General features: G+C 44.4%; 6 protein-coding genes, 3 long non-coding RNA genes and 2 other non-coding genes across 69 annotated transcripts in view; 5 read left to right on the top strand and 6 right to left on the bottom strand.

Annotated features, from left to right (window-relative positions):
- Window positions 1-319: 319 nt before the first annotated feature.
- On the bottom strand, window positions 320-125,186 carry DAPK2 (death associated protein kinase 2). 7 transcript variants are annotated; one of them, XM_072809048.1, is made up of 12 exons: window positions 125,054-125,144; window positions 118,250-118,347; window positions 53,544-53,765; window positions 44,057-44,195; window positions 26,897-27,026; window positions 21,152-21,200; window positions 20,332-20,358; window positions 17,292-17,444; window positions 16,203-16,248; window positions 4,047-4,136; window positions 3,853-3,936; window positions 320-943 (listed from the first exon to the last, which is right to left on the bottom strand). In XM_072809048.1, exons 2-12 carry the CDS (start codon window positions 118,339-118,341, stop codon window positions 863-865), a joined length of 1,113 nt encoding a protein of 370 aa, XP_072665149.1. In that variant the 5' UTR covers window positions 118,342-118,347; window positions 125,054-125,144; the 3' UTR covers window positions 320-862. The 7 variants fall into 7 exon arrangements, with proteins under 7 accessions (XP_072665149.1, XP_072665148.1, XP_072665146.1 ...); XM_072809047.1 differs by lacking the exon at window positions 125,054-125,144 and adding an exon at window positions 124,908-124,940; XM_072809045.1 differs by lacking the exons at window positions 320-943; window positions 3,853-3,936 and adding an exon at window positions 14,116-14,737 and having other exon boundaries at window positions 125,054-125,186.
- LOC140623387 (U6 spliceosomal RNA) lies at window positions 73,617-73,721 on the bottom strand. The gene has a single exon (XR_012023010.1). It is a non-coding gene; the product is annotated as a U6 spliceosomal RNA (small nuclear RNA).
- A 16,767-nt stretch (window positions 125,187-141,953) lies between the features above and the next one.
- CIAO2A (cytosolic iron-sulfur assembly component 2A) lies at window positions 141,954-157,788 on the bottom strand. The gene is made up of 5 exons (XM_072809060.1): window positions 157,465-157,788; window positions 152,342-152,506; window positions 146,267-146,316; window positions 143,863-143,908; window positions 141,954-143,246 (listed from the first exon to the last, which is right to left on the bottom strand). The coding sequence occupies exons 1-5, from the start codon at window positions 157,592-157,594 to the stop codon at window positions 143,149-143,151; spliced, it is 489 nt and encodes a 162-aa protein (XP_072665161.1). The 5' UTR covers window positions 157,595-157,788; the 3' UTR covers window positions 141,954-143,148.
- A 45-nt stretch (window positions 157,789-157,833) lies between these two features.
- On the top strand, window positions 157,834-198,197 carry SNX1 (sorting nexin 1). Of its 3 annotated transcripts, none has more exons than XM_072809052.1 (15): window positions 157,834-157,987; window positions 173,123-173,231; window positions 179,367-179,494; window positions 180,412-180,478; window positions 186,206-186,249; window positions 187,969-188,110; window positions 189,183-189,261; window positions 189,734-189,809; window positions 191,784-191,897; window positions 192,118-192,211; window positions 193,230-193,435; window positions 195,825-195,968; window positions 196,551-196,631; window positions 197,128-197,199; window positions 197,769-198,197. In XM_072809052.1, exons 1-15 carry the CDS (start codon window positions 157,973-157,975, stop codon window positions 197,817-197,819), a joined length of 1,422 nt encoding a protein of 473 aa, XP_072665153.1. In that variant the 5' UTR covers window positions 157,834-157,972; the 3' UTR covers window positions 197,820-198,197. The 3 variants fall into 3 exon arrangements, with proteins under 3 accessions (XP_072665153.1, XP_072665152.1, XP_072665151.1); XM_072809051.1 differs by lacking the exon at window positions 157,834-157,987 and adding an exon at window positions 158,360-158,392; XM_072809050.1 differs by lacking the exon at window positions 157,834-157,987 and adding an exon at window positions 159,527-159,736.
- Window positions 198,198-205,021: 6,824 nt separating this feature from the next.
- LOC140623085 (uncharacterized) lies at window positions 205,022-210,015 on the top strand. Of its 5 annotated transcripts, none has more exons than XR_012022754.1 (4): window positions 205,022-205,535; window positions 207,460-207,749; window positions 209,453-209,570; window positions 209,821-210,015. It is a non-coding gene; the product is annotated as an uncharacterized lncRNA (long non-coding RNA). The 5 variants fall into 5 exon arrangements; XR_012022757.1 differs by having other exon boundaries at window positions 205,026-205,535; window positions 207,496-207,749; XR_012022756.1 differs by lacking the exon at window positions 205,022-205,535 and adding an exon at window positions 206,836-207,289.
- An 85-nt stretch (window positions 210,016-210,100) lies between these two features.
- Window positions 210,101-215,024, top strand: SNX22 (sorting nexin 22). Of its 6 annotated transcripts, none has more exons than XM_072809054.1 (7): window positions 210,106-210,263; window positions 210,589-210,672; window positions 211,056-211,160; window positions 211,652-211,746; window positions 212,122-212,154; window positions 212,387-212,454; window positions 212,876-215,024. In XM_072809054.1, the coding sequence occupies exons 1-7, from the start codon at window positions 210,189-210,191 to the stop codon at window positions 213,028-213,030; spliced, it is 615 nt and encodes a 204-aa protein (XP_072665155.1). In that variant the 5' UTR covers window positions 210,106-210,188; the 3' UTR covers window positions 213,031-215,024. The 6 variants fall into 6 exon arrangements, with proteins under 6 accessions (XP_072665156.1, XP_072665155.1, XP_072665158.1 ...); XM_072809056.1 differs by having other exon boundaries at window positions 210,108-210,263; window positions 212,918-215,024; XM_072809055.1 differs by lacking the exon at window positions 212,122-212,154 and having other exon boundaries at window positions 210,101-210,263.
- PPIB (peptidylprolyl isomerase B) lies at window positions 213,432-219,425 on the bottom strand. Its single transcript, XM_072809053.1, has 5 exons — window positions 219,196-219,425; window positions 218,387-218,500; window positions 216,800-216,893; window positions 214,339-214,523; window positions 213,432-213,784 (listed from the first exon to the last, which is right to left on the bottom strand). Exons 1-5 carry the CDS (start codon window positions 219,328-219,330, stop codon window positions 213,662-213,664), a joined length of 651 nt encoding a protein of 216 aa, XP_072665154.1. The 5' UTR covers window positions 219,331-219,425; the 3' UTR covers window positions 213,432-213,661.
- Window positions 219,426-219,720: 295 nt separating this feature from the next.
- LOC140623095 (uncharacterized) lies at window positions 219,721-224,687 on the top strand. The gene is made up of 2 exons (XR_012022771.1): window positions 219,721-219,809; window positions 220,075-224,687. It is a non-coding gene; the product is annotated as an uncharacterized lncRNA (long non-coding RNA).
- Window positions 221,301-287,177, bottom strand: part of CSNK1G1 (casein kinase 1 gamma 1) — a 168,813-nt gene continuing 102,936 nt past the window's right edge. For 11 of the 40 annotated variants that reach the window (XM_072809080.1, XM_072809081.1, XM_072809073.1 and 8 more), the window contains 10 exons: window positions 269,525-269,608; window positions 267,673-267,824; window positions 265,770-266,004; window positions 260,618-260,703; window positions 258,713-258,797; window positions 258,309-258,457; window positions 257,570-257,677; window positions 245,842-245,952; window positions 234,807-234,913; window positions 221,305-221,479 (listed from right to left, as the gene is read on the bottom strand). In XM_072809080.1, the coding sequence (XP_072665181.1) occupies window positions 221,326-221,479; window positions 234,807-234,913; window positions 245,842-245,952; window positions 257,570-257,677; window positions 258,309-258,457; window positions 258,713-258,797; window positions 260,618-260,703; window positions 265,770-266,004; window positions 267,673-267,824; window positions 269,525-269,608 (1,271 nt within the window). In that variant the 3' untranslated portion in view covers window positions 221,305-221,325. Of the gene's footprint in view, window positions 221,480-221,641; window positions 227,486-227,638; window positions 227,898-231,485; window positions 231,510-234,806; window positions 234,914-235,481; window positions 235,724-245,841; window positions 245,953-246,783; window positions 246,927-257,569; window positions 257,678-258,308; window positions 258,458-258,712; window positions 258,798-260,617; window positions 260,704-265,769; window positions 266,005-267,672; window positions 267,825-269,524; window positions 269,609-287,177 lie in introns of those variants that run through there. The other 29 variants (XM_072809088.1, XM_072809087.1, XM_072809108.1 and 26 more) reach the window with 27 other exon arrangements.
- LOC140623094 (uncharacterized) lies at window positions 234,425-247,229 on the top strand. 3 transcript variants are annotated; one of them, XR_012022770.1, is made up of 5 exons: window positions 234,425-235,082; window positions 235,506-235,783; window positions 240,092-240,250; window positions 245,006-245,120; window positions 246,842-247,229. It is a non-coding gene; the product is annotated as an uncharacterized lncRNA (long non-coding RNA). The 3 variants fall into 3 exon arrangements; XR_012022769.1 differs by having other exon boundaries at window positions 234,425-235,783; window positions 246,842-247,228; XR_012022768.1 differs by lacking the exons at window positions 234,425-235,082; window positions 235,506-235,783 and adding an exon at window positions 237,843-237,962 and having other exon boundaries at window positions 246,842-247,225.
- On the bottom strand, window positions 267,556-267,663 carry LOC140623394 (U6 spliceosomal RNA). The gene has a single exon (XR_012023015.1). It is a non-coding gene; the product is annotated as a U6 spliceosomal RNA (small nuclear RNA).

Here is a 287,177-nt window from a genome sequence, read left to right on the forward strand (position 1 = left end):
AGACCCTATCTCCAAATATAGTCATATTCTGTGGTACTGGGGGTTGAGAGACACAACTGAGCCCCTGCTACCAATGGTGAGGGTAGTAGTAGTGGAGGGGGCACAGGCATTTAATACCACATCTGTGCTGATGTGAAGGGGCTGAAAACCCTTAGGGAAGGACCTAGAATGCAGGTACCCTAAAGTCCAGAGGGGATGGTTCACTGTGACCTTCTGAGGCCCTGTCCACTCAGCACCCCAACCCTGGGTGCTCCTCCTGAGTCAAAGGCACCCAAGCTAAAGAAAACCAGATGGGGATAACCCTAAAAGAAGCCACACATCAGGTAAATCAGAAGTTTAATAAAAAATGAAAAAAAATTACAATACAGTGAGCTGCTTTTAGAAGGTCTACTGTGTTGGTCAGCCCAACATGCAGACTGCATGTGAGTTCTGGGAGGTCACAGAATTGATCCCTCACATTCTAAGATTCACTTCATTCATTCTTCTTGTTCCCACATGGGAGGCTTCTGTCTTTGACCACGCTAGGTCCGAACTCCCTCATCCTGTGAGGTAACCTGCCCAGTCTGGCCTTCCCCCATGATGATAATGTTCATTTACATTGTTTTCTCCAGTCCGCACCTCCACTGCAGGTTTTGAGGTTGGCAGACAGGTGAAAGTCCGTTTTATGGAGAATAAGAGCTTTGGGAAGGTAGAGGCCTCCTCCATAGGAGATGACCAGAGCTCCCGGGGGCTCTTTGCTCCTCTGTAAATTCTTCTGAATCCTACAGGCCCATCTGTCTTGCAAAGTGTTCAGGGATGCAGAAATGCCTGGGTGCTGGTGATGAGTGGGGACCTGGAGTCTTCACAGAGAGATCCAGGCCCACTAGGAGGTACTGCTCCTCCTCCGGGAGTGGAGAGCTTTCCTCTTGGCAATGTCCTCCTCTGTGTCACTCTCACAATTCCTCTGGAAAAAAAAAAAAAGGAAAAAGAGGCCCAGGGCAAGTGGGTCATGAGTAGCCAGGGATGGGGTTGTGCTGGGCAGCCTGGCTGATACGCCTGGGTCAGGGGCCTGCAAGCCAGGGGGGTGGAGAGATGCCTGGGTGGCTCAGTGGTTGAGAGTCTGCCTTCAGCTCAGGGCATGATCCTGGAGTCCTGGGATGGAGTCCTGCATCAGGCTCCCCTCAGGGAGCCTGCTTCTCCTTCTGCCTGTGTCTCTGCCTCTCTCTCTGTGTCACTCATGAATAAATAAATAAAATCTTTAAAACAACAGAAAAAAAGCCAGGGAGGTGGATGTTGAGGCAAAGCGTGTTGTTCTGTCCAGAATCTGGGAGTGGATTGGGTGGGGGTGGGAAGGGACCCAAAATGGGGCCAGACCAACTGCCTTGAGGCCTCTTTCCCAGGAGGAAGGAAAGTAGGCAGTGCATCTAGGAGAAACCAGACCCCGGGAGAAACCAAATTGTAATAATAGTGAAGATGACAGGTGGTGTTCTTTGTAGCTGTCACATAACCAAGACCACTTAGATAAGTGCTCTCTGGGTTGACAGGTCTCCTGAACTAAGCCTAGAGAGAGAATGGGAGACAGGGGTGAGCCACAGGGTCCTCCCCAGGCTCTGACGGCCACTGTGCCACACCCCCTCTGCTCTGACTGGCTTAGGCTGTATCTCTGGCAAGCCTTGTCAGTTTTCCAGGGACATGGCTCGTGTGCTCCATCTTTATGAAAAAGGAAGAGTAAAGTGCATTCCATGGCTAAACCAGGGTCAAGGCAGCTGTCAGGGAGGTCATAGGCCCTTTTTTTTTTTTTTTAATTATTTTTTTTTCATAGGCCCTTTTTTATTCAAACCACATCAGTCTAATCACACTATTAAAATTTATTTAAAAAGGTACTAATTCAGAAAGACTCCTGTGTGTCATAAAAAATCTGTTTTTGGATGTTCAGTTTTAAGGCTGCCTGAACAAAAGGACCTATTATTACTATTAACAACAATAACAATATCATCATTATTATTATTGAAAGGAAATATTCTTTCTAATTATTCTCTGGTCCTGTCTCCCCACGGCCTCCATTCAATCAGAGCAACTTATGTGCCATGTACCCTCCCAGAGCCTTCTCTCTCTCTCTCTCCTTCCCCTGTTCTGAGCCTGTTGGAAATCCAAGGTCAAGATTAACTTTAGCCAAATACATCCTGGACCAAGCCCGGCTATCACAATAAAAATAACTCAGGCTCTGCTGAATAGCAACTTTTTAGCATGAGTCAGAGCCAAACAATGAAAAAGTAAGCTGGGGGAAAGTCTGCCTGTCATTAACAGGGATTTTCAGAGGGAAAGTCCAGTCCCCTTGAATAGCAGATGAGAGCAGTCAGAGAAGGGACATGGCTTTGCCAAAGCCACACAGTTGGTTTGGGCCTCTGGAGCCATAAATCCTCAAAACAAGAGCAAGAATCAACAAGAACTTCTGCTGAAGAAAGAGGATCCCAGGATGTGGGGGCGAGAGAGGAGCTGTGCCAGGTCCTGGAATGCAGCCCGAGCGCTGGGTGTCCTGAGATTGTTCTGGGTTGACTATCCCATCCGTCTCAGGTAGCTGCCCTTCTTGAACAGGAGCCACTTCTGTCCCTACCTCTGCCATCCCATACACTTCTGGGGCCTCACCACATTTGATGAGTGGCGGGGAGCATCTATCCGGGGCACCTCTATGAGCCGAAATACTAACGCTGCATTCTGAAGCACTGGCACTGCATTTTAAAGTCTACAAGGAGATTTTACACAATAATAACTGATATTACACAGTGAGCACTTAAAATGTCAGGCTCTAAGAATATGTCATTTAATCCTCATATCTACCCTATGAGATAGGACCTGTTGTTAACCCCATTTTATACATGACAGCATTTTGGCACAGAGAAGTTAAGTAATTTCCTCAAGGTCACATAACTAGCAAGTGGCTGATATGAATTCTGAAAATCTGGTTCCAGAGTCCACTCTCTTGACCAGTGTGAGTTCCTCATTTTAAATGTATATATGGGGCACCTGGGTGGCTCAGTGGTTGAGTGTCTGCCTTTGGCTCAGGGGGTGATCCTGTGGTCCTGGGATCAAGTCTTTCACTGGGCTCCTTGCATAGAGCCTGCTTCTTCCTCTATGTCTCTGCCTCTCTCTGGGTCTCTCATGAATAAATAAATAAAATCTTAAAAAAAAAAAACTTTTGGAACACCTGGGTGGCTCAGTTGTTGAGCATCTGCCTTTGGCTCAGCTTGTGATCCGAGGGTCCTAGGATTGAGTCCCACATCAGGCTTTCCACAGGGAGCCTGCTTCTCCCTCTGTCCATATCTCTGCCTCTCTCGGTGTTTCTCATGAATAAATAAGTAAAATCTTTAAAAAAATAAATGTACATAAACATTAACAAGCTAGTCAAATATCATCTAAGTATTATTATTGTTGTTGTTATTGATGGCAATCGAAAGCAAAGCAAATGGAAAAACTGAAAAACGAATATTACGCTCTGATTCTACAGTAGATCTTTGGATTGTCAGGAATACATTTTGGATGGATTGTGGTGGTCTCGTTACTCAGAGTCTTCAAGGCAGGCTACAAGTCCTCAGGGACTGGGGCAGTGAAGCGGCAGCAGCGGTCCCTCTGAAGGCCCTCCAGGAATGGATTCAGGATCCTCCAGAAGCCCATGCTGCCCCATTGGACTGCTCCCCTCCTGGCACCACCCCAGGTGTCCCCCTGAACAAGCAGCCTCTGCTGATCGCACGGCACAGAGGAGAACAGGACGAGCAGAACAGCGGGAAATAGTTAGGACCCACCTGCTCCCCTCCATCCCCGGGCTCCAGGCCACCCCAGAATGCTGCCCAAGAAGCGAGCACTGCATGTACCTACCAGGTCCCCATCTGGCCTCAGGTGCACCTTCTTCATCAGGGAGCGGGTGAGGTGGTTACACAGGGAGACGATGCTGAAGGAGAGCTGGGGGAGAGAGCAAACGGGCTGCCAGGTGAGAAGGTGCACAGCAACCCTGGAGGGAACTAGGAACCCGCCAGGGCCCCCTGCTTCCCCGTCCCTCCACCCTGACACACCTTCCATCGCCTGCGGACATACTGCTTCTTGAAATTCTCCAGGTTGACCACAGACTCCCTGCGGACCAGGGCTTGCTGGTTGTCCACCGGCTGGGAGACAAAGCAGAGCGTGGTGGCTGACAGTGGGCTTGGGTCGGCAGCCACCCCCCAAGCCCCCCACCGCATGCCATCCTTAGCCCGAATCTGGCACCTCCTCAGAGGGCAGGGCATACGCAGAGGGACATCGCATTGAGGGCAGTGGTTACCGATGGCTCAGCTGTTGAGAAGATGCCCCTGGTTCCCCTGAGCTCCTGTGCCTACAGCCAGACACACTCTGGCTGGGCTGGAGAATCGTGGGAAGAATGGAGGTGGGGCCTTCAGTCCTGGCTCACTTTGGGGAAGGGTCAGGGACAGCAGTCTAGGACGCCCACTGTGTGCTGGGCTGGTTCTGGGGCTTAGCAAAACAGATGGCAAATAGAACATTAGGACTCTGTTCAAGAGGAAATTGAAGGAAATCGGGGATTCAGATGAAGTGAAGAGGAATTTAGATGTAAAGTTGCTTTTCACAGCCTGGCAGCCAAAGCTCAGCATAAAGCCTGACTTCTCCACCAAGCCTGGCCTGGCTTCTCTAAGCCTCAGTTTTCTCATCTGTATTATGGGGATAATAGCTTTATTAAGGTATAGTTGATGTATAAAAAACTGGACATATTTAATGTAAATAATTTGATGGGTTCATTGCTTCTTGAATTCCTCCCTTTCTGTAAAACAAGGTTTTACTAGATCAAGAGATGGGTTTCAGAGGTTCAATGAACCTCCGGAAATGGTTGGCAAATTTTGGTGTATGAACTTGTCTATGAATGCTCGAGCAGCATTATTCTCATAGCCAAGAAATAGAAACAGCTGAAAAGTATATTGCCTGATAAGTGAATAAATAGAATTCCATACAATGGAATATAATTCAGAAATATTATTCATAATACAATTGACCCTTGAACGATGCAGGGGTTAGGGCACTGAACCCCTACACAGCCAAAACTTTTGACTTCCCAAAAACTTAACTACTAATAGCCTATTGTCGATCAGAAGACTTACTGATAATATTCACAGTTGATTGACACATATTTTGTATGTTAACTGTTTTACATACTGTATTCTTACAATAAAGTAAGCTAGAGAAAAGGAAGTGTTACAAAAATTGTAAGGATGAGAAAATACATTTACAGTGCTGTTCTGTATTTGTAAAAAAATATTCTACATATAAAAAAAATCCACATACATCCACATATGCAGTTCAAACCTAGGTTGTTCACGGGTCCACTGTACCAACGTGTGCTACGATGTGGATGAACCTTGAAAATATTATATTGAGTCAAGGAAGCCAGACACAAAAGGCCACATGTTGTATGATTCTATTTACATAAAATGCCCAGAACAGGCAAATTGATAGGGACAGAAATTAGACTGGTACTTGCCAGGGCTGGAGAGACGGGAGGGTGGAAGATGACTTTGAGAGGGTAGGAGGTTTCTTTTTAGAGTGACAAAAGTGTCCTGGAGTTAGAGGGTGGTGATTGTTGTACAACCTTGGGAGGATACTAAAGACTACTGAATTATATTCTTTTAAATGGTCACTTTTATGGCATGTGAATAACATCTCAATAAAAAAATTTAATTCAATGGGTGTGTATAGATACACATTTCTTCCAAGGAGAGTTGATAGATTTCATCCATTCTCAGAGACCTCTGTGATCTCAAGGAAATGAACCGCCCAGGAGAATCCATATGGTCTTATCCAGCTCGATTTTTCTCTCTGCTCTGACAGCCTCCTCACAGCAATGCCTCACGTGGCTCCTCAGTGAATGCTGAGTGACAGAGCTCGTGGATTCCTGAGTGCTTGTCTTGTCTCCCATCCACGCTTGGTGCACACTCCTCCTGTCTTGTCTATTTTTCATCATGGCACTGGGCACCAGGGAAACCAGTGCATGGGGCTGGCCCACACTGCTCAAGACTTAAAATCTTCTGGCGGGAGGCACACTTTCCATGTCCACCCAACGCCCCGTGCTCTGGGAAGGCCTCTGCGTGTTTCAAAGCCCGGTTCAAGCGTGACCTCCAAGGCAGCTTCTGAAAAGCAATGTCTCCCTCCCTGCCATGACTGAAACACAGGTGAGCTCTCTCAGTTTTTCTCACCAACCTTAGCACTAGTGAAAAACTACTTGAGGGAACAGAAGGAATTTTCTTCATGGTTTTGTCAATGTTCTCTGCCCTACCTCCTCCCTACCCAGAGCATACACCAGTGGGTGCGTAATAGTTGCATAGTTAGTTTCCTTGAGTTGCTGAAGAGACACCCTGGCATGAATTCCTAGGACCCAGGACCTGCTCACTCTTGCCAGTGAGAGGCCCAGGCACCCGGATCAGCAGCCATGACACTGTGACTCCCTGCAGCTCTGCCTGGGAGTCAACAGAGCTCTGGGGGGGGGGGGGGGGGGCAGGGAGCAGGTTGGAAAGTACGCACACCCCTGACATGGAGGGGGGATGAGAGAGCCAGGGGCTGTTCACCCTCTCAAACTAAAACACTCTTTGGGCCAAAGAATGAGGGGGCGTGAGGGGAGAAGTAAGACAGAAAGGGAAGAGAAGAGGGTGAGGTTGCTGAGGGGACCATCAGGCTAAGCTCCCCCAGCTCTTTCCTTAACTGCCTCTTACCTTCTCTGCTGCACCTGCAAGCTCAGCCCCAGGTCTAGGTCTCACTCGAGGGGAGACACAAAGAGCACATAGCTTGACTTTTCTTGGTATCAGCCTTCCAACAGCTTCCTGGCACTATTGATGGAACCCAACAAGCTCACCAAGACCCCCAAGGCCTGTACTATCTGGATCCTTCTCTAACCCAATTTCCTCCGTCTCTCCTGTCACTGTGGTTCCCATCACATAGTCTGCTTTCTGGCCCAGGAACCCAAAATCTCAGGGTCTTTGTCCTTGCTCCTTCATATATTCACTTCGTCACTTTGTTCAGTCTTTGCTCAAATGTAACCTCCTCAGGGAGGCCTTCCCTGATGACTCTATATAAAATAGCACCCCAATTGCCCCATACAATTCACTGGGCCTGCACCCTACTTCCTCCTAGCATGTGTTACTACTTGACATTTTATTCTGTATTTATTTGTTTTTTTGGTACTCTGCACCCTCCCCTGCACCTCCCAGGGTGATTTCCTCCCTCCCCAGCCCACAGAATATTTCTACCTCTAACTTCACTAATGTCTGCATTCACTTTTGAGCCTAACCCTTGTAGGGGATGTTTGCACTGTACTTGGAAAAGTCTGATGAAGTGGGATCAGTAGACTTGGGAGGGAAGGGGCCTCTTTTTATTCACTTACTGATTGGCGCTCTTGCCAGAAAAGAGATGTTGAACCCCATGGCTGGAAGGTCAACATGAAATTAGGGGCATCCCATTAGTAAGAATCCTACCTTCCAACTGGTCCAGCACTACCAGCCACGGAGCAGAGAGCCCAGCTAAAATACGAGGGAGAGCCATTCCCAGGGGCCATTAATGGGAGGTGATGCAATTGCTTCTAGGGCTCTGTCTATGTGCTACACAGAAGAGCATGAACTCTCAGCATAAACTGAGAAGGAGGCCACCCAGGCATAAATCTGTCAGGCTGGCCTTTCCTAATCAATGGGTCTCCTTGGTTGCTAAGAGGTTCACCACATGCCGACACTACCATGCAATTCTTGAAAGTCAGAGACCTATAAATTCTGCAGTGAAATCTGTTCCCAGAAGGAATGTGGCACCAAGACTTTTGATTAAATAGGGGTGTCCGGGGGATGGGGCTGTGCCCTGCCTTCTCCTGGCCCTCCCCTCTCTGTGAACAGATAGTACCCACCTTCTGGCTTATGGTCCCTTGGCCAGAGAGTAAGCGCAATTACAAACAAGGCTCCTAGGAGCACGTTTAGCATCTTGGAAAAATGTCAGGAGGGAAGGCAAGAAGACAGAAGGCTGTGGCTGAAGTCTAGTTTTGTTTATGGAGATTCAAATGGCTTTGAAAAAGTCCAGCAGGGTGTGCTAGGTCAGCACCGTCGTCCACAGAGCAGGGAGACAGAACAGCAAGTGTCTAGCCCCCTGGGCACAAAAAGAGAACTCTGGCTTTCCAGAAGAGGCACTCTGATTTTCTCTCACTACCCGGCCTCCCCCAGAAACTGCAAACAGATTGCAACTTTCCAAACTTCCATCTGTGCCACTTCTCCAGCCCCATCCTCCACTGAGAGTCAGGGACACCTGAGTACCCACTGCCCTCTCCAGCCTAGGTCCGAATGTCTCCAACTCCACTAATCTCCATTAATTGAGTCTCTCTGTAGGTGGCATCTCCAATCCTCCGTTTTGCTGGCTGGAGCCTGGGCCCTGGGGCCTCATCTCCCAGTCTTCCCAGGGAAGGAGCACAAGAGACTTATGGGGCCCTGAGTGTCTCCCTCCTTATAAAAGGGTGGGGAGGGATCCCTGGGTGGCGCAGTGGTTTGGCGCCTGCCTTTGGCCCAGGGTGCGATCCTGGAGACCCAGGATCGAATCCCACGTCAGGTTCCCGGTGCATGGAGCCTGTTTCTCCGTCTGCCTGTGTCTCTGCCTCTCTCTCTCTCTCTGTGTGACTATCACAAAAAGAAAAAAAGAAGGGTGGGGAGAACTGTGGCAAGACTGCATACAGGTTGTCCTGTACATAGATTCTTCTAGAAGCTAATGGAAAGAAGTGGGAATGCCCCTTTCCTTGCCTGACCTGGTCTCATTTTTTTTTCTTTTTTTCTTTTTCTTTTTCTTTTTCTTTCTTTTTTTTTTTTTTTTTTTTTTTTTTTGTGGTCTCACTTTTTTGAGCTAGGTCTCTCAGCACTTTTAATCCTCTTCCCAGGACCTTCAGTCTTCTGAGCAATTTTTCGGTCCCCAGGAAATGCCTCAAGAGCTCTCCCTCCGGTATGGTTACAGGAGACGGGGGACCTGAGAGATGTTAACAACCAAATGCCAGGTTGCCAAACAACCAAATGTTTAGATCCTGATTTGAACACACCAACCACAGGACATCCTTGGGAAAAGTGGGGATGGGGGAGTATGGACTATGTATCCACATGATATTAAGGAATTATTCTTGGTTTTGTCAGGTGTGATAATGACAGTAGTCACAGGAAAGAGAAGGTGCTTAGTAATTAATGCCGAAGAATGTATGAGTTAAATAGGTTAAAGTAAAATAAATAAATAAATAAATAAATAAAAATAAATAGGTTAAAGTTTGCTTTAAAATACTCCAGAAAAAGCAGTGGTGCATTTGAATGGAAGAGCACTGGCCGTGACTTGCTCACTCTTGAAGCTGGGAAATAGTATGTGGAATTCACTCTACCATTTTGGATACTTGTGTGAAGATTTCCCATATCACAAAGTTCAAAACAAAAACTCCCCTCCTGTTAAATCTCTAAATCTCCTCTTTAATCTCCATTCAACAGGTTCAGGGTCCTGACCCCAATCTGGGCTCATCCCCACTCCTCCAAGTTCCACACCGCACCTTCTCCATAGGCTACAGGTTGGGAAGGAGGTGTTGGAAGCGGGACTCACCCTGAAAATGTTTCTGCCCCCTGCCGCCCCTCTTACCCTTTCTCAGTCCAAATTCATCTCTCTCCCGTTTTCTGGAATATTGGGTACCTCTACTTTTTCACTCAGCATGGCCTTTCCCAACTCCCAGTTGGGGGGGGGGGCTCCCCATCTGTCCCAGACACTGAGTCTTTTATTCAAGGATTGTCTTGTCCTTCTCTGTCACCTCCCTCCAGAGCCAGAGCACAATCAGTGTTTGTCCAAATGAACTGGTCCCTTCGGCTCCTCAAAATATGCCCGCTGCTGGGTCTCCTCTACAGGGCAAAGAATCTTCTCCACAGGCCAAGAGTTTCACAGACAAAGGAGAAGAGGCCATTCAGTTCCACAGACATTTACAGAGGCTGACAGTGAGGGCTGGTAGCCGGGGGCATGCAGCCACCTCCCACACGGGCCCACTGTGCTGCGTGTCACAGTGAGGTGGGAAGCGGCCATCTCCATAATCACCTGAGGGGGAGGGTGGGCGGTGCGGGGAGAGGGCTGGAGGGGGAGACCGGCTTCTCCTGTCATTATCACTGCCCCGCCCCCTCACTGGCAGCCTCCTGCCTGCCGGAGAATCACCTTTCCCAACGCAAAGCTGAGCTATCATGTACCATGTGCATCTGCATCAGAGCGGGGACAGGCTGCTGCCTTCCCCAGGTGCCCACTCTCCAGCTTCCTGGGGAATCTGTAACTGGGAAGATGTGACAACACTGAGCCTCCTCTCCCCAACAGCCCAGGGTGGCATTTGCACAGAGCACAGAGGCCAACCTCTCACTGCCTGGTGAATGAAAACTCTTCCTTTATGGCTAATATGGCCAAGTAGCCCCCCCCCCCCCGCCCCCAGGCCTTCCTCCTTCTAGGTACTAGTGAAACAGTCCCCTCCCAACACCCCATCCGGCCACTGACTCCACTGACTTCCCCGCCCTTGACTCCACTGTTAAAATGCCAGCTATGGGTAGCCTGGGTGGCCCAGCGGTATGGCGCTGCCTTCAGTCCAGGGCCTGATCCTGGGGACCCGGGATCAAGTCCCACATCGGGCTCCCTGCATGGAGCCTGCTTCTCCCTCTGCCTGTGTCTCTGCCTCTCTCTCTCTCTGCGTCTGTCATGAATAAACAAAATCTTTAAAAAATAAAATGCCAGCTATGGGCACATGGCGGGGAACCCGACAAATCCTCCGGTGGGGCATTCCATGGGCCTCCTGGGGCTCTCCCCTTTGGCATCAGGTTCTCATGCCAAAGGGTGATAGGAGTTGGACCAGCCAACTAGAAGGTCGCAGTCTCCTCTAATTTCCTTGAAAGACTGGGGCGGGGGGGGGGGGGGCATTTGTCAGTTCATTTCAATTTGTGCTCAGAAGTTCTTAGGTACAGAAAAGGGTCTGCTCATAAAACATCTCAGTAATCAATAGTTACCAATGACCAGACATGAACACAGAGAGGATGATTCCATGACTGTGAGGAAAACCACTTACGGTTCTAACCCCAACTCTGGGGATGACCAGTGGGGTGACTTCAGACAGGTCTTGTCCTGTCAAATGCTGTAAAACAAGGGTGTCTGGTGGCTCCCCTCTCAGTAGCTCCCCACACGAACAATGAGTGGCTGATGCCACAATTCTAAACTAACTGCTTTTCCCTCCCTGTTCCCAGTCTCCTTAATTCAAATCATCATCAACCTCTTACTCCTTTAATGCATTTTATTTCAACCTTCACAAGAAAGTCTAACCGGAGTCACTCAACTGGGGGCTTCCTTTCCTTAGGAAATCTGGCTAAATGAGGTAAAGATCTACTGACATGGCGAGAGGGACCTTTGATACTTGCAGTGTCTTAAGCCAGATGAGTACATCACATCTCACGACAGGACAAGTAAGTTCTTGGAGAGTCTTGTACCCAGTCTCCCAGGCAGGGCACAGGAGACAGGGCTTTGCTATCTTCCACTGACTCCAAATGCACATTTTTGGATCTCTGAAATCAGGACTTACCTAATTAATGGCATCATATCATTATTGTCGGTTTGAAGAGAAGGTGGGTGTCCCAGGAGATGGCCACACTGCTTCTATTAGACATTGGGAGGCACTCAACCTCAGACTGTGTGATGTTAGATTCTCTGCCTCAGGTTCTTTTGGATCCCACTGATTGTGCAAATTCAGAAAGCAACCCTGCATGAGTTTTCACCCCTCCGTCTAGCATTAAGGATGAAACACTCATGTTTCCTTGCTTTCTCCTTTTGCATGACGGCTTGATTTCTCATTTGCCATCTCAGTGAGAGTGTCCCAGCTTTGGGGGGAGGGGAGGCAGTCTCCTATGGCACTTGGCTTTTTTCTTTCTTATTTTTGGTACATAAAATAACAATGCATCTTATGTCTGATGAAAATATGGTTTCTTACATCTGATGGAAAAAGTTTCTGTCACAAATATTATATATAATATTTGGAATGATCTAGCATGATCATGGAAAAAGAGCAGACAGGACTCTGAAGAAATGGTTGCATGGGGGCAAAATCTCATGTCTTGTCTTAAACCATTTGCCATCTGTGCTGCTCCCTGGCCATTCCCCCACCCCACACCACCCAGGACCTCAGGCCGTTAACCAGTTTGGCACTCATCATGGCTCCCCATGACTCTTGGGATAAAAGCTCTTTAATATGGCAAAGTACCACTAGGCATGCTTCCTCTCCAGCCACATCTACACCATACACACACCTTATCCTCTCCCTTCTAGCATTCTTTCCGTCCATGTAGTTTCAGCTTCCATGCCCCATCTACCACAGAGCCCTGGCATGACAACTCTGTCAGGAACACTTCTTTCTCCTTGATTTGCTCAGCTGACCTCACCTCCAGCATCACCACCTCAGGGAGGCCTTCCCTGATTAGATCAAATGCGCATGGCTGCTAGTGCAGTACTACACACTTCTCTTTCTTAGCATGTGATCCACCTGCAGTTCTATACTTATAGAATGTTCTTGACTAATGTTGGAATTCTTTACCTGACTATGAACTCCATGAAGGCAGGAAATGTGCCTGTTTTCACTCAACACTGTATCCCCAGTGTCAACCTGAGCACCTGGCAGTTGGCAGGCGCTCAAAAATTATTTGTCAATAGATGGATGGCTGACTCTGAGTATCACTGCCCTCTAAGCAGAGAGCCGGGGGGCAGTTAGAGGAAGCAGAAAGAGCAACAGACGTATCATCAGAAGACTTTCACTTTTCCCACTACTGTGGCTTTGGGCAAATCACATCCTCTCCATTTCCTCATCTCCAGATTGGGAATAACACACACCCTGCCTATCTGACAAGGGTGTTATGTGAGTCTGTGAAGTCACTTTGAAATGATACAATCTGGTTCCCCACCTCCAAGCTTCTAGCACAGTGCCAGGCCCACACTCCACCACGCTTTGCCCATATGAGCTGGCTGACTGGCCCCTCCAGGGACATGACCTCATGCAGTCCTTAGGGAGGTGTCAAGAGGGGACCACTGAGCCTGTGCTTCCCAATTTTAAGCTCTCATGTAGTTTCTCAACTTTCAGGGCCCAATGCCCTAGGTTCATAAGAAAAGGGACCTTCTTATCGAGTTCCTTTTGGTCTTCATTTCTAACACAAGGTTGGGGCCTTTAGCCAGAAAGGGGGGAAGGGGAAGATGCTGCCCCTTGCCTCCTGCCTGTAGGCTGATCTTCACATGGAGACAGGGCTGGAGAGAACAGTGAACGGCACCCCCTCAGGACCCACTTCTCAGGACAATCGTCTAAAGGTATGAGGCATTCTACCAATACTTGGCAGAACACAGAACTACATGAAGTTGCTAACTTTACCTCTGGAGCTGAACTTTAATGTGAAGGTGGATATTTAGAGCAAAGTCTCAATATTTCTTCCCATAGACCTCAGCTGAGGCTCGGGCTTCTTGCCTTTCTGTTTCAGCCAGCGACCAAAGACTTGAGTAAGTCATTTTTCAGCTCTGCGTCAATTTCCTCAACAGTTACATGGAAATAATAGTAACAATAATAATACCACCCACCTTCCAGCTCACAGAGTTCTTTTAAAGACGGAAGACATGAGTGCAAATGAAAGATAATATTTTCTCCATGCATTTTTAAATCCTCCTTCTGTAGCAGGAAAGCACCACACTGGCTTATTGTCATCCCTAGTTAACTCAAAGATTACCCAAGATCTGCATCCCATAAGGCATAGAGGTGGGAAGTGAGATGTGAACAAACCCATTATCATGAATCAATTATTGAGCATCTCCCCCGGGCCAGCCATCCTCCCTCTGGAGAAGGGTAAGAGGAAGGGTATTCATTTGCAATTGTTTTAACAGCCTGGCTACCCTGCCAGTCAGCCTCCCAGAAAACCAGGTTGGTGAGAGGAGGTGCAGAATGAATAAGTAGCTAGCACCTTCCTGATTCTGGATTCTGCTACAGATATAGACCCTGCAGGATAATTCTAGCTGATGCCCAGGCAGGGCACTTAGAATCATGCTTCTGCAAATCATCCAGGATGCAGTACTGACTGGATTCTGGTACTCAGAGCTTCAAGCCGGCCAAGACTTCCTTGCTGGATGATGTGTCGAGCAGCTCCACCAGGGACTCCCTGGCATCCCTGTGGAACACAGAGCCTAGGCCATCTGTGTTCCTACTCTCCTGCTGGAAGCTGCCCACCAGTTCCTGGATCCACTGTAGGTCTGCTGAGAGCTCCTGCCTTAAAGCTTCAAACTGTGCCTGCAGATGCTCCAATTTCCTGCCCATGCTTCCGAGGCTGGACCCTGTGGCCTGGATATCTTCTCGCAGGACCTTCTTCATGGACTCCACTTTGCGGAATTCATACTTGAGCTGAGATAGGTCATGCCGGGCGCTCTCATTCTCTTCTCGGTACCACGCTTCTTTCTCATTGTATATGGAGATCAGGGTCTCCACGTCATCCTGGATGGTGTCATGGGTCCCTGCCAGGGCACGGCATCCCTGGTCTACCAGAGCTACATCCTCTACTACACGGGCAAAACGTTCAAAGTTGACGTAGGTGTTATTGGGGGGCATGCTTGAGTGGCATTTGAGGGTGTATTCTCTCAGGCGCTTGGTCTTCAGCTGGGCAGGCTCTGTCTTCTGCTGTTCTGGGGCTCTGACTTCTCCTTTGGACTGGTGGGTATTTAGATAGAACAGCCAGGATTAAGCTGAGTTCTGATCCAAAGGGCAGTTCGAAGTGCAGTCAGAAGGCACATAAGCAGCCTCTTAGGCATTCACTGCATGCATCAGGCCATGGGGAGGACCATGATGGGATGAACATTTCCACAGATGATGAAAAAGATCAAAGAGTACAGGGGTGTTGCCTGCATGCTCACTTAAGGGTAGGGGGGCAGGGTCCATGGCCATTAGAGGTCTCCACATGCATAGCATTTAGGGGGCTCACACAGGCAAGCAGGCCATAGCCAGGACTCTGCAGGCATCCACTCAAAGGCAGGAGCAGGCAAGGCCATGGCTGACAGAAGGAGGCTGAGGGGCTTCTCTCCTTTAGGGCTAGTTGGCATCCTGGGTCTTGGCAACTCAGCACAGTAAGCCCAAGAGCCTCCCTAGCTCCCTAGCTCTGTGATCTGGGCCTGCTCCAAACCTAGGGGGCCCTTGGCCTTCCCCATCCTTTAACGAGCAGATGAACCTGACCTTTTCCAAAGCATTCCAGCCCTCCTGGCTCTCCATCCTTCATAAGCCCTACCCTTGCTCATCTGCATACTCAGATCACCCTAGCCTCTTCTTTAATGATCCAGGTGCATGGGAAATCTGGTGATGCCTGGGGAGTACACATCTCATTAGTCAGCAGAAGTAGGGCCAGAATCCCCATCTCCTGGTTTCTATCCCACCAAAGTGTTTTGTTCTGTTTTGTTTTCTTCAAGTAATCCCTGTGCCCTATGTGGGGCTTGAAAGCTTGAACTCCCAGCCCCAAAGAGTCAGTAAGACATCCCTGGCCAAAGTGCTTCTAAGTTGTGACTAGACAGCAAGACCCTTCCCAAAGCAGCAGCTGGAAGCCCAATTACAAAGCAAGTTAGGCAGAGAGTTCAGCTTTGTGCCTCTACCTCCCCAGAGGGAACAGCATTGCCCTGAGGAAAGAGGCTTCCATCTCTAAACCCTGTTCCCTGAGGTCTCAAGGTGCCTGAGGAAGCTAGCTGACTGGACAGTGTCATCCTTTCTCAGAGCCCCAAAAGTCAGAAAGAAGGAGCCTTGGTTACAGAGTTGAGGTTTTTAATTGTCATTGCTTTCTCTCTACAACTCAGGAGTTGATTTCTGCTTTGAGAATGAGAGTGACATGTCCTCTGACAAAGTATACTTTGTAAGATGGCCCCAAAGATAAAGGACTTCAATGGAGGTTTGTGAGGGTTTCATTTCATAATTCACCTGAGCCCATGAAATATAATCTTAAACCTATAAACCTCTTTGAACAAACCCAGACCACTTGGCACTTAGCATCCCTGCCTGGCTTTCATCTGTGCCCAAGAGTGGGTATTTCTAGCAAAGGCCTCTCCATGGGCCCTCTGCATCTGCCCGCTGCACACAGCCCTGGCGACAGATCAGGGATGTGCTTACTCACTGGCACTCAACACCATGCCCTTACCGTGATCCAGGGGTGTCTGAGAGCCTCTTGGATTGTGAGCCGTTTCCTGCAACGAGGATCAGAAAACAGTGATGATCCATGAGGACAGAAGCTGAGAACAACAGTCCCCATTCTTACTCTTGTCAGACCTGCATTTTGGCATTCTTTGACCACTGCCATCACACCAGAACAATGGGGGATGCAGAGATGGATGGGAACTGACTGAACTGCCTGCACTCCAGGGAAAGTGGTCCAGGCAGAGTGACATCACATAAACCCTCATCTTTGGTACCAACGTTGAAGGGCCTTGTGCTATACTCTACGAGAGTCCTAAGTGCTCTTGTGAGCTTTAGCTCTCCACAACTAAACCTTTGGTCTGTGTTTTTCTTTTGCTTCCCAGATCACTTCTCTGCCTGTCCCTGCTCCAGTACAGATCTGACTTAGCACTGCCCTTAGATGGGGAAGCCAGGTCCCTATACTTTAGAGGACCCTACTTTGGCTTTCTCTGAAGTCTGTGGGATCAAGAGGATATGGCCTTCTAGAATCTGTGGATCTCATTCCTGTTCCATCTAGTCCATGCTCTGGGCACCCAGCACCTTACAATTCCCTGCTTAAAATCTCCTGCTTTGACTTTATAGCTATGGGGCTCACCATGGGCCTGAGGAAGGGGTAGGATTAGCATGTGTCCTATTCTTCCACTTGCTTGACACCTCTGAGTCCACCTCTCCCCAACCCCCCCACCTGAATTGGTTTGATAAACTCTGCCACTTTCCTCTTCAAATCCTAGTTCTGGATGCCTTTGGGACAGGCTGGAAAAGATAATGTGCCCTAGAGAAACCCAGGCTGACTTCCAAGCATGCGCACAAGTGCACACACACACATACACACAGTTATTTATATGTTGGCAGGAAAGAAAGCAGAAAGACTTGAGCAAACAAGACAAATGCCAAGTCTCAGCTAATCCACACATCTCAGCACCTGCCCAGATTAGACCACAATGGTGCAGATGGCAGTGCATGGCAAAGTAGGGACAGACTGATACGTCTGTTGGTAGAGGGAACAGGAGAAGGTCAGTACCTCAGAGGCCCATGCCTTTCTCTGTCATCTTACCGAGTCTCTTTAACCAGAAGCTTCCGAATAAAGTCCTTGGCCAGCTCACTGGTCTGGCTGAAGAATTCTTCATCAAAGTCGTAACTCACTGCTGTGATATTTGCTAGCGTTTCCTGCTTCGTGTCTCCCAGGAAAGGGGATGCTCCACTTAGGCTGAGCACACAGAGAGGGAACATGTGACTATAGGAAAGTAGATGGAGTTGGGGGTGATGGAGTCAGGGAACCCTGATTCATACTGTTGCATGGGGGATGGGAGGCTCCCAGCAACACCCTCTGCCCCCTCTGGGCAGCCAGTCAGCAGCCTTTTCTACTAACTGAGTCCAATTCAATCTACTTTGTGGAACTCCTACTAAGTACCTGATAGGGAGAAACTGTCTTCAAGGGACTTGACAGAGGACAGGTGGAAACACAGAGACATGGTTCTTCATAATCCCAAGCAGAATATAATGGATGACCAGACAAAGGACTGGGGGAACACATGACGGTGGGGAGACCCAGTGCTCTCCATGGGAGAGCTGACATTTGTATCAGTTGCGTCTTGAAGAATGAAAAAGTTGTCAGCAGTCAGAGGAGATGAAAGGTCTTCTAGATTAAGGGAGCAGTTTGAGCCTGAGAGGTGTGGAAATAGATGGGCCATTAGGGCCTGGAAGGGGATGTGAGGTTCCCCCGCAGGGTTTGTCAAGAATATGTATTCAAATAATGACTCCCAAATCTACTGTTTTCTGACTCATATTCCAGCTGATGGGACATGTGTCCCTATATGTGCCATTGACACTGTGCCCTAACCTCCCTCTATAAGCTCCTTGCCTTGATTAATGATGTCACTTCACAAATGCACCCAAGCTAGAACAAAGGGGCTGCCTCTGACTCTTCCATCCATTCCCTCATCACATCTAACCGGCCCAAAACTCTTGTTGGTTTTATTTACTAAATCTCTTGACATTCATCTCCAACCCCACTGCCACTTTCTTAGCATAGTGGCAGTATGGCACACTGGGAAATTTTTATAGTTTAGTCCTGGATTTGAATACCAGCTCTGCTACTCAGTAGCTGTGCAAACCTAGGTAAGTTACTCAACCTCTGAGCTGTTGTTTCCTTCTCTATAAAATGAAGAAAATAAAAGTGTCCACCTCACAAGATTGTCATAAAGAATAAACACATTTTCAATGCTCTATGAAATCTTGCCCAGGCTAAGAGCTCTGGAATGAGTGGCCATTATTTTTGTCTTTGAACACAAAGAACCTTCTATGGCTTCCATTTTCTATAGGGTGACCTCTAAACTCCTGAGCAAGACATCACAAGTTAGTCCCTACCACTTCCTCAGCACATTTCACCACACTTAATCGGCTCACCGTTTCCCTCCTCATCAGACAGTCCTTCCCTCCCTTTTTACCTGGAGAATTAATCTCATTCTGTACAGCCCAATTCAGATTAACATCAATCTCTCTCTCGTCAAATCTTCCTCAGCCCAGCAAACCAGTGCCTCTCCCAGGAAGGTGTGTTCATATATCCAGCATAACCTTAGTCCCACTGTGTGAGACTTAGCTGTGTGGGGTCTCCCCCCGACACAGGGAACTCCAGGCAAGCAGGGCAAACATCCTTCATGTCAGCATCCTGAGTGCCTGGCCCGGTGCCCACCATGGAGCAGGCACTTAGTAAACTGTGTGGCACTCAAATGAGCTTCAAGAAGACTATGTGCCTTGTACACACTGAAATCCCTTAATATTTCAGTATGGAAATTAGAGTTCTGAAAAAAAATCAAGGTTTCAAGAGCCAACACAGAATTTGGAACCATCAAGCAATGCATCAAATTCTTTCTGTGCATCCAATTCCTCTGGGGCTTTTAAAAAATGCTGATGCCCAGGTGTACCTGGATGGCTCAGTCAGTTAAATGTCTGACTCTTGATTTCGGCTCAGGTCATGATCAGGGTCCTGGGATCAAGGCCTACATTGGACTCCGTGCTCAGCACAGAGTCTGCTTGAGGACTCTCTCTCCCTTCTCTCTCTGCTCCTCCCTCCACTCCTGCTCTCTTTATAAAAATAAATACATAAATCTTTTTTAAAAAACTGATTAAAAAATACTGATGCCCAGATTCCATCCCTAGCAATTCCGATGTAATATATCTGCAGTGGGCCTGGGCAGTGGTAGGTATTAAAAGGTCTAACGCGCAGCCAGGATGGAGACCCTCCGCTGCAGCTCAGGGGGGTCCACCACACCGTACAGAGCTCGGGTCGATGGGCTGTTGGAAGAGTCAGAGACCGGGTATGACACACCAGAGCCTCCATGTCGCCTCTGGCTCTGATTCTTACCCAGTGTACCCTAGAAATAGCACGCACCAGGTGTACAGAGAGGAGACAACAGTTGGGAAGCACTGTTGGAATTAACATGCACTAATCAACCACCTATTATGCACCAGAGCAGCGCTGGGAAGTCTGTACACGGTAGCTTATGTGACCCACAAAACATACCCGCGGCTGGAAGTTAGTGATTCTTATTCTCCTGATGAGGAAAACAGGCCCAGAGGTTAAGTATCTGCCCAAGGCCACAGAGATCGAAAGTGACAGATCCACTGCACATGGAGCTACACAGGAAACGTCTGCTTAAGCGACCTAATACTACAAGAATGGGAAAGAGACTCTGGGGAGAGACAACAGAGCCTGTGAGAGCTGAGGAAGGGGGCAAGGGGACAGAAAGATGTGGATCAGGGAAGTTGTGGTGGCCTGAGGGCTGTCCCCAGGCTTCTGGGTGAAAACTGACTTTCTCCCAGGACATGCAGCCTGGGTGAAGTTGAGTGGTGGATGCCTGGTCACAGGGATGCGGACAAGCCTCAACCTCCCCCCTAGGGCCAAACATCTGAAACGGAGCTCAGAGAACAGACCCTCAGGTGTGCTATGTGGATCAAACACATCTGGCTCGTGGTGAACGAGTAAATGAGTAAAATCAGTAAATTCAGTCTGCCCGTTTGCCTGGCCCTCTTTCATTTCTCCCAGGTCCCCTCCGTTCAAGCTAGGGGGGCGCCCCGGCATCAGGGATACTCACAGGATGTAGGTGATGACGCCTATGCTCCTGCAAAACAAAAAACAGGCCAGTCAGAGCCACCTGGCTCTGATCCCAGCCCTGCAAGGGACTCCCTGCACGGTCCTCCAGGGATGTGGTCACTTGGCCCCCCACAGCAGCCTAAAGATGCCATCTCAAGTCCACGGCCCTCTCTGTCCTACACCCTTCAGCAGCAGTCGGGGATGTGTCTGAGTCATTGAGCTCTGGATAGTCAGTTGGAAGAGCCGAGTTCAAGATCAGACTCCCACACTTGCAGGCCGGGACTGGGGCCCAGTCCCTTATGATCTCTGAACCCCGTTCTCCGCATAAAATGAAGTTAATGATAACTACCTAACAAAGCTGCTGGGAGCATTTTAGAAAACCAGGCAATCAAGGTACTCAGCCAACTCTAAAGCATTGTTCAAATGAAATGAGTCCTGTCTGTGTAGAAAATCAATCACTAAAGTATCCCTGGGGCCCCACACAGCACTTAGAGCCTAAGAGGCTCTCAGTGATCACTTGGTTGATTAACTGAACAAGCTGTTGTTACTGTTTCTTCATCACGGCTGTGGCAGGCCTGAGGGTTGAGCCTGCACCTGCAGCCTTGCCTCTCTTGTCTCTGCCTTGGCCATGTTCTAACTGGCCTCAAGTCCAGGCCTGGCTGCCTCCAGCTGCCTGGGCCTTGGGTCCAGCACACCTGGAGCAGCCAGAGGCTCTGAAGAGGGGTTTTCATGGTCAGGGGAATGTCAGCTGGAGCCAGAGTCTGAGGCCTTCTGCCCTTGAAAGGATTCCCTAGGTCACCTTGGTGGCCTATACAACTTACCACATGTCAGCCTCCAGTCCCAGGGGCTCGTAGTTCACAATTTCTGGAGCTGAAAGAAGCCGTATTGAAGAATCAGCAGGAGAATGAAAATGAGAAGACATGGCTATAGGGAATTTTAGAGCATTTGGTGACAAATGTCCCCCTCCTGATTCCTCACTAAGGAAAAATCAGAGCAACAGATGGAGATAATCTGGGCCTAAGAATTTTGAGAAATGAAGTTGCCTGTTATTTTGGTAGAAACCTTTTACAGAGAGGCCTTGAGAGTGAGGAAGAGGGAAAGTACAGAGGAACAATTGGAAGAGGAAGAAGAGAGTGCAACAGGGAAGATGTAAGAAGGAGAAATGGGGCCTAACACAACAAGCCTACTTGAGAACTTTCTGGTGGAAACCAGTCAAGTCAGCACTGGAAGGTAATAACGAAGAAAGGAAGGCAGAGAGGGAATGCACACTCCTGAGTCTGTCTGGAAGAGGGGCCCCATTCTGGGGCAGATGATGAGCCTGAGGTGCCTGAGGTGCATCCAGGCAAAGATGTCCTGGGAATGGGCGAGTTGAGTCAGAGCCGTCAAATCTGGAGTCATCGTACAGGTAGCAACAGAAGCTGTGTGGATGATGTGGTGAACAGGAGTGGGTGCAGAGTCTAGGAAAGAAGATTCTACCCAGGACAGAAGAGGACCAAACGCTGCCCAAAGATCAAGCAGGCAAGCTCTTAGAAAGTAAGTAATGTCCAGAGAGTGCCCTGCCTGTGGGATGTAGAGAAGTAGAGATATGAGTGTAGATGATGCCATAAAAAAGCTTGACCATGAAATGGAGAAAGAGAGGTGAGTAGCCAGAGAAGAGAGAAGGGCTGAGCCTGTTTGATCACAACAGGAAAAGGGAGAGAACGGGGAAGACTATGCTTGTTCATCAAGAACAATATCAAAACCACTGCATCTATAAGGTGTGGCCACCATCCCACCTGCTTTGACACAAGGAACCACTTTTCTGGTTTTGATTATTTTTTAGCTTCATAAAAATGATGTCACAGTGGTATGATGTGGTCACTTGATCCTCCCTCCCCCACCTTAACATTATACTTCCGGGGTTCATTCAGTGTTCATGCATGGTCTTTCCTTCTCACTGCTATTTAATAGTCCACTGCACTAACATATAGCATATTTCAGTTATGGTCCTCTCAGTTATCATTTGGATGGTTTCCACTTCTCTTCTTACTGGAATGACACTGCTATGAACTTTTTTGCACACGTCTCCTCACAAACACACAAACATGACTTTCCCTAGGACAGTGATGCAAAGTGTGGTCTTGAAGACAAATAATCACTGTTCCAGACATAATAGGTAGAGTAATTGGGAGTATGCCTTTAGAAACTCCCCCCCCCCTTTTTTTTTTGCCTTTACAAACTCTTATAGCAACTTGACATTGCCATGACATTCAAGTTGTGATAATTTTTCTAGGGATTTATTTTTCTCGTATCTTCCTAAAGAAGCAGTCCAGGGCAGATTGAAGAAAAAAAATTTTAAAGTCTTTCACCACAGAGAGTTTGAAAAGCACAACTCATTTTCCAGGCTTATCTGCTTAATACACATAAACAATCACTTCTGTCCTCTGTGTGCTTTTGCTTGTCCATTTTCTTCTGTGCTTTTCTTCTTATCTCTTGTTTTGTTTTGTTGTTGTTTGGATAGTTTTTTAAAAAAATTCTTGTTCTTATTATCCGCCCCCCCCCACTTACATTTTTGTAATGGCCACCCTTGAGACTTTAGGATGGTTATTCTAATATAAAGCAATGTTTTGACTCTCGTCTAACAATACAGGCACCTTAGAACACTCATTTCAAGCACTTTGTTCTACCTAACATTATTTTCTTCAATTTTTAGTTCATTTTTTAACCCTGCAATTAAAACATCATCATCGTTATTTTAAACAGAAAACGTTTACATTTGCCTAATGTTTACTGATTTCTTTGCTCCTGTTACTTCTTGCATTGAGACCTCCCCTCAAAAGTCATTTAATCCAGAAGCAAATCTTTGGAAGTCCTATTAACAAATGTTTGTTGGTGTTTATCTTTTTTGTTGTTCATTTCTGACTTTTTTTTTTTGCTTTGTTTTGTCTGAATTGTTTACCCTCATTCTTAAAATATAAATATTCCTCAGTGTGCAGCACTGAGCTACCCAGGTGCCCCTGGGGATGCACATTTTTACAACAGTTCTGAAAATTCCCAGCCATTTTCCTCAAACGTTGTTCCTCTATTATCTCCAATCCTTCCTCTGGGATTCCAAACAGACCTAGGGTAAGTTTTCAATTTTTACCCTCTTCCACTCGTCCTCTATTTCATATTCCTGTGTCTTTGTCCTTCTGTGGTATTCTATTTTTTTTTTCAGCTCTGCCTTTTAATTCTTCAATTTTCTCTTCAGTATGTAAAACCTGCTGTTTAACTCATTCACTGAATTTTAAATTTCTAGGAGTATATATTTAATCTCTCAAAATTCTATCTGGTTCTTTCTAGAATTGCCTGGTCATTTCTTAAAAAAATATTTATTTATTTATTCATGACAGAGAGAGAGAGACACAGGCAGAGGGAGAAGTAGGCAGGGAGCCCGACGTGGGACTCGATCCCAGGTCTCCAGGATCACAGCCCGGGACTGAAGGCGGCACTAAACCACTGGGCCACCAGGGCTGCCCAAGCTTGGTCTTTTTTTTTTTCTTTTTTTTTCTTTTGCCTGGTCATTTTTGACAGCCTCTAGTTGCTTGCTAATTCTTGTGTTTCTACCTTTTTTTCTATATACACTCCATTTATTTTATAGTTAACATCTGAAAATTTCATTATCTTATGTCCTCGGATGTCTAAGTTTTACTGGTCTCTCACTGAAATGCTGATACATACCCTTGTCTTTGGGAGAGATCCTCCTACTGAATTCTTTTGCTGCTCGTAGCCGAAGCTCTAAGTTCATTTCACTGGCTTTGGTGGTGGAGCCGGTGATGCTGAAGGAGTTACTACCCTTAAAGATTTCTCTTTTTTCCTATGAGTCCAGAATTTCCATTAAAAATTTCATTTCATTTCATTAAAAAGCATATTTTTCTCAGAACACCAGGGCAGCTCAGAGATTGAGTGTCTGCCTTCAGCTCAGGGCATGATCCCAGGATCCTAGGATCGAGTGCCACATCGGGCTTCCCAGGGGGAGCCTGCTTCTCCCTCTGCCTACGTCTCTGCCTCTCTCTGTGTGTGTGTGTGCCTCTCATGAATAAATAAAATTATTTTTAAAAACAGTATTTTTCTCAAGAATCCAGTTTTGTAGCAGGAGGGCTTTTGGAAGACCGGGTCTACCACACTCCTAGAAGCTGACAGTAGTAAGTTTTCAACACTGTGCCTCAGGTTCAAATTTCAAAGGAATGGTGGGAGTAGGACAAGTGATTATAACACTGTTTCTCAGGAGTCCTAGGTAAAGAAAGTCATCATAATTTGGGCAGAGGCCTAGAGAAGTCACCTTATATACATGTAAGGTGCAAACAAAACCAGTTCTGGGCTGGAGTTAGGTCAAACTGGCTCACAAGAGTCAACTATGTGCATCTCTTCCCAACTCTGAATTCAGTGGCAAGTTGGTAGCTTAAAATTGACAAATGCTATAAATTAGGGTTGTGTTTTGTTTTGTTTTTAGCCCCAGTTGTTAGACATTTAATACCATACCACCAGAAAAAAAACTTCTACAGTCTGGTCTACTCATCAATATCTCACTCACATGGCCTGTCTGATGGGAACTCTCTGCTCAGTCCAGTCCCAGTAAATTCACTAATTCTGTCCTTACCCCCTGCTATAAATGATTGAACCTGGATGTGCTACTCCTCTACCCTGGCTCTGTCCCCATCCCTCTTCAGACACTTCTCCCACCCACGACACCAGCCCTTTGTCTCTGATTGACTCAAGGGCATGACTGGTCCCATTGACTTTGCCAGAGTGGACATTTTGTTTGAACAGTCTTTCAGATAGTGAAAGGGACCATAAGGGAAGGGGGGAACTGAGTGGGGAAAAATTAGAGAGGAAGACAAATCATGAGAGACTCTAAACTCTGGGAAACAAACTAAGGACTGCAGAAGGGGAGGTTGGTAGGGGCATAGGATAACTGGGTGGTGGGCATTAAGGATGAGCACTAGATGTTATATGTTGGCAAACTGAATTTAAATAATTTTTTTTAAAAAATGCACAGTCTTTCAGAGATATCTTTATCATGCATGTATAATTAATCATATGCTGTGTTGTGACACTTCTTCCACTATTGCCCTGAATTTCCGGCTGAACCATTTGCTGTTGATTAACACTTGGTATGAACTTACCTGACTAAATAAATATATGCATTTTACCATGTATATGAATAGTGGACAGCAACTGCTATCTTGGACAAAGTTCAAGAATAGATGTCTTGTGTCCTAGGTTCAAGGTGGTTCTGTCACCAATTAATTATGTGACCTTGAATATGTCATTCTGAGTGTGGCTTCTTCCCATCACTGTGTCCCCAGTACCTCTCTAATATCTGTCATACAGTAGATGAAGAATAACCATTGGTTGACCTTAACTAAAATCCCCTAGCCTTCCAATTCCACATTTGTTAAACTAGACCCGGAGACCTAAAAAGATCCTTCTAGCACTCTTCCTTGGTGTTTGATGTCTCATTTCCACAACTAAATTGTAAGTCCCCTGGGGCCAAGGTCTTTTTTAAGAGACAATCCAGTGTAACCACAAGAACACAGGCTTTGATGCTGGATGTATCTACATTTGAATCTTAGCTCTACCACCTACTGGTTGTTTTGCCTTGAATAAAGCACTTGACAGAGAAATATAATTAAATCTCCTTTATGAGGTTGTTTGAAGATTAACTGACATGCCTGTGGAGTACCCTCATAGTGCCTGGCATACAGCAAGGTGCCCCACCTGGGGTCTGTGGGGCCTTGACATCACCATTCCGTAACAGCTGTGGAGCTGGTATGTGCGACCTGAAAAATCCATCAGAACGGATGATCTTACACATTCTATTTTCCTTTTGACTGTGGTCAGAAGTTTCTGCCTCCAGGTTTTGGGTAGATCTCGCCCTCCCTCCATTTCTAAGACTACTCCAACCCCCAAAGCTGAGAGACGGTAGTCCTCACTCAATTCTCATTCCTCTCCCCTCTGCAAAGCTCTAACTCTAAGACCCCCAAACCTGTAGCCCCAGTACCATGTGGGGGCTTCTGGGGCCTGAGCCAAGGCTGAGGGAAGCAGAGGGAAGAGAGAACTGCCAGGGCCCCGCACCAGCAGGGCCCCCTGTGCATGAATAAAGGCCAGGCACACAGGCGAGGTGAGTGGGTGGATCTGGCATCTAGCAGATGATTTCCCTTTTCCTTTTCAGGAAATCAGAAGCTGCTCCAGAGAAACGTGAGTTTATGGGAATGCCAGAGGGTGGGGTAATTTTACATCTTCACAATAAATTCAGCAAGGGGTGGGGCCAGCTCTGGGAGGGTTTGACTCTGCAAAAGTCTGTAAGCCTCACCTGGGGAATTTACTTTTGTCCTACTGGGTGCTCAGCCAGCACCTGGACCCTTACCCAGAAGACCAGCAGGACATTTTCTACCCACTCATTAGATTTCTAAGGTGGGGGGGGTGTCTCCAAGGTACCATCTTGGCCCAGAGGCCACAGCCCCAGACACAGGGTTTGTTTCCAGAACTTCTCTATCTTTTGATCCCAGATGCTTAGGTGGGAAAGAAACAGGCCTAAAACTTACCAACAAATTCTGGAGTCCCAAAAATGTTCTTAAATTCAACTCCATCTTCTATTTCATGAGCCAGGCCAAAGTCAATCAGCTTGATGTGTGGAATGGGAATATTCTTGTCTAACAACATAATGTTTTCTGGCTGGAGAACAAAAAACAAAACAACAACAACAAAAAAACAACAACTATAAAAAACAGAAAGAGAAAGTAAGTAAAGAAGGAAAAGAAGAAAAGATGGTAATTAAAGCCCTGTTTTGTATTTTCACTTTGGGGTTAGGGTGGAGTTTGGTATTCTTTTTTAAGAGACTAAAATTCTTTCTGGTTTTTGTGTCCTGTCTTCTCCTGTGAACTCAAAAACAGGCACAGCGCTGAGGGCAAGGTCCATGTTTTCCAAACCTGCTGCTCACAGCAGAACTGGGGAGACCTTAGCTTTAGCTCCCTTTCTGTCTCTGAATGGCAGATCCCTTTAATGCACTGCCTCTATTTCCAGATCTGTTAAATGGGGCCATTGAGAAACTGGCAGCATTTCCTGTAAACAAAACCCCTGCCCTCTGAGTGAGCATGGGAGGGGTGGGAGCCTAGCAGCCTAGCTTCGGTTTACACATGGTTTATTAACAATCTTCTTCCTGGGGACCCCTGGGTGGCTCAGCAGTTTAGCGCCTGCCTTCGGCCCAGGGTGTGATCCGGGAGTCCTGGGATTGAGTCCCGCATCGGGCTCTCTGCATAGAGCCTGCTTCTCCCTCTGCCTGTGTCTCTGCCTTTCTCTCTCTCTCTCTGTCTCTCATGAAAAAATAAATAAAATCTAAAAAAAAAAACAAAAACAAAAACAAAAAAAACAATCGTCTTCCTGACCACCTCCTTCCCCTAGCTGGCCAGCTTCCTGTTGACAAACTCTCCTCTCCTGGACTAACTGTGTAGTTTACACTAATTTTGGCCTCAGCAGGACCAGGAAAAAATGCACCTGATTTCCAGGGAAAATACCAGCTGCCCAGGCTATCCTCCAGTGCTGCAAATAGCTGCCAGATCTGACACAACTGTGCAGGTGTGTGTGGGTGGCAGGACGGCCCTGCCCTGGCCTCATAATCCACAGGCTGTTAGTGAGGCCAGAACAGGAGCCTACCCTTCTCACTCCCACCCAACCGCTCATAGTTCACAGTGGGTGAGCATGTTGCTCTGCTTCACCCTGTCCCTTCCCACTCTCTACCATGACAAACCCAGACTCCATTCAAAGTGGAATGTCCTGAAAATATCATCCACATAAAAACATCAAATGTCACAGCTGCATATTCATAATAGTCTCAAAGTGAAAACAAGACAAATTTCTATCAAGTGGTGAATATGGTATAACCATGTAGTAGAATACTATTCAGCCATTAAGAGGAAAGAAGGCAAAGAAAAATAAAAAGGAATGAAATACTGATATTTCAGCATGGATGAACCTTGAAAACATACCTGGGTGGCTCAGTTGGTTAAGCATCTGCCTTTGGCTTAGATCATGATCCCAGGATTGTGCAATCCAGCAGGGAGCCTGCTTCTCCTCCTTCTGCCCCTCCCCCTGCTTATGCTCTCTCCCTCTCAAATAAATAAATATTTTAAAAAGGATTTTATTTATTTATTTGAGAGAGAGAGAGAGGGAGGGGGAGAGAGACAGCATAAGCAGGGGTAGAGGCAGAGCGAGAAGCAGACTCCTCGCTGGGCAGGAAGCCCGATGTGGGGCTTGATCCTGGAACTCCAGGATCATGACCTGAGCCAAAGGCAGATGCTTAACCGACTGATCCACTCAGGTGCCCCAATAAAATCTTTATAAAAAAAGAGAAAGAAAATATTATGCCAAGTGACAGAATCAGTCCCAAAAGACCACGCATTATAGGATTCCATTTATACGAACTATCCGAAGAAGTGAATCCAGAGAAACAGAAAGTAGATTAGTAGTTGCCCAGGACTGGGGGAATGGGGAGTGACTGTTAATGGGTACCGGGCTTTATTGTTTGGAGTGACAAAGATTTTTTACAATTGATTGTGGGGTCAGTTGCACAACTTTGCAAACTGTACACTTGAAATGGGTGACCTGTATAGTAGGTGACTTATTATCTCAAGAAAGCAGTTTTAAATAAAGATAAATACGTGTTTAAGAAAATCAAACATCCCTATTTTCAAAGTCCTGAAGAATTTCCCACCTTGTACCTTTGCTCGAATTATTTGTTCTACCTAGAAAACCTTCTGCTTTATCTGCCCATTAAAATCCTAGCTGGGGGCAGCCCCGGTGGCTCAGTGGTTTAGCGCTGCCTTCAGCTCAGGGCATGATCCTGGAGACCCTGGATCGAGTCCCACATCTGGCTCCTTGCGTGGAGCCTGCTTCTCCCTTTGCCTGTGTCTCTGCCTCTCTCTCTCTGTCTCTCATGAATAAATAAATAAAATCTTAAAAAAATAAAAATAAAAAAAAATAAAATCCTAGCTGGGCTTCAAAGTCTACCTCAACTCAGCTAGTCCTTGAAAGCTTTCCTCCCTGAGTACCCCCCACACACCACAAATGAATCCTACCCCTCAGTCCCCGTGGTGATTATTTGAACCATTATGTTATGACATTTGTCACACTCTCCCTTGCCCAACAGTCCTTGCTGGCTCTGTCCTCACTCCTCTACCGGACCCTCAGCTGGAGGGAGGATTGAGGTCTTTGCATGTCCACCCCCATAGTGCAGAGCACAGAGGCTGGTAGGCTGAGGGGGGCCCTAAGGATCAGTTAGCTGAACCGCTCCTGAATCTGGCCTGAGGACACTCCAGGTGCCGTATCCCAAACTTCCTGGCTCCCTGAAGTCTCTGTGACCTCATGTCAGAGTGGCTGGAAACTTTCACTTGAGTGAGCCGGCCAGCTGAGGCCTTCCCCCGGCTTCAAAAATAAATAAATAAGACATTTCCTTTTGCAATTTTTTATGCTTGTTTATCCTTCTTCCCCTCTGGAGATTTCTCTCAACTTTATTTTTAAAATGTGTCAAAGTCCTCTCCCAAGGCAAAGCAGAGTCTTAGGCCCTGCAGAAAGGAGAGTAGGGACAGGGGAGGTCAGGAAATGGGACCCAGACAGATGGCCCCGCTGCAGTACCCCCAGTCCAGCCCTCCAGTGGCTGCCCACAGACCCCAAGTATCCTGGCACCCCATGCAGGAAGCTGTGCACCATCTCCCCAGTGGGGTGGGGTGAGGGTGAGGCTTCTCCTCTATTCCACCACATTGGAATTGAGTCACCTTATTGGGACCTTCCCCTCTCCTCTGGGGACTGGTCCTGAAGCTTGTCTCTGGAGCTCAGGGTCAGGGCCCAGGGCTTCCCGATGACCAGTGTGCTCAGAGCACAGCACATGCTGAAGGGGGATGGGAGCCTCCATGGACAAAAGCAGTCACATCGGACCTGGTGACTCCCAGGGTTATGGGGCAGTAGGAGCTGGGTAGGGAACATCAGAAAAGAAGGAAGAATGATGGGAGGCTGGATCTGGCAGCACTGCTCTGAGAGGTGAGAAGCATCCTGGCCGCACACCCCCTCACCTCTGTGTCCCACCGTCCAGGAGCAGTAGCCTCTCCACTGGCTTAGGAAAACCTCAGGGCCAGGCCACGTTTTCTTACCCAGTACTGCCTGTCTGCACAAGATCTTGTCCACCCCAAGAACCTAACACACACAGCAGGTGACTTCTCCCCCACTTGGAACATTCTTCCTGCACGGCCCCTATCACAAAGCTGGCTAATTTCCTATTCACATTTCAGTAAAAATAGTATCTCCTCCAGAAGGCCTACACGTGCATGCGCGTGAGCGCACACACACACACATGCTGCCATTTAGCTGCACTGTGCTAACCAAGCACGTGACAAACCTTATACCTCACTGAACCCTCCTATCTTATACAGTGGATGTTATCATTCCTCTGTTTCAGAAAGAGAAATCAAGATTGAAATACTGGTTTGTGGACACAGGGCTTTCAACTTTTATCTGTTGGACTCCAGAGCTTATGCTCCTAACAACTAGAGTAAATGATCTCCCTTCCCTGTGGCTCAAGCATCCTGGGAATCTACTCCAGGGAGAAGTGGAGATGCTGCTTGGGCCTGGCAACCTAGGGCAGGCTTGCACCCTGGCACAGCAGGAATGTTCTGCTGGGTGGGCAGGCCTCAGATTCTTGTCCTGCCCTCACCACTCACACACTGGGCCTTTGGACCAAATGGACCTTCAGGCTCAGACCTGCCCTAACTGGGAGTGAACCAGAATATAATAAAACAGGAAAACAGTCCTCAGTCTACAGTTCCTCTTGCTTTCAGAAGGGCTTTCTTCTGGCTAGCCCAGCCTCCACTAACCCAGTCTGATGTTACCCAGGAAGCAAGGTGGGGGCTGAGATTTTCTGAACATTTAGCAAGGCAAGCAGCTCACTGGTGCTCTAGGTCATCCTTGCAATCACTCTGAGGAGTAGGTGCTGTTATCACCCCCACTTCACAGCTGAGAAAACAGAGGCTCAGAGAGCAAAGGGCATTGGCCCAAGGTCCAACAGCTCATAATGGCAGAGTCAGGGGGGTTTTCCAGGTAGTCTGGCTCCTACTCACCACATCACCCAGTTTGGTTAAATATCTTCAGTGGTCCCACTGACCATGAGAGAAAGCTCAAATGCCCTGCATGATACTTGAGGCGTGGAGGCTCTGCTCCAACAGGCCCCATGCTACCTTCCTAGCCTCACTGCCCATCACTTGCTTGTACCTGCCCATATCCCTTCAAGGTGGCTATTTCCCACACCCAGAACGACACCGCTCCCAAGCTCCAGCTGGCCCCCTTACTTAGAATGCCTTCCCTACTTCATCTTTCAGAGACCATGCCGCATGCCTGCCTCCTTCTCCCATCTCACTTTTCAATGAAGTGGTCCCTGACCTCGTGTATAACCCCCTCAGGGCTGATGATGCTTATGAGCAAGTGGTCCTAAGCTACAGGCTGTCTCCCATATTGTGACACTGCTCTCCTGGGTGGTGGCCTCCCGGGGAAACTCAGATCAGTGCTAAGTTTCCTGGCCTCCCTGATGATGTCTTGCATCCTGCACATGCCATTGAAATATGCTGACATGAACTGAAAGAACTGGGAGTTGGTGGTCCTTCCCCTTCTGCCCTGTGGAGGTCCTCCACCAGCCCGAGGGGGGCGCCTTGTGCACTCCTCCCCACAGGGCTGCTGTAGGGCTAGGTCAGGAGGAGAAATCTGAGGGAGGATCCCCAAGGGCAGCCTGAGGGCCAGCAAAGCAGCAGTTCCCCCAAGGGCTCTTTCTCAACTTCTTTGCTTCCCCCATCCCAGGCACTAGCATAGGGCACTAGAAAAGATCCAGGCCAAGTACAGGGAAATTGCAGTTTCACCTCCACCATACAAGGCCATGGGAACTGAAGCATGCCATTTCCTCTCCCTGGGCATGAGCACCCCCAACTCTAAAATAGATACTGGATTAGACCCAGAGCCCCTTCGAGCTCTAGCCTCTGCAACTGCAACTGCAAGATGGCATAACAACCTTCCAAGCTGGTTGGGCAAATTCTCCCCTTCTGGGGCCCAAGGCGAGACATACAAAAGGCTCAGGTCTCCTGGCTCCCATCAGGAAAGAAGAATAGGCCACTATGACCACAGAGTGCTGGGCCCAAGCCAGGCTGCCCTCTGGGGTAGCATGAGCCTATCCATCTGTCCTCCTCTAGCTTTATTTACTTCGACAAATTCTATCCACATACTTGACCTCACCTCCAAAGCACGGCTAAAAGGAGGGATCACATTCCCATAGATGCCACCACTGCCCAGCAGAGGGCTTGTGGAGTTGCTACCAGGAGGTGAAACTGTCCTCACCTGTCTAAACAAATCTATCCATTTCAGCCCATGAGGCAGGCCCCTGCGGGAGAGGCCAACATGCTCCACCGTGTCCCAGGGGATTTGGTCAGAGATACCTGCTTTGGTGCTAAACCAGAAGCTGGTCCTCTGGGCAGGACCCATGTCAGTGGGTGATCCCCATCAGTTCAGTACAGCATGTCCAAGAGCGTCTGCAGGATGAAGGCCGCCTTGCGGTGAGGGTGGGGGTGGGGGGCTATATAGTAAGGTACAAAAGGCTTGAGCTTAGAGGCAGGCAGGTCAAATCCCAGTGCTGTCACTCACAGCAAAACCTGGCCAAAGTCATTGGACCTCTTGCAGCCTTGGTTTCCCATCTGTAAAATGGGACAACACCTACCATGGCATAGGGTTGTTCTGAAGATCCAGAGAGATGGAGATGGTCCATGGAAGGATCAATGCCCAGCAAGGTTTCAAATAGTGGTGGCTATGTCTGTCCGTTCCTCTCTGAGAGTAGCAATGACTACAGTCATCCCTGGGAACCTTACTGAATCTCTGCTGAATCACCTGTGCACAACTACAGAGCATGCCCTTTCCTTGACCTGCCTGCCTCCTTTCCCACTCATCCTCACCCCCATGTCACTCCTACAGTGCTCACAGAGTTGAGGCTGCAGGGGACCTCAGAGATCATTTAGTCCCTTCATTTTGAAGAGCAGCTCCAAGAGGTCAAGAAACTGCCAAGGTCACTGAGCAAGGAGTGGAGCCCACGTCTGCTAACCCTCTGCCCAGTGTCCTCTCCAGGGGCCTGTGTAGCCTATCACTGGGCAAGGCTGCTTCACTCAGCAGAGCAGGGGCCCAGCCAGTCTGTGCTATGGGGACAAGGAAGCTCTTACGAACCTTCACTGCAAATATCGACCACAGCCCCAGATTATTCAGGAAGTGCTGGCAACCTGAGAAAGCAACACTGCCTGCTGCCAGGCCCCTATGGGCAGCTTTCCACGGTGCTGCAGCAAACACTCCCCCCCGGCACACCATAGATGAGACCATAGGCAGCCACCTCCCCCAACCACCAGTGTGGTCATGCCCAAGGTCCTCGTCTATGTGGCATTCAGGGCCCTGCTACCTCTGGACACACACCCCTCTGCTACATCCCAACCGACCTCCTTATCACCCTTACCCCAACCTGCAGTTAACTCCGCTGGAATGGCCTTCCTCATAAGCTTCTTCTCCACCATCCCCCACAGCTCCAACACATTCATGCCGGAACATGTTCTGTAACCCCTTCCCCTCCAACATATGCAGCTAGGTGTTTCCCCCAGGGCCCGCATGGTACCTCGACATGCTTCTGCCAGAGCATTAACTGCACTCTCATTCCATATGTGTCCTCTCCCCATTCTCCTGAAGCTCTGGGAGGAGGACAGGGGCCCTGCTGCTCATTTCCACCCCTAGCACCCACGGGTGGATGGCATTGCAATTCCCAGGTGCTCAGGAATTGTTTCCTGGACAAATGAACCACCAGTGCAGTCACATACGCATCTCTTGCATATTCTGCTCTCAGGGAATCAAGACAGATAATGGCTAAGCGCCTTAGAGCCTGGGTTCCAATCCCCAGTTTTGCCATTTACCAGTCCAACACTGAGCAAGTCACTTGGCCTGTCAGCTGCAGGTTTCTCACCTAGAAATTAGTAATGATGATCAAACCTGTCTCACGAGGGTTATCAAGAAGATCAAACGGGGCTTATAAAGTGACCTGTAGCTGTCAGCATCACCTCTGAGATTATTTCCTTGATCATGTGTCTCCTTCCCAGAATGAGAGTCTTTATCATCTGCCTACTGAACTCCTACCCATCCTTCCAGGCCCAGCCAAAACTCTTTCTCCCCCAGGAAGTATCATCTAAACACCCAGTCCAGCTCTCCTTCCTTCTCCCAGCTCCACACTTGTGAGCAGCCTCACCCCGCAGCCTCAACCACCACCGAGAGCCCTGAGTGTTAGTCCTGCCTCCCTAAACAGATTGCACACTTGCAAAGAGCAGGCTACTTCTCATGCTCTTTCTGTGTTTCTAAAATCACTCACCCTGGGGATTCAGTATAGCACAATCTATAGCATTGAGTTTACAAAGCATCCATATTCATGTAATTCTCATTCTCTGAGGCAGGCACCATCATCACCCCCATTTTACAGATGAAGAAACTGAGGCTCAGAGAAGTTAAGCACTTGCCCAGGGTGTCTCAGTAATAAGTAGGGCAGATAAGGTTCAAGCTCTGGCTGACTCCAAATCCTGTGTGCTCTCCTCTCTCCCCTGTCTCCTCTAGTTGATGCAAGGGTGCCTGCTGGGGTTGCCCTTGCCTGCTGGCAAAGTGGGGGTGTCCATCTCGACTCTGATGCCTCTGCAGCTTCCTGCCCCAGCTCCATGTTTTTCCCAGAAAACCCACAGCTGTGGCTTAGGGGAGGGCCCTAACTCGGTGCATTTGGATTTGTTAAACTACAGCTACTGGCCACTCACTCATGGCCTCCTCCACCGGGGAAGGCTGCTCCATGGTTCTGACCTCCCATTGTCCTGTATGGTAAAGCAGAAGGGAAAACCTACTCTACCTACCTACTCTGTCTCTAGGCTCCTGTGGCATGGAGAGAAATAAAAATTCACTTTTAAGGACATCCAGGACCACTGGCTTTCAGCCTTGGGCCAATCAGCAACATTGGCTCTATGGTCTGTGTTAAACTAGCACTTGTGGTGGGCTTTCCCCACTTATCATCTCATTAGATCCTCAGAGCCACTAAGCTGTGGATGGGTTGGTGCCCCCACCTAACCAGTGAGGAACCTGGGCCTGAGTCAAGACATTCTGAGTCCCCAAGCTATGCTTTAGGGGTTCGTTTCTGAGCTAGTTGCCCACTGGAATCCCCTGGGGACTGTTAAAAATGCCAAACTGGGGGCACCTAGGTGGCTCAGTCAGTTAAGAGTCTGCCTTTGGCTCAGGTCATGGTCTAAGAGTCCTGGGATTGAGCCCCGCATTGGGCTTCACGTTCAGCAGGGAGTCTGCTTCTCCCTCTGCTCCTATCCTCGCTTGTATGTTCTCTCTCTCTCTCTCAAATACATAAATAAATAAATAATCTTTAAAAAAAATACCAAACTGACAGAATCAACTCACCAGGAGTGAGGCTCCAGTATTGCTTTTGTAAAGCAAGCTCTCCAAGGAAGTCAGAAGCACACTGGGCCATATTTGGGAAACCAGTGCTGAAGAGGATCCTCTCAGGCATCTGACAGACACAGGTTTGAATCCACTCTGCCCTGCACTAGCTGTGTGGCTCTTGGCAAGTGACTCACCTCTCTGAGCCTTGGCCCCTCATCCACAAAATGGCAATATTAGTACGGTAAGGGGTTCTGAGGAGACACAATGAAGCCCTAGGAGCCCTCAAGTAACCTCCTCTTTCTATAAAATGGGTATGACCGCAGAACTTCCCTCACAGGGTGGTTGCATGTATTAAATGGGTAAACATACATACAGCATTGAGACAAGAGCCTGCTCGCTTAAGAGGTGCTCAATAACCGTTGGCTGCCATTGTTATTACGACACTGTTGACAGCAGCCTGCATATAACACTATCCTGGTTACAAAACGCTCTTGTTTTGTGTGCAAAGTCTCTGAGAGCCAGGGAGGTACTGGAGCTTGGTGCCTACTGGTTCATGACAGACCAGGAATTTTGTGAGCTGGTTTTTAAGGGAGCTACATAATTATATTATTTTAATATTAATATTAATATTAAATTATATAAACTGATATTGAAATAAGTTATATTAAAAACAATCCTTAAAACTCATTGCTGGGACGCCTGGGTGGCTCAGCAGTTTAGCGCCTGCCTTCAGCACAGGGCCTGATCCTGGAGTTCTGGGATCGAGTCCCACATTGGACTCCCTGCATGGAGCCTACTTCTCCCTCTGCCTGTGTGTCTCTCCCTCTCTCTCTTTCTGTGTCTCTCATGAATAAATAAATAAAATCTTAAAAAAAAAAACAAATAAATAAAATAAAACTCATTGCTTCCTCATTTATTAAATCATATTTTATACTCTTGAGGTGATTTCTGCCCCTTATCTCTGTATTGGAGAAATATTAAATAATGGTGTGCTACTGCACTCCTCTTCTTTTTTTTTATTTTTATTTTTTATTTATTTATGATAGTCACAGAGAGAGAGAGGCAGAGACACAGGCAGAGGGAGAAGCAGGCTCCATGCAGGGAGCCTCCCGGGTCTCCAGGATCACGCCCTGGGCCAAAGGCAGGCGCCAAACCACTGCGCCACCCAGGGATCCCTGCACTCCTCTTCTAAACTCTGGTCAGTGGCATGTTGGTACCTTGAAATTGGCCATGGTGGCTGTATTGACACCATGGAAACTGGCAGATGCTACAGATCGGGACCTGATTTATTATCTTCTTGATTCTAGACTTGAAAAGTGCTGGAGAAGATCACTTAATAATGCAGATTAAATGTAAAAGGGTGCTGTATATGTAGCCATTGTTGTGTGATTAGCACAGAAATGAAGGACATATTTTTTCAGTATACAGAAACTATTATCCAACTCAGCAAAGAAGTCATTCTGTCATTGACAAATGAGCAAAGTTCTAACACACGTCTTCATTGTATCATTTTCACCTTACTTGTTAATGTAGACAAAAATATCAACCAATATTTTTGTCAGAACTACAGTCAGGTGTCAACCACATCCATAGGTTGGCTATTGATACAAGGGTTTGGCAAAAACCAAAGAAAATGTTGTATGAGAAACAATTGGCTCTCTGGAATTTACAATAAAAAGGATAACAGTTTTTTTGTTTTTTTATTGTTTATAAGTTGTGTTACAAATCTTTATATCATAAAATTCATGGTAAATTTGTGTGTGTGTGTGTGTGTGTGTGTGTGTGTACATACACTTGTTTCCTGGCGATCTGGCTGTTACCAGAATACTACTGCACAGAACCTCAGGCAAGCAGGTTATTACTTTTTATAATAGCATAAAAGACTATCCTCACTTAAAAAATGCTAAGGGGAGGGATCCGTGGGTGGCTCAGCAGTTTAGTGCCTGCCTTCGGCCCAGGGGGTGATCCTGGAGTCCCAGGATCGAGTCCCATATCAGACTCCTTGCATGAAGCCTGCTTCTCCTTCTGCCTGTGTTTCTGCTTCTCTCCCTCTTTCTGTGTCTCTCATGAATAAATAAATAAAAATCTTTTTAAAAAATGCTAAGGGGAGCCATTGGGTCATCTCTTTCCCAAGTTCTTATCATTTCCTCCAACTATTCTACTCTCTCCTATCTATCATCTCTGCCTACCAGAATTTTCTTTCAAAGTCAGAAATGGAATCATGTGTATTCATTTATTAAAGGTCTTCCACCAATTATTGTTAATTTCCTTAAGTGTGATAATGGTGGTAGGTCGGTAGGAGACTGACCTTAATCTTGGGAGATGCCTACAGAAGTGCTGAGAGTGAAGTGTCAGGAGGCTACAATTTTCTTTCAATGCATAGGTATATATGTATATAAAAATACTTTTATAGAAATATAAATATATTTTTTTCTTTTTTAAAAAGAGAAAGAGGTAAAGCAATGAGCTTACATGTTGAATCTAGGCAGAAGGTCTAATGGCGTCCATTGTATTCCTCCAATTTCTTTAAATGTTCTGAAATGTTTTCATAATAAATAATTTTGAGGGGAAAAGTCTTCCATGGTTGTGACTACCTATGCAGACTCTTTGGTCTGCCCTGGACCTTCACAATCTCACCCCATCCTATCCTGGCAGTTAAATCTCTCCCCTGTCTTACCTTTGCTTCATGCTGCCAGGTTTTAGTCTGGAAACAGTCTTATTCTTATAAATTCTACTTTCAAATACATGCACATTTTATAGCAACCGATTAAATATACATTAAAAAAATAAGGAATAACTTATGAGAAAGAAAAAACAATGTAACCAGATGAGAAATTAACTGTGTGAAGGAGACGTGCATGGCACAGCACAGATCTTTGGATTAACTATGTGTCAGAGGCACGGCCCAAGGAAGTAAGAAATCTACACTGTCAGAACCTGGGGAAAGAAAAGCTGGTAGCACACAACTTGACTTTGTGTTTCCTCATTGGCTAAGTTGAAGGCCCAGCTCTGTCATTTAATACCTGTGTGATCTTGGACAAGTTATTTAACCTCTCTGAATCTCAGTTGCCTTGTGTGCAAGAAAAAGGACAATATCTTATACCTCAATGGGTGACCATAAGGATCAAATGAGACAACAACTGTATAAGCATGCTGTATTACAAAAAGTGCCATAAACATTTAAAGTATAAGGGCATTATTCCTATGAAAGCTTGACAAACAGACCCCATCATGTCATGAACATAAAAATAATTGAAAGGATGATCAGGGCATAGAGGAATTTGGATTTTCGAGGTACTTTGTTCAGAAATTCACTTTGTAATACTATTTATATAAACCAAAAAACCTCATGAGAGTTCTGGGTTCCTAGCTTGCATATAATTTCAATCTTCATGGCTTGTTCTCTTTGCTGAAAATACCAGTCAGACCTGAGGATGACCTTCCATTTTTGATTTCTCAAATTGCAGCTCAGAAATAATACTCAGAAGGGAAATTCTCAAATGCAAAATAAACACAAAACCGCCCTCTACAAGGCCTTTATTTGTGTGTTGGGATGGCATACCAGGGTGTGGTCCCTGGGTGGTACTGAAGCCCACATTGGGTGCTACCTAGTACGGAGAGGCAGTCAGCCCCAGTGTTCCTTCCATCCATGTAATACGCAGCAACATCATCTACCCACATCAATGGCCTTTCTGTGATGTATTTACAACACACTGGCATGGTATTCCCTCTGCTGAGGGAGAAGGCTTACTCCCTGGAAGTGAGCATTTGTTGGTGAGGGTCATGCTTCGCTTTCATTTCATTTTCAGTTTCATTTCAGGTGGCCTCCCTACCGCGTCTTACCATGGCCATCTCCTAGTAGACAGTGGGCCCTTGGAAGCCAGTACCATATCACACTGATATTTGACACTCTACTTCTGGGCATACAAGAGTCCCTCAATAAATGTTCACATCACAGGATGCAAACCTGCCTGTAACCTCTTTTGCATTTACCAGATGATATGAAAGGGCTTTGCCATCCATGCACGCATTTGGTCTTACCAAAGCATTCATTCACTCATTTACTCATTCATTCAATTGAGCCTCTGCTTTCGGCTCAGGTCTTGATCCCGGGGTCCTGGGATCAAATCTCACATCAGACTCCTCTCAGGGACCCTGCTTCTCCCTCTGCCTATGTCTCTGCCTCTCTCTGTGTGTCTCTCATGAATAAATACATAACATCTTAGAAAAAAAAGTGATTGATGGTGATAGATATTCTCAGCAGAAGACTGTACAAAGAGCAACATAAGCAGAAAGGCAGGTTCATTCTTAGTTATGCTTTGGGAGGTAGCAGGGATAGGAAAGGCTTCCCAGAGGAAATGGTGTTTCTGCTGGGCCTAGAAGGAGGGGCGAGAAGGAACCCCTGGACAGAGAAAGGGAAGAACAGCAGTTTCCTGGATGGGAATAGCATGAACAGAAGAGGAAAGAGGCCAGAACATGTATCTGTCATCTGATTGCCTGGAGCTAGCATTTTGGAGTAGGGAAAGGTGGATGAGGTCAGAATCAGGGCTAAGGTAGTGTATGAAAAGCCTGAACGCCATGCTGACAATGGGTTCGTTTATCCTACAGATGACAAGGACCCATCCTAGATATCTGGGCTGCAGCATACCACGATCTGTTTTACCAAGATTGCTTATTATACATTAATTTGTCCATTTATCTGCCCTATGCCACAAGCTAGGAGCATGTCAAAGGCAGGGATGGGGGGGGCACATGGGTGGCTCAGTTGGTGAAGTGTCTGCCTTTGGCTCGGGTCATGATCCTGGGGTCCTGGGGTGGAGCCCTGCATTGGGCTCCCTGCTCAGCTGGGGGCCTGCTTCTCCCTCTCCTCTGCCTGCTGTGTGCTCTCACTCTTGCTCTCTCTCTCTGTCAAATAAATGAATAAAATCTTAAAAAAAAAAAAAAAAAAAAAAAAAAGCAGGGACAGGGCCTCACCTCTCTAGCAGAGTGACTGAACATAGGAAGAGCTTAACAGGTAGTGTCCCAGGAGAAGTCGTTCATATTCAGAGGCAGGTGAGCGCTGCCCCTCCTCCATCACCTGCTCCTTCAAGCTGGAAGATGAGCATGGAGAACAGGTAGGGGCATGGAGACAACAGGGTGGCTGTGTCCCTGGGACAGCAAGGCTAGCCTGACTCACTTGGTGACGGGTAACAGAATACAAGAATTGAGGAAAGCAGAGGCACCTCATAGAGAATGAAAATCGGGAAGAAAAAATATATTCATGTAAAATGATTTTTATATGGTGGGAAACATGGAACCAAGAACTCCTCCCACCCCAAGCTACCAGCTGGACTTTCTATATCATCCCCTCCAGCTGGTGGAAAGTTCCAGCCAGGGGCATGCATATCCACATTCTGGCTCCAGGAAGTATCTACCCAATCATGAGGTAATGCAGCTACTCATCACTTCCTGAAGTTGCTCAGCAGGGCCTGGGCCAAGAGACCACAGATGGGTGGGCAGGCAGAGGTCTGCACAACTCTAAGGATAGGAGGCCAAGATGGGGGTTAGCAGCATCCTCCCCCTACACACATCCGGGGAAAACCCAGACTATCTCCAGGTCGTGGAAAGCAACCAGACTGAGCCCAGGAGCCGGACATGCCCCAGCAGCAAGCAATCTCAGCTCTCTGCTGGGCAACTGAGAACTGCACTAGCAGGACTGTTATCCTAGTCTAATGGGCCCAAAATACTGTAACAAGAGTTGTGTTTGCTTTTCCTCTATTCTGGGAGGGGAAATAACAATAGCAGGTACTATCACAGAGCACTATCTTGTATTTGGCATGTAATGCTGCTTCTCTTTAACCAAGTAGCTATTATTATTTGCATTAAAGCTGAAAGGCTGAGGTTCATTTGTATCCTGGGATATAGCAGGATGAAGATCAAACCTCGACGTGGCCACCTCCAAGCCAGCATTCCCCACAACCACAGTGGCCATACAAGCAAACTAAACAGCATGAACCTGCTGCCATCATAGCATCTATGGGATTACAACTCCTCCTACCTCTACCAGACTTCGTAGAGAAAAGACAAAGGAGCCTATTTTGAAGCCAGTCTCCTGGAGCCAGTAAAGACACTGAAAATGACAAGTTAACTTTCAATTGTACTGTCAGGAAGGAGACACAAGTGCAATCCAGGTAGACCACTTTCTGCTTGGTGCACTACCACTCCGAGGTCCAAAGGTCAGCTCAGGCCACCTCCTCCTCAATGACTCCCAAGTTTTACCCCTGATTCCTGTGTGAAATGCTACAAGGTGTCTTCTGTTGGAGGAATTCAAAATACTGTGACAATCAGCATAAGGAGGAAGGACCTCTCTGAGGGGAATCACAGCAAGTCACCCCATGGGGCAGAGTAAGAGCTGGGGCGGGGTCCATGGCAAGAACTGAGCCTACATTGGGATGCCTGGGTGGCTCAGTGGTTGTGCGTCTGCCTTTGGCTCAGGGCGTGATCCTGGAGTCCCAGGATCAAATCTCACATCAGGCTCCCCACAGGGAGCCTGCTTCTCCCTCTGTTTCTCCCTCTGCCTATGTCTCTGCCTCTCTCTCTGTCTCTCATCAATAAATAAATAAAATATTTTTTAAAAAAAAGAACTGAGCCCACTGCCTGATGCCTTTGCTGTAAGACCACGGGCATGCCATGCCCTCTCTGGGCTGGTGCCCCCAAGTCATAACTTGCCTGTCATCTTGGACTCTGCCCTCTTCCTCATCCTTCACCACTAATTAGGCACCTAATCAAAACCTCAGATCAACCCTGTAGTAGATCCTCAATCTGTCCCCTCTTTAGTTTGGCACTTTCCATGTCTCATCCTCATTACTGCACTGGCCTCCCAGCTGGGCCCCAGCCTCCAGGTGTCCCCGCTCTATCCATCCTTCCAGCCAGAAGGATCCTTCTGAAACACACATCTGCTTGCCTCACCTCCCTGATCACTTGACATGCCCCCCCCACACACACACACCCAGCCCTTATCCCTTAGGGTAAAGTTCAACCTCTTTGGTTTAGCTCTCACGCCCTTGTATCTGCCTTCTGCTCTCCTCCTGGCTTGCTCTCCAGCCATTCAGAACATTGCCACTTTGCCTGTACTTCCCTGAATACATTGTGCAATTTTGGGACCATGTACACTGCTAGCCTCTGTCCCTTAGAAGATCCTTCCCCTTTGATAACTTCTACCAGTCGTTTGAAACTCAACTCAAAGATCATCTCTTCCAGGAAGCCCCCTCAGATACTGCAGTCTGACTTAGATGCCCCCTCCTCTGAGCTCCCCAGCTCCCCTATACTTCCTTCTACTGCAGCACTTAGAGTTGTTGATCATTCTTTTCTGTCCCCTGTGTTAGGTTTCCTAGAAAAGAGGAACTGAGCCCAGACAGAGCCTCAGTTGATTTTTGTATCTGTAGTGATACCTGGCACAATGCTTGAAACACAACAGGAATTTCTAGATAGAAAAATGTGTGGGTCTTCACCCCAATAAATAGGTCCCTCCGATCACCAGTTAGAGGATCTTTATACTTCGGGTATCTGGAAAGGCTCATCAGTCTACTAAACTGAGCTCAGTTACCATGGGAACTTATCCTTCCACTTTGACCACACTCTTGCTTTATGAGGTCCTACGTGGTCACAGTGAACTTTCTTGACACTGAATACCAGTTACCACAAATGATCAGTGGCCCTTAGAAGCAGTTTTGTGGCCACAGTAGGGGATGGGAACAGAGAGGACAGCCAGCGGTTCCTGCGATCCAAGACTGATGACCTCTGGGCCAGGGGTGCCAGAGGCTGTGTGGGGCCTGGAGAGCCAGCCAACCTCAGCAGTCCTCACCCCAACACTTCCACTTCTGCCCCCTGACAAGTTAGTTCTTGGTTACTGAAGAGTCCAGTCTTGTGAAATGTGTTTGGTTTCAAGTTTCCTGTCACTGGTCTACTATTTAAAAATTACACCCCACCTGCTGCCTGAAAGAGATAAGGTATCTGTGGTCTGAGTGAGAAGCTTCTTGCAGTCAGCTCCTGTGTGAAGAAAGCCTGATGTGTGAAATGAAACTGAGGAGAGGGATGCTTTCTGTGGCCTCATTTCTTTCCCAGGAGCTCAGAGTTTTCCATGGCAAGACAAGGGAAGACGGCCAAATGGGCACCGAGCCCTTCCTGGCAGCGATGTCAGAAGGGATTGGTCCAGTCTTCCTAAAATGATTCTTCTCCCTCATTCCTTCACTGACCTTGAGATCAAAGTGAGCAATTTTCTTGGCATGAAGGTAGTTCACCCCGTCCAGGATCTGCTTGATGAAGCTGGTGGCCTCCTCCTCACTCAGAGACTCCTTCTGGGCCAGGAAGTCGAAGAGCTCTCCTCCTGACACCCTGCAAGACACCAGTGTGGGGTGGGGGCCAGGCACCGTCAGCTCCGTGTGTTAGGAGGCCAGGAGGCCAGGTCATGGGTGGCAGCTCCTGAACCTGATCCCCCACCATCTGGGCATATGGCAGGATATCCTTCCCCATCTCTGGGGGCCCCTGTCCAGTCAGCACCAGGAACCGACTTTGCCACTGATCTCGGACAACTCACTCCCCAACTCCCCCCCTCACCCCACCCCCATTCCCAGGCAGACCTTAGTTTCCCTACCTGCAAAATGAACAGATTGAGTAAAATGGCTCCTAAAGCCCTTTCATTTTACAAAAGATGGCCTTCCAAGCTCAAGAGAATCTAGGCATGGATTCTAGACCCATCTAAAAAACCTGAAAATGCTACTTTTGTCCTCACACTTCACACTTAAACCTTATGGTAGATATGGCAGGAATAGAGGCCCACAGAGCAAAAAACCACCTCCCCTGTAAATACTAGTTTACATTTGTAACTGAATTAGGGATCTGGGATTGCCAGATAAAATAGGGGATTTTTATTTGCTGAATCTGGCAACCTTACTGGGCTTGTTTGTCCTCTGATGGACACTGGGGTATCCCGCCAGGATGTGCTTCTTTGGGGCTGAGATAGAGCCAAGGGTCACCCCAGGGAAAGACATTGGGAAGGGATGTGGGCCAGGAGGTTCCAAGAACTTAGGATCACCTGGAGAACTTGTTTAAAATGCAGATCCCAGGTCCTACCACAGACCCTAACCAATTAGATCCTCTAACCCCCAAACCTTGGAACCTATAATTTTACAACAATAAATAATACTAGTAATTCATACCATTGAATATTTACTCTGTGCATTATGTGTGCCTTAGGCACATTATCTCATTTAACCATTGCAATACCTTATAAGCTAAGTACTAGCATTTTCCTATTTCACAGTTGAAAAAACAGAGGCTCACGGACACCTAGGTGGCTCAGTGGTTGAGCGTTTGCCTTTGGCTCATGTGATCCTGGGGTTTGGGGACTGACTCCCACATTGGGTTCCCTGCAGGAGACCTGCTCTTCCCTCTGCTTATGTCTCTGCCTACTCTCATGAATAAATACATGAATAAGAAAGAAAGAAAAAAAGAGAAAGAAAGAAGAAAGAAAGAAAGAAAGAAAGAAAGAAAGAAAGAAAGAAAGAAAGAAAAGAGAAAAAGAAAAAAAAGACAACCCAGAGGCTCAGTGAGGTTAACTGACTTGCCCAAGGTCATGGAGCTAGTAAGTGGCAGTCAGGATTCAAATCCAGGCAGAATGACTTTCAACCACTATATCAGACTGAGTGTCCTCAGATGATTCTTTATATGGCCAGAATGGCTTCTGTCCCAGTTTGGGGAATCACTCATTTCCTGCCACCTAGTTCATTCTAAACAAAGAGCACTGAAATTTCCTTTTCTCCTTTCTTTAAAAATATCCAAAAGCACCCATGGACCCACTAATCAATCCCAGCACCATGAAAAACACAACAACTGGACATGATGGGATACAACAGGAAAATATACAGCAACACCTATGAGGTATTTCATACCTACATCTGCTGAAGCCTCTTCAGTGCTATCCAACAGAATTTTCTGTAGTGATGGAAATGTCCGCTAGGAACATTCTCCAATATAGTAGTCAATAGTCACACATGGCTACTAAGCATCTGAAATATGGCTAATGCAACCCAGGAACTGAATTTAAATTTTTATTTCATTTGAAGTCATTTTAGTTCAAAAACTGAAGTGGTGTAAAAAGTTTTCCTGTAAACACAACTTTATTGTTTTGATAGGATTGTATTTCATGCTAACCATTACATTGAGAATGAAGTCAATGTGCTGTAAGTGTAAAATACACACTGGGCAGGACACCTGGGTGGCTCAGTGGTTGAGTGTCTGCCTTTGGCTCAGGTCATGATCTTGGGGTCCTGGGAGCAAGTCCCACATCAGGCTCCCCACAGGGAGCCTGTTTCTCCCTCTGTTCTCCCTCTGCCTATGTCTCTGCCTCTCTGTGTGTCTCTCATGAATAAATAAACAAAATCTTTAAAAAATGCACACTGGGCTTTGAAGATGGAATATGGAAAAAAGAATGTAAAATGTCTCATTAATGATTTTTTATCGATTACATGTTAAAATGATAATATTTTGTATATATTGGATTAAATAAAAAATATTACAAAATTGATTTACCTCTTTCTTTTTACTTCTTATTCACTGTGGCTACTAGAAAATGTAAAATCACATATGTGGTTCATATTATATTTCTATTGAACAGAGCCAATATGGAGAGTATCTCATTTAGATCTATTAGTTTAGAGGAAATAAGAGACATAGAGGAACAAGTTAACTAACAAGCATGAGGAAGGAATAAGCCAAATCCAGGCTGTGAGACAATCAATGGAACAAATGACCTAGTTTTTCCAACAAATCAATGGCACCAAAGAAGAAGGGGAAGGAGAACTGCTATAGGAAATGAGATAGAAGAGGCCAAAGAACCAGATGCAGTATGTAGACCTCATTTGGAAGCTAATTCAAATAAAACAACCATAAGAAGGTATCTCTGGGTCTATCAGAAAAACATATGGACTGGAGTGGACACACCCTCGGTGGTCCCGAGGCCTTGGCTGGATATTTCCGCCAGGTGTAATACATACACAATGGGCATGTTTTTAAAAACTGTCATCAGTTAGAGATGCACACTACAGTATTTATGTGTAAAGTGACAGGATATCTGAGATTTGCTCTAAAATATTCCAGCAAACAAACAGTTGGAGTGGGGGCAGGTGTGGGCATAGGAATTTTACATAAAACAAGACTGGCATAATGGTGATCATTTGAAGCTGGGTGATGGACATATGAGGGTTCCTTATGTTATTCTTTCTGCTTCTGTATATATTCCATCATAATAAGAAATTACCAGTAAATTTCCATGGGGGCAGGGGGAGACTCCACAATCTCCCTCAGCCGCCCTCCCTCATAATGACCATCATCACCTGGCAGTTCTTCCATAACAGATGAGGAAACCAAGGCCCACAGGAGGGGAAGTGGCCATGCAAGATCTCCGAGTAGGGGGGTGTGCAGTGAAGGACATGTCCAGGCCCTGGTCACAGTCCAACATTGTCTTCTCAGGTGAATGTGTAGACTGGAGATGAGCTGCACTAACTCTGTCAGGGACTGGGGGTCATGAGAATGTCTACGTGCTCACCTCGTTCCGAAGAGCAAATGAGTCGGTGCAATAAGGAAGGCACTCAGCCCAGTGACCCAGCAAGGCCAGCACTCCACCAGCAGGGGCTCCCGCCATGATGTTATTGTTTGTCACATGTGGTTAGTGTGGGCTGACACAGTGGGAGAAGGTGCTGGGAATGCAGTGAGGCTTGGGGAGGGTCTGGATGGAGGCAGCAAGGAAAACAGCGCCAGCAAAGGCACAGGGATGAGGAGGAGCACAAGGTGTGTCTGTGGCAGTAAGTCCCTGTGCGGTGGCCGGCCTCAGGGCTGAGGTGCACACCTGCCAGCATGCTGGTTCTGTCACTGACTAGCGCAACACTCTCCACCTCAGTCATCAGTCATCTGCCAAATAGGTTAAAAATGTCTACCTGTGGCAGACAGATGCATGTCAGAAGCCTCTGTTCCCGCTGGGGTGTGAGTTTCTCAAGGGCAGGAGCCATGAATCAGGTCCTCATCTTTATGTCTAGTGTCTACCACATAATAGACGCTGAGTAACTATTTAGAGAAGGTGGGGGACGTGGCAAATGGGTGAAGAGAGAGCGAAGTGAGGTGGCGCCTGTGAACATGCCATCCGTTAGCGCCTCGCTGTCCCCTACTCAGTCAGCTGGGTGCAGCCTGCAGTGGCTGCCTTGGTGTTTGAGATGAGGCTGGGGCACTACTTTTCCATGTGTCTCATGGGTGAAGTCATCTTCCCCCTGAGCAGGTGCTAGAAACTAGAGCCCCCTCTCAGCTGCTGAAGGAGTAACCCTGAGTTTGCTCTGTGGGCCTTGATCAAAGGGCCAGACGGTGGTGGTCCCAATCCTTCCCTGACACAGACCCAAACTTCCCCTTGGGGCGCTGCACGTGAGAGTTCCAGGACCTGGCTTTTCTTCTTGCAAAACAGGAATGAGGATGGGGAACCTCAGTGGCTCAGTTGGTTAAGTGTCCAACTTGATTTCTCCTCAGGTCAGGATCTTGGGGTGGTAGGATTGAACCCTGCATTGGGCTCTGAACTCAGCAGGGAGCCTGCTTCTCTCTCTCCCTCTGTCCCTCCCCCTGCTCATGCGTGCTCTTTCTTTCTCTCAAATAACTAAACACATCTTTTTTTAAAAAAGAGTTTAAAAAAAATAGGAATGAGGAGAAAACCGAGCCTATTGCCCCCTGGGAAGGTGGGGGGGCGGTTCTTGCTGTAGATTTGGACAAGTGCTAGGAGACCCTTGATAAAGTCCTGGAAGTAAATGTCACACACCATATCATTGTTAGGCGTGACAGTGCTAGAAGGGCATTCGATTCCAAGTTTATTCTACATTTGTCACCTGTGCACTGTGCTTCCCCAAGCATTCTCTCACTCAAGACTCCTATCTACCCCAGTGGGTGGATGGAACTTCTGTCCTGATTTTCCAGATGAGAAACTGAGGCCCCCTAGAGAGCAAGTGACTTGCCCAAGGTCACACAGTAAGTCATAGAACCAGGATTTGGAGCCAGATCTTCTCAGCCCCCATCCACCATGTGTATTTCTCCCCGCTGTGTCCACATTATAAAGGCCAAGTTGGTGTGAAAAGGAAAAGCTCAAAGCCACCCCGAGCATTGCGCAGTCCTCTGACATCCCTGTTCAGCCACATTCAAGCCCTCATCACACCACACTATTGTTACCTGTCCTTCTCTCTCCCTAGCTAGGTTATCTTTGCTTCCACAGCACCTTGTGTAACAAAGGCATTCAATAGAAGGTAGGCGGATAAAGGAACAAAGGGAGAAAAGCATTAAAAATATCAGCATAATATAGAATAGTCTGTATCATAGAGAAATGACGCCTTGGCATCTGCAAGGGACCTGTCTGGAGGCTGGTGCAAATGTTTAAATCCCCACCCCCACCTCCCCACCCCGCCCCCTCTGCAACACAGAACCCTGCCTGGCCCTTGTTTCCTGTACTTCCTGCTGGGTCCTGTTAGGTTGTGGCCTCAGGCACATCCTACCCTTCCTACCTTAAATAGAAGGCTACATAAGTATTAAAGAATCTCATGAGATTCTAATACATCTGGATGTGTCCTGTCACTCAAAGACACTGACATGAAGGCCCAGGCTGGGTGAGGACTTTGGGAGGCAATAATCAGCCACTCTGTTTGAAGGCGTGATCTGGGCAGGAGAGTGGGTAAGACATGGTCTCCTCTGGATAAAGAAGGGAATAATAGCTACAGTGGTCCTCAGAATCTCCCCCAGAGCCCTGGAAAGGGGGGAGGCCCACAGGGGTAAATGTCCAAGTCTGGACATCCAGGCTGGGGACACCCACATAGCTCTCCTCAAGGTTTTGTTCATTTTTCTCCCCCATAGTTTTTCCCCAGGATTTCTCAGCCCCAAAGCCTCTTCCCTGGAGCACCCTGTTTCCTCCCAAATTTCTCTCCTCTCATATCCCAAACCTCTTCAGCTTAAAGGTCAAAAGCAAATTCTAAGAGTTGGAGCCTCTTCTGCTCTCCTCTCAGCATCCCCAGGACCAGTCCCCTTCCTGCTAAGCTGATCTTCCTCCTCCCCGGTTGCTCTGCCTGCTGGAAACGCTTTTCAGACTCACTGTGCACCCATACTGAAACGATCTGCGTAGGCAGTGATTTGGGAAGGATCCTGCTGGAGCTGCTCGGGCCCAGGGAGCTGCACTCAATCTGGGGTGCTAGGAAGCCCTGCTGATCCCTTGGGGCATCCTGCCAGGCCATTCTGTGGTATATGCAATTGCCTGGGGATTGCTTCCCATTATCCTGGAGTCCAGGAGGCCCCAGGGCCATCAGGAGCCTGGATGGGAGGCCTGTCCAACCCTTCTGAGGCTAACTTAACATTTTTCAGAGCAAGCTCCACATATGACATGAGTTGATGTACTGAGACTTTGAAAATATTCTTTATGCTATACAGAAGTCAACTTATATGGAAAAACCAAATCCTTTCCATCCTTGCCTTCAACAGCCCTGACCAGAGGCAGCTGCCACTAAGGTCATGGATGGAGTAACAATAGCTAAAGGGGGCTTAAGCAAGAGCATGCCCTGCACCAGACAACAGTTGCTGAGAGGGGCAGTGGGATTGGGGTGAACCCATCCACAAAACCTGCAATTTCAACTGAATAGGCAGGCACCAATACTCATGCTTAAGCATTGGGCAGACCCATTAACCTATTAGGGCACCATGAAGACTGGGGGCCCAAAGGCTGCTGATCAGCCCAATAGGGATCACCAAGTTCAAACACAGAAACCCATGAAAAGCCCTTCTCTCTCAGGAGTCCTCCCTCTTGGGGAGGACCCTCCTGGCACATATGGCTTCAGTACAGCCTTAGCAGTTGCTAGTATTGCATAGACAAGCACCTTGAGAACAATGAGACAGCTTTAAAGAAAAGGAAACAAAGAAACTATGAATAGATAGAACCGAACAAGCATGGCAGCTCATGCAAGTCACACTGGTGGCATGGATGGTGACAGCTCACTAGAAGAGGTCACGTAACTGTTGCTGACCATGGGCCTTGCTGGGAGGAACAGGAACATCTCAAGACCATCCCAGATCCTGACCCCTAGGGTTTACAAACAGGGAGAAGCAGACAATTTCCCCAGCAATTAAAGAACAAAATTCTTTAATTTTATCAAAATAAAAATGACAACAAAGAATCATTTTATGACTATAAAGGTCAATAAATACTGAATCTTACTTTAAAACAAATGACCCAGAGGGACGCCTGGGTGGCTCAGTGGTTGAGCATCTGCCTTCAGCTCAGGTTGTGATCCTGGGGTCCTGGGATTAAGTCCTGCATCAGGTTCCCCACAGGGAGCCCGCTTTTCCCTCTGTCTATGTCTCTGCCCCTCTCTTTGTGTCTCTCATGAATAAATAAATCAAATCTTAAAAAAAAAAAAAAAATGACCCAGGGCTGACAACACTACAGGCAAATAGGAATGTTCCTATGTTATAGGTCATACTGGTTGATTAACACCGTCCCATGAAAGTGAGGCTGTCAAGAAGATACCTACAAATGTCAGCCTAGTCATCCCCTTCCTGGGAATTGATCTGAAAGGATCAATTCAAAAGAAAGTGGGATATTATGGGAAGAAATTTGTTTTATGGCAATAAATTTGTAATGGTTTAAAAGCTGGGAAAAAAACCCAAATGCCCAACAATAGGGATATATGAGTACGCAATTCAATGAAACATGACATCCTCAGTTAAAAGAAAAAAAATTTTTGGTGATATTATGCTGAGGGAAAAAATAGAGCAAGAAATTGTACAAGTACAATGATTGTATACAAATAGATAAAGACTGAGAGGAACCACAGAAAAACATAAATAGCTATGTTTGGGTGGTAGGATTATGAATGTAATTTCTTTTCAGTTGCTGGGAAGTTTTTTAAAGCAGTGGCCTCGCCTTCCCAGTGGAGGTGGGCTTGTCACTCTGCTGGGAACCAGAGTGCATGGTTCCCTGAGCCCTGCCGCATGCCACACCTTGGGCTGTCCACGTGCCTGAACACACCTGTGGGACGCCCCCAGGCTTGCTGAGTCAGGCAGCAGCATACGCCAACTAGTCCAACTGGCTGGGAGGTTCATGGGAGAGACATGAAGGATGCTGGAGTAAGAAAGGAATAGCACAGGCAACCCTATGAATTTAAACAGTGAGATGGATAATTTAAGCATCAAATGCAAGAGTATGCAAATGGCCATCTGCTACATAAATCTATATCCTGGTAATACAAGGGCTTAGCTCTCAAATTAGAATTCTTTCAAAAGTCAGGTGGTCCACCCAACCTGTAGGCAGGTTAAGGATAGCTGCCACATTTATAGATGAGAGCTGAAGCTCAAAGGAGGGAGGGGACTTGCCCGAGGTCACAAAGTCAGGGATTACCAAAGCAAATTCCACCAGTCCTCTGTTAACTGGCAGATGCATACATGTCTATGAGGCTCAGAACATTCCCAACACCAGTCTCTTTTTTTTATATTTTTAAGATTTTGTTCATTTATTTGAGAGAGGGGGAGGTGAGAGAGAGCATGAGGAGGGGGGAAGGAGAAGCAGACTCCCCTCTGAGCAGGGAGGCCCCATGCAGGACTCCGTCCCAGGACCCCAAGATCATGACCTGAGCCAAAGGCAGATGCTTAACTGACTGAGCCACCCAGGCACCACACCCCAACACCAGTCTTGCTGCTTGACTGAACACAGCCATTGTGACTTGTGCCACAGTCCAACTCAAACTCTGTTGCCTGCCAGAGCCCCATCTCCGCATTCCATGGAGACACCTCCAGGAGGGACACCAGGTTGCCAGTCCCCGGAGCCTTGGTATCACCAGACTGTGACATCTTCCCCAGCTAAGCCAGCATAAGGCCCTCCCAGCTCATGCTCATTGCTATAGATTCAAGTTCTGGCCCCACCTCTTCCTGGCTATAGGGTCTATAAGTGACCTGGCCTCTCAGTGTTCTTGTCTGCAAAATGAGCAGAATAAGAGTCTCTGTGAGAATGTTAGGAAGATTAAGTAAGGTAATAGAAGTGCTCAGTACAGTGAACACAGAGTAGCCCCTCCATGCTAGTAGGACACTTCCCTCGATAGTCTTTGGGAGGACTGAACAAGATAGCAAACACGAAGCATCTGACAAATGATTGGCTTACAGTAGGGCTTTCTAAATAATGGCTATTATTACGATAATGAAGGCATCAAACAGCATAAATGTGGGGAGGTTGGGGTTGGGGGTTCCCACGAAAGGGCTGGAGAAGGGCTTTGCAGAGCCTGGAAGATGTTTGTCCCTCTCCTCCTCATAGAGAAGACCGTTCCTGGACAGGCTTTCCTTCTCTCCTACCACCTTCTTACACCCCGCCCCCCACCATCCTCCCAGGTGCTCTCCAGCCAGGAAATGACCCCAGAGCCAGCACTGCTTCCCTTTTATTCCCAGGGTCCAATAAAAAGCCAGACGTAGACCTAGTCCTTTGTCCCTGTTGCTCAGCAAACCCACTGACCTTTGACCCAGGTTCAGAAAGAGGGGGTGGGGATAACCACGGGAAACCACCCACCGCTGACTTCACCTCCTCTGGACAGAACTTAGGACTGCTTGCTGCTGCCCTCTGGGGCCCGTGGCTGGAGCACCCACCACCCTACCTGTCCTCATGCCCACCATGGGTCCCGGGCACCCACTCACAGTTCAAGGATGAGCACCACGTCGGTGCGGTTCTCGAAGACATCGTGCAGTGTGATGACGTTCGGGTGAAGCACCTGCCGCAGGATGCTCACCTCCCGCTCGATCTCCTCCCGGCACACGCCCCGCCGGCTGGCCCGACTCTGACGCTTTTTGATGAACTTGGCCGCGTACTCCAGCCCCGTGCTCTTCTCTCGGCACTTCTTCACAATGGCAAACTGGCCGCTGTGGGGACACAGACCGGCACAGTCGGGGTGTTACTGTGTCCATGGAGGAAGTGACCCAGTTATCAGCCCCCAGGCCACACTAATTTAGAGTCATTCTGCGGGTAGGACAAGTCATGCCACCAGCCAGCATCCTCACCTGCCCATTAACCAGTGGCTGAGATGGGGCAGGTACTGAGCTTCCCTTTTGTTCATATGAACCCTTTCCTTTACTAGGAACGAATGTTAGTATTGTCATTCCCAGTGTACAGATGTGACCACTGAGGCCCTGAAAGGTTATTGATTTGATCAGGATAATACAGCCTCATCATTCCTAAATCTGTTAGATTAGAACCCAAGTTCAGTATCCACTAGATAAAATCACAATGTCCAAAGGCTTATACTATATAATGTAAAGACTAAAAAGGAAAAACACAAAGATCAGATTGGCATGGTCAAAATACTAACAGTTACTTGTTTGGGTGTGCCTTATCTGGATACAAGCATGAATTCATCCATTTATAATTATAATATCTCTATATTCTTATGTTGGTACCTTTGCTCCTAACCTCCTCCCAACAAATAAAATCTTAATGACCTGAGCAAAGCAGGTCCTCAGTTGGGTAACAGAGCAAATATGAGGGTGATGCATTTAATGTAAAGACAAGGCCAGAGGATATGCTGGCTGGGTTGGTGGGATACTGGCAGAGGCAGGGTGGGTAGAGGTAGCCTAACACTGTTAATAACCCTAAGTGGGAGTTCGTCATGGTGAGAGGGCTGATGGGACCACAGAGTTGTAAAGTGTTAGAAAACTGAGGCATAGAGGAGGTCAAGTGACAAGTGTGAAGTCATCACAGAGTTAATGGCCAAGCCAGGTACCCAGCCCTGTCCACAAAGCCACTAAGTAGTTATAGAAGTCAAGACTCTGCTTAGTGCCCTTCAGGTCTGGGTCTGGAAATGCTTCACTGGGGACCAATACAACCACCATGAAATGGCGTCCATGCCAGTGACAGGTGTCCCTGAGCCAGCTGCTCTGAGTGCTCCAAGGATAGCCCAATCTACAGGGAAGGGCAGTAGCCTTCTGTTCACGATCTCAGTTTAGGTGGGCAGGGTGGGTAAGCAGCTCTAGGTCTCTGGAGACTGCCCCTTTTTGGGGTCCTCCCACTCTTCTTCCACCATTTTCCACAACTGCCCCACGTTTTCTCACCCACAATACCCACTGCTTAAGACAGATCACCGAAAATTTTCAGGTCCAGCTTAATAAGGGAGCAGCACACCCCACACACAGGATGTACTCTCTTAGTGGCTCTGGGGTAAGAGTTACACACAATGAAATTCTCCAGATATTTGCCTCAACCTCAGAAAATAGCATCACATCTGAACCACTCCATTCCTAGAATAATCCTCAGTGAGACAGCCTTCAAAATAAACCTAAGTGGAAAAAAAAAAAGTCAAGTAGAGGAAGCAATGGATAGATATGCCAATACTTAAATAGCATTCTATGGCAACCACCTTAGAGATGTCACCCGACACATATTTCTGTATCTCTCCATGCTCTCATCCTCCATTCACTCAGTGCTGCCAACAGGTACAGAGGGAGCGCTGGGAAATGATAAGGTCCTGGGGACTGGGTTAGGATGGACAGAGATGGTTTTGTGGAACCAAACTTATACTACATTGCCTACCTACTCTAAAGTTTCAGCTATTTATGCCCTGAATATAGGCTCCTGGCTGTCTACACACCAGGGGCTGACACAGGTGGAGTGAAGCCAGGCCTCCCAAAACCAGAGTGAATACATTCAGTGAGATCTCTAACATAGCTGGTCCCTTGGAACTACTTTGGGCCTCAGAGACATTGGGTCCCTTAGTGAGTGTCAGCAAACACCTGACATAGCTTCCAGTCCCAGGCAATTGTGAGTCTTAATGTCAGGATGGCCAGTTTTTTCTTTTCTCTGACATCTTAGGGGCCTGGCATCAGGAGGCCTAGGGGCACACAGGGCTCACACTCTTTCTAGCTGACTGATAGGGAAACCAAAGCTTAAGGATTTTAAGCTTTTTGTTTAAGCTTATAGAACACAGATGTGAAGGTGCAGGGTTTTTATAAAGCAGAGAGAAATATTTTAAGTCACCTTGAGATACACTACCCCTCTCCCCACCTTGTCTTATGAGGGAAACGGAGACATTTTTTTATCACATGACTTAAAAATTCCTCAAAGTCTCAAAAAAGTAAATGAGTGTTTGCTTTTTCCTGGTTGAGTTTTCTCCTCTGAAAGCACCTTTAGCAATGCGAAGTCACTAAGAGTCAGTCCTAATATGCAGGTGACTTCCTCCTACCAAAAAGAGGTATTTTGAGAGTGGGTGAATAATGGAGCCAAATATCAAGCCACACCACTCCTCTCCCCTCTCTTCCTAGAGGAAGGATCCCTGCCCAACCTGCCCCAAGGAGCCTAATGGGAGCCCAAGGAGAGTGTAAGCTACTTATGGGTTTGCCCCTCTTGTTGGGCCATTACTGAGAAAAGGGGAGAAGATGTTCCATGAGGGCCGGGCCCAGGCCATGAGACTTTAGGAGCAAAAGCAGCCTTCCAGGAAAAGCAGGCCAGGACTCAGGGAACTCACACTGTCACCTGGGGCAAGTGGCTGCCTACTCTGAGCATCAGTTTTCTCATCCATAGAATGGGAATCATGACTCCCTACTAGGGAATCGTGATGACTGGAATATCTACTGTGCTGGGCCATGGTCAGCTCTAATGAATGATAGCTATTCTGTTACTAGTTTATTGCTCATATGAAGGCCAAGCAAGAGGCACCACAGAAGTCACTGATTTAAATGGTGTACAATATATGGCCGGGGAATCAGTGTCATTTTAAAAGTCCTCCTGATGATTCTAGTGCTCAGCCAGATATAGGAATAACATTGTTGTAAGCACTTAGCCAACTTAGCCCTTGGAGCAGTGGTTCTCAACTGGCTGTGCATCATAATCACCCAGGCAATTTAAAATCTGGCTGCCTGGGTCTCATCCCCAGAGATTCCAACCTCCTGAGTCTGGGTGGGCTGCAGTCTGGGAACTGAAATATTCAAAAACTTCCCAGGTGACTGATGTACAGCCAGGGCTGAGAAATACCAACTTACAACTGTCCTCTGATTCTCTCCATTTTACAGATGAAGAAACTATACTTCTGTTACTCACTTTATTCCTTGTCCTTTTCAGCATTCATATACTGAACTGCCATTGAAGTGTGTCAAATTAAGACTGAAGATTACCCTAGGCTTTTGGCGTAACAAGAGGGGAAGTTTACATTCAGGCATGCTCTGGTCACTGTGCCCACAGTGAATGCAAAAATCAGAGCTGAAGTAGAAAAAATATCAGAGCTGAGATGACTCTCTATTATGCACTGTTGATCCATAGATGGGCAGGTAAAAGCAGTGATGGTGATGTGCTCTCATCTGCCCATTAGGATGCTCCAAAGCCAGGGGTTCAGGTCACACAGTGCAGAAGCTGCCCAGCTAGGCTGTGGGGACAAAGGGTAGGCAGTGAGGGCCCCTCTAGGTTAGGAAAGAGCCACCCAGAGTGCCATCCAGAGAGGGAACAGAGAGGACCCACCCAATCTCTAATGAAAGTCATTGCCAATACTAAATCTAAATTATGGGAATGCTGAAACACTGACGCACATGTGCAAAGCATGCATATTCCAATCCTCCCTCCCTACCTCCCCACATTGCAAACAGTCAATACCCAACCCATGGTCTACTACAAAGGACTGGCTGGCGGTCAGGAGGCCCAATTCTTGGTCCTGCCATCAGAGCCTCATGGGCTGGCACAAGGCCCTGCCTTTCTGGTTTGTGTTTCTCCACCTGCCACCTGAGGTCTCACCTCAGAAAGCTTCTGTCAGAAAGCTTCAAAAAGCTGGTGACAAACTGAACAGACATAAGGGCTTTCCCTTCATTCTCCATGTGGGTTCTAGGCAGAGCCCCACCTTGACCTGGAGCAGCCTGTTCAAATCCTTGGGCTTCAATCTCCTTCCCTGTCAAACAGGGGTGAGAACACCTGGCCTGGCCACATGACAGGGGAAATCATAAATGATGCCTGAGAAAGGGTTTTCCCATCTAGTGCTATAGAAGGGAAGGAGGCATGGAGGGGCGGGGTGGAACTCTGCTCCTGAGGGTGTCTTGCAAAAGTCACGTAGCATGGTTTAGTGACAGATGGGCAATCCCTAGACACAAGTAAGCCTCCCTACTTCCGCCAGCACACTCTCCTGAGATGAAGTCAAGAGCACACCCCTCTTCTCAGGCACAAGGCTCAGCTCCTCACTCACTCCAAACCCCAGGAAGATGGAGAGCAGCCTGCACAGAGTGAGGCAGATAGGCCTCATTCAGAAACTCAGTAGTGCCCAAGGTGGCACCCCATGAGGGTGTCCTATTGTCTGCCCAGAAATCAAATAAAAAGGTGTAAACCTAGAAAGGTTTCTTGGTGCCAAAAACGGTGTTATGTCTCCAACACCAGCTCCTCAACTCTATGGAAGAGCCTGGCTCAGTCACCTCCAAGAAAGGAGGTGGTTTTTCACTGCCAAAAAAGAATAACCCGAACATAAACCAGATCTCACACCATTTAGATTTTGCATAGCACTGGGATACTACAACACTGATATCCAGCTTTTCTCTTTATAAGCTAATTGTCTATTTATTCTCTTTTTTAATATTTGCAGGTATCCTTCATAGTTCCATTTCACAGAAAAGAAAACAGAGGCCTAAGGAGGTGACTTGGTAGTTGGGCCAGCTAGCTGGCCCTGAGGTCAGGGCTAGGACACAAAACCACATCTACTGATTCTAGATTCAGTAGTGTACCAAACAGTGGGGAGAGAAGCCCACCCTAGAAGAGAGGAGTATTTTATCATTAATATTATTTAGAATTGCATATGGACAGTGAAAATAAAAGGCAGACTTATTTTTACTTGATTTTGTTGCTGGTGCTAATTTTCAAAAGAAAATGCACCCATCATGGCCTGCATGGAGGCGACCAAATCCTATCTTCCATGGTAAGCAGCAGCCAACCAGACTTGCTCTGACAACCACCAGGGGTGGGCTGCTAAAGGTGTTCTGTAAGGCTTAGGAATAGAGCAGACCTAACTCATTTCCTTTCTCAATCAACTTTAAAGTGTCCGTGACTTTAGTAACCCAACCCAAAGCCACCCGTTAATAAAGGTAAAGATCAAGCAAACCCAGGGATGAGATGCCATGTGAACCAAGTGATAGCAAATGGGAAGTGTTCCAAGGCACAGGGATGTGGAGACCAGGTTCCTCCTCCTGTTTGCCCCACACGGTCACTGTCGTTCCTCTTTCTACACTGCAGAACAATGAGCCACGAGTCCTCTGGAATTACCCTGCAAGTTTTCATGGCCACAGGGCAGGGAAAATACTTAGATGCTTCCAATCAAGGCCATCTCAAATGCAGCCCACCAGGTCGAGGAATGGGACCTTCAGCTAACATGTCTCAAATGCATGGGCCATGGGGACTTTGGTTAAGCTTCCAACTCTTGAGTTTGGCTCAGGTCATGATCTCAGTGTCGTTAGACTGAGCCCTGAGTCAGGCACTGTGCTCAGCATACAGCTGCTTGCGAAATCTGCTTGAGATTCTCTCTCTCCCACTGCCCTTCCCCCAGTGCACACACTCTCTCTCTTTCTCCCTCTCTCAAAATAAAGAAATAGAATCTTAAAAAATAAAAATTAAAAGACATGGGCCAGGAACATTTCAAATCTATAGTCTGTAGGAACCAGACCAGCCTGATCCCACAGGACTCACTCCTGATTCCATGGCAACAGCCTATCTGGGGATGGTGCCATGGAGCCCCCTCCTCACCCCTCTGCCAGCCCACCTTTGACTATGGAGCCTCTGTGGCTGACCCTGCCTCTTATCTCCCTCCCATGACCAATACATCCAAGCCCTAGTCAGGCCATTCCTAATTCCCATGAACAAGATCCTTCTCTTCATTGCCTTAGCACTGAGCCTGTTCTTATCTCCTACACCCCAGTCCAGGACTTAAGAGTCAAAAGACCCAGGTTCTACTTCCAGTTCTACCTTCAGTAAATCATATCCCTTGTGTGTAAGAGAGACATAAAAACATCGCAATCTCACTAGATTGTAATGAGAATGAAATGAGACACATGTATGAAAGTACTACGTGAAGTATAACTTCACCGTGGATGTAAATTATTTTTTCTTTCCATCTAGTAGGTCGCCACATCCGGATCCTGGTCCCCATTTTCCAGTCCCAGCATATTATTGAACTCGATTCAGCTGCCAATGAACCGTATCCCCAGAGCTCAGCTTAAAACCAGATAGTGCTGGGGAGGACCACAGTAGATGACAAGCAGGTCCCCGTTTGATGCCAGGATCCAGGAAGGCAGAGGACACCTAGGACACAGTTTCTCAAGGACAAGGCAAGAAATCAGATAGCCAGGAAGTCAAAATAGGGTGAAGAAATAGAAAGTTACCAGAAGTCAGAGCAGAAAGCAGGTCAGAATTCCAGGCCACAGAGATAAGGGTAAGGAGCAAGAATTTACCAAAAGCCAGGCAGGCAGCACATCAGGAGCTAGGTGGGCAAGCAAGGAGTGCGAGGCACACAGGAGCAGCATCCACGCCAGCCTGAGGTGAGTAGAGACTCAGAAGCAGACAGAAACATCAGCACCAGACCTGTAACACAAGAGTGCCCACAGCCGTTCATATGGCCTTTTCTCCCAGCTACTGAGCCAGACCTGCTGTCCAATGAACCCGTTTCTCCTCCCTGACCATGTTGCCAATAACTTCATAGTCTTCTCATGTCGGTTTTTAAATTTGAGGTGTGGAACCCTCTCTCCCATAAATCTTGCACAGAAGCCCAATATTGACAAAAGATAAAAAGCAGTGCTTCTTTTAGCGGAGGGGCCCTGGGAACCCACCCACTCAGAGCCCACCCCCTGATGGCTAATAGGCTTCATGGTACTCCAAGAGCTCCAGGAAAGACAATTTGAGAAGTACACTGTACAATGTGGCAACATGCTCTTTGCTGATCCCCAAAATAGTTTCAAACTGTAAATGGAAAGAGAGAGAGAGACAGAGAGAGAACACCTATGCTTCTCCAAATTAATGGGGCGCCTGGGTGGTTGAGTCGGCTAAGCATCTGCCTTTGACTCAGGTCATGATCTCCAGATCCTGGGATTGAGCCCCACATCAGGCTCCCTGCTCAGTGGGTGAGTCTGCTTCTCCTCCTCCATCTACTGTTCCCCTAGCTTGTGCTTGTGCTCTCCCCTCTCCCTCTCAAATAAAATCTTAAAAAAATTATTATCTAGCCTTTTAAGAAGTCACCCCCAGTAAGCCAAGCTCAGAGTCAACAGTAAGGAATACATGGAGGACAAGAATCAGGGACTACCAGTCTCCAGGGAGCTGAACCCTGACCTATGAATGGCCCCATCCACAGAGTCACAGGTGTCTGCTCCTGCTGGCCTATGGCAGTTGCACTCACAGGTTAGCTCACTTGATTCTCTGCCCCTGCAAAATAACTTCCTTCCTCTGACCTTTTTTTCTTCTTTCGTCAGAAAAAACTCCTAAAGCATAGAAAGGAAGGAATTGTTGAGCATAGCTAAGTTGGGCTGAGGTATGATTACTTTTGGATTCTATTTTTAAGCATAAGCACATTTTGATGCTGCTGTCAAGTGAACATGAGCCCACACGTCCAAGACCTGAATAAGTTAGGCCTGATTTAAGCTGGACTTGGCTCTATAGAGAATGGTTTTTGCTGAAAATACAGCTCAGTGTCCTCTGGTGTATCCTTAAGTCTAGAGTCTGGATCCTAGACATCGACATGATACAGGTTACATAATATAGTGTTGGGCATGGCGCCTTCCACCCACTCAACCTGCCTCTCTCCCTACCCACCCACTCCCTCCACCATCCACCTACGTGCCTGTTCACCAATCCATCCATTCACTAATTCATTCCTCCATTCCTCGTTTATTGATCTGTGTCCTAAGTGCTGTGAGCATGACGCACCCCACAACTTGAAGGGCTCACCATCAAATGGGGAGAGGAGACACACACTAATGGGAAAAGAAAGAGTACATGGGCATGTAAGAGATATTTGGCTCAGGGTCAGGTGAATGGGCAAACAGACAATGCTGCAGCAAGTTAGCAGAGAAAGACAAGTACAAGCTGACGGGGGCAGGGGGGGAGGTCAGTGGAAGCCTCATGGAGCTGGTGGAATTTGAACCAGGCCTGGAAGAAAAAGCTGGATTCAGACAGGCAAAAGGGAAACAGCTCAATAAAGAGAAGCAGAGAGTTATATACGAATACTTTATTCAGCAGAGGCCCCCATTACCACCTCTCTACCTCACTTCCTTGCTGACAAGTGGCCACTTTCTCAAGAAAATACATCAGAAAGCTACACTTGCCCCTTCCTCTCCTTTTTGTGGGGGCAGTGGGATGGGGGGAGCAAGTGGTTAGCCCACAGTAATGTTCTGTTGGGGTGGGCCCCTCTTCTCACTATCTAGTTCCTAGCAATCAGATGTACATTTGATCAGTGGAAGAACTTCAACAGAACTAGCTAGCTCGAGCCTAGAAACCTCAGCCTGGGTGGCTCAGTGGTTGAGCGCCTGCCTTCGGCCAGGGCGTGATCCCAGAGTCCCGGAATCGAGTCCCGCATCAGGCTCCCTGCATGGAGCCAGCTTTTCTCTCTGCCTATGTCTCTGCCTCTCTCTCTCCTTCTGTGTGTGTGTGTGTGTGTGTGTGTGTGTGTGTGTGTCTCATGAGTAAATAAAAATATTTTTTAAAAAAACCAGATGAGATCTTAAACATGAGCTCATGGTGCAGAGTAAGACAGAACTGCAAAGGAAAACAGAACAGTCCATGATGGTTGAGGTTCTGCTATTCCTCTGGGGGTACAGGGCCATCCTCAGGAAATGGTGAGATGAGCAGTTTATCTTCTATAATCCCTCCCTCCCAACTTGCCCGACCCCCTCCCCTCCAGCACAGGCTATTTCCTGTCAACTTTTACCTCCTTGTGGCCCCCATTGCTCTGGGATCCTTTCTAGAACTCACGTAAAGTGACAAAGGATTCCAAAGGATTCACCTGACCTCACGCCAAAGCAACATATTCACATTTTAATAGCATCCTTGGCCAAGAGGGGCTTCAAGGTGGCAAATTGAGGCCCATACCGGGCAAGTTGAGAAATTCTTTGGAGATAAAATGGTCTCTCCACTTTCCTAAAATTCACATCAAATAGGTGGCTCTGCAGAGAACAGACTATGTATGTCTCTGTATGTAAATGTGAGTATATGAACAAGTCATGACCAATTATTTCTTCTTGATTTTCTTCTGTATCCCTAGATCTTAATATCCTAGGAATTCTTGTTGCAACTTCTTCATTGATACACTCAGTTGTTTGCCATCCTCTGTTTATCAGAATTTTTGTGAATTTTTCATCTCAAAGTTTGCTTCCTTGCCATTACTTGACGGTGTCCCAGATGACATCTCTCAAACACTCAGCTGTGAATGTGGGGAGATCACAAGGTTAGGAATCCTGGCTCTGTCACCAACTACCAACTTCTCTTCTCTCTTGGGGCCTCAGTTTCTTCATCTGAAAAATTAAGGGTTGGACCAGATGTCTTATTCACATCCCAGCTCAACCCCTTAGGATTGTCTGATGCAGGCCAGTATGTCACTATCTATCAGTTTGAGATACAGAGGGTGACTTCTGGGTTTTCCACTGCACAAGGCCCAGCTATAGGGTGAGGCTACTTAGACTTATCAGTCACATGTTAACCAACTACATTTCCAAACAAGGAGGGGGATTAGGGGCTTCTGGCAGGAAAGCAGATCTCAGGCACTCTCAGCAAGATACCCGTAGACCATCTTTATATCCAGCAAAATGCTGAACACACCAAAGGCCAAAGGTTATTTCTATAACAAATGACCTGGGCATTTACCTTAGCCCTTTACCACTAACCAGCCCCAAAGAGCCTGGAGAGTAAGAACTCTCACAGACCCCACTCAGCACTGAGCACACAGCAGGGAGGCAGCCAGTGCTTGCAGACAGCAAAATTTCTTCTCTTTTAAAAACTTTTTTTACTTAAATTCTATTTAGTTAATATAAACGGTGTTATTAGCTTTTGGGGTAGAACTTGGTGATTTATCAGTTGTATATAACACCCAGTGCTAATAATATCAAATGCCCTCTTTAATGCCCATCACTCATTTAGCCCATCTTCCATCCACCTCCCCTCTAGCAACCAGGTTTGTTCCTATAGTTAAGATTCTTAGGTTTGCCTCTCCTCTGTTTTTATCTGATTTTATTTTTCCTTCCCTTCCCCTTTGCTCATCTGTTTTGTTTCTTAAATTCCACAAAGGAGTAAAATCATATGGTATTTGTCTTTCTCTGATTGACTCATTTCACTTAGCATAAGTGAAATACCCTCTAGTTCCATCCACATAATTGCAAATCACTATTTTTGATGGCTGAGTAATATTCCCTGGTAGAAATATACCCCATCTTCTTTTTCTGTTCATCTGTCAACAGACATCTAGGCTCCTTCCTTATTTTGGCTATTGTGGACATTGCTGCTATAAACATTGGGGTGCATATGCCCCTTCAAATCACTGTGTTTGTATCCTTTGGATAAATACCTAGTAGTGCAATTACTGGGTCATAGGGTAGTTCTATCTTTAACTTTTTGAGGACGCTCCATACTGTTTTCCAGAGTGGCTGCACCAGCTTGCATTCCTACCAACAGTGTAAGAGGGTTCCCTTTTCTCCGCATCCACATGGTTAACAGACACATGAAAAAAAGTTCAACATCACTTGGCATCAGGGAAATATAAACCAAAACCACAATGATATGCCACCTCACACAGGTCAGAATGGTTAAAATTAACCACTCAGGAAACAACAGATCTGGCAAGGATGCAGAGATTGGAGAAAAGAAGATTTAAACTGAGGCAGCAGAAAGAATGGTGAAAAGGATCACCCACAGCCAGCCTCAATGCAGCAGGAGCTCTTACTGGCAGATTCACTTAAAAAGGAATAGGTTCCTTGTAGTTTTTTTTTAATTACAAAAGCAGCATGTTCATTATCTAAGAGAAAAAGGAAACACAGAAAAGCACAAGGAGGAGGCTAAAAATTGTCCTTAATCACACTTTCTGAGATAAGCATTGTTATCATTTGGTCTGCTCTCTTGGATTTTTTTCAGCGCATAATATAGTCTTTTCTATTTGTTTCTTAATTTTTTTAAAAATGTAACTACCCAATAAAAAATAATAAAAAATAAAAAATAAAAAATAAATGTAACTGGAATGACACCATAAGTACTGTTTTGGAAATTGTTTTTTTGCTCCACTTAACAATATATCCACTTCACATTTTCCTAAATAATTAGACATTCTTTTACTGCCTGATTTTAAATGGCTACATAATATCCCATCGTACAAATAAACCATGGTTTTATTTTATTTTATTTTTAAAGATTTTATTTATTTATTCACAACAGACACAGAGAGAGAGAGAGGCAGAGACACAGGCAGAGGGAGAAGCAGACTCCATGCAGGGAGCCCAATGTGGGACTCGATCCTGGGTCTCCAGGATCAGGCCCTGGGCCAAAGGCAGCGCCAAACCCCTGGGCCACCAGGGCTGCCCTAAACCATGGTTTTAAAAGAAAATTCTTAATTTTGACATTTTGACATTTTACTTTGACATCACCTCCAATTTTTTTTTAAAGATTTTATTTATTTATTCATGGGAGACACAGAGAGAGAGAGAGAGAGAGGCGAAGACACAGGCAGAGGGAGAAGCAGGCTCTATGCAGGGAGCCTGATATGGGACTCGATCCTGGGTCTCCAGGATCACGCCCTGGCCCAAAGGCGGCGCTAAACCGCTGAGCCACTGGGGCTGCCCCACCCCCAATTTTTAATATAATTAATAACGCTGTTAGAAATAACTATATATATTTATTTATATATCTTTGTATACACGCCCTATGATTCTCTTTCCATTTATTTATTTATTTATTTATTTATTTATTTATTTATTTATTTATTTATTTTTTATTCTCTTTCCTTAAGATAAAGTCCAGAAAATGGAATCCTTAGCCAAAGGGTATATATATTTCTTAAGGTTTTTTATGCTGACAAATTATCCTCCAGAGAGACTGTCCTATTAATACTCCTAACTGCCATAAATATTGTCAGCCCCTATATTCCCTACTCTATATGCATCTTGCCAAATACTGGCTCATTACTTTTTTCAGCTTTACTATTTTGATATTCAAAAGATGATATCTCATTATTGTTTTAACTTGAATTAAATTAATTAACTTGTAAAAAAGAGGTAATTGACTTGTCATAGATTATTAGTGAGAATGAACAACTTTTCCTATGTTTATGGGTGATTTGAACTGCATACTCATATCTGCTTTGCTAATTTTTCTATCGGGGTGTTTGCCTTTTTGTTAGTATTTATGACAGCTCTTTATATATTTGTAATATTATCTATTTGTCACATATGTGCAAATATTTTACCCACCTGATTGTATTGTCTACAAAGGAGCTTCGGGTCCTCTTAGTAGCAGATGGTGTTAACCAGTTTTTCCCCTTTATCTCTTTCTACTCCTTCCTGTCGCTTCAATCACCCAGATGCTGTGCTTGAAGCACAGTGAGGGAGGTAACTTGTGGCTTGGGGTGAAACTCTTGACTTGGTTGGTCACCTAGGCACTCAAATCAGGTTATATACCTTCAAACTTACTGCATAGGCCCAGGAGAACCACCGCCATTTCTCATCCTCCACACCTGCTCCCTTCCTCAAAGTAACCTCACTTTTCCTCCTGGTGATGTCCCTCCTCCTGGTTGATAGCAGGAAGGGATAGCATCTGAGGGTGCGCAAGTCCTGCTGCAGAGGGGGCCTGGTGACCCCTGAAGGGGCTGCAGCTGCATGGGGTGATCAGCTCAACAGACCCTTGAGGGATGAAAAACATCTCTCTTGCCCCTGGATTATCCATTATATTGTTTAGTGTCCTTTGTAACAGGATACACATGATGGTTTTCTTTCAGAAATCAGCACCACGAAGAAGTCTGTCTACCCTGAAAAACTGATACTCTTCCTCATTTCAGAAAATGAAAATGACATAATCTATCTTATTTCTTTTTTGTTATCTTGGTGGTCAGTAGCAACTATGATGGCCTAGATCCTGGGTATATTTTCTTCCTCCTTCCTTCATGCCAGTGGTTCTCAAACTTTGGGGTATTTTGGAATCATCTGGGGGAACTTCATTAAAATAGATGCCCACTCATGTTCTCTCTGTCTCAGAATAAGTTAACAATATCTTTTTAAAAATGGAGTGCCTGGATGGCATAGTCAGTTGAGTGCCCAACTCTTGGTTTTGGGTCAGGTCATGATCTCCTAGGTTATGAGAATTGAGCCCCATGTGGGTCTCTGTGCTCAGCATGGAGCCTGCCTGGGATTCTCTCTCTCTCCTTCTGTCTCTGCTCCTCCCCCTGTTCGCTCTCTCTCTCTCTAAAAATACATACATAAGATCTTTAAAATGCAGATTCCAGGCCTTGCCACCTATTTGATAAATCATACTCTTTGGAGGGCACGTGGCTTTTGATCTTCTACTTTTATTTTCCAATTCTATGTGCTTCTTATTCTATGTTGTCTCCAATCCTCAACACACATAAATAGGAAGAACTAACTATAAGTGGTTCTGTGTTCCCATCACCGTAGCACAGAGAAAGACAGCTGTGGAGCACACCTGCAAAGACAGAACTCGGCCTATTTCACAGACGGCTGAAGAAGCCTCCAAACCATAAAAGATCCAAGACAGAACCACCCAAATACTCACTTGATCCCAAAAGGTGATTGATCTCAGAGCAGAAGGCATTTCCCATAGAATTAAAATGATGACACCCCATCCCCCTCCCCAGCTCACAGGTGGCCCATCCCTTCATCCCCACCCTCAGAGGGATTTGACTTCAGATCCACACCCAGTCTCCCACAAGCCTGGAGGTGGGGTGGGTGGAAGGGAACAGGTCCAAGTCTTCTTGGAATCAGATTCCTGTCCAAAGCCTCCTCCCATCCCTCCCCTGCTCCCAGAAGCCAGAAACTCTGTTGGGCAAGTGGCTCAGAGTTGCAGCTTTGCCACCTCCTCTCTCATCACCACCCCCAATTAGAAGCTACCAGGCACTCTTGGGGCTGCCACTCCCCAATTCCTCTAACTCTGCTGCTCTAAGTCATTACAGGATTTGCCACTGCCTGGCATGTTGCCTTTGAGCCTAATTGTCAGAATGCAGGAAGGGTATGTGTCACATCCAATGTGATTTATTTTTTCCTCTGTCTACCCAAATTGCAATCTAGAATAGACCCAGCCCATGGCCTCTTTGCTCTAGAAACCCACTCACAGGGCCTTCCTCACTAGCTGCCTCAGTGTGCCCCTGTCCTTGCACACATGACCCATGTAAGAGTCACAGAAGGGTAGAAATTAACCAGCCGCACTCTGAGGGCATAGGGAGCTCTGATCTGGGAAGGACCCTAGGATAACCCAGTCCAGTTCCATTACTAGCTGGCTCTGGTAACTTGAGTGAGTTTCTTAACTTTTCTTTGCCTCTGTTTCTTCATCAGTAAGATGAGGATGACAACCACCTCATAGGCTGTGATGGGATTTAAATGTATTGACAGATCTAAGGGCTCAGAACAGAATGTGCCATATGATAAACACTTGTAAGTATGATCTTAGTTCTAGCTCTCTGGGGTTCAGTTTCCATGCCTGTAAAATGGAAATAATACACTTAAACTCGCAGGAATGTTAGGGAATTTTAATTAGAGAAATACAAGGACACTTAGCACAGAGCCTGGCATATCCTCCCTGCTCAGTGAATGGTTTCTAAATGTGAAAGATAAATAAATGAGACAATGAATATCCTGATTCAGAGGAGATGTTTTCACCCAAGGTTGCAGGCTGCTCTTTCCTTCTCCTCAATATCTCAGAAAATCACTTCTACCCTTAGACAAACAGGCCAAGAGAGCAGTCACTGGCTCCCACATGGGCCCCACATGGGCCCCAGACTGGCCGGACAGGCACATTCTTGCCTTATCTTGAGAGCTGGCAGGTTCCAGCTTTCCCTTCAGAGCTGAATGAGAAGCTGAGCCACATCTCGACAGATCAAGGCTCAGGACAGCCAGGGGACAGACTATCTCCCTTGGATCTCCTGCCACTATACCATTTCCTGCAGGTCAAGGACTCTGCAGGATCCCCTGCCAGACACTGGGTCTGGCTGGTGAGCTTCATTTACACACAGAAAAGGGTCCCCAGATAATCAGAGCTCTTTACCTGGGTCTCTGGGTCTCTTTTGGGTGGGCCCACTCCCAGGGCCAGACCCTGGGAAATTGCCAGAAAGCACAGGTAGGAGGGCTGAGATTGTCAGGACCAGGGCGACAGATGCCCTGTGTATACAACTCAGCATTCATCACAATTCTTACTGCCCTGAGCTATTCTGATTGTCTACTTGCCTGAATCCCACAGCCATGCCTTCCTCCCATCCTGCAGAGCTAAAAACTCCTATAAGGCAGGGACAGTGCTGTCTTGTTCACTATTGTGCTTTTGGCATTTATCAGGGCTCAGGGCCTGTGAGTTGTATAAATGAGTCTTGAGTGCAGCCACTGGAGACACAAAGATGAACAAATGAAGTTCCTCATTCATATATGAATCACCAAGGATTTGAAGAAGGTACGTTTGCCAATGTCTTCTCTGAACTAAACATTCTGCGTGTTTTCTTTCTCACGCTCTCTGAAGGCAGCACTGTTCTGTGGAACTTCACTTTACCTCTAGGACACCTAAGCTCACACAGGGTACACAGTAGGTGCCTCTTTGACACAGACTAAACTCAGCTCAGAAGCACCACATGTATACTCCGCTGGCCACCCGCCCAGTCCCTCTCTGTTTTGCAAGGAACTTTCTCATGATCCCAGTGGAGAGGAAGATGCAAAGTTATTTGGTCAAAGTTCCCCTTCCTTTCCAGCTGAGGAATTATCTGACCAGGCTGGGATTGAGAGTGAGAATGGTCCACAGGCCAGGTGTGAGAGCCAAGTCTGTCCAGGGCACAGCCAGGGGAGTGGGAGGGACAGTCCTGCTCCCACAGCTGCCAACAGCTGCTTGTCACGGAACTGTAGGGTAAAACCACAGGGGAGAGGAAGGACCCCTCTGACAGTTGAGGAAACACTCAGGGCTTGCCCAAGGTCACAGAGCAATTCACAGCTGGGCAGCCTGAGATCCCAGGTCTCTCAGCACCTGTTCTGTGTCTTTCTTCTTTCTTTCCTTCTTCTTTCTTTCTTTCTTTCTTTCTTTCTTTCTTTCTTTCTTTCTTCCTTCCTTCCTTCCTTCCTTCCTTTCTTTCTTTCTTTCTTTCTTTCTTCTTTCTTTCTTTCCTTCTCTCTTTTTCTTTTCTTTCTCTTAAGATTTTATTTATTCATGAGAGACACAGAGAGAAAGGCATAGACACAGGCAGAGGGAGAAGCAGGCTCCCTATCCCAGGACCCCGGGATCACAACCTGAGCCAATGGCAGATACTCAACCACTGAGGCACCCAGGCGCCCCTATTCCATGTCTTTCTAGGATGGCAAGGATTTCCAAACTTTTTCTGGTAGCAGAGCTCTTTCTCTTTTCACTTTTTCTTTCTTAAATTTTTAGCAAAGTAATGCCCATGACCGTGGCTAAATAAAAATGAAATTGCACAGAAGGCGGTAGAGTGGAATCACACACAGAGGAAAGCCCCTAAGTCTGCACCAGAAGACTCAGTGTGAAACCACTATAACAAATGTCCCCTTACATCACAGCCTCCTGCTTTTACTTGGTGCCTGCTATGGAGGCAGAGGAAACCTTGCTCCCTGCACAGACACCCCCGCAACCAGGTCTACCTGCATTTTATCCCCACAGCTCCTGCCATACCCAGACTCCTGAGGTATCACCATCTGTAACAAAAGAGACCTCTACAAAGCACCAGGCTTTCCTGTGGCTCGGGCTCTGATGAGACAGCAGTAGGGAGGAACCCACCTGTGTCACAGCTGTAACAACATAAATAACTAACAGCTACTTAGATTAGCGTCATGCAGGCCTAAATTAGTTGAATCCGATTACTTTCCTACCAATTGGCATAATTCAGCTATGCTGCAGAAGAGAAAGGAAATTTTGATGCAAAAGGAGAAGGGATAAGTTGGAAGTGGGGAGCACTGAGGCACCTAGGAGAAAGCAGAGAAAGATGGGCCCTGCAGCGGAGGTCTTTGGGGGTGCTAGAGGTCAGCATGAGGGCACCCAGAGTTGGAAACTGGGACGAGAAGGTGATAAAATGTGTCAGAAGGATGCAAAAAGAAAGGGTGGGAGCACCTCAATTGCTTATTCCTCAGCCGTTCCCTTTTGCAAAACACTTGAAGTCAACATTCTTCAGCCACCTCCAGTACTGACAAAGAAAAGAGTTCTGGTCTGCACCGGATTCAGCTGTGCTGCCCACTGGATGCTGAAGGCAGGAACTGGCTCATTCTGCTCTCTCTAGATCACTGTCCAGCCATGAGGAAATGCAGCTTGTCACCTAGATAGGACGGTTACCATACATGATGGTGCAATCTCCTTCCTTCCTCCTCCTTCCCCTAAGCTCTCACAATGTGCTTTTCTTCCTCCAAAATGCAGAGCAAAGGGGTGCCTGGGTGGTTCTGTCTTTTAAGCATCTGCCTTCGGCTCCAGTCATGATCCCCAGAATCCTGGGAACAAGTCCCACATCAGGCTCCTGGCTCAGCAGGGACTCTGCTTCTCCCAATTCCCTCTGCCTGCCGCTCTCCCTGCTTGTGCTTGCTCTCTCTCTCTCTGTCAAATGAATAAATAAATCTAAAAAAAAAAAAAAACTAAAATGCAGAGCAAAGACACAGTCCAGGAAGATAACAGCCTCTTTCAGATGAGGATGGGAAGGAAGTAGGGGCAAAGAATTCCAATCACAGCTCCCACCACGATCTTCCTGGAAATCTCCCTCCCAGGGCCCTGGGCTGCACTTCCTCTCCTTTCCTCACCACTGAACATTGCACCCCCAAGAAGATCATTCCTCAAAGTGATATATTTGCACCAGTGGCATTGACTTCACCTGGGGAGTGGTTAGTAAAGCAGAATTTCAGACCCCATGCTAGCACTACTGAATCAGAATCTGCATGTTACCGTGACCCCCATGTGAGTCATGTACATATTAAAGTTTGAGAAGCACTTTGTTAAAAAAACTTATATCAAGCCCCCAATCTACTACTTAATAGAACTCTGAGTATCCAAAAATTCACTCCACATTCTCTTTGGTTCTGGCACTTCTTGCTGGAAATCTGGACCTATGAGACTGTTTACATACTTTGGTAAAGGACAGAATAATGAGCAAACACATATTAATAAATATCTGTTGAACGATTCCTCTCTTGAATAATAATAATAATAATAATAATAATAATAATTGACTCTTACAAGGTAGCATTATGATTTACAAAGTGGTTTTATAAAAAAACAAAACAAAAAACAAAGTGGTTTTATGTGAGCTCTCTTATTTCATATTTACCAAATCCCTAGGAAGCCCTTGGGGACAGGTATTTTTACCAATTCCCATTACAGAGGAGGAGCCAAGCGTGGGGGTCTTGAAGAGAATGGCATAAACAGCCTTAAAGGTGGCACCTTGGAGCCACAGCTGGTGGAAATGTAGCAGCTCAACACGGATTAACCATTCATAGAGTTTGGAGGAAAGGGTGACCTGATTCTAAAAAATGTTTTAGTAACAAAGTTCATCAGAAATTCCTTCCTTATTTGGGTGTTCTTGTTGGGAACATGAATCAGCTTTACCTGCCTTAGTAATGAATAAGATTCTATATATGTGCTTTGATCAAATATGGCTTTGAAGATTAACAGATCTTGAAATGTCTTCAAGTGCTCCTCTTATCAAGTCTTCCATAGCATCTATTATGGTAATTTGCATGTAACTGTCAATAAATATTTTTGAATGAATGAATGAACTGATAGATAGATGTGGCAAATTTGTCAGAACATATCTTTTCATCTGTCATTGGAGAGGGCTGTAAACTGAGCTATGGGTGTGAGAAACTGGGGCCTTACCCCTAAAATATAAACTAGATTCCTGATACCATCTTGTTTTCTTTTGATCTGCCTATTTAAAGGGTCACACATATACACATGCACACAATTCCATTTGGCAGAGGATTATAGTTAACTGAAGTTTCATAGAATGAGACCATAATGTGTCTGATTGTCTCATATGGTTTGCAATCTGGCACAGAAGGCAATTCCCAGGAAAGAATTTCAGGACTATTTTCAGAATTGACAGCATCCTTGGAAGGTTCTCCAGTTTATTTAAAAACAACAACAACTGATCACTCATTATTTTGTAGTTATATCTTGCTCTATTTTACGAAGACTTTTTACTCGTTTTTAAAAATGAGAGCTACCATTTATTTCTTGTTATATTCTAGGCACCATTTTAGAATGTATTAACTCACTTGGTCCTCTTAGTGATCTGATAAGAGAGGTATCCTGATTGCCCCATTTACAGATGAGGCTCCTGGAGCTCAGAGAGGGTGAGTAATTTTCCCCAATCACACAGCTAGGAAGGGGCAAAGCTGGAATCTAAACCCAAAAGAACTGGCTCCAGAGCCTTACTCCTGACCTTGCTTGGCTCATCTAGAGTTGATGGGAAATTGGTAAAAAACAGACTCAGCAGCCTGGGGAGAGACAATGAGAAAGGAGGTCAGGATTCAGATCACTTTGACAGCCAAGCAGGACCGAGTTTGATCCATCCTTGAACATCACCAGAATGTGTTGGGAACTTGGCCATGAGAGAGCAATCAATTCAAGTTTCGTGTCATCCTTGCGCAGGGGCCATGCTAATCTTCTCTGTATCGTTCCAATTTTAGTATATGTGCTGCTGAAGCGAGCACTCAATTCAAGTTTCTACAATCAATCCAAGTTTCTACAATCAAGTTCTTTTTTTTTTAAGATTATTTATTCATGAGAGACACAGGCAGAGACATTGGCAGAGGGAGAAGCAGGCTCCCTGTGAGGAGCCTGATGTGGGACCCAATCCCAGAACCCCAGGATCATGACCTGAGCCCAAGGCAGACACTCAACCACTAAGCCACCTACGCATCTCACCAATCAAGTTCTGACCGAAACAAAAATCACCAACTGACCCCTGAACCCGAATGTTCCTTTCTACCTCAGTCACAAGTAATTGTAGACTTTTAGGATAGGCCTGCAGAGGCAGAGCACCCATCCTCAGAACCTACAGCCACTTGTCTACAGATGCGATAGGTGATCCCAGGACTCAGGTGGCCTGGGATCTGGTACCAGCTTCCTCGAGAGAGCTGTCATACTTGGGTAAGTCATAAAGTCTCTCAGCCTCTTCCTACTCTTCTATAAAATGAGGGTACTCCCTGCCTATGGAAGGCTGCTGTGAGGCCCACCCATGACAATGGAAGTGAGCACACTTTGTAAACTGCAGAAGGTCACACAAACACATGGACAAGCTTCATGGGTCTCATGCACAGACACAGTGGGCAGCTACTGGTAAGATCTGGGGGGCCTCTGACCCCATACCACGTTTCTTTAAAGTAGTATTCCTTATAGTACTGGAGCTTTTTAACAGAGAATCATCAAGCTAATGAAACTGGCAACAGAGAGAGAGAGAGAGAGAGAGAGTGTGTGTGTGTGTGTGTGTGTGTGTTGCTGGAGGTGGGGGGGTAGGGTTGTGGGCAAATCCTTTATCAACTCATTCAAAGCAGGAATGAGTAGGAATGGGCCCTAGGCTGGGAGGCTGAAGAGGGCAGGGGCGGGATGCAGGGAGGTGAGGAGGGGAGGAACTGACCTTGGGAGCAAGGACAGGGCCTGCCTGCTTTGGCTCTTCTCTGCTCCCTGCAGGCCACATATCCAGATCCCATCCCTCTTCAGTGACTGAAAAAGTCAGAACCCAGAAGGCCAACACAGCCTAGGGTGTGAAACTGACCTATATTCATGGGAAGATTTAGTGACCGTGCTTCATCATAGCCAGTCCCATTGCTGGCAGAGACCTAGACACATGCTGTAGACTGCAAGATAAGGTCCTTACGGGGTATCTAATGCTTCCAGCATCACCAGGATTCTTGTTTCTTTACTTATCCCTAATAAAGTTCAACAACCCAGGTTTAATCTGCCACGTGATGGAGAGTAAATCAGTCACCCTATCTGGACCTTAGTTGCCTCATTTTGGGGGAAATATTTTTATTTATTTATTTATTCATGAGAGACAGAGAGAGAGAGAGAGAGAGGCAGAGACATAGGCAGAGGGAGAGGCAGGCTCTCTGCAGGGAGCCCGAAATGGGACTCGATCCTAGGGCCCCAAGATCATACCCTGAGCCAAAGGGAGATGCTCAACCGCTGAGCCACTCAGGCATCCCTTAGTTGCCTCATTTTTTAAAAAAAAGATTTACTTGTTGGGGTGCCTGAGTGGCTCAGTCAGTTAAGGATCTGCTTTCATCTCAGGGTCCTGGGATCGAGCCTTGAGTCAGATTCCTCTGCTCATGCTCTCTCTCTTGCTCTACTCACTCTCTCCTCAAATAAATAAACAAAATCATTTAAAAAAAAAAAGATTGATTGATTAATTTGAGAGGGAGAGTAAGAAAGAATAAGCACAGGTGGGAGGGGCAGAGGGAGAGAGAGACAATTTTGAACAGACTCCCTGCTGAGCACAGAGCCCGAGGTGGGGCTTGATCCCATGACCCTGAGATCATGACCTAAGCCAAAATTAAGAGTCAGATGATTAACTGACTGAACCACCCAGATGTCCCTAGTTGCCTCATTTTAAATGAGATGACTGATGTAATCCAGTCTTCAAACTTCTTAACTAGAAAAGCCCAACATGTAAAACAAATGAAAAGAGAAATGCAGGGATGGAGAAGCCACATGCTCAATCCCCATTCCCCTTTCTCCTGTGTTGGCCCCCAGAGCGGGGGCTGTGGCTCCAAGGAACACAGCTTGAATATCACGAGGTCAGATGGACTCTATGTTCCCGTCTATCTCTAGCTGATGGGACTCCATGGTTCATTCTGGGAGCTGGTGATGAATGTCAAGGTGAACTGGGAGCCAAAGTGATTCTTACAGCCAAGTCCAGCAACCAGGCTACACGGGAAATTGGCCAAGCTTGGAGTTGGGGGGGATTCACAAAGTTAAGCAGACACAGCTTGCAGCTGCCCATGGAGAATTCATCCCTTGACTGAATTCGTTTGCCATATTTAAGATGAGGTTATTAAATCTTCCTTACAGAAGAACTCCAAATATATATATATATATATATATATAAAATTATACCCCCCTCTCCATGAGGCAGAGCTGAGTTCCTCTCCCCTTGAGTGTGGGCCAGACTCAGTGACTCACTAATAGAGCATGGAAAGGGAAAAACAGTAACCTTCCAGTGAAGAAACCTGGTTGACACCTTAATCAAGTCATCAAAATTAACATCACCAGTAATGAGTCATGTTGATGTCAGCTACCCCCTCCTAGCAGGGAATGAGAAGGGTACTTCACCTTGGTGGTATTCTTGCCCCAAGTTCAGAATCTCATGAGGAAAACATCAGACGAACCGAAACAGAGGGACGTTCTACAAATACCTGATCAGGACTCCTCAAACTCCTCAAGATCGTGAAAAACAAAGAAAGACAGAAATAGTCACAGACCAGAGTTCCTTTGTCCCCTGTATTTCCTGCACATTAGTACTTGGACCTAGAGGTTTGCTCAGATTCAGGTTTGAATTTCTGACAAAACTCTATAGGTGATTCCGTGCCTAAGGAGACATGACAACTAAATACAAGGTGGTATCCTAGATGAGATCCTGGAATGGAAAAAAGGACATTAATGTCAAGACTGGTGAGAGCCAGAGAGAGTCTGGAGTATAGTTAACAGTAATGTACTAATGCTGGTTTCTTAGTTCTGAAAAATATGGGTATGTAAGATGTCATTAGAATTAGATGGACTTGGGTAAGGGGTATCCAGGAACTCTGTGTGCTTATCTTTGTAACTTTTCTGTAAATCTCAAATAATCCTGCACATCTGAAAAATTCCAAAATAATAGTATCTACCTTACAGAGTTGTGATGATCAAATGGATACAAAGAGCAAAGAACAGCATCCAATGCACAGTAGATTTTCTATAGATATTAATTACTCTTATTATTACTACTACTTTGTGCCAACCCAGAAAATAGAAAATCATCCTATTCTATTTCATGTTCTATTGTACTGGAGTTCATATGGTCCGCAAATATTTCAGTGATGCTTGTGACACCGAGACTTGGTACATGTCTTCTGAATAAGGTTTCTGAATCAACTTGGAGGTCACGCAGTCCCATAAAAGTTTTTGTCCAATCTCATTAAAAACAATTTTTTTCAACTTCCACAATTATCAGTTCCTAGCCTTCTCATTTCGTCTGCCTACTGACTCCCCACTCTGCTCGATTATCTTAAAGCAAATCCCAGACATAATAGTATGTCATCTGTAAATATTTAAGGATGTGTGTCTCAAAGGTAAGAGCTCCTTTTTAAAAACTATAGCCACAGTACCTATCATACTTCTAAAAATAAAAATAATTCCTTAATATCAATACCCTGTTGGTGCCAATATTTCCCCTATGGTGTCATAAAGGTTTTTCACAGTTTGTTTCATTGAATCAAAATCCTATTAAGGTCCCTCTGTTGTAACTGATTGAGAATGTCTCTTAAGTCTCTCTTTTTTTTTTCTTAAGTCTCTTTTAATCTACAGATCTCCTTCTCCCCTCTCTTCTCTTTTCCCTGCTTTTTTCTCTTCCCTCACTCTTTTCTCTTTCTCTCTTTCCCTCTTTCCATCTCTCTCTTTTTCTTAAAATTCATTTGGTGAAAATACTCAGTCTTTTGCCCTGCAGTTTTCTTTTCCAGTTCTGGCTGACCCATTGTGTTGTTGAACATGTTTCTCTGTCCCCTGTATTTCCTATGGATTAGAAATTGGGTCTAGAAGTTTGATCAGATTGAAGTTTGAGTTTCTGATAGAACTCCATAGGTGCTTCATTAGGAGCATACACAGCTGTCTCTCTGTATTATTAGCAGCTTTTGATGATCAGTATCTAGAGTCATTCATTCAATGTGGGGGATGGGAGTAAAAATCATCATCACTGGGGCACCTAGGTGGCTCAGTTGGTTAAGAGTCTGACTCTTGATTTCAGCTCAGGTCAAGATCTCAGGGTTGTGAGATCGAGCCCCATGTTGGGCTCTGTGCTGGGCATGGAACCTGCTTAAGATTCTTTCTCCCTCTCCTTCGGCCCCTCCCCCCTCAAAAAAAATCATTATCATCATCCCATGACTTGCCCCATGCTGATACCTTTACTTGGAAGGGACAGCTTCTTTTAGACCAGTAGAATGTCCTGAGGGTTTGGAGCTCCTTAGCAGGATGCAGACTTTCAAAGTTGTTACTGCCCCGTTGGCATGGTGTGGAAGTGGGGGTCTCTACTGATTGGTTTGGTGGGGCCTTCCCCTCAGCTTTGATCAAAGCAATCACATGGTAGGCCCCAGGGTTTGGCACAGGCTCTGGGATGCACACAGGCTCTTTTTCATGGGCTCTCACAAATGCACTGGGCATGGGCAGAACTGCCTCCTGCATCAGCCAAGACACAACCCAAGACATAACTCTAAAAGCCACACCCTCCCTTTCAGCAGCCACAAGTTGTTTTTTGACCTAACATTCTTGGCTTCAGGGCCAAAATAGTGACGACTTCTCTTTCTTTCCTTTGCAACATTAATTCCTTCTATTCTATAACTCCTTTCAGGTGAGGGTTTCAAGAGCTTTCAAAAACACTCTCTTACCTAATCCTCCCAGCACTTAAGTGAGTAGGGAAGGTGACTAGCAGAGAGCTCCACTCCCCAGGCAGGGAAACTGAGCCCAAAGAGCTCAGCTGGACTACTTGCTCTCCTGCTCTGGCCTAAGGCCTATGCTTCAGATCTTGCCTATACGAAGACAAAGACTGTCTTGTAAGTCCAATACCTTCCCCTGGGGAATCTTCCTACCTGTGATATTGGAGGAGCTAAGAAGCTCTCAGCAAGACAGGTTCCAGTCAGCTTGTAGCAAATTATCCTGCCTAGATTTTCCACAAAAGCAGCAATTTTAAGCATTCTGTTCTACTCTCAGGCTGTGTGTGATGCCATGTGTTTTGATCAGGGATTTAGTAAACAGTCACCATACATATTGGAAACAAGAACAGAAACATTATCCTCCCTTGACCCAAATCCCAGCTGCCAGTCCAGAAATACCACATGCAGCTCAGGAAAGATGTGCAGGTGCTGGAGAAGACATAGAAAAGGATGTCCAAAACAGCCCAGGAGGTGGGAGGACAGCCATGTACCCTCCCAAGATGGGAATGGGCTTGTACCAATCTGCCTAGAGTCCCTCATGCTTGAGGCCAACAGCCAACACTGGGAGACAGATGGCCAAGGTGGAGGCGGGAGTGGGGAAGAAACAAGAAACTATGTTGCCCACAAAGGAGGGAAAGTGAACACAAGGACTGGATCCAGGAGTAGAACCAGACCCATCCCACATAAATCTCTGCAACATGGGCAAAACCAACCTGCCCAGCATTGCTCTGCCTATGCCATCTCCTGGCACCCCAACAAGAGGGCTTCAGCACCAACCAACACCAAATGGTTCCAGCCCACCATACCGGTCCACCTGGCTCCCCCATGCCAGCCCTGACTCCTCTGGTACCATAGCAACACCTACCACCAAGGTCTATACCAACCTGAATCAGACACATATAGCTTTTGCCAGTTTACCAAAAAAAGGCCAGAGTCAGAGAATCAGCTCTTAGCATCAGAGGCCACAGGCTTCAGGGTGACCGATCAGAAGCAGGAGACACTAAAGTAACTTCTCTCCTCATATTATGTTCTGGTTTATATGATACATATTGGCTCCTGACACTCCCCAGCTAAGGATGTACAGAAGGGTCTTATGTCAGGACCCTCAAGAAACAAACTCCCCACAAATTGCCAAAGCAGACAGAGCCAAACAAGGAAAGTTGTCTGAGATCTCCCAGTGCACAATAAAACTTGGCAAACCTCATAGAACCATGGAAATAAAGGGAACTTCTCACCATCACCCTCACTTCCTAGATGGGACAACAGAGACCCAGCAAAGGGAATGGCCCTGCCCAAGTTCCCTGTTCTCCCAGGCAGCAACAAATCCAGGACCAGACAGGTCTCCTGACGGGCAGCCCAGTTCTCTCTCCTCTCCTCTCCAGTGTGCCTCAAGTTTCAGACAGCTTAGACCTGGCGCCTAAGGGGAAGGCCTGGCAGCTAGGGGAGGAGGAGGCCAAGTCCAGATTACATCAGTCTCACAGGGAGCCAAGCAGGAAGTGGAGACTACTCTTCCTTCCCACCCACAGGTAGCCTGGCTCCAACAAGTGGCCCAGCTCCAAGTAGCCACTGATAATGCAAGGAAAGCTCAAAGACAGGGGTGGGCCCATCCTCACTTCATCACGCTCATCATCACACAACCCTTTCTCATGTACCCCCAAATGATGGGAAGGCATAAGATCCCCTCAGCTCATAATCTAGCCAACCCAGTGCCCCCCAATTTTCCCTCTGCTCTCCTATCACGGCAACCTGTCTTCTGCTCACACCTGTCCAAGATGTCCACCTCCTCTTAGCTCCAGCCAGAGCTTTCTATCCTTGAAGAGCTAGTTGGAAGGCCCCTCCTCCAGATAGCCTTCTTTGCCTCCTGAAGTCCTCCCTCTGATCTCCCAGCCCTGAACAGTTAGTGCTAAGAAGGAAGGCAGAGGCATCCTCCTAGAAGGCATGTGCTTACTCTGCCCTGGGATTCTTCCTAACTCACTGGGACAGTTCTCTGATGGGTCTACTAATTTCTGTGGTTTAACTCTTATGTTTTTTTTTTAATAATAAATTTATTTTTTATTGGTGTTCAATTTGTCAACAAACAGAATAACACCCAGTGGTTTAACTCTTATGTTGGAAAAGTACCCAAGAGTAAGACCAAGAGACCTCCTTTCTAGCACATCAAACAGCTTGGGACACACAGCAGTGTTTGATAAATGCCATTTAGCACTACAGTGCTATCATATCAAGAATGATACAATCTAAATGACCATCAACTGACACATGGATAAGTGAAAATTTGCTATATCCATACAAAGGAATATTATTTGGCAATTAAAAGGAATGAAGTTTTTGATGCATGCTGAACATGGATGAGTCGTAAAAAACATTATGATAAGTGAAAGAAACCAGTCATAAACACCACATATTGTATGATTCCACTTATATAAAATGACCAGCATAGGCAAATCCACAGAGATAAAATTAGATTCATGGTTGTATAGGGCTAGAGGGATTGGGGGACATGGGGAATGACTGTTAACGGGTATAAGGTTTCTATTTCAGGGTGATAAAATGTTCTAAAATTGATTGTAATGATGATGTGCAAATCTGAATATACTAAAAGCCATTAAATTGTGTAACTATAAAGGGTAGGTGAATTATTTTACTTAAAGAGATTTTTTTTAAAAAAAGAAGGAAATAAAAAAAAATAAAATAAAATAAAAAAAGAAGGAGATATAAAAATACTCACATCCTTTTACTGAGTGATGTCAACTGTGCCTAAAGAGGTATAAAACCCTTCCACGTACATCCATCCTGGGTCTCATCTCAAAATCCTGTACAGTCACTATTATCTCCCTTTTTATAGACCAGGAAGTTGAAGCTTAAAGAGATAGCTAACTAGCCACAGACCTGGAACCCAAAATCAGATGATCTGAGTCCAAGTACAGTGCCCTTTGGGAATGACCTATGGAGAGACTTCAAAAGAAGAAACAACTCCATACACAAGGAAAAGCTGGAAATAAAACATCTTCAGCTAAGGAACTGCCGTAGAGTACAGCAACATGAATGTGATAAATAGGATCACCGCGTATTATAAAAATGTTAAGTAAACATGTGCAAATGGTATGTACAGTTTGATTTCCGTTTTTGTTTTGTTTTAAATACACTTGTGTGACCAAAACATAGTAGAGAACATGGGTGCAAAAATGTGCTGGGATGATGAATAGCCAAATGAAAACTTTCCTTTAAAAATTTCCTGTGTTGTTTTAACAGTAAAAAAAAAAGAGAGAGAGAGAGAGAGAGAGAGAGGGAGGGAGAGAAAGAGAGAAACTAAACACTTGAATGAACACCCCCCACCAAGCAGCACAGCAGAGCACTATAATTATCCAGTCAGGGGTGAATTCCCTGGGGAATCAGCACAGGCCACTGAGCCGCAAGGTCACCAACAGCCTTACAGGCAACAAGGGGAAAAGGCAGGACCCCGTTTGTAGTCTGCAAACATAAGATCAAAAGGGGCACAGGAGAGTCAGCCAGAATTTATTCAGTCACTACTGATCTTTCCTTCAAAATGTTCCTTGTGTCCCTCTCATGGCATTCAGCACATTTTACTGGAATTCTCTTTTTATATATTCTTCTTCCTCAGGAGACTGAAGTCCTCAGGCAGAGCCAGGAATCACTCATCCTTGTATCCACAGGCACCCGATACAGTGCTGGACACACAGTAGGTCTATGGTACATGTTTTCTGAATGGAATTGACTAATCTCTCTTCATACCTGCCACTATCTTGAGCGAGACTGTTGCACACAGATACACTTTGTGCCACCTCCTGATCAGCATTCCTGCCCACAATCCTCCACCCACACACCCTCCATGTCCATCTTCCTGAAATGCTGATATCATTTCATTCTCCTCTGCTCTACCTGTTTACCCCTTCCCATCAAGCCTGAATGCCTTGGCCAGGCCCCAGGGCCCTTTCATCACCTGGCCCCATTCGACCCACCCAATTATCCTCTAGCTTCCCAGCAGGCGCAGCCCAACACACTCATTCCCACCTCCAGGCTCCAACTAGCCCTGTTTGCCTATCCTGAGATATCTCCTACCTACTCAACTCCCACCTTTGTTTAAAATCAAGTTCCAACTCCTCCTGAGGCCTTCCTGACCATGCCCACCCCCAGGGATCCTCGCCTCTGGATGTGTCAGCTCCAAAGCTGAGTATACCTAATAATCTTTTTGTACCCCTTTCTTTCCGTGTTTGTCTTTTTCCCACTCTCAAACTAGATTAATCTTCTTAAGGGCAGGGCAGGGTTACACTTCATCAGTGTGACCCACCACACCCACTGTTAAGACAGGCACATTGTAGAAGCGCAATACATCTGCAAACCATATTGGTGGTTACATCTCAAAATCTGCAATATAGCTGTGGTTAGTAATGAAAATAGGTTTTTTTGTTTGGTTGTTTGTTTGTTTTGTTTTGTTTTCCGGGTGGTACAGAGACTGGTTCTAGGCAGCTGCACAACTGGAGCATGAGTAGGAGGATTTCTCAAAAGGGGCTTAGAAACTTAAATCTATACCATTAAAACAGCAGAGTCCTCTCTAGCTCCTGATGGTGCCCAGTAGCTTCCGCACCACCTAGAAATTTGTTAGAAATGCAAATTCTCAAGCCCTACCCCAGACCTCCTGAATCAGGAATTCTGGGAGTCAGGCCTAGCATCTGTGGTTTAACAAGCCCCCCAGGGGATTCCAACATCCACCAACGTTTGAGAACCACTAGTGCAAACACTTAAGAGGAATATCCTGGTATATCTGAAAGAGCACTTCCTCCTGTCTCTAAAAACTGTGTATGGATGTGATTTTTAGCTCCTATCTTCCTGTTTCCTATTATCTCTACTGCCACTAAAATTGAAAACTGCAGTTGGGAAAATTAGCAGAGAGTACTGAGCTATTAATAATAACTATTATTAATAGTTAGTACTAATACCCAGCCCTAGTAGTAACAGCAGTACTACTACTTGCTACTAGTACCAGCAATAACAATTATCAGCTTCTCAGTACTCTCTGCCAATTTTCCCAACTAAACGGTAGTTTCCAGGAGCAGTAGTAGAGAATAAAATTTATGAGGCACTGGGTATATGCATTCATGACCCTTCCAGGGTGACCATGTTCCCCATTTGTCTCTCAGGTGGGTTTTTTTGTTTTGTTTCCTTTTTAAAGATTTTATTTATTTATTTATTTGAGAGAGAGTGAGAGGGAGAGGAAGAGAAAATCCGAAGCAGACTCCACTCTGAGCGCAGAGCTCAATACAGGGCTCCATCCCACGACCCTGAGATCATGACCTGAGCCAAAACTAAGAGTCCAACACCTAAATGGCTGTACCACCCAGGTACCCCAGCTTCTCAGTTTTGACCAGTGATTTCTCATCATTCCCTAACTCCAGAGGACAACTGGAGACAAAGGCTACACTAGCTGCCTTCTCAATCATCTTGATTTGCAGTTTGCACTTGAATCATTCTAAGCCCCTACCAAAGGCTGTGGTCTCTACTTTGGATACCCGCCCCCACCTCTGAAAACACTGGGTCAGTCTCCTGGCATCTCCAGTTATATTCCATCCATGAAGACAAGCTTTACATGCTCTCATTCTTCAGCACCTGTCCAAGGGCAGATCACTGGGAGGCATGGGGTTGTGTGCACAGCAGCATCCCAGCTTCCTGCAATCTTGTTCATAAACTGTGGATGCTTGTCCTGACCCCATCCATCAGAAGAGGGTTCAAGAGGAGACTGCAGTTTTGGGGAAGAATATACAAGGCATAGCATCACCTTGTAGAGGTGGCTGACTTGCTCTGTGGTCTCCTGGTCTTGGGAACAGAGCGAGAACAGATACCCAGGGCTACTTGGCAGAGGGCACCTGATCTGGGCCCTTAGGCTCAGCAAGTAATCAGGGCAAGGGAAAATATGAAGCCATAAAGTGAAGGGGTCCTCAGTAAAAATGGAGCATATTGGAGAGGAGGAAACACAGGAGGAGGGCTGGCTCAATCAGTAGCTTTGCACCCTCAGCAGTGTGACTGTGGGTAGCTAATTGCTTCCCATCTGTGAGTCTCCTTTTCCCTATACAGCTGGAAAGTGAAGATGATCTCAAAAACTCCCACAAACAGCCAAGTGTTCAAAAGAAAAATGATGCTCCAGCCTTACTGACACTCTATGCCAGGGCTGCGGATGATGGAAATGTTCTGTAAGTGCGCTGTCCAACGTGGTAGCTCCTAGCCACACGGGCCTACTGAGCACCTGAAATGTGGCCACTATGCCTGAGGAATTTGTTTGTAATTTTATTTAATTTTAATTACTTTACATTTGAATTTAAATAGTCACACATGGCTGCTGGCTACTGCACTGTAACAGCACAGCTCTAAGTAAATTCATGAAATGCAAGTCGTTTAAAACCCTATCTCCACATAGTAAATGAAAAGTAAAAACTAACTTAATCTTCCAGTTTTAAAATGATTTAATTGATTTTTTTAAAGTATTTTATTTTCAAGTAATTTCTACACCCAACTTGGGATTCGAACTCACAACCCCAAGATCAAGAGTCATGGGGTCCACTGACTAAGCCTGCCAGGTACCCCTAACATGCTTTAAAGAGCAGAAACTCAGGACCCCTTAAGAGGCCCAGGATGCAGAGCCCCTATTCCTGGGTCCTCATCCCAGCCTTGTTCCCAGCCAGCTTCGTGGGGAGCCAAGAGCCCCATCACCAACTTTAGCTCCACCTTATCTCTCTGTGCCCCAGTTCCTTCTGTAAAGTGCACACCTGTCACTCTGACTTTCCTACATAGTTGTGAGGACACACTGCAAAGCTGTACCCTAAGGAACCTTAAAAGTACTAACAAACACATTATAGTCACCACTCACACCCCACATGAATGCTGTTAATGACCTTTCTGAAGCCTCACTAAATGGCCCTTTAGCCACTCAGAGCTGGGGAGAGGATGATGATAATGTGGCCAGGAGCAAGGGCAGGTGGAGAAAGTTTCAGGCTGCCACTGATTTATCATTCAACAAAATACAGGCACACCTCAGGGATATTGCAGATTCAATTCTAAAACCACTGCAGTAAAGCAAATATCACAATAAGGCAAATCAAATGAATTTTTCAATTTCCCAATGCGTATAAAAGTTATGTTCACACCAGGGACGCCTGGGCGGCTCAGTCAGTTTAGCTTCTGCCTTTGGCTCTGGTCATTATCTCAGGGTCCTAAGATCAAGTCCTGCATCAGGCTCCCTGCTGAGGAGCCTGCTCTCTCTTTCTCTCTCTCTCTCTCTCTCTCTCTCTCTCTCTCTCGTTCTCACACATGCACTCTCACTCTATCAAATAAATAAATAAATAAAATCTTTTTTTAAGTTATGTTTATAATATACTGTAGTCTATTAACTATGCAATACCATTATACCTTAAAAAACAATATATAGGGGATCCCTGGGTGGCTTAGCGGTTTAGCGCCTGCCTTTGGCCTTGGGCATGATCCTGGAGTCCTGGGATCGAGTCCCACGTCAGGCTCCCTGCATGGAGCCTGCTTCTCCCTCTGCCTGTGTCTCTGCCTTTCTTGCTCTCTCTATGTCTATCATGAATGAATAAATAAAATCTTTAAAGTATATATATATATATATATATATATATATATATATATATATATATATACCTCAATGAAAAATGCTTAATTGCTAAAAACTGCTAACCACCACTTGACCTTTCAGTGAGTCATAATCACTGACCACATAGATCACCATAACAAATATAATAATGAAAAAGTTTGAAATAATGCAAGAGTTACCAAAATGTGACAGAGCCACAAAATGATCAAATGGTGTTAGAAAAATGGTGCCAAAAGACTTGTTCAGTGCAGGGTTGCTACAGACCTTCAATTTGTAAAAACAAAACGTAATAAAGCAAAGCAGGATAAAATGAGGTATGCCTATATTCTATGTGGCTTAGATGCATTCAATAAATGTAATAAATCAATCTGCCAAAAATTCTGCTTTGAATTTATCTTACAATTATACCAGTACAAACATGGCACAAGAGTTTGTCTTATTTACTGCAGAATCCACAGTGCCTGAAATCATGCTTGGTAGTTAGAAGGTGAGTAAATGCTACATGCAGATACGCAGATGTACAAGGATGCTCATTGCGGTAACAATTCAAATGTCTACCAACAAGGGCACTAATTAAATTCATTATGGTCCATCTATAACAGGTGGTACAAGTAGCTGTGAAAAAGAACCTTTCTATCTCACACATACACACAGATCTGGGGAAAAGCACAAAATTTAAAAATCAAATTGCAGAACAACATTCTGATCCCATCTATATGTCCCTCTCATCCCACCTACATTCTAAAAACTACAGATTATGCATATATATGGTTGTATATGCATAGATCATTTCTGGAAGGATACATAGAAACTTAACAATGGTCACCTCTAAGGAGAGGCCAGAGAGGTTCAGGAGGATGGGGCAGGAAATATCCAATGCATTATTTGATTTTCTTTTTTATTGACTAGTTTTCTTTTTTCAACTATAAAAGTTAAACATGATCATGTTAGAAATTATATCTGGAATGTCACGTGGGCCTATATATATAACTGAGGGAATGACAAAAAAAATGTTTACATTGTAATGCAACTGGGGAAAATGGGATATAAATTGTACCTTCGGTGTGATCATACCGTGAAATAGACAAAAAAAGAACAACGTACAGATGCAAAACCCTGACACAGCCCCTGACAGTCTAGTCCCTGAAGACCTGAGGCCCCTGCCATCCTCACCCTGAGCCAATCCACAAGGTGGCAACCAAATCATTAAGGAGCCTCTCATTTCCACAGCCAGAGCACAGGAGGCAATCATAGTAACACTGCAAATGTCCTGAAAAGTGAGACCAGGTCCAGCTCCCTCACTCTGAGGGAATATGGAGGTGGAGTAAGCCTGATTTAACTCTCCCCACGGGCTGAGACTTTGTTCTTTGTTACTGAGATATTTTGGGCTGGAAGCTGCAAGCTGGAGGACCTAAAGTGAATCTGTGCAATCTTAAAAGACCAGAAACTAGCAGCTTAAATTCCACTAGGTGCCTTTGAGATTTAGTAATTAGAAAAAAAAAAAAAAAATGAAGGCAGGCACAAGGTTTCCAAGCCGCTGAGAGGTCTCTGATTACCTTCAATAGCCCTATGGACACAAATACCTCAGGAAAACAGAAGTGTTCGCTTCAGGAAGGGGCAAGAATTTAAAAGCAAAGAACCTAAGGGGTGGAAGGCCCTGAGATACTATCTAGCCCAACCCCTACATTGCCAGAAAAGGACTGAGCCCCAGATAAGAATGCATTCCTTCTAAAATAAGTGCAGACCCAGGAAAGAGGGTGTTATTAAGTGACCAATTGAGGCTTCCTGGCAGCGACTGGGAAAGCAGGCTAGATTAGAGAAATTATCCCTTCTGGAAAAATACAGTTGGCTGCACATCACATGGAAACCACAGGAAGCAAGGGCCCAATCCCTTACAAGAGTTCCAGCCTCACATGAATAAATCATGATGCCATTGCAAGCATGCATGTTCCAGATAGAAATCTCCTGCTTCTGGACTAATTAGTCATTTCATTTAGTAAATCCCAACCTCCTTTGGGTGTGGCTGGCAGCTTCACCAGAAAGAAACACCTTCCAGGTAGGGTTCTGGGCTGGGCGGCTCTGTGGCCTAAGTCCTTGTGACGTGGCAGTGACACAAGTCAAGTGTGTTTATTCACCTCATTTTCCTCTAACTGGGCTCCATGATAGCCTTCCCGGGTCCCAGAGAACATGACCCTAGGGAAGTGGGGTTCTCTCAAAGACTCCTTACAGAGAAAAGCATGCATGGCCCCACCTGCCGTTTGGTTCCCTGAGGAGAAGCCCTGCTGTGGGTGGCGGTGGAGGACTGGGTGTCTCTGACCTACCTCAGGCACAAGGAGAACTTTCATGTTGGCCAGAGCCTGCCATTATCAGACGTGATCCTTCAGAGACCTGAGGGCTGTTGGGATATCATACAATGTTCAACCTGAAGAGGACCTTACAGAATATCTAACAGCTCAACACTCTGGTTTTCCACAGGAAGAAGGAGGACTGAGGAAGTGAGTGACTTGTTCACAGCCACCCAATATTTACGAATAAATCATCCAATTCCTGGGCTTTCATTTCTCCCTACAGCCCTCAGGTCTCTGAAGGAGAGACCTCAGGTCCTAGATGAAACCCACAGTCCACATCTTCCGATGCCAGATGAGCAGCTAATGGGCCACCAACAGTTATTTATCAGACACTGCATGCAAAGTATAATGGGAGCGTACATCTAATGGAAAAAATAGACCTGATTCCCCAGAAAAGTTAACGCCATTAAATAAAAACATGACTCACCACCAGTAGGGGAGGAAAAAGAAATTACCAGACAAGCAAGAGGCATGGAATAAGGAAAAATCCCAAGAAGAGGCAGCCAGAAAGTATAAGGAGATCTAGCCAGAGAAGGAGAGCAGATCTTTGCAGGGTAGTCAGTCAGGGTGAGGCGGCAGGAGAGGGCACTGCATGGTGACCTCTGGGGCCCTGCCATGCCAAGAATATCCCCTCTCCTTCCTATGCCATACACCAGGAGGACAGCATGTTCCAGGTGGGAATTACTGCTCTGAAATTCAAAAGCAACTAATGCCAGTGCTCTATGTGCATTTTATACAAAAGCCTCCCATTGCCAGTCTTTGGGGGCCAAGACCCACTCGACCATTGCTTCAAGGGGCTGCTTGGGGAGAAGAGGCAATGCATGAGCACAAGGCCCAGCCTGCAATGAGAGCATTGACCCCAAAGGTCTCAGGCAACTCCAAGAGGAAAAGGGGGTAGCAGGTATAGTGAGTTTAATAGTAGTCCCTAAAAAGATATTCTATGTCCTAACTTCCAAAATATATGATTGTGGCCCTATTTGGAAAGAAGGTCTTTGAGGATGTAATGAATTTAAGGATCTTGAGATGAGATCACCCTGGGTTACCAGGGTGGGTCCTAAATCCAATGACAGTTGTCCTGATAAGAATGAGGCAGAGGGAGACCAGACAAAAGAGGAGGACACATGGAGGCACACAGGGGAGAAGGCCATGTGAAGACAGAGGCAGGGAGATGCAGCCACAAGGCAAGGAATGCCAAGGCTTACTGACAGCCGCCAGAAGCTAGGTGAGGGGCAGGGAAGCCATTCTCCCTGAGAACCTCCAGAAGGAAGCAACCCTATCAGCACTTTGATTTTGGACTTCTGGTCTCCATAACTGTGAGAAAATAAATACCTGTTGTTTTAAACCACCTAGTTTGTGGCAATTTGTTATGGTGGCTCCAGAAAACTAATACAGCAGGGCAGGGGGTGGGGAAACAGGCTGGGGAGTCTCGGGAGTTCTAGGAGATGATGTCACTCGTGTTTGTGTAACAGAGGTCACAAGACAAGGCAGCCTCTGGCTCCTGAGGACTTCAGGCCAGCTGGATACAGGGGCCATGAACAGGAGCTTGCGTGTTCCCATCAGGTATGGCTATGACAGTGGGGCTCCCTGCCTCTTGGTTCTCTGTCCAGTGCTGTGGTCTTGTCCATCCAGCCCAGGCCCTCCACAATGGATTCTCTTTATCAGTGAGTCCCCCAAAAGTAAGTGGCAGCATCCAGTGATTTTTTCAGAGTCCATTATCATCGGCAGTGTGGTTCAGTGGAAAGTATTCTGGCTTTGGAGTCAAACACACTTGGGTTTTGTGTTTTTTTATTATAATTATTTTTAGTAATCTCTACACCCAATGTGGGCTCAAACTCACAACCCCAAGATCAAGAGTTGTGTGCTTTTCCGAGTGAGCCAGCCAGGTGCCCCAAACAGACCTGGGTTTAATCCCAGGATGAGTTGGGATTAGAGTGACTGACCTCTCTGAGCCTCAGTTTTCTCATCTGTAAAGTGGGGCAAGCATCTGCTACCTCACAGAGCTACTCTGGCCATTAGAAATAGCACCGGTAAACCGCCCAGCCCATGGTCTGCTTGATAACAGGAGTGCAATAGGTGGTAACAATTATCACCATTATTCACATGAATAATGAAGTGGAACACTGGCCTGAGCCCACCTTGTTCTCATTGCTGTGGTGAATACAAAGACAGCCTCAACCCGGGGGCTGCCCTCAAGGGCTCTCACTGAGCAGAGAGTTGCTGAGCATCTACTGTGTTCCTTCTGTTTAGTCCCTCCTTCCCCAGGCACTGGCTGTGACCACAGCCCCCAATGTAGCTCCAAGAGACACCCAACACACACTCGTTTTATGAATAACTAAAAAAAAAAAAAAAAAAAAAAAGTGACACCGACTGAGTCACCCACCTCTTAAAACATTGTTTTTCGCATCTGCAAAATGGGACTAATAGCATCTACCTATTCTGCTGCCTCACAGGGTGAATGTGAAGACCCAACAGAGACAGTAGCCACAGAAGCCATAGAGGCAAAGCCCCAAACTGTACCTCAAGGCCTAAGGAGATTGGCTGTGCTGGGCCTATTTCAGGACAATGGCAGGTCCACATCTTAACTGGGTACAAACCTCCCTGCCTCCCCTGGTCTGGAGTCAGGAAACCTTGACTCGACTTCTGACACTGCCTCTTCCTAGCTATGTGACCAGGTCACTTAACCCAGCCTGAGCCTCAGTTTTCTGTAAAAGAGAGAGCTCATTGCTTTTGCTGATCTAGAAATATAGCTATGAGAACTAAACGCGGTATATGTGAGTATGCTTTGCAAACTGTAAAGCTCTATACAAACATAGGAAATTACCATGATTATCATGTCAAAAACAGGTACTCAACACTGGTGTGAACCTCAGAGGAACAAAGACTCCTAGGCCAGAGAGAGGAAAGCACAAATACCCCTGCTCCTTTCAATCTGGGCAGCTTTGAACCCTTCTCCATCAAATTTCAAAGTTCTCTATGGCTTTGCCAGGAAACCAAAAATATTCTACCCACAACTCTGGAGAACCACAAGATAAGCCATTTCTATAATGGGTGCTGCTGGGCTTCAAACAACTCGGCTGCTTGGGACAAAAAGAAATAGTTTTTAAAAAAAACACCACATACCACAATTCAGCCACTCCTCTAGAACACATATCTTTTCTCCTAAGAAAACTAAAAAAAAAAAAAAAAAAAAGGAAACCAACTTTAACAGATTAAGTCCAACTCTGAGATATTCATTCTTGGAAGGCAGGCCTTCCTGGATGATGGGGCATACAGAGCATTCTCCAGTTACAGTGCTCAGGCAGAGAGATTTCCAGGGGAAGTGGGCGAGGAAGTGGGGCACCAGTCCCAAGGGCTGTGAGGACTGGATCTAGGAGCCCAAAGAGGCAATCGCTGCCTCAGATTCAGAAATTAAAGCTACTAATCCAGTTAAAGAGCTAAACAACCATAAGATTCCTTTAGTGGTTGTTTTCATTCACCAGGCATAAAGAAGGTCCAGAGACCACTTTCTCCTCACTCATAGGCCTTGATGCCAATACCTCAAGCTCCAATTCCTTTCTCCTCAGCAAATGCATCCCCCCTCCCCTCCCCACCAATCTCATAAGCAGTTAGCAGATAAAAGGCCCTCTGGACTGGCCAGAACTATCCTCAAAGGAGGTCTACCTATCTCATGGTTCTCTTGGCTCTACCAGCTCCTTTGGGTCACCCCGGGGCCAAGGAGGCAGACACACCCAGTCCTGGGATCAGGGCTGACTCACAAGGAGCCTCCCTGTAGCTATTCACCCATGTTTTACACTTGGGGCTGCCTCTTTCTCCAAAGACCCTCAGTCCTGGGTGAAGGCTGCATGCACCTTGTTTCTTAGCTCATGCTCTCTTTGGAAGTTTCTGTTCTCTAGTGCTAGACCCTAAATCACTTGATAGGCAGCCTGGCATTGTGGGAAGAACACATGTTATGCAGTCAGGCAGATGTGGGTTTGACTCCAGGCCTGCTGCTGACTGGCTCTGGAGCTTTGGAAAGGTGACTGTCCTGGCCCTGGTTTCCTCATCCCTAAGAAGTAACTAATTCCTATCACACAGTTTTGTAAGAATTAGTAATAATACATGGAAGGCTCCTATTATATGGTTGGTGCTTAATTAGCAATAGTTATTATAATAATGGCACTGCCACCCCCATGCTCCAAAGTCTAAGGCCTAGTCCCTCCATACCTGGCTCCTGTCACCTTCAGCTCCCATATAACCACTCATCAGAGTGTCCTGTTCTTAGACCTGTCAGTTCTGGGCCAACCCAGGCCTCACCACTGGGGTGTATAGAGCTGGCAAACAGAAAGCATTCAAAGCAGTGTTTGTTTACTTAGGAAAAAAATATCCTGTTATTTCACAACAGGTTTGCCACCAGAACACAGGTGTCATGAAAACCACCACTAAACCTAAACCAAAATGGGAAAGGAAAAGACTCACATCATCGTCATTGGATATATGCCTCAAGGATGCAAGTATCCACTTATTTAAGATTTGGGCAAGTCTACCACTACTGGCCATCTGATCTACAAAAGTGGTGGAATCGACAAAAGAACTATCGAAAAATTTGCGAAGGAGGCTGATGAAATGGGAAAAGGCTCCTTCAAATATGCCTGGGTCTTGGATAAACTGAAAGCTGAATGTGAACATGGTATCACCACTGATATCTCCCTGTGGAAATTCGAGGCCAGCAAGTATTATGTGACCATCATTGATGCCCCAGGACACAGTCTTTATCAAAAACATGATTACAGGCACATCTCAGGCTGACTGTGCTGTCCTCATTGTTGCTGCTGGTGTTGGTGAATTTAAAGCAGGTATCTCCAGGAATGGGCAGACCCGTGAGCATGCCCTTCTGGCTTACACACTGGGTGTAAAACAACTAATTGTTGGTATTAATAAAATGGATTCCACTGAGCCACCCTACAGCCAGAAAGAGATATGAGGAAATTGTTAGCAAGTCAACATCTACATTAAGAAAATTGGCTACAACCCCGACACAGTAGCATTTGTGCCTATTTCTGGTTGGAATGGTGACAACATGCTGGAGCCAAGTGCTTAACATGCCTTGGTTCAAGGGATGGAAGGTCACTGGTAAAGATGGAAATGCCAGTGGAACCACACTGCTTGAAGCTCTGGATTGCCACCAACTCATCCAACTGATAAAGCCCTTGCATCTGCCTCTCCAGGACATCTACAAAATTGGTCATATTGGTTCTATCCCAGTGGGCCAAGTGGAGACTGATATTCCTAAGCCTGGCATGGTGGTCACCTCTGCTCTGGTCAATGTTACAACTGAAGTCAAGTCTGTTGAAATGCACCATGAAGCTCTGAGTGAGGCTCTTCCTGGGGACAATGTGGGCTTCAATGTCAATAATGTATCTGTCAAAGATGTTCGTCATGGCAATGTGGCTGGTGACAGCAAAAATGACCCACCAATGGAAGCAGCTAGCTTCACAGCTCAGGTGATTATCCTGAGCCATCAAGGCCAAATCAGTGCTGGATATGCACCTGTGCTGGATCATCACACAGTTCACATTGCTTGCAAATTTGCTGAGCTGAAGGAGAAGATAGATCGTCGTTCTGGAAAAAAGCTGGAAGATGGTCCCAAGTTCTTGAAATCTGAGGACGCTGCCATTGTTGATATGGTTCCTGGCAAACCTATGTGTGTTGAGGGCTTCTCTGACTATCCACCTCTGGGCCATTTTGCTGTTCGTGGCATGAGACAGATGGTTGCTGTGGGTGTCATCAAAGCAGTGGACAAGAAGGCAGCTGGAGCTGGCCAGGTCTCCAAGTCTGCCCAGAAGAAGGCTCAGAAGGCTAAATGAATATTATCCGCAATACCTGCCACCCCTCCCCACTCTTAATCAGTGGTGGAAGAACCATCTCAGAACTGTTTGTTTCAATTGGCCATTTAAGTTTAATAGTAAAAGACTGGTTAATGATAACAATGCATCGTAAAACCTTCAGAAGGAAAGGAGAATGTTTTGTGGACCATTTGTTTCTTTGTGTGTGTGTGTGTGTGTGTGTGTGTGTGTGTGTGTCAGTTCTAAGTTATTAGTTTTTAAAATCAGCACTTTTTAATGGAAACAACTTGACCAAAAATCTGTCACAGGATATTATTCAGTAGGCAAAACACAAAGGTCTGAGGTACTTGGGAGATTCGGAAATTTCCTTCAGACTCTTCAAAGAAAAATATGTCATTTCTAACACATCGCCCTTTTGTAATTATAAAAGTAATATGTGATCATTGCAGACACTATGGAAAGTAGGAAAAGTATATGAAAAATCCAAATGAGTGACAATTTCACCATCTTTAGAGAATATTGTGGAGGATGTTTTGGTGTATTTCCTTGCATTCTTTTCTCTATATGCCTCAAGGATGCAAGTATCCACTCATTTAAAATTGAACAGATGAATACACAGGCCAGCCAGTGTCTACAAGAAAGCAGCAGTTGATTGCCCACGAAGGCTTCCTTGTCCTGTTTTCCATTCTCCCCAACCCTAAACAACTTGTTAGTGACATACTCCCACATTGCAAAACTACATCTCAGCTTATCAGCACTTGGTGAACTCTTACCTCTGAGTGAGTTAACATAGTCATCTCTGCTTTCCACTTTCATGTCACAGGGTCAATATTTACTAGCTGTGTTGCTAAAACAGGCTCTGGGCATGGACTCAGAGCCAAATGTCCCTGTCTAATCTCAGCAGCAGCAGTCCCAGTGGCACTGGGTGCTTTCCTGTGCCACAGGCCACAGCATCAGGTGAGTGACTCCTGCCCTAACTAAGCAGGTGGCCTCCAGCCTGGCAAGGATGCTTCATATAATCATCAAGTACAGGAGACTAGTGTCAGGAGACACTTAAATATTAGAGATAGTGTGTGGGAGGGTGGCCTGGGTAGCATAGTGGATTGAGTGTCTGACTCTTGGTTTTGGCTCAGGTCATGATCTCAGGGTCATGGGATTGAGCCCCTCATTGGGCTCTACACTCTATGCTCCTTCCCTATCTCTCTACCTCTCACCTTGTGCACTCTCACTCTCTCTCAAATAAATAAACAAATCTTTAAAAATATATATTAGAGGGATCCCTGGGTGGCGCAGCGGTTTAGCGCCTGCCTTTGGCCCAGGGCGCGATCCTGGAGACCCGGGATCGAATCCCACGTCGGGCTCCCGGTGCATGGAGCCTGCTTCTCCCTCTGCCTATGTCTCTGCCTCTCTCTCTCTCTCTCTGTGACTATCATAAATAAAAAAAAATAAAAATAAAAAAAATAATAAAAATAAAAATATATATTAGAGATGGGAAATTGAGGCCGTATGGGGGAAAGGACTTGCCTAAGCACATGCAGCTCCAGAACCAAAGCCTGGACACACACACACACACACACACACACATACACCCTGCCACTGCCTACCCCACATCAGCACTCTCTCTCACTGCCCTCTCATTGAATGCCTGGACACAGAGAAAGAGCAGAGATGGCAGGTGGGCACAGGTCCCATTTTATCAGGCCTTTCATTGCCAAGTGGGCAGGTGCTGCTCTGAGATGGTCCATTTCACAGGGTGGTCTTCCCAAGAGTGGCCTGATCTCTTACAGTGATGATTAAGGTAATATCGTGGCATCATCAATTCTCCTGTTTCTTGTTGTTATTCATTCATTGCTGCATTCGTTCATCCATTCATATGACAAACAGTTATTGAGCCCAGCTGTGGGAGGGCATCCCTTGCTGCACTCAAGCATTTCCACTTTACCCTCCTCCTCTGGGAAGGATCTCCCTGCAGCTGTCGAAGGAGACAGACTGTCTGGTAGCCCCCAAGGGAGTCTGAGGCTTAAAGAGAAATGCCTATAGAGGGGCGTCTGGGTGGCTCAGTGGTTGAGCGGCTGCCTTTGCCTCAGGGCATGATCCTGGAGTCCAGGGATCAAGTTCCGCATCAGACTCCCCTGTGGGGAGCCTGCTTCTCCCTCTGCCTATGTCTCTGCCTCTCTCTCTCTGTGTCTCTCATGAATAAATAAATTTAAAAAAATACCTATAGGAAGGAAATGTGGGAGAATTGTGGTTTGGGGGTAGACCCTTGACAGCACACCTGTGGAAGAAAGCCCCTATTCCTAAAATCACCTCAGGTACTGAAAGGAATATGTGTTTCTGTGCAACAGTATAAAGAGCCAAGGACCTGGAGTGAAGAGACCTGCATTCAGGTTCCTGTCACACCACCAAAATGCTACATGGCCCAGCGGGGAATAGTGCCTTGCCCAAGGCACAACATATTAGTGGCCAAAGTGGAACTTGAATCAGGTTCCTTTTTTTTTTTAAGATTTTTATTTTATTTATTCATGAAAGACACAGGGAGGGGGGCGGTCAGAGACATAGGCAGAGGGAGAAGCAGGCTCCATGCAGGGACCCCGATGTGGGACTCGATCCCGGGACTCCAGGATCACGCCCTGGGCTGAAGGTAGGCATTAAACTGCTGAGCCACCCAGGGATCCCACTGAATCAGGTTCTTTACTCCAAAGTCCACGTGTGGACTATTGGCCTGGATGCCCCAAACGAGGCTTTCTATGTCTCTTATCCTCAGGCAACCCCAAGAATGCCACAACCCTGATCTGGACCTTCTAGGGCAATAGGACTCCTCTTCATCTTCTCAGCTGAGATTGGTACCTGTGCACAGGGTGAAGAGCTCCCTGGACTTAGTCACTCCGCTTGGGTTCACAGAACCAGGCTCAGCCACTTCCGGAGATGCAGGAGCAGGAAGGCCACCAGGAGGCTACCAGGCTAACCCCAAGGGAGGAAGAAACTGTGAGGTGGGGCAGTTGTGGCACACGAGAGGGAGAACAAGCGGGCATTCTGTCCAGCTGCTGAGATGTCAAAGGGCTCTGCACACTTGGCCTGTTCCCGGCTCCACCCCCCTCCAGGCAAGAAAACAAAGAAGGTCGTGTGAGCAGGGCTGTGAGGAAAATGATGCTGCATTTCTACCTTCTTCTGGGCTGGTCAACACAAACTCAAGCCCTTGGGGCTCAGCGCTAGCTGAGCACAGGTTATGGTCTCACCAGCCCTGGCATCTGCTGACTGCCTGCTGTGGGCCAGCCCCATGCCAGAGGTGGCGGCAACACTAAGGAAGATAAATCTCGGCCCCTGTGCTCCAGGGGTTCCCAGTCTGGCACAGGAAACAGAATGAACCTCCACGAAGCCTTCTACCTCAGAGCAATTACGTCTGAGACACAGACTCTAAGGGCTCTATGGCTCCTCGAAGCTGGAGAGATGGATGAAGCCAGGGCAAGTCCCAGGGAAGGCTGCAGAGAAATAGGAGGTATTTTCAATGAACTCGAGGACTGAGGAACACTAGAGGAGGAGAGGAAGAGAGATGAGAGAGAAGGGCCTCCAAAGGAAAAAAAGAACATCTTATTAAAAGGCTTGGACACGAGAGGGGTACCTCAGTGGCTCAGTCGGTTAAGCATCCAACTCTTGGTTTCGGCTTAGCTTGTGATCTCAGGGTCATAGGATTGAGCCTGGAGTCAGGTTCCATGCTCAGTGGAGTTGGCTTGAGATTCTCTCTCTGGCCCTCCCCCTGTTTTCTTTCTCTCCCTAAAATAAATCAATTCTTAAAATTTTTTTTTAAATTAAAAAAAAAAAAAGGCTTGGACCCAAGAAACAACAAGTGTTGGCAAGGATGTGGAGAAAAAGGAACCTTCATGCACTCTTGGTGGGAGTGCAAACTGGTGCAGCCACCCTGGAAAACAGTACAGAGGTTCCTCAAAAAGTTAAAAATAGAATTACCCTAGGATCCACCAATCACAGTCCTGGATATTTACCCCCCAAAATACAAAAACACTAATTCAAAGGGATACATACATCCCGATGCTTATAGCAGCATAATCTACAATAGCCAAGATATGGAAGCAGTCCAAATGTACATCGATTGATGAATAGAAAAGGAGAAAATACTCCACACACAATGGAGCATTTTTCATCCATTAAAAAAAGAATGAAATCTTGCCATTTGCAAGGACATGGATGGAGCTAAAGAATATAATGCTAAGTGAAATAAGTCTATCAGACAAAGACAAATACCATATGATTTCACTCATGTGGAATTAAAAAACAAAATGGGATCCCTGGGTGGCTCAGTGGTTTAGTGCTTGCCTTCGGCCCAGGGTGTGATGCTGGAGTCCCGGGATCGAGTCCCACATCAGGCTTCCTACATGGAGCCTGCTTCTCCGTCTGCCTGTGTATCTGCCCCTTTCTCTCTCTCTCTCTCTCTCTCTCTCTCCCTATCATGAATAAATAAATAAAAATCTTTAAAAAAAATAAAAAAATAAAAATAAAAAACAAAACAAGCAAAGGGGAAAAGAGAGAGAGAGAAATAAAGAAATAGGCTCTTATTTATAGAGAACACACTGATGGATACCAGAGAGGAGGCCGGTAGGGAAGTGGGTGAAATAGGTGATGGGGATTAAGGACGGAACTTGTTGCGATGAGCACTGGGCGATGTATGGAATTGCTGAACCACAATACTGTACACCTGAAACCAATATAACACTGTATGTTAACTAACTGGAATTAAAACTTTTTAAAAATCTAAAAATATAAGACTTGGACAGAGGGGCATAGCAGCTAGGGTAGAGAAAGTCTGGGAGGTACGGAGAGGTAAGTAAAGTAAGCAAAACAATAGAGCTAAGTAAGTCAGCCACGTCCCTCAGTTTAATCAGCCAGTCACTTCTTCCTGACTCTGTGTTTTTTTTTTTTTTTTTCTGACTCTGTGTTTGACAAAATATAGGGAAGATGTGGCTTCGACATGGTCCTGAATCACCCTCCCTGCAAAGAGGAAACTAAGGCAGATAAGTCAGAGCCATATACCTGTGGGCATAGAGTGCAGCTGTACACGACTAGCCACGCCAGTGCCAGGTAATCTCTGGCTATCCAGCAATCTCACAGAGACAGCAGGAAATGCACAATACTGTCATCACTAAACGGGCACCTGTTGCTATTAACAGTTTAAGTTCTATTCTCAGTTAATGGTCATGTTCAAAGTCCTAGGCAAAGGCTTTCCAGGCTTATTTTGGGAGGCTCTCGTTTAGGAACAGCTTCCTAAAGCCAGCTTCACTGGAATTAGGACTTGAGCTAGAGTATATAAAAATACGTGGCACTTCACCTAACAGACAAGATCCCAAAGAGTGAACTTTTTGAGAGTGAAGTCACTTTTTTTTTTTAATACTCACAGAAGAAAGTCTTGTGCATGGTGAACACTTCTATGAAGAGCAGACTACTTAAAATTTTTAAATTACTCTAGGGGTGCCTGGGTGTCTCAGTAGTTCAATGTCTTGCCTTCAGCTCAGGTGGTGATCCTGGGGTCCTGGGATCAAGTCCCACATCAGGCTCCCCACAGGGAGCCTGCTTCTCCTTCTGCCTGTGTCCCTGCTTCTCTCTCTGTGTCTCTCAAGAATAAATAAATCTTTTTTAAAAAATATATTAAATAAAAATTACTCTAAAGAGCTTATGGTACATTGAAGGGGTTAGACATATGGTATCTGGGGCCCTTCTGGGCTAAATTCTGATGGTGTGATGACAAATGACTCTTTCCAAACCCCCTGATGTATCTGCCAGAATTTTTCTGATGAGAGAGCCAGGAGACTCATAGTAGGTACCAGGATGGATCTGTCACCACTTCGTTACCTTCCCTGGTAGCTGCTGCCGTACTGACTCACTAATCCTTCAGCAAGTGTTTCCCGAATCTTTTCCTTGTCAAGGACATAAGGCAGTAAAGCCACATCCCTCCCCTGAGATCCCCTCCAGATCCTCATCACCTCATATTCTCTAAAGCAGTTCACTCCTCTTTAGCCTGACTCCCATGTCCCTTTCTGCATGCGGTCCCATTAACCTTTCCTCCAGCTTAAAACCAGCAAAAAGTCCAAAACTTCAAGCATGAGATACTTAAAAAGTAGTATGTTCTCTATAACATAAATATATATTAAATGTTTTTTAGAAGATACAGAGAAGTATAAATAAAAAACCGTTGGGTGCCTGTGTGGCTCAGTAGTTGAGCATCTGCCTTTGGCTCAGGTCATGATCCCAGAGTCCTGGGATCAAGTCCCACAACGGGCTCCCCGCAGAAAGCCTGCTTCTCCCTCTGCCTGTGTCTCTGCCTCTCTCTGTGTGTCTCTCATGAATAAATAAATAAAATCTTAAAAAAAAAAAAACAACTGTTAAATCATCCCTAGTCCTACCTTCCCCTCCATCTCTGCCCCACCCACCCCTGTAACCAATACCATTAAATCTTTAACAGCTAGCTAAGATTTTTGTCCATCTTCTGTTTGCTACTCTGGGCTTGCCCACTGCTCTCTGACCAGAGTTGGTCACCTAGTTTCCAAGGGACCCACCCCCTGCAAACATACCTTGCATGTTCCTGCTCATTTGGGAGGCTCAGGTATATCTGGAATGCCCACCCTCCCCAACTCAGCCTCAGGTCTCAATTCCAACCACTCCTCAGTGCCCCACTTAGCTCCTATCTCCCAAAGCCTTCTCCAGCTGTGCCACGCCATGGAGGTGGCCATATTCTAAACTGGAAAAGAGGGACTGAGGACCAGAGAAGAGGAGAAACATGACTGAGGTCATGGTGCAAAGCCAGAATAGAGACTACAGAATGGAGCCAACTGAAACCAGAACTCATCTGAACATTTATTATGTACCCACCATATGCCGATCACTATGTAAGGCACTAGGAAATAAAACAGAATGGCCTCCAGATCCTGTGATCAGAAAACTTGCTGGACTGTGAGCTGATTTAGGGCAGCTGTTTGTCAAGAGGTAGTGTAAAACACAGTGCAAGCAGACTCATGAGCAAATAATGACAGGGGTATCCACATATATTGTAGGACTGTAGACACTCCCAACCCAGCCTGCAGTCAACATGCCTGCATTAGTTTGGGCAGGCTTCCAGGAGGAAGCAGCCATGCATGGCTCCATGCATGGGTGAGAGTAGAGAACACTGGAGAAGCCTGCTATTCGAGCTCTTTAAGGGAACGGTAGTCACTGGGAGAAACATGCAGGAATGGGAAGTGAACCTAGAGGCCATAAAGGAATCAGATTGTAGAATCAGTGGCTGCTCCATGCCCTCCTCACACTCTGAGTCAAGTCTCAGAGAGAAGCCGGTTAATTGGCTTTTAGCTAAGTATCATAGCTCCTAGTGGGCAGAGCTGTTTTAGCTCAGCCATCTCATAGGATATCAGCGAGCCAATGAATGGGTCACTTTGAGGTCAATCAGGGGCTCCCCCTGCACAAGAACCAGCCCAGCCCCACTCTACTAGGGTAGGCGAGTGGGAAGAGAATAGTTCTAGCAAGAAAGGAATGTTGAGGATAGTAGACACCATGCAAAAGCAGGGGATTGCCGGGGAGGGCAGAGGAGGCAGGGAGGGTGGCATCTCAGCAGGGGTGGCTGTGAGCAAAGACAAAGAGGTAAAATTAACAGAGGATAATACAGAGACTTGCTCCATCAGGGGAAGAAAGGAAGAAACCGATATCTCTGAGAGCCTGCTAGGTGGTGTGTCTCAAGAGCTATTTTGAAGAAGTGATCTCAGATCCAGTTGTATATTCTACACAAATTGGGACAACTTACAAAAATACAGAGCCCCACACCAGGCCTTCTAGAGCTCAATTCCCTGGCATGTAGGCATGTTTGTTTATAAGATTTTATTTTTAAATAATCTCTCTACCCAATGTGGGGCTTGAAGCTACACCTTCAAGATTTAAGAGTCACATCCTCTATCAACTGAGTCAGCAGGTGCCCCAGGTTTCTTTCTAGGTTTTAAACCTCCTGTGTGATTCAGATGTACTGCCTAGGATCACAACCATGGTGGTGCATGTTTCACTCTTTTTTTAAGTAGCCCAACATGGGGCTTGAACTCATAACCCTGAGATCAAGACCTGAGCTGAAGCCAAGAGCCAGACGCTAACCAACTGAGCCACCCAGGCACTCCTACATGTTTCTGTCTTAATCTCTTTCAGTTCTCTAGAATCAAGAGAGCTATCGATTCACATCCTGGCTTGATAAGGCACATGGTATGTCTCCCATTTCACAGATGAGAAAACCAAGGCTCAGAGAGGTGAAGTAACTTGCTCAAGGTCACAGTCATACAGGCAGTCAGTAGTAGTCGGTTTTTTATAAGTTTGACCCCCAACTCTGAGGGACACATTCTTGGCTGTGTCCTGAAGAGGAGTGGTTCAGCTGTCCCATTAGAGCAGCCCAGCCACAGACCTTCCTGAAAGATAGCAGCACTGGGAACCACAGGATGTGGAGAGGTGGGAGTGGAACCAGCCAGCCTAGCCAGCACCTGGCAGCGCTCCCTGACCAGCAGGGATCTAACATCTTCTCAGACGTGTGTGGCCTCCAGGAATGATCCTACATCAGAATTGCTCTGATGAGACATCAGAAAGAATTTCAAGACCCCAATCTCTAAAAATGCTACAGAGTTAGCTAGCTCTGAGAGTGCTTTATAAAATCTCTTTCTCTAAGAAATATTTTCAAGATTGCTACATGGACCTGTGTTTATAAACCTCTGTGGACACACAGCCTTAACTCCACTCAGTCTGGCCCTTCTGCTCTCCAGGGTAGGGACTGGATCTTGTGCCTCTGTTTTCTAATCTGTAAAATGGGGACAGTGACTTCCCACCTGTTTGCTTACGCTAATCAGGAGTCTCCCCATCAAATGAGGTAACAGAGAAGCTGCCCAACCCAGCTCCTCTCCATAAGCTCTCCAGAACAAATGACAGCCAGGCTTTCAGCACAATGATGTCCATATCTGTAACCATTTGGTAGGTGGATGCCTGGCTATGCCCCTCACATCTATGGCAGGAATGGGAAAAGTGGCATTTTTTTTTTAATTATTTATGATAGTCACACAGAGAGATAGAGAGAGACAGAGACACAGGCAGAGAAAGAAGCAGGCTCCATGCACTGGGAGCCCGACGTGGGATCCGATCCTGGGTCTCCAGGATCGCGCCCTGGGCCAAATGCAGGCGCCAAACCGCTGCGCCACCCAGGGATCCCAAAAGTGGCATTTTGAAAGTTGCTGAGAGCTGTTACCATGTACTAAGGGAGACAGAAGACTCCATCATGGGGGCAAAGTGGGTATAGGTCAAAGATGGCTTTTGTTTGGGAAAAAAAAATTTTTTAAGAGTTTATTTATTCATGAGAGACACAGAGAGAGACAGAGACAGAGAGGCAGAGACACAGGCAGAGGGAGAAGCAGGCTCCATGCAGGGAGCCCAATGTGGGACTCAATCCCTGGTCTCCAGGATCACACCCTGGGCTGAAGGCAGCGCTAAACTGCCGAGCCACCCAGGCTGCCCTCTTTGGGAAAAATATTAAAGGGCCTTTGATTCAGGGTCCATTCAGGGACAGGTTGCAACAAGGAGCTAACCTGGTGCTATCTGAAGGATAGGGGGTCTCCCCTGGGTAGTAAGTATAAAGAATGGTAGCAGATTTGGGGCCTTGGGTGGGGTCCTGGAAGCCCCAGCATCATGACACAGGTCAGGAGTCAAAGGAGCAGAGGGTTCTGCTACCATACTTTAAGCCATCTCTGTGCAGAAATTCCTTTCATTACCCTCAAGCTTTAGGAGAAACTCAGCATACCCTGCAACCAGTCTTGGTGGTGAGAGAAGGCACTCAGAAATGGGCCTGAGTCCATGCCTGAGCCAAGGTCACAGAGGGAGCCCAGCTTTGTCTCACAGGAGGAAGAAGCCCCCAAGCCCAAGGCCTTGAGACTCAGAGAAGGATATGAGTACTCCCCAGGGAGAGCCAGAAAGGCTGGATTAGGAAGAGGACTTCCTGTTGCCCTGGAATGGAATGCTCATTATTCTTATTTGGACATTAAAGAATGGGACCCCAGAAGGCTGGAAAACATGAAGAGACTCAGATTCCACATGTGGTATTTCAACAATCCTGTGAGATGGGGACCATCTTAGGATGAAGAAACAGAGCCTGTGAGAGTGAAGCTTCTGGAGGTCTAAAAGCTCCCAGGAGCAGAGTCAAAATCAAAACCGGGCCTTGTGGCTCCTGCACCCAGAATAGTCACTGCCAGGCTAGGGCTCGTCAGTCTCCTGCCCTGAGTCCCTCAGCTGCTCTTTTCCCCTCTGCCCTGTCTTCTCAGCTGGGAAGGGAGGACAGAGGAGAGAGAAGCAAGGCTCTCCTCCCTAAGCCTGGTAGGAATGCTTTTTTTCCCTCCCAGAACCACCCTTCAGCTAACTTACCCCCGTTAGCTTAGAGGTCCTTCCCCAGGGTGCCAAATTAACCTCACCCCAAGGAGGGAAGCTTATTTCATCCTCCCCCAGGCCTGGTGGCCAGGACGCCAGGGGGCCAGCAGCTCAGAATTCAAGATTAGGGTCCTGAGGCCTCAGGATTAGATGCTGGCCACCAAGGGCAAAGGGTGAGCAGGGAGCCAGCCTTGGAGGTACACCAGATTCAGGACAACTAGGCTCTCACCAGACCTCCTTCAATAGCCTACCAGGGGGATCCCTGGGTGGCTCAGCAGTTTAGCACCTGCCTTTGGCCCAGGGTGTGATCTTGGAGTCCTGGAATCAAGTCCTACATCAGGCTCCCTGCATGGAGCCTGCTTCTCTCTCTGCCTGTGTCTCTGCCTTCTCTCCCTGTGTTTCTCATGAATAAATAAATAAAATATTAAAAAAAAAAAAGCCCACCAAGAGCAGGAAACAATTGTATCAACCTCCTTCTTTGTTCTCTGGAGGAGACCTGAAGGTCTGAGGCAAAAAGAAAATTCAGGACATCTGGGTATCTCCAAGGAAGTGCTGGACTAGGAGTCAGAGTCATGGGCTTAAATCCTCACTGACACCTACCATGGCAAGTCAGCCAAGCTAACTAAACTCCAGCTTCATCTGCAAAATGGGAGAAAGACCTATCATCACATAGGCTGCACGAGGATTAAACCAGGTAATGAACTCCTGTGGCTAGTGCAGGACCAGATTTAGAGAAGACACCCAATCCCTAACACCCAGCGCTCCTTTCCCTTCTTCTTAGCCCAGCACTCTCTGAAGAGGACAGGATTTTTTTTTTTTTTTTTTAGATTTTATTTATTTATTCATGAGAGATACAGAGAGAGAGGCAGAAACATAGGCAGAGGGAGAAGCAGGCTCCCTTTGTAAAGCCTGATGTGGGAATTTAATCCTGGAACCCCGAGATCACGTCCTGAGCCAAAGGCAGATGCTCAACCACTGAGCCACCCAGGCATCCTGAGAGGACAGGATCAACCTAGGTAGACAGTGGCTCTGAAACCGCCTTCTTGGAGGTTCCTTGCAGACTACGAGAGGGAGGGCAAGGAAGAGAGCCAGGTAGACCTCTGCTCATCCCTTCTTTTGCCTTTTCTATAATGGCACCTTCACTTTGATCGCTTTATATCCTGTCCCCCAGCCCATAATAATCCCCTTTTGAAAGTTTTATTGCTTAAGTAACAAACTCTACTGAAGGAAATCAGGAGTAGTCACCTTTTTCCACAAAGAGCCAGATAGTAAATAATTTCTGCATTGTGGACCAAGAAGCAAAATCAAGGTAATCTATATAAGGAAGAAGAAAACAAAATCTCCATAAATATTTAGTTGATGAAATTCAAAATATAATACGGAGTTTTATTTTATTTTTGTTTGTTTTTGTTTTTGTAATACAGATCTTCCAATGAGAAGAATAGAACATTTTTGGTGGGAGAGGGATAACATTTTGCTTAACCGGGGTCCAAAGTCAGTGTTCCCTATCATCAAATCCGTTGGAACTGTTCATCTCTAAAATCTGTTCATAGCCCCAGGGCCACTCAGACAAGTGGCAGAACAGATGTGGGGGGTTATAGGTTTCTACCCCCAAGACTAGACAGGGTAGGGTAGGACTCCTTGCAGATTAAAGTTCTTGGGCTCTAAAGCCTGGTGAAGGCTGCTTTGAGTCTGGGCCAATATCCCAGAGGGACACTGAAAGCCACAGCCATCACCTCTGTGGGAAGACTGGAAGCATCAAGGTCTCCTCCAACCTCCTACCTGCATGGCCAGAGCCTGAGCTGCTTGACTGCCACTAAAGTGATGGGTACCTAAGGCCCAAACTCCTACCACTAGCCTCAGCTCTTACCCCTCATGTGGATTTCCTCAGCAAGAAGTACAGGGTAACCATGTTCTCTCCTTTGCCCTCAGAAGCAGGCCCTTCCCCAGGCAGCCCTTCCCCCAGAGCTCTCAAAAACCTGGAGACCCTTCCAGCCAGCTTCTAAAAGTACGGACAAAGAAGCAGAAGCTTCTGCTGGAGTTCTGTGGTCTCCTACAGACCTTGGATCCCCTCCGCCTCTGAGGGGAGGGAGGCCACCCCATCTCTGCCTCTGGTCCTGGCACGGCTGGGTCACAGACATATCCCGAACCTCATCTGCATCATTTATAAAATGGGAGTGATTACATTTGCCTTACCCACCTTGTCTTGCTTTCAAAACTTCAAATTATCCAATGATTGAAAATGTCATGACATGTAAACACCACGAAAGAGGGCAAAGTCAGAGAGAGGAAAAAAGGTTGGAACAAAGGGAGAAGCACAGAAGAACTCGACCGCTTTAAACGTTCCCGCCGTGAAAACTGGAAGGCATCTTTACAAAACTCTCAAAGTCCCCAAAACACACAAGATCGATGAAAGCGTTTCGGCAAAGCCACATGGAAATGAGCATCTACTGGTGACCCAGTAAACCCATTCGGTCTCCAGTTTCAACTATGACACAAATCAGTCATGACCTTTGACCCAGTATTCCACCTCGGTGAATACGCCCAGCAGAAATAACGCAGAGAGGAAATTAAACAAATATGTCCACAGAAACATTTATTTTTAGTAGTGAGAAACAACAGGGGGAGCTTAAGTAAACCGGCAATGTCTGTATGGCAGACTGTGATCCTGGGGTCCTGGGATCGAATCCCACATGGGGCTCCCTGCATGGAACCTGCTTCTCCCTCTGCCTGTGTCTCTGCCTCTGTGTGTCTCTCATGAATAAATAAATACAATCTTAAAAAAAAAAAAAAGAACACTCATGGAGGGGCACTTGGGTGGCTCAGTAGTTGAGTGTCTGCCTTTGGCTCAGGTCGTGATCCTGGGGTCCTGGGATCGAGTCCCACATCGGGCTCCCCACAGGGAGCTTGTTTCTCCCCTCTATGTCTCTGCCTCTCTCTCTCTGTCTCTCATGAATAAATAAATACAATCTTTAAAAAAAAAAATTGACAAAATTGCAATGAGGGTGATAGCATTGATAAAAATATTTTATCAGAGTTAGATGTCCTGAAGTTGAAAACTGTTCTCTAGATGTGAAAGAGAATAGTCAAGCCCTTCAGAGATGCATAATCAAGTATTAAGGGATAAAGAAGCATAATGTCTGCAACCTATTTTCAAATGGTTCAGAAGCAATAAGAGACAGTCAGACAGACAGACAGAAAGGAAGGAGAAAGAAGGGAGAGGGGCAGGGGGAGGAGGAGGAAAGAGGGGAGGGAAAGAGAGAGAAGGTTAAAAAAAATATTCAAAATTGGTGTATTTGAATAAAGGATCTATGAGGGGCACCTGGGTGGCTCAGCTGGTTGAGTGTCTGCCTTCAGCTCAGGTCATGATCCCAGGGTCCTGGAATTGAGTCTCACGTCAAGCTCCCTCCTGAGCAAGGAGCCTGCTTCTCCCTCTCCCTCGGCCTGCCGCTCTGCCTGCTTGGTATCTGCTCTCTCTCTCTCTCTCTCTCTTAATAAATAAATAAAATTAAAAAAAAAATAAAGGCTATATGGGAGTTCTGTTATTCTGAAAACTTTTTAAATTAAATTTGCAATTATATTGAAACAAAAAATGTTTAAGTCATATGGATTCAGGATACATGGAACGGTATAAATAAAACAATGTCAAGTCGAAAACAACACAACACAGACATAGATACTGGTGATGAAGTAGAAAAGAGAGTGTACACTATAGATATAGGTATCTAATTATTTCAGTGACCCACCACCACACCTAAGTGCCTCCCTCCTACTCTTAGAGTTTTCATAATGCAAACAGAGCTCAGTAAGACATACCCCTCAGGGCAAACGATTTGCCCCGTGTGCCAGCTTCTGACGGAAGGGTGGCAATGCAGCCACTTTGTTTGAGTGGCTTTGTGCTTTGTTTTCCTAACAATGAGTGATGAAAGCGCCTCCCTCCTTCTTCCATTGCCTCTATCATCCAGGGCCCTTGGCGGTCGCCTGTCCTCCTGCCAGCCCCATCCCTTCAACCCCCACCATGTGTTCTCTTGCCCAAGCCTAGGCCTGCTGTTCCTCAATTCCTGGCAGAGCCCTAACCTTGGGGTGGTTACCTGCCATCTCCTGCATTAGACTGTGAGGTGCTGTCCTACCCAGGGTGAGGAGTTCCTCCTCTGAACAGCTGGCACATGTTTTTGGTGTCCCCCTATTAGATTGTGATCTGTTCCATCTCATTTCATTTGAGGAGAGCACTCCTGTGCCCTAAACGATCTTAAGTGCTTCTGGGGCCAGGCCCAAGCCCTAAATGTCTTACATCCATCATAGTGCCCATTGTACAGTGGGTGCCTAGGAAGGATCATTTGACATGTGATAATGACCTAGAGTATAGACGTGAACATAGGCATCCGCATACATACCACTCATCTTTCAGAAACCACTGGCTTGCCCAGGGCACAGTATGGCCCAAAAGCTACCTTGCCACTAACACCAAGCTGAGAGCTTCCTGGGCCTGAAGAAGACAAGCTTAGTGTTAATGGCAAGGAAGCCTTTTGGTACGAGGGACAAGAGTACACTGTAAAACTTCTCTGAGTCTCAGTTTCCTCATCTGTGAAGTAGGAATGTGACCCAGCTCATATTATTCTGGAAGGATGGGAAGTACTTGGTACAGACACTGATGTGAATGCAGAAGATTCTTTTTTTTTGTTTTTAATAAATATTTTATCCATTCATTCATAAGAGACACAGAGAGAGAGCCAGAGACATAGGCATAAGGAGATGCAGTCTCCCTGTGGGGAGCCTAATACGGGACTTGATCCCAGGACCCCAGGATCATGCCCTGAGCCAAAGGCAGATGCTCAACCACTGAACCACCCAGCATCCCAGCACAGAAGATTCTTAACACATGTCAGCCACATTCACCTTCCCAGCAACAGGAAATATAAGCATGTATGTGATCAAAGAGGCACAAAAATCCCAGGCCAGGGCAGCAGGCAGTGCTTTGTCCAGTAAAGTTTCTGGCTTTTATTTCTTTCTCTGGGATTGGCTGTGTGGCACAGAGGTGGAATCCCAGTTGGCTTCTCCTTGATAAAGGAAATCTGAATTTCTTGAGCCAGCTGCCTACCATTTTGAAGACTGAATTTCTTCATCTGTGAAGTGGGAGTGATAAATGCTTCCTGGGATATTACAAGGATTAAATATAATAATGTGTGCCCAGAAAATGAAGGTAATTACTGCATTTTGTTTCCCACTTTGTGTTTGTAAAGTCCTGGCCGATCATGGACTTTGAGGCGTGCTGGGGGCTTGGCTGAGGTTTTCTGCCTCAGATTTAAGCCAAGGTGGGTTCCAGACAGCGCTGCGGTTTACTGATGGGTATCTGTGGGGGCTGAGCACTTATCAAGTGTAAAAGGCCTGCTCTGGACCCTACAGAAGGGAGCCCAGCTTGGAGGAATCTTCGTGCAGAGATGACCAGGTGAACCCTTTCAGGTAACATGAAGTATGATGACCTGAGCACTTAATATGGATATGCGTCTAGAATAAGAGGTATTTAAACACACGGAATGGGGTGGAATAGGTAAGGTAGGTCAGGCTTTGCCAGGGAAACAGCATTTGACCTGGACCTTGAAGGAAAAGTTTCATTTTTCCAAGAGTAAGGGAAAACAGCAAGAGCAAGGAGAAATCAAAGAGGTTGTTAGGACTTCTGGCTTTTGTCTCAGTTCTATAGTGATGCTCAAAATAAGAACCTAGGGGGATGGGTGCTCGGGTGGCTCAGGTCATGATCCCGGAGTCCTGGGATCAAGTGCCTACACAGGGCTCTCTGCTCAGCGGGGAGTCTGCTTCTCCTTCTGCCCTTCCCCCCTGCTCGTGCTCTCTCTCTCTCTCTCTCAAATAAATAGATAAAATCTTAAAAAAAAAAAAAAAAAAGGACCTAGGGGAGGGGGTAGAAAAGTGGGAGGGGAGGAGTGGGGAGAGAGGGAGATAGATGATGGGGATTGAGGAGTACATTTGTTGTGATGAGCACTGGTGCTGCATGGAAGTGCTGAGTCACTGTACTGTACACCTGAAACTAATATTACACTGTTAACTAACTGGAATTTAAATAAAAACTTAAACAAACAAACAAAATAAGAGAACCTGCCTTCGAAGGGCTGACAGCCTGGTACAAACGAACTTGAGATAGGCCTCATTTCATCACTGGGTGATCCCAGAGCCATAAGCACTGCTCCAGTAGCACAGGACTTGGGAGGAATGTTAACTCTGAGCATATGTGCCTCAAGCAAACACAAAAGAGGAGGGCATGTGTGGGTGTGAGAAATAGCCCTGGATAAATGAGAAGGTAGGACTGAGAAATAAAAATAGTTGCTGAGTTAAGGCTGTTAATCTCTCATTGGCTTAACTTCCCTTCTTAAGTTTTTTATTTAAGAAAAAAAAAATTTCATCCAAAATAAGACTCACAGATCTTTATATATTGCTGTAAAAAGATATTCAATGTATTTCATTAAGTGAAAAAAGTAAGTTGTAGGTTTTTATGGTTATGTGATCCCCATACACACACCTACTTTACTTAAAACTTCTGAAAGGTGACACAAGAAAAGTATCACCAAAGTCCAGCTGTGGGCATGAGACAAGGTGGAGGGAGTTGACTTTTTACTTGAACTCTTCAGAGCTTTATGACATTTGCCATGCATTACTTCTACAACTTTTTTTAAAAAGCGTTTTCTTTTTAAAGATTTTATGTATTTATTCATGAGAGACACACAGAGAGAGGCAGAGACTTAGGCAGAGGGAGAAGCAGGCTCTCTGTGGGGAACCCAATGTGGGACTCCATCTCAGGACCCCGGGATCACGTCCTGAGCCAAAGGCAGATGCTCAGCCACTGAGCCACCCAGGTGATTCCCTCCCAAAAAAGTTTCTAATTTAAAAAGAATAAAAGCAGGCAGCCCCGATGGCCCAGCAGTTTGGCACTACCTTTGGCCCGGGATGTGATCCTGGAGGCCCGGGATCGAGTCCCACATCGGGTTCCCTGCAGTGGGCCTGCTTCTCCCTCTGCCTGTGTCTCTGCCTCTGTGTGTGTGTGTGTGTGTGTGTGTCTGTCATGAATAAATAAATAAAATTTTTAAAAAAAGAATTTAAAAAGAATAAAAGCCCCTTTGCTTTAGAGTTCACCTTGGAAACTCTTTTCCCAAGGACTGAGATGGGGCAATCCAAACACCTGCTGTTGCAGTTTTCTCTATAGTGCTTTGTGGCTAGACTGGGCTGTAGAACCCAGCCTGGGTAAATCTGAGCTCTACACATTCCTGAAGGTTTTGTTTCTATCCCCAAAAGAGGTTGCCCTGACTAAGCTGAGTGTGTAATCTTAACCACAGAGGACCCCATAGGGTGACTCAGGTCTGGCAGGCAGCCCTATCAATATGGATGTCGCAGGGAATTCCTCAGTTCTGTTTAGGAAGGGTGAGGTTCAAGAACAGTGGCTCCTTCCCTGGCCCAAGGCTCCTGCCCTTACAGAAGGGGATTTTGCAGGTGTCATGCTTAGCAGGGTGCCTTGTACACAGCGCCTCCTTTAAGTGGCAGGGCATTCGGCTGGTGTCTCCACCAGGGGAGAGGGGAGGGAGAGAGGGCATGTGTGGGGTCATGATGAGGTAGGCTCCTCGGCAGAGCCAGAGCTGTAGATAAAAGGTGAATGAACATACAGATAAACATTTATCTGTCGGTTTAAACCAACACAGTGTGGTTCAAAAGCTTCTTTGAGTTTCACTTTCTGTATTGCTTATTCTGCAACCTTGGACAAATCACTTGCCCTCCCTCAGCCTCCCTTTCCTTGTCTATAAAATCAAGACTTGGGATCCCCGGGTGGTGCAGCAGTTTAGCGCCTGCCTTTGGCCCAGGGCGCGATCCGAGACCCGGGATCGAATCCCACGTCGGGCTCCTGATGCATGGAGCCTGTTTCTCTCTCCCTCTGCCTGTGTCTCTGCCTGTCTCTCTCTCTCTCTCTCTCTCTCTCTCTGTTTGTGACTATCATAAATAAATAAAAATTTAAAAAAAACCTTTAAAAAATCAAGACTTTAGCTTCTTGTTGAGATTGGTTTGGCATAACATTTTATCACTTCATGTTAATGCAATAATCTAAGTAAAGGAAAGTACTATAAGTATAGGAAAGGAGAAAGCGCTGATCATTATATGATATAGATCATATACATTAAATTACCTCATATTTTTGGGCGTACATCCCTCTGGGGAACATCACTCCTTCCCAAATGCTCACACTCCTGATTCTGACTCTCAGAGTTGCTACCCTAATCTCAAGGTCAAAGGGAAAAAACCACCCTGCCACATATTTTCCCCAACTCCCCAGAAACATTCGAATGAGAGCAAAAATGAATTTGTGCTTCATGAGTTCTGATGGTGTGATAGCCAGAGCTCTAGACTAAGAGTCAGACCACCAGTCCCTACCCCTGAGTGACCTCAGACAAGTTACTTCCTCTTTCTGATCCTGGTCTTGTCTAAAAAGGAGGAGTTGGATAGGTTTTTATTTTTATTAAGATTTTATTTATTCATGAGAGACAGAGAGAGAAAGAGGCAGAGACACAAGCAGAGGGAGAAGCAGGCTCCATGCAGGAAGCCTGACGTGGGACTCGATCCCGGGTCTCCAAGATCAGGCCCTGGGCTGAAGGCAGCACTAAACCGCTGAGCCACCTGGGCTGCCCTAGATAGGTTTTTCCTTTTTTTTTTTTTTTTTTTATGATAGTCACACAGAGAGAGAGAGAGAGGCAGAGACACAGGCAGAGGGAGAAGCAGGCTCCATGCACCAGGAGCCCGACGTGGGATTCGATCCTGGGTCTCCAGGATCGTGCCCTGGGCCAAAGGCAGGCGCCAAACCGCTGCGCCACCCAGGGATCCCAGGTTTTTCTTTATAAGTCCTGCTCTGATAGTCCCCTGCTCTACCCAGCCCCAGCTACCAAGGCTGAGAGAAGCCAGAATCGACAGGCCAGCATTTCTCCATTCCCAGAAAAAGACAATCTCCAGCATCCCCAGCAGGCTGGTGCCAAAATGGGAGCACAGCCAAGCGCCTGTACTCGATGCTGGGAGCCAGAAATCAGGCAAGATGCACAGGGTCACAGCCGAGGACCCCCTAGCCAGGGCATGCTGTCCTGATGCAAAGGTGGATCCTGCAGCTTTTCTCACAGATGTCCTCTCACTTATAGGATAAAGACATAGAAGGCCTCCAAAGGAATCAAAAACATGTGTTTTGGGGGCCAGACCAGGACGAGAGTGAGAGAGTCCCTGTTTGTCAATGTACAGTTTTAGTTAAGGTATAACATGCCTACCGAAGATGTACATAAACATGTATGGCTTGATATATTTTCATGAAAAGAATGCATCCGTGAAACAAGAACCTAGATCAAGAAACAGAACAATACCCATCTCCCAGGCACCTCCCTCGTGCCCCTTCCAGTCCCTAGTTCTTCAAGAATAACCACTATTCTGGCTTTTAGCACCACTGATTCATTTTGCCTGTTTGGAATGCCACGCAAATGGAATTATACAGTATGGACTCATTTGAGTCTGGCTTCCTTTGCTCAGTGTTATGTTTGTGAGCTTCATCTAGCAGCATAGGTAAAAATGAAAAACTGGGGTGCCTGGGTGGTTCAGTGGTTGAGCGTCTGCCTTTGGCTCAGGGCGTGATCTCAGGGTCCTGGTAAAGAGTCCTGCACTGGGTTCCCCGCAGGGAGCCTGCTTCTCCCTCTGCCTATGTCTCTGCCTCTCTCTGTCTCTCATGAATAAATAAATAAAATATGTTTTAAAATGAAAAACAGTACTACTCATTTTCATTTTTGTATAGTAAGGATTTAACAAGGAGCTAAAATCAGGAAAACATTCCCTGAGTCTAACCTAGGGTACTCACTGACAGCAGAGGAAGCCAGATTTACATGTAGCTCTCCCCAAAATAAGAATGACCCAACCCTGTTCTTCCTGCAGAGTCCCTCCTAGGTGGCTCCAGAGGTGGGAGACAGGGCCTTGGTACCCCAAACTTACTTCAAAAGTTGGAAGCCCTTGTTCACTGAACATTTACCTTGTGCCTGGCTCTGGGAAGGGTACCATAGACTCAGCATCTCACTTAATCCCCGCAACTATGAGCTAGGTATTGTTATTATTCCTATCTTATGGGTAAGAGAACAGAGGCCCAGAGAGGTTGAATAAGTTGTCCTAAGGTTGCACAGCTAGGAAGGGGACACAAATTCTAATCTGTGTTGACTCCTAGGGCCGAATCTCTCCACTACTCTGTGTTGACAGGGAGCTCACTGGCTGGCTCTGGCCCCCACCTATGTCTCCAACCAATTCTAGTGCTGCTTACCCACATTTCAGCAGCTCAGTCCTCAGGCTCTACCCCGCGCTGGGCCTGTGTCCCTGCTCTTGCCTTCACCTACATATTTACCCTCAGTTTTTAAATGAAGAGTCACTTCCTCAGAGCAGCATTCCCTGATCAGTTGGTCTCAACTGTGCACCTTATTCTCTCTCAACACATCCTGGTCTCTCCTTGCACAGCCCTTAACACAATGTCATAAGGTATTATCCTTTGGGTTCTCCTGTTCATGGGCTTAGTACCTTTCTCCACCAATGTATCAGAAGCTGCAAAGGGACAGGAGTGTGTCCCTTGGGCAGTGGCTGGTACACGATAGCTCCTCAACAGCCAGTGAAGAAAAGGAGGAGAAGGGAGAAAAAAATAAGACTGCCTCTTCTGAATCTGAACACTCGTCTGCAGAAGCTCTAGCTCTAGCATGTTTATGGCCCCCGGCAAGACCACCCCACCACAAGCCTCAGTCTCCTCAGTTTTCAAAAAAATTTTTTTAAAAATTTTATTTATTTATGATAGTCACAGAGAGAGAGAGAGAGAGGCAGAGACACAGGCAGAGGGAGAAGCAGGCTCCATGCACCGGGAGCCTGATGTGGGATTCGATCCCGGGTCTCCAGGATCGCGCCCTGGGCCAAAGGCAGGCGCCAAACCGCTGCACCACCCAGGGATCCCTCCTCAGTTTTCAGATGAAGAGTATGGAAGAAAGGATCTCTAAAGGCCTTCGAGCTCATCTGGACTCTAGACCACAAACCACAGGAGGTCAAGATATTCCAAAGGCCTCAGGACTCTGCAGCCTCTTACCCACCCTATGTCCAGTTAGCACTTTAGAAATGTAAGGGGGTGGGTGATCCAAGGTTCCCAGTCTATGAGGACCAAAGAACAAGAGGCTTCTTCCAGCTCTAATAGCCCTGATGCATGAAGTTGAAGAGAGACAGGACTAAAAAGGAATAATAGATGAATTCCCCAGGAATCTGGCTCTACTTTCTTCTGCAGAGCCCCCCACCCCGACAAGGTCCCTTCCAACTCTGCCCTTGGCAGGTGCCTGGCTGCTCCACAGCCAGGTAAGAGCTGGATCCAGGAGGGCAGAAACTGTCCATGTCTTGCTCATCTCTATGCCTGGAGGACTTAGCACAGACCCCTACAGCTAAGATGTGACTAAGGTGAGGCTACCAAATCAGATGCCATTGGCAGGGCCTGCCAGGGCCTGCTGCTGAACTTTCCACTTTCCTCTTGGTATCATCACCTCAAGAGAATCCCCTGGCTACCCATTCAGAGGCAGACTCCAACTGACCACCATCTAGCCTCTGGCCCTCCATCTTCTTCCCACCCCTTCCCCTAGTCCCTGGGTTGCCAGTGGCAGTCAGCTCAGACATAAGGCTGAGGACTCATGTTCCCCCTGGGTTTCTGCAGTCTTTTGCTCCCCCACCCAGCCAGCCAGTCAGGAAGGACAAGCACTTCCTGGACTTGAAATAATTGCACCTTCTTCTTGAAATAAGGCTCTTCTGGCTTTGAAGCTCTTTCTATTTTGTCTTTTAAAAAAAAGGGGGGGGGGGAAGATGGAGGTGCCTGGGTGGCTCAGTTGGTTGAGCATCCAACTTTTGATTTCAGCTCAGGTCATGATCTCAGGGTCCTGGGATCAAGCCTTGCATCAGGCTCCACACTCAGGGGGAGTGTGCCTGAGGATTCTCTCTCCCTCTCCCTCGGCCCCTTCCCCCACTCGTATTCTCTCTTTCTCTCTCTCTCTCAAATAAATAAATCTTTTAAAAATAATAAAATTAAGGGATCCCTGGGTGGCGCAGCGGTTTGGCGCCTGCCTTTGGCCCAGGGCGCGATCCTGGAGACCTGGGATCGAATCCCACATCAGGCTCCCGGTGCATGGAGCCTGCTTCTCCCTCTGCCTGTGTCTCTGCCTCTCTCTCTCTCTCTGTGACTATCATAAATAAATAAAAAAATTAAAAAAAAAATAAAAATAAAAATAAAAATAAAAATAATAAAATTAAAAATAAAATTGAAGTAAGAGAATTAGACCTGAACCCAGGAGCTCTATAAAAAGGGGAAAGACCTCCTGTCTTGCATCCTGGATACAGCAAAAGCCTTAAACCCCCAAGTTTTTACTCTTGGGGGTGTGAAGGGGTGAGGCTGTACTGATAAGCACAGGTAAGTGTGCAAGTGCTGTACTTATTGGAAAAGGAATGACAGGTGTGCAGGTATAAACTGGACTGGCCAGACCTTGGCTACATCGCTCTCTGGTTAAGCAACTTCGAGCAACTTGCCTAATCTATTTGGACCAGTTTCCTCACATGAAAAATGTGAGTGAAATGAATTTCCATCTCAGGCATCATGGTGAAAATCAAACCCTTGGGCTGGTGTTCTGTAATCACTGAAAAACCATCTAAATATTAGCAGATTCTAGAAATGGAAGGCAAGAAGAGAACTTCAGGAAAAAAATCTTCATTCCTTTCCAAACAATAACTACTTTCAGATCTCAGAATTCATCCCTGGCTACATTCTGGATTTAGCAAACCCGAAAATGCACCCAATCGCTCAGATCCTAGGAACCTTCATGACTGGGCTCCTGTGGCCTGTTACCCAATGCAAATCCATTTTCAGGAGGATTACTTCACCTCCCATTCAGGCGCTGAGCTTATGAAACAAAATCCTGGGAGCCATGGAGAATCCCAAGTGGGGCTCAGAGAAGAAAACCAACAGGCCAGGTCTCAGGCCAGAGTCTGGGGAGGGCTTTGTGAGAAAATGAAACAAGAATCATTTAGACTCCCCATAACTGTCAGACAGGCTATACTGAAAACACAGGGCTCAAGAACTCTAGTCCCTTCCCCGGCAGGTCGTTATTTCCACAGAAATGACTACTTGTGGAGCCACACATGAAGATGAATTCCTCAGGATTGTTTTTAAGGCTTCCCACGAGTCCCGTGACAAGCTCATGCCTACATGATCAAGCAATAAGCACACCAGGAGAGGCGCCCCCTCCACCTCTCCCAGGCTCTTACCTCCCCAGCTCCTCTCCAATGTCGTAAAAGTCCTCCACCTTCTGTTGCTTGAATGTCTCCATGATTGAGCTCCTCATTGAGGCCTGGAGCATACAGCCCTGAAACCAAAAGAAACCCAAGGTCAGGCCAGCCAGGAACACTGGTGCAAGCCTGAGTCCAGGCTTAAAAGTTATCAGCTGCATGGGAGTTTTTTTTTTTTTTTTTAAAGATTTCATTTGTTTATTCATGAGAGGCACAGAGAGAGAGACAGAGACAGAGACAGAGGGGAAGTAGGCTCCTTGCAGGGAGCCTGATGCGAGACTCAATCCCAGGACCCCGGGATCATTCCCAGAGTTGAAGGCAGACACTCAACCGCTGAGCCACCCAGGCCGTCCCTATCTGGAGTTTATAATTTAACGATAATCCACAGCCCTAGTTCCTCAAGAACTACCCTCCTCAAGCCTATTCTCACTAGTGACTGATGATGTCTGGTTTTTATTTGATTTATATCAATTTGAACCTGTTAAGGAGACAGAAAAGGAGTCCTCATCACTTCTTCAGATCTGCTCTGAACAAGTTCAGAGAAACAGCACCATGGCCAACTTTGGCCATTTGTTCTCATGAAATTCAGATCTACTGTGAAAAAGAGGCTGCCGTGAAGCAGGGAAAAGCATTCATCTTTGAGTCGGAAGTTCTGGGTTCAAGTCCCACTTGCCTGGGCAAGTCATTTAAACTGCCAGACTTAGCTTCCCCATCTGCTAAAGAGGTTAATACTGTAAAACCACTGCAAATCATGAAATTATTTTGTAAATTATAAAATGCAGTGGAAAGGTAAGGGATTGGGTGGCTCGGGTGGCTCAGCGGTTTGGCATGAGCCTGCTTCTCCCTCTGCCTGTGTCTCTGCCTCTCTCTCTCTCCTCTCTGTGTATTCTCATGAATAAATAAATAAATCTAAAAAAAAAAAAAGGAAAGGTAAGAGATTACCATGACCTCAGCTTCCTTGGGGGCTTATACCACCCAACTGCAAGTCTGAACTGATTTGTAAACCCTTTCACTCATCACCTCAAGGGAAAGAGGGACAGGAGTGGTGTGACAAATTATAGTAGGCACCAGGAGTTAGGAGCTGGAGGTTCTGTTGCCAACTTTGCCACAACTAGCTCTGTGACCTCATCTCTTGTCAGAGGAGCCTCAGATGCCTCACCTATAAAACGGACCTAACTGCCTGCCCAGAGCACCTCAGTGAGAGCCAGAGGGCAACTCTGAGCCATGGGGAGTGTTTACCACTCCACCAGAAGAAGACTGTTTACATCCTACCTGGGATCTCCCTGCCCCAAGAAGCTCACCCATTCCTGGGACAACCACATGCCACCCTGGACAGCACCCCAAGGGCGGGACCCAGGGCACAGTCTGCAAATGACAAAGATAAACCAGTTGCCTGGGGATGTGTCTCTCAAGAGTCATTAGCAAAGGCTTCTCAGAGCTCATTTTAGCTAGCATTGACAACTTTGCTCCTGACTGCCGATCAGATATCAACTACGCCTGGGGCCCCATGAGCCCCAAAAGACTGTTTTCACCAGACTGGGTGGAGGCTCCATTACATAAGGGTGTGTCTCATCAATGCCAAGTGGCTGGAGCTGTTACAACTCTCAAAGAATATATATATATATATATATATATATATATATATATATATATATATATATATATATATATAGACACACACACACACACACACATTTCACCCTCTTTTCTCCAACGCTGTCCCTTGCTCTGTTACCAAGATGCCGCCTGCCTCTCTCCCTTCCATGGGACACACATTCTTGAGGTCCCCCAGGCAAGGCTAGCCTGGATCCTGGGCCATACTCTCATGATCACTTGCTGAACTCCTGCCTGTTGATGCACATGGTCCATCACGCATCCTTCTCCCTGCCCAGTCTTCACCCTGTGCTTGACCTGAGCCCAGCAAGCATGGAATATGAAAAAGAGCAGGCTCCCAGGAGCCCCAGTTCTAGACTGGCCTGGGTGTGTATTAGCTGTGTAACCCACACAGGTTGGCACCCTCTGGGCCTCAGTCCCCTCCTCTGTAAACAAGGTTGATGGATGACATCTCTATCATCTACTTCACACAGCCATGTGGGGATCCATTTGTGATAAGGGCATAAACTCTTAGGCAAATAAGAAAGGTGATTATTACTGTTAATATCTGGCTTATTGCAGGCCACTATTTGTGTTTCTGCTTCCTACAGGAATTCCCTTCTAGGGAAAAGGTTTTGGGATCCTCCTGGAAAGTTTGGCTTGACCAAAATCAGAAGCTAGAACTCCTCATTCATCAGCACCCCCCAACCCCTATCCTGGCAAATTTCCTGAGACTAGCCCAGAGGGTGGTAGGACTGCTATCTACCATCTTCTTTTGGATCAGGTAAGTCCTGAGGCATCCTGAGAGGTTACTCACTTCACACACCTAGAGGGAAGCAGAAAACTTTTAAAAATTCTGTTGAGAATAGTCCCTAAAACAGCTAAGATCCTCCATTTGGCAACAGGCCAGCTTCATTTGCTAATCAAGAGCTGAACTGGATTTGAAGCAGCCCCAGCTCCCTAGCAAAATGATGAGTCCCTACCTTGAGCTCCAGAAGTAGCCAGGGGGTAGGGGGCAAGGAAGCCTCCCCAAGGACAAACTAGGACCATCAGTCTGGCCCCAACTAAACTCTCTGGCCTTAGCCCTCTCCCCCTACATATCCTATATTATAGCCGAAGTAGACCTTTCCCATTCCCCCCAAACTTTCACCCTTGCCATTCCTCAGCTCAAGCTGTGCCCTTTCCATAGAAGGCCCACCTGGAGAGCCCTCCTAACAAAACCACTCCCTTCCCATAAGGCCTGACTCAAATGCCACCAACTCTGTGAGGCTCCATGACTCTTTTTCAAAACAGCTTAAAATCCCCCTCCCCCCTTAAATTCCCAGAGAAGTCTCTTCATACATTTTTAGGGTTAGGGCTTTTCATATTTTGGCTCATAACTGTCTATGTCTAACATAGAAGGAGGAAGCACAGATTCTACAGTCACACAGGACTGAGCTGGAACCCCAACTCTATTACCTCGGCACACACTGAACATGGTACAACTTTTCTGAGCTTCAAATTACTTACAAAGAAAATGAGTCTGGACAATGCCTAGTGTTGGTGACTACATGGAGCAATCAGAACTCTCAAACACCCTCAAGGAGAAGTATACTCTGGGACTACCACTTTGGAAATCTGTTGGGCAGTTTCTACGGACATACCTAAGAGAAGTGGCCTGTAGATGTTTTCCAAAGTGGCCCATGTTAGAATGTTCACAACAGCTATAGTGATAACTAAAAATCAGAAACAACCAAAGGGCTATCAGTAGAAGAACAGATAAGTAAATTGAGTTACACCCATACAATGGAATTATACACAATAAAAATAAACTATTGCTATGTGCAACCCCAGAGATAAAACTCATAAGCATAATGTTGAATGAAAGAAGCCAGACGCAAAAGATCACATACCATGTGATTCCACTTAGGCAAAACTCATCGATGGTACTAAAAGTCAGAATAGTGGTTACCCCTGGATAGGGGGTTATGTCTGGGACACAAGGGAAGTTTCTGGGTGCTGGCAATGCTGCTTCTTGCTCTGGGTAATGGTTACATGGATATGTGATATGTACACTTATTTTGTATCCACTCAAAATTTTACATAATAAAAATGAGACTAAGATCTGCTTTTTGACAGATGAGATAAACATAGGTAAAATGACTTATGTAGTGTTTGGAAGGTTCCAACAAATGTGAATTCCTTCTCTCCTACCTACTGTCTTGGAGCCCCATGAGGACAGTGGTTGTGACAATCTCACATCTGTCCCCTTGTAGCAGCTGGTATACAACAGGCACTCCCTAAATGTTCTGCTGACTTAAATGTAGTAGCCCTGTTTCCCTTCTCAAGGTTGCTGCTCAGCTGCCTCATCAGATAAAAACAACCAGTAATAACTTAAAAGTCTTTTCCTAATATCTCTCCCCAAGAGGAATTTGCATTTTATCAATTTTTATCAATTTAGAGACATAAAACTAAAGGGAAAAAATTCTGAGGTGGAATTATAGTTACCAGTGAGGGTCCAGAGAAGGCCACAGGGCACAGGTACCTTTCTGGCCTTGAAAAGATGAAACCACACAGCAGAGGGGAAGGATACAGCTACAATTTTTGGTCAGAGGCACAGGATATCTGCTCCAGACATTCCAAGGACGAAGCCCACCTTAATGCTTACATTTCTCTTAATGGAATCATTAGGACTCACACTCCAGCCCTCAACGCTCATAGTAGGCAACCCTTCTGAGGTTTAACAGATTTCCTAGAAGCTCACAAAAAAGGACCTCAAAGATCACCCAGGGGATTTCCAGACTCTGCTTCAGGAGCCACCAGCATGAGGAAGAGGAGCCAGAGCATTTCCACTTTATCTATACCATAGGTTGGGGTTCTGTGTAAGAATTCATTGTGAGCGGCCAAGTTTAAAAACCCACTGCTGTCTGGTTTAACCCACTTGTCTGACAAAAGAAGGAAACTGAGGTCCAAACAGGGCTTGAAAGTCACCCAGCTAGCCCAGTACAGCTGTTCTGGCCTGGGCTTCTGATAACAGCATCCTCAACCCTCCAATGTAGCACCAGGGTTGGGGAAATCACTGGCCTCCTGAGGGATAACTTGGGAGAAGCCCTCCAGGACTACAGGATCACCCCCACAGGAAACCCTCAAACCCTACGAAGTCCTCTCACTCACTGGTCCCGGCTCACTCTGTGGGACATTCAGAGATCCTCACCCAGTGTCAGCCAGCAAAATGGGACCACTGCAAGGAGGCAGGCATGATTGTCCTCTTATACCTCCCCCCATATTAGGAATCATCACACTCAGGCTCTGAGGAGACTGTCCACAGAGCCCCTCCATGCATTCGAGCCTTTGACCAGGCTCAGAGAGGCTACCTCTGATGAGGAAGCTCAGGCTCAGAGATCAGCAATTTGCCTAAATTGACACAAGAAAACCCCATTTTTCTAGTGAAGGTCCAGCTCCACTGGACAGCCTGCTTGTTCCTGTTCGCTCTCACATCCAATAAGGAGGGAAACCCTGGGGAGATGGTCAGGATCAGTTCAGGTCTCATTCCCGTTAACCGGAAACTTGCTCTAGGCCAGCACACCCCCACCTTCATTCAACACACCCCTGTACCCCCCGCCCCAGCCTCTCTCAAAGCAGCTGAATCATCAGTAGGGCCACTTTACATGTTAAAAACACATCTTAGGAGATGGGTGGTTTGAGGAAGAACAGGACTCTGAAAGTATTTCTGAAGAGACCCAAGCACCAGATCCCCTTAGTCACCAGGACTGTCCCAGAAACACCTTACATGGAGGCAGCTGGGCAACAGAGTCAGAAACCATAGAGGCAGCCCCCAGCTGCCCTCCACTGGATTCTAGAATACAAGGTGTCAGAGGCTGTGTTCTCTCCACCAGCCTCCAGGGACCTTCCCACCTGCTTCTGAGGCAACCAACGAGGACTCCCTGTCTTCCAGGGTGCACCCCTAATCATGCACTACCTGCATGGCCTCAACGCCCACCTCGCTGGGACTCACTTTCTCCTCCCTAGAGTGAGGATACGACCTTCCACCTCGCAAAGCTGCAGTGAGGACTAGCCAGACGCACACATGCCCTGAGACATCCACAATGCCCGGCCCAGAGTCAGGGTCAACTGCTGACAACCCTTCCTACCCACCCCAGCCTGCTGCAGACCTCCCGGCCACCCACATTCCCACATTCCCACCCCAGCTCTGGCCCCGGCCCGGCCCCTGACGGCGGGGACCACCGCTTCATTGGGCCACAAGCAGGCTGACTGTGAGCGGGGCAGCCTTCTGGAATCGCGTCCTCGCCGAGCGGGAGAGGAGGTGCGCGAGGCCAGGCGGCTGATGGTGAGAAGAGGAGGTGCGCGAGGCGGCTGCAGCCCCCCCCCCCGCCCCCAGGAACCTGTAGTGCCCTAACCATCCCGGGGCGCTAAGTTGATGAAAGTCTGTTTCCTATCTCCTCCCGGGGTGCCAGGCCTGGGCCCGCCGCCCCCACCCGGGTCTTCGGGTCAAAGTGCCGGGCTTCGGGGCGCGCCCCCGGGGCGCGGTGGGCAGGTCCGGGGCGGCCCAAACCCCGGGAGGTGGCGTCAGGGACCGGGGCTGCGGGCCAGGGGGCCGCGACAGGGCGCGGGGGAGCCACCTGCCCGCCGGCCCCGGCCCCGGCCCCGGCCCCGCGCGCCCTGGCCCGCCCGTCCGGCCCGCACGCGGGCGCTACTCACGGCGGGAGGCTGCGCTGGGCGGGCGCGGCGGGGTGCGCGGCGGCCACGGCGGGGTGCGCGGCGCTCGGCTCTGCTCTCCTCCCCGCCCGCAGCCCGCCGCCCGCCGAGCCGCCGAGGAGCCGAGGGGGCGGAGCGGCCGGCCCCGTCCCAGGCGCCGGCTGGAGGCGCGCCCGGCGGCCCGGGCCCGGGGCTCGCGGCGCCCCCTGCTGGGGCCCCCTGTGCGCGGCCCGGAGGGGAGGCCCGAGAGCCTCCTGCAGTCGCGGCGAGAGCCCGAGGCCGGACCCCCCTGGCGTCCGTAGGGGCTCCTGTGCGCACAGGCCGAGCGGCCCTGGGCAAGTCCACTGACCTCGCCAAGCCTCATCTGCGAAACTGATGTGAATGAGCCGACGATAATGTGATAGAGCCTGGCACAATCGCTCGGAAAAGGGTATTTCCTTGCCTTCCCCCCCACACACACACACACAACCCCCACGCCACCCCCAGCGCACACACCGTGAGAGAGGAAGTCCCACCAGGGAACAGGCCGTTTCCTCCCTCCCAGCCAGGATGCTCCCTGATGGATTCTTCTGGGAACCTCACCACCGACGTCTCACAGCTGGGTGGAGGCTGAGATGCAGAGGGACACTCCCCTCGCCGTCCCCAACCCCCAGCTTGGGAGTGGTTTAACCTCGTTTGCCCTCTTTGCCCCCTCCCCCCAGCCTCTGCAAGGTTGGTGAGTGAAGGCCCACATCACCATCAAGCCTTCCTTAATAAAGGACTTGGCAGTGGATTCCTCCTCTTTTCCTTCTGCCAAAAATCCCAGGAGGAAGAAAAAAAGGAATGAGAGTGGAGAGGGTGATGGGAAGAAGGAAGCAGCAACAGAATCACCGCCAAGATAGAACTTACTTGAAGAGAAGAGACTGTTTAAGCGCAAGGAAATGGAGGCCCCCTCCCAGAGTTGCCCATCCCTAAGTCAGCCACAGGGCGCCTCAAGGGAGGAAAAGGTGTTAGATGCAGAGTTTTGCCCTTTGGTTCAAAGCCCTGCTCTGCCATTTCCCATGTATAGTCTTGGGCATGGCACCTGAGCTGCTCCTTCATGTGTCTAACGGAGCTATTATGGGGCTGAAATGAAAGCACATGGAAGATGCACCCGGACGACCTCCACCAGTGTGAGCAACTTCCCCCACACAGACTGGGGTGCTGACAAGTACAGATAAGCCCCGCTCTCCACCCCACCCCTACCGCCAGCTGACCACTGCCTGGACAGCCAGGAGAAAGACCAAAGAGCTTCCTTGTTTATAAACTTTATTACATCCCAGGACAGTGCAGGCTCTGAGCCTCCTTCCCAAAAGCACCATGCTACCTAGAGTAACACCCAAGACCAGAGATATCTTCCAAAATCAGTGACAGAGGAGGACAGTCACTGAGGTTTCACCAGTGTAGGGAGACCCTTCATCCTCAGATGACCCTCAAAACACATACCTCCCCAATTCCAGTATCTATTGCTTTGGAACAAGCCACCTCAGCCTTGGTGGCTTGAAACAGCGATCTTGTCAGGCTTACAAATCCTGAGGGTCAGGAATTCAGATGGTGCACAGGATGGCTTATCTCTGCTCCACAATGTCCAGGGCTTCAAATGGGAAGAACCGAGTGGTTGGAATGATTTGAAAGGCTGGGAGTTGGAATATTCTGGAGGCTTCTTCATTCACGTCATAGCCTGGGCTATGATGAATCCAAGCTGGACTTAGCTGACACTGCCAGAACTCCTATATGTTGCCTCTCCATCCCTTCCCCTATGAGCCTCATGCTGAACACCTAACTTGCAACAACAGCATCCCTTGCATGAGGCAAAACAGACATTCTTAGGTTTGATACTCGGCAAATTACTCAAAGAACATCACAGCTGGAAGAGTTGTTGTCAATCATGCCATCCAGCCTGTGATTCTTCAGATGAGGAAACAGAGGCTCAGAAAAGAAAAAGTGACTTGCCTGAGGTCACACAGGGATGAGAGGCAGAGCTAGGATTGGAACCAGGCCTGTCCAGATTCTGTTTGGTGCTCCTTGCACTGCACTTGCCAAATGCAATTGCCTAGGGAGGTACCATCTGGAAATGCATTTTATGCTTAAGGTTGAGGAAGTTGATCAGACCCTCACCTGTGGCAGCAAGGGTACCTATTTCAGAATGAAACCAGAGGAAGGGCCAGGTATGAAGAGCTAAGAATCAAGCAGTTCTGCTCCAGCTCCTGCATGCTTCCCGCACCTGGCAAAAGAGTACAAATGCCTCAGTCTGGCAGCAAAGGCTTCAGCCTGCATTTCCCAGGCCCACACACGCAACCTCTCCCCTCTTGTGTATGCACAGCCAGCTCTTTTGGCAGGTTGGATTATTGGCTAGTTCCTGCCTCCATGCTTTTAAGCCACTCCACCCCCATCCCCAATCCCATCCTACAAAATCATATCCATTCTCAAGGGCCCTGTCAGGTATCTTCCATGGATATGATCTTCCCTCCAGATGGCTTTCTCCACTGAACCCTGCCGCTCTTGATTTGTATCTAAAAGGCATTCTCTTGAATAAAATCTTTAAAAAAAAAAAAAAAAAAAAAAGGCAGCCCAGTGGCTCAGCGGTTTAGCGCCACCTTCAGCCCAGAGCCTGATCCTGGAGACCCTGAATCGAGTCCCACGTCGGGCTTCCTGCATGGAGCCTGCTTCTCCCTCTGCCTGTTTGTGTCTCTGCCTCTTTCTCTCTTCTGTGTATTCTCATGAATGAATGAATAAAATCTTTAAAAAATAAAATACATAAAAGGCATTCTCCTTCCGCTGTTTTATTTTTTTTTCCTTCCCCTGTTTTAGTTGTCATTAGTGCCCACTTCTCTTTTCCTTTAGGGCAAGGACTAAGTCTTGTTCATCTGTGCACCCAGGTGATGCCTGATATCCGAAACCCAATCAAGTTTGTTAAGTTGGGTTGCTAGAATATAAATGGCGCAAGACTGCAACTGTCTTGTTTTGATTGTCCCCCAAGGATACCGATGTACCTGGCACTTAGTAATTGTATGTTGGATGAAGAGATGTAAAACCCACTTTAATAGCTATGTATTGCAGTTCTTTCAACGTGTGCCTTCTCAGTGCCAGGAACTTTACTCAAGGTGGATGCAATTATCCCTTCTTACAGATGAGGTAGCTGAGGTTTGGGAAAGTTGACTTGTCCAAACTCACCCAACTTGTAAGTGGCTGAGCTACACTGTGAATCTGACCTACCCATCTCCAAAGTCCAGGCTCTTTCTGCTCCCCTGCCCCTTCCACACACTGTCTGCCCTCAATGGAAATTTCCAAGTATTCTAAAATGTTGTCAATACAGGGGTTCTCAGCCCTGGCTGCACATATGAACTTCCTGAGAGTGTTTAATGATCCCCATGTTCAGACTACACCCCTCAACAATGACATCGCAACCTCTGGGAGCGGTGTCTGGGCATCAGTAGTAGTTAAAACACCCCCAAGTGATTCCAGTGTGCAAGTTGAGAGCCACTTTGTTCATGTCACAGAGACCTGGGGAAATGAAAGTAGCCTCCACAACCCACCAAACTGCAAACACATCTGAACACCTGCTTTGTGCAAGACACTCCAAGAGACCATGAGATGGGGGGGGGGGGGGCTGTCACGGGAGCTTGAAGCTTCCACAGGGAGCAAGCCCACGGGGAAAGAGGTAACTGTGGCAGGCAGCAAAGGGCAATGAAAGTGGTGATATTGTAAAGCACTCTTTGGTGCCTGGCAAGTGTACAGAGCCTAACAAGCTGCTGGCAAGGAGACAGGGCAGGGATTAAGAAGCTGCATGTGTTGGCTGGGGCAGCTGGCCCTGGGGTCGCATAGAGGCTGCATAGTGTGAGGACAAATAATGCCAGATGCCTGCATGCAGTTTACTTACTGTGTAATCTAGGGCAAGCTTCTTGATCTCTCTGTGCCTCATTATCCCCAATGGTCAAGTGGAGCTAAGAATAGCGTTTGTCTCATAGTTTGTTGTGAATGTTCAATTCATTGTGGATACACGTGAAGGACTTAGATCAGTCTCTGGCACATGGCAAAGTGCTCAATGAGTATTAGCTCTTTTAATTTTTCCTTAAATGTCTGGTGTGAGTTTCCCTAGAAGATGAAATGGATCTTAGCCATTTTTTGCACCCCACCCACCGCCAGTCTGGCCCAGAGCAGGTTCTTAGCAAGTGTCAAATGAAATCTGGAACACAGGCTTCTTGACAATGGGCCCAGCACTGACTCTTTTTCAGGCTATCAGAGCAGGCCAGGAGAGGGCACAGGTGGTTCCTCCCTGGCTGGCTTGTCAGGCAGGCAGGAAGCCTCCTCCTCCCCAAGGTGGCCTGGTGACCTGGCTTCTCAGCCCTTCCCAGCCCTGCCCACCCTGCCCTGTGCCCTCTGTTCTCCCACACCCAGCCAGGGAGGCCCTGGGGGTGTGGAGCGGTCCTGGAAGCCTTCCTGTTTCCTCCCTCAGGAGGTCCATTGGATCCTACAGCCAGAGGTGGCTGCTTCAACCTCTAGCCTTGCTGGACTCAGCAAGCCTTTGACCCCACCAAGAAAGGGGCTGGGACATGGAAGGCCTTGCCTTTTCCTGGAAGCCTGAAGGATGGGGATTTCCTGGGCGTGTATGCACACCCATTCAGTCTGCAAACATTCAAGGACACCTCCCGGGACTGGGTGCTGTTAGGGACAAGTATAGACTCAATGCCCAGAAGTGTCAAGCCTACTCCAGCAGGCATCATGAGGGGCATGAGGGGAAGGAGAGGCTTGATTCAAACTTGAAAGAAGAGGATTTGGTGAGTAGGGAGGTGGCAGGGAGAAAAGCACATTAGGTGGGAGCAGCCGTGTGCACCATGGACTGGGGATGAAACCACCTGCCATTTACTGCCCCAACTCCTACCTGAGCCAGCATGAGGATCATGTCACACCGTAGGATCATGACCCAGGCATTTGCCATCACCTTCGGTTTGGGACAAAGGTTGGTGTCACAGGCACGGAGTTCTTAGAGAGGGCCCCCAAACGATGCCTACCTTTAGAGCTACCAATTTCCCCTACCTACGTCTCTAGATTGAGCAGTCAGGTAGGCCTATTTATACTCCTGTCCAGCCAATTTTTCAGGAAGTCACTTTTCCTTTCCTGAGCTTCAGTAGCCTCATCTGCAAAATGGGAATATTACGTCTTTCCCTCAGGGTTGATGTGAGGACTGGACACAATATTTGAGAAAGCACTGGTATGAATGCCACCTTCCCTCACAAAACTGATGTGTCCCTCTCTCAAGATGGTCTGTCATTTGTGCCGTATCTCTCCAACCATGTTGTTATTATGACTGTCCCTGAAATACTTTCTTCCTTTCACCTTCTTTTATCCAAGACTCAGCTCAATTCTAGCCCTGTTTACTTTTCAGACATTGCCTGGTGCCCCTCATGGGCCAGACCCTAAGCTGGACACCGAGAGAAATGAGACACAGGCTCTGCTCTTCAGGAGCTCCAAGCCACATGGAGAAGCAATCCTGGGGACAAAGATCCAGAGCCCCATGCTCTGGGGCCAGGCCAGAAGCTGGGCAGAGACCCAGAAAAGCCCAGAGGTGGGAGGGATGGTCCCTGAGTGCCGTGGGCAGTGGCAAGAAGGCTCTTTTGAGGAGAGAGCTCTTCCTCGATGTCACAATCATATGTGCTGAGCTGAAGATAAGATTGCACCTTCCCCTTTTTGTCAATGGGTCCTTTGAGTCACTCCTGCCATCCTTCCCACACTTTGCTGGTGGTGTGGTTAGACCCATCAGAGGCCTTTAGTGGATCTGTGAAGGAAAGATGGGGATGACAGCATTTCTTCCTAATCCTCCACCAAAGAAATTTCAGGGCCAGAATTGGTCAGTCTGCAGCTACTCCTTCCACACCCCTAGCTGATCCCTGACCTCTGTGGCTAGCCCTCCAACTCAGGGCTCCTGCCCTGGCCTCCCTGGTCTGTATCTCCCTCTCAGCTGAGGCCAGGTTGCCAATCCATTTATAAGCAGCTGCATCTGGGAAAAACAAAGGCACAAAAGGCCAAGTCCAGCTATCTACAGTGTCTCTGCCCCAAACACAACTGGGCCTCCTTCCTCGCCAGAACTGCTCTCCTCAGTAAGGGATCCCCAGGCCACTCCCCTCTCCCAGCTCTTTCCTTGTAGGTCTTCCAGCCTCTCAGTCTTGGTTTCTGTCACTGCATCCACATAGAATACGTTCATCTTCTACTCAGATCAAACAAACATTTATAGAGAATCTATTATGAGCCAGGTACTATACTAAGCATTTTCCTATTATTTCATGTAAACTCCAAGGTGAATACTTCTATTGACTAATACTATTTTTATTATGCAGATGGGGAAACTGAAACTCAAAGAACGTAGCGGACATCCACATGTGTTTTGGCTGTCCAGCGGCCAATGCCTCCGTCTTATTTGAGAGGAAACGACAATGATGGTGGTTAGAGTGTAAGCAGAGGCAGAGGCAATGCACCACCTTGCCCCAGGCAGCAGGGAGAAAATCCTCCCTCCTCCAATCCTTCTCTGGTGAGAGCAGGCCTGGCCCATCACATACTTCTGCTCAGCACTTTGAATCTCAAGTAAGTACTGCCAAGATGTTCACAGTGGGCAGCGGCAGCAGCAGGACATGCTGGATGGATTGTTCTAGCTCTAGAGCCTCTTTGGTTCCTTCTAGTCCAGCCTCTCATTGATTCTGAGACTCTCTAGCCTTCCAGCAAATCCCTTTGTGCTGAGTTGGCAACAAACTGACTAGTACTGGGAGAGACAGGAATGTGAAGGGCCAGGAACCAAATGAAGACACCTTCTTCTACTCCAGCCCAGAACTTCCAGCACAAGAGAGAAGTGGCTGGAGTTCCCAGGATGACCTTGAAGGGGAGGGTTGACAGCGTGCAGCAGGCCTAGGGGACAACCATTTGAGACTGGAATGGAGGAATCTGCAGGGAGCGAGGGTTCCAGAAGTGATGGTCCCAAGAAAGAAGTGGAAGTGATACATCAGGCAATGTGTTTTAACCTGTTGAAGGGGTGCCCTTTGAGAGGAAAGTTTGGGCTTGCATTTATTATAGGTACACAAAAAATTACATGAATAGAAATGATGAAGTGGGATGCCTGGGTGGCTCAGCAGTGGAGCACCTGCCTTTGATTCAGGGAGTGATCCCAGAGTCCTGGAATCGAGTCCTGCATTGGGCTCCCCACATGGAGCCTGCTTCTCCCTCTGCCTGTGTCTCTGCTCCCTCTCTCTCTCTCTATGTCTCTCATGAATAAATAAATAAAATATTTTTTAAAAAATTACAAAGTGATAATTAATTCCAAAAAATAACAAAAAGGTGTATAAGGGAGGAAGTGTTCACAATACACTACAGCTCAGCTTTGAGCTGTGAATAATATTTACATGTCATAACAATGTGAATGGTAAATATTTATCTTCTCTCATTAGAGAGGAGGTTGGAGAATGGGGAAAAAGTATGAGCATTTAACTCTCATCTTTCTTTTTATACTATATGTTGGCAAATTGAATTTAAATATTTTAAAAAATAAACCCTCATCTTTCACAGTAGGAAAGCAATAGATTGTGCTTCTATATTACTCTTGTGATTAAAGAAAACTAGTAATTAATTAATAAAATATATACAATAGAGGTTGCTCTGAAGATGTAAGCTTATATCCATGGAGGCCTCTTCATTCCAGAAAAGAATTAATAAATATCATGTTTAGTGCCCATTAATGCTCATCAAGCTTATAGACCTATTAATGTGCACTCATTAATGTTCTTAGAACTCAGTCTGGCTTCCTCAGCCTCGTTTCTGCTCAACAACAACTCGTTAAAGGGTTTGCATTCTTTACTAAACCTTGCTAAGAGGAAAAAATACTGCTAAGAACATTGAATATCACAAATGTGAAGACCCATCAAGATATAAATATCCTGGGTGGCTCAGGCCCTGTGGTTAAGCATCTGCCTGCAGCTTAGGCCATGATCCTGGGGTCCTGGGATTGGGCTTCCTGCTCAGCAGGAAGCCTGCTTCTCCCTTTCCACCTGCCCATCTCCCCATTTGTGCTCTCTCGAATAAGTAAATAAAATATTTTTTAAATGTAAATATCTCCAGAAATTGATGAAAAGGACAGACTGAGTAGAATCATGTCTTGATTTTTATGTCCTATTATGTCCTGTTTGTTTTGTTTTGTTTTTTCCCATCATGGGGTTCTTTGTCAATTTACTGTTTTTTGTCGGTCTACAAAATAATTAAATAATCTGGAAAGTTTCATATTTTACTCTTTTAATTCACTTTAATCAGCTCAGAGAAATGATTTGCCTGAATCATGCTGATTATTAGCAAATGCTCCATTGGAATCCAGACCTCTTTCCATATAACGTAACCCGATAGTCTTGGTTCTGATTTTTCCATGCTGGGTGAATGTAGACAGGTCACTCAACATCTGTCCACCATTTTATTACCTATAAAATCATGTAGGATTAGATTAACATAAAATCAGCCACCATGGTCCCCGATGGTAGCCTTGTGTTTCACTTGGGGAAATGAAGATCCAACAATACTCTGTGACTTGCTAAGTTTCACCCTGCAAGCCAACCTTGGGCTTGGCATATGTATTCATTTTATATTCTGACTCATCTGAATGGACCTCACCTTAATGTAGCCACAGAACACTGATAGGACAGCCCCCAGGAATCCAGTAACCAAGAAACTCAGCTGATGTGACCCAGTTTAGCTTAATTAACTTACTTCAAACAGCAATAACATCATCAACCACCATCACCATCTATGAAGCATACATTACTTAAAAAACAGCAACAACTAATAAGCTTTGCCACTGGGTAATAAATTCTTCTAAATTCTGCATAAATCAACAGATTAACAAACCGTGGCCCAGGCTCAATATTATCACTCTTGTGGCATTAATGATGTTAATGGATCCTTGGAAGCCCAGGAAAGCCAGAATCCATTGTAGCTTCTAATAGGCAGAAATTTGAAATTGGAAGGAACCTTAGAGATTATCTAACACCTTCATTTTATAGAAGGAAGAAGGAAACCCAAAGCAAGGGAATTGACTTTTACTCAAGTTCGTACTTGTTTGGGCAGAGCCAGGATTAAAGGTCAGGTCTGACCCATCATCTAGTGGACATTCCTTATATGAAATGCCAAAGGCTGAAGCCCTGTGTAAAGCTGAATCGCTTCATTTTAACCAAGGTGAGCTTGAAGTAATTCACCAAGAAAACACTGTACCATGAGCTGTGGGGCGAATTAGGGAGCACCTAAGAAGATGGGAAATAAAAAACCAACTCAAGATAACCAAGAATCTGAGCAGTGTGATACAATACTAGCCCCAGGAGTTTGGATAGAATCAAAGGAAACTTCCACAAGGGGGGAAATAACATTTTACTTTAGTTGTCTCCCACCTGAAATATCTACTTTATACGATGGCTTTATGAAGGAGACATGTGCCATAAGATGTCTGCATGCGTGTTTAGTAACATTTGTTAGGGGTTATCATAGAAAACATATTCATTGCAAATAAACTTTTTCTAAAGCAGAGATAAGGGGCAGCCCCAGTGGCGCAGTAGTTTAGCGCCGCCTGCAGCCCAGGGTGTGATCCTAGAGACCAGGGATCAAGTCCCATGTCAGGCTCCCTGAATGGAGCCTGCTTCTCTCTCTGCTTCTCTCTCTGCCTCTCCCTCTGCCTGTGTCTCTGCCCCCTATTTATTCTCAAGAATAAATAAATAAATATTTTAAAAATAAATAAATAAAGCAGAGATAACTACTCTTAAATTTTTAATATATTTGCTGCTAGCCACTTTTATATGTAATGCACTTTCGTTTTTAATTGGGATAGTTTGGCATAATTATTTTATATTTTGCTTTTATCTCTTGAGAATTCTCCCATGGAATTAATGAGTCTTTGAAAACATTGAGTCCATTAAATGAATGTAGTATTAATTATTTAACACTTTATCTTTTGTTAGACTTTAGGTTTTACATTTTTCATTATAAAAAATAATGTGACCAGGGTGCCTGAGTGATTCAATCGGTTAAGCATTTGCCTTCTGCTCAGGTCATGATTCCAGGGTGCTGGGATCAAGCCCCACATCAAGCTCCACATCAGGCTCCCTGCACCCTCTCCCTCTGCCCCATCCCGGTTCATGCTCTGAATCTCTTTCTATCAAATAAATAGATAAAATCTTTTAAAAAAATAATGTGACCGTTTGATTCATAAAGTAAGATCTGAAAATAATGGCCATGGATAAGATGGACCATTCAACAAAGGGTATCAAGACAATAATTAGCCATATGGGTAAAAACAGAGTTGGGTCTATTCCTTGTGTATAGCAGTATAAATTCCAAATGGGGGGGATCCCTGGGTGGCGCAGCAGTTTGGCGCCTGCCTTTGGCCCAGGGCGCGATCCTGGAGACCCAGGATCGAATCCCACATCAGGCTCCTGGTGCATGGAGCCTGCTTCTCCCTCTGCCTGTGTCTCTGCTTCTCTCTCTCTCTCTCTCTGTGACTATCATAAATAAATAAAAATTTAAAAAATATATTTAAAAAACTCCAAATGGCTCAAAGATTGAAATATTAAAAATAAAATCATTAAAGTGTTAAAAAGGAACATATGATAAATGTTTTATAACCTTGGAGAGGAGACAATATTTCTAATTATGACAAAAAAAATCCAGGATACATAAAATTAAAGATCGATAAATTCAATCACATAACAACAAAACAAAAAAACACACACACACACAAAAAGAAAACATTTAAAAAAAGAAAAATATTTATGGCAATAAAAAATGAGAAAAATAAAAAACTAAGTGACAAACTGGAAAAAAACTTGCAACACATATCACTATGACTCTCTTATATATAAAGATATCCTACAAATCATTAAGAAAAAGACTAACCAAAAAAAGAAAAAAAGAAAAAGACTAGCCAGAAAAATGGACAAATTATATAAATGGTTCACATTAAAGAAAATATACATCTCTAACTCATGTAAAAATGATGTTTAAAAAAAATGATGTTTAACCTCACTTGTGCTGCGGAAAATACTAATTAAACTTCCACTGAAATAAAGTTTTTCACCTAGCAGCTTAACAAAAATCTAAAAGTTTGATTATGCCCTATTTGGCTGCAATGCAATGGACACATCCATCCATTGATGATAGGAGTGCAAATTGGCATAATCGCTACCGAGGGCAATTTGTCAGTATCTATATAGTGTAAATGGATCCTTTATCCAACAATCCCATTTTCAAAAATTTATTCTGAAGATCCACTTGTAAATGTTTGTTTTGAGATGAGGTTGCTTATTATAGCCTGGTCTGTAATAGAAAAATAACAGAAATAATCCAAATGTTTATCAATAGGAGGCTTGTTAAATAAAATAGGATACATACAATGGAACACTGTAACATGGAAAAAATGAGGAAGTTCTTCAAAGATTGTTATGGGAATATATCAAAGATACACTGTTAAATAGGAAAAAAATAAAGCAAGGCATAGAACAGCATGGCCTGGCACAACGTATGCTAAAAATTGTGCCAAAAATGGCATAGATATTTGTATATTGGCTGTTAGAGGCATAAAAACTCTCTGGAGCTATACAAAATTATTAATCATGAAACCTGTTGGGGAAGGGTGAAAACCGGGTAGACAGGGTTGGGAAGGAATCTCTTCATTGTATACTTTATACTATGCTTTTCTGATGTTTAAACCACCTGAAGGTATTACTCATTCAAAAATTGAATAATTCATGTTATTTATTAACATGTTAACTTAGTTTACATTAGTTAGTAGACATTAATTAAACATGCCTCTGCAACCAAAAAATTGGAAAATATATTTGAAGTATATATGCAGAAAATGCTAAAACCCATACTGTATACATATAAAGTGAGCATCTCGGGGCACCTGGGTGGCTCATTTGGTTAAGCATCTGCCTTTGGCTCAGGTCATGATCTCAGGGTCCTGGAATCAAGCCCCACAATGGGCTCCCTGCTCTGTGGGGAGTCAGTTTCTCTCCCTGCTCCTGCCCTATCTCTCTCTCTCTCAAATAAATAAAATCTTTAAGAATAAAAATAAATAGAAAGTGAAGGTGGGCATCCCGGGAGGCTCAGCAGTTTAGCACCGCCTTCAGCCCAGGGTGTGATCCTGGGGACCCGGGATCGAGCCCCACATTGGGCTCCCTGCGTGGAGCCTGCTTCTCCCTCTGCCTGTGTCTCTGCCTCTCTCTCTCTCTCTGTGTCTCTCATGAATAAATAAAATCTTTTTTTTTTAAGTGAAGGCATATAAACAGGTGATTTTTTAAAATCCCAATAGAAATATTTTCCAATGTTTAATCTTAGCAAATAATGTGAATGAAAAAAAAAGGTAGCATTTTATTTTTATTTTTTATTTTTTATTTTTTACTTTTTTAAGGTAGCATTTTAAAATCTTCCGCCTAGGGCAAAGATTTTTTTTTTTTTTTAAATAATAATATCCTGCCCAAAATAAATGAAGTAACAATACCCAGTATTAGTATGGGTCAGAGACACAAACTCCCATTCTTGGTAGGATGTCAATCAGTACAATTTCTTCAGAGAGCAATTCAGCAAAATATATCAAAAACCTTAAAATTATTCATAACCTTTATCAAAGTAATTCTACATCTAAGAAAGTCAGGATAATGACCCCAGTCAGAACAAAGGCAAAGCACACAGTGTGGGGTGGCATTTAGTGTAGCTGGGTTAGAGTGGTGGCGAGGGTGCTCTGGGGAGTCCCTCAGCAGGTGCTCTCGCAGGTGCTGAGAACACCTGGGGCAGGAGACCCTCAGCAGTCATCGGGCTGACCAGCTGAAAACCCGAAAGCTGGCACTAAGGAATCATGCTTTGCTGCCACCTAGTGTTCCTCAGGTAATTGCACACAGCTGGGGAGGAAGACTGTCCCTCCATCAAGTAACTTAGCACCAAGGGGCCCTCTCCTATATTTTTACTTTACAAACACTAAAATAAAGCATTTACTATGTCCCAGGCATTGTGTTCAGCATTCCCTCTTAATCTTCTTAACAGCCCTATTAAATACCTCACTTTACAGATGAGGGAACTAAGGCACAGAGAGGTTAGGTAACTTGCCCAAGGTCACACAGATACCCAAGTGGCTAAAACAGGATTAGAGGAAGGTGGCATGTTGGCACCAGGGTCTGTCTCTGAATCACCTCCTCTGCGAGGGGCAATGGTCTGTGTGATAATAATAGTACTCGAAGAGAACCTCACAGCCCGTACAGCAACTGCTACCCCTTCCCCTAGCACATCTGCCTCAAATAAGTTCATGCAGGGACTGAGTCCGCCTCTGCCAGATAGGCAGTCTAAGTGGAGTCAGGAACAACCTATGGCCCAGGTTAAATCCAGATGGACTTTAAAAAATATATTATTTGGAAAATATTTCATATATACAAAAATATATATAAGGAATAACATAACGAATATTCAGGACCCACCAGCAGCTTTTAAAAATCGTGTTTCCAGTAGTAAGTGGTGAGTTTCGATCCCTAGTTCACAGACTTGTTTTCTACCACTGTATTAGCACACAAGAGACACCAACTGGGCTCTCAATGCAATGCAGCTTTTATAGCAGTCCTTCTCTTTCCTAAAAAACAGCCCTCCCCCAATTACAGTTAATTGTATCCTGCTGGAGACATCTGCAGTTTGGGTAACAAAGCGGTTACTTCATGCTGAAGCTGAGAAAGCTGCTCAATTATTTGTTATGATCTAAGAAGGTAGTGGCTCCCAACCAAAGCTGTGAAGCCTGGGGCTCTGAGGAGTTATCGAAAGAACAGGAAGCCAAAATGCTCAGTGCATTATTTGCAGCCCAGATTATAAATACCCCTTAGCAAATCCATGAAAGTCCTGCAGTCACATGCAAAGTGACTTTTCCTTTCAGAAAAGGAAAAGGATCCACTCCCTACCTTTCATCAGATTTTCAAAGAGGTCTGAGACCTTCCAAAAAAGTTATGAATCATTGCTACAGATCAGGGGTTGGTAAATGGCCCAAAGGCCAAATTTTTCCTAATACTTGCTTTCATACAACCCTCAAGCCAAAAGGGGTTGATTTTTTTTTTTTTTTTTTTTGGTTTTGGCATTTGAGAATAGTTTTTATATTTTTTAATGGTAGGACAAATTCTAAAGAATATTTCATGACGCATAAAATTAAATGACATTCAAATTTGTGTCTATAAAAAAAGTCTTATCGGAACACAACCACACTCATTCATTTCCTCTTGCTCTGGCTGCCTTTGTGCTACAAGAGCAGAACCGAATAGCTCAGAAACACAAAACCTGAACCTTTACTATCTGGACCTTTTCCGAAGACGTTTGCTGACCCAGCCAGAGATGGGACTAGATAATATATTTTATAAGTATATGTGCCCCTACTTTTCATTTATGTATGATTTTTTTTCATTTATGTATGATTAAGAACAAGTTCATCTCAGTGTATTACTAATGTAGTGGACATTAGGCACCGAAACCCTCTTAACAAATCTGGGGAGTTCCCACCACATGAGTCTTGCTGAGAGAGAGTAGGTGCCCCATACAGAAGACCAGATTCTCCTTTCTCCCACCTCCCTGGCACTCAGGGCATGGACACAGCACTTGAGATCAGAGACCCCATCTAGGGCTCTTAAGCTAGAGTGAGTCACATGACACAACAGGGAGAGGAGAGATCATTCTGGCAGTAGCAGAGACACTACAGTCACATCTAACTTCCAAGAGCAGCACCACCAGCATCCCACCAGGATGGGAAAGCCTGCAGCAAGGACTCGTTGCTGGCTGCATGTCAGTGGTCTCCTCACTCAACAGTCCCTAAGGAATGGTTTTTGTCTTTGCTTCTAATTGTCTAGCCTCTGTGTTTACCTGGCCAAGCCAAGCTCAGGCACTAGAAGGGATGGCCTGCATCATTCATTGCCTGCAGCAGAGGGGCGGAAGGCAGGGGTTGGTTAAGTATGAAATCCAAGAGGACAGAGTGGTCCATCCGTCTCTATTCTCAGCACCTGATAGTGCCAGGTACTCAGAGTGCTTGCTAAAATATGTTGATGAGAGCACCGGTGAGTAAGTTTGAGTTGGTGAGAGCATACACTGGGGATCTCTGACTTTATTAGATTCCAGCCACCCGAAACTATCAATGAGCATTTCATGTATCAGGGTCTCATAAGAAGGAAATATAAAGACAGCCCTACTCCTTAACCCTAGCTATGGCTTCCTGGGTTTCCCAGACCAGCAAGACTCTAGTGATAAGAAATGGTCAGAACTTGAGGACTGATATGAATATGACCCTGGGCTATTCATCTCAGAGGCCCTCTGATAGTATCTGCCCGATCTCGTAGAAGCAGAGAGCTGGTCCAAGAGCATGTGTGTATGCACATGTGTGCGCTGGCTGGGAGAACATGAAACAGGGTCTATAGCCTCAGTACACTCAGCTCTTGCCCTGGCCCTACACTGCAAACTGCCAAGAAGCAAGTGACTCAGCGTTGACACTAAACACCTTATCTGGTGGATCTGTAATTTAGAACAGTGATTACAGTGATGACTGAAAATTCAAAACACTTTATTATTTATGGACCTGTTTATATATGCTGGGTGACAGATTTCTAATTACCTGGAAAAAAGAGAGGAGCCGATGAGAACTTTGGTAGCAAGAGATCAAGAACCAATAGTGACATTTCCACAAAGCTAGTGCTCCAATGCCACACCGTCTGATTTTTCTGGACAACAACATTTTTAGTAATCTTGAGAGAGAGGGAGAACAGAGGGCTAAAGCTGTGCTGAGACAGTGAGGACTTAGAAGCCAATTTCCACAGGACGTCTAGAACCAGTATGTTATATAAGAATTCATTCTATTTTTGTCTGCTGCTACCTTTGACACTTTGTTAAGAAGGCATGATCTTCCTCTGTCCAGTGGTGAAGATTTGGGAAGAGAGACGATTCCCGTCAGATGGACTCTTCCCTTCAATTTTAATCATAAAATCTTACTGTAATTAAGAATCTAGTCACATCTCACAGTCAAAACTACAAACTTGGCATTAACTCTTCGAAGGGACGCCCGGGTGGCTCAGCGGTTGAGTGTCTGCCTTCAGCTCAAGGCATGATCCTGGGACCTGGGATCTAGTCCCGTATCAGGCTGCATGTGAGGAGCCTGCTTCTCCCTCTGCCTATGTCTCTGTCTCTTTCTGTCTCTTGTGAATAAATAAATCTTAAAAAAAAAAAATTCACTAATTTGGGTCTGTTTCGGGCTTCAAACCTACAGCTGAGCAGCTGAGCAATGGGATGCTGTCCTTTCCTTCTCTCCAACCCTCCTGCATCCTACTTGTTCTACCACTGCCCTAGAAGCTTAGGAGGGAGGAGCACTAGAGATAGAACAGTTCATACTTAGCTGGTTGGCTTTGTGCTCTCTGGGCCTGCCTGGTTATTAGGGCTGGCTCTCTCTCTTGGGTTGGTACTCTCATGAGCTAACCAGAGGTTCCTGCTGTGCCCCTTGACCCTGGTAGATGCATCTCCCCCATTGCTGTCCTCTCTCCTCACTCCCTGGCACCAGGCAGGGACATGTTGAGACCCTTTCTGCAGAGGTCTCCTTGGCCCTGCAGCTGGCCTATTGGACAACATCAAATAAGACCCCATACCAGTCCATGTGAAACAGATATGCATACCTTGCCGAGGGCTGTCATCAAAGTCATTGGCCTTGCCGTTCTCTTGCCCTCTAGACTTCTTTGTTGTTGTTTTTTTAAGATTTTATTTATTTATTTATTCATGAGAGACACACAGAGAGGCAGAGACACAGGCTGAGGGAGAAGCAGGCTCCATGCAGGGAGCCTGACACAGGACTCGATCCCAGGTCTCCAGGATCAGGCCCTGGGCTGAAGGGGACACTAAACCACTGAGCCACCTGGGCTGCCCACCCTCTAGACTTCTTAGGCAGGAATCAGCCTGCCTTTGACCCAGCCTTAAGTCCACTTCCACTTTCTTTCTCAGGCCTGAGTCAAGTAAGTTGCTGAATCTCCCAACTACAGGAAATACATTTATAAACTCTCCGAGCTGTCACCTTTGAACTCCCCTCAGCAGATAGTGTTCCTTCCCTAACCTTCTTCCACCAAAACAGGGGCTGGAACTCAACACAGCAACAGCTTTATAAAAAAAAAAAAATTTCATCAATAATCTTCTTACCAAATTCTCTCTGTTCTTTCAAAACTTACATTCTCGAAGTGGATAAAAGGATTCAAGAAGCATGGACTCTCCTGTTTTCCCCCTTTGTAGCCTCAATTAAATTGGAGGCATAAGAGTCCCACTCTTATAACCTGTATATTGTTACTTACTGCTATAGTATAACAAATTACCCCAAAACTTAGTGGCATAAACAATAAACATTTATTATTGCTCACAGCTTCTCTGGGTCAGGAATTTGGGTGGCTTAGCTAGACAGTTCTGGCTCAGGGTCTCATGAGGTTCCAGTTAAGTTATCAGCTTGACTGAGGCTGGAGGATCACTTCTAACATGGTTCACTCCCATGGTGTGCAAATTGGTGCTGGTTGTTCATGCAAGGCCTCAATTCCTCTCCTTATGGAATTCTCCACAGGGCTGCTCAAGTGTTCTGATGACACAGTGGCTGGAGTCCCACGGAGTGAGCAATTCAAGAAATCAAGACGAATGCAACAACACTTGTTATGATCTAGCCTCAGAAGTCACACACTGTCACCTCTGATTCTTGATTAGCCATACCTACCAGCTCTGTTTCAACATGGAAGGGAACTATACAAGGGCATGAACACCAGGAATCAAGGATCATTAGCGAATATCTGGGAGGCTGCCTTCTACACCCTGTTACACTTGCAATGATCATTATCTCCTAAAACAAACTGAACAAAGTTCAAGTAAAGGAGAAACCATAAATTTAGATTGCTTTAAACAAAACTTCTTTGGGGATTTCTCAATTTTCAAAATTATGTATGTTATCTGGCCCTCTCTACATTTGATCCTCATCTACAAATGGGTCGAGGACTCTTCTTAAAGGAAGGCAGAGCCTATGCCTCATTTTCAGGGTTCTTTCTGGTTCTTGAATTTCTGATTTTACATAATAATCAGAAAATAAGGGTTTGTAAATATCTTTTAGAGTTGATATTTACACTAAGATTTATAATTCAACAAAAACATTCTAAGGTACATCATTATAAGAATCATCTCTGTTTTATTTATTCTACAGAATAATGATTTAAATTGAATACATTTGGGCACAGTAAATATTTGACATGAAAAGTAGTTGCATCAGAAGAGGCGTCAGAAAAATACCAACCCATCTGACACATAGTAACTAGAAAATATTTTTCTGTCTCATCATTTAAGTGTTACAAATCCTGAGAATGTTATACACTGAACAAACTAGGTACTACTACTTATAATTAAATCTTGCTTGCAAATCATCTGTTAAAAAAATGCTTTGAGGTACAAATCACCTATGTATTAAACATGAGTCTTTTACATTTTACAAAGAATTTAAACAAATATATCAAACAACTAAAGTTAAGTGGCTCTTAAAACAGCTATTAGTCAGGTTCAAGGACACACTGTTCCACAATTTCCCGTAGATTGGGGTTTTCCATTGCAGCTGCCACTCGCTCTTTGTCATTTATCTGCTTGTTGACTGCAAAACACAGATAAAAGTTAGCAGAGGAATTATGGCAATATATAGGGACAGACAAAAATCTTATGAGCCCATTAAAACAGAATTTAACCCCTTCATAGCTTAAAGCTGATTTTGGCTCATTTTTCGTAAGTTCTAGAAGGAAGGGAGACTTAGAGAAAAATCCATGGATCTTCATATAATAAAGGTATTGGCCTATATCTTCTGTCTATAATTTGCTAAAAGTGTTCTTAATGTAAGTGTTCAAAAGAGCAATGTCCATATTCTTTTCTAGACCTTCAATTTCAGTTTCAAGTACATAGCTTTCTGTCCTGCACCAAAGAAAAAAATCAAGCCTTCTTTAGAGTCAGGGTCCCTAGAGATGGATGTTCTTTAGAGATGTGCAGATTGGCTGATTGCTAAATCAGCCAATATTCACAAGGCCTGCTTCTGGTTCACCTGGAGTCCTACTGAAAAATTACTTTCTTGAAAAACCTAGATTTCCCCTCAAGGAAGAGCTAATAACTAATTTTGCAGTTTTTTGCAAATGACCTGTAGATACTTGGATAGTACAATAATGGTATCCAAGATGAAGTACTAGCTAAAGTTGTTTTTTAGTGAGTCAAGATTGACTTACTGTCTTCCTCTGTTGAGTGGGTTCCTTCAGAAATGTAGATTTCCAACTAGGAAAAAAAAATTAAAACCAAACATTTAGAATGCTCTGAGGTAACAAGTGAAATGGAATGCACAGTGGACTCAAGAGTCTAGGATGAAAGTCCAAATTCTATTCTTAGTTAGCATCAATGACTTAACTTAAAGACAAATCCTCTCAAAACAGAGAATGAAATTAGTAGGATTTTTAATTTTTAAATTTGCAGAAGGCCTGCAGGGGGTATCCCCATTAATTACTTTTTAAAATGAATACACACAAATAAAATTTCACACAAATGAGATCTCATATATATTTTACTCATGGATCTCTCTACCCTACTACACTCTATCTCTTCCTCCCAAATCAGTACCTAAAGTATCTAAACTTCCTCTCTGCCCCAAGCCCCAAGAAAACCATATTAATAAACCCAGTGTAGTTTCTTCCATATTTTTCTCCATACCTACATAATGGAATGTGGATTTTATACATACAGGTGCACACACACATGCCAAAGTTGGAAGTTTCTTTGCTTATTTTACAAAAATGGGATCACAAAATATAGTGTTCAGTATCCTCCTTTTCTCATTCACTATTATTTTGCTAAATTTACTCTCAAGTATCATATCGGTTAAACTAAACCTCTTGGCCCTGCTGCATGCCCTCAGATTAGCTAACCTCCAAGAACCAGAGCTTCTGAAACAAACACATAAAATTACTCCAAATTCTATGGCAAATAAAGCATGCTATATGATAAAGACATGCTTACTCTCCAGAAAATACTGGAGTGTATGAACCATTTCCTATAGTTATTTTATTACTAAGATAAATGTTTTTTAAGAGTGAAAAAAATCACTTTATTAGGGCTAAAAGAGACCCTAGAGATCATCTAGAACAGTTTTTTTTTTAAAAAACAAAACAATTTGGGGCACCTACGGGCTCAGTCGGTTAAGCATCTGACTCTTGACCTGAACTCAGATCATGACCTCAGGATTGTGAGATTGAGCCCAGTGCCGGGCTTGGGCGTGGAGCCTGCTTAAGAGTCTCTCTCCCTCTGCCCTTCCCCCCCCACCAAAAAAATACCATATGAATTCTGCTAGTGGCATAATACCAACTCTTGTTCCAGACAACAAAGCAACAGTTTAAAATCATTCTATACTCATTTACCTTGTTTTAAAATTATGCGTGACTCAAAAAACAAAACAAACAAAAAAAAATTATGCATGACTCAACTCTGAAAAATAGTTAAGTAAAAGGGAAAAGTCAAGCATTTACCCTGCTATTCCTGTATGAACTATACCTCAGGGAAACCACATAGTAAGTTTGGCACATTGAAGCCACAAAGACTTAAATTTGAGAGGTTACTTGTGGCCCTCTCTAAGTGGTTCTTCCTGTGTTTTAAATTTTTGCTCATGAAAATATGCTCAACATTATTAGCCATCAGAGAAACGGAAGTCAAAACCACAACTGAGTTATCACTTCAAATCCACTAGGATGGCTATAATGAAAAAAAATAGATAATATTAATAGAGAAATGCAAGTGAAGATGTGGAAAATTAGAACCCTCATATACTGCTGGTGGGAATGTAAAATGATAAAGCAGCTATGGAAAACAGTGTAGCAGTGCCTCAAAAAGCTAAATATAGTTAGCAAAAGATCTAGCAATCCCCCTCCTGGGTGGAGAAAAGATGAAAACAAACGAAAGCCTGTATGCTAATGTTCATAACAGCATTACTTATAATAGACAAAAAGTGGAAACAACCCAGATGTCCACCCAGTAATCAAAGGATAAATAAACTATGGTACATCCATACAGTGGAATCATATAAGGCAGCAAAAAGGAAGGAAATACTGGCACATGGTACAACATGGATGAATTCTGAAAATAATATTTTAATTGAAAGAGGCCAGTCTAAAAGACCACAAACTGTATGATTTCATTTAAATTAAACATTCAGAATAAGCAAATCTATAGAGATCAAAAGGAGACCTGTGGTTGCCTGGGGATAGGATAAGGCTTGGGGAAATGGATATGGGATTTCTTTCTGAGGTGATGAAAACGTTTTAAAACTGACAGTAGTCGGGCACCTACGTGGCTTAGTGAATTAAGCATCTGCCTTCAGCTCAGGTCAAGATCCCAGGATTCTGGGATCAAGCTCCACATCAGGGAGCAGGGAGCCTGCTTCTCCCTTTCTCTCTCCTGCATGCTTTCTCTCTCTCTCAAATAAATAAACAAAATCTTAAAAAAAAAAATAAAAAACTGATAGTGATGGTGGCACAACTCAGTGACTATACGAAAAACTATTAAATTGTACATTTTAAACAGGTGAATTGTATGAAATGTGAATTAAATCTCAATAAAGCTGTTAGAAAACAACAAAAACTTCCTTACCTTATGTTTAAATGGTAAACACCGCTGAAGTTTTACTCTTAAGCACAGCCCTGTAGAGGAAAAAAAATAAAAGGCCCCAATTACCTCTCTTCTTATTAGTTCTTGAAAAAGCATACAGCTGCGTGTAGGTGTCTCCTGCAATACAGTAGCTGGAAACAGCTTTGGCTCAGTCCAGCGTAGGTCTCCTTTGAACCAGGCACCATGCTAGCAACTTTAATACATTTAGTCTTACATATTCTTCACGATAATCCAGTGAGCCATGTATTACCAAACCCATTCTACAAACTATGAAACTAAGGTCATAATGTAACTTGCCCAAGGTCATTGAGCTAGTAAAGTGGCAGTTGGACCTAAAACCCAAGACCACTGCAAAGCCTAGGTCCTTTCTACTACATCAATTTACCTTAAAGCAAAAGTCAATTCACTCATTAAACTTCATGGAACACTCACAACAGGCCAGATCATGCAAAAATTGAAAACCAAGTAAGAGCCACTTAAAAAGGACCACAAGAAACTTCGCAAATTTGGAATCTTCTATGCCTGTGATATACAAGTAGAGTTGTTTCCCTAAAACAAGCTCCTCTAAAGCTCAGTTTACCCCAATGCCACATCACAGTTCAATATATAGATCTTTTTTCCCAGTTGAGACTTACAAGAGAAATTAAAACTGGGCTGGGAACAGATCCTCAGTGTGCCCATCTTTCATTTCTCCCCCACCTCAAAACAAGGAATGGATTTTTAACTAAATCTACACCCCTAGACACAGAAGATAATCAGACTGTTCTTATTATGCACACAAAGTGTTTCAGAGTACTTAGAGTCTAGAACACAGTAATTCCATAGTAAATGTTAGAGAACTCTGAAAACAATGTATAGTTTCTTTAAGAAGGCCTCCCATGGGATGCCTGGGTGGCTCAGTCAGTTAAATGTCTGCCTTTGACTCAGGTCATGATCTCAGGGTCCGGGGGTTGAGCCCTGTGTAGGGCTCTCTGCTCAGCAGGGAGTCTATTTCTCCCTCTCCCTCTGGCACGCCTTCTGCTTGTGCTTCCTCTCTCTCTCTCTCTCTCTGTATGTCAAATAAATAAAATCTTAAACACACACACACACACACACAAACACACACACAAGAGGGTCTCCCTGTAGATCTGTCCTAAAGCATATCTGGAGGGTTCTTCTCTTCCCTCTGCCTCCCACACTGCCTCTTTAATTTGTTACCTATGTATCATCTCAGCATCCTCATGTATTCTGCTCACTGTTGGTGTTTCACCCACATGGTAAATAATAACTGTTTCACAATTCACAAAGCACTTTTTTGAGCATCAATATCCTCAAGATAGGCAGTACAGCATTACTAAGACTACAATACTTTGGGTTCAAAAATGGCTCCACTACATACTAGCTATGGGATCCTGGGCAAGTTATTTAACCTCTCTTAAGCTTCAGTTTCCTTATGTGTAAAGCAAGTATTATAATATACCACTCAATATAGGATTGTTACAAGTAGTAAATAAATTGTTATGCAATGCGCGTAAAATAGTATTTGGTACATAAAAAGCATCTAATAAATATTAGCTATTACTATTGTATCATTTTCATTTTACAGCCAGGAACCAAGATAAGCGATCTGTTTGACATCACATAGCTAACAAGTGGACAGCTAGGAGTTAAACATAGACTCCAAATCCTATGCCCTTCATATTGGACCACACCTGCCTTCAGCTATTCTTATCAGAACTAAGTCAACACAGATAGCTACTAGCTGGTTTCCCTACCTTACCCACTCCCAGGGAAGACCCCTGGGAGTCTTCCTCATCTTTGCAATTACTTACCAGGATAACTATAACCAAGTGATGACCTAACCAGTCGGGGTGGAACGTATACTCAGGTTCCTTCCCCTGCTTCACACTACCTGCTCACAGGAAATGCCTCCCAGATCCCAGAAAGAGGGGTCTCTCTCTTTTTTAAAAAAAATATTTTATTTATTTATTCATGAGAGATACAGAGAGACAGGCAGAGATATGGGCAGAGGGAGAAGCAGGTTCCCTGCGGGGAGCCCAAAGCGGGACCCGATCCTAGAACCCCAGGATCACGCTCCAAGCCGAAGGAAGACATTCAACTGCTGAGCCACCCAGGTGTCCCAAGAGGGCTCTCTTTATTTAGTTTTCCACTCATGTTGATTGAACATGGTTACTACACTACTATACTAACTTCTAAATAGCCAAGGGTCTTAACCGAAACTATTAAAAGGACCTGACGAAACTTTGTTCAGGGAGTGGACAGATGTGAAGCAGCTACCATAACCAGATCTGGGCACCTCTTTTTTTTTTTTTTTTTTTTAAAGATTTTATTTATTTATTCATGAGAGACAGAGAGAGAGAGAGAGAGAAAGAGAGAGAGAAGGCAGAGACACAAGCAGATGGAGAAGCAGGCTCCCCTCAGGGAGCCCAATGTGGGACTCTATCCCAGGACTCCAGGATCACGCCCTAGGCCGAAGGCAGGCACTCAACTGCTGAGCCACCCAGGGATCCCCAGATCTGGGCGCCTTTAGAGTTACTTTTATTTCATGGGCTTTCTCAATCTTTGTCCACACACAGTTTTTCAATAATTACAATCATAATGCAAATGCAATTTAGCATTTCAATTTTTTTGATTACTTGACATTTTCAATAGAAATAAGAAATCCCATTTTACTGGTAGCATTTCCTTACTAATAGGTACTATAGTTTTTTCCAGGTTTCACTATTATAAATTTACTATAAATGTTTGTACATGTTACTGTTTTCTTCAATAGAATTATTTTAATTCCTATGTCAAAGAGTAGAAACCTCTTAATAAGGATTTGCCAATATGTACCCAGAGGCTTAAAACTACTTACACCATATGACCCAATAATTCCCATTAAAGGAATTTATCCTGAGGCAATAACTAGAGATATATGAAAATATTTATGTAGCCCCAGCCGAAGGCAGATGATCAACCACTGAGCCCTGCGTCCCAAAAAAGTTAATATTTAATGAAGAATAAAAACTATTCCTAAAAAAAAAAAAAACTATTCCTTATCAATTTTATTACCTAATCCTTATAACTGTGTTGATACTCTTATCTCTACTTTACAGATAAGGAAACTTGAGGCTCAGAAAGTCTAAGTAATTTGCCTAAAGCCACAAAGTGGCAGACCTGATAGAGATAGAATTTTAGCCCAAAGCACACATTCTTTTATGATAATTGATTTTTATTTTCTTCTTTACACTTTTGTGGAGTTTCCAGATTATTTTGTAATTTAAAAAAAACACAGGCTAAGTGTTACTTTTTGAAAAATCAAAAGAGCCTTTGCTAAAAGCTCTTAGAGTAATAGATCCCCTACTTAAGAACTCTTACATATCAAAGTATTTTAAGACACCCCCCTTCACATTAAGAGAGTAGCAGCACTTCCAATATCTAATGATTCAGAAACTGTCCAATAACAAAAAATAAGTATGCATTCAAAAATGCTTTCTCCCAGGACTCCTGGGTGGCTCAGTAGTTGAGTATCTGCCTTTGACTCAGGGTGTGATCCTGGAGTCCCTGCATGGAGCCTGCTTCTCCTTCTGCCTCTGTCTCTCTGTGTCTTTCGTGAATAAATAAAAAAGTCTTTAAAAAAAAAAAAAAATATGCGGGGCAACACCGGGTGGCTCAGCGGTTTAGCGCCACCTTCAGCCCAGGGCCTGATGCTGAAGACCTGGAATCGAGTCCCACATCGGGCTCCCTGCATGGAGCCTGCTTCTTCCTCTGCCTGTGTCTCTGCCTCTCTCTCTCTCTCTCTCTGTGTCTCTCATGAATAAATAAAATATTTTTAAAATAATAATAAATAAATAATAAATTTTTTAAAAATGCTTTTTTGGGATGCCTGGGTGGTTGAACGTCTGCCTTGGGATTGGGGTCCTGGGATCAAGTCCCACATTGAGCTCCCTGCGAGGAGCCTGCTTCTCCCCTCTGCCTATGTCTCTGCCTCTCTCTCTGTGTCTCTCATGAATAAATAAATAAATCTTTAAAAAACTGCTTTTTTTAGTATGGAGTATTAATATCCACAATATTATTGGGGCTCCTGATTGGCTCACTCAGTTAAGTGGCCAACTCTTGATTTCAGTTCAGGTCATGATCTCAGGGTCCTAGGATCAAGCCCTATGTCGGGCTCTGTGCTCAGTGGGGAGTCAATTTGAGATTCTCTCCCTCTGTCCCTCCCCCAGCTCGTGTTCTCTCTCTCTCTCTCTCTCTCAAATAAATAAATAAATAAATAAATAAATAAATCTTAAAGAAAAAAATAACTACAAGATGATGTATGGATTCATGGACCCTCTAGTGCCTCAATATATGGCCTCTATGCTGGAAATCACTAATGGGGATCCCAGAGCAACAAGTGAGAAGAGAAAGACAGAAATTGTTGTAACAATGGAAGCAATAATAAAACATTAATCTTTTCAGTCCATTTTATAAACTTATCTATTTTTTTAAAGATTTTATTTACTTATTCATGAGAGACATAGAAAGAGAGGCAGAGACATGGGCAGAGGGAGAAACAGGCTCCCTATAGGGTGCCCGATGCAGAACTCGATCCCAGGACCCTAGACTCACAACCTGAGCCAAAGGCAGATGCTCAACTACTGAGTCACTCAGGTGCCCCTAAACTTATCTATTTTTAAATAGATAATATATTCCCATGGTTCCAAAACTTAAAAATATAAAAAGGTATATAGTAAAGCCTTCCTCCCACCCTGTCCCCAACCTGCCCAGTTGCTACTACCACTCCTATCTACTCCCATCACAGTTATTCATTTCTTAGGTATTCTTTACACATATACAATCAAAATACAAATTTGCTTTTGCCTTTTTTTATACAAATGTAGTAATATTACACTTGCTTTTATCTATTTTATTTATTTTTCTTTCTTAACAGTATGTCATAAATATCTCTCCATACCAGTACATGGAGAGCTTCATTTTTCATAGCTATGTAGTATTCCACTGTTAATATATATCATCCTTGATTATTTCAGCAATCCTCTACTGATGAACATTTGGTTTGAAATACACTTCATCTTCTTTATTTTTATTTATTTATTTTTTTAGAGGAGGGAAGAGGGGTAGAAGGAGGGGAAGAGAGAGAATCTTAAGGAAGTTCTATACCCACCACAGAGCCCAAGCAGGGCTCAATCCTATGACCCTGAGATCACAACCTGAGCCGAAATTAAGTTGGATGCTTAACTGACTGAGCCACGCTGGTGCTCCTCCTTTATCTTCTTTATAACAAAGTATATATTCAAAGACATCTCTTGCATATCTTACTGCTAACTACTCCAAAATATTGGGAATGCAGCCTCTCAATAGAAAACTACCTCAAAAATACGCTCTCAAATAAAAAACTTAAAAAAAAAAAAACAAAATACTCTCCCACTAGGACTTATGCCCATACTGCACTGAAGCCAATACAGCAGCGAAAGGTGATGGCAGTAGTGCTAGTCTGACAGCATCCACTCCAATCTCCAGAACAGGAGGAGAGGACTGGTCCACACCCACTCTCTTAATTGTAGGCATGTACAGGGAAGAGAAACAGAATGTATAACTAAAGAAGATAACACATTTGGAGTCAGGAAACCTGCGCTTGAGCCTCAGCTACATCATTTCCTGCCTATATGATTCTGAGCAAGTCACTTAAACTCTCTCAGTCTCAGTTTCCTCATCTGGAAAATTCTCTCATAGGCTGTGAGGGCTACAAAAGATATACATCTGAAAAGACTCTGTGAACTATAAAGTATAAACATGATGCTAATTGTTATTTTGGGTCAAAATCAGTAAAATAATTTAGAATTAAAATATATTTATAGGGATCCCTGGGTGGCGCAGCGGTTTGGCGCCTGCCTTTGGCCCAGGGCGCGATCCTGGAGACCCGGGATCGAATCCCACGTCGGGCTCCCGGTGCATGGAGCCTGCTTCTCCCTCTGCCTGTGTCTCTGTGCCTCTCTCTCTCTCTGTGACTATCATAAATAAATAAAAATTAAAAATATATATATATATATATATTTATATATAAAACCTTACCAATAAGGGTTGCCAAAGAGCAGTGAGGTACTGTTGGTGTGAACCTGATAATAACCAAATAGTCTTCTTCATTTATTTCCTGAACCTCCACACTACTTTCCGTCACCACTTCCAGTTCTTCTAAAGTATTGGGCTTCTCTGGGTCCCGGATAGTTCGAATCAAATCTAAAGAATCATTGGAGACAAGGTATTATGTTAAAACATGAATATTCTAAATAAGGATGACTTTGCTAGTCCTAATCCAAACATTGACTTCTTCTTTTTAACCAAAGATTACAGTAACTCCCCGTATTTCTGACAGAAATTTCCATGACCAGTTTCCTTTTGAGAAAAATGTTTTCTTGGTTTATTATTAGATCATGACCAGTTTCTTGGATCCAACATTGCAGAGAGAATATAAGAATGAGGAAAGTGTCACAGAAGCTCAAGGAGAAGAAATAACCTTTAGCTTGGGAGAATATGGTACACAGAATTTATGAAAGTGGAATCTGAATCAAGCCTTTAAAAATGGGTGACATTTCAATATTTGATATTTAAGGTAAAGGAAATTAAAGGAAAAGAAGTTTAGGAGTGCCTGGCTGGCTCAGTTGGTAGGGTATGCAACTCTTGATCTTGGGGTCATGAGTTTGATTCCCACATTGGGCATAGGGAGTACTTAAAACATTTTTAATTAAAAAAAAAAAAAGTTTAGTCTCCTAGGAACCCAGCATAAATGAGGATATAAGAGTTTGGGCCAGACCATCAAGGATTTTTTACAGTCAGCCACAGGCAATAGGGAATCCTCAAGAGGCTACTCTGAACAAGGGAGTAATGTGGACAGCATTGCACTGTCAGCTGGTAACTCATCCACTAGCTGGTAAACTCAGAACTAAAAGCAGAGCCAGAGATACCAGCTGAAAATGCTAGGCCCAAAATAGGCACATGATAATAGTAATGGAGAGGAGGGGACAGATGGAGAAGTAATTTCAGCAGCAGAATCAACAGAATTTGACAGTTCTTTGGATGTAGAAGACGAGGAAAGGGAAAAAGGAGGATGATAGATTTTTTCTGTTTGGGAGAACACTGACAGAATGGAAAAAAAAAAAAAAACCTGAAGAACACAAGAAAGTTGGATGGGGGCTGGGGAAACTGGGTTCAATTTTATACATAATGATTTGGAGGTGCTTAAGGCGCAACCCAATGGGATATTCCAGCAAATACTGAACAGTGATGTAAAGTTTAAGAGAGCACCAAAGCTAGACACATGAAAAGATGCTCAACATCACTCACCATTAGGGAAATGCAAATCAAAACTACAATGAGTAACATCTCACACCTGTCAGAATGGCTAAAGTCAAAAAACACAAGAAACAAGGCAAGGACGGAGTGTTGGCAAGGATGTGGAGGAAAAGAAACCCTGTGCATGGTTGGTGGGAAAGCAAACTGATGCAGCCACTCTGGAAAACAGTACAGAGGTCTTCAAAAAGTTAAAAATAGAGCTACTCTATGATCCAGTAATCACACTACTGGGTATTTACCCAAAAAATACAAAAACACGAATTCAAAGGGATATATCCATGACTTTTAGCAGTAGCAGTATTATTTGTAGCAGTATTATTTACAATAGCCAAGAGATGGAAGCAGCCCAAGTAGCCATCGATTGATGAATGAATATAGCTGATATATATATATGAATATTATTCAGCCAAAAAAGAAAGAATGAGGTCTTGCCACTTGCAAGGACATGAACAGAACCAGACAGCATAATGCTAAGTGAAATAAGTCAGTCAAAGACAAATACCATATCCAAATATCACTTGTACAAGTTCACCTGTAGGTGGAATTTAAGAAACAAAACAAATGAACAAAGGGAAAAAAGAGACAGACAAACCAACAAATGAATTTTAACTATAGAGAACAAACTGATGGTTATCACAGGAGAGGCGGATGGGGGAATAGGTGAACTAGATGAAGGGTTTTAAGTGTACACTTACCATAATGAGCACTAAGTAATGTATAGAATTGTTAAATCATTATATTGGACACCTGAAACTAAACTGAAACTTTAACGGAATTAAAATTTTAAAAAATAGATAAAAAGAGAGAGTACCAAAGCTAGAGTGGTTGTTGAATCCCTGAGATTTGTAAAGAATGAGCAAAACAGTAGTTTTCGACCTTGGGTGAACAATGGAATCATCAGGACTGCTTTAAAAACTGATGTCTAGGGGTCCCTGGGTGGCGCAGCGGTTTGGCGCCTGCCTTTGGCCCAGGGCGTGATCCTGGAGACCAGGGATCGAATCCCACGTCGGGCTCCCGGTGCATGGAGCCTGCTTCTCCCTCTGCCTGTGTCTCTGCCCCTCTCTCTCTCTCTCTCTCTCTCTCTCTCTCTGTGACTATCATAAATAAATAAAAATTAAAAAAAAAAACTGATGTCTAAACCCAACCCCCAAAGATCTTGATTTAATTGATTCCTAGTAGGGACTGGGCATTGAGCTTTTTAAAAAATTCTTCAGGTTGCTCTTATGGGCAGCTCAATCTCAGAACCACTAATGTAAAAGGAGAGACCCAAGGATAGATTGATGGAAAGCACCTAACTTAGGGATCAGAAGGAGAAAGAAAAGCCAGAAGCAGAGATGGAGGTGTGGGGATATTAATAACATTAAATGCAGCAGAAAAATCCAAGTTGATGAGAGCTGAAATGAGTCTTTGGATTTGTCACCCAGAAAATTACCTGTAAGAAAGCAGTTTCAGTAGAGAGATGAAGGCAGAAGCCAGCTTGCAAATGCGGAAGTAAGCAGGAACTGAAAATGCAGTCCTAGGCTCTGGCAAGGAAGGGAGAGGGCAAAGGATGGATAACGGATTTAGACAAAGCTAGAACAATGATGACAAGGGTAAGGGAAACTGAAACATGTTTTAGAGCCCAAAGGGAAAGATCAAATAGAGGAAGTAAGAGTGAAAATATAGGAGGGAGGATGGGGGACTGGCAAAATAAGCAGAAGGGAATGAGACCAAGGATGTGGGAGCCTGGGTCGTCCCCCTTAGAGAGGACAAGATTTCCTTCCTCCTCTGAGGTTGTAGAAAAAGATGGGAAAGGGGAAACAACAGAGAAATGGGGAGGTAGAAAGGAGAGCACAGGGAGTTCACACAGGATGGGCATGATGTCTTAAGCCTAAGGTTTTGTTCTATTACCGATAGCACCCCTGTAAACAGAAATGCTACTAGGAGAAACAAGTCAAGCTCCACCTTCTCCTCCAACAACTAACTCCTAGGCTTATCACTTGATTAGCCACAGAATTTGAAAATGAAGACAGGAAAAAAAAAAAAAAAAGACAAAGCTGCTTCTTCACAAGGCTCTGTCACCCACGAGGCTCAGAGAAACACAGCTTTTAAAAAAGAAATGTGTTGCCCCTCATTTTAGGCATTTTCTCTTTAAGGCTCATTCACACAAGCTGCATTATACACTTTATATGCTACCTAAAGCTGAAATTAAGTCTCATCCCTTATTAAACTTCTCTGGTTTTCTATTGATTTGAGAGATCTGGATTTATTTCTTTAGAAAGAAAGCAATGTTGCTCTTCTCACATTACTCCCCTGATGAAAATTCTCCTATAGCTCTGCACTGACATACTTTATACATTTACACCTTCAGTATCCAATCCTGACCTGGTATCTAAAACATTTTTTTTTTAATCACATTTCCACTCTTTAACCACAAACTCTATCCTGGGGCCCCGCCATTCCCTAACACGTTGTCATCTCCATACTTTTGCTTCCTTCTCTCTGCTTAGTACACTTTCTACCCCCCTTATATCCAGAGCCTACTTACGCTTCAAGGCCTAACTCAAGTGACTCCTCCATAAAGTCTTTCCAGATCCCCGACTCAGAGATTACTATCTCACCTTCCTCTGAATTTCCGGATTTCTTTTTCAGGTTGATGGACTTCTACTACATAAAATTGTTTTAAAAAGTACATTTCTGCATGTATAGGTCTCCACCGGTATTAAACTTTAGGACAAGAATCATCCCCCTTCCAAAGCTGTATCCCCCAAGTGCCCTTCTGTCCTGAGGTGCTATAGACAGAAGTCTGATAGGACAGGAATATGTCAGTTTTGTAGAGATCATTACACTCATAATCATCTAGCTGGGGTTAGGTCCCGCCTCTAGCAAGAGAGGAGTAAGTTAGATTGGCTCCAAAGGTCTTTTCTAACCCTGGCCTCCTTCTACTGGCCCATAATCCTTCCCCACATTTTATTTGTATTCTTATAGTTAGATCTTTCACCCTCAGTCAGCAGGAATCACTGAACATTAGTTAGAGCCAGTCTTTTTAGCCTTCAAAAACAGTACTACACAAGTCCAAAAACAAGGAGTCATAAGGCAATTGTGAAATGGTGTAAAGTGCACGAAATTTGGAATCAGAAGACACGGGCTTTGGTTTTTGCTTTTTCTTTACTGGCAGAGTGACCTCTGGGTGGTTGCTTGGCCATTCTAACCTTCTGTTTCCTCATGTGTACAATGAAGATGGTCCCAGGGGTTTAAAAAAAAATACGTGACTCTGTGTGTGTGTGTGTGTGTGTGTGTGTGTGTATTCGTTTATGCACTCCAGGCTTGGCAGTGATAAGAAACTATAAAGTCTAGGCCGGGGTACGGGAAACCCATTTTGTCCTCTTCTCTCGGGGGCTTTTGGAGGGGGAGAATCCTCTTTTTTTTTTTTTTTCCCAAGAGAGCGGCTGTGACCTTAGGCCAGTCCCCAGCAGTGCTCTCGGTGGTGGCAGAAGGAATGCGAGTCTAGGGGCTAGGGACCACAAGGGAGGAGACAAGCAGTGCCATCAGGCCAGCTCTGCTTCCTAACCAAGCACCCTAACCGCCTGCTCTGCCCAGAAGTCCTGACAAGGTCAGAAGGGCGTAAGGCCGTCAAGGGAAATGAAGTGATTAAGACCTCCAGCCTCGGCTAACGCCAGGTTTAGGAAGAGCCCAGGTCTTAGATCCACATTCCTGCGTGACTCAGGACCCCGGAGAAAAGGCTTCCCAGGCTTCGGACGAGACCCAGCAAAAACCGGTCTCCACCCCCAGCCCTCTGGTGAGGCTCCCGTTACCCCCCATCTCCACGTACAACGCCAAACGCTGCCCTGGGTAAAATTAATTACCATAAACCTCTAGCGCTTTCTCTTCCATGATCCGGGGCTGCCGGGCAGCTCCCCGCTCAAAGAGGCCGGAGAGCCACAGTACTCTGCTCAGCGTCCAGGAGAGCAGCCCGGACACCCGCTCCATCCTCATGCTCCGCCATCCCTGGCGACTGTCCCACCCGAGCCACCGTCTCTCAGCAGCGGGCCTCGCAATTTATCAACTTCCTGGTCTTCAAAAGGGCCGAGACAAGCCTAAAGATCCCGGGGAGCAGAAGATAGGCGGGACCTGACGGAGCAGCGCGGAGGACCTAGGGAAGGGCCCCGCAAAGACTACAAGCCCCAGCATGCTTTGCTCAGTTTTGGCGGGACAAGGCGGGGAGAATTCCTTTCAGCACGTGAGGTGCATTGCGTGCTGGGACGTATGGGACAGAGATGTATTCTGGGATTTGTAGTCTAGGTCGGGGAAGAGGCGATAGGTAACTGTTACCTGCCACTGTTTGCCTCATTCAGCGCCCCCGATGAGCTGAAAATGAATCCTCAAGAGGTAGGGGAAAGGAGATCTTGATTTCTTTTGCTGGAGGAGCGTGTACAAAGAGTCTACGGTTACTTCTCTGAGGGAGCCGCTTCTTACTTCCTAGTCACGCCGGAAGTGAGTTTCCGTTGCCGTGAAACGGAAGGTGTTGGGAGTCCAATGATGTTGATTAGGTGATTAGGTGCCGGGCCGGGGAGGGCTTTTTGATTTTTCCCGTTTCAGAGGAACGGAGGTCGGCACAATTCCCCAACGGCCACCTGAAGATCCTGCCATTCGCCTTCAGAGACAACTTAGAATGAAAGAGCTCTCCCTGGGCCCAGCATATCCAGTAGTGACATACTGCAAATAGATCATCATCCTAAAAAGAATGTCTTAAGTCCTCTGGTGGTCGTGGCTGTGATGAATGCCAGGAACAAGGTGGATGATGTTAGTTTTACCTACCCCTCCCTCCGAGTCTCAAACGTTTATTGGGCACTTACTTTCCCAGACGTGGTGTATTTATAGACGCCGAGAATACAAAGATAGGAGGCGGCCTCTGCCCTCCAACAGTTCATAGACCTGGGAGGGAGCCAATCCCTGAAGTTGAGTGATTTGCGATTAGAAACAAACCAGACTTTGCTACCAAATGCCATCTCTATTGAGAAGGATCATTTTGCAGAATTACCCCCATGCTAACATATCCCGTTTATCTTTATAAAGTTTTGTTTATTGTCTGGCTGATTTAGACTTTAGGCTCACCAGGTTAACAAGGGAATAGTTTACGCCCCAGGGAAATTGTGTTCAGGGTTTTAAGAATTTCCCTGCCATCTGTCCCACTCCACTCCACGGCAACTAAGAGGATATAACACCGACTTACTTGTAGCCAAATTTAGGACGCCGAGATGTCCCCTGCTCTGAGGCCTCCCTGCATCTCCAAGCGTAACTGATACCCTCTTTCACTGCGCCCAGAGCAGATTACAGCACCGAACACCGTTGCATTTGTTCATTTAACGTGTGTGTCTCCATCAAGTGCCTCGTGGGTCAGGAGCTTCTTTATTTCTGTATTTCCAACGCAAACAGTAGGTGCTTAATATATGTTTCTTGAATGAACTAATAACTAGATGTTGTCCAAAGAATAAAGTGAATGAAACTTTACCGCCGCCTTTTGGAAAGACCTCAATCAAAACCACTTACTGAATCTCAATGAGAGAGCACCGTGCGTGGCATAGGTAGGGGGCACGTAGAGGAGCTTTCAGACTCCTTATTCGAACGACATCTTAAGAAGGCTGTTGGCAAACGCTCTCCGGAACACAAAGGGCCCTAGGAATCTGAGCCGCCGCTACCTCGCTGGCTCCTCCTTTTGTGCCCCCCTCCCCGCCCCGGCCCTCGCGCAGTTGGTTAAGATCTCAACGTCACGATGCGGGGCGGGGGATTGGATGGGTAGGAGCGTTGGGCCGGCCGGCCCCGCCCGCCGCGGCCAGGCCCCGCCCCCCTAAGCCCCGCCCCGTGCGTCCCGCGGGGTTGGTCACGACCATCCCGCTCCTCGTTCCTCTGGAACGTTTTGCTCGCGGCGCTGTCTGTCTATAAAGTTGTTGTTGCGGCTTCCGCCGCGGGTGGAGGAAGATGGCGTCGGGTGGTGGTGGCTGTAGCGCTTCGGAGAGGCTCCCTCCGCCTTTCCCCGGCCTGGAGCCGGAGTCCGAAGGGGCGGCCGGGGGGTCAGAACCCGAGGCGGGGGACAGCGACACCGAGGGGGAGGATATTTTCACCGGCGCCGCGGCGGCCGTGAGTTCGCACCCTTCGGGGCAGCCGGTGGGCGGGCGGGCGCCCCAAAAGGGAAGAGGCTAAGCGGGGGTCGAGGAAGCTGGGCAGAGTGGGCCCGCCGAGACCCTGCGATGGTAACGGTAGTCGTGGCTTGGGGCCCTTAATGAGTGCCAAGACGCTAGGGGCCTGACTTCCAGATCCCGGAGGCGGACAGCGAGGAGCGAGGAGGGGTGTGGTGGCTTCTCCACCGAGGTCCCTGACAGCGAAGAGACGTCCAGGCCCAGGCCGGCACTTGGCCCTGCCGTGTGGTGACCCTAAGGACCCACGAGGCTGTTTTGTGGTCGTTTCCCGCCGGCCTGATTTAATAGGTCAAGATAAGGGGATGGGGTGCAGACTTTTCTTTCCCTAACCTTACTGCTCCGAGGATGAAATAGTGTTATCTGGAGTGGCTCAGGACAGACCCGCCCACAAATCCTTTCATTAGCTCAGAACTTCCCGTTAATTACCAAGGGCCCATTCTGGATCTAGTTTATAGGGGCTAAATGGACTCCTCTGATCTCTAAGGAAAATCCTGACAAGTCAGTTGGAAAAAAAAAAAAAAGGCCCTGCCAGATAAGTCACTGCATAGACAGCAAGCTTTGTCCCTTTTAAAGGGATATATTAAAGGGCCTGAGTACCTCCGTGGGATTCAGTCTCTCCATGTGAGGAGGCAGTGGTGCTTCCCTTAGTAATATCCAGTTTTCTAAGAAGAGGTGTTGGGAAAAACTGATCTTTATGTGTGGAATGTGGAGATCAGTTATCAGTTCTGGAACCATTGGAGACGTTTGGGTCTGTTTTATAAGAATACTGACTCATACCACTTGGTACACTTCGTTCCAGGTTGAAAACTTCAGTGCTAGGTCTGGGAATTTATGTACTATCTTGGATAATACTTCTCTTTGTAGTAGCTATTCAGTGTATAAGTGACTAAATAAAACAGCTTTAAATTCTTTATGCAGCATGTGTCTGAAAAAGTTTGAGGCTTGCTTCATTTATGTCAGAGTTTAAGTGTCTAGGAAATCTCTTGAGTGACATCTTTAGAATTTTCCCTCTACTGTATCAGGGAACTGAATTGGTAATCCCAGCTCAAAAAGTACTTGTTGATGCTAATATAACCGCTTAAACTGTCTAATGAAGTCTCTGTCATTCTAAGAAATAACTCTTGCTGCAAATTTAGTTTTTCCATATCATTTACAACAAATTCTTGGTCTTTTCCTTTGGTAATTCTCCCATAAGCCATGGAGAGAGGAGGTACTGTTAATAACTACCGAGGTGGTAGATATTTCAGACCAAATATCTGAAAACAGAAACTCTGACATTGAAAGTGACTGGTCAAGTAAGCAAATGATGATTTATTTTCCAAAAAGGGCCCTGAAAGGGTGAGGAGTTGTTTTCTAAAAGAAGTTGAAGAGGCTGTGACTTGACTGATCCTAGATTATTTACAAAGGCATCAATACTTTTCTCTTACAAGACTGTGTGAAAGTACTTTGCCTCATTTCCAACCAAAGAGAGGAGGAAGCAGTCAGGATGAGCTTGTTCTACCACAGAAAGCATAATGATTTTGAGTTAGATTTTGATCCAGGAAAATTGAGTTGCTGCCAAAATTAAAATGCCACCTGTAAGCCATTTCTTGAGCTGCCTGTTTTGATGTTAATCTTCAGGAAGACAAGACTCCAAGATTTTTCACTAGTTACACTGTGAGTTTCTTGTTAAAAAGCCATTAAATAAAAAAAATAAAAATAAAAAAGCCATTAAATACATTACATCCCCATAAACGTTTTAGTTGTGAGTCAACGTGAGAAGATAGGGGATTGCAGTGCTTCTCTATCTTAAGGAATAACATTGAAGAATAAAACAAAAGTGGGCTTTGAAGGCTGAGTTAAATCCATCCAGGTTCTGTTACTTGGGCAAGGTACTTAATTATTCTTTTTTTTTTTAATTTTTTTTTGGTACTTAATTATTCTGTATGATTTCCTCATCTGTAAAATGTGAATAAAAATAGAATTTACACCTACCATTATTGTGCTCATTAAATTCGAGTATCTGTGAAATACTTGTGAAACAAGTGTTGTAAACTGTAATCACTCTAAGAATCAAAAAAAAAAAAAAAAAAAAAAACTGAGAGAATCTAATAATGGGCCAGAAAAGTTATATTTGTTAACTCTAGAAATGGATAATATATCAAAATCAAGCTAGTGATAAGATTGATTTGATTAATTGAAAATCATCAAAGTAGGCACTTAATGACTTCAGTAGCATCTTATTGAACCTTCATATTGTGTTTTGTTGGGGGTTGGAGACGGAGGGGTATTAAAAATTGGGAAGCTGAGGCCTGTAAAATTTAAAATAATTTATGGTATGCATGTAATTTCCTGGACATTGATGTAACAGCTGCTGTTCTTAATCATCCCATCTGTTCTCTTTTAGGGCCCAAGAGGCTTTGTTAATAATAAAAAGTCTGATTTATAATTTTAAAAAAGCAATCCATAATAAACATTTCAGAATCAAGTACATGAATGGGATAAATGGGAGTTAAAAGTTATTAAAACAAATCTGAAAGCATTGCCTTAAGATTGAAAACCAGCTGAGAAATATCTTAAGATGATTCTCAAGATACTTAAGACCTTATCTTCTTTCTGCTTCTTACTTTGTGGGCCTATATATAAAAAAGTCTAAAATTCTAAATGTATTATCTGAATCTTTGATTGGACCTAAATCTAGATATATATCTTTTTAGTTAAAACTCTCTTAATTCTGGGATAGGATTCATTTTTCCCCTTAATAAAATGAGAGAGCCATTTTTTTGGTCCTCCTAAAACTTAAAATTATGTTAAAAAGACTTTCTTTTTAGCAGTATGCACACATATTTTTGCATCTCATTTGACTTCAGTGGTCTTACTTGCATATTTCTAAAACTGAATAGTAGAGTTGAAGCAAGTTCTTTATTTGCCTTCCCAGGAATTCTTATATGCCCATCTCTTTTTAGCAGTATGCCAGGACCACAATTAGATATGCCCTCTAAATGAAAGAGAACTGCAGATGCTACAAGGAAGGAGGAAAACATAGATAAATGATAACCTCACTTCAGATTTTGGCCAATTCTGGTAACTACTACTTCCAGTAATCTGTCAGACCAATTAGAATTGTTTCTCATTGCTCTTAATCTTGAATTGAAACTGTAGTAATTACAGAAATGGCTAGAAAAAATAAAATAGGGGGGCACCTAGGTAGCACAGTTGGTTAAGTGTCCAACTCTTGATCTCAAGGTTGTAAGTTCAGGCCCCATTTCGGGTTCCATACCTAGCCTGGAGATGACTTAAATTTTTAAAAAAATAAATAAGTAATAAAATAGGGTAAAGAAGAAATAGGAGACTTGAAAAGTCATAGATTGAAAAATTAGTTCTTGATTAATCAAGTCTTATTTACATATCATCACTGGTGTTTAAGACAAAAGAATAGTAAACTTTTATTGGTATTCCGAAGTCATGGATATCAAGTGGCTTCTGATTGACAGTGATCTATAAACTATATAGTTTAACTATATAAACTATAAACAGGGAATTATATAAATGTAAGTTATGTTTAACATTTAGACAGGAAAGGACATGTTATTTTTAGACTACAGCCTACATCCTGATCAATATAACATGTATCCTGAGGAAGAATAAATCAGGGTTTTTTTTTTATTGTGGTATAAAACATGTAAGAAAATTTACCATCATTAACCTTTTTAATTGTACTGTTCAGTAGTGTTAAGTATACTCACATTTTTTTTTAAAGATTTTATTTATTTATTCATAGAAACAGAGAGAAAGGCAGAGACACAGGCAGTGGGAGAAGCAGGCACCACACAGAGAGCCCGACGTGGGACTCGATCCCGGGTCTCCAGGATCACGCCCCGGGCTGCGGGCGGCGCTAAACCGCTGCGCCACCGTGGCTGCCCAGTATACTCACATTTTTATGCAACAGATCTCCAGAACTTTTTCATCTTGCAATTCTGAAACTCAATACCCAATAAATAACAGCCCCCTTTTTTCCCCTCCCCCAAATTCCTGGTTCATTCTGCTTCCTGTTTCTGCGAATTTAACTGCTTTAGATGACCTCATATAAGTGGGATCATGCAGTATTTGTCCTTTTGTATCTGGCACAATGTCCTCAAAGTTCTTCCATGTTCTAGTATTCATCAGAATTTCCTTCCCTTTTAGAGCTGCATAATATTTCATTGTATGTATATACCATATTTTGTTTATCCATTCATTCCTCAGTGGACGTTTGGGTTGCTTCTACCTCTTGGCTCTTATGAATAGTGCTGCCATGAACACAGGTGTGTAAATATCTTTTCAAGACCCTTCTTTCAGTTCTTTTAGATATATACCCAGAAGTGGGATTGCTGGATCATGTTATCGTTCTATTTTTAATTTTTTGAGGAATCTCCCTACTGTTTTTTTGCAATATTTTACAGTCCTAAGACCAGTTTATTTCCTCTGTGTGTTTATAGGATAACTTCTTTAGATCTATACAGAATTTGGTAATTTTATTGAAAGCCTTCAGGAGATTGATAGTTTAGCTAGCTAATGTTTTAGTTCTGTACTGCAAATGCATGGTGGCTGTTCCCAAAGATACAGCATGTCCTCAGTAAGATTTTTGATAACATCCCTTCTCTATCCTTAATCAGACTTACAAAAGTTTATCTATGTAACTATTTTTAAATTATTTACTGCTTAGTTTTTTTAGTTAATGATATATAGGTATACATGTTCCTTTAGTGTGTGGTATTTTCTATAGGCACTTGTCTCAAGGACTTGTTTTTGGAGCTAATGTCACATCAGGTGGTCTGATCTGATCTTACAAGATTAGTAGTTTGGCACCTGAGTGGCTCGGTCAGTTAAGTGTCTTTGGCTCAGGTCATAATCTCAGGGTCCTAGGATCAAGCCCTGCTTTGTGTTGGGCTCCCTGCTCAGCAGGGAGTCTGCTTTACCTTCTCCCTCAGTTCTCCTCATGTGTGCACTCTCTCTCAAACAAATAAAATCTTAAAAAAAAAAAAAGACCAGTAGTTGAAATTCCACATTTTTCACACAGGTCTGATACATATGTTCTTGAAAAAGCAACTGGTGTTATACTCCAGGATTGATTTTAATGCTCAGTTCAGATTGTAAACAAGTTTGATTTCTAATAAGTGTAGATTTTCCTGAAGTTATATAATCATTAATTTCTCGATCATAGAATTATACTAGCACATAACCTAGCTTTTAAGGTTAGGCGGGAATTGCTAACAAATGTAGTTATAAAGCACTTTTGGAGGTAGAGGCATGAGAGAAGACTTTTAAAGATGATTAATAAGAATTCAGCTTAAAATTTTATTTAATATTAGAGTTTGGGGCTAATGGTCAAAGCAATAAAGGTTGCAGTCAGACTTCTGGTTTCCGTAGGAGTTGCTACTCTTTGCTTATTCAGGTGTTAGGGTAGTTCTGATGACTTGATCATTTGTGATTTGCTTGCTTGGGAGGGAGAGGAAAAAGAACACTCCAGTTTCTCTCTTGGTCCTCAAAGCTTCTCAGCACTCTTGAGTAACTGTTGGCATAAATAAATCATGAGTAGTTGATAGTTACTAGAGCAAGTAGCCAGCCATAAGTATCTCATCTCCAGGAAAAGCCTGTTGCACAACTTTTTTTCTGGCTTCTCTTGCTTAGTCAAATGGACAGCTGGGGCTTCTTTCTGCTTTCAGAGCAGATTTAAACTGGGTTTGCTTTTTCAAAAATAGAAATTAATGAACTAAAAAAAAAAAGAAATTAATGAACTCATTAGAACTCTGATCCTTTTGCAGTTTTCTGGGCCCTTCTAAATTTTATTAGTTTGAAACCATAAAGATTAGGGAAATTACACCAGAGAATTCAGTATATTGTAGCTAAATTTTGGTAAACCATGGTATGCCCTTTAACTTTAAGGTCTCTCATTTTCCCCACCCTTCCAACTTCCTCTTTTCTAGTTTCATTAGGCTTAGAGGGACTAGCTCAGAGGTTCTTTACCTTTTTTGTGTCACAGACTAATCCATTAGCAGTCCAGTGAACCCTATGGATCCATTCTCAAGAATATTTTTATGTGTATGAAATAAGATTACAAAGGAAACCAATTACACAGAAATGCAGTTAAAAAAACATTAAAACAATTTTATGTTTGTAATGTACTTTTTAATGCTTTACATAGTAAGATCTAGGGATAGATATGACTACCATAATTTTTTTTTAAATAGAGATAAGCATCAATGATATTTTGATAACTAACAATTATAATGTCAAATAAAAATATCTTATTTCTATTAGTTATAGTCTCAAGTACTGCTATGACTGTTGTGGTTTGTTGCCTATCTTTGTAATTGAAGAAAATGCTAAATTTCAGTTAGAGATTAGTGAAAATGAAATCTTAATTTTATTACCATCTAAGTTCCTAGACACCCTGAATTCTGTGGCTCATGGTTCCCACGATAAGAACTCCTACTTCAACTTAAGTTGTGAAGGGGGTTAAAATTGGGAAGTCATTTGGGTTAGTTGAATATTTAACCAATTCATAGAGTAAGTTGCACCCTGTTCCCAAATCCAGTGGACACTAAATTCCATTCTCCCAAGCACAGAAGCTTTTAGTCCATCTGTGCCATTTTTGAAACGTGGTATGGGAGAGGAGTCACTATCTGTGGTAAGTAAAATAATTGCCCCTCCCTAAGATGTCCACATCCTAACCCCAGAGGCTGTGAATGCATTAGGTTACAAAGCAAAGGGGGATTAAGATTGAAGATGGAATTAAGCTTGGTAATCAGCTGACTTTAAGGTAGAGAAATTAGCCTGGGTTATCTGAGTGAGCCCAGTGTAATCACAAGGATCCTTTAAAAATGTAAGAGTGTCAGAGAGTGACTGTGGAAGATGAGATCCACAGAAGAAAGGCGCAGAGTGTTGGATGTTGTTGGCTTTGAAGATGGAGGAAGTAGGCCATGAGCTAAGAAATGTGGATCACTTTTCAAAGCAAAGATCAAAGATCAAAGCAACAGATTCTTCCCTGGAACCGCCACAAAGGAACATAACCATGGTGACACCTTGATTTTAGCCCACTGAGACCTATATTAACTTAAACAGAACTATAATAAATTTGCATTGTTAATCTGTTAAATTTGTGATGATTTTGTGTTGCAGTAGCAATAGAAAATGAATACACAATCCCACTTACCTTATTTTTCTGTGGAAGTAAAAGTGGCAAATAAAGCAGTATTTCATGCCAAGGTCTTCCACGGTGATTTTTAAAGACTTTGTGACTGCCCTGTTATCCAGGTATAACTTCTGGGCATGACTTTTTCCTAATTGTGTTTGCCTTGTTACATTAGTATGATCACACAGTTCTGTAGCTGTCTTGCCATACTAAATTATATTAATTTTTCACCAGAAGGTTAGTACTCTAGTTCTTCAGAAGTACAGTTTTACCTTAGCTTTTAATTTGGATTCATCCTGTAAATGCAGTTGAGAATTCAACAGTACTACCCTTTTGAGGTCCCTTGAATAATGCAAGGATTCTGCAGAGAGCACAGAGCAATTGAGCAACATAAGGAAGAATCACAGCTCAGTAACTTAAAGGGAAGTTATGCAGAATCACAATAGTACTTTTCAGGACTGAATGGATATGCAGCTATGAGGCGCAGCAAACTCAGGCCTTTCCCTGAGCTAAGAACATTGTGTTAGTGGCCTGGCCTCGAGGTTTGAGGCTGGTAATTGGTGAGGAATACCTGTTTACTCTTTACACAAATACTCTCTCACTGTAGTTCTTTCTAGTGCCTCTCTGAGAGTTAGATTAGGCTGTGCGCCTTGGAATTATAAACAGAAATACTTGAACTTTTAAATAGGCTTATCACTGGAACCACCTGCTAGAATTAATAGCCAAAAGGAGTCAGAAAGGGTAGATATCCTAACCTAGGATTCTGTCACTGAGGAAAGCATGCCTCCTTTATTTCAGAGGAGGGGGCAGGGGAAGGTGGAGGGACAGGGGAAGTAGGCAGGGTGTTGTTTTGCTTTACTAACTATATCACAAACATACTGTTTTCATCATAGAAAATATTTTTATCTGTTGCCTAGAAATTTAGCTCCATTTAAATAGATGGATAGTTTGTGATTTGCGGACAATTCAGAGATTTTAAAAATATGAATTATAAGCAAATGTTATTTTTAGTATTTTGCAATTCAGTGTAATCAGTATGCCTCTTCACTTCTTCCCCCAAAATGAGTCCTCCCTGAAATTTTATTTTTTTAAGATTTTATTTGTTTGTTTGTTTGTTTGTTTATGAGAAAGAGTCAGCAAGCGAGCATGCACATGCATGTGCGCAGGAGCAGGGGGAGGAACAGAGGCAAAGGCAGATGCAGACTCCCTGCCTGCTGAGCAGAGAGCACGAAGCAGGGCTCAATCTTGGGACTCTGAGATCATGATCTGAGCTGAAGACAGATGCTTAACCAACTGAGCCACCCAGGCACCTCTGAAATTTTAACTGTTGATTCAAAATTAGCTTTTTCTTTATTATTTACTTTTTAAAGTAGCCTCCACCCTTAGCATGGAACCCATGGTGGGGCTTGAAATCATAGCCCTAAGACCCAAGGTGAGATCAAGAGTCAGATGCTTAACCAGCAGAGCTGCCCAGATGCCCCAAAATAGCTTTTTTGTCGTTGTTGTTAGTTGTTTATCAATCAAGAGAAACTATTCCGTTACCCAGTATTCGTGTTTCATAGTTAAGGAACACAGGTCAGTGACAAACTTCAGTGGAACTCAGCCCAAAGAAATTCTTTCTATTCCAGAATCACCTTGTACTCTTGAGGATACCAGCCTTCTTCATCTCCTCAAAATCTTTCATGGAATCATAATTCCTGTAGAAGAAGGCATATGCCTTCTTCCTGGTTCAGCTACAGCAAATGTATAGAAAGCTGCAACCCCCATGGATACAGCAAACATTCCAACAATATGAAATTGCAGACGCTTGGCCCAGAAGGCCTCGCATCTGAGGTTTCATCAAAGCACTTGAAGTCCTGGTAGTTATTCTCCTCAACACCAGCCTCAAACCCAACATCCTTCCTAACAGAAATGGACCCAAAATTGGCTTTTTAATATAAATTAATAAGACTGTTTAAAAATTAGATTATTAAACTTGGCCCAATCATTTGAAATGTGTTATAATGCCCAGGTATTTATTTTGATGACTCTAGTCTCATGGAAGACTTATTTTCTATTAACAGTTCTGTCTTGGGATGCCTGGGTAGCTCAGTGGTTGAGCGTCTGCCTTTTGCTCAGGTCGTGATCCCAGGGTCCTGGGATCGAGTCTCACCTGGGCTCCCTGTGGGGAGCCTGCTTCTCCCTCTGCCTGTGTCTCTGCCCCTCTCTCTGTGTGTCTCATGAATAAATAAAATCTTAAAAAAAAACAAACAGTTCTGTGTGAATGTAGGATACTTTGTCCATTTCTCATACTTAAAAATAGTTCTCAGCTTTTATGGAATCTGATTTTAAGTAAAACTTGAGAATATAGGGATCCCTGGGTGGCGCAGTGGTTTGGCGCCTGCCTTTGGCCCAGGGCGCGATCCTGGAGACCCGGGATCGAATCCCACATCGGGCTCCCGGTGCATGGAGCCTGCTTCTCCCTCTGCCTATGTCTCTGCCTCTCTCTCTGTCTCTCTCTCTCTCTCTCTCTCTCTCTGACTATCATAAATAAATAAATAAAAAATTAAAAAAATAAAAAAAACTTGAGAATATTATGCCTCAAAGACCAGTTTTGTGTTGGGTACTCCCCAGCCTAAAGAAGTAAGCTTAGCTTGTCCAGTGCAATTATTCAACTGAAAATAAATTTGGTAATGCCCAAAATAAAACAGACATGAAAAGAGATAAAGTAAGGGAGGAGTACTATACAATATGCCTGAGAGAGGGTTATATAAGAAACTTAGGTATACTTATGTAAGAAAAGTGTACATCTGAGTGCTGACTCAGCATAGAAAATGAGCAAAGGACATCTAGACAAGTCACAGGGGCTCAAATGGCCAGTAAACATGCGGAAACAAGACTTTTCACCAGTCAACCTGGCAAAGATTTTTTAAAAGAAAAAAAAAAAGAGAGACTTCGGGGTACCTGGCTTGCTCAGTCAGTAGAGCATGTGATTCTCAATCATAGGGTTGTAAATTCAAGCCCCATATTGGGTGTAGAGATTACTTTAAAATCTTGGAGATGGGCAGCCCAAGTGGCTCAGCGGTTTAGCGCCGCTTTTGGCCCAGGGCCTGATCCTGGAGACCTGGGATCGAGTCCCATCTGGGGCTCCCTGCATGGAGCCTGCTTCTCCCTCTGCCTGTGTCTCTGCCTCTCTCTGTGTGTATCTCTCAAGAATTAATAAATAAATAAAATATAAAATCTTGGAGATAAAAAGACTGTTTAGTGTTGCTGTGGGTGCAACACTCTTAGGCATTAGGAGTGGAATGTATAAATTGATGGTCTTTCTGGAAGTCAGCAGAGGCTCTGAAAAATTTATGTCCAATAATTCTACTTAGGAATCTATCCCAAGAGTGCCTGGGTGGCTGTCAGTTAAGAATCTGCCTTTGGCTCAGGTCATCATCCCAAGGTCCTGGGATTGTGTCCCGCATCAGGCTCTCTGCTGAGCAGGAGGTCAGCTTCTCCCTGTCCCTCTCCCTCCTGCTCGTGTTCATGTTCTCTCAAATAAATAAAATCTTTAAAAAAAATATCCCAAAGAAATATTCAGATGTGGACTTATATATAGGGATGAACATCATAGCATTATTTGTGCTAATAAAAACCTGGGAACTGAAAGTGTGATTTTTGTCCAACTCTTGATGACATGAAAAAAAGATTCAGATGGTGGAGGTGGTGGGGAACAGACTACAAAGCTTATATACATAGCAGATTAATTTTATAAAAGAACTACAGAGGAGAGAAAAGAGGAAGAATAAATATAGTAACCAGTCTATCTTCAGCTTTCTATGAACACAGCCATGAATACTTTGATTTGGGGGATGAAATCCCAGAGTATATCTGAGGTGCAGTTTTTTGTTCTCACAGGTAGTTATTCCCTAGCATACCGAGGGAGCATATGTCTTTGTTTTCATCACAGTTCTAGTCTAGGGAATAATCTAGAAAAGATTAAAACCCAAGACACATTAAGGATATATATGTATATAATTCATGGTTTGGGCTTGAAGAGAGTCTGGTAGAGAAAGAGAGACAGGTGGCTATTCTCTAGTAGTCTTTGGAGTGTCTTGTCCATCTCAGTCTGTCTCTTCTGATTATTATAAGAAAAGGCAAGCTGCTGTTATCTGTAGTCTTTAAACTTCCAAGTTTAGGGACTCCTGGGTAGCTCAGTGATTGAACGTCTGCCTTCTGCTCAGGGTGTGATGCTGGAGTCCTGGGATTGAGTCCCGCATCAGACTCCCTGCATGGAGCCTGCATCAACTCCCTCTGCCTCTCTCTCATGAATAAATAAATAAAATCTTAAAAAATAAATAAACTTCCAAGTTTAGATGATGAATCAGAAATGGAAAGCTGGCTGTATTCATCTCTGTATCACAAGAATGGGTTCTTCCAGCGGTTTTTTTCTTTTTAATGGCTAAATTCTAACGTGTGCTTTTCCTGTTGCTTTAGTCTCCGTGGGCTACTCTTAAATTACATTTAATTATATATATGATATATACAATGTTATTATATAATTTTATTATATAATATATACTTTTATATAACATACTTTTATATATTATAATATTACATTTAATTTCCATATAGTTATAATAAAATATAAATATATTATGAAATAATTGTATTAGAAAATACAAATTTTTTATATATATATCTTTATGTATTTTTTTTAATGGCTAAATTCTAATGTGTGCCTTTCCTGTTGCTTTAGTCTCCCTGGTGGGCTACTAGTAAATTACATATAATTATATATATAATATATATATATATATATATATATTACTATGATTACTATGATTTTATTATATAATACAATTTCATTTAATTATATATATAAAATCATATTTTAGAATTATATTTCATTTTATATATATATATATCTCCTTATGTCTTGAGTTTTAATCTCTCCTAGATCTCCATTTAGAAATGACTGGTATCAGTGAGAATGAATTAAATCAAACCGCTTTTGGTGAGGTCCCCATACTGTCCAAGAGCACAAGAGTAAAGAAATGTGTATGTAGGAAGGTAGTTGGCAACGTATGAGGCAAAAGGGAGCTGTGGATTTTGCCTTATTATTTATTTGTTGTCTTTTTCTCTGCAGTAATTTTGTTGTTGTTGTTGAAGATTGGGTAGGAATTTCTTTCCCTTAGGTTGGCCCCAGTACTGGGATGAAGCTGTTTGCATGGCAAATTCAGAATACCTAATACATCATTTGTCATTTTACTTTGTTAGGTTGGGTCAGAAAAGGCCTGTTTCTAAGGAACAAACTCCCTCAGATTTGTTAAGGAAATGTTTCATAAAAGATTCCTTAAGTCAGGTCTTTTAACTGATTTGGCCTTGGGGTCTGATTTCAAAAACCCTGCAATACCACACCATGGCTTTTGAAGCCAGATTCCCAGCATTCTGTTCATGTTCTGCACAATCCAGCTTTGTTCACTCTGGTACCGGTCTGGGCCCCACCCAACCCTTGTTTGTGAGTGATCACTGAGCTTTTTGATAAAAGCCATCAACTGACTTTATTTTTACCATGTGCCCACTAGGCGAAGCATGACTGGTTTTTATTTTGCTAGCCTGGCATGGGTGTGGTTGAAAATTGTGTCTGGGAAGTTAGGGATAGAAATATAACTTATATTTATGAAGAGCATTAGATAGAAATTGTTATACCTTCCTTTGCCTGTCAGGGGGTCAGTAATACCTACACAGCTGGGTTTCTGTGAACAGTTTAGCCAAGGCCACACAGTAAGCCAGGATCAGAGCTTGAATTCTGCACTCCAGTGTGGTGTCATAGTCACTGGAATGTGCCCCTTCAGCATGTGAAAGAATAAAGGTCATCAAGTGAGAAGGAGAAATGCATATGGACAGGTTCTTTTGAAAATTATCTGTGTGTACACATGTCAATATCATGTGCTTTGGGGTTAGGGCATTTCATCAAGGTTATGGTGTTAGAAATTAACTCCGAAATGTGTGAGTTTATTTTAGCTCTGTGATTACTTGTGCAGCACTTACATCACTAATGTTGATTTGCTGCTTATTGAACTGGCTGAATCGTGAGCCTGTCTTCCACTAAACACCTATGGATGCAACTGAGGGATGCATTAAAAGTCAGTTTCTAGGTTTGTTTTTAATAGTACTGTTTTATTCAGAATATCTCTTCGTTTTCAGAGTAAGCCCCAGTCTCCAAAGAGAATTGCTTCCCTTCCTATCAACAATGGCTCCAAAGAAAATGGGATCCACGAGGAACAAGACCAAGAGCCCCAGGATCTCTTTGCAGGCAAGTATGGACTCAAAACATACTAGGAGTCTTCTCAGTCTCTGAGTTAAACACACAAGATGTATACTGGAAACATAACTCAGGACTCCTGCGTGGCTCAGTGGTTAAGCGCCTCCCTTCGGCCCAGGGTGTGATCCTGGAGTCCTGGGATCGAGTCCCACATCGGGTTCCCTGCATGGAGCCTACTTCTCCCTCTGCCTGTGTCTCTGCCTCTCTCTGTGTCTCTCATGAATAAATAAATAAAATCTTAAGAAAAAAAAAAAAAGGAAACACAACTCTATGTAAGGATATGCTTGTGGAGGATTCCAAATCATGTAGAATGTAGCCCCTGCTGTCAAGATTCTGACAAGTTTAGGGAGTAAAACCTAAACATACAGATAGTTAGGCTACTACTAAGCAATGTAATTGTGGCAGGAAGAATGCTATAAATACTAAGTGTCTGATCTTCGTTTGAGATCAGACTAAAGTAGTATTTTTAGACTTATGACCAAGATACATAGTAAGAATTACATTTTGTGTCATAATCCAAAATGTATACGTACTTATAAAGCTGACATAAAAATTTTATTAGGTGACTTGCCTTTGCTACTTTCAGTAAAATCTGAAATATCCTGTTGTTTCTCCTTTCTTTTTTTTTTTTTATTTTATTTATTTATTCATGAGAGACAGAGAGAAAGAGAGAGAGAGAGAGAGAGAAGCAGAGACACAGGCAGAGACACAGGCAGAGGGAGAAGCAGGCTCCATGCAGGAAGCCCGACATAGGACTCGATCCCGGGTCTCCAGGATCACGCCCTGGGCCAAAAGTGGCGCTAAACCACTGAGCCACCCGGGCTGCCCTCTCCTTTCTTTTTTTAATGCTATTTGCAACCCATTGAATTGATTTCACAGTTTACCAATGAGCCGCATCCTGCAATTTGAAAAACACTAATATGGAATAAGGTTTCTTTTTTTTTTTTTTTTTTTGGAATAAGGTTTCTTAACCTTGGCACGATTAACATTTTGGGCCCAATAATTTTTTGTTGAGAGAGGCTCCGTGTTCCCAACAGAGGGTGATTCCTCTCCCCCCGACCCCTGGAAGACACTTGGCAATGGTGAGATATTTTTGGTTGTCCCATCTGAGAGGGCTATTGGCATCTGGTGGATAGAGGCTATAAATGCTGCTAAACACCCTACAGTGGACAAGACAGCCCGCCCAAAAAAGAATTATCTGGCTAGGGACTGACGCCTGGGTGGCTCAGTGGTTGAGCATCTGCCTTAGGCTCAGGGCGTGATCCTGAGTCTGGGGATCGAGTCCCACATCAGGCTCCTTGCAAGGAGCCTGCTTCTCCCTCTGCCTGTGTCTCTGCCTCTTTCTCTGTGTCTCTCACAAATAAAATCTTAAAAAAAAAAAAAAAAGAATTACCCCGCTCAAAATGTCAGTAGTGCCCATACTGAGTAATTGATCTAGAATATCCTTGGAAGACTTCCTGGAAGAACGATTTATGTAGGAGAAAAGGAAAAGGATACAAATGGTTGGGCAGAGAATATAAAAGTACATTTGAAGGCCAGTAAAATAAACTTGGTGGGCCAGAGCAGGGAGTTCGTAGAAAAGCCATGGAAGATAAGGCTTTAAATGTAGTTTAGGAGGATTTTAGACATCAGTAATAATTAGTTTGAATTTTATCCTACTGTCAGTTAAGAGCCATTGGCAGTTTTGAATAAAAAAAACTGATTTTTTTTTTTGTTGTTTTGTTTTTTTTAAGATTTTATTTATTTATTCATGAGAGACAAAGAGAGAGAGAGGCAGAGACACAGGCAGAGGGAGATGCAGGCTCCATGCACGGAGCCCAACGTGGGACTCGATCCCAGGTCTCCAGGATCAGGCCCTGGGCTGAAGGCAGTGCTAAACCGCTGCGCCATCCATGCTGCCCAAGAAAGTGATATGGATAATGTTTTAAGAAGACGGATCTAGGGATCCCTGGGTGGCGCAGCGGTTTGGCGCCTGCCTTTGGCCCAGGGCGCGATCCTGGAGACCCGGGATCGAATCCCACATCAGGCTCCCAGTACATGGAGCCTGCTTCTCCCTCTGCCTGTGTCTCTGCCTCTCTCTCTCTCACTGTGTGCTTATCATAAATAAAATAATAAAATAAAATAAAAAAAAAGAAGACTGATCTAGTGGGATTATATAAAATGTATTGCAGTAGAGAAAAACTGGATACTTCAGAAAGCAATCACAAATTTGTTCAAGAATGAAATGGCAGGGCAGCCTGGGTGGCTCAGCGGTTTAGCACCGCCTTCAGCCTAGGGTATGATCCTGGAGACCTGGGATCAAGTCCCACGTCGGGCTTCCTGCATGGAGCCTGCTTCTCCCTCTGCCTGTGTCTGTCTGTTCCTCTCTCTCTGTGTCTCTCATGAATAGATAAAGTCTTTTAAAAAAAAAAAAAGAATGAAATGGGAAAGACCAAAAATGAGATGATGTAAGTGGGAAGGGAAAAGTGAAAACTTTTCAAAAGAAAAATCAGCAAAATTTGGTGTTTATGTTTAGATATAATGGACGTCCAAAATTGAGGGTTGAAAACAGAGTCAGGGGCGCCCCCGGTGGCACAGCAGTTTAGCGCTGCCTGCAGCCAAGGGCGTGATCCTAGAGACCCAGGATCGAGTCCCAAGTCGGGCTCTCTGTATGGTGCCTGCTTCTCCCTCTGCCTGTGTCTCTGCCTCTCTCTCTCTGTCTCTGTGAATAAATAAAAAATATATTTTTAAAAAATATTTAAAAAAAAAAGAAAATAGAGTCAAAGGTTTTAAGTACAAGGGTTAAGAAGAAAATGGTACCATTGTGAGAACTACTTTCTAAAAGAAGAAACTGGGGGCACCTGGGTGGCTCAGTTGGTTGACTATCTGACTCTTGATCTCAGCTAAGGTCTTGATCTCAGAGTCCTGAGTACCATGCTGGGGGTGAGGTGTCAGGGGGCCTACTTAATAAATAAAGGGGTGCCTGGGAGGCTCAGTTGGTTAAGCATCTGCCTTTGACTCAGGTCATGATCTCCAGGTCCTGGGATTGAGCCACATATAGGGCTCCCTCCTCAGCGGGGTGTCTGCTTCTCCCTCTGCCTCAGCCCCTCCCCACCTTATGCTTGCATACTCTCTCTTAAATAAATAAATAAATAAAATCTTTAAAAGGGGGGTGGCCACTTGGGTGGCTAGTGGTTGAGTGTCTGCCTTTGGCTCAGGTTGTGATCCCGGGGTCCTGGGATTGAGTCCCACATCACGTTCCCCACAGGGAGCCTGATTCTCCCTCTGCCTATGTCTGTGCCTCTCTCTCTGTCGCTCATGAATAAATAAAATCATCAAAAAAAAATATTTGGGGGAGGGGGGCACCTGGGTGGCTCAGTTAAGCAACTGGCTCTTGATTTCGGCTTAGGTCATTCCTGGGTTTGTGAGATCCAGCCTGGCCTTGGCCTCCGCACTCTTTTTTTCTTTTTTTTTTAAGATTTTATTTATTTATTTATTTATTTATTCATTCATTCATTCATTCATTCATTCATGAGAGACAAAGAGAGAGAGAGAGAGAGAAGCAGAGACACAGGCAGAGGGAGAAGCAGGCTCCATGCAGGGAGCCTGATGTGGGACTCAATCCCTGGACTCCAGGATCACACCCTGAACCAAAGGCAGATGCTCAACCGCTGAGCCACCCAGGCATCCCGGCCTCCGCATTCTACACCAAGTCTGCCTGTCCCTCCCCTTCTGCTCCTCTCCCCACTTGTGCCTACAATCTCCCTCTCTCTCTCTCTCTCTCTCTGTTTCTCTCTGTCTCTCTCTCAGAGAAATAAAATCTTTTTTTTTTTTTTTTTAAGATTTTGTTTTTATTTATTCATGAGAGACACAGAGAGAGGCAGAGACACAGGCAGAGGGAGAAGCAGGCTTCATGCAGGGAGCCTGATGTGGGACTTGATCCCGGGTCTCCAGGATTAGGCCTTGGGCCAAAGGCAGTGCTAAACTGCTAAGCCACCTGGGCTGCCCAATAAAATCTTGTAAAAAAAGGGAGATTCTTTCTCACTTTCCCTCTGTCTGTCCCCTCTGCTCCCCCATGTGTGCTTCCTCTCTCTCTCTCTCAAAATACTAAATCTTAAAAAGGAATACCTAAGATAAGACATTTAGTTTAGGACTTGAGTAGCTTCTCAGAATTTTTAGATATTGATTGTGGTAATTTAAATGTTCTAGTTTTATTTGCCACATAATTAGTTCCATGATGGAGCCCAAAGGCTTTTCTATCACTCTTTTCAAGTTTTGGCATCTTTGTCCCATGAATGTCAGTAGAAAATGCACAGTTCTTCAAAGGACTTTCAGTAGCACTTAATAAGCCAAAGATTTTAAATGAGAAGTACCTCCTGTTTCATTTCCAAACTCATTTATTAACTTATTATTTACTTGGGACCTGCATGGTCTGAATATCTTCAACATCTTTCTGCTGGTTACTTGCTCCAAAGAATACTACCATCCTGAGGTATTTATTATGTGTACTTTGTTTTGTTTTGTACTCCCATACCATGGTCAGATTATATTACCATCTCTCTTCTTTTCCTGATAAGAGACCAAGTTCCAAGAGTGTGGCAATCATGTTTGTACATGATTCACATTTAATGATTAGAACATTCATCTAGGACTTAGTCATGCCTTATAGTCCCCCATCTTGTTTCATTTTAGTTCCAAATGAAAGTCTAGAAAAGAAAAGAAATAGGGGCACCTGGGTGGCTTAGTTGGTTAAGCATCTGACTTCGGCTCAGGTCATGATTTTGGGGTCCTGAGATTGAGCCCCACATCTGGCTCCCTGCTCAGTGGGGAGTCTGCTTGTTCCTCTCCTTCCTCCTCTGTCCCTCCCCCCATCATCTCTCTGTCTCTCTCTCAAGTAAATAAATAAGATCTTTTAAAAAATAAGAAAGAGGGGATCCCTGGGCGGTGCAGCGGTTTAGCGCCTGCCTTTGGCCCAGGGCGCGATCCTGGAGACCCGGGATCGAATCCCACATCAGGCTCCCGGTGCATGGAGCCTGCTTCTCCCTCTGCCTGTGTCTCTGCCTCTCTCTCTCTCTCTCTGTGACTATCATAAATAAATTTAAAAAAAAAAAAATAAAATAAAATAAAAAAATAAAAAATAAGAAAGAGAAATAGCTTCTTTGAATTCCCTAGAACTAAAATTGCATACCTACTGATTAGGCCAAACTCAAATAGATACTATGTTTTTCTTTACTAAAGAAGAAAAAAATCTTTGGTTTTAGGTTTTGAATTTCTAATGCTATTGCTCTAAGTTGAAAGTGTGTCCTTTTTATTAGTCAAAAAAAATTTGTCTAAAAATGGTGCCTTCTGCTCTTCTAAAGTCCATCTCTAGAACACTTAGAGAATGAGTTGTTTTGCTCAACTGAGATGTTCTCAGATAGACAAAGGTGGCTTTTAAGCACCATTTTTCACAACTATTCTTATTAGAAGGATTTTCAGATATTACATCTTTTTATCCCCCTTGGACAAAATGTATCAAACATAAGTTTGCAAGATGATCTAAAAACTGTTATTGTAAAGAGTTATTAAACTGCTAAAACAACATTGCCATTCTCAGGTGTAGCAAATAGTACCTTTTCCCAAGTGTTACTGTCTTAGTATATTGGGTCTATTTTTTCTAGCTTACCAGTTTTCCTTTCTTTGATGTCATTTTTTGCTGTCAATACACCCACATTTAGCTGAACTTACTCCTCTTTTCCAAAGTTATAGCAGGAATAAGTAGAGTTTATATAAGATTTTAAAGGAATATTCCTCAGAGTAAAATAAGTTGGTACGCTGACTTTGTAGTCTTTTGCTTAATATCTGGTTCTTGCCTAAATCTTAGGGAGGAGAGGGTAGCCAAGTAGCTATAGAAAGTGGGAGAGATTCTTCCATCAGGCCTGTGCTAGAGTACTTCCCTTGCTGTCTTCCCCTTTTATCCACGTAAATTCTTACTTTTTCTTGTTCTGTTTACCTGGACCAGATTTCACAACTCTTGTTCTCAGTTTGAAAATGTGTAAGTATTGAGAGTGGTTGCTATTGTTTGTGTCTCTTAGCTTATAGAACTGAAATTTAGCCATCAAAAACCCATTATTGATCTTCATTATAGAATATCAACTTTTGTTTTAGATGCCACAGTGGAGCTCTCTCTGGACAGCTCACAAAATAATCAGAAGAAGGTGCCAGCCAAAACGCTCATTTCTCTTCCTCCACAGGAAGCCACAAATTCTTCTAAGCCCCAGCCAAGCTATGAAGAGGTGAGAATTTGTGCTCTTGGTCTTGTTTCTTTTGGATTTTTAGGACTGTGCTGCCAGTCTGAAGTTCAGTTGAATATGAACCTTGAGAAAATATTTATGATTCTTGAAGAATGAAGAAGGCCTTTTTCATTAATGGACAGCGAGAATCCCATGAAGAACTCTTTCTTGGGGCACCTGGGTGGCTCGGTCAGTTAAGTACCTGCCTTCAACTTGGGTCGCAATCCCGGGGTCCGGTGATAGAGCCTTGCATTGGGCTCCCTGCTCAGTGGGGAACCTGCTTCTCCTGCTCCCTCTGCTGTTCCCCCAGCTTGTGTTCTCTGATTCTCTCTCTCTCAAATAAATCTTAAAACAAAACAGAACACCTCTTGGGTAGAATATCACCCAAAGGATGGCACGGAGGCTTTCGATGAACACTAATGATAATTAGTGTTTGAAGCTTCCATATTCAAGAGTATAGGCTTTCCTTATTGCCTCCGTAGCCCAACAGAGGCAAATCTTACAAAATCTAGTAATTATGCATTATGATCAAAATAACATTGTTGTTTTTTTAAAGATTTTATTTATTTATTCATGAGAGAGAGAGAGAGGCAGAGGGAGAAGCAGGCTCCTAGCAGGGAGCCTGATGTGGGACTCGATCCCGGGTCTCCAGGGTCACGCCCTGGGCTGAAGGTGGCGATAAACCACTGAGCCACCTGGGCTGCCCCAAAATAAAGTTTTAAGAGAATAGATGTAACAGACTTATAAGCAGACTTCAAAGTGTGAAAGTTGATTCCTTGGGATTTGGGAAATGGACAGAACTAAACTGATGTATAGAAGGTTATAGCTTGATGATGTTATTTTGATACATAATAATTGCAGGGTAAAATTCATAGCCTTTTTGGTGTATTAATTTTCATGGTTTGTCTTCTCTTTAAAAGCTAGAGGAAGAAGAACAGGAAGACCAATTTGATTTGACAGTTGGTATAACTGATCCTGAAAAGATAGGTAAGTATACTTGGGACTCCTTCTGATATTAGGATGTGGCCAAGGAGAGCATAGCTAGCTAATTTCTACACAGTTACCTCTAGAGCGAATTAGCTAACATGAAGTGTTTCATCATTATCTTTCCTGTAAAATTATACCCCTTGCTATGCTTCTAAGGCCAGAAATAGCAGTTACCTAGTACTTTATTAGGCTTTTCTTTGCTTTTGGGGAAAAAAAATCAGAGACATTAAATACCACTAGAATCCCCTTTTTTTTTTTTTATAAATTTTTTTAAATTTTTATTTATTTATGATAGTCACACAGAGAGAGAGAGAGAGAGAGAGAGAGACAGGCAGAGACACAGGCAGAGGGAGAGAGAAGCAGGCTCCATGCACCGGGAGCCCGATGTGGGATTCGATCCCGGGTCTCCAGGATCACACCCTGGGCCAAAGACAGGCGCTAAACCGCTGCGCCACCCAGGGATCCCCTAGAATCCCTTTTAAAAGTTTTTTATTTCTTTTTAGAGAGAGCACACATGAGCAGGGAGGAGGTGACAGGGCAGTGGGAGAGGGAGAGGGAATCTTAAGCAGGCTCCACACCCAGCACCGAGCCCAACACGGGGCTCAGTCTCACTGAGATCATGACCTGAGCTGAAGTCAAGAGTCCGTCTCGGGAATCCTGGGTGGCTCAGCAGTTGGGTGCCTGCCTTTGGCTCAGGTCTTGATCCCGGGATTAGGGATCGAGTCCAGCATTAGGCTCCCTCTGCCTGTGTTCTCTGCCTCTCTCTCTCTCTCTGTGTCTCTCATGAGTAAATAAATAAATCTTTAAAAAAAAAAAAAAAAAAGAAAAGTCCATTTCTTAACTGACTGACCCAACCAGGGGCCCCCCAAATTTTATTTTTAAGTAATCTCTACACCTAATGTGGTGCTTACAACCTACAACTCTGAGATCAAGAGTCACATGTTCCACTGACTGAGCCAGCCAGGCACCTCAGAATCTTTTCTTAAGAACCCAAATGTTAAAAAAAAAAAAAAAAAAAGGGACCCAAATGTTGCTTTCTCCCACAGAATTGATGAGACCATTTTACTCTTTTTTTTGAAGCCATACATTCCATTTAAGTATCCTAAAAGAGGAGCATCACATTAATGTGATATAATCCAATCACATTTGAATTCCATGTGAGCCTGGGTGGCTCAGCGGTTTAGTGCCTGCCTTCGGCCCAGGGCATGATCCTGGAGTCCTGGGATAGAGTCCCATATTGCTTCTCCCTCTGCCTTTGTCTCTGCCTCTCTCTCTCTCTGTCTCTCTCTCTCTCTCTGTCTCTCATGAATAAATAAATCTTTAAAAAAAAGAAAAAAGATAAGTATCCTAAAAGACATGTACTGAATTGTTTTTCCTCCAAGAAGTTTGGAATTCTTGTTATTTATCATGCACTCTTGATAGCCTAAAGAAGTATGTAAATCTGGGATCCCTGGGTGGCGCAGCGGTTTGGTGCGCCTGCCTTTGGCCCGGGGCGCGATTCTGGAGACTCGGGATCGAATCCCACATCGGGCTCCCGGTGCATGGAGCCTTGCTTCTCCCTCTGCCTGTGTCTCTGCCTCTCTCTCTCTCTCTGTGACTATCATAAATACATAAAAAAAAAAAAAAGAAGTATGTAAATCTGCATCTCTCTTTGATCGATAAAAACTAAAGGACTTAGGTTGAATTTTGGTCGTATTTGGGGAACGTTAGATTTTCAGAAAGCACAGTGCTTAACTTTAGCTAGAACTTAGATTTACTGGATAGCCTTCCCATGTTCTAGGGTTGTAAAAGCTATTAATGAGTAGAGAGCAACAGGCCTCAACTTTCCTTGTTCTGTACTTACTCCCTGAGAGAAGAGACTTTACAAAGCTTTTCCTCCTAAACAGGGATGATGTTTATATGGTTAAGAGGAAAATGTAATTTCCAACCCCATATAAAGTGTAATTAGACTTTATGCCAAAATGGTTTGTCGTTGAACTGTTGAGTTTGACTTTTCCTAGACTGTTGCCCTGGTAGGATGTTTATGAGTATCTTATACAGTTTCCTCATCCAATAATAGAGGAAACTGAGGACAGTAGGTGAAATGCAGCTTTCTTTTCAGGTCTCAGTGTGGTCCATGGTAGAGCCTGGACCAGTACTTTGGATTACATGTGCAGGATTATTTTTTGCCTCTAATATTTTAAGTATTCTATATAAGCAGATTGATTTTATTTATTTATTCATGAGAGACACACAGAGAGAGAGAGAGAGAGGCAGAGACACAGGCAGAGGGAGAAGCAGGCTCCTAGCAGGGAGCCCGATGTGGGACTTGATCCCGGGTCTCCAGGATCAGGCCCTGGGCTGAATGCGGCGCTAAACCACTGAGCCACCAGGGCTGCCCAAGCACATTGATTTTTAAGCTAGTTATTATCTGCTTTAAATCCTTGGTAGAGTAAGAAAAATTGTAAGTCAATAATATTAATTGTTTTAATATTTAAAAATCATTATATTTAAAAAAATTAATAAAAGTCATGATGCTTAATAAACCAGGAGAGGGGGATCCCTGGGTGGCGCAGCGGTTTAGCGCCTGCCTTTGGCCCAGGGCGTGATCCTGGAGACCCGGGATCGAATCCCACGTCAGGCTCCCGGTGCATGGAGCCTGCTTCTCCCTCTGCCTATGTCTCTGCCTCTCTCTCTCACTGTGTGCCTATCATAAATAAATAAAATAAATTAAAAAAAAATAGAAAATTTAAAAAAAAAAAAAAAAACAAACCAGGAGAGGGAGAAAGTATATTAGTTTCCTAGGACTTCTATAACAAAATACTAGTAACAGGGTGGGTTAAAACAACAGGAATATATTTGCTCAGAATTCTGAGGGCCAGAATTCTGAAATCATGGTGTCAGCAAGGCCATCCTCCCTCTGAAGGCATTAGGGAAGGTTGTTCCATGCCTCTCCTGGCTTCTGGGAGCCTCAGGTATTCCTTGGCCTATAGATGTATCACCCCAGTCTGTGCCTTCACTGTCACATGGCATTCTCCCTAAGTTTCTTCACGTTGTCTTCTCTCTTTATGTGTCTCTCTGTGTCCACATTTTTCTTTATAAGGACACCAATCAAATTGAATTAGGGCCCACACCCTCTGACCTCATTTTCACTTTACTTCTATAAAGACCCTGTTTCCAAATAGTTTCTGAGATACTGGGGCATTAAGTCTTTCTTTCTTTCTTTCTTTCTTTCTTTCTTTCTTTTTCTTTTTCTTTTTCTTTTTCTTTTTCTTTTTCTTTTTCTTTTTCTTTTCCTTTCTCCTTTTCTTTTCTTTTCTTTTCTTTTCTTTTCTTTTCTTTTCTTTTCTTTTCTTTTCTTTTCTTTTCTTTTTCTTTTATTCATGAGAGACACAGAGAGAGAGAGGCAGAGACATAGGCAGAGGGAGAATCAGGCTCCATGCAGGAAGCCCGACATGGGACTCGATCCCAATGCCCTGAGCCAAAGGCAGATGCTCAACCGCTGAGCCACCCAGGCATCCCCACATTAGGACTTTCAACATATCTTTTTAAGAGGACAGAATTCTACCCATGACAGTAATTTAAACATCCCGTGGATCAGATTTATTTAAACACATATTACCTTGGTGAATAGCTTTCATTCTCTGGTGCTACCGTCTAGATTCTTAGTCATGTTGATGCCAAAAAAACAGCTATTTAAAGCATATTCATATTCAAGACCTGATCTTGGGGCACCTGGCTGGCTCAGTCAGTAGTGCATGCAACTCTTGATCTCCAAGTCATGTTCATTCCTACACATATCTAAATAAGAAACCAGGGTTCCTGGATGACTCAGATGGTAGAGCATGCACCTGTTGATCTTGGGGGTCATAAGTTAGAACCCCACATTGGGTGTAGAGATTACTTAAAACCTTAAAAAAATTAAAAAAAAAAAAAACCTTAAAAAAATTAATTAATTGGGACACCTGATGCTGCAGTTGGTTAAGCAGGCAGCTCTTGGTTTGGGCTCAGGTGGTGATCTCAAGATTGTGAGATCAAGCCCTGCGCCAACACAGAGTTTGCTTCAGATTCTCTCTCCCTCTGCCCCCCATATGTGCACATGTGCACACACGCTTGCACGCACTCTCTCCCTCTCTAAAATAAGTAAATAAATCCTTTTAAAAATAAATTAAAAATAAGTAAATAAATAAATAAATAAATGCCACTTCTACCGCTTTTTAGACTCTTGGTAATTTATATATGTCATCTTCAACTTTCTGAAATTATTTAGGAAATAAGCATAAATTTAAAACTGCTATATTATTACCCCATTTCCATATTTTATGAACTCTGTATATACATGCAGGTATGTTTTTTCTAACTCATTAGCTCAGTAAAAGCAGGTAATATGCTGGCAAACTGAAGATCCTGCTTTGCTGTCATGTTTTATGTATGTTTGCACTTAGGCTTTCCTTAATTGTAGGCACTAAATTATGGGATTGACCTTTGGAAATTTGACTATGCCTTGTGAATGAAATTTTGAATACTTTTTCTATGAAGTAAATTTAGATTTTTTTTCCTTTTAACAGTGATAAATATTCTTAGCAGTGTTAAGCAATGTAGTATAAGTGGTTTAGAAGAGAACTAACAGTGGTAATTGATATGCAGTAATTTCTAAGCTTTAGCTTATGATTTCTGTTTCATACACACCCTTTTGGTAGGATTAGAGAGGTAGGAAACACAAGCTCTCTATTCCCATATAATTTCCAACTTCTCTGTGTACTTTTTAAAAAAGCAGGCATTCCTAGCCATGTCATTGAAACCAAGTTGCAGTATGTAACCCTGTTGATCCGATACTTCACCACATTCCCCTGTGCCCTCTCTCTCTCAGGACCAGTTCAGGAGCTTAAGCAGCTAGTAATGGTTGACCTAGGTTTTCCTGTTTGGTGTAGGGAAAGAATTGAGGGGTTGGGAAGAAGGGAACAAAACCAACCCAAAACACCAGATTCTAGTACTAGAGCTTTGTTTGAGTCCAGTGTGTCTTTTCACTGCTCAGGGAGTCAATGGTGCCTTTATGTCCCTAAGTGGTCTAGGTCAAGACACTACCACGGAGAAAAACAATTGCTTGAATCCCAAATTATTTAACAGTCAAAGACTTTTTCAGAAAAATAATTCCTCCAGGAAAGAGATTTGTGTGACATCAGGCAGCCGGAGCGTCTTCCTGCCAGGCCCTTTGCTTGGGTGAACATGCTAGATGAGAGAGGTTAGTGTCCCCCAGCACCAATGGAGGGATCCGTGACAGTATTTCTGAAAGAGCAAACCGAGCCCAGAGCTAGCTTAGGGTAGAACTGCTTGTTTCCTTTTACATCAGTTGCTTCCTTCTCCTCCTCCTGCTTTATACAGCAAGAGAATTGTTTGGTTTTAGACAGATGTGTATAACCAGCCCAAATATTGGCATGGCAACAACCGATGGATTGTGAGTATCCAGTGCTGCTTTGTGGAGGATATGAATGGAGCCTACCCTTGGAACAGGGGGATGACTCTCTTGTCTAATTCATCCTGGGGCCCTGCCAGCATCTGTGGGGGCATAATATGTAACACAGAGACCCTAAGGCAAGATTATAGGATAGTATATAAAGCTTGGAGATGAAAGAAGTATCCCTTCTTATGTAGGACTTCTGTGGTTTACGATTCCTGGTGAAATGTGAGCAAGATCAGCACTGCTTTGGTTTATAAAATAATCCTCTTGTGCTCTGTTGTTCTCCACAGGAGATGGTATGAATGCTTATGTAGCCTACAAAGTTACAACACAGGTGAGTCCAAGTGACCCTACGGTGACTGACTTAATAGACGTGGGTGTTTATACCAAGAAGGTCATTATTCAGATTATTTCTGGGTATTTCTTTAGTTTCTTTGCCAACATCCTCCTTCAAGTTTACTCAAGATGGAGCAAGCCTGCATCCCTTTGGTAATCTCATCTGAGCCTTTCCACTTTTCTTCCAGAGAGCTAACACTTCAGTTTGAAACTTTGTAAGTTTTATTAAGACATGTGGTATATCTGATATATCCCCATCCCTCTTAGGAACTTTGTGGTTTAGAACTAGTTTGGTGGATTGCCCCAGACTATATCACCTGTTTAAAAATCATCACTTCTTGTGAGGTTCCCTATGTGGAGCTTCTTTTAATACTTTCCCTACCCTTTTACCCCTAGAGTCTGGTCTTCCTTTTTTATATAACATTAATGCATACAAAACTTACACAATGTTGTATGCAGGTTATGAAGCATAAAAAATGAAGCCCCGAACCTACCACCAGTCTTAAGATGAGTACCATTGAACCTACCTGCGTGTTTCTCCCTGTCATATCCCCTCCCTCACACCTTAAGGGCAGCCACTCTCCTGAGTCTCTCATTTCCTTTATAAAGAGTCTTCACATATGTATCTTTAAACAAAATACTGTTTTGCTTTGTTCTTAAGTTTCATAAAAACGGCATCGTGCTGAAAATAGTGCTTTCTTTACTAGCATTGTTTCTCAGACCCATCCATGTTGTGTGTAGCTGTAGTTAGTCCATTGTGTGATTATAGCATAATATATTTCTCCGTTTTCCTGTTGTGAATATTTGGCATGTTTCCAGTTTTTGTAATTATGAACCATGACCTTTCTTGCACATGTCTCCTAGTATACATATAGAAGAGTATCTCTAGAGTATATACCCAGAAGTAGTCCCCTGGGTCATAGATAGGGCAAATGTTGAGGAAAGGGAATACGAACTTTTGTTTTTATTTGTGGAATACAAATTTTTTCAAAGCCCTTGTACCAATTTATACTCCCATTGGCATATAAAAATTCTCCTTTGATATACTTCTTTGCCAATAATGGGCAAGGACAGCCTCCTTAAATTTTGCCTGCCTGGTGAGTATTAAATGGTCTGTCATCATGATGTAGGCCTAATCTTTTTTTACTAGAAGTCTCCTTCAAGTTTATTGTCTCACTGCTATTTGTTGGCCTGCCACCTGTGAGTTCCAGATTCAGTGACACCTTAGAAGCTAAAATGTCTACATTGTGGACATTTCACTTAATCCTCCCCCTTTAGTCTGTCTTTAGTTTCCACTGCTTTAATTCCAGGAACCAATACCCTTAATTAAGCAGTGCAAGATGAAATAGTTACAGGTAACCATAGATTTCCATTTTAAACTAGATTTCAACATCAGTTTCCTTTTAGAGGAAGAGTTCCTAACCTGGATGTGGAACTGGATTTCAATTTAGTTACTTGCCTTTATAATCCTATACATTTTATGTTATGCATTTAAAATCCTTATTCTGAGAAGGGCTCTGTAAACTTCCAGACAGCCAGAGGGGGACTGTAGTTCAGAAGGTTTAAGAATCTCAGCTTTGAAGAAAGTTGTTTGCTGGGTAGCTAAAGGACAGGGATCTAGGAAGTAGATTCCTTTCACTTAAGCCAGATGACTTTAAAGATCTGTACTCATCTTCTATTTGAAATGAAATTGCCTTGTGTTTTTTCTGTCCCCAAGACGAGCTTACCAATGTTCAGGAGTAAACAGTTTGCAGTGAAAAGAAGATTTAGTGACTTTCTGGGTCTTTATGAGAAGCTTTCGGAGAAACATTCTCAGAATGGCTTTATTGTCCCTCCTCCACCTGAGAAAAGCCTAATAGGTAAGCTATGTGGTCTTTAATTCTTCTTGGATTTTTTTCCTTTGCATTCCTTCTGTAGTATAGTTTCTAATTAGTATAAGAGACTACTTTTTTTAAAAACATTTTTGTTTAGGTATCCCTGGGTGGCTCAGCGGTTTGGCGCATGCCTTTGGCCCAGGATGCGATCCTGGAGTCCCGGGATGGATTCCCACGTTGGGCTGCCGGCATGGAGCCTGCTTCTCCCTCTGCCTGTGTCTCTGCCTCTCTCTTTCTCTATCATGAATAAATAAAATCTTAAAAAAAAAAAAATATTTTTGTTTAAACCAGATTTTATTTATTTATTCACGAGAGAGAGAGAGAGAGAGAGAAGCAGAGACACAGGCAGAGGGAGAAGCAGGTTCCATGCAGGGAGCCTGATGTGGGGACTCAATCCCGCATCCCAGGATCACGCGCTGAGCCAAAGACAGATGCTCAACCGCTGAGCCACCCAGATGTCCCAAGAGACTACTATTAAAAGCGTGGAATCTTATGGTCAGGAAAGATAGTTCCAGCATTTTCCTATAAATCACATAAGGTCTACAGAAATAGCGTGTTTTGACATGTATTCTTCCTTCAGGTGCAGTAGGAAGCTCTGCTTTGAGCTTTCACAGCTGTGTGTATGGGTGTGTGTGTGTGTTGTGTTGTGTTTATGTTTGTATTGGTATCAGGAGTCTTAAATGATTCCTGTTTCCTCCAGACTGAAATGTTCTAAGTAAGATGGGGGCCCGAGGGAGCCAAGGAACATTCCCATTGCCATCAATTGATGTTTGTTAATCTATACTCAGAGTCCTGTGGCCCTCTTTTGGAAAATGTATAATGTTCTGCAAGTCTCAGAGTTTAGAACCTTCAACACTTTGCGTCTAGTTCAAAATATGACTCTCGTGTGAAGAACCTTTTGTTCATGCACCTCATAACATGAAAGTGTAGAAGTGGCCTTTGGTTATTTTTTGTAATGCTGTTCTCATTGCCTTTCCTTCTGTGGGCTTTTCTACAGGTGTTTGTTTTTAATTCACAATGATTTAAAGTTATTTTTACTTTTTAAATTCCACTCCAGGAATGACAAAAGTAAAAGTTGGGAAGGAAGATTCTTCTTCTGCAGAATTTCTTGAAAAACGGAGGGCTGCTCTAGAAAGGTAAGTGCCATACAACCATTTTCCTGAATGATATAAGAACAGGAAAACAGGTAGGAACCTGAAATTGAGACTTAATTATGAACAATTCACTGGAGTTAGTAGAGATGAGAGTCAACTGAATTAAAGACTCACACTTCTGTAAGCTCTCCAACATTTCCTAAGTCTCTGATCTTCCCACCTTAAGAACAGACCATCTTTTCTTTCCTCATCCCGAGTGAGCAGTTAAGGATATTCCCTTTGACAATCATCTATGACTGGCTCTGAGGTCTCTTTCTGAGCAGTTATGTTTCTTCCCTTTTTAGAAATATGTGAAGAGTATGAATTTCAATGTGTTTAAAAGCAGAGTCACATTCAAGTGCCTTATCTGAGGACATCTTAAAGTAATGAAAGATGTACCTTTGCCAACACTGTATAACACCCCAAACCTTGTGAGGCCAGGTTGACTAACCAGATAACTGTTAATACCCTGTAGGTACCTTCAAAGGATTGTGAATCATCCTACCATGTTACAGGACCCTGATGTCCGGGAGTTCTTGGAAAAAGAAGAGGTTAGTATTATACAAACTGAATTGCATAATTTATATCTGCCTCTAGTGAAATGAAACTAGTTCATTCAACAAACATTTGAGCACTTTACATGCATTTGGCTTAATATAAGACTATATTCTAATTTGTAAGCCCTCAAGAATGACAGGTATTTTTCAGCCTTTGAAATAAAAAGTTCTGCCTATAATTGAAAGCAACTGGTTTTAAAGGTCAAACTGCAGCCTAGTTTTGTCTTACTGGAACAACACAATGATCTACTTGGCAAGTCCTTTGCATGTCTTTCATAGGTTACTATTAGGCTCAAATTGAATGCTTATTTTGTGCCAGGAGCTGAGAGGCGTTGGTTCAAAACCACTTACCACAGACCACAGAACTGCCATGTAGTGAAAGTGTTGATTCAAATAGACCATCTTTTTTACAGGCTATGCATAGTCTTTTCATAATTGTGAAAAGTTGGAGATGGCCCAGTTGCTAAAAATTGAAGAAGTAAGTGAAATATATCAATACAACATATACTTTATTCTCATCATTAACAGAAAGTATACAGAAATGTTTATATATATTCATTGAAAATATATATTAAAAAAATTACGTGGAGTGCCTGGCTGGCTTAGTTGGTGAAGCATGTGACTCTTGATCTCAGGATCTTGAGTTCTAGTGTGAGTTCGAGCTCTACATTGTGTGTAGAGCTTACTTTAAAAGAAATTATAAAAAGTGAAACTTGAAACAGCATGTATATAGAGCTATGGGAACATGTTAGTCATTAAGGATGGAAAACAAACACTGGAATGAAATAATGTATCTCATATGAAAGAAAACTAGAAATAAGTTAGTGACAAGGTGGGGCTATCATTGTGTATTTGTTTTTTCATTTTGTTTTTACTTTTAAATTTTTATTTAATTTGCATATGATATGCATTACTCTAATGAAGAAAATGGTACTAAGTATATCGAATTCCCCCCACCAAATGAAATTTTTTTAATTAAAATTTCTTTGCTTAATGCAAAAATCTTTTCATTCCTCCTCTGGGATTTCTATATATATTTTTCCTTTTTTTGGCCCCTCATCCCCATGTTATAACCCCTAAAAAAGAATTTGTCTACAACAGCACTGTTGATACTTTGGGCTGGATCATTCTTCGTTCTAGAGAGCTGCCCTGTGCATTATAGGTGTAGCAGCATCCCTGGCCTCTATTCACTAGACTCCAATAGCATCCCCTCCCCAGTTTTAATGACCAAAATTATCCGCAGCAATGGCCAAATGTCCCCTGGGGGGCAAATGTGCCCCAAGTGAAAACTATTGCCCTAACAGCCCTGAGCACTAAAATCTAATTTTTCAACATGGTATATACTATATTTACTATAGGTTCTTTCGGATCCCTTCCATGCCCTAGGAAAGTTGTGGTAGGGCTGAACCAACTAAATTGTTCTTAAATGTTTGACATGCTTGGCTTAATAAGGTCATCCCTAAAAATACCCTCAATCTGAATAAATAACACTCCTGTCCTTAGTCCTTTGTTCACTGAGAAAAATCCAAATGGAATCACAGCACAGCTTCAAAGCTTCTCAAGACCTTTCATCCAGTTTTGTCCAGAGTATACTAATCCAAAGGATCTTTTAACAAAAGCATGTTTGATATTTAAGCAGTTTGTGCCTGGGATGGCAGACAGTCTCAACACAAGGTCATCAGACCACATAACAATCTTACTCTCCTGTCTTTCTGCATACTGTATCAAAAGCTGAACATTTTCCTAATTCTGTAGGTAACATAGAATTATGTGTAACATAGCCCTTTTAATTTTTTTTTTTCTGTGTGTGCTAGTTACAGATGTGTCTAACTCCTTTGAAAACAACAATCTCCAGTTCAAATAATTTGTTTGGCAAGTTTTGGGCATGCCATCTGATGGATACTAATTCTTCTGAACCTAAAATAGGGGCAGCAGATAACATGCCATCCCGCCTTCTTGGTCTTATAGCTGCCACGCGCCGTTGGTACCCAGACATTGAGTGGCGCTGGTCTCCTCAAGATGTTCAACAAAGCCACAGATGCAGTCAGTAAAATGACCATCAAGATGAATGAATCAGACATTGTGAGTAGCCCAATTCCTCTCACCTTCCCCTGCCCCATCCCTCCCACCTTCCCCTGCCCCATCAATCTTATGGGTGAGAAGCCCTGAGGAGTCCTGAATTTCTCAGAGACTTTCCTTTAAAGATAATTCGGTCCCTTTTTGAAAAAACTGCTAAGGAATATGCTGTGCTGTATACCTACATGAGTCCCCTCCATTAAAGATCTGGGCTTGTGTGTTTCAGTGGTTTGAGGAGAAGCTCCAGGAAGTAGAGTGTGAAGAGCAGCGCTTACGAAAACTGCATGCTGTTGTAGAAACTCTAGTCAACCATAGGAAAGGTAACAACATCGGAAATACACTTGGAGCTGGGGGAAATTGATGTCTCCATTGAGCTGGAGATGGGAGGGCATCCTGTTCCTAAGTTTATCAGCCATTCAAGTTGAAATTCTCAGCCCACCTAGTCCTTGATGTTCTCATCAAAAAAGTGTGCCCTGCACCTCCTGCCTCAGTCACTGTAAGCATTGACTTTTTCTACCTGGAACATGGACTTAAGAGCTGATGTGGTTTGAATTGGTGGCTTATATCTGAAGTGATGTCACACATTTTAGCTACATGGTCAAATTGGCAATACATAAATTCAGGGAAACCATGTATGTCTCCTCACCTTGGCCTAAGAGCTAGTAAAATTTGCCAAGTTTGAATGCTCTGCCTTAAACATGGCAATAAACAGAAATCCGAACAGGCAGAGAACAGTTAGAATGAAGGCAATGTAAGACTTGGCAAGATATGGCCTAGTCCATGAGCCACATCAGGCCCTGACCTACTGCTACAAGCTAGGAATGGTTTTTACATTTTTAAAGGGATGAGTGAAAAAAGAGAAAATGAGACCAGATGTGGTCCTCAAAGCTTAAATCATCTGGCCCTTCACAGAAAAAACTTGTCCTGCTCTGGAAGATGTAAGAGTAGGCAGTGTGCACAGACTCTTAACAATGAGCTTTAAAAAAAATAAAAATTAAAAATAAATAAATAAACAAACAAACTAATGAGCTTTAACATGAAAATTAAAATCATTTGGCCTGTTGGTATCAACTGGCCCCTAGTTCTCAGGAATATTGGAACTGCTTCCTCCAGGTAGTCCTCAACCTAGTGAAACTTAGGCCAGCAGGTGCCTCTCCCTGCTCGTGTGACCACACTGCACTCCCCTCACTCTTTACGTACAGCCATGGTATAAGTGACTGGGTTGCAGAGTCCCCTGTTGTTAGATACACAGAGGCAGGTTTGCTAAGGCATGCCATGTGGTGCCAGCTGACTTGTCCCTTTTCCTTGAGATCAGAGGCCTCTGCTGTCTTCTTCCAGAGCTAGCGCTGAACACAGCCCAGTTTGCAAAGAGTCTAGCCATGCTTGGGAGCTCTGAGGACAACACAGCATTGTCACGGGCACTCTCCCAGCTGGCTGAGGTGGAAGAAAAAATTGAGCAGCTCCACCAGGAACAGGCCAACAATGACTTCTTCCTCCTTGCTGAGCTCCTCAGTGACTACATTCGTCTCCTGGCCATAGTCCGTGTAAGCCTCTGTTTCCTTTCCTCTTTCTCCCCCCGTCCTTGATTTAATTTGTCTTTCTTTTGCTTTTCCCCTCTCCAAGAAGCTTCCATCCATTATAGCTGAAAATAGGTGTAACTTTCTTCTACTCTCAAGAGAGACGGTATCTTATGAACCAAAAAATCCATTTAACTGTTAGCTAGTTATCACTGAGTCATTTTGAGGCCGACAGTCAGTTTTTCAAATGCGTTTAGAGAAAAGACTATTCTTGAATTTCCAAGTAGGCCCCTCATTATTATTGAAGCTGGACAGTGCTCCTTTCATCAAACAAGGTTTATGATAGGCCTGCTGTCTCGGCTCCCTGGAGCAGTGACTTCCTCAGTCCTTTGGTCTTTGCCTCCTTAACAGTAAGCAGCAGCTTTGCCCAGGTACTGGCTTCACTTGTCCCTCTGTTGTGGGCAGTCAGGTAATTACACGGAACGGCTTGGCATTGCATGGAGGAGTGTGGCCAGGGGGTAGAGAGAGCTTGTCACCAGAGTCCTTTGTGTGCTGTGCTGACCACTGGTAACACCGCAGCCTACCTCTTCTCCTGGTAACCAGGGCAGCCTGGTTTCCCATGACCTTTTAGAGCAGCCAGGGAAGCTCCTTTGGGCAGTGGTATTAGCTCTTACATGGCCTCCCCGAGATAGAGAAAGAGCCAGGAGAGATCCTGGCACCTGTCTTATAAGGGCCTTACACGGAACCAGCTTGGGACCAGAATGAGCCCCTGAGTTAGAACAGAGCCACCCTCACTCCTCGCCTCCAGCATCTCCCCCACTAGGGAGCTCCCATGTTGTCAAGAACCTAGCTGCTCCCAGGGCTCTCGTTTCCTCCATGGTAGAGTTGCTCAATATAGCCTGTGAGGTTGTTCATTGCCCTCTCCTGCTCACCCCAGAGTGATAAGAGGCTGGAAAAATAACCTGCTTTGGAATTCCTAGATCTGGTCAGACTACAAAGACTGGAGCGCCACCTCAGGGCCCTCTCTGGGGAGCTTCCAGAGGGGGCATTGTGTGGAGTCTCAGGAGAGCACAGCTCTAGGATGTGACCTCCTAGGCTGGGTGAGCCCCTGTGGACAGTGGGGAGAGAGGCCCAGCCTAGAGCTCCATGCAGAGGCTGGGGCAGCATGTCTGTGCAGAACTTCAAGCTGGGATTTTTCTCAGACTCTTCAACTGCCCTCCTCATAATCATGAGCTGGCAGTGGTATAGAGGAGATGAACAAATATTTCTCTTTTGCTTTTCCCTGAACCTGGAGCTGCACTGCTCTTAGCCCAGAGGTTTAGGCTTGAGTCTTACATGGATATGAAGTTACCCTTTACCCATCCTTTGACATTGAGCTGCTAAGAAATTACAAGTGAGCACAAGTGACAGTGCCAGGAAAGGTGAATTTAGTGGCATTCACTCCTCAAGTTTCAAACTTTGGCACTATGGAGACCTAGGAAACATCCAGGGAACTTCCCGTAGTGAAGGAGAGCAAATGGAACAGGGCTAGGAGTCTGGCCCCACACACAGACCTCTCATCCAGGCTGCCTCTTGAAGTCTATTAAGCCAGTGGAGGTGGTACATGGTGTGGATAGGCCAACAACTATCCTCTGGAAATGTGATCAAGGGACTGGAAACAGGGAAAACAAGCAGTGGGCCTGTGAACCTAAATAGCCTGCAACAGTTGAGTGTATAAATGAGATGGAAGCTGTGTGTCCCCTGGTAGCTTCAAGCATTCATTTAAAGATCTGTTAAACTAACCTGTATACTATTGGGCATATATAATAATAGGGTTGCTTCCTTAGATTGACCTTAGCTTGTATATCCCCCCGGGCTGAGGTAGGTCTCCAATTATGTTACTATGTTATAGGTCCCCTGCTTGTTTTCTCTGTATTCTGCGTATGTCTAATTATTAATTGATAATTATTAATATAATGTCAGTGGTTTCTATTAGATTATAAGCTCCATTAAAAAGCAGAACCACGTGTTTCATACCTCAGTATATCCTTAGTTCCTGGCATATGGCAGGAGTTCAGGAAAAGTGTGTAGACCCATGGACTCATCTCAGAGAGGCAGTTTGGGAGCCATAGTGCTGGGCATTGGCATCAGGCCACCTACTGTGCTCCCAGCCATCCAGCCTTGGGAGTCGCATGAAGCAGCATGGCCCTGGCCTTCTGGAGGCTTGGAAAGGAGTCTTACCCAAGCTTGTGCTGTTTGATGTTAAGCTTCCAGCTGGGCACTAACATGTGGCTGCAGAACCTGTCCTTGCTCGGTCCTTCTCTAGCACAGCTATTGGAAGAGCCAGCCCTTCTACCCTTACCCCCTCCTTCAGGCTGGAGCCAGTGGAGCTCCTGAAGGGCTGGTTGTGCTCTTCCCCAACCCCCCACCCTTACAGGCTGCCTTCGATCAGCGCATGAAGACATGGCAGCGCTGGCAGGATGCTCAAGCTACACTGCAGAAGAAGCGGGAGGCTGAGGCTCGGCTGCTTTGGGCCAATAAGCCTGACAAACTGCAGCAGGCCAAGGACGAGATCTTAGAGGTGAGGCCCCCCAAGGCAGATGAGTGGGGGTATTCTACTGTCTCCCCAGTGAGCCTAGGTCCCATCCCACCCAGATGCTTGAAACCCCACAGCAGACAAGAGAGCTATTTGAGCCTAAAGGATGGTGGCTGCTGAGGAAGCCTCAGAAGAGTCCAGGCTTGCCTGAAGGCCTGACACTTTTTCCCTTTTCCCATTCCACCCAGACTTGTCAGATAAGAATCTCTTTAAGAGGGGTCCTGGGTGGGTCTTAGAAAAACTCCAAGGTGACTCAGATATGCCCCTCTGGTGAGAACTAAATTCAGTTCTCTGGAACTCCCAGCTCTGCTGGTGGGTACCTAAACCAGAGGCTTTGGAGTGCCAGAACTTCCTTAGAGACCAGGCCTGGCCTGGGGCACACAGCATCTCTTTTCCAGCCAGATGGCCTTACACACTGAATCCCATATGGTTTCTAATCTTACCCAGAGAGAGAAACAGACATAATGACCAATTGAGGTCTCATGTGTAGAATTGCTGTCCAGAGGGAACGACTCAGTAATGATACTATAGTATTAAGTGATCCTGTCTTTCCCCTTTTCTTCCCAGTGGGAGTCTCGGGTAACTCAGTATGAAAGGGACTTTGAAAGGATTTCAACTGTGGTCCGAAAAGAAGTGATACGGTTTGAGGTGAGATAGAACATCCTATTTCTCACAAGTGTGCAGTGCCTGGTTTAGTGGTGGTGTTGGTTTTGTTCAAGTCTATTGAGTCAGGAGACAGACGGAAGTGCTGGTGACTTGGTAGTTGTTGTGAACCAATACCACCTTCTATGTGTGTTCACGTTTGTGTTCTGAGGCAAGGTAGCTGTCCTGTACGTGTTGCTAGACCAGAGCAGCTAGACACAGAACAAAGCTTGCAGCTGTCCTTTGTCTGTCCTCTGGTCCTCTTTCCTCTCTCTTCTCTTCCTCCACCCGCCTTCCCCCCTCTGACCCCCCGCCACCCACCATGAAGAAAGCTTTGCAGGGCCTTGCAGAAGCTGTTTGGCTGGAAGTTATAGCTATTCCAACTACTGGCTGTAGTTTCTGGGGCTGTGTTTGGCCTCAGTCAGCAATAAACACCACCATCTGATCAAGAGGGGTAGGAGTAACTGTCTGGATGATCACTCTAGAATCCTGTCTCCTATAGAAAGAGAAATCCAAGGACTTCAAAAACCATGTGATCAAGTACCTTGAGATACTCCTGTATTCACAGCAGCAGGTATGTAAGTTATACATGACTTTCATCCTCTGTGCCTGATCCAGAGGCCTGCTGCCTACTTTGGGCTTTGGTAATGGGATGGGCTAGGCTGGCCCTGTTGCTCTAACATGGAACATCTAGTAGGGTCTTTTGCTAAGCAGGATTGCCCGAATCCTATAAGAAATTAGTTTTAAAGGAAAAACTCCACTTAACCCTCTAAAGGCTGAGGCACCAGGCAGTGTGGTGAACAGTGGGCCCCATTGTGAGGAGCTAACTGAGCTGGGCAAAGCTGTGTCCCCCACAGGGGTACTCCCTCCAGGGCAGAACCAGGAGTATCTTTAGTGATTTCCCTTGAACTTGATGCTTCCTCTTAGTCTAGAGACAGGTCAGGGCAGTGTGGCTTGCTGGCCAGTCTGTCCCAAGGTCCACTCAGCCTAACCATTTCCTCAGCTTGCCTCAGCTCCAGCCTCCCTTGAGGTGGCTCAGGCATCTGAGGGAGTGCCATGCATGGCACTGTGCTTGCTCCCCTCCCAGGCTCAGGCTCTGCCACTAGGTGGGGGCACTTGCTTACTGTCCCCACTTCTTTGCAGCTGGCAAAGTACTGGGAAGCCTTCCTTCCTGAGGCAAAGGCCATCTCCTAATGGACCAAGGACACCAGAATCCACCTGCCTGACGCTGCCTTTTTATACACTGTCCTCCACCTCTGCTGGACTCCAGTGATGCATCCTGCCTAGCCTGGACTTTACCCCTTCCTCCCTGCCCCCACGACCCCTGTCCCTATTCTAACCATTACTTCATTTAGCTTCCATATATATTTTCTTACCTGAGAGAATAGTTTCTTGCTTTAAGCAAAAGACCTACACTAGGTGGTGGAGTTAGGGGATAGGGGTGGAGTACTGATATAAATATATAAATACAAATGTATATTTTTCAGGATGTGGTTAGGAACTGGGAATAACGTTTTCTGTTACTCCTGATGGTGCCATGAAAAGATTATGTAATAAAATATTTTAAAATCAGGTCACATGCCTCAGAATGGTCTTGCTTTTTGCTTTAGGCTGGGAAACTGTTGGGAAGCAGGTCTGGAATACTCTGAACCAAGAAATTGCCCAAGTTGAGGAAGTTTCTCTCTACAGGAGTTTACAAGCTTTTGCTGCTGTTTCCCTATGGAACTAGAATTTCTTTTTTTCTATCTACCTCAGCTACCTGCTCGGAGGGTCTCTTAATCTGTTTAATTCTTATTCCTACTTTTTTAGGGAAGGAGTTGTAAAGACATCTCTTACAGTAAGAGGGTCAAAATGGATTCTCCTGCAAAGGAGGCCGACTCTCTTTTATTCCTACTCTGTTTCCCTTGGCTGCCCAGGGCTCTCTGAATCTTGCCCTCTGAGAGCAGTCATGTGTTCTGAACTTCTTTTTGCCCATGTCTTCAGTAGACTGATGTTAAAAGTGTGAAGGGGCTGATATGGACTTAACACTTTATCCGCACTGCAGCAGAGCCAAGCACTCCGCTTTAGATAAGGCCACCCAGGAGTTCCTAAACTGTTTGAGGTTCCAGGAAGCTTTACTGCCTATGCCCAGGACATAGCATGCTAAACGAGGCCCCAAGTGTTGTCCACACAGTCCAAGGACATTCAAAGGGGTCTCTGTCCCGGCCTGGCCAGGGAGGCTCAAGTCTCAGATGCGCTGTTGCTGGGCTTCCCCTCAGCTGTGTCCACAGCTGCTGAAACTGGCTGGTCAGAGTGGACTGTGAAAGCTGCTCTGTGGCGTGGGGTTGGCAGACTGCCTGCCATGGAACCTTGCCACTCCTGCCTCCCCTCCTCCAGCCCGAGACTCCCTTTTCTGAGGGTGCTTCATACCTACTCTGTTAGTTCTCTTTGGTGGGTGGTTAAGGTTTGGGAGGGGTGAAGCTTGAGGCAAGAGAATGCAGTAAACAACACTGATTTCCAGTACACCAGCCTGGTGGGGGCAGGGATGTGGGGGGTGCAGTGCTGGCAAGTATCTTTTTCAACGGGTTGATTTTTGGGGAAAAAAATCTGGCTCTTCCTACCCTCCAGTGTCCTCATTACCACCTTTGATTTAACCTTCCGGTCCTTACGTGTTTGTTTTTGCATATTTGTCATAATATACACAAAATACTTTGTATCCTGCTTTTATCATTCAGCACTATGTATTTTATGAGCATTTCTTCTATATTGTTGTATATCTTCACATACTTTTATTTATTTATAAGGCTATGTAATTTTAAAGCTTCCACAGAGTGACTGTTCCATAATTCTGACTCATCCCTTGTTGTTGGATTCTTGGTTGTTTGGTAAATTTTAAATTTTAATAGAATTTCAATCCTATAGAAAAGTTACAGGAGGGATCCCTGGGTGGCGCAGCGGTTTAGCGCCTGCCTTTGGCCCAGGGCGCGATCCTGGAGACCCGGGATCGAATCCCACGTCAGGCTCCCGGCATGGAGCCTGCTTCTCCCTCTGCTTATGTCTCTGCCTCTCTCTCTCTCTCTCTCTGTGTGACTATCATAAATTAAAAAAAAAAAAAAAAAAAAAGTTACAGGATATCACAAAGAACTTCCATAGGAACGCCTGGGTGGCTCAGCGGTTGAGTGTCTGCCTTCCGCTCAGGGCGGATCCCAGGTCCGAGGATCAAGTGTCGTCCCCCCCCCCCCCCCCCAGCATCGTGCTCCCTGCAGGGAGCCTGCTTCTCTCTCTGCCTATGTCTCTGCCTCTCTCTCTCTCTCTGGTCTCTCATCAATAAATAAATAAAATCTTTATAAAAAAAAACAAAACAACTCCCATATATCCTTTACCCAAATTCACCAAGTTTTACATTTTACCTTATTTGCTTTTTGACTTATTATCTATGCTTACATATTGTATTTTCTGAAGCATTTGAGAAAAGTTGCAGACATTGTGCCCTTTTATCCCAAAATCTGTAGTATACATTTCCTTAAGTACGAGGACACTCTCTCATAACTTAAAACCATAAGTACGGTTATTGAAATCAAGTTTGACACTGAAATAATACTGTTATATAACTCACGTCCATATTTAAATTTTGTCAGTTGTCCCAGTAATTTCCTTTATAGCAATTCTCTTTCCTGGTGCAAGATCATGTGTTACATTTAGTTACACAGGATTACAGGGTCTCTGTTGATCCAGAACTTTGGTTGGTTGCCATTCATTACCTTTGCATTTTTGAAGAATATTTGTAGAATATTCCTCAATTTGGATTGGTCTGATGACTAGATTAGGGTTTTGCAATTGGGAACATCACAGAAGTAACATCCTCCATGCATTTTATTTTTTTTCCTCAGTGCATTTTAAGTTGGCATATCATGGCAGTTGGTCCTGCTAATGCTGCAGTCAACTCTGATCACTGTTACTATTTTCCCCTTTGTAATTAACAAGGAATTTGTGAGTTGATACTTTGAGATCATGTAAATATCTTGTTCTCTTCCATTGTTCTTTTCTAACCCCATAATCTGCATTTACTGGTTGGCACCCTACCGAAGAAAGGCATCCTTTCTCCCTTACTTAATAATATACTTGTTTATCAGTATGGATGAATGGATTCCTATTTTACTTCAAATTGCAAGCCACTGCTTTGATTTACTTTGATTCTCAAATCATCCCAGATTGCTGGGAGAGTCCTGTATCTTTTTAACCTGTCTCCATTTTTGAACACTTTTGTTATTTTTCTGGCATAATGTTTCGAGCTTCTCTTGTGTCTTCCTTGCCCCAGCCCTGGAATCGGCCATTTCTCCATGGAGTCTTGATTTCTTGTAGTAGAGAATTGTATTTAGAAACCAAGATCTGAAAAAAAAAAAAAAAGAAAGAAAAAGAAAAAAGAAAAGAAAGAAAGAAACTAAGATCTGGGCACCTGTGTAGCTCAATGGTTGAGCGTCTGCCTTTGGCATCAGGGAGTGATCCCGGGGTCCTGGGATCGAGTCCTGTATCAGGCTCCCTGCAGGGACTGTTTCTCCCTCTACTTATGTCTCTGCCTCTCTGTGTCTCTCATGAATAAATAATATATTTTTAAAAAAGAAAAGAGGACATACCCCGTGGGCTCAGCAGTTTAGCGCTGCCTTCAGCCCAGGGTGTGATCCAATCCTGGAGAACCAGGATCGAGTCCCACGTCGGGCTCCCTGCATGGAGCCTCCTTCTCCCTCTGCCTGTGTCTCTGCCTCTCCCTCTCTCTGTCTCTCATAAATAAATAAATAAAATCTTTTAAAAAAAGAAAGAAAATAAAAAGAAACCCAAGATCTGGGTCCGGAGAATGCTCATTTCTCCTGCAGCGTCATTGCTTCTAGGCTCTTGGCAGCCAGACAAGAAAATAAGGAAGGATAAAGATCTATATAGCAACAGAGAGAAAGAGAGATGACATAAAGAATTAGATATTAGAAATCATGAATTCACACGGATACTTCCACTCTAGTCCAATTGGGTTTATCCTAGTCTCCCTTTTCCGTATCTGTCTCTTCTCCAGAGAAACTTAATTTTAAAAAAACTTTCTCCTTGCTTTGTTATGTTCCATACAATGATCATCTTGATGCAAGTTTTTTTTTTTTTTTTTTTTTTTTTTTTTAATTTTTTCCTTGGGATGGACTCTTCTGGTTTCAGAACTTCCTCCTCAGCCTCCAGCATCCGAGGCTGACCGGGCCTGTGCATTTCTGTACAGAGCTTGCAGATGTGGAAATTCAGGAGGCCAGCACAGGCGACGAATGCTGAGCCGAAGGCCTGCACAGTGGTACGAAAGAAGGAGTCCTACTGGGGACTCAAGAAGAAGAAATATGTAGAGAAGAGGATGCTTGCCCTGGGTCTTAAAGGTGAAGAGGTATTTGCCCCTTCTGGGGCCATTCTGCTTTGCTGCCTCCCAACAGTGGGAGGTAGGCACATCTAGGGAAATGCAAGTGGCTCCGTGTGGCCAGAGTCAAGTCAGTGGGCAGCCTGCAGAGTGATGAGCAGGAGGCAGATCCTACCATCTGTACAACTTGTGAGGCACATAGAACATCATCCAGAAGTGTGGAGAGCCAGGGAAGGGACCTCAGCAGGAAGTAACATGGTCACTTTTGTGATTTAGATCCATTCGAAGGTGTGAGACAGGCAAAGTGAGCAGCCAGGCCCTTCCCAGCCAGCCGGAGGGGGCTGAGGGGGGCAGAAGGAATGGTCCTGGAGCTCCCAGGAGAGGCTGGGAGGTGCACATGCAACCACAGGCATCTGGTCATTGAGGTGATGAGAGGCCTTAGGGAAGGGCAGTAGCTAGCCTGGCCTGCAGGTTTCTGGCTCGGGTTCTGGGGTAGACAGTGAAGCCCTCCTGACACAGGTAACACAGGCCGAGTAGGTGAGGAGCAGATGGGAGTGGACAGTGAGTTTAAAAGGTGCTGCCCATGTCCTGTTGTGTCAGAGGCTCCTCTGGGAAGGGAAGCCCGTGCTGAAAGGTGGGAGAGAAACAGAGTGAAAGGAGCCTTTATTTTATTAAAATGTGGGTCAGTGGGGGATCCCTGGGTGGCTCAGCGGTTTGGTGCCTGCCTTCGGCCCAGGGCTCAATTCTGGAGTCCCAGGATCGAGTACCGCATCAGGCTCCCTGCATGGAGTCTGCTTCTCCCTCTGCCTGTGTCTCTGCCTCTCTCTCTCTCTCTCTCTCTCTCTCTCTCTCTCTCTTTCTCTATCTCTCTCATAAATAAAATCTTTAAAAAATAAAAAGACTTGCATTCTGAATGCACATGTAGCTGGGAACCCTAAAGAAAATAAAGAATGCCTTTGCAGCTCAAAGTGTAAAAATGGGGAGTTGATAAATCTGCTGAGGGTGGGACTGGGAACTGGTTGAGGAGAGAGCATGGTGATGGAGAGAGTGTCCACTGCTGAGCATGGCTAGGGCCCATATGGGACTGGAAACTGTGGATTTGAGGGGCATCAGGCCCAAGGTGGTGGGATTTTCCCCACAGCAGCCTACGGACACGGGAGGGAAGGGGAAGATACTGATCCCTCCTGCAGCAAAGAAGGATAGACTTTGCTGCAGTTGGCATACATTTGGATGAACATTTTATCTTTGGAGACTCTGGCTGAGATTTTCTGCTCCATGCTTGGGGAGAGTTGGGCCTGAGCTGAGAGCTAGAAATGGGTAAGAGCTCATCCGTGTCTTCTGGCTGTGGGGCTGGTACGTACTCCATCTGCCAGTGCCTGGTGACACCAGATGTGTGGCTGACGATGGCATTCTCTGCCAAATAGTCAACTCTCTGAAGTGGTACATCTTTGTGACTCTATGGTCCCATCAAAGATTTGGGCTCAAAATAGGTCCTGAACAGATAAATGTGCAATGATCTCCAACTGCAGGTTGTACCACTGGCATTCACAGCCTCCTGCAAGAGGCTCCATCCAGTTCACCTTTCCTGTTTATCTCCTAGTGTTTCACACAACAGTGCCAACACCTCACAGAAGCTGCCTCCAGACATGCTCTTTCCTTTGTCACTTCTGTGTGGCCCAAGGAGCCTTTTATTAATGTTGGGCTGTGTACCTCATGCACCCTGTCTCTGCTCCCATCCCTCTTTTCAGTCTCAGAATTACACCTATCTGAATGGGAGCGGAAGTAGGTAGAGATGGAGGGCACTGGCCAACGTGTCAGAACATTCACTGGGGATACCCATAGACATATCTAGAAACCAAGTCCGTGAAGATGACTGTGTAGAGGTGCCCATCTTAGCATTGTTTACAGTTGTAAAAATTGAAATCAATCTCAGTGTACAGCAGGAAGAGATTAAATGAATTGTGGTACGTAATACAATTGGATATTATACAGTCATTGGAGATGATACATAGCTATATTCATTGACAAGGAAAACATTTTTAAGTGAAAAAAGTAGGTTATAGAATTACATATATGGTCTACATTTATACAAAATTATATGGGAAGGATGTTGATTGAATTGATATCCATGATTGCCTAGAGGGATGGAATTTGCATTATTTAAAAATTTTATGCCATTTTCTGTTGCTTGGAATTTCTGTGTATTGTCATTATAATCATAAAAATTAAAGTGTCTTCATTATGGGAAAACAAGCCAGTGCACCCTTTGAGGCCGACTTTATATGTACATTCTCTGGGAAGCTTTTCTTGATGCACTTTCCATTCCACTCCCAGACTAAAAGGGTAGCCCTACCTCCTGTTAGCTCTTTGTAGCTCATCCTCTTAAACCTCTGGTCTTTCTCACTCTTCTGTGCATTGTTATCTCTGAGATGATCTAATTAGCCTCTGGGGCTCTGAACTCCTTGAGATCACAGACTGTGTTGTTCCTACCGGTCTCCATGTTCTCCACCCACAAAGGCAGCCTCCGGGGTCAATGGCTGCCATTCAGCTCTGGCAGTTATTGTTTTATGAGCCTGTGGGCCCAGATCTTGGGGTTTTTGAAGATATCCAGAAATCAGGCCTGATTTGGGTTTTGATAGGCCTTGCTGCAGTTGGCAGGAATAGTGCTTGAGGTGGGTATCTGCAGGCTGGGAAGTGATAGCCACTTGTCCCATGCTCACTCCAGACAGGACTCCTCCCCTTTCCCCTTGTCTGTTGTGGAAATGCCCCTCTGGCTGTGATGACCAGATCTCTGGAGCAGAAAGCACCCCTTACCCCAAGGCTGCTCAGCCTCCATAGGATGCACTTCGGATCCAGAAAAACCACAGAAAAACTATTCAATCTGAGGACTGTTCCTTCTAGGGATGTGACCATCGTTTCCAAATGACTGCCCCCTCCTAGCTTCAGAGCTCTCAGCTTCCTCTTCCATTCTGAATGGCGGCAGTGATGACCACAGGAGCCCAGCCAGCAGGTCACCAGAAATAATGATAAGGCCCCGGCAGGCCAGGAACCTGTGTGGGGGCAGGGTAATCCCTTCCCACCCCGGAGCCTAAAGATAAGAGCTGTCATGTATTAAACACCTACTCTGTGCCTGTGGGCTTAGAAACATCTCTAATCTAGCATCGGGAACCTCAGGCCTATGTTAAGAGACTGAGGCTTTGAGCCCTAAAGCAGCTCACTCAGGCTCACACCCAGAGCTCAGAGCTAAGACTTGAACCCAATCTGCTTGACCCAGCTTGTCTACCACACCATGTCCCACATGTTCTAGACAGGGATGGACAAGAGGAACCTAGATATTAACCCACGAAGTTGTTCCTAAAGACGTGAATAAAAAAAAAAAAAAAGACCTGAATAAAGCCCCTGGTAGACCTGTTGAGGACATGTTACCCACCTGAGCTTAGAGGCACATGAGCTGCTCTGACCTCTGTGAGATACTCTGTCCCCAGACAAGCATCGTGTGTGGCCCAGTTGGGTGGCAGGAGCAGAAGTTGGAAAACAGGAAAGAAGCTTGGGTGAGTACTGGGGGACCATTGGTGGCAGAGACTAAAACCTCCACTTGTTGACAGACCACAGGCCGCGCTCAGAATTCGGGGGTGGGGGGCGGGAGCAACTCCATTCCAGACGTCAGGGTCTGGGGCCTGGCTTTCCTCTCGGCCTCAGTTCTTGGACTCACAACTCTTCATGACAAACTGCTGTGATCTGAGGGCTCCTGAGCACATCTCCGTTCCCTGAACCCCAGTGCTGAGCAACCCCAGAGGGGCTGATTGTTTGGTCCACTGACATAATCATTCTAAGTAAGGGGTGTTGGGAGTTGTGGCACCAGAAAAAAAATCTCCCTGGGAAGCTGTGCTAAGCCTCTGCTAACTCCCTCCACTCCAGCCATGAGTCACGTCTGAAGCCACCAAGCTGTCCTTGTCACCTGGACAGGGGCGACGGGGATTCCTAGTAGTGGCACTGCTGGCTGGAGCCCCAGTGCTAGAGCCTGCAGGTCCCCTGAGAAGCAGCCCTACCCGGAGGCAAACTTTGTTCTGGGGGGTGTGGCAGGACACACGCAGCAAAGGTGCTCTCCTAACCCAACCAGCTCCAGGGCTCGCTTCCCCTTCTGCGCACCTCCGTTTCCCCATCTGTAAAATGAAGACTGTAGACTCTAAAGTCCAATCTTCAAGACCTAAAGGGATGGTGTTTTTTGGGGGAGGGGTGTTTTATTAATCAAAATTCATAAGCTGTACCTATTAGAGAGGCACTCAGTCATAACTGGGAGGTTGTTAGAATGAACAGGATAGTTGCTGGTTTACACCAAACGCCGCTCCCAGTCATATTACCATTTTTTGGTTGCATAGTATCGACAAAGGAAAATTCTGGTCACCAAGTTAGTGGTTAAAATAGTTCATTTCTAACGCTAACCTTGCAATCTCAGGATACCGAGAGGGGAAGGATAAAGCTTGTGTTGTTTCAAAATTGAATCAACAATGTGTTAGGATGAACCATATGTAATTGCCAATGTCCTACCGTTTTGACCTACAAAAACAGCAAATTCGTATAATTCAGCAAATAATAAGAGCTAACATTTATTTACTGTGTGCCAGGCCCCCGCTGAACACTTTGCAAGCATGAGGTCTCTCAATCCACACCCACCGCTCCGCTGTGTAGATAAGGACCCCGAGCGCGGGGAGCTGTCGGAGCCTGTCCAGTGACCAGGGCCTCCAGGTGGCCGGGTCCCCTGGGGCTCGCCCGCCTCCCCCACGCCTCGCTGCGACCAGGTGCTCCAGGGACAGGAAGAGTCCAGCCTCTGTGCCAGGCCAGCCCCACAGCCCAGGAGCTGTTGGTTTTCTTAGAGGGATTTGCCACCTCGAGGGCAGCCAGTCACCAAGGGCTGCGGGGAGCCAGGGCCCAGCTGGGCCGGGGAGGGGACACCCCCACCCCACGCCCTCGCTGCCCTCTGCTTGGCGGTGACCCTCATCTCGAGGGGCCAGTGTGGGAGTCAAGAGACTGGCCCCCAACCAGGAGCAGCAGCGGCAGCAGCAGGGGAAGTTATGAAAACCACCCTCGCCCTCAGAAAACTGGGGTCAGAGCCCTATTTGCAATTCAGCAGGTCTCTTGGGTGATGCTGATGCCTGTGGAGGCGGGAGAACCACCGCTCCACAATCTGATCTGGAAATACTCCGGCCCAGGCAGTGTGACCAACCAGTGCTTTTAAGCTCCCTTCACTCAGAAACTTGGAAATGAAACTCGTGTGTTAGAGAGTGCTGGAGAAAAGGCTTGTATAGTAAGACTCATTCTAAAACCAGAAGTCACTTTGATGGTCTACACAGACATCATATAGTGTGTGGAACTTAGCTCTGGGTTTATATACTGAGCTGGCCAGTGCTTAAGGGAAACAGAAAATAAGATTTTCCTTTGACCATCGTAAGCGCTATCCTGTATTCCTCTTTACAGGAAAATGTTCTCCAGAACTTGTTTTATCTTCCCCAGAGACATCCAAAAATGTCTCCAGGCCAAGGATCTTGTTTTTCTTCATTTGGATCTTCACTCATATACCATGGAACACTGTGGAATCAGGAGCTGCCGGTTTACTACCAGATGTTTGACAAGCCAGGTGCATCAAATCTACCTGTGTAACTGATGAAAATCCATTGATTTGAGGCTTCTCAGAAACACCTGAAAGTTAAGCAGATAAGATGGACAACGATCTGCAGAGAGGGAGAGAGAGATGTCCAACTCTGAAGGTGGGCAGAGGATCCCCTTTATCCCCTTACCCCCACAGGCCTTCCTCTAACTCCTCTCTCCTGCCTCTCTCTCAGGCCTTCACTCTGTTCCCCAGCCCTTTCCCAACATCCCCTCCATCCAGTCACAGAGGCTTTCAAACAACAAATGTTTTTTGAGTGTCTCTTACATTCTTGGCACCATGGCAGCAACCTCTGACAAGACCAGATCCCTGGCCTGATGGCACTGTGAGAGTCGAGGGCAAAGTTGGAAAAAACAGAGAGACACACAATAAACAGTAACTATGTATTGGAAGACAGGGTGATATGATAGGGTAAGTGGTCAGGAAGGAAGATCTCTTTGAGGAGGGTTTTTTTTTTTTTTTTCCCCTAAAGATTTTATTTATTTATTCATGAAAGACAGAGAGAGAGGCAGAGACACAGGCAGAGGGAGAGGCAGGCTCCCTGCAGGGAGCCCAATGCAGGACTCTATCCCAGGACCCTGAGATCACAACCTGAGCCGAAGGCAGATACTCAACTACTGAGGCACCCAGGCGTCCCATTTTTGAGGAGGTTTTAGGCTACAAATTGGAAATTTTAGGCTAAGCCCACCGGGTAAAGAGGGAAGAGTGTTCCAGAAAGAGAAAACAGCAAGCACAGAGGCCCTGAGGCAGGAGAATGCTTGTGGGGTTTGAAGAACTAGAAGGTCACTGCGGCTGGAGCCTGGTACAGAAGGGGAAGGAGAGGAAATGAGATGAGAGGTGGTAGCCAGGCTGGGTCACTTAGAGCTCTTCAGATTGTGGTGGGGAGAGTGGGTTTTGTTCTCAGGGCAACGGGAAGCCTTCTGAAGTTTTAAAGCAATGCCTTTATGGTGGTCTGTGCTATAGTTAGAGAATGGACCTTGTATGAGAGAGAGAGGCAAGGAAAGACAAGATCCATTCAGAGATGTAGCAGTTTTCTGGGTGGTAGGAACAGGGACAGAGGGGAGTCCTTAGGGTAGATGACCAAGAAGTTTGGAGGCCTGAGGGTCCTGGGAGAGGACTACGTGGTCAGTAGATAAGGAGAACAGGGTTTCTGAGCAACGGGGCTTTAAAGTGCAAGGGAAGAAATGAAACCCCAGCACTTCTGTTCATAGTGGGTCGTTTCCCTTGTGGGAAATTTCAGCTTCCTGATTCTGGGGCTCTTGTGAGATGGATTTTGGGGGAAGAAAGTGTGGGACATAGTATTGGTGAGACCTGCTTGCCCTCTTTGGGTTCATCTTCTCAGCTTCTCTCTGGGAGCAGAGTGGGGTAGGGGATGGAGGGGTGGGGAGAGTTTCTGCTCCAGTTCAGAAGCACCTCTGCACTAGCAGGGGAGGAGGTGAGTCAGTGGTCCTCCAATCAGCAGCTGCTACCCCTAGACAGGTGCTCTGCTGGATGGGACAGCTCCCTTACGGCTGAAGTGCAGGGGCTCACTGGGAGAGCAGAGGGGCGAGAGGGTTCTGGATGAAACCCCGCCCCCATACCCAGAAAGGCCCTGCCCGGAGGGGTGGGCAAGAACAGCCCAGTTCCATCTCCCACAGTCTCTCTTCCCCTGCTCTTGCCCTGTACGCGGCCCCCGCCCACCTCTGGCTCCAGGACAAGCCCACAAGCTGCCATCTTCTAACACCTGCTCTGCCGAGGGCTCACCAGGCATCATCTCAATTTTCAGACGCTCTCCTGAGGGAACCTGTTATCCCAATTCTGCAGGTGCGAACAGGTCTACATGGTTCAGGAAATCCAAGCTATCTGACCCCCAACGCAGAGCCCAGGTCCCTAAACTGCTTCTTCCCGCCAAACTGGACCTGAAGCAGGTTGGAGCTGAAAGGTAAATGAAGGGATGGAAAAAAAAAAAAAGAAAGAAAGAAATGAAGGGGCTTGTGGATGCTGGGCGAGGCGGCCTCAGAGCCAGATGGCCACGCCCTCCCCAGGCGTGGCCGCGCTCCCAGGGTCCAGGTGAAAGGTGGAGGGAAGGGGATGGGGGCAGCCTGTCCCCGGGAAGGCTGAGCGAACGCAAAGAACATCCTTGGTGGTCCCCAGGGCGGGCGCTGAGGTCTGGCCCCCCCCTTCCTGCCCAGCGCCCACCGACCCTAGTCCTCCCTGGGAGCTCGAGAGTGGCCGAGATTTGGGCTCATCTGCGTTCTCAGTAAGTGTCGACGAACGGACGGCGGTCGGCCCAAGGGTCCCCCGGCGGCCCACGAGGCTCCAGGGGCGGAGCTCCACCCCGCCCCCCGCGCGCGGCCTAATCTGCCCCCCGCAGGCCCCGGCGGCGCGAGGGCACGCCCGGGACCCGGCCGGCTGGGGGCGGGGCCCGGGGGCGGGGCCGGCTGGGGGCGGGGCCGGCCGGGGGCGGGGCTGCGGGCCCGCCGGGGTCTGCGGTCCCAGCTGGGAGAGGTCCTGCTGGGAGCCTCGCTCGGAGGGCTTGGGGGCTGGAGCCGGGGTGCGGATGCTGGAGGTTCACATCCCGTCGGTGGGACCCGAGGCCGAGGATCCCAGGCCGAGCCCAGAGAAAGGCCACATGGTGAGCGGGGACACCGGATGGGAAGGGGTGCGGGACCCGCGGGACTGCCCCCGCCAGGCGCAGAGGGGATCCCGCTCCCGGGCTGGGGCCTGTGGGCGCGGCGGGTCAGGCAGCCCTGAGACCGCCCGCCGGGATTGCCGGCTCCGTGCACGGCCGTCGGGCTCACGAGGGGCCGGAGCAGAGGGGCGGGGCCGTCCTCGCGGGGTCGCGAGCGTGCGGGGAGCGTGGGAGGGTGCCCCGAGGTTGGCCTCCGACTGCGGGAGGGCGGGCGCGGGGCCTCCCGCGGGGCCTCACGCGCACCCGGCCGCCCGCCCGCGCCCGCCAGGTGTTCCGGGTGGAGGTGCTGTGCCGCGGGCGCAGGCACACCGTGCAGAGGCGCTACAGCGAGTTCCACGCGCTGCACAAGCGGGTGAGGCTGCGCCGCCGACCGACCGCCCGGCCCCCGCCCGGCCCCCGGGAGACGGACAGACTGGGCCCAGCCTCATCCATTGCCGCCGCAGCCCCGGGAGGGCTCCGGGCCTGGGCACAGACCTCCCTGCGGGCTGCAGGGGCACGCAGAGGAGCAGGGCCAGCCGGTACTGTCGATGCCAGCGCGTGGCCCGCCGGCCCCCGGGCGCCTGGGGGTGGAAGTGGGGGCTGCGGTCTCCTTCGCGGGTCCCAACCGTCACTCACTAGGGTCCGCCCCAGGGTAGAGCCTGCGGGGGGGGGGGGGGCTGGGAGAGACTCTAGGGTGCAGGGAGCTTGAGGGCTCTGTGAGGAGGCTGTGACGGCACCGCCGCAACCTCCCGGCAGATCAAGAAACTGTACAAGGTGCCCGACTTCCCCTCAAAACGCCTGCCTAACTGGAGGGCCAGAGGATTGGAGCAGCGGCGCCAGGGCCTGGAGGCCTATATCCAGGTGTGTGTGGGGCTCAGTCTGTTGCCGCCCAGCCTGCTGGACCAGAGGTGTGGGCCAGGCAGAGGGGTGTGGGGGCAGGGAGTGAAGGGGACCCACATTTTGAACATGCTCTTTACTACCCCAAGCCTCAACTTTCTGAACAGTAATGGGTCCAGAGGCCAACTCTGTGTATGTAGGACGAGAGGAGGGAACACGGAGGCAGGCGGTTCTCATTCCTCAAGGGTGGGAGCCTGTGCTACCCTCAGTGATGAGGATTTAGGTGGGGATCCTCCCCCCCTTCTCCACCCAGCGCTGCCCCATTGCAGAGCAGGTTGGCGTCCTGGGCTTACAACCCACGCAGTCATCCAGGGCCCAGTGCTCAGAAGGCCGCCAGGCTTGGTTCAGTGCTCTCTCTTGAAATTCTTAATCCTTTTGGGAGGGCCTCACATTTCCATTTTGCACTGTACGCTACCCAGCTGGGTCTGATTACAGGTTCCCTCTGATCTCTCCAGGGCGTCGTGTACCTGAACCAGGATGTCCCCAAGGAGTTTCTAGAATTCCTGAATCTTCGGCACTTCCCCACGGACCCTAAGGCCAGCAGCTGGGGGTGAGCTCCTTTGGGGGTCATGGCGAGGCAAGAGAGAGGGGCCCCAGTCTTGGGGAGCAGGAGGTCTCTACAGCAAGCGGGTAAGGAAAGGTTTTAGAGGCCAAGCCCGTTTTCTTCCGTTGGCCAGGCACTAGCCTGGTTCTTCTTTGTGACCTCCCTCATTAGACTTCTTGGCTGGGGTTGAGGGGCTCTTTTCTGGACAGTCTTGGTTTCCCCAGCCACCTCCGGAACTGAGCTGGTTACAAATAGAAGCAGTGGTCCCCTGGGAGGTGAAGCGCTGGGTTTGCCTGTCTCCACCTCTTCCTCGCTCGCGTGCCTCCCCTCACCCCACCCCCCACCCGGACCACAGCTCACAGCGGGTCTCCTCTTTTTCAGAGCCCTGGGGGAGTTCCTGCCAAACGACAGCAGGCAAGTCCAAGCCCCCGCCCCCCTCCTGCTGCCCCCTAGTGGCCAGGTGCCAGGAGGCGGGCCTGCTGCTGCCTGGCATCCCCACCGGCTCAGTTTCTGTTGGTGCCTCCTGAACCCAGTTCCCACTCATTTTCCCCCTTTTGGATGCTTAGTGAGCCCAATCCCTAGTCTCTACCAGACAGGAGACTCCTGGCCCACCTCACCCTCACTGTTCTGGACTCTTCCCTTTTAGCTCGCAGCTGCACCACCAGCCTGTCATCAGCTTCCGCATGGATCCCTACATTTGCAGTCCATCCCCAGGTGAGGGGGTGCCTCTGACCTATAACCCATCTATAGGGCCTAGGTATTAGGGTGGGAGTTGGAGGTGAATGTGCCATTTTCAGTTCAGGACTTGCAGGCAGCATCTCATGCCCACTGCCAGCCTTTGCAGCCACACCTGTCCTGTTGCTCCTGTAGCCTGCTTTGTATTCTCCTTCAAGAAGCAGGCATGAAAAAAAAAAAAAAGCAGCAGCGGGCATGGTCTTCCCTGGTTTCCGCTCCTCACCAGCCTGGCTTTACCAAGCTAATGTGAGCAATGTGACTGGGGAATGCCAAAGCCTCATTTAGGGTGGCCTTAGCAGGGGCTTCTGTTCCTGAGGAGAGGGCTGAGCTTATGGGCTCCGGAGCTCAAGGAACTGCAGACCAGAGGCTAGCGCCCCCTACCTCTTGTCTTCCTTTCCAGTACCCTACCCCTTCCTCCTGTTTTTTCTTCCCTGTCCTACAGAGCCTCTGCCCAACGTGGTGGTGAATGGCGTGCTCCAGGGTCTCTATGGCTTCACCAACAGGCCAGCTAAAGCTCAGCCAGAGGTTCCTTTTCAAACTGCTCCTTTGCCCTGATGCCCTGACCAGCCAAGAGGCCTATGGGTTGCCTGTCAGGACAGGCACGTGCTTCATTCTATGTGCCTCCCGGTCAGAAGAAGCTGCATCCCCCTTGGCCCAGACCCAGGACTTAGGCACCCCAGGTGCCAGGGCACGGACAATGGGGAATAAGGAATAAAGGGAGAAGTCAATTTAGAGGTAGGCTGTGAAAGGTGGAGGCAGATTTTTTCACCTTCACCAGAAGTGGGCGGGGGACACTCAAAGGTTGAGGCTCTGTGTTGGCAAGGGTTAGAAGCTAGAGCAGAGTTGGTATCTGGGGAAAACGAGGACAGCTACCCACCCCTCCACCCCAGGAGTCCCAGAGGCTGGGACAAACTAGAGCAGGTGTTGCAGGCCCAAGAACCCAGCCCACACACTGGTTATAAAAAACCCACCGTTTTTTTTTTTTAATTGGTCAGCATTGGTAGGAGTTTGAGTTTGTTACAAAACCAGACCGCTGGCCTATGGAATGTGAGGGGAGGGGTCCGCTCCGTCAGATGCCAGCACCAGGGCCCCGCAGCACGGTGCCCTGTGGCGGGCCGTCCTCACCCATGGGAAGGCGACAGGGACTCGCAGATGGTGGCTCAAAGGGAAAGCGGTCCCTGGGGCCCTACTCCTTGGCAATGGCGAAGGGCTTCTCCACCTCAATCTTGCCACAGTCTGCGATCGTCACATCCTTCAGGGGCTTGTCCCGGCTGTCTGTTTTCGTGCTCTCCACCTTCCGTACTACCTCCTGGGAAGGGAGGCAGCGGGGTACAGCAAAGTGAGGCAGGAGGGCCACCCCTCAAGGGAGAAAGGCCCCGGAATATGGCTGGGAAGGCTGAGAACCCCATGTGACCAACAGCATGCAACTGTGAGGCAAGCAAAACCCTCATGGAATCCTAGCCAGGGAGAGCCCAGCTCTGAAGGGAGGATGCAAAAGTTTTGATCCTCTGAGCTAAGGCCCAGGGGAAGAGGGTGGCTGGGGACTGGGTACCAAGTATCTTCTCAGGGACGTCATGTTTGGCTGTGTCCTGCTCAACTGGGGGGGGGGGGGGGAGCTGCCAGCAGAGCACCAAGTTGTGACATGGAGGCTCCTGCACCTGCGCAGCCTCAACAGGCCTTGGGGCCGGAAGAATCAAGAACTTGGGGGCAGAGAAATTGGGTAGTTCTGAATATGTACCAGGTCTGTACATATGAACACTGGTGGGAATCTGTGGGTTCCCTTTTGGGAAAGGGGTAAAATATGTGGCATCCTTGCTGTGGGGTGAAAGTTGCCCAGGTTTAGCCCTTGCCCCCCAAACTCACCATGCCTTCCAAAACTTTGCCGAACACCACGTGCTTGCCATCTAGCCAGGCAGTCTTAACTGTCGTGATAAAGAACTGGGAGCCGTTGGTGTCTTTGCCTGCATTGGCCATGCTCACCCAGCCAGGCCCATAGTGTTTCAGCTTGAAGTTCTCATCAGGGAAGCGTTCACCATAGATGCTCTTTCCTGGGAAGAAAGAGTAGGTCAGGGAGCTGGGTTGGCCCAAACCAAGCAGATCTTTGGGGTGAGGATTCCAGGGACTGAACCTGTCTTCGATGCCAGGCTACAGCAGCTTATAAAGACAAAAGCTGTCCCCTTCCTACCCTCTGGTCTAGGAGCCAAACTGTGCTGACAGACCCAGCCTGGCCTTATGCCCCGCTGATTTAGTGAACAGCTCACCTGATTACTTTGAGAATACAGTTTAGTGGATTTTAAATAAGGCGTAGATCAACAGTTACCCTTGGCTATGGCCTGAAAGTTCTGCCACAGAAACTGAGATACTTTGGTATCTGCAGACGCAGACACACAGAGGAGGTAGGAACTCTCCAGAAAAGGAGGACAGCTATAGTTGACCAGTTTTTCTTCGTAACAGCACAGAAGACAGATGAGTAGGGAGAGGCTGCCATTTGGGTTCTGGATAATTAAGAGCCTTTTACCAAAGAACATAAAATAAAAGCTAGTTGTTGATGTGTGTGGTGTGTCTATCTGCGAGGGGTCTGAGTCATTTCAGAGATCCTCACCCTAAGTCTCCAGAGCTGCTTCCAGGAGAAATCCTGCCCCCTTCTTTTTCCCTGTCCCCTCTCGGGAGATTCACACCATGCACATTAGCTACTACGGGCCCCGGAGAAACCCAGTAACAAGTCTCATTTTGTCTTACGCAACACCTTTAGAACTTATTTGTGTATGAAACCCCTTTTCTTCCCCAGTGTACCTATTTTCAGCCTGTGGTTCCAGAGAATGGACCCAGCTTGGGAAGCTGTCCTGGATGGCTGCTCATCAGGGAGGCATTTCTGACTATGCAGCAGGTGGGGAAGGCTAAACCCAAGAATTGCTAGACGCTGGTGGGGGCATCTCAGGGCCAGGCCAGGGAGCAACCCGACCCTCTGCAGAGACTCCTGGCTTGAGTGCTGGCTAAGAGTGTCTCCGAGGAGAGAGACCTCTTTGTAAATCTCCAATGACAGCAGGATTTCAGTTACTGCCACTCTCCAGAAGACCCCACATCTCCATCTTGGGTCCGATCACCTTCCCAACACACATAAGGAGTTCCAAACTCAAATGGAGAACTCTTCATTTTAAGTTCAGTGTATTTCATCATCTTTCCCTCCAGACTTCAGTTAGTCTTTTGGCCTTTCCCTTGCACACTGTCCACGTGGTTCCCACTGCATTATCTATCTAGGTATCTAGAGAGCATCTGCCACTCTCACTGCAGAAACAACTAATGCTCAGAGTAGGAACAGTGCCTGCCAGACAACCGTCACGAGCATTTTATACATACGAAAACTGCCACATGATCTTCCCTCAGACCCCTCTGCGCCTGGGTCTTCCTCCCATTCCAGTCCTCCGTGGATCCTCCCTCCACATAGGACAAAGCCCAGGTTCCCAGGTCTAGCCAGAGCCTACCTCTCTCGGCCCGCAGTGTGGTGGGTGCTCTCCCTCCACCTACAGACCCCACCTTCAGCCACGCTCCTGCCACAGAACAGAGCTGTGTTCACCTTAGTCCTGCCTCTTTGCCCAAATTCTCCTGGGCCAGAACCTTGCTCAAATCTTCCCTCACATTCACAAGGCCACTTCCTGATCAGCTTGGCCCGAAAGGACTCTTCTGCTTGCTGGCACCTCCACAGTGGCAGACGTACCATATGCCAGGCACCTACCATGCAGCACCCCAACTCCTCCCACTCTTACTCTATACAGGGGGAAACAGATACTGAGAGGACTCACTTGCCTGAGGTCACAAAGCACAGAGATGGCAGGTTTGCCCACTGTGTCTGACCCCGTGCACACAGTGCTAGTTCTATTATGTCTGCTCTGTCTCTCTCGGGTATTACTGCCAAAGGCCATCACCTATGTTCTGTACTGCTCTATAGCTTTCATGTGGTCTTCCTCTGGTTCCTCCCACCCTCAGGGTAAACAACCCAAGGACAGCCTGACCCAGAATCGTGACCCAGGTGTTTCACTTAGCCTCCCCATCCCCCAGGGGGTACCTCAAGAAAAGTCACCAAGGCTGTAGGCCCTGAGCAGGAGGCCTGCCAGCTGGGTGAGAGCCACATGACCCCTCACCACTCTCCTCTCCTTTGTCCTGGGGTCCCTATACAAGGAAAGATGCAGCCAGTCCGCATGTGGGTGCCAGTCCTGACCCCAGTGGAACTGGGTGAGCAGGAAGCCCGGTCTGCCCAACACGGCCCACACCTCCCAGCCTGGAGGCTGCACTAACAGACCCTTCTGCCCAGGGGACCTGAGGTTACCTCCAGTGCCATCTCCTCGGGTAAAGTCTCCACCCTGGATCATGAAGTCCTTGATCACACGATGGAATTTGCTGTCTTTGTAGCCAAATCCTTTCTAGAAAAGAGAATGAGAAGGTGAGAGGTGGCATGAGGCACCATGCAGATATTATGTATCTGCAGATATAAGCTCCCTGCAGGAGCCCAGTCCCTAGCTCCTGCTCACAGAAGAGACACTACTGCTGACCAGATCTCTCATTCCACATGCTACTGAGTGAGCAGTTACTGCAGGCCAGGCAGGGAGCCCACAGGCCCAGGAAAGGCTAAGACTGCACATTATCTTTATACAATTCTACTTCACATGCCTCCACCTTTCCCCACTTATGCTTTTCTCGTTTTCTCTTCATAAGAACAGATGTTGGGGAGCCCGGGTGGCTCAGCGGTTTAGCGCCGTCTTCAGCCCAGGGCCTGATCCTGGAGACCTGGGATCAAGTCCCACGTCAGGCTCCCTGCATGGAGCCTGCTTCTCCCTCTGCCTCTCTCTCTCTCTCATGAGAAAATAAATAACAATCTAAAAACAAAAAACAAAAAAAAACCCAGATGTTGGGGCGCCTGGGTGCATCTGCCTTTGGCTCAGGTCACCATCTCAGGGTCCTGGGATTGATCCCCTGCTCAGTGGGAGCCTGCTTCTCCCCTGCCTCTGTGTGCTCGCTTGCTCTCTCAAATAAAATCTTAAAAAAAACTAAACAAAGGAATGCAAGAAAGCAGACCAAAAACCAATAAAAAGTTACCTGCTGAGTCACTGCAAAGTTGGAATACAGGGTTATTTTTTTCTTTGATAATTTTTTATTCTAATTCCAGTGCAGTTAACATACAGTGTTATATTAGTTTCACAATATAGTGATTCAACAATTCTAACGTTACCCAGTGCTCCTCATGGTAAGTGTGCTCTTAATCCCCTTCACCTGTTCACCCCATCCCCAGCCCTCCCCTCTGGCAACCACCAGTTTGTTCTCTAGAGTTAAGAGGAATACAAAGTTTCTTAAGCAGGGCACTCCTGTTTCTTTAAAGTCTGCGGAGCTCTGGGCCCCTTAGCTTTAAGAGAAAGTTCTGGTGCATAGGCCACAAACTAGTTTGCTAGTAATCAAGTTTCCTTGATTACTGCAATGTCTTAAAGATGAAAAATTTTCTCCAAAAAAACCTCACCACACATATTTCTGGATTTTGTTTAAAAACCCTCAAAGAGGGCAGCCCGGGTGGCTCAGTGGTTTAGCGCTGCCTTTCGCCCAGGGCGTGATCCTGGCGTCCCGGGATCAAGTCCCGCGTCAGGCTCCCTGCATGGAGCCTGCTTTTTCCTCTGCCTGTGTCTCTGCCTCTCTCTCTCTCTGTGTCTCTCATGAATAAATAAATAAAACCTTAAAAAAAAAAAAAAAAAGAAACACCTCGAAGAAATGGTGATAGCAGGTTCTCAGAGCTGCGGGTCGGCGGGGGGCTGGTACTCTGCGAGCGCCAAGCTAGAGATGGGCCACGCTCTGCACTTGAGTTTGCTGCCAGCCCTGCTCGCCAGCTTCACTTCAGGGGCCTCCGAATACCTCTGCCCTCGCCACTTACCTCCCCGGTGGCTAAGGCCACAAAATTATCCACTGTTTTTGGAACAGTCTTTCCAAAGAGACCGATGACCACCCGGCCTATATCTTCATCTCCAATTCGAAGGTCGAAGTACACCTGAGGAAGAAGACCATTTCAAACTCTGCCTTTTTTACAGGGGTCCTGCCAGGGAAGGGAGGGCCCGGGAAGGTGCCAAGACGGCAGAGAGCTGGGCCCTGTTTTGAGAGCAAAGGTTCCGAAGCTGCTTTCGGTGGTGACCAGAGAAACCCTACGAGAATCTAATGAAGGCTCCAGACCCTCTTCCCAGAAAACGTTTGTCTGCACTTCCTTTAGACTACAGGGTAGCAAACGACCTTTAGTCTAAATAAATCATGAGCGCAGATTCTAGAAGTGGGCACCCCCAAACCGTAAGGAGGGCAGTCTAAACCCGTCATGCAAGTTCCAAGGGGACAGCTGTGCTTTGTAATTAGTTGGAAGCGGGTAAAATCTGGCCCAAGTGAAGATGCACAGTTTGCCACACGTGAGGCTTCGCCGCCTCCCCAGAGGCTGGACGGCGTCGGCGACAGAGACCGCCCCGAGGCGGACAGTGTCAGCCCGCTCCGGCTCACGGCGGGGGGGCCGGGCATTCTCCGGGCGGACGGAGAGGGCTGCCCGGACGCCGCGAGGCCGCCGCGGGGAGCCGGGGACGAGCCGAGCCCCGGGGCCTAAGTGCCTCGCACCCCGGCGCCCAGCGGCGCCCAGCGGCGCCCAGGCCCGAGCGCGGGCAACGGGGGGTGGGCCTCGCCGGGCAGGTCGGGGAGGGGAGCGCGGACCTTGACGGTGACTTTGGGCCCCTTCTTCTTCTCGTCGGCCGTGGAGGGGCCTGGCAACAGCAAGAAGAAGACGGAGCCCACGACGAGGGCGGCGGCGAAGAGAACCTTCATGTTCCGCTCGGAGAGGCGCAGCATCCACCGGCCGACGAGAGCGCGGCCCCGGCAGCCGAGCGCCGGAAGAGGGTGGGGCCGCGTCGGCGTGGGTCCCGGCGGCACCACCGAGCGCGGCTGCGGGGGGGGCCGGGGCTCCTGCGCGCCTCCTGGCGGGCGGCGGCCCCCGCGTCCCCCCTCCGGGTCGGCGCCGGGTGGTAGGTCCCCGCGGGGGGCGGGGCTCGGCCTGCCGTCCGGGCCGGCGGCGACGCGGGCTCGCGGGGGGCTGCCACGTTACGGCGGCCTCATTGGCTCCCCGGCTCGCCCACGGCCCCCGCCAGGCGGCGGCTCACGCACGGCGGCGCCGCCCGCAGAGCGCGCGGATTGGGTCCCCGCCGGGACTCCAAAGCCCAGCGTGCAGAGCGGCCTGTCCCTCGGCCCGCCTGCCGCTGGGGCGGAGCGGGGGGAGGCGCTCGTCGCTTCCCGCCTTGGGCCCGCCAGGCCGGAGCTGCACCAGCTCGGGTGTAAGTGGTGGCGTCCCACGTGGGGCCGCTTCTGCTCACCCAGATGACCTTACTGCTCCTTCTGCTTGTCTTGCTAAGCTTCCTTCAAAGCCTTTTGTTTTCCACTTTGTCCCTGTCCGTTTACTACCTGTTTTTCTCTGGCCTTCCTGCGCTTACTGCTCTATGTAGGAGTCAATGCACACTTTATTCTTGTGTACTCTGGTTCTTAACTTCCTTTCTTTACCTCTTTTCCCAACTAACATTATTATTACTATTATTTTTAAAGTAGGCTCCACACCCAGCATAGAGCCCAACACTGGGCTTGGACTGACGACCCTGAGATCAGGACCTGAGCTGAAATCAAGAGTCGGAATCTGAACTGAGCGAGCCACCCAGGCGCTGCCAAGTAACCACTTTTTTTGTGAGCAACGGACTGTGTTGCAGGTGTTGCACTTATTTTGTGTACATCTCCCCCAGAACTGTTGCAGACTGAAGTGTCCAACAAATATTGATTGCAATAGCATCATGTTAACACTGAGGTGGGAAATAATTTACATATATATATGTGTGTGTATATATGCCATGGAAATGGCCTGAAGTTCAGTCTCTCTCCTCTAGAAACCTTCGGCAAGGTCGACGATAGTCGTCAGATGCTTTCACACTTGTTCTGGTCTACAACATATATACTTCGGTGCTGGGTCTTACCCAGAAAAATTAAATTACACCCATCTTTCAAAAATTTCCACCTATGATGTCATTAAATGTCTTTAAGACCAATATTCAAAGATTAATATAGAAAACTTTGGTCTTCACAACCCAAATTGTAGGTAGGCATGGCTCTGTTTCAATTAGTTGAACCCTGCAATTTGTTCTCTGAGATGTGGACCTAAGTTTGAGGTTATGCATTGTCCCTGGCATCAACTTGTCCTTGCTTACACTGAGGTCAGTGGAGCTAGGCTGCAAAGCTTCCACAGGTCTCTCACATAAACACAAATAACACTGGCTGTTTCTAATCCTCACACCTCATCCAGACCACTTCAATCTGGCAGAGGTTCTTCCTAGGTAAAACTGTTGGATTGACGAAGTTCATCTTCCAATCTCCCCACTCCCACTATTTTTTTGGTCAGGCTTCTTTCCCCCATGAACTGGTCTCATGCTGTCCAGAGCCATTGAGAAAAATGTTTACTGCTATGGTTTCAGAGTAGCCTGTTCCACATGAGGAGCTAATGCCAAGATGTCCTAAAAGCAGCCTGCTCTGTATGTCCTCTACCACTTTTGAAAGGAAAAAAAAAAAAAAAAGCTTGATGGATAACATGTTCTAAGTGTGAAGTTTTTCTCTCATGATCTTAAAACAGGTCTTCTGCTTACTTACCTACCAGTGAAAAAACCAAATCATTAAGTAGTGATCGAGTAGTAACAAAAAAATGGGAAACGGCCAATCATGCCAATTGAGAGTTTTGTGGCCATATGTATATATACACTTACGATGTTATAATTGCACATCATAGTTTTATTCTCCATCTGCACAGATGTTCAGTTAGTGGAGCAGAATTTTTAAAGCTATTCCAAAGCTGCTCCACAGAGTAGATCTCAAGAACCACAGGAATTTAGGGACCAGTATGTGAGTGATCAGTGTCCAGGTTCTGCCAGGAATATTTAAAGTGACAGACAAGAGAGAGCGGTGTTCAACCCTAAAGAATGAAGCAAGAATACCACAGAATCAGGCATCATTTTCATTCATTGGAGCCCTGAGTCATATCTGAGTTCATCCTAGCTGGATTGGATTCTTAGTTACAAAGGAACCAGGGAAAATTAAAACCAGACCAACCAACCAACCAACCAACCAACGAAAATTAGTCAAGAAAGGTAAGACATTTTATTTTACATACAAAAAGGGTGCAAACTGAGTTCTTTCTTCCCCAAATTGGGGAAGAGGTATACTTAAAGATCACATTTGTGTTTTCCATGGTGCCCTAGGAAATGGGCTACTCTGAGATAACATATCAAGACCCATTTTCCATTTTCTCCAAAGAAGGCTACTTCCTCTGCAGAGGAGTTTCCTAATGGTGTACAAATCTCTCTCCTGGAGGAACCGTTTCAAATACACTCGAAATTGACATTCATGTTTAAAAATACTACAAGTTTCATTTTCACAGCTGAGCTTTGCGACCAGTGCCAGGGTTTATGAAACAACATCACATATCTAAAATAAAAAAGTTAAAAAAAAAGGCATTTAACAATAATCAGACACATTCACACAGCAATTAAAACTGATTTCCACAGCTGATTTTTACATCATCTAGTCTTTAAAAAATTGCAATCAACATCCCAACATCTTTTTCAAAGTACAATGGGCAAAGATTAAAGAAACAGACAAAATAATATAATAAATTAGAGGATGTAATATATCCAATGGGAATTGATGAATCAACATTACTTTCCATTGGGGGGGTGGGTTATATTTTTGGTTTCATCTCTTTTCTGCTGTTTACTCTTCTGCTCAATAAATGGGGCTCATTCCCAGAGCCAGTTTGCTGTGACACTAATTTGAGAAGCTCACTTGTTATTTCTTTACTTCTGAGAATACTCAGTAACACATGGTCCCAGCAGCCTGGGCTGTGAGTCTTTATGGAAGTGAAACGCACAGATGAGAATGCACGCGTGCGTGCACACACACACAGGCATACAAGTGCAACCACACACACCCATCTGTAAATATATTTCCCCCCAAAGAAATGGCTCATCTCTCCTGACACATTCCTAACAGATTGACAAGCCTCTTAAAAAAGCTTTCGGTGCAAGGGCTGGCCTGGGATTTGGTCTGGAGCTCATGCAGAGGAAACTGACCATGTCTCGCCTGCCCGAAGGGGTTTGCAGGGAAGAGGCAGTCAGGACAGCCGTCCTCTGTGTATTACTGGGATGGGTGCACTGCACCCCCACTTATTATCATGGATAACCCTCTGGTCAGACTTTGAGGGTGATGGCACTGGAAATGATTGTGAGGAGAAAGAGGAGGAAAGTAACAAAAATTCTGTCCACAGAACTGAGGTTTCTTGATTACATCAAGTTTGGTAATGAAACTAGAAATATATGGAGTACACATTCACTTTTTCCTTTGTAAGCTGATCTACAAATACTGGAGTGGACTTCCTGGTTGCTTTTTGAGGAACTCTGTCAACTACTATTGTCTATATCCAGGGAACCTACTTACTATTTTGAATACAATGGAGAAATCTATTCTTTTGCATTTACTCACCTGCAAAAGGAGTTATAACATGTTTTTAAGACTGCTTAATTGATCGAAGACTTCCAAGATTCCTTACTTGTGGCTAAACTCTGCAAACCCTCAAAAGGGCCATGGTTTCCTTTTCTTTGTATTCAGAAACAAAGCCACCCCTCTCCCTCCCCCCTCCCCCCACCCAACAAGATAACAAAACTGTAAGAATCTTATTTCGATTCCTGCTGACCCATCAGAGGGAAGACTGGGAGTCACTGGCCACCTGTCTCTAGACAGGGCTTTCCTGGAGGCCTGGAGTTGGCAAAAGCAAGAACCCCAGAAACAAGTGCCTGTTGCTCATACAGCCAATCCAGATGTGGATTGTTCCAGCCAATCCAGAGCCTCGTTACCCCGGCTCCTTCATCTGCACACCTTGGGGGCAATGGCAGGGACGGTGGCAGTGGACTGGCAAAGGCAACATAGCCCAGACAGCGCTGCAAGTTCCCAGTCTGAGTGACTCTAGCTTTAATGTGGCCGACCCTGGAGACGACAGTATCAGGGCAATTCACTGGGGATGGAGACTTGGTTTAAATATGAAAATGGAAGAGGTGACTGGGACACACAGGAGGCATATGGAATTGGGAGAGATGCATCAGAAGATCAAGTTCCTTTGAGATGCTTTCTAGGCCGCCATGAAAGTACTTATTTTTTATAAATGCAGGCCGTGCTTGCTCACTTAGATGGGGAATAAACTGTATCTTTTGCATACAAAAAAGTTAAGGCTATGATCTTTAGTAACCACTCTGACATACATTATTACCATCACTGCATATTCCTGACATTAAAGATGGTTACTAACAGTGAATATGCACCATCAGGGGAGACTTCCAGTGAACTAAGTTGGGAGATAAAGGTGACGGACCCTCTTCTGGCTAATGGCAGGGGCTGCTTCTTTGTACCTGGAGTTCACAGAGATAAACAGGCAAATCAGCACTTCTACTGAAAACCCCAGGATTCTGCTGCCTCCTGTTGCCCCTGCGTTCCAGAGTGAAGTGGAGCTTTAACTGGAGGTCAACCAGTGTACTCTTCTTAGACCCTGTTTACTCCTAGACAGACTCAATATACCAGAATGTTCATCAAGGCCGTCGTGAAAGCACACTGGCTACTGGCACACCACCCCCACTCTTGCAGAGTAATCTAGAGTGAGATCACTGGGAAATGCCAGGGTGTGTGCAGCAAGTGATCAACCCTTACAATGCCTGACTGTACAGACACAGGTCATTCTCTGGTCATACAAGAAGGACCATTTATGCCTGGGTGGATGCCTGGCCTGCTTGCTTCAATCTGCTCAAGATGCGATGCCAGAAGGACCACAGGGCTCGGGAGAACTCCTAATAGCATATAGTAAGGGTTTTTTTAATGAACAAATGCTGTTAGTACTTACTGCTAGGTCAGAAGCAACTGCATCAGTCCCAAAGAAAAAGATCCCTAGGCACCATGTTGTGAAATGGAGAAAGCTGGAAAAACTGCAGTGAGTGGATTGGGGTGTTGGTGGGTGGAGGGAGTGCCCAGCCTCAGGCGACTGGCTGAGGTACAGTGCTAAGCAACTAGAGCAAGAGGGCTGAGGAAGGGAGCCCTGATGCGCTGCTGGGGATGGGACTGATGGCCCAATTATTCCTTAGGTAGTCTTTTTATTTACTTCTTAATTTTCAGGAAGATCACAATAGAATCCAAGGGGTCTGGGACCACCTTGGAGTGCTAATGGCCTTAGAAGAATCACCATTACCCTTTGTTATGAAAATCAAATACCTAGTAAGAGATTTGTGGGGAGCAGAGAAAGAACAGTGCATTAGGAAGGACCCCCCCCCCATAACTGCTTAGGTTTAAACCCCTCAAGAGCTAGCTGTTAAAAACATTTTAAGACCAAAAAAAAAAAAAAAAGTCACAAACCCAGCTGCAGGGGGCTTGCCCTGAGCCAAGCTGGTCACTGCCTTTGCTTTTTTGTGGAAGCAGAGGTGGGGAGGCACTTAGTGGGTATGGAGTGCCAGGATGCTAGAGGCTTTGTCACCATTTCCCCTTGCCCTCCTTTGAGAGGCAAGGCTTTTTCTATACAAGGGATAAGGAATTAAAGTTTCTATATGGGAAGTTTGAGTTGTCCAAATGCCAGTTGTGAAACTCTAAGTTTCTGAGATGGTGCCTTAACCACTAGGTAATATCAAAGAAGCAATATTCAAAAATCCTTGTGGAAAAGGGCTGTGACGCTGTGTCTCCCAGCCACTGTTTTGTATATAGGAAAATTTCTTTTAAAGAAAGGAAAGACTACAATCTTTACATGAGCTAAGCAGGTCTGAAGCCAGTAAAGTGATACTTCCTAGCCAAGGCCCAGTAGGACAGGGAAAGCCCAGTAACTCTCATCGATGTGACTGCTGCTATTTCTGCTCCATGTGAAATACATCAAGGGACTTGTCAGGAAATGCCAATTACCAGAAAGTAGCCTCAGATCCTCCAGTCCAAAAGATGGCCCTCCACCTCAAGTCAGAGGCAATGATTTCTGTGTTCCCAAAACCACCAGACTCAGTCACCAGCCACTGTCCTCCATGGTCAGCTCTCTCTACTCCCAGATACAAGGCCTTGTTCCCTGATGTGATTCTTCTCTATCACATCTGGAATGAGGTCACTGTTGGCATAAGCCACTGAACTCAAATGAAAATTGAGCACAATAAGATGAACTCCATACATTAATGACTTTCCAAGCAGTACATGAAGAACCAAGACCCTTCATCGTAGTAGATTAGGTGGACTGGGTAAAACCAGACAGTGGACTGGGTAAAACGTGCTCTAGATCCATGGCCATCTTACTTGGAAGGAGTCTATATCCAATTAAGAAGATAATTTCAGACCTTTCATTTCAGTATCCTTTCCCCTGGAATTTTCTGGCACCAACCAATCTTACCCTCCTGTTCACTACAGCCCCATGTGCTCAGTCCTGAACCTGCTGCAGGTGCCTGGTTTCTGATAAGGCAGGCCAGCCCAAACGCTACCCCTCAGCTACTGGGGCAGACAGTACATACTGATTTTATTTCATGGCCCTATGATGCCAAATCCTGAGGTTCTTCTGGCAGCCGGAAGAAAGGCTCACTTTCCTCCTCTTCTTGTCCACTAGTGGCAAGATGGTGGTGGCTCTTTTATCATTAATTTTGTCCCCCAAATCACTAAGGAAGTCACATGGCTATCTAGTTGGAAGTCCCTGGCAGTGGAGGAAACCGGTATTTCCAATTTTTTTGTCAAGCATCTCTTTCTCCTGGTCACAGTCTGGCTTGGCTGGCTCATCCAAGTGCTGGAGAGCTAGGCTGTCCAAACTGTAGGCTGATGAGGTCAAGAGGCTCTGGTAGGGACATTCTTCAGCAGCTGAGAAGATGAATGAAAATTCAAGTATGTTTCCTTGCCAACCTGAGCGCTTACTCAGAATGACAGAGTTTGGCTTCTTCTCTTCTGGGTGCTGCAGACCCAACTTTTTTCCACTGAGAATGTCCTCTGGACCCATGTTCTCTCTGAATGGCTTGGCTGGCCCCATCCCCCTCAAAACAGAAAAAAAGTAAAACTCTCGATATAACCAGACACAATATGCATCTGCCATGTTTTTTGTTTAAAAAAAAAAACAACTAAAAGTGCAATAAAGTCAGTTTTTGTTTCCTTTGCGCAGAACAATTTGCATTGTCCTACTACCGTCTGGAGAACAGAGTTCGCTTGTTGAGAGAGCGAAGAATGCCAACACGCAGGGACAGTAGACTGCAAATTTCTCACAGCTTGTGTCCGACAGTGTAACTTCACAGGAGGAAGGGAGGGAGGGACCTGCACCCCGTGGCCAGCTGGGGATGGAGGCCGCACAGGCACAGAGGAGGAGGAAGCCATACTGCCAGGCACAGCTGGTAGTTGGAGAAGGTTCTTCTCCAGCCCAGGCCTGCCATCTTCCCCCTGCCTTCTTGGCCGCACCCCCAGCCTCTTAAGCTCCTTCAGCAGACAAAGCCTTTAACTCACTAGCTTTTATGCTGGAGAGGGTTGAGGGTGGGCAAGAATCAGGAGTAAACTAGGGGAGGGAAGAGAATAGTAGTCCTTGAGTTTTTGTGAATGACACCTTCACTGTAAACAATAGGAAGGAGAGTCAACCAGGCAGCCCCAAGGGCAAGCAGAGGAGGAGCAGCAGCTCTGGGACCTGCTCAGAGCTTTAGGCAGGCGGGGATGGCCACTGACCCATTGGGCCCTGGCTGCCCACACTGGCTCCTTCTGGGGGCATCTGTTTTCTTCTTTTTGGTTTGGATCTCTACCCTCCCCCACAGAGGAGTCCCTTCCAATGAAAAATGGCAGGAGCTGCAGGTGCAATCGAGTTAGAGTCCCCAGGGCCTGAGGACTCCTGGGAGGCACTGGTCACTTGTGGCGCTGGGCAGTCTTCTTCCTTTTCCTCTTAAAAAAACAGCAGCACCTGGAGCACAAGGAACATTGCCAATCAGTGCGGGAGGCCTGCAGCTTCTGACAGCTTCTGCCTGCTTCTGCTTCCTGAGGGTGGGGTGGGAGAGAGGCGGATTCCAACCCCCCACCCCCCCCCACCCCGGCATCTAACCACAGGGCCACCCACCTTCTACAGTGCACACACTGGAAGTAGTAGGCAGTGTCTGCCAGGATAGCCAAAGGAAGTAGCTGCCTCATTTCAATCTACAGCTACCAAGCCTCATCATCAAAAGGCTGTAGACGAGGCAGGGCCAAAACAGGCATCTCTGGAAGGAGGAAGAAGGCTAGTCTTCTGGTCTCCTACTCAGCCCACATAGCTCATCTTTATCTAGAACCAAGGTGAGGGGTCCTCAGGGCTGCTTAAGACTAGCCTGCATTGTCTGCCCCTTGAAACGGAGAGGAAAATGATTTAATGCAGCTTCAGGAGGAAGTAGGTAGGAAGCTAAACTGAGGCAAACAAATCCCCCCCCCAAAATATGACTGGAACTCTAGCAGGATCTCATGATGCTGCCAATGAAGGATTAAGGATGCTCATCATCCTGCATCCCCATTCCCAACCCCACCCAGCTACCCAGAGCAGGCAGGAGGAGCCCCGAATCTAGTAAGAACTGTGAGCCCAGATCCCCCAACTGAAATCAGCACAGCCCACTTTTTGTTCAGAGGGGACTGGGGCCGCAGCCCGGGAGCTGAGCGTTGGCAAGTGTATGGCTGCAGGTCCTCAACTTAGCTACAGAGACTGCTGCTGCTGTGCCAGATGGGGTTAGAGTACTGGCCCTCATGCAGGGTGGAGTTCAGGGCCTGCTCCCCTTATCCGCCCTCCATGTTCTGTTCCCTGGGCAAAAGCCACGCTCTGGAATAGCCCTAAGCCCGAGCATCCCCTCCTTGCTCCTGTCTCTGGAATAGGGAGCAGCTCTTGCTGAGGCAGTGACTAAGTCCAGAAGGGGGTGATGAGGGCTGTGGCATGACTGGTGCAAGAGATATGTCCTTCCCAGAAAGCTGATATGTGGGAAATGAGGATGTGAGGGCCAGAAGGAATGGATGAGTCAAAGGTGCCAGATGGTGGAGGGGAGTCAAGCCGCAAACTTGACCCTTGAAAGGAAAGCTTTTTGGAGAGAAGCTTTCTGGTTCTCTTGCTTAAATCCCACTGGGTTTAACGCCAGGGCTATTCGTATGAAAATAAAGAACTGGTGCTTATTTTCCATACCCCTAAATTCTCCATCCACTGTGGCTAAGATTCTCTCCTTTTTCAGCCTGACCCCTTGGTATTTGGACAGGTTATTAAAATTTTGGAGGTCTCTTAGAATGCGGAAACCCATTCATACAGGTAATGATAACCTTTAACAATATCTGAATGAATAAAAAATGAAAATTATGGAAATAGGACCTTCTTAAGGGAGTCTTAAAAAAGATTTTCTGAAGGTATCAATGACATTTGTGAAATGCTATTTTTTTTTAAAGTTTATTTATTTAACTAATATCTACCCCCAACATGGGGCTCAAATTCACAACCCTAAGATCAAGAGCCACATGCTCTTCTGACTGAGCTAGCCAGGTCCCCTATGAAATACTATTAATGGGTATTAATATAGTCACTAAATAAAGTGGCATGTGTATCTGGAGATTCAATAAATTCTTTTAAATAAAAATGACCAATGCTTTTGATTAAGACCATCTTCTCCCTGGAGAAGGCTTCAAGAAAAAAAAATGGTCTTTTTCTGTTATATATGCTTAAGAAAATGGACATTTTCAAGTTGAAAGTCCTGAAATTAATATTAACCAAGGCAAACTAAATCTCATGGGAGCATCAGTAATGCAACAGTTACCTGTTCTCTGTTAACCATGATTTCAGAGACATCACTAAAATTTAAGTCAATTCTTCTTCTTTTTTTTTTGAGGATGCTAAAATGAGGATTTTGTATTTTTAATAAGTAAGAGCAATCACAATGAAGTTTGAAATACTATTTTGGTCCCTTTCAGACTATATATTTCATTTTACTTCCTTCAAGGCAAGTCATAAGAATTAATGTCTGCTTACAAGTATCACTGATGTCCCATGCTGAATTTGCCTGCTCAAGGGGAATGTGAGCTGTGGTTTTGAAGCCTAGATTAATTTTTGCTAGTGTAGTTAATGCTTCAGTAATAGCAGAAGCTTTTCCTGATCCTAACCATGAGGAAACAGGCCCCCAATCTGCTCTTCGACCCTCTAGTTTCTGTGATGACTACTAGCAGCAGGACCTGTTAAACTGGGTCAGACCCCTTATCAAGCCCATCAACTAACTCCATACAGATGTCTTACTCTCCAAAGAGAAGGAAGGTAAGTGATGAACTCTTCTTGTGTTGCAGGTTTTCTTCCAGTCAATTCTTTGATGGGATGACCAGAATTTCCTAATGTGCTGGAGTGAGAATCAATCTGGTCTCCCTACTCACAAGCCAGACCTGTGAGCCATTACCTTTCCCATACTGCTCTCTTGCTCCATCCTAGTTCTCTCCCCTTCTGCTGTCCCTTTGCCATGCTTTTCTTCTTTAGTGTACTCTCCCATTCTTCCCTTATTCTAACACCTGGCTCAAGCCTCACTGTATCCATGAAGACTTTCTTGACCATTTCCTGTCCATAGTGACCTCTTGAGGGATAACAGAAGTGTCCTGGAGAACTACTTGTCCTTTCAAGTATATATGTTTTATCTCTATACAGCTAGATGGCACCTAAGTTCTTGGGGCTCCCCCTAGAGTTCCAAGCAGAGTTGGATGAGCACACAGCAGGTCCTGTATGTGTAGTCAGGGTTACGTGAGTGACATCTCACAGGAAAAAACAGACTATGACAATATAAGATTCACACAGACATATTTGCTAGATAAAGGGGCCAAGTGTAGTTCTCAGTACCACAAGACTACAAATTCTATTTGTATAAAACCCAATTATTATCTTCCATATATCCCTGTCCCGGGGAAACCCTGTAGGCAACTTGGCTTGACCACTGGGGTTCAGAAACTGGTGCCTGACCCAGTCACTGAAGACAAACAGAAACAAGGTGATCACAGAGTCCAGCAGGCCGTTATCACCACATAGAATATGACCTCATGCATGCAGACAATGTGGGGGAGTTGTAATTCCAGACTGCAACGACCAACTAGCTCAGGAACACCTGGAAGGTCACTGGCAACATCTAAGAAGAAAGCTGGCGAGAGGGCTCTTTCTTGTAGCAAGTATTTATCTCAGTGAATGTGGATTCTTTAGGGCTTCCCTCTCCACATAGCTTGCACTGTTCTTAAGAATGCACTCAAGGGACCTTTTCCAGGAGTGAAAAGGAGAGGCTCCAACATCTTATTAGCTGAGTCAGCCCTTGGCTCACTGTACTCTTACAGGGAAAAGAAAAGAAAAAGACAATAAATGAAAAACAAAACCCCTCCCCGAAACAACAAAATGTCCATTTCTTCCCCAAGAAGGAGCTCTTTTTGAGAGACTCATTTTACAGATGGAAGAACTAGCTGAATCAAAAAGAAAAGTTTTTTTTTTACCAAAGCAGCCAATTTCCAGGTGAGAGACCAAGCCACACAATGTGAGATAATCTGGCAACAAGTGCCTTGGGGTTCTAAAGAATAATCAAAATGACTGATACAGTAACCTTGTCCTCCTGCTTCTGTCCCTCTCTGTCTGATAATCTCTGGTCTATCAATTTGAGAGATAATTCCCTCAGATAGAAATAGAAAGATAATTTTGGATACTGTGGGATATTGTTTTGACAGGAGGAGAGAGTGATGAGATGGGTTTGAAAGGAAAGAAGGAACAGATTAATTCCTGGGTGTAGGCCTGCCCCATCCCCACCTTGTGGATCTAGTTCCCCAGTCTGGGTGGTTATGGCACAAGGCGGCGTATGGAAGCCATTCAGTGTTCCTAAGGCATTTTGTTTGGCTTTGCCAATCCCAGCCTAGTCTGGTCCGCTCCCCTAGCATGTGGACTGGAGAGAGGGACTCACCACAGGTTGAGCATTTTCAGGCAGCTACAGAGTGTGTAAAGAGAAAAACACAGAAAGGAAGAGAGAAAGAGAGAGATATTAGTCCACAGAGGTGAGATGGAAGCGACTCCCTGTGAGCCATGCAAACATGCAGTATGTGTCTGTGTTTCGTTTCTTCCTCTGTTGAGGAGGTAGGGTGAGTAGGCTTGGGCCACTTGGCCCCCACACTAAGGTGGAGGGGGCAGGCACCTGACAGAAGCATCGAGGAGGGAGCTGGATATCTCAGTGAAGGGTAAGGTAAAACAGAAAGAGTTGGTGGGAGCCCCTGAGTGGGTTTTCTTGGGCAATTTCCAGGAAGGTAGCAGGAGAAAGAAGAAATGATCCTGCCTGTAAGGATTCAGTCAAGCACCTAGGGAGCCATTTTGGTTCCCACACAAAGTCTTACTGTGCAATGTTAAGCTGATCTCCCAAGTATTCTGAGGGAAGGAGAAGTTCCTAGCCTTTCTGTAAGTCCAACACACCTGACCAGAGCCGTTGGCAGTTAGGACTTACTCTAGATGGGGGAAAAAGCCTTTAGCAACAGGAGATGAAGCAAAGCAAGGGGGAGATCACTGCTCTGTACTGAGGTATAACCGCCAGGAAAAGGACCTTCATCCATTCTTATCAATTCTCAGGAGACAGGAGGTCCACATCTGCTAAATTATAACTAAAGTCAGGGGATAACCAAAAACTCCTATTTTGACCATAACAAAAATCCACCAAAAAGCTGTCTTGCCTCACCATCCTTCCATCATATTTAAACAAGGACATATGTCCTCTAGCCAGAAGAACAGAGCAGTTAGATGTTCATATCATATACAGAACAAAAACCAAGACCTTGTTATTTCTCTCATCCTTTACACAAAACAAGCTGGGTGAGGAGCTCAAAATCAAGAGCTTGGATGTGAAGGTTTCACGTATCTCCCCAGCCCCTGGTTGAATCTTAATATAGACAACAGCCCTCTTTTCTTCCCTACAAGTAGGCTGCATGGACAAATGGCATCACAGCTGCGTGCAATGAGGGGTTGTTTGGGACATCTTGTGCTTCTCTAGCTGTGACTTCTTCCCATGAAAATGATGGAGCAGGTGGATTCATGGCTCCCTTCCCCCTTTCCAAAACACATAGATGGCCAAGAAGAAAACCACATGGCTGTGCTGACAGTTTCCTCGGCAAGATGGTTTGGTAGCTCATGAAATCACTAGGGGAATCAGCACACAAAATGCCCTAAGCTGTGAGCTTTCAGATGATGTTTGGTCAAATACAACTGCTCCCTCTGCTTTCCACACATTTCAGAAGGCCCTGGAACTAGTGGCAAAGAGGCACAGTAGTCCTTTTTACTAAATGGGGAGACTTTAAACACTCTTCACACCCTAGATTTTAGATTATACCACAACAGAATTCACCACATTGAAATCTCTTTGTGTGAACAACCCCCTGTTTCATACACAGGACACAAACACCACACTTACATACATAATCAGTGTACACATTTACCAAAACAAAATGAGAGAATGGGTTCAAAAGATAAGCCTGAATAGGACATACTCTAAGACTAATAAGCTCTTTCAATCTTGGTATTCAAAGTACACTATCAAATCCAGAATTAGACTTCTAGCCTTCAAAGTAATAGCCACAACATAAATTGGGAATGGGGGGGGGGGGGGCGGGGAGGGTACAGCCATCCTTCAAGCCCAGACAATGTTTAAATCAGAACATGCTTTAGCACCATGATTCCCAACCTCGGCCACACATCCGAATCACCTCAACTTTAAAATTTCCTGATGCTCAGGCCATAACCCCAGATAAAATCAGACTGAGGCCATGATTCAGATATATGTATTTTCTAACATGCCCCAGGTGATTCCAAAGTGCAGCCAATATTGAGAACCCAGAGGATAAGGAGTACCATACTGTTTATTTGGGAGAATGAAGTTTTGTCACGGAAGCTTAAAATCTCCAAAGTCCCTGAGAATAAAGAGCATATTTCCTTACTAAAAATGGTCTCTTGCTGGCATTAAAAACTCTCCCTGCCTTTCTTTCTTATCAGGGCCTTATATAAAGCAGGAGAGAAGCATCTGAAGCTGCCTACAGTCAGCACAGATGTGACAAGAGAAAGGTCCAATTTCATCCTTGGTTGCTTTTTATCTACGGGTAGGAATCCTTAAATCCTGGCTTTTCAAGAAAAGGACCTCTTGGAAGCAAAGTGAGCTCATCATACAGATGAGCAGGAGAACAGAGGAATGGGCAGGGGACAGCCCTGTAAAGGAGGGCTGGAAGGAAGAATGCAGGTCTTGACTGGCCTCCCACCACTTGAGACCCCGAGGTGCAAGCATGTTCAGGCTGGTATTGGGGCCATCTGGGGGCTCAAGAGACCAACCGGGATACAGTATTACTATTCAAATGTTGTCTGCTTCCGAGAACAAGATACTGGGATAGCCTGAATGTTCTCAAAGGGTTTATAAGAAAGGTTACCCATATCAGGCTTGGCAGCAGTTACTGATTTGTAAAGGACTTCTCTCCCTACCTCATGTCTTTTTGGAGTTTAAGTCTGGATTGGAATTTGAGATGGGGCAAAAGGGGAAAGAAGAGAAGAAATGCTGCTTTTGCAGAATTGGCAACTATTCCTCCTTCTATCCCATATGCTAAAGAGTTTAACCACACGCCATGCAGAGAGCACCAAGGGGCTGATGGAATGGGTAGGGCAACACATTCACAGGCAAGAGAAGCAGAAAAGGGAGTGGACTCACCGCTTCCCAGTAGTGTGATTTCCTCTCCTCCCAAGACTCTCTTACTCACAGGTGTCAAGACTATCTTGCCTGACTTATCGGGAGTTTGAAATTGGGATTCTGAATCCAGAATCATTTAAGTGAAAGCACAATGGCCCTGAAACCCTTGCTCCATGATTCTACATGCAGAATTCTTGGCTAAGAACCAGAAATCAAATGCTGTTCAGTATGGTCCATGGTTTAAGATAAACAGATTTTTCTCTGTATCCCATAGGGAGCAAGAAGCTCCAGGAACCCAAGAGGCTCAGGACTGCTATCTGTTCTAGCTTTTACACCACGATTCTTTTAGTTCACTAGGTCTTTTGCCCCATGCGGACTAGAAAAATGCAATGGCCTTCCCAGAAATCACAGCTAACGAGGGCAGAAGCAGCCTTAAGTACCATGCAAAAAATAGTCAAAGGAAGAAAGCTGAGGACACAAGCATGAGGAATCTGGTCTGAGATGCACAGCACATAGAAAGGGAAAGATAGATTTTTCAACCTAGGACTCAAGAGCCCCCTTAAAAGATGAACGTACTTAGCTTCCTCGACTACCTCCACCTCGGCGTGAGCTGTGATTGGTGCATTGGAGTGGGCTCCCGTGGGGTCATCGACATTCAGCTCACCATTGGTTGAGCTAACCACCTGCAACAGAAAGATGGAGTGTGACAGACATCATGGCAACAGGAGCCTCCTGCCAGCACCAGAGAAGGTCCCTAAGGGGGTCTCTAACTAGTCTATAACTTAGATACTAACCAGGCAGTGTCTGGAATACTTGTTTTCCTGAGCTGAGGGGCCAGATATCCTCATTTAGGTAAGGTTCCCAGGCCATATCATGAGAGGACACAAAATGCAACGATGTGATCCTATAATAACTTCCATATTGAAAGCCTACTCTGTGTCAGCACTCTGCTACACTGTGTGTAAATTTAATCTTCACAAAAAGACTATGAAATAGGTCACGTTACTCTAATTCTACCTCAGTTTATTATGCTAGAATTATAAATAGACTCAGTGATGATGCTGAAAAAAATTCTAAAATGGAAATCAATAGTGGGCATCAGAAACTATAAGTAATCACACTTTCCTTCCGAAATTTCTTCATGGCTTTGACCACTGGTTTGAAGTTAACTCAAATAACAAGACTGCTGGATCCTCTCTGTCCCGTGAGAGGACAGACGGAAAGGAAACGCTTTTCCTTGGAAGACCAGTCTTATTTCAACAACCTTTATTTCAGGTTCACTGTCATCCCATTTCTCACTGATGGTCCCCGAATTGTAACTGAAGGCTCTCACTCCTGTCATCTGGTTAATGTGGACCCGATCAGGCTTCTCTTGCTTGTGCAGCTGCTTCTGTCACCTGGTTTCATTTCCACATGATTCCTGCTTATGTGGGTGCTGGGAAGTGGGAAAAGGGACCCCGCTGGACAAACCACTCTGCTGTTAAAGATCTTGGCTGAAACATGGGAGAGAACCACAAAATAGGATGAACGGTTCGGATATCATATGCCCTTGGGTAAGTAACTTCTATTTGAGATGGTTTCTTACAGGTTGATGGGGAAATTACACAAGCAAATGTATGACATGGTGTCCGGTACAATACCTGGCACACAATATGGTAGCACAGCATACATAGTAACTACGAAATGCGTTCTAGGATTAGTCAGCCCTGGAATTGAACCCTAGCTCCACCACTTACTTGCTGTGAGTCCTTGGGCAAGATCCTCAATCTTTCTGTGCCTAAGCTTTCTAATCTGTAAAATGGGGAAACAGTGCTGCTTACCTGATAGTGTTACTGTGCAGACAATGCACACCCAGTGTTTAGCCTATGGTACATGGTAATGGCTCAGTAAGTGTTCATACTACTGCTATTCTCCCTCCACAAATGTTTATTCTTATCTCCCTCTAGATCTGGGGTCCTCACCAGCAGCTTATTTGAAAAAATTTCCTGCATAGTCATAAAAGGGCAGGTGGAAATGTTTAGTATAAGGGATCTTTGGGGTATTTATTCAAAGAATAAAGGGCACACAAGGTAAACACTGCTTACTAGCAGTATTTACTTACCATTATTTCTAAATCAGAATATTTATTGATCTTATTAATAATACATGATTTAAAAAATGGAAACAATGCTGTGTGGTTAGTCAAAGAAACTTACAACAATAAATTTGGACTTATCCAAGGGATCTGCTAGTGATCAAATTTAGCACCTCTGATTAAGGGAACCACTCAACTTTACTTATCTCCTGACATAACAAATATTATATAACCTTATCTATGTGATATTCTTGCCAAAGAAAGTTTTATCTGGATCTAAGTATGATGGGAAAAGAAAAAAAGCAGACAAACCCAAAACATGGGGCACTCTATAGGACAGCAAGCCTGGACTCCTCATAAAAGACTTCTCTTAAAAAAATTTTTTTCCCCTTTTAACACAGAGATGAATGTTACAGACTAAGAGAAATTAAATGACTAAGAGATTGAAAGAGACTAAAGGGTTATAAGAACTAAATGCAAATGTAAACCTCGATTAGATCCTGGACCCTATAAAATTAATCTGGGGGACAATTGGAAATGTGATAAGGATTGTAGATTAGATATTATGGAATTATTTAATTTCTTAGATATGACAACAGTGTTAGTTACATAAAAGAATGCATTTGTTCTTAAGACACTTTGACTAAACTACCGTGAGATAAAGTGCAATCAATGTTTATAATTTACTTTCAAATATTATTAGCACACACTCTCCCCCTCACCCCTCACACCACCACCACAGAATGAAAGACATGTGGCAAAATCTTAATAATGATTAACTTGAGTTGATCTGCGTGATTTGCATGCGTTCATCTGACTACCACCACCACTAACTTCTCCATAAATTTGAAAATTTCAAGAAGAAATTTGAAGTTAGGGCGATAAACAGCAAAAACAAAATTTGAGGAATGAAGGTTTGCAAATTAGAGAAGCACAGCTCCTCATGCTAATGCTGTCCTGTGAACTTCCTCGGCCTACATTTATTTCTTGGGGCACATCCTGGCTGCACACTGGCAATCATGCTGGTAAATGCATTCTGCAAGTATAAGGGCTACAGGAGAAATCATTGTAAGTTTTCTAATGAACAGCTCAGAACTAGACAAGATGTTAAATAAAATATCTTGGCCTCTACTAATATGAACAAAGCAGGGGGCAGCAAGCATCACCACTGCCAACTACTTGATGACTTTGGATCATGGCGCCTGCCCACAGCGTCTCACATGTATGCTCTCTAATTTCTCATTGCTATGAATTGCCACTTGGCCTATTAGCAATGTTGGGCAATCTAAGGAAGAAGAGGTTATCTGCATTTTACAGACTGAACATCTTATCTGTATTAGTGAGTACCTGGTCTCAAATGAATCAGGCACAAATCTAATTACCAGGTGTCTAACTTTTAACTTAACTATACCTAAAATATCCTTGGGAATCAGCGGCTACTAATCTAGGTCTTTAGAGCAACCACTTCTGAGGCTAGAGGTGCAGTTTGTCAAATCATGAACTGTTGCCTAGACACAGTGGAATTAACGCTAGAATAGGTGACCAGAAAGCTGGGTTCCAGACCTCACTTCACCATCAACCACCTCTGGCGAGCCCTGGTTTCTATTCTCTAAGACCTGGCCAACAACCTTGGTCCTACCTACCTCATAAATACTACGGTAGTTAAATACAATGATGTTATAGAAAGCAATTTGAAAAATTGTAAAAACAACAAAAAAACCATACACAACAACAAAAAACAAACCAAAACACCCTTATGAATATACTAAATTATTAGTATTTTAAGCAGTATCATTTTTATACCCTTTCTACTGAATTTTTAGTATAACTTCATTAAAAAATAAGCTTATTTATGTACCTAGAATACTGAAAGTTATTTTGTCGTAATCACTATTAGAATTAATCCGACATTCCTCTGGCTATATCACTCACATAAGACCAAAGCAATAGCTTAAAGGACTAACCATGAAAGAGATGAAGGTAAAGTGCTATTTGGAACTTTACTCCTCAATACTGGTAACACCTCCTTTAATAAGTAATTTAATATTTTAAGTAAAAATTTTGAGTTATTAAACTTCATTTTTCAAAACATGACCATGAAGAAAAATGGGAATTATGTATCAAGGGAAGCAATATTTTAGCTGCTAATCAACATTTCAATCCTACTTCTCACAACTATATATGTGGTAATTTGGTACTTTAGATTCCCTACCTATAAAATGGGAATACTATTGACCTTAAAAAGAATTGTAAATGATTAAAAATTAGAAAGATTTGAGCAAAGTAATTATTAGTTAAAAGTTAACTGTCGGGCAGTCCAGGTGGCTCAGCGGTTTAGTGCTGCCTTCAGCCCAGGGCATGATTCTGGAGACCTGGGATCGAGTCCTGGGTCGGGCTGCCTGCATGGAGGCTGCTTCTCCCTCTACCTGTGTCTCTGCCTCTCTCTCTCTGTGTCTCTCATGAATAAATAAATAAAATCTTAAAAAAAAAAAAAAGTTAAATGTCATTCTCAAATCTCATGCTTTTGCTTGGTCTTGGAGCTTTCTAGATATTTTCTACACATTTTAATTTAAACAACTTTGGAATCATCTTTTTTGAAAGAAAAAATATACTGCCTTCTTGAATTTAGATCATCCACATTTGTAAGATCTATGGATATAGTGTTGTGGAAGGATGGGAAACATGGAGGTATAGGAGCGGGGGGGTCCTGCCTATTACACAGGTTAGAATAGGAGTGTCCACGTGCCTTACCAAAGCAAGCTCTTCTCATCTTGGTGCTCTGCACTCCCTACCAATACCAGAGTTTTGGTATCTGCAGGTTATCCAGGTAGGCTAAGCATGGTTTGACCACATTACCTTTGGGAAGTGAGATGACTTGAAAATATGTGGGCATCTGTTGTGCTAGAAAAATACAGCCAATTTGGTTTGCAAAAAGCATAGCTTTTATGAGTATACACAAACTGGGGCTACAATGAAAAAGGCAGATGTAGTAAGGAGAACCAGAACTTAATGTAATATTAGGGAAATGGTACTCTTGCCTGTCCTCTATCAAGGAAGCTGGCAGAACTTAGTTTTATAGGGAGTAGAGGGAGGTTGCATTTTCCAAAAGTGATGCCAGAGACTCTAATCAACTCCAATTTTAAAGATAACCCATCACAGTGGACAGTAGGAAGCACTACCCAAATGAGCACCTCTGTGTTCTAAGAACACAAATCTAATAAACTGTCCAGATATTCCTGATTATGAGGTATTTTTCTTTTAAAATTATTTAATCTTTGCATTTTCCCCTAATTAAAAGATAAGCATGTTTATTGTAAAAAAAAAAAATAGAATATTAAAAAAGACTACATAAAAAGTGCAGGTTTCCAGTGACATGGCAGAGGGAAATTCAGTATCTTTCTTGAGAACAAAAGTATGCAAAATATTTACATAAAAAGACTAGTAAATACTTTAGGCTTTGTGGACTATACAGTCTGTGTGGAAACTACTCAACTCTGCCATTGGTACAAGAAAGCAGACATATATAATATATAAACAAATGAGTATACTTATGTCCTAATAAAGCTTCATTTATAAAAACAAGCAGAGGGTGGGATTTGGCCCACTGATTGTGTTTGTCCTCCCCTACTCTACATTGTTTCTTTTTTTTCTTCTGCACACACTAACATGTATGTATATTAATCCTTTTATATATAAATATTTTTGCATATATGTGTGAAAGTTAAAATGGGGCCAATTTTTTTTTTCTTTTTTCTTTTTTTAAAGATTTTATTTATCTATTTGACAGAGAGAGAGCACAAGCAGGGGGAGCAGCAGGCAGAGGGAGAGAGAGAAGCAGACTCCCTGCCAAGCAGAGAGCTCAATGCAGGCTTGATCCCAGGACTCTGGGACCATTACCTGAGGTGAAGGCAGACACCCAACAGACTGAGCCACCCAGGTGCCACAGGTAAAATTTCATATATTGTTTTACAACTTGCTTTTTCTACAACACACCTTGGGTAATTCCCATAAGACCCAGAGATCTCTATCCACTGTATGGAAGTATTATGTTTCTTTAGTTAATGCTGAATTTTATATTATTTTTTAATTACTGTTGAACATTATGAACATTTAGTTGTTCATACATATGAACATTTAGTTGCATCAGGTTTTCTTTTTTTTTTGCATCAGATTTTCTGATATTAGAAACAAGTGGGGGCAGCCTTGGTGGCTCAGTGGTTTAGCGCCTGCCTTCGGCCCAGGGTGTGATCCTAGAGACCCGGGATCGAATCCCACATCGAGCTCCCTGCATGGAGACTGTTTCTCCCTCTGCCTGTGTCTCCCTCTCTCTCTCTCTCTGTGTCTCTCATGAATAAATAAATAAAATATTAAAAAAAAAAGAAACAAGTAGCAACAAATATTCTAGAACTGCAGCATCCTTAACAATAGCTAAGCTATTGTGGCTGCTGAGCACGAAAAATGCAGCTAGTCCAAACATGTTCTGTAAGAGTAACATATACATCAGAATTCAAACACTACATTTAAAAAAAAGGAAAATATCTCATATTTCCCCCCCCAGGTTTTATTTTTAAGTAGTTTCTACACCCAATGTGGGGTTCGAACTTACAATCCTGAGATCAAAAGCCGCACATTCCACCAACTGAACAAGGCTGGGCATCCCTCTCATAACTATTTGTAATACTGACTACATGTTGAAGTATTTTAAACTAGATTAAATATGTTATTTATTATTTTTTAGATTAAATGTTATTAAAGTTAGTTTCACCTGTTTATTTTTACACTTTTAGTGTGATTACTAGAAAATTTGAAATTACAAAAATGACTCATTTCCTTTAGCAGCATTGTTCTAAAACATGAATCCTCAGTATCTGTGCATTTCTGAGGAATATTTGCCTGAAACTGGATTAATTGAATCAAAAAGTATAGGTATTTAAGATTTTAAAAGATAATATCAGGGGATCCCTGGGTGGCTCAGCGGTTGAGTGCCTGCCTTCTGCCCGGGGCGTGATCCTGGAGACCCGGGATCAAGTCCCACATCGGGCTCCCTGCATGGAGCCTGCTTCTCCCTCTGCCTGTGTCTCTCCCTCTCTCTCTCTGTGTCTCTCATGAATAAGTAAGTAAAATATTTAAAAAATAAATAAATAAAAGATAATACCAAATAATCCTCTGAAATAGTTTTAACTCCTGTTTCAACAATACTAGATGGATAAATTTCTGCAAATGTGACAGATGAAGGCTGATATGTATGTATATGCATATAAATTATTTCTACAAGGATTCGGGGTACCTAGGTAGCTTAGTCAGTTAAATGCCTTCCTTTGGCTGATGTCATGATCTCGGTCGGGGTCCTGGGATCAAGCCCTGTGCTGGGCTCCCTGATCAGCAGGGAGTCTGCTTCTCTTGCTCTGCCTCTGCCCCTATCCCCCACACTAGTGCACATTCTCTCTCTTTCAAGTAAATGAATAAAATCTTAAAAAAATATATTTCTACAAGGATCATTAGGAAAAATAGCAGTCTCTTTCCCACTCCACTATTTTTCCTCCTTTATAATGGATTCCTTTGGTTTTTACCTCCATATCTCTGAATAACATGCATCTTGATTCTTTATTTTTAGGCATTAGATTCACCTTTTCCATCCCTCTAGTCTTCTTCTACTATAGTTTATACTGTAATTCTGATCAGATCAATTTGTAGTTTTATATTATGACTATTAAAAACTATTTATAGCTGTGCCATAGAGTATATACCATGGTTCTTTCCTTCCCTGTATAATTTGTTTTTTTTTTAATATTTTATTTATTTATTCATGAGAGACACAGACTGAGAGAGAGGCAGAGACACAGGCAGAGGGAGAAGCAGGCTCCACGCAGGGAGCCCGACGCGGGACCCGATCCCGGGACCCCAGGATCACACCCTGGACCGAATGCAGGCACTAAACCGCTGAGCCACCTAGGGATCCCCAATTTCTTGTTTTCCTTAGAGTTAATTATATTTTGTCTTTTACTATTTCATTTTTTAAACCCTTTTAACTTTAAAATGTTTAAAGTATAGTTGACATATATGTTTCAGATGTACAGCATAGTAATTTATTTATTTTATTTATTTTTTTTAGCATAGTAATTTAATAACATACATTATAAAATGCTCTCCACGATAAGTGTAGTTACCCTCTGTCACCATACAAAATTATTACATTAAAAAAATTTTTTTAAGTAATCTCTACATCCAACATGGGATTCAAACTTACAACCATGATATCAAGAGCCAGACACTCTACCCATTGAGCTAGCTGAGTGGCCCCAAAGTTATTACATCACTGACTATATTCCCTGTGCCATACTTTTCATCCCTGTGACTTGTTTCTTTTCTTTTTTAGAGAGAAAGTGAGCAGGGGCTGGGGTGCAGAGGGGGAGAGGAGAGCGCATCTTAGGCAGACTCCATGAGCAGCTCAGAGCCTGACGTGGGGCTAGATTTCATGACCCTGAGATTATGACCTAAGCCCAAATCAAGAGTTGGATGCTTAACTGATTAAGCCACCCAAGTACCCCAGCTTATTTATTTTCCAACGGGAAGTATGTATCTCTTAATCCTCTTAACCTCTTTTGCCTCCTCTTTAGCAACTACCAATTTGTTCTCATATTTATAAGTCTTGTTCATTTGTTTTGTTTTTCTGATTCCATAGATAAGGGCAACATATGGTATTTGTCTTTTTCAGTTTGACTTATTGCACTTAGCACAAAAGCCTCTAGTCCACCCATGTTGTCAAAAATGGCAAGACTTCATTTTTATGGCCAAGTAATATGCATGTGCACACATACACTACATCTTCTTTATCCATTCATCTATCCATGGACACTTAGATTGCTTCCACATCTTGGCTACTGTAAGTAATGCTTCAATAAACAGAAGGGTGCATGTATCTTTTTGAATTAGTGTTTTCATTTTCTTTGGATAAATATCCAGAAGTGAAATTACTGGGTTACAAGGTAACTCTATTTTTTATTTTTATTATTTTTTAAAGATTTTATTTATTCATTCATGAGAGACACACAAACACAGAGGCAGAGACATAGGCAGAAGGAGAAGCATGCTTCATACAGTAAGCCCAACATAGGACTTGATCCCGGAACCCCAGGATCATGCCCTGAGCCAAAGGCAAATGCTCAACTGCTGAGCCACCCAGGCATTCCTATTTTTTATTTTTTGAAGAAATATTTTCTACCATTTTAACCTCTCTCTTTGCTCTACTTTCTGGGAGGCTTTCTTAAACTATCTCAAACTCTTGAGCTTTAAGTTATCACGTTCTTAATTTCTAAGAGCTCTCTTTTTTTTATTTGCTCTTAAATGTTCCTTTTTATTTTATTTTTTATTTTTTTAGATTTTTTTATTTGTTCATCAGAGACACAAAGAGAGAGAGGCAGAGACACAGGCAGACAGAGAGGCAGAGAGAGAGAAGCAGGTTCCATGCAGAGAGCCCAATGTGCGACTTGATCCCAGGTCTCCAGGATCACACCCTGGGCCGAAGCAGGTATCAAACCACCGAGCCACCTAAGTGTCCCAGAATGTTCCTTTTTAAAATAGCATCCTGAGGTGCCTGGTTCAGGATATGATCTCAGGTTGTAAGATCAAGCCCCATGTTGGGCTCTGCACTGGGCATGGAGCCTGCTTAAGATTCTCTCTCAGGGTACCTGGTGGCTCAATCGGTTAGGTGTCTGCCTTTAGGTCAGGTTGTGATCCTGGGGTCCTGGGCTAGAGCCCTGCATCTGGCTCTCTGTTCAGTGGGAGCCTGCTTCTCCTTCTCCCTCTACTGCTTGCCCTGCTTGTTCTCTCCCTCTCTCTCAAATAAATAAAATATTAAAAAACAAAAACAAAAACAAAAAGATTCTCTCTTTCGGGATACCTGGGTGGCTCAGTTGGTTAAACATCTATGGACTCTTGATTTTGGTTCAAGTCATGATGTCAGGGTTGTGAGATCAAGCCAGTGTTGGGCTCCGTGCTCAGCAGGGAGTCTGCTTGAGATTCTCTCTCTCCCTGTGCCCCTCCCCCACCAATCCCCACCATTCTCTCTCAAAAAAAAAAAGAAAGAAAAAAAGAAAAAAAAAAGTGGGAGACTGCTAAGAGTACAGGGGTGGGACTTTTTTTTTTTTTTTCCAGGGGTGGGACTTTTAAGTATGGATCACACATTAATTCAATATTCCTTTTCTTCAATATAGCTCCTCACCCCCAAATGTGCTCATTTCCCCCAATTGTTATACCCTCTATTTTACCCTTGCCAAAGAATAAATCTTTGGTCTTTTCTAGGGATGGGGAGAGCATCTAGGTATCTCTGGCTTCTTAGAAAACAGACTTTTAACCACTCTTTATTTCAGCACATGGCCCTCCACACCAACTTCCCCTTGTAAAAAGCCAACTTCTGAGTCTTTGGAGGATTACCCAGTGAAAATAGGCTCTATTGGCTCAGAATTCAGTTTTCTTGGGACTCCTAAGTCATTGAATAATTGCCTATGTGCTTTCTAGTATGTCACATTTTATTGCTATTGCTTCATCTGTTTTTTCTCTCCTTGTATGGATTCATGCCTTTCAAAAAAAAGCCTTTTATCGTTCTTTTAATGCTGTTTCAGGTGAAGGTGAGAGCAGATCTTTGAGTTCAATCCATCATTATTACCTAGATGTTCTTATGAGTTTTTTTTTTTTTTAACAGAACCAACAGCTGACTCCTGACTTCCTGTGAATAACACAGTGTTCATGAATCACTCCATGTAAAAAACATATTCTAGACAATCAAGCCTATCAAAATTCATTTCTACATGCAAAAGGTTTGTCTATCCTTTTATATGATTTGGTGGCTTTGAGTTTACTTTTGTGCCCCAACTGATAGTGTCACTTAACAGTATGAGAGACATATTTGAATTAAGATTATTAAAAGAGTAACATATAAGAAGAGTAAAGAAACACAGATGTTCTAAAGTACAAGAGACAACAGAGCTTCAAAATAGTCCAAATGAAATCAGAAATAATTCTCTAAGATCACACTTACTCTAGAAGGAAAAAAGAAACAACCCAACTTCTTGGGTACCCACTCAGAAATGACTTTGACCAATTAACATCCTCATCTTATGTGCTAAGGCACATACATCATGGAATGAGCTACATATGCAGTCTCTATCCGAAAAAATACTTATTTTCTATATTTCGAGTCTGTAAAATTCACATACTAGACACTAACATACTTCTCCCTTGACATTATTTTTATGGTTTATCATGAGATCAAGGTTGTAAGATTTGTTTAACCAGAAACCAGTTCAGAAATCATATAGATATTTCTTAGTCAATGACAACAACCAATAATCATCTCAACAAGTGATTCTTACAAGTCCACTTAGGCAGAAAATCAGCACACAGATATTGAGTTAACTATAGAAGCAGCTCAACCTTACAGTAGTTTCCTTTCTAAAAGAACCAAAGTTTCAGAAGCAAGTCAACATTCCACCAGCCAAGCTGAAAAGGCCAGGAAAGGGCAATAAAGGCAGTAAGTACCTGCACTGATCCCCCATGGCGGTCTGCAGCCAAGTGAGACGTCAGGTACGAGGTATTGGTCTGCCGGCTGGGCTGGATTTCCCACTCTCCTCGGCGCTCTGACGATGCAGTCTGCTCAGGCATTAGGAAGCATGAGAGCAAGATATGGAAGGAAAGGTGAAGCAACAGCAAGCAATAACAAAATCAAGTACATTAGTGTCCCTGAGTGTTTTGTTTTCATTTTGGATTTTAAACTAACAACCGCTGCAAAGCACTGAGAAAAAGTTAGCTTGGCTACATTCATTTCAGCCTAATGAGCCAATGCACACCAACCTCACCCAGACACAAAAAAACAATAATCACCAAAAGAGGGGTGGGGGGATCACCAAAAGCTGCAATCAATTTTAGCTTCCATATTAGTAAAATTTCAGTAGCCACTAAGCAGACCAAATTCAGAATGTTAATACTGTTGGACAAAGGAACAATCATACTTACAAATCATTTCACTGATTAAAGATCTACCTAAATAGACAGTAGTCAATACAGAAAATTCCTAGCATTATGAATCAAGATAATATGGCTTTTCCTTAAATAGGGAGCCCACCACTCTCAACTTAAACCTCTATAAGACTTTCAACTAAGATAAAATGATCAGTGAGAGTGGCTGGAATATGCTTTCTTCTCTAAGAGGATGAAAAAAATATATCTTCAAAACAGGTTCATGGGTCAAGAAATATGAAAAGATGAGGGTGGGTAAGGCTACAATGTTTACCTGATTCCTCTAGCTAATGGCCTCTAGTCTGGAATTAGAAATAGTTTTAGATATGACTACTACGAATTGCTTTCTTCTAGAAAGCAAAAGGCAGATCTTTCCCCAGCAAAAGGAGGGCTTCCAATCCAAAATGTTTTTGGGTTCTGCTTTCAGTTCTGCTGTCATTCAGGCTCTCTTCATTCCTTCTTTACCTGTTCTTTAGATCTCACACTATTCTGATCTTGCTCATTTGTGATTTTTGTTCTGAAGAATCTGTTTAGGTGCCTCTTCCCCTGTACCAGATGGCTGAGGAGGTGTTAACATCATGATGCTCAGCTGTAACAGTCCTAAGGCTCTACAAAATGAAAAATGAGGAGTTGGAGAGGCAGCAATGAAGGATTAGTAAATCAAATTTTAATTGCTGCTGATATAAACAACAGCAGGGGTTGGGATATGATATTGCTGCTCTGCATGAAAACCAGCAGGGATGCAATAAATCTTAGAGATGCTCACAGCTATCAAAGTTGTATTTTATAAAAAAGAAACGGTAAAGGAAAGTGGTTTGAGGTTCATACTCACTTTCCCTCTCCTGTATCTCATGGACAAGAGTTGTTTAAAGGTCCTCTGTAACTTACCAAAAAGGCTTTTTCCATTAAAACAGAACCAAAACAAAACCTGAGCCTCATATACCAGCTACAATTTATTCATCTTTATTAATGGAATATGAAGTACTGTAAAGGATCCTGGATCCTGGATCATGTTTCCTGGTATTTCTAGGGAATGAGCATATTCTGTAAGGAAGCAGCTGTATTAACTTACTTGCTAAATTCTCTAACAAAAGAGGGGTTTGGTTCTATATCACTAGTCACATCTGAGAAATCAAAGCTACCCAAAAAACCTGCCCTTCAGACTATTTCTGCTAACAGAAGTACAGATGTTTCATTTTCAAAAATAAGACTGTAGTTTATAACATAATAACTTTTATAAACTTACTGACAGTATCCTATCCTCAGAGCACTTAATCTTGTATCTTCTTACTACTAGAGATTTGAGAATAAATCTGGGTTTATTGTTTATTTTTTAAAGTAATCTCTATACCCAATATTGGGCTTGAACTCACAATCCCAAGATCAAGAGTTGCATGCTCTACTGACTGAGCCCGCCCAGGCACCATAAGAATAAACCTGTTCTAATATTATAGGTAAAACCCATAACTATTACCCATTAGTGATAGTTTCTTCAGTTCTCTCTAGGACTTTACTGTTTTTTTAAAAATTTTTAAAAGATTAAAAAAAATTATTTATCCATGAGAGACACAGAGAGAGAGAGAGAGAGGCAGAGACAAAGGCAGAGGGAGAAGCAGGCTCCATGCAGGGAGCCTGATGTGGACTCGATCCCAGGTCTCCAGGATCATGCTCTGGGCTGAAGGCGGCACTAAACCGCTGAGCCACCCGGGCTGCCCAACTTTACCTTTTGTAATATTTATTAAGTAGGATATTTAAGCTCCTAAACTACTATGAAGAAGGGTCAGTTTTCAAAAAAATTTAAATATTTAAACAGTATCCAGACACTTAAAAGCCACTTGGTGTTGTTTTGAGTTCTAGGATACATGTTAAGTATGATTACTTCTTTCATGAATGCTCTCTGTTTTGCACTTGTTCTTAAGGCAGATAAAGCTTTGAAAATGGCAAGAAATGTACATAAAACACTCATATACTTTTAAGCTTAACAAAATCTGAACAGCTGATCAACTATTATTTCCATTTTTACTGAAACACATATCAGAAGTCTGGTTTGAGGCCCCTATCTGATTCACAGGACAGTGTACCATTTATACTCATTCTAGTTAAATACATAATTTGTTGGAGGAGTTAACATTTTTGTGTAGATTTTGAAAAAAGAAGACATTTTCCAAAGGCCAAAATATCATACTCCATCTCTATTATCAAAGCAGTGTGTTATTTATCTTTTAAAAAGAGAAAAACAATGTTAACTGCTTCATAAATGCTTCCACAGTGATGAATGAAGAACATACCACACCATACTACTGCCCTCCAATGCCTTCTATATCCACCGAAAGCAACAAAATCAAGAGAGAGATATCAATCTGAGGTTGCCGGTTTATCACACTGGGAATTACTCTTCATCACAATACTAAACTCTATGGCTATTCTCTTCTAGAATTTAAAGACTAGGACTGGTATGTAGAAGTTGATACAGTAGAAAGGGTCATTTGCCAGTTTTAGAAAGCAACCGAGTACCCAGGAACTAGAAGAAACCGGGGAATTGTGACAAGTAGAGTATGCTGCTAATGTACCTGAATGGTAGTCTAAGCAATGCTGCGTACACACGATTATGACTGGGCATAATCTGCACAGGATATGGCCATACCAGTAGAGGACATCAACATGTAAACTCTTCACTCTCCAAGACCACTCATGCACATATGTCTATCTAACAGGCAATCAGGAGCTTCCATGGACAGAAGTGTCACTGGGCAAGATCAGTCCCCTCTGCATTACTTGAAAGGCAAAGGTCCACATGGAGTGTGAAAATCCCCAAAGGCAGGAGCAGGAATCTCAAGCACTGGGAATTCTTTGGGGGAACACTTTAAAATCTTCTGCGGTGATTGCATTACCTGTGTGGAAATGTTTGGTTTACTGTCCAGAAGGTGAATGTGGTGATCACATTCAAATCAGAAAGCAGTGACCCAGCAGAGCATAAATCAAAGACAAAGTTAACAAAAGTTACTTAAGGGGAAATTGAGAGGAGCCCAGTGTAAAAAGTCAAAACCACCACGTGTGCTGTCAGGCAGAGGAAATGAATTTTTCCCTGCAGTCATCTGGCCAGGATTAAAGGACAAGTAGGGAGGAGGACACTAACAAGAGGGCAGGAAAATATAGTCTGGAGACACCCCAGGTACCACCTCCATCTATGGCTTGAAAATCATTTCCAATTTTTATTGGAGATAAAGCTCCTGTTCTCAAGTAAAAGGCAGGCAAATATTTTTCTTCTGTTGCAGCAAATAAATCACTGAATCCTATTCTTTATATAGTTATATAGTCACTTCGAAAAATTAACTTTGATTACATTTATTTTTTTTTAAAGATTTTATTTATTCATAGAGATGCAGAGAGAGAGAGAGAGGCAGAGACACAGGCAGAGGGAGAAGCAGGCTCCACGCAGAGAGCCTGACGTGGGACTCGATCCAGGGTCTCCAGATCATGCCTGGGGCTGCAGGCAGCACTAAACCGCTGAGCCACCAGGGTTGCCCCTTTGATTACATTTATAAAGAACTTTCTACATTTTACTTTATGGCTCCCGAAGTATTGTATTTATTTTATTTTTATTTTATTTTATTTATTTTATTTTTTTAAGATTTTTTTTTAAAATTTATTTATTCATAGAGATGCAGAGAGAGAGAGAGAGGCAGAGACATAGGCAGAGGGAGAAGCAGGCTCCATGCAGAGAGCCTGACATGGGACTCAATCCAGGGTCTCCAGGATCACACCCTGGGCTGCAGACGGGGCTAAACTGCTGCGCCACCGGGGCTGCCCGGCTCCCAAAGTATTTTAAAAGGTGCCACCTATACAGAACATTTTGGCCTTCCATGTCAGTCTTCTAGGCCTCGTTAATAATTAGTCTTCAACTATAATTAACAAGAATAGGGACTGAATAGTGCTAAAAAGTTCGTAATGAATACACTAGGTTACACTGTCTTACCACACTTCCATGCTTAAAAAAAATTTTTTTTTAAGTAGCAGGGGTAAGATGGAGGAAGAAAGAATGGGGCAGGAAGCATCTCAAGATTTTTTTTTGGAGTATATTATATCTTAGATATGAAATTTTAAAAAGCTGGCAAGGTTACTGAAGTATATACTTTAACAAAATTAAAAACTTCCTTCTGTTAAACTCATGAAATACAACCAATTTCCTATGCCAGACAGGGATTATTCCATGCTGTCATGTGTGCAAACAATGCCTTGTATTCTACAAACTTGGTATCAAATATCAGGGATGTTTGATAATCACTGATAACAACCTAGAAGGGATTATTCCCAAGTTCAATACTACGTAGGCCCACAGAGCTAGTATTATCAACTCTGTGAAGCTCCGAGAAAAATCACAGGAACCATTCTAGAGGTCTACAACTGTCTACTCAGATCCTGTCCTATTCTTATTCAAAAGGATTTCTCCAGAATCTCCTCCTACAAAGGAGGTGCCTCAGAACACAGGATTTATGCTGAAATACAAAATATTGAAGACTGCACAAAGAAAACTTTTATTACAGAATAGAGAATTAGAGCAGACCCGAGTGTCAGCAACTAAGTGCCAGAATGGGAGAAGGTAAGAAAAGGATTGTATTGCAGTTTTACTCTTCCTTGTTTCAGTGTCCACCTTGGGGTAAAGGTCTCAGAAATGAGGAGAGATAGCCTCATTCTGCAGACGGCTCTATGCTGGAGGGTGACAGGGCAAGTATGCAATCTACACCAGAGTTCCTAAACAGCAGGTAGTAAGTTAGAAAACTACATACAGGTCAGAGAAAGGCAAATTCTCTCTGAACACACTCATCTGTCCCTCTAACTAGCAAACTGTGAACCTTGCTGAAAATGAAGTAGTTCTCTGTCAAAGGAAGGGAATGGAAAATTAATCAACTTTTGTTTTTTCTCAAGCTACTAGCCTTTCAAAAGAATATATAAAGATATTCATTTTAGGAAGATCTCTGACCATCACGGCTATTTAGCAATCTGGCTTAATCTTTTTTTTGGAAAAGTTATAACAAGCTCAACAAGCACAGCACCACGTATACTTTTCTAAGGCTATACATTCCTTAAATCTAATCTCTTGGAGTCTAGACACAAACAAACAAATCTGAACCAGATTTTTTTTTTAAAAATAATCTCTAAATCCAACATGGAGCTTGAACTCAAACACCTAGGATCAATAGCTGTATGCTCTACCAACTAAGCTGTAAGCCAGCGAGGTGTCTCTCAACCTCTCTTTTACTGGGGGCACATCTTCAGAACTCAACATGATTTGACCCTTTTAAGTTTTATTGTTCATTTCTTGTGTGTACTGAATTCGTTTAAATATGATTCTTCTAGAAGGATGAGGGACCAATTTTTCTGACATTGGATTCATATTTTCCTGCCTCGTCAAACTTGAGAATTTGTAAGTGAACAGTTCACCTAGTAAAAAAATTACAAAAAGTAAATTCTTCCCCTTAAACATATACTGTACATATAAAGATGAGTAAGTACCATTCAATATTATCATAGTCGGATGCACATCTGAGTTTAATAGTTCTTGACGGCCACTGTGATTCTTTCCAACCTCAAAACAGATCTGTTCTCCCTAACCTTGTAAGTCAAGTACCCCTTCTTTATATGCTGACAGAAAACCTACATAACTATCAAAATTGCTGAACCATGGTAGCATGTGTATAGCATTTACCTGAGTAAGGACGGTCACAGGCTTAGATTCAGCAAGAGCAGGAAGCTTACTGCTGTGTGAACATTCTAGTCGATGCAATATTCTATATTTAGCATGTTGAGCAAACACACTGAATAAAACCTTCCACAGTGCAATATACTGCACTCCAATAATAGATCTCTGGATAATGGCAAGACTTACTTCCTGATCGCACTTGCAAAGAAAAGCTTTGTCAGGTAGAAAGAGGCAGAACTATTTCTCACCCCCTTCCTGATGGATGGTAAAGCAGAATTCTTTAGAGAGGAACCACAGTCATGGCAAGATTTACCATCTTTGGATCTGGGAAAGGACAAATACCAAGGGGAAAATGACAGAAAAGACAAAAGTTCCCAATGAATTTGAAATCATAGTTCTGTAACTCGGTGATTGGGTGATATTTATGTTATTACTCTGCATCAACAGCCTGCTGTGTTTTTTTTTTAATATACTTCCCCCTTTAGTAGACAACCTTGCCCTACTTTGGCAGCAGAATGGCTCTTTGTGGAAACAGAAAACAAGTACGAAGAAAAGCTTACAATTTATTTTTCATGGAAGGTTAAGTAAAAGTCTTTATTTTAAACATCTGTCTTCATCTATGCTCTTCATTTGACAGATTTCATTCATTCAAGCAATTACTTATCAAGTGTCTACTCTTCCAGACATTATTTTAGGTGTTAGGGAGATAACAGTGAATGAAACAATAAAAATCTCTACTCTTACTTTACCGGCTTACATCTGAGAAAGCTGAGCCCCACCCCAAAGGTTATATGTCCCATGGCCAAAGCACTGGGATAAGCTAAAACCAAGTCCTGAGCTCCTCTTCTTTTTCCTCCTACTCTAAGTATGGGACTAAACAGGGTCAGCCAATCCCCAGGATCACTCTCCTACCACAACTGAAGAGTAGATTTACCCAGAATAAGGAAGCTCTTCTGGTATTATCATCAATGTCAAATGCATGTTTGGACTTCGAAATATGTCACATTCATTCATTCATTATTATTTTGAGAGCCCTTCTCTGCCTGCTAGCCATCTTTTTTTTTTAAGTTTTATTTATTTATTCATAAGACACACACACACACACACACACAGAGGCAGAGACACAGGCAGAGGGAGAAGCAGGCTCCATGCAGGGAGCCTGACGTGGGACTCGATCCTGGGACTCCAGGATCACGCCCTGGGCTGAAGGCGGCGCTAAACGGCTGAGCTACCTGGGCTGCCCTGCTAGCCATCTTCAGCTAGAATACACTCCTAGTATTTGAAACTCCAGATGCCTAAATTCAAATTTCAAGTAAGTCTCTCCTCCAACTTCCCCATTTCTAGGAATCATACCACCCTGCTTCCAAATTACTGGGGCTTCAAAATCTCAGCAACAGCTCTGACTCCTCCTTCTCCTTCAACCTTGACATACATGTGGGTTCCCAAGTCTGGTAGATCACACCCATATATCATTTCTCAGTTCTATTTCATTTTCGTGATCACAGCCCATGTAGGGTCCTTTTACCTCTGAAGGAGATGCACTATGTTCTTCTTAGTGTCTCCATGCCGGCTGCCAGGCTGTTATCACCTTCTATGCCAAAAGACTTCTAGAGGAAAGCTTTGATCATATCAGCCCTCTGTTCAAAAACCTTTAGTAACTATTCCCTACTGAAATTAAGTATCAACACTTTCCATCCAGCCCAGCATTCAGGCACTTCATCAAATGGCTCCAAGGTATTTTCCTAGCCTTTTCTCCTTTATTCATACTATATATTTTAGTAAAATAAACCAGATAACCTGTTGCTTATTATTCTTTTTGCTTGAAATGCCTCTTTCATTCCCACATTACTCTTCCAAGAGCACTACAAAAGCAGCTTCTTTCATGAAACTGTTGTGCTCAGACTAGATGAAAGGTCTTCTTCCAATCTCTGATGATGATAATTTGAAGCTTGGGATGTTTCTCTGTTCTGCCTGTGTTATAGTTATCTGGCTACTTGGCAAATCTGCTTGTCAGTTGAGGACAAATATTCCCTACTTATCTTGGTACCCCCTAGGGCATACTTGCACAGAGCAGGTCCTCAGCTAGACTTATTTAATGGAAATTGTTGACAAAAAGTTAGCTGCCCTGAAAGTGAGGTTAATAAATGTCAATATCTCTCAAAGAGAAACTTAACTTTCTTCTTTTGCTGATTTTAAAATTGAAAAGAGGGATCCCTGGGTGGCGCAGCGGTTTGGCGCCTGCCTTTGGCCTGGGGCGTGATCCTGGAGACCCGGGATCGAATCCCACGTCGGGCTCCCTGCATGGAGCCTGCTTCTCCCTCTGCCTGTGTCTCTGCCTCTCTGTCTCTCTCTGTGTAACTATCATGAATAAATAAATAAAATCTTTAAAAAAAAAATAAAATTGAAAAGAATCAATCTAAAAAAGAACATTCTGATTTCAATTCCTAGAGTCATGTAAGGGACCTATTTAACAGCAATTTTTCTTAATAAAAAACAAAACCCCCAACACATAAGAAGACAACCCTAAAGATGGAACAAAAGTAGAGACCACAGCTCAAGACACAGTGTAAAGGTAGAAGAGACATCAGAAAAACATTTAGCCATAGGGCACAGTGCAGAAAGAATTCTACCCAGCAAGGATTAAGAATCCTGCTGGGAGGGAAGTATAAAATTTGCATTAATGTGGGGATTTTCAATCCCTTAGCAGCCATAGGATACTAAAAAAACCCTAAAAGAAAAAAAAAATCAGAGAGAATTTCAAGATTCAATTCTTCAAAAAGCAGCTTATTATTGCTTTGCAGATAAGATTTCCTAATTACACAGACTGGTTTAATGACCCTTCACTTAAAAGTACACTGAAAATCACTACTTTTACTCAGACACTAGGTATGACTGACTTTTTCACCTTGACAATCCAGGTTTTCAACATCTCTTCTTCCTCCTACTTTTTTTCCCTCCTGCTTTTAAAATCTATTCAAAACAGCAACGTTGATTAAGAATTCACTGAGGCAGAAATGACAAGCGAAACTAAAGGAAATAAATACCTATTTTAGTTTGAAATATTCTGAAAACTTGAGTGGGCAGATATGCTGACTTCACTGACTACTTAAATTATTTTTTTCTTTCCATATATTTTCTATTTAAATGTACCTTTCATCATAAGGAATATAACTTCATCACAGAATAGTTTGGAAAAATATTATCCACAATATTATCAGTTGCAACACTATTTCTGTTAATAAATTGGCATTATCTCCTCTCGCTGATTTTTTTCGTTTTCCCTTCCCCTGAGGGGAAACAAGATGTATTTCTAATTTTGCAATCTGATTTCTTCATTCTACAAACCATAAACATTTTCAGTTGCCACAAGTTTTCCAAATATTATTTTAAATGGCTACATAATATTCCACTGAATAAGTACACTGTAACTCACTTTATTATAGCCCAGTTTATTCAATAAAAGATTTGAACGGGATCCATAACACTTCCTTTAGGATTAGATAGATGGATCGTTTCTAAATCTGTTTCAAATCACACTGCAACAATTTTATGCACATAACTTAATCTAGATCTTGGGTTGTTTTATTATGATTGATTCAAAATACTAAGATTTTTCTATCCGAAAGAACAGTAACTTCATCCAATTACCTTCTGGAAAATTTGTAACAATTTGCAGAGTCCAGAGCAATGTATGAGAGTGGCAGTTTATGCACTCAGCTATACTTTTAACAAGGGAGGGCAAAAGAGAAAAACTGCAGAAGTCAACAGTACTCTGTTGTCAAATCAGAGGTCAGTCAAATCATAATTCTTAGCCAACTACTTTGATTAAAGCGTATAACTATGGACCCAATTAGTGTACATGATTTGCTAACCCCTACCTTTTTGCCTATCTACTCTCTCTTTTAGCTACTAATACATAGATTTCCTTCCTTTATACTTTTTTTTCTTACCAAGCCATTTTGCTACAAGTATATACTTATGGTGAGTCTATCTGTTATTTGTATATACTTCACTTTACCTATATGTGTATGTATTTCTATGTGCTATGTGGTTTCATATGTACATCTGAGATAAATGTTTTTGCATTTTATTATAAAAATATTTGTGAATATTAAAAAATGAGGTCAGGGGTGAGGACAACAAGCTAATTTGATAGGTGATAATGACTGTGTGTGTGTGTCTGTGCGCTCATGTGTATCTGTTTATTATCCTTTGTTTATTTATCTACTAGGGTCCTCAGTTTTCTCTTAGCAATGTGCAGTTGACTCTTGAACAACATTGAGGTTAGGTGCATTGGCCACCATGAAGTCAAAAACCCCCATATAACTTTTGACTCCCCCCAAATTTAACTACTAATAGCCTATTGGTGACCAGAATCCTTACCAGTAATATAAACAGTCAATAAACACATATTTTGTATGTTACATGTACTTACAATAAGGCTAACATACTATATACTGTACTTACAATAAAGCTAGAAAAAAATGTTACTAGGAAAATCAAGAAAGAAAACATTTACAGTATTGTACTATATTTATTGAAAAAATCCACATATAAGTAGACCCACACCTCTCAAACCTGTGTTGTTCAAGGGTCAATTATATATGATATAAAGATGAAAGTCGTCATTTTACTTCCCAATCAGTGACCCCTTTCTTTAAATGTTGTCAGATTTGTTGATTTTTGTGTGTTTGCCTCTCCTGTCTTTAGGCTGAGGGAAGCCTCTCACACTGACCACTAGTTTTTCAAACTATGAACACTGAAGGACTGATGACATGGCCTTCTCTGGAGTGGCCTAAAGCAAAGCTGAGTCTTCACTACACCATCTCAGATATTGGCAAGTTCTAGAATTAACCTGGGAACAGGGGCAAAAGGGGGAAGAGAGGTGCCAGTTTATGCCTACGTCAGCTGGAGTCTAAATTACCTACTCTTCTTTTCTTATAAAATTTTTAAAATTATATTTATATATTTTTTGTTTATGTATTTATTTATTTGAGACACACACACACACACACAGAGGCAGAGACATAGGCAGAGAGAGAAGCAGGCTCCATACAGGGAGCCCTATGTGGGACTCGATCCCCAGTATTCAGGATCACGCCCTGGGCCGAAGGCAAGCGCTGAACTGCTGAGCCACCCAGGCATCCCTTACCCACTCTTCATAACCAGCCAAAACAACAACAACAAAACCCTCAGCATTGGCAAGATTGACACACTGGACTGCAGATGAGGCTCAAAATAGGCTTCTCTGTTCATCCTGTATGTTCAGCAGGTCTTTCAAGGCTGTGGCAGACTTTTCTTTCAGCCAACAGACTTGGACAAGCCTAAATTCTCTCGACTGGATACTTGATGTAGGTCACCCAGCTGCATCTCAGCAGCATTACAAAGCCCTGAGGGATGCTGGAGGGCCGCAACACACCACTGAGAGATGGCAAGTTCTTTGTCTTTAATTTCAATGTATACACTGAAGCAGAGAAGCTGAAGACTTTCAGTGTTTGTATTATCCACGAAGAGGAAGAATGTCTGAAATAACGAAGGCCCAGCACGTACCTGATTTCGGAGAGGCTGTTGTTGTGATGGCCGGTCCCTGTGGGTGTGGCTTTCTCGTGTTATTGCAGACGCACCAGAATCTACATGAACTGACCCTACTGGCGTAGGCTGGAAAGACAGAACAAAACATCAGATGGAAAATGGGCCAACTTAATGCCTCCACAAAGGAGAGCATCATTCTAATTGTAATAAAACACTAGTGATTATTATTTTCAGCCACCAAGGGCAGTTTCCACTTTTCTTGTCTTTTGTTTATCTGCAAAAGGGAGGCCGCCTGGTCCTCAAGAGCTCACTGGAGAGTAGCTTACCTTGGAAAATAAGAAAAACATTCTACAGTGATGTGTTAGCATGCTCTTAGGCACTGTGGACCCCTGGCCAAAAGAGCCAATTCGAAAGTTTCTTATGGGGCTGGGTTCTATCTACTCTGTAGAAGTCAAGTACCTTATCAGCTTATGTAGCACCAGTTTCTGGATCATTCAAATGAAATTTCTTCTTAAGAATTGGCTTAAGTTCTGCTATCTTAGGACATACTGGTCATAATCTTAAAAACATATAAAGGAGTTGCTCTTATTTCCTAACTCTAGTAATTGCAACCTATGGCAATCACCCTGAAAAGGTTGGCAAATGTAAAGTCTACAGTCAAAGGAATGTTTTTTCTACAGACTCAAGCAGAAAGTCTGGCAAGTCAAGTGGTGAGGTAGCACTGGTTTAAAGTGAGGAGGTAAAACAGGATACTTACAATGGGCCTTCCAACCCAATCGTAGGCGTAGTCAAACGTGTAGCCTTTCCTTTCAAAGAGGTCTGTGAAGAGGGTCCGTAAATACTCATAGTCAGGCTTTTCAAAGAAGTCTAATCGCCTGACATATCGCAGGTAGGTTGCCATTTCTTCTGTAGAAAAGAGGTGAAAGGCCATGCTCATGAGTTGAATGCTTCCCATGGCGAGAAGCTCTGGGCCAACCCAGGAATATCTGGTGTTTTCTTTATGGCCCAAGTGAAAGTGATAAAACCTGTCTTGGTCTAAATGACAATAAAAGGAAATGTGAATTTTCTGGAGAGCACCCTTATCTAGAGATACCAAGTCATGGTCTCCACCTACTTCAGCGCTTCAGTCACACTGGCTGGACTGTCCTTCTAGCATCCTACCTGGAAAGTTTTCACAGAGAGCTTCAATGGGAGTGTTCCTTTTGGTGTCACCAATTTTTTGATATCTCTCTTTTAATGTATCAGCCTGTAGAGTAGAGAGAGAAAGTTATTTGGAAAGAGGTACCAAGTACGGGAGGTCTAATACGTTTGGGGACGTGATGGTTGTTTAACTCAAACTCGCAAGATTTGCTATTCTCAGTCTTCTTTCTAATAAATAAGAAACGTAGTAGAGATGATGTACTTAACATCTGCTCTGTTCTGGAAGGTTTTCCTTCTAAGTATATTTAGTTCAGATAAACCCAATCAAATGTAATGAGATGAGTGGCTAGGATAACAAAGTAAAAATATCGTATGGCAGTATTTTCAAAAGGTTCAAAAGTGATTCAGCCTTCCCCCTCTTAGATCAGTTCTATGATAAGATAAAAAAAAAATACTGCTAATCCAAGCGGGGGCAGACAGATAGATAGCTCGAAAGAATATTTACTGTGAAGCTGAACAGAAAAAAAGAATAAGCAGTAGAAACACATGCCTTTCCACAGTGTGCTTCTAGAGGGAAAAGTGTTATCTATGATAGAGGCATGGCTACCAGACAGGTTTGATATATGTCAGTGGTTCAAAACAGCCAAGTCTGGTTTGCTCGGGATTATAGACAGAAGGCTCCTGGAGCTTGGACCAACATGGTCTCAAGGGATGCTCGTGAGGCTCTCGCTAGCCTGCTGCACCCAGATTTAAGGAATAGTGTTCTAAAGTAAGTTGGAGGAATTTTAGATCTATGACTGCCACTAAAATGATTTGTGGACCATGGGAAAGTTTCGAACAATTAATAATACACAAATGCATTGTTTGGCTATGTGATGAGCAAAGAGAGTGTGAAACTCTTATCTGACAGCTATTAATACCAATGAGAAGATATATATATGACTAGGAGAAGACTAGGAGGTGTTAGGAGAGGAATTTAAGAGGAAAGAAATAAAATCTTCCTAAAGGGAAGGGGCAAAAGATTTACTTTTCAGGACAACAGACCAGAAAGCACAGCAAATGAATCATTCTGTCCTTCTGTAGGGAGAGAGGGAGGGGGTTAGGGGTGTAGAGGTACCCAAAACTATTGATTTAGTTTTTTTCCATACTAACACGTTGAAATAAATTACAACTCAAAAATATGTCTCACATTTAACTATCTAATGGGACTTAAAATGGCTGAGAGGCTCACCATTTCCTACTCTAACTAGCCAGAGGCATGAAGTAATTGCAGTGGTTATAATTATTATCAATAGTTACCTTGAACACAAACGCACTGTACAGATACCTAACTATGGAAGGCTATTTAAACTACATGCTTCCTAAGGAATGGCTAATGTCTACATGGGCATTTACTGAATAAAACATGTGAAATATAACATTAAACCTTCATTTTTGTTTTAGTTCAGGTGGTCCCTTAGCCTACAGACTAAGAGGATGAACAAATATTTTCTAGTTCTCCTTAGGGGCACACCCAGCCCTGCTGGCCTTGCTGGTAAAATGTGTAGCAGCTGCTGTCATCAATTTGTTCCAGAAATTCCCTAGCACACTGGGAACACTCTTCCTGCTACATAATGGTAGTGGAGGAGGAAAGTGACACAGAGAAAAGCAGCACTGCCAAGGCTGGGAGGGAACAAGGGAAGAGATTATGGAAAACCCCAAAACAAGGAAGAAGGATTCAGAAGGGGAAGACCACAAACGTAGGTAAACCAGAGCTCCCAAAGCCCAGGGAAGCATTTATCATAGACTGATGTAACTAGTCCCTGTTTCTCATCTCTAGCCAACCCATCTTCCCGACTGTGCTTCTTAGAGACATCGAGTCAGCAACCCCTCCATTAACAACTGCATATTGAAACAAAGCCCTCTGCTGAACACTTTCAAGGATACCTTGAGTCCTTGCCAGGGTAGGCTGCCTCGAAGGAAATACATGAACATATGGCCTAGGGCTTCCAAATCATCCCGCCGGCTTTGCTCTAAAAGGGAAGACAGATCACACATTATGTTTGCAGTTATTAAAGCAGAAAGGGGTTCAAAACCGAGTAATCCCTTCAGAAAACCTTCTGCTCTGGAAAGGCTCTGCTTACTCATTCTTTGTGCAGCTAAACCAGGGATAGTATTTTAGATCAAAACCAAAAAACTTTATGTACTTCCTTTGCTGTCACTGGCAAGTAAAGAGGAAAAGAGCAAATCCTAAACTGAAACCAAATCCAAATCACTAAATGGTGAGTAACCACCCCTCAGTCATTGCTGTCACCTTCCTGAAAGTCAGGTAATTTAAAAGAAATTATATGAAGATATATTTTCACATATTTGGCTACAGTTACCCTTTGGGTTACCATCACAGAAAGTGAGAAGCAGATTAAATAGCTAAAACTTTTAAACAGTCCATTCTGGGATCCCTAGGTGGCTCAGCGGGGATCCCTGGGTGGCTCAGCATTTTAGCACCTGCCTTTGGCCCAGGGTGTGATCCTGGAGTCCCAGGATCAAGTCCCACATCGGGCTCCCTGCGTGGAGCCTGCTTCTACCTCTGCCTGTGTCTCTGCCTCTCTCTCTCTTTCTGTGTGTCTCTCATGAATAAATAAAATCTTAAAAATAAAATAAAATAAAAATAAACAGTCCATTTTGGCTAGGCCTGCAGAGACACAAGCTGTAGAATGCCTAGCACACATGGCTAGTACTTTTAATTCATCGTAAAAATTAACAAATAAAATTTAGTTTGCCATAAACATCAATGTAGAATCTCAGCTTCAATCCATCTGTACCATGTTCCATAGCCACCCTAAGAAAAATTTAAAATTTATTATGGGAGGTGCCCTTTATGGGCACATAAAACAGGATCCCCACATTCTGGGGCCTTATCATGTAAAACCAGTTGTTAGATTTTTCTTTCTTTTCTTTTAACTGGAAAGACTAAGATGGCAAAGAACTGAAGAATATTTAATAAAAAATGTCATTTCATCTCATAAAACATCCACTACCATTATTGGCAGAATGAATGTAAGTAGTACATGCCCCTCTATTCCTTATTTGCCACTTATGGCTCATCTCAGACATCTTATGTGTTTATGTCTCCAAATGAAGTTTAGGGTTTTATCAAGAGAAATTAGAGAGACAAGACTAAGGGGCTACTCTACACTCAATCACGCTTTCTTTGTGTAGGAAGGAAAAATCGAAGAGGCAGGGAGGCAGGGAAAGCTACTCAGCTCAAAATACAAAAGTACAATATGTTTAAGGACTGCCTCCAATTATGGGAAATGTGCATGAAAAAGAGTGAATAGAACTCTACAGGGCAGAGGAGGAAAGAAAAGGCAACTTTCTAAATTGCAGTTTGAACACGGTTTTTGGCAAGGTGGTCAAGTATTGGGAAAAGGGAGGCACCCTGACTAGAGAGAAATAACAAAAATGAGTGGATGCACATCAATTGAAATGGTCTTAAAAAGAATGAAATAAAACAGCAAGACCAACAGAAGCTTTTGTCTACACGCTTGCCTGAGATTTGCAACAAATTTTATATATAATTGAAAACAAAAAGCCACTAGATGAAAAGAGTTTGTTAGCAGAACCTAAAGACACACGAATAAAAAAGAAAGTACAAGCAGGGTGAGTTGAGGCCTCCTACAAAGCAGGGCAGATAGAGAACCCACACCCTGCAGTTTCTCACACTGTATCACACCTACTCATTGCCTTTCCATTTTTATATCCACTTCCTGTAACAAGAGGCCCCCTTGATAATAAAAAATTCACTGGACAAATGGTTGCACTTTTGTCAGTTGAGCACTAGAGGGCAAAACTCTCCACATTTTCAATGCCGATCAGCATTTGAGAAAAAAGCCCAACTTCTCTCCATAGTAAAGCCCATTATAAAATGTGTTTTTTTTTTTAAATTAAAACCATCCACACCTAAACCCACTGGAATAACTAATAAAATAGTTTTCCAAATACTTAGCACTATGAAAAATAGCTGTGGAAATTATAATCATAGGAAGATCAATGGCTCCTGAGTCAGGTTATCTAGCTCCTGGCCGATTCTTTCCATTAATTGATCCATGTGAAATTAAGCATAGACAAGTCATGTACTTTGGGCTGCAATCCGCTCATCTGAAAATAAAGTGGTTGATTTAGATAATCTGAAAAGTAATTTTCCAGTTCTAAAATTCTAAAGTAATTAATCTATGATAATTTGAGCCATTAATAATCTATAATTTAAGCCTTCTACCCCTCAATAAAAAGAGGGGTAGAAGGCTTAAAATAAAGCATGAAGAGTCATGCTTTATTTCCTTTTTTTTTTTTTTAAGATTTTATTTATTTATTCATGAGAGACACACAGAGAGAAAGAGGCAGAGACACAGGCAGAGGGAGAAGCAGGCTCCATGCACCGGAAGCCCGACGTGGGATTCAATCCCAGGTCTCCAGGATCATGCCCTGGGCCAAAGGCAGGCACCAAACCGCTGCGCCACCCAGGGATCCCTTATTTCCATACTTTGAAAACTTCACATTCATGTAATTCAGTATTTCCACATGCCCTCATTTTTTTCATGAAGAAAGATTTTTTTATTTTGTTTTTTTTTTGGTTTTTTTTTAGAAGAAAGGTTTTAATATGAGTGGGACCAGTAGCACCTAGAATTCTTCACACCATAAAAGCCTGGTTTCAGCCATTCAAAAAGATGCTTGGTTTACATGTGTCACATCCCTGATTCTAGGTCAAATATACTTTGCTGGAAGAAAGGGGCTAGGTGCCCCATTGTTCTCATCCTAACCTCAACTGTTAGAGAATACAAAATAGGCTACCTTAATCAGCTAGAAGGTAGCTAATCTAATGCAGTCATGTCAGGTTTGGGAGGCTGCTTCCCTTATTCTCCCTCACAAAATTAACAGGCAATTCGCTCCAAGGCACTTGAAGATACACTTCTTTTTATTTTTTAAAAGATTTTATTTATTTATGCATGAGAGACATATATAGAGAGAGGCAGGGATACAGGCAGAGGGAGAAGCAGGCTCCATGCAGGGAGCCGGATGTGGGACTCGATCCCCTGTCTCCAAGGATCCCACCCTGGGCTGAAGATGGCACTAAACCACTGAGTCACCGGGGGCTGTCCACACTTCTCTTCTTCATTACAACATAGAGAATGCTACACATTTAAAAACCGGTATGATTGGAATTCCTATGGAAACCTCTCTGCTTTGAGACCCTGACCAGAGTTTAAAGGGCATGTGAAAACCATCAATATGTATTCTCTGTAATATGGAGAGGACAAAATACAGTGACAGGTTTAATGTGACCTGGAAAACTCTGGAACTCAGGAAGTTCAAGCTTGGAGATAAACTCAAAAGTTCCAACAGCAATAGCTACGCCAAGAGATGAAAGAACCCAGTCTGATGACCATGTGTACTTGAAACATATTTTATCAAATAAATATATGGCGACCATTTTGAGTCTTTGCTACTATTATGCACTATGCTAAACCCTTTACATGCATTATCAGAATCCTATAGTATAAGGTACTATTATCATACTCATTTCATAGATGAGATAACTGAGGCTAAGAGAAGAAGGTTACTGGACCAAAATCACATAGCTTTAAGTGCAGGAGCCACGATTTGCATCCCTTCTTTATAACCATTACCTTGTACCTTGTACAAATATAACACAGATACCCATCCCTTGTCTCTTCTTGCCTTTCCTGACAAGAATTATAAAATCAGAACATGAATTGCTGTACCTAGGGAGCAGGCATTAGAACAACTTCTACAGTCTGTCAGTTAAACCAAAAAATCATGTCTTTACTATTTACGACAGTCTGTCTCTTAGTAAAAAGGAAGGAAAAGGGAATACTGAACACTATGCAAGAGATCTGTGTTACATATACTACCCATTCAACCCACAAAACACATCCTTATGAAATACTACTTTCATTTTACAGATAAGTTTCAGGAAGATTAAGCAACTTCTCCAAAATGACACAGATAGTAAGTGGCAGAGGACTTTCTGGTCTAATCTTAAAATATTACATTTAGTTAAGTGAGGATTTCCATATGGTTACCAAAAAAATCCTGACAGCCTTCATGATTTCAATTCAAGTTATAACACTTTGTAATATAATTTTCACTCTTTACTAACATTAGAATCCTCATCTGAATACCTAGGCAGTTTACTCAATAAGGCAACCTTGCAGCCATTTAAAACACTTATTAGTGTACAAAAATTCATTAATATCTTAACACCCAATATAATTAGCTATGTCTAGGAGTATGGAACTTGAAAATATTATTCTGCTTACATGTCTACTTTACTCTCAAGAGTGGTGATTTTCAAACATTTTAAAAAATCACTGTGGAACCTTTTCTACTATAGAATCTTCCAAGGAAGGCCAATATATAAAATAGATAAAAAGGGAAGTTTTTCTGGAGAAGCTAGTGAGGGGCCGAGGGTCTTGTCTATTTGGCCTTCCTTAGGCTTCTCGTTATTTATTTATTTATTTTTTTGGCTTCTCTTTAAATATTCTCCTCTGGACTAGTTCCTCTAACAAGTAAGGCTCCTGCCTTGATTAGAGCTTTTAGCAAGGATTTGTATAAATTGTCTATCTTGAAAAAAAGGCAAGACTCATATATTTGCAGTGAATAAGACATAGGCTTTTCCTCAAAGCCAGTATTCCTGGAATTATGCACAGTGACCAGAAGCAGAGTCCATGTTTTAGGGACACACTTCCCCAATACAGATACCAACCAGCACAATGTCCTTTCAGAACTGTCATATATGGAGTCATTCATCTGTAAACACCAAATTTATCACTAGACTTACTAAAATGCTATCATCTTAATACAAGAATTCAAGTACCCACAATACTGAGAAACTAAGTTGTCAACAGGATACTTAGGAAAGTCACTAATTTACCACTTTAGTTTCTCAAGTATAAAAAGCACTTGCCTTGTGAAGCAATAAGAATCACAAGTCATAATGCACAATGAGGACAAAAGTAGCATTGGAATAAAAGGTTATCTTAGGGACCCGCCCTTTTCATGAAGCAGAAAATAAACACACCTTTGCCAAGATGTGTGTTGATAGACATATATCTTGCAGTTCCAGTTAAACTTTTGTGCTCCCTATAAGGTATGTGTTTTTTGGTTTCAGGGTCAATGTATTCCTTGGCCAGTCCAAAATCTATAATGTGTATAACATGCTCTTTCTTATTGCCTTGTCGGCCAATCAGGAAGTTCTCTGGCTTCACATCTCGGTAAATGAGATTCTTTGAATGCACATATTCCATTCGAGAAAGCTAAAAGAGAAAAAACATCAATGAAAATACTCTAAAGAAGTTTATTGAAAAAAAAAAAAAACATCAAAATGTGTTTTCTTTTATCAGCCCAAGGTTTTAACACTGAAATAAAAATATAACTAATTTCTTCTTCACCACTCAGTCACTTCATGCTTATAAACCAGTAAATATTCTCTGATACAAAGATATACATAATATCCAGATAAATGAAAACGGGACAGCACTGTTCAGCTAAAATATATAGTTTTACCTCATAATGTTACAATTTATAAATGATGCATGGAATTAGGTGTTTTTAGGGTACTTTAGAAAATACGCGTTTGAGAGGCAATAGTATGTCCAGCCAGGACTAGTGTTATTGGCCTCTGGAGACAGGTGCCACTGCCACATGCACCTCCTGCCCACACCTTCCTATCCTCAGTCAGACAGGACTCCCCAGCCTAGTTCTCTCTGTTGCAAAAATATGGGAAGTGAGGTCCAGAGAAGTTAGTACTGGACCGATTTCATAAAGCTAATTAGCAGCAGAGGTAGAAGTGTAGTTTTTATGTGAAAATAAACCGAGCCCCAAATGATAATCATAAAATTGTTTCAGGGGCATCCGGGTGGCCAACTGATAAGTGGCCAACTCTTGATTTCTGCTCAGGTCATGATCTCAGGGTCCTGGGATTCAGCCCCACGTTGGGCTCTGTGCAGTGGGGAGTCTGCTCGGGGATTCTCTATCTCCCTCTCCTGTCCCTCCTCCCGCTCACATGCACATGTGCGCTCTAAAATAAATAAATCTTTTAAAAAGTTATTTCACATTTCATTAGGTTTTATTTCCATCTATGATACTTTTCTACTTAGCACAGAAAGGGAAGCTCAGGCATCTGAATTTGGGACTCAAAAGTCAAGGTCAAGGTCAACTTTCTAACATTTCCAATCTTTTACTGTAAAGTGCATGAGACCATCATCATTTCAGACCAATAAAGATACATTTGCATCTTCCTCTAAGGGACTGACAAAATACTCAAAGGAACTGCCTTAACTGCTCTTGAACTGGCACTGGTGTGTAATCTGGTTGGAGTAAGAGAGCTGTCTCTTCAGCTCTACCAGTCTCTGTGAGAAATGGAGGCCAGAGAACTAACACAGGCTCTTGGTCACACAGCTTGGGAATCTGATTGTTAGAGCAGTGGGTTACATCACCAACCCTTTCTTGGATGCAAGGGTGAGGGGAGAGTACAGTACCTTACAGCCATGTGCTTAAAACCTATAAATAAAACATCAAGGAAATTACTTGCATTTGTACAATTTCACCTAATCATCCTCTTTCTTCTCAATCTAAATTATATGCTTCCACTTCAGTTAAGGGCAGGGTGTTGCTCCAAGGTGCAAATTCTTAAAATAGAGCACACAAAAGATACACCGTGACTTCTCTAGGTTAACCCTTTTTGCCTGGCCTCCTTTGTAGAATGTCATCAATCCTCTGAGCGTGCATTCACCAGGTGTCACTACAGCTGAGAAAGCACTAAAAGGGGCACAAGGATGTAGCTGGGGAACCCATCTGTCTTTCTGCAGAATAGCAATGCCCACTTACCAATTGCATGTCATCCTTGTGCAGGGGCCGTGCTAGTAGTCTCTGTACCATTTCAATTTTAGTATATGTGCTGCTGAAGTAAGCACCCCACTTACCAATTGGATGGCTATCATCAACACCGTCTTCAAAGTAAAAGTTCGGTCACAGAGGTCAAACAAATCCTCCAGGCTCGGGCCGAGGAGCTCCAGCACCATGGCATTGTATTTCCCACATGGTCCAAAGTAATACACCTGTGGCAGACCTTCACCTGCAAGCAGGGAAGAGATGGGGTACAGAGTGGGGGACACAAAACCCAAAATATGAGGTCGCTCCATCAGCACTGAGTAGACAGAAAGTGTAATTTGTGAGATGTCCATTTTCTTTCAAAGTCCTCCTGGAGAACCAGAACTGAGCACAGCAGCTTCAAAGGGAACTAATAATGGGCAGGAAAGGCGAGCCGCTGCACAATGGCCTCAAATAAGCAGCTATTTTATACCAGAGTGACAAAGGTATTTCCACTGCTGTATAAGACAGAGAATGGTTCCTGATCCATTACTGGATCAGAGCATAAACTATTCTCCCCCAAGGAGGCCTGAAAGTACACAGTTATAAAAGGTTCAAAAGACAGCTCACTGTGTTCAAAGGCCAGCCCAACCGGCCCTGTGGCATTATCTGTGGTTTCCTCTGTGCTCCCTATGCTTACTGCCAACGGCACACGTAGCTGTTTGCAGCTGGCACCCCAAGGAGAACTTGGACTGAGGGTTGAGGTCACAGAGGGTGCAGCCTGACCCTCTTCTCACAGGCAGTCTCTGTACTTTCCTGTTTTCTATCAGCTGGGGCAAAGTCAACACACAGGGTTTGGTTACTGGTAAGTAATTCTGAAAGGAAGGGGTGTGTGTGGTGGGGGAGACAAGGCTGGGCTTTCCCCAGATTTGAAATTCATAGCTCTGAGGTGCCAAAATCTAGACTTTCTCACCTAAGTGGCAACTTGCGAATGAATTTCCTTTTTAAAGTGTATTGTAAATATGAAGCATTCAGCAAATATGTGTTAAATGGCACCATGTGAACAGTAGATACGAACAAGACTACAGAACATTTTAAAAATCTGTTCTCGAGCAGAAGCACTTCCATCTTACACATTTATGTATACCATGGTGTGCAGTTGCTTCTGCCTACAAGTTTTTTAGACAACATTCTCTCCATCTCTCTCTTCTCTTAATATGTACAGCAGGATATAAGCAGAGGTGATTCTCTCTGCTATAATCTGAAGGCTTGGGTCTCTGCCTCTCCCTCCCCAAATTCCTATGTTGAAAACCTAATGCCCAATGTGATGGTTTTAAGAGGTGAGGCCTAGGGGTGACTGAGTGGCTTAGTGGTTGATTGTCTGCCTTTTGCTCAGGTTGGGATCCCAGGGTCCTGGAATGGAGTCCTGCAGCAGGCTCCCCGCGGGGAGCCTATGTCTCTGCCTCTCTCATGAATAAATACATAAAATCTTAAAAAAAAAAAAAAAAAGAGGTAGGCCTTTGGGGAGAAATTAGATCATGAAGGTTCTAAGAACCCTCGGGACTAAGATTTGTGCCCTTATAAAAGAAACCCTAGAGTGCTCCCTAGCCCCTTCCACCATGTGAGGACACAGCAAAAAGGCAGAAGAGGGTCTCTGCCAGAACCTGACTGTGATCAACACCTGATCTTGGACTGTGAGAAAGACATTTCTGACTTTATAGAGCCACCCAGTCTATGATATTTTGTTACAGCAGCCCAAAGAGACTTAGACAATATCTGAGACTTAAACCTCTAGCCCAGCATCCCCATCCTTATCCCCAGGAGAAATCTGGTCTATGTGGAGTTGGTGCAATGTCGTTGCTATGCCATGTATTTCATGCCTCTCTCTTGTGCTGCTGGCATCTCTTGTTCCATCTAGGTCTGAAGCAACTTCAGTGTTTTGATATGTTCATCCCTAGCTCGTACCATCGAAAGTAGTGTACTCTGCTCCTGCCAGCTCCATAAATATCCACTGAATTGTCCTTGTGGTTGTTTCGATTCTCCCTATCTCTAAAAGGAAACAAGATTCAATTTGAAGTGTCTTTTTCTCCCCTGTTGTTCTGAATTCATTTTTCAGTTTGTTTAAAGTACACAAAACCTAACACCTGTTCCCAATGTGTCCTGCTGAAAAACCAAAGCAGAACACCATCGTAGAGAGTCACTACTTTTATTAATCAGACATTTGGGAGATGCTAGTTTGGGGACCTTTCAAATTTATATCCTATATAATAGTTTTTGATGTCACTAAAATTTGATTTTCCTAAATATTACATTCTTCAAAACAACTTTGTGGCAGATCTGTTAGTTGCCTGCCCAGTGTCCATTCTCTCCTCCCCTCCTTACTTAGTAAGAAAACTTCTAATCACTGGAATAGCAACCTTCCCAGTTATAACTTTCCAGCCTCCCTTGATAACAGGAATGACCAGTGAGGTAGAAGCAAAAATTGCTGGATAAGTGGTTCTAGAAAAGCTCTTTCATGGTAGCTGACGCAATTTGGAGGTATGCTCTCCTCTGATGATGGCTCAAGCTCCAGCAGCCATTTAGAACCACCAGACACTTTGAGGATATCAGACAGTGCCAAGAATGAATGGAACAAAAAAGAAAAAAGTGAGTCCCTGTTGACGGTGAAGTAATCAGTAGTGTTGGACTTCCCTTCCCACTAGACTTTTTAATCTAAAAAAAAAAAAAAAAATCAATTTCTACCTTGACTGAACTGTTATTTGGATCTTTTTTCATAGCCAAATCTAATCCTAATTAATAAACATATTATTCTTTTAATTGGTTAAATTGCTAATCTGGGCCCAATATCCTCCTTCTGAAGTACAAGCTAGAAGTCAGGTCTGCTTAGAAATATAATACTGACATAACTTCCTAGACTTGCTGACAATACTTAAGGATCAGTTTAAATGAGACAAATGATCATTTGTTCTTGACAATCTTTGTCTTGTTTCTGACAAATCTAGGCATCTCTTGTCAGAAATTTCCATGTTTACTAAGAAGTCACAAAAGCATTCGGGGTAATGTCTATAATTTCTAACTATGAGTTCTATCACTCATAACTCCACCCTAGTACCTTCAAAGATGTGAGGTGTTCCTGCTGGTTGCATTTTTGCTCCTTGTATTAAATACCCTGACACTTCACAATACTCTGACAGGCTTCAGATGCTCAGGACAACGTCTAGATTCCTGAGTAGCTTGCAGCTTTTCTCAAAGATGGACTAGGTTTAAGATACTATTGTAGGAAGGGCTCAAGTCAGTCTTTGATCTAGTATTTGGTTCTGCTACCAACCCTGAAAATTCTTTCATGTCTCTCTGCTTTTCATGTATAAAAAGGAGGGGTTTAGACTGGTTACATTTTTTTTTTTAAGATTTTATTTATTTATTCATGAGAGACACACAGAGAGAGAGAGAGGCAGAGACACAGGCAGAGGGAGAAGCAGGCTCCATGCAGGGAGCCCGATGTCGGACTCGTTCCTGGGTCTCCAGGATCATGCGCTAGGCTGTAGGCGGCGCTAAACCACTGAGCCACCAGGGCTGCCCTGGTTTCCTTTTAAAACCAAATTCCTGACAATAGCTAGGATTTCCTTCTAGCTACCTTCTGGGTTCCTCTTTCTAAAGCCACAGAATCCATATGAATGAAGTATGCCTCCATCTTATACAGAATATGTGTGGGTCAAATTAGAATGTAAGCTGGTAGTGGTAGTCAACTGGAAATGTCTCTCTTGAAAATACCTTTAAAACTTTAAAAAACAGATGCAGTGACTTCACTTCAAAACTACTAACCCCGAACTTATGGTAGTGGATGTAAGCATGATTCCACAAGTCATTTTGAAGTGTGACCTTAGCTGGAAAACTCTGTATCTAGAAGGTAGAAATAAAGGGCACTGCAATGTTTTATGACCAATACATATATTATGAGGACTCAGAAAACTGATCAGTCTCTTTCAAAAGTTCTTTCACATCAGAATATCCAGACTTAATATATTTTAACAGGAATCATTTTAAGGCTATTTAAAAGACTTGTCTGTTTAGTTTCTTAGGTTTTGACAGAAAACGTGCCAAATATAAAAGTCTCTTTGGGAGATGGAGCCATAATTTATTAGAATTATCTGTACAGGAAGATGCCCACGCAAGTTCCATTCTGTGCCTAGTTTTTCACATGACTTCCCATAAGTGGCCAGTACTGGTGATGAAAGACATGGACATAAGCCCACTAAGAAAGTCTATCTCTTTGGTCAGAGATTAGCACATGCTAATGACTTATCCTGGGCTGCATTTAAATGAGAAATCCTGTATGTGCTATTTCACTTTTCTTCTGCAGAGCCATCTTGAATTCACTGCTCAAGATATCTTTAATCAATCAACATTATGCTGTGAACTCCTTTAATAAGACTGGGGGGGGTGGCTAGAGCCCTAAATGCAACACAGCTATAAATGTGGTAAACAAGATACTTCCTGGAAGTAAATATGAAGTACTGAGAATGAAGTGAGAGAGGTGGGCAAGGCAGACATCCAATGAAGTCTTTGATCCATGAAATCTCAGAAACTAAGGTAGTTTAATAATCTCTCATCTGCTTTGAAATAAATCATAAATAAGATCTCCTTCCTAGGGATCCCTGGGTGGCGCAGAGGTTTGGCGCCTGCCTTTGGCCCAGGGCGCGATCCTGGAGACCCGGGATCGAATCCCACATCGGGCTCCCGGTGCATGGAGCCTGCTTCTCCCTCTGCCTGTGTCTCTGCCTCTCTCTCTCTCTCTCTCTCTCTCTGTGTGACTATCATAAATAAATAAAGAAAAAAAATATTAAAAAAATAAAATAAAATAAAATAAAATAAAATAAAAACAAAACAAAAATAAAAAAATAAACCAAAACTGCAAGGTTAGGTATACCCTGCACATGCTATCTTGTACATTTTTGCAGGGTACTTTGAAACACCTTTCCCATCCATCAATAACAAATTCTTATAAATCCTGCTGGACATGCGGCTCACAGACGTATCAAGTCGCACAGAACAGGAAGTGAGATGCACAACATGACATCTAATTTTCAGTCTGTCATAAATTTAACTTGGGTTAAACACACCAAACCAAGGATAATGGCTTCTTTATCATCTAAAGTGTTAGCTAAAAAGATTCCATAAAGCATTATGAACAGTAACTACTCTAAGTAGAGATATTTTTAAATGCACATCAGGCTGAGAACTGAAATAGAACCACCTCGAAGCTTTTGGCAATTTGATCACATTATTGCTTAATAATTAGCCTTTCACTCTTTTTGAAAAACTAAATTACCTAGCTGTGAAGCAAGTTCAACTAAGTCCCATACCTATATTAATATCTGGATGTAAAAAATAACACCTATATTAATATTTCCATAAAAAATAAGTATACGTAGATGATGACTGCATCTGAAATCAGGGCTGGAGAAAACCTTTAAGAACATAATGACCTTGGGATCCCTGGGTGGCGCAGCGGGTTGGCGCCTGCCTTTGGCCCAGGGCGCGATCCTGGAGACCCGGGATCGAATCCCACGTCGGGCTCCCGGTGCATGGAGCCTGCTTCTCTCTCTGCCTGTGTCTCTGCCCCTCTCTCTCTCTCTGTGACTATCATGAATAAATAAATAAAATCTTTAAAAAAAAAAAAAAAAAGAACATAATGACCTTGGCAGTTCCCTTCTTTTGTTTACACAGTTTGATTTTTTAATTTTTCCAGAAAATAGGACAGTTTTTCTCCAAAACTTAACTGTCTCATGGTAGCTGTCTTCTAGTACAACTACTGAATGTTCTTTAGTGTCAGTCAGTGATCAGGAAATTACTGTTTACATGGTGAATTATCATCAGGATTAATGATGATATTAAACAAGTCCATTTAACAAGAAAGCAGATGGAATAGGGAAATAAACAGGATGGTATTCCATAAGAAGTAAAAGGTGAAAATAAAAACAGCCTTTAAAACTCAGAAAATAACTCTATAAATGCCTCTTTACAGTATGAATCAGTTCATATATGAATCTATTCAAAATGCTGGCTTAATTAAAAAAAAAACAAAAAACGAAAACAGAAAATGAAAACAAAGCCCCAGCTAGACCTAGAATTAAGGAATCAGGATTGCTTTGTCCTGTAACAAAAAATGTTTTATAATCATCTTGTTCACAGGCCACTTGGGAATTTGAATATTGCTAAACATATGCTGCTAACATGAGCTCAAATTTGTATGGTTGGGAAAGAGAAGATGAAGAAAGGCAAGAGCAGATGAAAAATCTCACGTTCCTGAGCCCAAAAATTGTGCATTTATAGTTTCTGTATTACACACACACAATTACCAAGGCCTTGAGCCTCAAAGCATGTTCAAAGTTGTATTCATCCCAAGGGGCCAGGAAAGAAAACCTAAGGTGGGAGAACAGATTTTTTTCTGTAATAGCACCTAAGATAAAAACTGTTTAAAAATGTGTTGTGTATTGGGCTTGGGTGGGGGTGGGGTATCTTCTGTCTTTGCAAAAAGACTAACATAGCTCAGAACTGGTAAAAACTTACAGGACAAAAACCCAGTCTCTGAAAAATTTGCACTTTCTTTAGTATTGCATTCACAGTTCCTATGATTAAGTTATAGATACAGAATATCTACTGAGTTTCAAATGCTAAAAAGAGATATCCAATTCTTAACACACATCTGAGCAACAACTACAAAGTCAAGAAAGTTCTAGCAAGCACTTAAAAGGAATGAAAGAAAAAAAATGAGGCCACTCAAAAAATAGTGAACCCCTTCTTGACAATCTTGTCCCACTCCCATTATACTTTCTTTGTCCATGTGTCTGTCCTCCCTTCTAACAGAAGACCGTCTGAACACTATGACTACTATGTGTTAATTATGCTTATATGCCAGTGCCTAGCACTGGTCCAAGCATATGGTAGATAAGGGCAGGATAAATACTAAGTAAATAAACAACAAAAAAAAATTCAATGAAATGTCACTTGAGTTTTCTATTTGGAATGTACAATGCCTACCTCAAGATGCTAAAATGCACATATACAGAGCAAAAACAACTTCATCAGATTTTAAATGTGCAGGATGTGCTAACAGAGTTGATACTTATGGGTAGTTCTTGTTTGTTTTTCATAGAAATGACCTTTTTTTTAAAAAAAAAAAAGCTCTACTGGACAAGCCACCACTATGAAGATTCCAAGTAACTCAGAATTACAGTATTTCTACATTGGTTTTCTTTTGTGTATATTCTTCCATGATGGTTGTATATGGTACCTGCAGTTTTACCTTGCTATTTCCACATGTGGGCGAACTATTTAGAACTCTTCGTTTTAGTTAACAGAACCAAAAGCTACACATAAACAAATGCTTCCCCTCTCTCAAAAAAGCACCTGCTCAGGACGCCTGGGTGGCTCAGTGGTCAGCGTCTTCGTTCGGCTCAGGGTGTGATCCTGGAGTCCCAGGATGGAGTCCCACATTGGGTTCCACAAAGGGAGCCTGCTTCTCCCTCTGCCTGTGTTTCTCTGATGCTCTCTCTGTATCTCTCACGTATAAATAAAATCTTTAAAAAAAGCACCTGCCCACCCAAAGAGATTAAATGACCAACAAAATGAGTCATCTGAGCCATTTAATGGGCAAAGGCAGTCTGATGACATCTTCATAGCCCTTTCTTCTCCTACATCGTTCATTTTATAGACCAGTTCTTTACTTTGGTCCAGGCTAACTCGGAATTACATGGTCTTTTCCTTATGTAAGCAGCCCTTTTCTGTTACTTGTCATCCTGTGAAGAAAACAGGACAACTAATTCATTCCATTTTACATATGAGTTGGAGACCCAGACATGTGTGACCCTTCCTAGGTAACAGGGCACCCAAGTAACACCACCAGATCTCTGGACTCCAGATTCACTACTTTCTTCTTCCATTAAGTTGCCTACACCTCAGTCTCTGTTCTCCTTCCCATTCATTCATGTGGCTGCCAAAGTTATTTTCTACACTCCCTATCCTACCTCTTCCAAACCACATGCTTTTTTTGGTTAACATTTACTTTTTCTAGCAAATCTCTGTCACTCTTCTAGGATATAAATCCCTTGCCATATTACAAAAGCAGCTTAATTTGTCCTATCTTTTCCCTGGGTTCCCATTATTTTTATATCAGCTCCATGAATACCATCCTTTCAGCTTTCCTGTCATATATCCAGCTTCTATGGTTCTTGAGCTCTGTCAATTCCAGTCCCTGGTCCAGAAGAGGGGCAACCTGGGGCATTACTTTTTAAATTATGAAAGTGATATATACACATTCAAACAAATATAACAGCAAACCAAAAACAGTACAGGAATATATGAAGAAAAAGTATTCACATCCATAACAGATTAGATACATTGACATAATGAAGAATATTTTTCTGCAACTTCATTTTTAATTTAATATTATATAGTAGGCATTTTTTCTTGTCATCTCATGAATATATCTCATTCATTTTTTTAAAAGATTTTATTTATTTATTCATGAGAGACAGAGAGAGAGAGAGGCAGAGACACAGGTAGAGACAGAAGCAGGCTCCATGCAGAAAGCCCGACGTGGGACTCGACCCCGGGTCTCCAGGATCACGCCCTGGGCTGAAGGTGGCACTAAACTACTGAGCCACCTGGGATGCTCTATCTCATTCATTTTAACAGACACAGAGTAACCCACCCTATGATCTATTACATTTAAGTTTTTGTTAGTACTGATGGACATTTAGGTTGCATCTATATGATCTGGTGTTAGAATTAGACATAGTGAACTATTGCTTTGGCTGGCCTGCATCCTTTCTTCCTCTGATAACACCACTTGACTCTTCCAGTGAGGAAGCACCATTTCCTCGATACTACTTCATATCGTTAAAGTGGGGTCAATTCATTTCCCACTGCCATTCCAAGGATATGACTCAAGCCAGGTAAATCAAAATATTCTATCCCCTTGCCTTGGGGAACTGGGTCAAGGATGGGAGCTTGACCCATGCCAGTACAATAAGAGTCAACTCTAGGACTTTTGTGGAACAACAAAGAAAGAGGACAATTCCTCCCCACCTCTGCCCTCCCCTCATTGCTAAACTGGAAGGAGCTTAGCCTGGAGCTACCAGAGACTAACTACTACATGAAAACAGGGAGACTACCTATGAAAATGAAACACAGAGAAAGCAGAGCTGAGAGAAACAGAGACAGATAAATATGTTTCATAACCTGAGGATTGAGGACAGTGTTGGTCCTGGATCTGGCCTGCCTGAGGTGAGAATATTGCTGGACTTATCAGTTCCAAGTTCTTCCCATCTCCTTGACACATCCCTACCCTCACCCCCAAGTGAGCCTGAACTCTATCATCTGAAAACGAAACGAATCTAGACAAATATGCAAATAATATAGCAAAAATCCTTGTGCCTACATTTTGGGACACAAATAAAAATGTATCTCTCTCTCTTTTTTAAAGATTTTATTTATTCATTCATGAGAGAGAGACAGAGAGGCAGAGACACAGGCAGAGGGAGAAGCAGGCTCCATGCAGGGAGCCCAACATGGGACTCGATCCCGGGTCTCCAGGATCCCACCCTGGGCTGAAGACGGCGCCAAACCGCTGAGCCACCAGGGCTGCCCAATACAAATGTATCTTGAGGGTAAAGTTCCTTAAGAAAAAATGTTGAGTCAAGAGGCATGCATATTTAATATATGCATATATTTATATATTTCACTATATATCACCAAATTGCCAAAGGTCTAAATCCTCGCCTGTCCCTGGTGTATCACTAGTTCTGGGCCTATTTTATTTTTTTATTTATTTAAAAAATATTTTATTTATTTATTCATGAGAGACACACACAGAGAGAGAGAGAGAGAGAGAGAGAGAGAGGGAGGCAGAGGGAGAGGCAGAGGGAGAAGCAGGCTCCATGCAGAGAGCCCAATGTAGGACTCCATCCCAGGCTCCTGGATCACACCCTGAGCCAAAGGCAGACGCCTAACCGCTGAGCCACCCAGGCATCCCCTGAGCCTATTTTAAATACAAGTCATATTGCTTATCTAGGCCCACGGAGTATTTAAAAATGCTTTCAGAACCTGCCTTGATGAGAGGTTATGAAGAGTTTTTATACAGGTTCTCCCATTTAATCCGAACAAGTACATATAGGTATTACTATTCTCATTATATAGGTAAGGTAATTGATCTGAAGTGACTTGCTCAGGTCATATAATGAGTAGTACAGTCAAGACCTCCAAGTTTCAGGCTCTCTTATTATATCACATGTACGTATCTGTGCTCAAGTTCACACATATCTAGGGTGGCAGTTAAGTTCTACTGGGATGCATTACTTTGATAGGAGATTAGCTGATTTTGTAGAGATTCAGTAAAACATGGCCTGTATATGAATCTAATGGACAACCATGAGATACTAATGATATTGATACGTTATAAACACAAGCTATAAAGAAAGAGTAATATTTCCCTTACGAAAGCACAGGTAAGATTGCGAAAGTGCAAAAGTGCTCTTTTCCTAATACAATTACCAAGGAGTCAATCTTCAAATGAAGCCTATTAATAAATTAAACATACATATCATTTAGGAATTCAGAAGGCAACTTGGCAAATGCTTAGAATAACACAGAAAGTATAAAAAAAAAAGCAGATTAGCATTTGTTTTCATTAACTTTGGGCCCATTTAACAAATTGTTCTCAGAAGTTCTCTGATTAAAACAACAAAACAAAACCCACTAAGGCATACAGTCTAATCACAGCAAAGAAACAGAGTGTCCCCTATTACTGAACTCTGTTAATATTGTAAAGTCCTTCCTTAAACATCAAAATAGCCCTGGGAGAATAAAGAACCAAGTGCTACCCTCATTTTTCTGCACGGAAATGCAGAGGTTAAGTGGCTTGCCACAGAACAACCAGTCAATGTAACAGATGCTACAACCTGCCATTCTTTTCTCATTTGAGCCTTCACCCAAATCTCTCTCCAGTCAGAGCAGATGTGACCTGATGGTACATTCAAGATGACCTTATAATTCTGGTCACTGAGGAAGCATGAAGACTTACAAGGAAGCAAAGTGAACTCATTTATCTTACTGATTTTCAGCAAGTCTGAGGAATAAGTGCTACAATGTTCCTGCTTCCAGTTTCAAATTCAATTAAGTTCAAAGAGTCTGGTGCTGAGTCTGCCCATTCATCCAACATCACAAGTGAGAACAGAGTGCTACAGGGACAGTAGAGAGGGGCATCTAACCTTGACCGAAGGGGATGGGACAGGCTTCACAGAGTAAGGGCCATGGGGTAGACTTGAAGGGTGGTTAAGAGCTGATCAGGCTGGAGGGGACAGAATGAATCCTGCTGGCTGAGAGAGCAACAAGCATATAGGAGCTAAAGGCACTGAACTGAAAGCATAGAGGCCAAAGGTCTCTGAAATTAGAAAAACTAAGAGTATTTTGCTCTCTCCTGGAGTTCCTTTTAATTCTGAACAACCAGTTGGTTTAACAAATGTCTCTAAAAATTATGGCCGAGGTCATTAATGAAGTTGAAGAGGCAGCGATAGTGGAGTAAATAAAAAGATCACAGGAATAAAGAGAAAAAAATAAAGATTTCATCTGAGTATTATACACCCATATTGTCACATTTTAAGATTTTATTTATTTATTTGAGAGAGAGAGACAGAGAGTCAAGCAGGGAGGAGAGGGAGAAGCAGGCTCCTGACACGGGGCTTGACCCCAGGATTGTGACCTGAGCCAAAGGCAGACACTTAATTCACTGAGCCATCCCCCCCAGGTGCCCTGCCTTAGTATATCTTTAATAATAGTTTCACAGTAAGTATTTTAAGTATACACTAGGTACATACCACTGCATTATAGCAGCACGCACAGAAATACAATGCAAGCCATGAATGAGAACCATGAGTTTGATTTTAAATTTCTCTAGAAGCCAGATCTTAAAATTAAAGGAAATGGGTGGAATCAAGTTTAATATTATATTTAACTCATATCCAAAATATCAACATTTCAACATATAATCAATTTAAAAATTACTGAGATATTTTACATCCTTTCAGAGGGGGAGGAGGACAAATCTTTGAAATTCAGTGTGTATTTATACTTCCAGCATATTCAGATTAGCTTTTGGTTCTAATTCAGATTTTCCATAGGCACATGGCTCAGGTCTCTAAGGAGTTTTGAAAGATATAAAGAGCCTGGCTTATGCATAGAAATGGTACAGGAAAGAGGTTCTAAACTCAGCAATCTGCAGACCCCTAACAAGGAGCCTTCTCTACTTCTCCAGCCTACAACTCTCTCCTTCCTCTCAACTCTCCAGAACTGCTGTTTCTGATCATTGGGTAGTCTCTCTTTTAGGAAATAGTTAAGGGCAGTGCCTACTCTTGTCCACCACTGTATCCCCAGGGCTTAACTTCAAACAGTACTTAACCCAAGTGGGATGCTCAACGAATACCTCTTTAATAAATGCATGAACAGACACATAGCTGCCTCTAGGCCTTAGCTTATTTTGCACTTGGAAGGCTTTCCTAACTCTTCTATTTGAACATGTCCAAGTAAATCATATCTTTTTTTTTTTTGGCAAGTTCAGTCCCTAGCTATCACCCTCTGTATAAAGCCTTCCTGGTCTCCCATTATTAGTAATCATTTCTCCCTTCAGAACTTCCTTATCATTTTATATGTACCTTTTAATAAACTAATATTCCACTGTTTTTGTTTGCATTATAGTTATTCACATACACTAGTGAGCTCCTTGAGAGTAGTACAATACCTCATAATAAACATACTGGAAACTCAGTAAACATTACATTTTCTTTTTCTCTAGTCTTCTGAAGGGCAGAAACTTTATGATTCATAACCCTGTGGCCCTCAATTACTCAGCATAGTGCTATGGATACAGCTGATATTCAACTTTCATCTCCTTGCATTATGGCTAAAGTAATTATTAGCACAAGATCGCTATCAGCTGGGAAGGAATGATAAATTAAAGCAATATGAAGGATAAAGAAAGAGGAAAATGTAGGGTGCCTGGGTGGGGCAGTTGGTTGGGGATCTGGCTCTTGGTTTTGGCTGGGGTCGTGATCTCGGAATCATGGGATCAAGCCCTATGACCAGCTCTGTGCTCAGTGGGGAGTCTGCTTGGGACTTCTGTCCCTCTCCGCCAACTCTCTCAACTAAATGAACTAAAAAAAAAAAAAAAAAAGGAAAATATAGGGAAAAGTTAAAATTGTGTCAGACTATTGAAAGCACAAAAGTACAGAGGTGTACAGAGCTGACAAATTATTCTTTTAAGTGGGAGGAATATAAATTACTTGCTTACGAGTTGTTCAGAGAAGATGACAATATAATTAGTCATAAATGTTAAAAACTTTTTTTGGATGGTTTTTGTCTTAAGCATGCTTATAGGTAAGTATTATTGTACAAATACTAAAGGGCTCAATCAGCAATTGGATTACTATTTTGAAAGGAGGTACAAGGACTCATCTGTCTTTATGTGGTCTGTTATTTGAACTTAAAGAAAATATTCTCTCACCAATGACACTGACAGACATTGGAAAGGAGTTTGTTCAGTTTTAATTTGCAGAAGAGTAGATAACATGTTTCCATCTTCTTATAACTGAAAGGAATAATTCACTTCAGTGACTCATCTCTTTCATTACATAGTACTCCACAGCTTTGAGGATGCTATGAAATGTTACTTTCCTTCTCAATAATTACTTTTGACAAACTGAATTAGGTAGGTGGGGAGAGGGTCTGAGCTTTACTCTAGCCCTTAGTTTTGGCTGAAACTTCTCCTGCCTTTGCCCTTCTTAAAAAAGCATTCTCTACGGGCAATCACTAAGTCATTCTTAATGACTGAAGAGTGGCCATGAGGACACCAAAGGAAGAGATACATGCAGGTACACATTAAAAAGGTGTGGATAAAGATAGACACGTAAAGTATGAACTAGATGAAAGGAGAAAACAGCATCAGAAACTTCAAGTTCTGGGTCGATTTATAAGCAAGCTCCCACAGACAGACTTCGGTGATGGACTTTTCCCCAGTGTTTACCCGTATTAGCACTATATTAGTCTAATCACAATTCTCCAGCCCTTTCCACTTACATATAAATTACTTGGGTCTATTATTGGAACCCTGCCTTCTATTTTCCATTAAGTTCCTTAAAAGTAAAAAATTCTGTTCAGATTGAGCAAGTATCTTTAGCAGTTCTGCACTTTGCAAAACAATTCACCAAAAGGTGTTTGTACTCTGTGTTACTGTGAGGCCAGTTTCTATAATAAACTCATAACACTCTGCTTGCAATTAAAGAAATTATTGGCACAACAAGTCTTCACCAGTAAAATGTTTAAAATAGAAGTTCTCTGCCCCAGGAGGGAGAAGGACGAATTTTATGTATGTAATTAAAGGTAATTACTCAATATGCTTCATGGGACTTAAAGCTATTTGAGAGTTTTACGGGGCAAAGAAGGGCCACGTGGGGTTTGACCCTAGCAGATAAGCAAGTCTCTTACAGCATTATATATAAACTTTTCTGCTTATATTTCACTATACCACAGAGCACACTGCTAGCCATAATATGAGAAATGTTGTACTCTAAACCATGAAAGATACACACAAAGGACACATCACAATACAATTTATCCTACCCCAAAATGTACCAAATGCTGGGCTTCAGAAATATCAGTTCCCTTTGTCTGCTTGGCTAACTATTGAGGCTATTTAATAAAAGCTTAGGTCACAATCCTTGGAAGAATGAACAGAAATTCACAAAACTATCAGCAGTAAATTAGCTCCATTAAAGACTAGCAATTATTAGTGCTAAGTATGTGATTTACACCCTTCCAAGTCCAGTATATGAAACAATCCTTTCTATATTTTTTTCATAAAATTAAGCATTAGCCACAGATTGGACTTATGCTGTAACATCAATGAAAGGATTTAAATGTCCTTTTAAGGGACACCTGGGTTGTTTAGCGGCTGAGTGTCTGCCTTTGGCTCAAGTCGTGATCCCAGAGTTCTGGGATCGAGTCCCACATCGGGTTCCCTGTGAAGAGCCTGCTTCTCCCTTTGCCTATGTCTCTGCCTCTTTCTCTGTCTCTCATGAATAAATAAATAAAATCTTAAAAAAAAATAAAAATTAAAAAAAGTCCTTTAAAATGTTTTCTAGACAATGAAGGTAGATGTGGTAACATACACCCATGCACATACACATTTTAAAAGGAAAAGATAATGACCACACCACACGTGTCCTTGTCTAAAGTTCATTCTGATGGAGATGGAGATGCTTTTCATATACTAATCTCAGGTTCCTGCTGCTGAGTCATCAACTTAAGGACACTTTTATATTTAGGTTTTGCTGCTCCCTTAGAGGAACAATAATGACATGGGGGTTGCTCCTTCTGCAAAGCATATGCAGAGGTTCAGATATTTTCACACATTCCTCTCTCTGTGGAATGGTGGAGTCTACATGATCCTGTACCCCTGAATAAGGTACCTAAGGCCAGGACTGGAAAGCTATTGAAAAGCTGAGTTAGTTGGTCCCTTACTCAGGAACCCGCAATCCGGACCCAGGGACGCAGTCAATCTCTGCTGGGGTTTAAATCAACAGGGGCTGTGTGAAGGCCTTTTCCTACCAAACATAAAGAGGAACAGAGAAGGCTGGTAATGTGGAGAAAATGAAAAGGGCTAACAGACACGGAGGCAAGAGATTTTATGGCCCTAAGCAGGAAAGTCAAAGTGTCAAAGTCTGGAAGAGTTGGACAGAAAACCAGAGACAAAGAGTAGTTGTCTTGGTTTCTAGAGACTTTCAAGTACTTTGTACCAATCCCTAGTGAGACCTGTATAATATCTCCTTTCTTGATTCCAAGAAGTGTCCCTGTGATCTTCCAGTAAATCTTCATTTTGGATCTAAGCTAACTGGAATAGATTCTGTTAAAATGGTAATCAAAATAGTGTTGACCAACGCATACACATAACTGCTCATCTTCCTCCTCTTTAACCATCATTTCCTTAATACTCAGTATGTAAAGACACTACACTAGATGCATTAGGGAGTGAATAAATAAAAGACATAGACTCTGCCCTTAGGGAACTCACAGGTAGAAAACAGAGAAGAAGACAGCTAGCATATTTACTAGGTCAATCCTTTCATAAAAATTAGTAAAATGAAGAAAGAGTGGAATGTGGAATGGCATAAGAACAAGATTTACTCAAATCTAACGATACATATTTGGCCAAAGTTTAAATTAAAAACTACCATTAAATATTTTGCAGATGTACCACTGTATATACTATATATCCATACTTCGCAATACAAACTCACTGATTATGATCATATACAAAACTCCAGTGGGACTATACATTCTATGGGCAAATTAAGGGATTTTTCAAGGCTAACCCTGATAGTGTATGATTTTTCACCTGTGTGCTAACTTTAGCTCCTAACCTCACATGTGACTCCTCTGTTTTTAACAGTTGGTTTCCTTAGACAAACTGCCACCGGGGTGCCTGGGTGGCTCAGCGGTTGAATGTCTGCCTTTGGCTCAGGGTGTGATCCCAGTCCGGGGATTGGGGACTGAGTCCCACATTGGGCTCCCTGTCTATGTCTCTGCCTCTCTCTGTATCTCTCAGGAATAAATAAATAAAATCTTTAAAAAAAGAGGAACTGTCACCCTTGAAATCCCAAGATTTTGAATAAGATACTAGTTAAATGTGATCTGTGACATTTCGTGGTCATCCAGTTATTTGACTGATTATTAGACTCTCCTAGGAGCCAAGTGAACTGAAAATATGGTGTTCTAAGAGGTAACTAAGGATTTTGAACAAAATTTACAGCCTCAAATGAGGTACTAAGTCCCCGATGTAACAGTGCCTCCATACAGGAAATAAGTATACAGATGAGACTCCACCAGCTTATTTTCTAACATGTTTTATTATCTTCCTAGAACTGTTTCCAATATTGCAATATGCATTGCAATTATTTTTCTAAAATTTTTATTTATTTTATTTTTAAGTAATCTCTACACCCAATGTGCGGCTTGAACTCACAACCCTGAGGTCTCATGCTCTGCCGACAGAGCCCACCAGGCGCCCCATTATTATTTTTTTAACATGATGTTCAACTCGACAGTTAGTTCATTTCACCCCTTTAGTGTTTCATCTCTTAAATCTGTATTAAATAATAAAACTAGTAAGTGAAATAAGTTAGAGAAAGACAAATGCCACATGATTTCACTCATGTGGAATTTTTTTTTTTAAGATTTTATTTATTTATTCATGATAGACATACAGAGAGAGAGACAGAGAGGGGCAGAGGGAGAAGCAGGCTCCATGCAGGGAGCCTGATGTGGGACTCGATCCCAAGACTCCAGGATCATGCCTGGACCAAAGGCAGGCGCCAAACCGCTGAGCCACCCAGGGATCCCCTCATATGTGGAATTTAAGAAACAAAAGAACAAAGCAAAAATAGAGACAAACCAAGAAACAGAATCTTAAATCTAGATAGCAAACATAAGGTTACCAGAGGGGAGGTGAGTAGGGGGGATGAGTGAAATAGTTGATGGAGATTAAGAATACACTTATCTGGACGAGCACTGAGTAATGTATAGAATTGATAAGAGAGAGAGCACAGACATGCACATGTAGGAAGAGGCAAAGGGGGGATGGGAAGCAGGGGAAAGAATCTCAAGCAGACTCTGTGTTAAGTGCAGAGTCTGAGATAGGGCTCAATCTCACAACCCTGAGATCATGACCCAAGCCAAAATCAAGAGTCGGATGCCCAAATGACTGAGCCATGCAGGTACCATTCTTTAAATATCTTTTTAAACCTTCAGTGTTATTGGTTTTCTCCAGAACTTATAAAATAATTCAAGTGAAAAAATTGCTTTTCCTTTGGGCAAGCTGTGCACAGTTAATTGCAAATTTATCCTCTAGAGTTACTTTATTTTTTAGGTAGTAGAGTTAAGAGATCTAGGCTGTCTTTTCTGAACTATACCTGTTGAGAGTGGAGGCAAGCATAAAGTTGACAAGATATGACCACTGATTGAATGTAATTGTGTCCAAAGAATTCTCTAGCTGCTGATGGGCTGTTTATTCTGCAGACTTGCAATGCTCTAGCCACCATACTGAGGAGAACTACATATAATTCCTACCTTCCACGGGCATCAATTCAAAAACATTTATCATAGAGTTCTTGGATACTCTGTCGGTAGTAATGAATATAAATGTCTCTGACTGTATACCAGATACTTGTAGAAATAATTTGGGGAACTTCCTTCTAATAACTTCAATGACTCATATCTCTATTCTGCTTTTTTTAAAAGATTTTATTTATTTATTCATGAGAGAGAGAGAGAGAGAAGCAGGCTCCATGCAAGGAGCCTAACATGGGATTCAATCCTGGGTCTCCAGGATCAGGCCCTGGGCTGAAAGCGGCGCTAAACCGCTGAGCCACCGGGGCTGCCCTATTCTGCTTCTTTAATACAGGTAGTAATTACCAGCATAAGCAAATAAAGAAGAGGCTGAGTGTGGAAAGGACAGTACACATGAAAGAAAGAAGTTTCAACTTAAGTTGGTGATTGCACTGCCAAACACTGCTCAAAGAGATTTCATCATTTTAACAGACATTTTTGAGTCTCCTTTGGATCGAGGGATATGCAAGTGATGTTATAAATGAATAAAAAATATTTCTTGCCCTTAAAAAGGTCACAACCCAGCAGCATATTACACTGTGAAAAATCTACAGTGAGAAAGATATGGCTCCAAGTCTCATTACAGTGCCCCAAAGTGGTCTAGAGTTCTTTGAGGTAATTTCTATATTCTGCAAACTGAATGGAAGGATAAGAATGAGTAAGAAGTTTTGGTCACTACCACGCTAGAACTCGGATCAGTAAACTAAGCCCATAGGTTACATCTAACCTGGCCTGGATACTTTTGTATGATTAGAGAACTAAGTATGGTTTCCGCATTTTTATTTTTCTTTTATTTTTAAAGATTTTTATTTATTCATGAGAGACAGAGAGAGAGAGCGAGAGAGGCAGACACAGGCAGAGGGAGAAGCAGGCTCCAAGCAGGGAGTCCGACGTGGGACTCGATCCCAGGTCTCCAGGATCACGCTCTGGGCCAAAGGCGGCACTAAACTGCTGAGCCACCCGGGCTGCCCTGGTTTCTGCATTTTTAAATATTTGAAACAATTACATAAAATTCTAATTTCAGGGACACCTGGGTGGTTCAGTGGTTGAGCATCTGCTTTTGGCTCAGTGCGTGATCCTGGAGTTGCAGGATCGAGTCCCACATCGGGCTCCCTGCATGGAGCCTGCTGCTCCCTCTGCCTATGTCTCTGACTCTGTGTGTGTCTCTCATGAATAAATAAATGAAATCTTTTTAAAAAAAAATTCTAATTTCAGAGGTGCCTGGGTGGCTCAGTGAGTTAAGAGTCTGCCTTTGACTAAGGTCGTGATCTCAGGGTCATGGGATGGAATCCCGTGTCAGACTCCCTGCTTAGCAGGGAGTCTGCTTCTCCCTCACCCTTGGCCTGCTGTTCCACCTGCTTGTGCTCTCTCTCAAATAAATAAATAAAATCTTTTTAAAAAT

This window comes from Canis lupus, chromosome 32, assembly GCF_048164855.1.
Source record: "Canis lupus baileyi chromosome 32, mCanLup2.hap1, whole genome shotgun sequence".
In the NCBI taxonomy this organism is placed as follows: domain Eukaryota; kingdom Metazoa; phylum Chordata; class Mammalia; order Carnivora; family Canidae; genus Canis; species Canis lupus.

Coding starts and splice junctions, on each gene's coding strand:
- SNX22 (XM_072809054.1), top strand. CDS start 210,189: ATGCTGGAGGTTCACATCCCGTCGGTGGGACCCGAGGCCGAGGATCCC. Junction 210,673..211,055: donor TCCACGCGCTGCACAAGCGG/GTGAGGCTGCGC, acceptor ACCTCCCGGCAG/ATCAAGAAACTGTACAAGGT. Junction 212,155..212,386: donor TTCCTGCCAAACGACAGCAG/GCAAGTCCAAGC, acceptor CTTCCCTTTTAG/CTCGCAGCTGCACCACCAGC.
- CIAO2A (XM_072809060.1), bottom strand. CDS start 157,594: ATGAGGATGGAGCGGGTGTCCGGGCTGCTCTCCTGGACGCTGAGCAGA. Junction 146,317..152,341: donor CTCTTTGGCAACCCTTATTG/GTAAGGTTTTAT, acceptor TTTCCTCTACAG/GGCTGTGCTTAAGAGTAAAA. Junction 143,247..143,862: donor CCACTCAACAGAGGAAGACA/GTAAGTCAATCT, acceptor TGTGTTTTGCAG/TCAACAAGCAGATAAATGAC.
- PPIB (XM_072809053.1), bottom strand. CDS start 219,330: ATGCTGCGCCTCTCCGAGCGGAACATGAAGGTTCTCTTCGCCGCCGCC. Junction 218,501..219,195: donor GGCCCAAAGTCACCGTCAAG/GTCCGCGCTCCC, acceptor CTTCTTCCTCAG/GTGTACTTCGACCTTCGAAT. Junction 216,894..218,386: donor TGGCCTTAGCCACCGGGGAG/GTAAGTGGCGAG, acceptor TCTCTTTTCTAG/AAAGGATTTGGCTACAAAGA.
- DAPK2 (XM_072809043.1), bottom strand. Junction 44,196..53,543: donor GTGGTGCTCATCCTTGAACT/GTGAGTGGGTGC, acceptor GGTGTCTTGCAG/GGTGTCAGGAGGAGAGCTCT. Junction 21,201..26,896: donor TGGGACTCCAGAATTTGTTG/GTAAGTTTTAGG, acceptor GGCTTCTTTCAG/CTCCAGAAATTGTGAACTAC.
- SNX1 (XM_072809050.1), top strand. CDS start 159,578: ATGGCGTCGGGTGGTGGTGGCTGTAGCGCTTCGGAGAGGCTCCCTCCG. Junction 193,436..195,824: donor GTCTCCTGGCCATAGTCCGT/GTAAGCCTCTGT, acceptor CCACCCTTACAG/GCTGCCTTCGATCAGCGCAT. Junction 196,632..197,127: donor AAGAAGTGATACGGTTTGAG/GTGAGATAGAAC, acceptor TGTCTCCTATAG/AAAGAGAAATCCAAGGACTT.